The sequence below is a fragment of the Nelumbo nucifera genome, chromosome 1 (assembly GCF_055504915.1).
Source record: "Nelumbo nucifera cultivar China Antique chromosome 1, China Antique-T2T, whole genome shotgun sequence".
NCBI lineage: Eukaryota > Viridiplantae > Streptophyta > Magnoliopsida > Proteales > Nelumbonaceae > Nelumbo > Nelumbo nucifera.
In genome coordinates, this window is record NC_142649.1 from 109,183,433 (window position 1) to 109,471,790 (window position 288,358).

The 288,358-nt window shown below is 38.8% G+C and overlaps 13 protein-coding genes, 1 long non-coding RNA gene and 1 pseudogene across 24 annotated transcripts in view; 9 read left to right on the plus strand and 6 right to left on the minus strand.

Moving 5' to 3' along the window:
• The first annotated feature begins 29,790 nt into the window (after positions 1-29,790).
• On the plus strand, positions 29,791-31,604 carry LOC104605918 (heavy metal-associated isoprenylated plant protein 44-like). Its single transcript, XM_010270870.3, has 3 exons — positions 29,791-30,064; positions 30,887-30,962; positions 31,214-31,604. Exons 1-3 carry the CDS (start codon positions 30,029-30,031, stop codon positions 31,534-31,536), a joined length of 435 nt encoding a protein of 144 aa, XP_010269172.1. The 5' UTR covers positions 29,791-30,028; the 3' UTR covers positions 31,537-31,604.
• An 11,087-nt stretch (positions 31,605-42,691) lies between these two features.
• Positions 42,692-55,411, plus strand: LOC104605916 (uncharacterized). Of its 4 annotated transcripts, XM_088892106.1 has the most exons (8): positions 42,692-43,181; positions 43,435-44,168; positions 51,810-52,009; positions 52,091-53,452; positions 53,830-54,006; positions 54,111-54,285; positions 54,388-54,492; positions 54,565-55,411. In XM_088892106.1, exons 2-8 carry the CDS (start codon positions 43,472-43,474, stop codon positions 55,221-55,223), a joined length of 3,375 nt encoding a protein of 1,124 aa, XP_088748232.1. In that variant the 5' UTR covers positions 42,692-43,181; positions 43,435-43,471; the 3' UTR covers positions 55,224-55,411. The 4 variants fall into 4 exon arrangements, with proteins under 4 accessions (XP_088748232.1, XP_010269171.1, XP_088748231.1 ...); XM_010270869.3 differs by having other exon boundaries at positions 51,810-53,452; XM_088892105.1 differs by having other exon boundaries at positions 51,810-53,452; positions 54,574-55,411.
• A 16,856-nt stretch (positions 55,412-72,267) lies between these two features.
• On the plus strand, positions 72,268-75,621 carry LOC104605915 (uncharacterized). Of its 2 annotated transcripts, XM_088892128.1 has the most exons (5): positions 72,268-73,271; positions 74,251-74,306; positions 74,410-74,457; positions 74,770-74,882; positions 75,505-75,621. In XM_088892128.1, the coding sequence occupies exons 1-5, from the start codon at positions 73,068-73,070 to the stop codon at positions 75,519-75,521; spliced, it is 438 nt and encodes a 145-aa protein (XP_088748254.1). In that variant the 5' UTR covers positions 72,268-73,067; the 3' UTR covers positions 75,522-75,621. The 2 variants fall into 2 exon arrangements, 1 of the variants encoding a protein (XP_088748254.1); XR_016078797.1 differs by lacking the exon at positions 74,251-74,306 and having other exon boundaries at positions 72,448-73,271; positions 74,410-74,882.
• LOC104606015 (uncharacterized) lies at positions 75,559-84,973 on the minus strand. 2 transcript variants are annotated; one of them, XM_019199211.2, is made up of 8 exons: positions 84,534-84,973; positions 84,213-84,393; positions 82,745-82,992; positions 82,328-82,480; positions 82,043-82,199; positions 81,745-81,887; positions 81,578-81,613; positions 75,559-76,706 (listed from the first exon to the last, which is right to left on the minus strand). In XM_019199211.2, exons 2-8 carry the CDS (start codon positions 84,286-84,288, stop codon positions 75,924-75,926), a joined length of 1,596 nt encoding a protein of 531 aa, XP_019054756.2. In that variant the 5' UTR covers positions 84,289-84,393; positions 84,534-84,973; the 3' UTR covers positions 75,559-75,923. The 2 variants fall into 2 exon arrangements, with proteins under 2 accessions (XP_019054756.2, XP_010269324.2); XM_010271022.3 differs by having other exon boundaries at positions 75,559-76,715; positions 84,534-84,968.
• Positions 84,974-85,153: 180 nt separating this feature from the next.
• Positions 85,154-87,507, plus strand: LOC104605914 (pentatricopeptide repeat-containing protein At1g11290, chloroplastic pseudogene; annotated as a pseudogene).
• Positions 87,508-88,197: 690 nt separating this feature from the next.
• LOC104605913 (large ribosomal subunit protein eL30-like) lies at positions 88,198-91,296 on the minus strand. Of its 2 annotated transcripts, XM_088892121.1 has the most exons (6): positions 91,128-91,296; positions 90,945-91,050; positions 90,704-90,805; positions 89,144-89,217; positions 88,553-88,621; positions 88,198-88,469 (listed from the first exon to the last, which is right to left on the minus strand). In XM_088892121.1, exons 1-6 carry the CDS (start codon positions 91,146-91,148, stop codon positions 88,386-88,388), a joined length of 456 nt encoding a protein of 151 aa, XP_088748247.1. In that variant the 5' UTR covers positions 91,149-91,296; the 3' UTR covers positions 88,198-88,385. The 2 variants fall into 2 exon arrangements, with proteins under 2 accessions (XP_088748247.1, XP_010269166.1); XM_010270864.3 differs by lacking the exon at positions 89,144-89,217 and having other exon boundaries at positions 91,128-91,286.
• Positions 91,297-110,470: 19,174 nt separating this feature from the next.
• Positions 110,471-115,399, plus strand: PNSL4 (FK506-binding protein 16-2). Of its 2 annotated transcripts, none has more exons than XM_088892138.1 (6): positions 110,471-110,953; positions 113,018-113,110; positions 113,686-113,746; positions 113,876-113,944; positions 114,465-114,602; positions 115,044-115,102. In XM_088892138.1, exons 1-5 carry the CDS (start codon positions 110,585-110,587, stop codon positions 114,530-114,532), a joined length of 660 nt encoding a protein of 219 aa, XP_088748264.1. In that variant the 5' UTR covers positions 110,471-110,584; the 3' UTR covers positions 114,533-114,602; positions 115,044-115,102. The 2 variants fall into 2 exon arrangements, with proteins under 2 accessions (XP_088748264.1, XP_010269165.1); XM_010270863.3 differs by having other exon boundaries at positions 110,472-110,953; positions 115,072-115,399.
• Positions 115,400-118,528: 3,129 nt separating this feature from the next.
• On the minus strand, positions 118,529-119,979 carry LOC104605911 (heavy metal-associated isoprenylated plant protein 23-like). Of its 2 annotated transcripts, XM_010270862.3 has the most exons (3): positions 119,655-119,975; positions 119,191-119,480; positions 118,529-119,089 (listed from the first exon to the last, which is right to left on the minus strand). In XM_010270862.3, the coding sequence occupies exons 2-3, from the start codon at positions 119,345-119,347 to the stop codon at positions 118,794-118,796; spliced, it is 453 nt and encodes a 150-aa protein (XP_010269164.1). In that variant the 5' UTR covers positions 119,348-119,480; positions 119,655-119,975; the 3' UTR covers positions 118,529-118,793. The 2 variants fall into 2 exon arrangements, with proteins under 2 accessions (XP_010269164.1, XP_019054738.1); XM_019199193.2 differs by having other exon boundaries at positions 119,191-119,979.
• A 4,376-nt stretch (positions 119,980-124,355) lies between these two features.
• Positions 124,356-134,295, minus strand: LOC104605910 (aspartic proteinase-like protein 1). 2 transcript variants are annotated; one of them, XM_010270859.3, is made up of 10 exons: positions 133,729-134,295; positions 132,356-132,494; positions 128,037-128,278; positions 127,667-127,894; positions 127,392-127,530; positions 127,231-127,301; positions 127,047-127,146; positions 125,649-125,709; positions 125,479-125,550; positions 124,356-124,882 (listed from the first exon to the last, which is right to left on the minus strand). In XM_010270859.3, the coding sequence occupies exons 1-10, from the start codon at positions 134,022-134,024 to the stop codon at positions 124,638-124,640; spliced, it is 1,593 nt and encodes a 530-aa protein (XP_010269161.1). In that variant the 5' UTR covers positions 134,025-134,295; the 3' UTR covers positions 124,356-124,637. The 2 variants fall into 2 exon arrangements, with proteins under 2 accessions (XP_010269161.1, XP_010269163.1); XM_010270861.2 differs by having other exon boundaries at positions 128,037-128,312; positions 133,729-134,294.
• A 31,092-nt stretch (positions 134,296-165,387) lies between these two features.
• Positions 165,388-191,220, minus strand: LOC104605909 (protein CELLULOSE SYNTHASE INTERACTIVE 1-like). Of its 2 annotated transcripts, none has more exons than XM_010270858.3 (8): positions 190,981-191,220; positions 189,927-190,098; positions 188,573-188,646; positions 184,456-187,513; positions 181,636-184,180; positions 173,108-173,562; positions 166,151-166,267; positions 165,388-166,002 (listed from the first exon to the last, which is right to left on the minus strand). In XM_010270858.3, the coding sequence occupies exons 2-8, from the start codon at positions 189,990-189,992 to the stop codon at positions 165,862-165,864; spliced, it is 6,456 nt and encodes a 2,151-aa protein (XP_010269160.1). In that variant the 5' UTR covers positions 189,993-190,098; positions 190,981-191,220; the 3' UTR covers positions 165,388-165,861. The 2 variants fall into 2 exon arrangements, with proteins under 2 accessions (XP_010269160.1, XP_019054747.1); XM_019199202.2 differs by lacking the exon at positions 190,981-191,220 and adding an exon at positions 190,221-190,965.
• Positions 191,221-216,447: 25,227 nt separating this feature from the next.
• Positions 216,448-224,354, plus strand: LOC104605908 (uncharacterized). The gene is made up of 5 exons (XM_010270857.3): positions 216,448-216,894; positions 217,622-218,795; positions 223,107-223,307; positions 223,405-223,556; positions 223,680-224,354. Exons 2-5 carry the CDS (start codon positions 217,661-217,663, stop codon positions 224,139-224,141), a joined length of 1,950 nt encoding a protein of 649 aa, XP_010269159.1. The 5' UTR covers positions 216,448-216,894; positions 217,622-217,660; the 3' UTR covers positions 224,142-224,354.
• Positions 224,355-231,587: 7,233 nt separating this feature from the next.
• LOC104605906 (uncharacterized) lies at positions 231,588-247,523 on the minus strand. Its single transcript, XR_016078812.1, has 3 exons — positions 247,079-247,523; positions 246,809-246,917; positions 231,588-232,286 (listed from the first exon to the last, which is right to left on the minus strand). It is a non-coding gene; the product is annotated as an uncharacterized LOC104605906 (long non-coding RNA).
• Positions 247,524-256,313: 8,790 nt separating this feature from the next.
• LOC104605905 (large ribosomal subunit protein eL30-like) lies at positions 256,314-261,997 on the plus strand. Its single transcript, XM_010270856.2, has 5 exons — positions 256,314-256,470; positions 256,550-256,655; positions 256,796-256,897; positions 261,547-261,615; positions 261,712-261,997. Exons 1-5 carry the CDS (start codon positions 256,450-256,452, stop codon positions 261,750-261,752), a joined length of 339 nt encoding a protein of 112 aa, XP_010269158.1. The 5' UTR covers positions 256,314-256,449; the 3' UTR covers positions 261,753-261,997.
• A 10,411-nt stretch (positions 261,998-272,408) lies between these two features.
• On the plus strand, positions 272,409-278,867 carry LOC148803687 (uncharacterized). The gene is made up of 10 exons (XM_088897882.1): positions 272,409-273,295; positions 273,601-273,706; positions 274,751-274,857; positions 274,971-275,181; positions 275,906-276,314; positions 276,666-276,786; positions 276,899-277,132; positions 277,323-277,444; positions 277,746-277,849; positions 278,571-278,867. Exons 1-5 carry the CDS (start codon positions 273,141-273,143, stop codon positions 276,035-276,037), a joined length of 711 nt encoding a protein of 236 aa, XP_088754008.1. The 5' UTR covers positions 272,409-273,140; the 3' UTR covers positions 276,038-276,314; positions 276,666-276,786; positions 276,899-277,132; positions 277,323-277,444; positions 277,746-277,849; positions 278,571-278,867.
• An 8,392-nt stretch (positions 278,868-287,259) lies between these two features.
• The window catches only part of LOC104605904 (uncharacterized), a 1,955-nt gene continuing 856 nt past the window's right edge, over positions 287,260-288,358 (plus strand). Inside the window, exon 1 of the mRNA XM_010270855.3 lies at positions 287,260-287,716. Coding sequence (XP_010269157.1) covers positions 287,393-287,716 — 324 coding nt within the window. The 5' untranslated portion in view covers positions 287,260-287,392. The remainder of the gene's footprint in view (positions 287,717-288,358) is intronic.

Here is a 288,358-nt window from a genome sequence, read left to right on the forward strand (position 1 = left end):
TGGGATGCAATGAAACTCTCCCGAGGATTCTGTTTCATGTTCGACAATTTCCTCTTAATATGCCACCTTTTGAATTTTTAATTAATAATATATATATATATATATATATATATATTAAAGTAATGAAATCAGGCCAAAGTCTCCCCTAGTCAGACATGTGGCCCACTTACATTCAGACACCTGTAATTTCAAAGATTTAAATAAAATAGACACGTGTCAAAATCTGAATAGTGGTAGTTTAAGAATAGAACCCATTAGACATGTGGTAGTTCAAGAAAACAGCCCACTAACATATAGAGTGGAGCCCACCACCATGCAAAGTTGTGAGAAGTGGGAAGCTCCCACTTTCAATCATTTCCTCAAAAATATGAAGTTGTGCTATTAATTACTGTTAATTACTAAACTAATTAATTAATTCAAGCTACTAATTACTAATAATAATTACTATTAACTACTTTTAATGAATTAATTACAGCTATTAATTACTAATTGATTACTGTTAACTACTTCTAATTATAATAATTACTCATTGATAACAATTAATTACTGAAAACAATTTCTTATAATAATTACTTCTATTACTTAATTGCTGATAATAATTAACTAGTGATAATATTGCTCATTATTAATTCAGAAAAATAAGTTCTTATAATAGTTATTGCTAATAATTAATTACTAATAATTTATTAATGACAATATTGCTCATTATATTATAATTATTATCAGGAATTATAATTCATACATTTATATGAAATAATTAACTATATTATTATAAGTAGTTATAATTAATAATAAATATTTTCATAATGGTAATTAATAATTCGTAAATAGTCATTTTATATTTATATTAACTCATATTAATTATTTTGAAAATAAATATTTAATGTTAATTATTTGTATTATAATTATTGATGTAGCGCGATCCGGTCACTCCTAGCTGGCACTCACGTGGCTCCTGGAAGATACCTGAGAAGAAGAAAGTTCCCAGAGGGAATTACCCGGCGGGAACACTCCGATGATTAAGTTAGTACTTGATAGGAGAAGCAAGGAGAAAGATGAAGGCTAAGAGTGAAGATAGCGTGTGTACCGAAGATGATGATCTCCCCCCCCCCCCCTTGATGCTAAACTCCTTATAGCAGAAATTTGTTACCTCTCGTCCATCGGCCTCTGACAGGGCGGGTATAACCGCCACTGCCAACTTGCCGCAGCCGTTATTGGCAGGGCTGAGGTGGCATGCGCGGGGCTGCCACTGTTGGGTACGTGTCTGTCAGGTGTAGGACACCTTCTAAAGGTGGCAGGCACGACGCTGCCTGACGAGGGACACGGCTGCTGTCACCAGATTTGTCAGGTACAACGGTCGGGCATGAGATCTTCTTGCCTTCCTTCATGCGGCTCGCCGAGCTGCCACAAACTAGGGCGCTTCAGGGCAGATAGGTCCCTGCCTCGAAGCACCGAGGTGCTCCCTCCCAGGTGAGGAAAAGCTTGGCGTCCCTTAGGGGGGAGCCCGGGCTCTCCGAGCTAGGCGGGGGACTGACCCACTGAGGTATTAGCCCTCGGCGAGTTGGTTGTCTTTGACTTGGTGTTTCCTTCCCGTCGAGTCAAGATCACGCTGCTAGGCTGGACTGTTCACCAAGCCAGGTCATGCGCACGTGTTCTAGGTTCATGGGGTTGAGCCAAATCATCCTCCATCAATTGCCCCCCACTCCCCGTGCTGGGGACGGGGGGCCCAGTGCGAGGAGTTCACGGTTCGCTAGGCGGATTTGGCTCGGTTACTCACACTACATGTCAGGCGGTTCAATGGCTAGACCGGTTGGGCATTTGGTTCTTTACGGGAAAAAATCCACGTCTCGTGCAACTCACGCGTGGACGTCAGGCACTTTATGCTGCGCGGACGCCAAAAAATGCGCTAAATTAAATTCGCGTTGGGAGTCCCGCAGCCAGTTTCTTTGAGGTCTGTTGGATTGATCCAATCTTGATCGTTGGTCACCGGTCCCCGCGTCTATAAATAGCGGGGTTCTGGCATTCTCTTCGCTGCAAAGTATTTTTCGCCTTGAGCTCGCGTCTAAGGTCTCCAGCTCCAGTCTTTCAGCTCGTTTTCGCCTATTTCGGGTGAGTCTCTGAGTCTTTCCTTTCTTTTTCTTTCTTCTTTTCTCAGCCCGTTCCTCCTTATGTCTAGTGAGAGTAGCTTCTCGGATGAGCCCGGGGTGGGCACTTCGGGTCATGGTGACCCTTCCCCGGCCCGACCTGTGTGCACCCGGGTCAAGTTGGCATCGGTTGTCTCTTACGGGTTTAACTTGTTGCATGCCAGGGCAGGCTATCCGTCACAGGGTTCTTGGCCAAAGTGTTTGTGCCTTAGGCATTGCAAGCATTTAGCCTATGCTGATGAGACAACTAGATATTGTATTCTGCCGAGGTCTTTTCATTAGCTCAGCGTTCTAGCCCTTAGGCTGGAGGAGTGGCTCGTGGCCCACTCTCAGAGTCTGCCCATGCCATAGAGGCGACTGGGTCCTATTGTGCCGAGGTCATGTTAGCTCGGTATTCTGGCCCTTAGGCTTCAGGAGTGGCTCATGGCCTACTCAGTTCTTATAGATAGTATTGTCTTAAGTTGTCGATATTCCACGCTCGAGGCACTTGTTTTCTTTCGAGGGTCTCGAGCTCGTACGTTCCTTCCCCGAGCACTCGTTTCACTCGGTAAGGACCTTCCCAGTTGGACCCGAGCTTGCCAACACGGGCTCAGGTACCATAACTTTACGAAGGACCAGGTCGCCAATGTGGAGGCTTCACTTCTTGACCCTTGCGTTATAGTACCGAGCTACTCTCTACTGGTAGGCTGCGGTCCTGATGTACGCGAGGTCCCTTACTTTGTCGAGTAGATCGAGGTTGGTACGTAACTCATCTTCATTTGTCTGATCATTGTATGCTTCTAGTCGCAGCGTAGAGACTTCGATCTCTGCGGGGATGACTGCTTCAGTCCCGTAGGTGAGGTTGAAGGGTGTTTCTCCTGTGGCGGTCTTCTCCGTGGTCCGGTAGGCCCATAGAACACTGGGTAGCTCATCTGCCCACAACCCTTTAGCCCGGTCCAGCCACGCCTTCAGTCCACGGAGGATGGCTCTGTTCGTGACTTCTGCCTGACTGTTTGCTTGAGGGTGTGTGACTGAAGTAAAATTCTGTCGGATTCCCATGTCTTGGCACCAGTCTTGGAATTTGATGTCCTCGAACTGCTTGCGTTGTCAAAAATCAATACCTAAGGTAACCCGGAGCAGCATACGATGTTCTTCCAAAAGAAGTTTTGGACGTTTCGGGCTGTGATCGTTACAAGGGGTTCAGCCTCTACCCACTTGGTGAAGTAATCCACTACTACTACTAAGAACTTCCTCCTGCCCGTTGCTGGTGGGAATGGCTCGAGTAGGTCAATGCCCTATTGTGCAAAAGGCCACGGGTTGGTGAGATATTTAAGGTCGGCAGTGGGTTGGTGGTGAATATTGGCGTGCTTGTGGCATTTGTCGCATTTTCTAACAAGCTCAACAGCATCTGCCTTCATTGTTGGCCAATAATACCCCTGTCGAAGTGCTTTCTGGGCGAGGGCCCTGCCCCCCAAGTGCCCACCGCACAACCCCTCATGAGTGTCGCAGAGTACGAGCTCGGCTTCGGTAGGTCGCAAGCAACGCAGGTAGGGTAGCGTGTAGGATCTCCGATACAGTCGTTCGTCTATCATGACGTATTTGGCTGCCTGGCGCTGCACCCTTCTGGCTACATTGCGATTTGCATGGAGGGTCCCGTGTAGCAGGAAGCTCGCGAGCGGGTCAATCTAGCTCGGCTCTACTTGAACGACAAGAGCGACCTCCTCTGCCCCCCCCCCCCCCCCCGAGAATGCTAGGCCGAGGCAAGTCCTCTATGTACATGGTTCTCATGGTAATGTCGCTGGCACTGGCAAATCTGGACAGGGCGTCGGCCTCAGCGTTCTTCGACCTTGGGATTTGCCTTATAAAGTGTGAGTGGAAGTTGAGCAGGGCCTCTCTGACTTTGGCTAAGTAGGCGATCATGGTTGGCTCGCGAGCTTCGTACTTGTCGGTGACCTGGTTGACCACGAGTTGGGAGTCGTTGTAGATGACGATGTGCTTGGCTTTTACTTCTCTGGCTAGAGCTAGTCCTGCTATCAATGCTTCGTACTCCACTTCGTTGTTGGATGCCACGAACTCAAAGCGTAGCGCATACTCCAATTTCGTGCCACTTGGGCCATTTAAAACCATTTCGGCTCCACTGCCCTGTTGGTTCGAAGAGCCATCCACGTGAAGGATCCAGGGCTCCTCATCCCAACTCGCGCTTGGACGAACTAGGAGGGATGCTACACTGGCTGCTACTTCACGGGGCTCAGACTCGACCATCCTGGGAGCTTCGGTATCACCCGAGCTGGGAGCCTCGTGCTCAATAGACCTGGGAACTTGAGAGCCAAACGTGCACTCGGTGATGAAATCTGCTAAGGCTTGGGCCTTAATGGCAGTTCGCGGCTTGTACTGGAGGTCGTATTCGCGGAGCTTGACGGTCCACTTCGTCAACCGACCAGAGACCTCGGCTTGAGTAAGACTTGCCTCAGAGGTTTGTCGGTGAGGATAACAACAGTGTGAGACTGGAAGTACGGGCGGAGCTTTCGAGCTGCAATTACCAGTGCGTACGCTAGCTTTTCTATCTCCGGGTATCTAGTCGCTACTCCCTGCAATACTTTACTAACATAATAGATGGGTCGTTGAACCCGATCTACTTCTTTTATTAGCACCAAACTGACCACTTCATCGCTTGCCGAGAGGTACAGTTCTAAAAGATCACCCTCCTCGGGCCGGGTCAAGATCGACAAACGCGAGCTGACAGTCTTGGGTCCATTCGAACCCTTTGCTTTTGATTGCCTTAAAGAATGGTAGACAACGGTCCGCCGATTTGGACATGAAGCGGCTCAGGGCGGCTATGCGGCCATTTAACTTTTGAACCTCCTTCAACTTTCGGGGTGGTCTCATATCTAAGATGGCCTTAACCTTATTCGGGTTGGCCTCGATGCCACGCCGGTTAATGATGTATCCTAGGAACTTGCCCAAGGTCACGCCGAAAATACACTTGTTTGGGTTCAGTCTCATATTAAACTTGCGCAAAATTTCAAAAACATAATGCAAGTCTTGTATTAATTCGTGTGAAAATTGAGTTTTGACGACCATGTCGTCTACATAGCATTCTACCTTTCTACCAATTAATGGCGCAAACAACTTATTTACAAGTCTTTGAAAGGTTGCCCCTGCGTTTTTCAACCCGAAGGGCATAACCTTGTAACAGTATAGACCGAACTCTGTGATGAAGGCAGTCTTTTCTTCGGCCGCTGGGTCCATCTTGATTTGGTTATAGCCCGAATAGGCGTCTAAGAAACTCAACAACTCGTGCCCTGAGGTCGCATCCACCAAACGGTCAATTCTGGGGAGCGGGAAGCAGTCTTTCGGGCAGGCTCGGTTTAGGTCGGTGTAGTCGACGCACATGCGCCACTTGCCGTTAGCCTTCTTTACCAGTACGGGGTTGGCTACCCAGCTCGGGTAATGGACTTCTCTTATGAAGTTAGCTGCGAAGAGCTTCTCAACCTCCTTGCCGACCGCTTTCCACCACTCCGGGGTTAGTTTGTGTTTCTTCTGTCTAACGGGCCTAACTACAAGATCAGTATTCAGCTTGTGAGTTATAAGGTTAGGGTCTGTACCGGGAATCTTTGCCGCGGATCATGCAAAAATATCTAAATTTTGAAGAAAGAAACTTACCAGTTCGGATCGTAGAGGTTCCTGGACGGAAGCGCCGATCTGAAGTGTCCGAGCTGGGGTTGCTGTCGAGGTCAGGACTACGACTGTCTCTTTCGTGAGTGCGGCTCGTTCTTCACCTTGCTCCGTAGGCCGCTCCAGTTTGAGGTCATCGGCCACCTTGGTCTTTCCCTTCAGGGCGGCGACATAGCACTTGCGGGACTCGAGCTGGTCGCCCCGCGCTACCCCAACACCGAAGTCTGTAGGGAACTTCATCGCCAAATGGTAAGTGGAGACCACCGCCTGTAGGATATGTGTGATCGGCCGACCTATTATGGCATTGTATAGGGAGGGGGTTGCGACCACCAGGAATTCGTGGCTGAGTCTGACTACACAGGGCCATGTGCCAACTTCCACAGGTACCGTTATTTTCCCAAGGGGCCGGACTTCTTCTCCGCTGAAGCCCACCAAAGGAGTGTTTGCAGGTTTCAGGTCACTTTTCTGCAACTGAAGCTGGTCGAATGTAGCTTTGAAGAAGATATCTGCCGAGCTGCCCGAGTCGACGAGTACGCGCCTGACCTCGAAGTCATTGATCCTCAGCTTTATCACAAGTGCGTCATTGTGAGGGTAGTGGACCCCTCGTGCGTCATCTTCTGTAAAGAAAATTGGCTCTTCTGCCAACGGCCGCTTCAGAGGATTCCGTTCTTCCTGGGCGGCTTCACGAACTGACGTCCGAGCTGCTGCTGAAGTGCAACCTGGGACGATCGATCCTCCCACTATAACATGGATTGTGCCCCGGACCGGCCTCTCTTCCAGAGGCTGCCTCTGTGACTGCTTGACCGACCTGCTGCTGGACTCGGGAGCATCCTTACCGTGCTCCACTTGCCGACCTATTTTATTATTATTATTGTTGTTTTGTACAAAGTTCCTTAAATATCCTCGATGGATGAGTTCTTCAATCTCGTCGCGGAGATTTTTACAATTTTCGGTACTATGACCGTGATCTTTGTGAAAGCTACAATATAGGTTCTTGTTTCTCTCATTGGGATTTCCCCTCAAACGGGGTGGCCATTTCACATACGGAGCGTCCTTGATCGCCATCAGGATTTCGGCTCGCTTCGTGTTCAGTGGGGTGTAATCAGTTCGGTCCGCTGCAGGAGCTCGGAACGACTGACCTGGCTTTTCCCCCCAAGCTGCACCCTTTTTCTTTCGGCTGTCCCCTTGACTGGAAGGCTCTCCTTCCCTCTTCCTCTTTTCGGGCGTGCTTTCGCCCTTCTGGTTGATCTCTTCCTCAGTGGCTATAAACCTGTCCGCGAGCTTAAGGAATTCGGTTATGGTCACTGGTTGGTTGACGACCATGTGCCACTTGAACTTCTTATGCGTCATGTCTTTCTTGGCTGCTGCAAGGCGCACGGCAGGGTCTAGGCGCGGTATCTGGATGCAAGCATTGTTGAACTGCTTGATGTAACTTCGGATGGACTCTCCCTCTCTCTGCACTATGCTGAGAAGACTTTCTTCAGTTCGCGAACACCGCTTGCTAGTAACGAAGTGAGACACGAAGGCTTGCGCGAACTGCGCCCAACTTCTTATCGATCCAGGTGCCAAGTTCCGGTACCATGTACGGTCTGCTCCTCTAAAAGTGGTGGAGAAGGCCACGCACATGCACGACTCACTAGCTCTCGCCAGGTGCATCTGCGACTGAAAAGCGTCCACGTGATCATTTGGGTCGAACGACCCGTCGTACTTGTCAAGAGGGGGGAGCTTGAAGTCTTTAGTCATTGGGACTGCCAGGAGCTCGAGAGATAGGGGAGACTGGACTAAAAGGAGGGGTGCCTTGGCTTCACCCGAGCTTACCTCTTCTTTGCCTCCGAGCTCGGGCAGGTCGTGGGTGGCAGATCGGCAAGCTCGGCGGTGGCGTCTCTACTTCTTGGCGGGCTCGGCGTTGGTGCTGCTCACCTCCGTGCTATCAGCAATGGTGTGTGTAGGAAGTAGCTCAGGCCGCTGGTGCTGGCTGCGGACAGAGGGATCCTGCTTGGAGCTTGCGGCCAGGATCTCAAACTGGTTCCCTAGGAACAGGGTATCGAGCTTCGAGGGCTGACGAGACGTGGACCTGGCGAGCTGGGGTCCTCCCGACCTGACTGCCCTTGGTGAGGCCGGAGTGGCTGGTCTTCCTTGTCTACTGTGGGAAGAGGCCTGGCTCCTAGGAGGGTTCTGGGGGGCCTCTCCTTGGCGAGAAAGGTGCTCCTCCTGACGGCGAGACCTGGCTTGCTGCGAGGTCGGGTGCCAAGGAGGGAGATGCGGCTGCTGATGCTGAGGTTGGGGCAGCTGAGGGAATTGCTGCTGATATTGGTACTGGGAGAGGCCTGGCTCCTAGGAGGGTTCTGGGGGAAGAGGCCTAGCTCCTAGGAGGGTTCTGGGGGGCCTCTCCTTGGCGAGAAAGGTGCTCCTCCTGACGGCGAGACCGGGCTTGCTGTGAGGTCGGGTGCCAAGGAGGGAGCTGCGGCTGCTGATGCTGAGGTTGGGGCAGCTTAGGGAATTGCTACTGATATTGGTATTGGGAGACCTGGTGTAGCACGTGCTGTTGATAGACTTGAAACTGTTGAAATTGTTGCATTTGAGCCTGCATGGCCCGCATGCACTGCACCAAATCTTCCAGCTGGTTCGGGTTGGTCGCTGGGGGCACACCCGAGGGTTCATTGAAGGTTGTTCCGACTATGGTAGGGAGTGGAGCAACGACGGGTGCCCCTGCAAGAGGCACGTTCAAACTAGGGATCCCGTCCGCTGAGAAGGGGACGGTGAACTGTCCGATGCAGACAGTAGGAAGCTGGGGTTGTTCCCTGGAGTTATTCATCTTTGTGCTTCATCCGATATTGCTTGAGGACGCCATGAGCGTTGGGTTTTTGGAGAGTAAAAAGATGTGAAAGTTTAGAGAAAGGCTTTTCGAAGCGTATTCCACAGACGGTGCCAAATGATGTAGCGTGATCTAGTCACTCCTAGCTGGCACTCACGTGGCTCCTGGAAGATACCTGAGAAGAAGAAAGTTCCCAGAGGGAATTACCTAGCGGGAACACTCCAATGATTAAGTTAGTACTTGATAGGAGAAGCAAGGAGAAAGATGAAGGCTAAGAGTGAAGATAGTGCGTATACTGAAGATGATGATCCCCCCCTTGATGCTAAACTCCTTATAGCAAAAATCTGTTACCTCTCATCCATCAGCCTCTGACAGGGCGGGTATAACCGCCACTGCCAACCTGCCACAGCCATTATTGGTGGCACGCACGGGGCTGTCACTGCTGGGTACGTGTCTGTAAGGTGTAGGATACCTTCTAAAGGTGGCAGGCACGACGCTGCCTGACGAGGGACACGGCTGCTGTCACCAGATTTGTCGGGTACGACGGTCGGGCAGGAGATCTTCCTGCCTTCTTTCATGCGGCTCGCCGAGCTGCCACAAACTAGGGTGCTTCAGGGTAGATAGGTCCCTGCCTCAAAGCACCGAGGTGCTCCCTCCCACGTGGGGAAAAGCTTGGTGTCCCTTAAGGGGGAGCCCGGGCTCTCCGAGCTAGGCGAGGGACTGACCCACCGAGGTATTAGCCCTTGACGAGTTGGTTGTCTTTGACTTGGCGTTTCCTTCCCGTCAAGTCGAGATCACGCTGCTACGCTGGACTGTTCACCATGCCAGGTCATGCGTACGTGTTCTGGGTTCATGGGGTTGAGCCAAATCGTCCTCCATCAATTATTATCAGGAATTATAATTCATACATTTATATGAAATAATTAACTATATTATTATAAGTAATTCTAATTAGTAATATTCTATAAATGAATATAATTATATTATTATTATTATCAATAATTATAATTAATTATTACTAATACTAATGATGATAATTATTACTTTGGAATATTAATTAATTAATGATAATTATAAGTATTTTAATAATGTTAATTATTAATTGGGATATAATCATTTTATATTAATATTAATTCATATTAATTATTTTATAAATATATAGTTAGTGTTACTTATTTACATTATTATTATTATTATTACAAGTAATTATAATTAATACTATTACTATTCTCCAATAATTATTTCATTTAGTGAAAGTTAAATTATAAAACTTTCAATTATTCAATATTGCTAAATTTAAAGAATTATAAAAGCAAATATTATTTTATGAATTAACTAAAAATCGTAATTATAACAAATTAATTACCTAATAAAAATAATAATAATAATAGTAGTAATAATAATAATACTTTAATATTACTGATGTCAAAAGCCATACACACATAATAAGAATATATTATTAATTAATAATAATAATAATATACTTATTATTATTAATTGATTTCACAATTATTAATATATTATTAATCTATTAATAATACTTATTATTATTAAAAAATGTTAATAGCAAAATTTAATTACTTAAAATTATTTGTTGAAATTACCCATTTTAGTTGGACAATTATCAATTATTAATTTCTTAAAATTATTATTTACAAAAAATTTTAATTACTCTTTCATTAACGACCTTATTTTTGAGTAACTGGTTTTTTATGTTCAATATTATTTTTTGCAAAATTCCAAATAACTTTTCATTTGCAATGCTAACCATTTTATTTTTCTCTTATTCAGTTTTCCAAAAGATAAAAAAAAATAAATTAATGGTATTTACCTATTTTTATCAAATTATGTATTTATCAAGTTGTTATCATTGATGATGACGATAATGATGAGTCAACTTTTGAAAGAGAGGGGTACTAATAATAATTAATGACTTCTAATTAATCAATTTCAGCTATTAATTACTTATAATAATAACTCACTGATAATAATTAATTATTGATAATAATTTCTTATAATAATTACTGCTAATACTTAACTACTGATAATTAATAATGATTTCCACAATGGTATTTAATATTTCAGAAATAATAATTTTATGTTTATATTAACTCATATTAATTATTATGAAAATAAATATTGAATGTAAATTATTTATATTTATATGAAACAATTAATTATATTATTATTATTATCAGTAATTATAATTAATACTTATATTAATTAATATAATTATATTATTTTTATCATCAATAATTATAATTAATCTTTACTAATAATAACGATTTTTTATAAAAATTAATTATTGATTATAATTACATACTGATAATTAATTCCTTAATTATTATAATGATAATTATCAGTAATTATAATGAATACTTATATTAATTAATATAATTATATTATTTTTATCATCAATAATTATAATTAATCTTTACTAATAATAATGATTTTTTATAAAAATTAATTACTGATTATAATTACTTTCTGATAATTAATTCCTTAATTATAATAATGATAATTATTATTTTGGAATGTTAATTAATTAATGATAATTAATAAGTATTTTAATAATGTTAATTATTAATTGGGATATAATCATTTTTTATTTATATTAATTCATATTATCTTTTTATAAATATATAATTAGTGTTAATTATTTACATTATTATTATTATAAGTAATTATAATTAATATTATTATTATTCTCAAATAAATATTTCATTTAGTGAAAGTTAAATTATAAACTTTCAATTATTCATTATTGTTAAACTAAAAGAATTATAAAAGCAATTATTATTTCAGGAATTAACTAAAAATTGTAATTATAACAAATTAATTACTTCATAATAATAATAATAATAATGATAATAATAATTTAATATTACTGATTTTAAAATCAATACACATAATAAGAATATATTATTAGTAAATAATAGTAATAATAATATACTTATTATTACTGATTTCATTATTATTAATATATTATTAATCTATATTACTCAATAAAGACATGGAATAAAAAATATTCAAATTACCACTAAATGAATGAACTAAAAATCTATGAGTATTCTAATTGACTTGAATTTGACACATCAACATGCCCAAAATTATAATTTCAACCTACATTTTCTATTTCTATCTCCCAATTCCCATAATTCAAACATACCATTAGGTTATGTACAGGTTACCCTATCTTTTCCTAAAGATAAATTTTAGACAGTCTACGTGCATTGTGGAGAGCTTAGACTTAAAATCCATAACCATGATTGACCAAAAGAAGCATTGCCACCTAACTTGGAGGTGACTTCCATACTTAGGATGGTCACATTATTCTCCTTTCTTACATGTTTCCTTTATTGGATGGGCTTTGGAGTCCTAATTATATTATCAGTTGATTGTAGCCATACATGATGATGATTTGATTGTAGTCATATATTTTTCAACGCTTACTTTAGAGGATGGATGCATCTGCAAAAGTTGTTTGAAATTGATTGTTTTCTTAGCAGCTCTTTGAATGATTTTCTTCCTTCATTGCCTCTTTGAATGGATATCATAAATGCTTTTTATCCATTCATATGTCCCTAAATATTAAGTAATAATGGTGATATTTGATATAGGGTGATTTGGCCCGACCTCGTAGCACGTGGACATGACCTGGCATAGGTGACGACTCAGCGCGACAGCCTGGCCACAACTCGGCGTAACAAGCTCGCCGAGGCCCAGCTGAACAACTTGGCGGATGTGGTAACTCGCCAGGAAGCGAGACCCAGCTCATCCCAAATCCACCCTAAGGGTCGAGACCTGAGCTCCTCCTAATGAGCCCCGAGCTCTTCCTTCCTAAGAGGGGAACACCCCGACTTTTGGCTAAGTGTCCCAAGGTAGGAACACTTCGAGACAGCACCGTCAACTCTTCTGTCCATACTTGCCTAAGGTTTGCCTCTAGTGTAAGCACCTCGGTGTAGGGTAGTTCGGCCCAAGGTAGTTTGGTGCAAAGTAGCTCGGCAACCTGTAGGGAAGATCCGCCTGATAGCCATACCTACCGGATCTGGAGGCAGCGCCCACGTCTCTCACCAAGTGGCGTCGTGCCTGCCATCTCTGAAAAGCATGGCACGCCTGACGAATCCATACCCTGCAACGGATGCCTGCAAGCGCCACCTCAGCCCTGGCAGTAACGGCTGCGACAGAGGCGGTTACGCCAGATTTGACAGAGCTCCGGTATAAGAGAACCCCAACCCTCACGAAGCAAAGGTATTGAAGCTAGTGCAATTAGCACTTTTAGTTTTCTCTCTGCATTTTCCTTGAGTCTTCTCAGAATTCTAACTTAAGCATCGGAGTGTTCCCGCCGGTAGAGTTACCTGGGATTTCTTCACGCTCCTCTTCATCTCAGGTGTCGTCTGTCGCAACTAGGAGCCAAGTTCCAGCCAGCTAGGAGTGCCCGGATCGCACAACATCATTTGGCGTCGTTTGTGGAAAGCGCTTCAAAAGGCCTTCCTCTAACTTCTGTGTAACTTTCTCCAAAGAACTCATCAGCACCATCAGCACTCATGGCTTCCTCCAACAATGCCGGACACCGAAACACCCCTGAGGAACAACCCCAGTTTCCCACTGTCTGCATCAGACAGTTCATCGTCCCCCTCTCTACAGACGGAGTTCCCAGTCTGAATGTGCCTCGGACAGTGGCACCCGTGACTGTTCCACTTCCCCCTACGATCGGAACAACCTTCGTTGAACCCACCACCCCCTACGGTGGCCAACCAAGGTCAGCTTGAGGATCTGATACAGTGCATGCGAGCCATGCAGGCTCAGATGCAACAATTCCAATAGCTTCAGCTTGATCAGCAGCAAGGGTTGCACCAGGTTTCCCAATACCAGTACCAGCAACAGTTTCCTTCACTCTCCCTTCGACATCCAGCCACACAGCAAACAAGGCCCCGCCGTCGGAACGAACTTCCTTCCCGCCGGGGAGAGACCTCGGTATAGTACCACGGGAGAAAGGAGAGACCACCTACCCCCGCCTCATAGCCTACAGTCAGGTCGGGCGCTTCCCAGCCAGTTAGGCCCACGTCGCCTCAACGTTCGCAGTTCGAGCTCCCACTTGCCGAAAACCGGTTCGAGGTGCTGACTGCCGACCTGGGACAAGGTCCTTCAGTTTGCAACTACCAACAACAGTCCGAGCCTTTCCCTGGGCCCATCGAGCTTGGTAATACTGAGGCCAGCAGCACCAACGCCGAGCCGGCTAGGAGGCAACGTCTTTGAGCTGCCACCAACGATCTGCCCGAACTCAAAGGCAAGGAAGAGGTAAGCTCGGGCGAGGTAAAAGCTACTTCGCTTCTTTCAGTTCCTTACCCTCTGTCACTAGAACTCCTTGTTGTCCCCATGCCAAGGGACTTCAAGCTCCCCCCACTGGACAAGTATGATGGATCCTTCGATCCAAATGATCACGTGGACGCCTTTCAGTCCCAGATGCACCTGGCAAGAGCCAGTGAATCCTACATGTGCGTGGCCTTCTCCACCACCTTCAAAGGGGTAGCCTTTACCTGGTACAGAAACCTCGCGCCCGGTTCGATAAGAAGCTGGGCGCAATTCGTGCAAGTCTTTACCTCTCACTTTGTCACCAGCAAGAGGTGCCCAAGAACTCAAGAGAGCCTCCTTGGCATAGTTCAGAAGGAAGGGGAGTCCATCCGAAGCTACATCAAGCAGTTCAATGACGCTTGCTTACAAATACCCGATCCAATCGAGGCATCACCCACAAAGAGTTCAAACGGCACGTGGTTGTCAATCAGCCCAAGACCGTGATCGAATTCCTCAAGCTCGCAGATCGGTTTATAGGGACGGAGGAAGAGGTCAACCAGAAGGGCGAGCAGGCCCTTGAGAAAAGAAAGAGGGAACCAGAGCCCCCAGCTCAAGGCGACAACAAGAAGAAGAAGGACCAAGCTCGGGGGACAAAGCCAAATCAGCCTTTCCGAGCTCCAGCAGTAGAAAGGGACTACACGCCCCTCAACGCAAAGTGGGTCGAGATCCTCATGGCGATCAAGGATGCCCCGTATGTGAGGCCACCTCGGCTGTAGGCCGACCCAAATGTTAGAAATAAAAATTTGTATTGCAATTTTCATAAAGACCACGGTCACAGTACTGAGAATTGTAAAAACCTCCGTGATGAGATAGAGGAACTCATCTGTTGCAGATATCTGGGATTTTGTACAAAACAATAATAGTAATAAAGTAGGTCGGCAGGGGGAGCAGAATAGAGATGCTCCCGAGTCCAGTAGGCAGGCAAAACAGCCATAGAGGCAGCCCCCCGAAGAGAGACCAGTCCGGGGAACCATCCATGTAATTTTCGGAGGATCAATTGTCGCGGGTTGCACTTCGGCTACAGCTCGGTCATCAGCTCGCGAGGCCGCTAGGGAAGAACAGAATCCCCCGAAACGGCCAAGGGTGGAGGAACCGATCTTCTTCATAGAAGACGACGCGCGAGGGGTCCACTATCCCCATGATGACGCACTCGTCATAAAGATAAAGATCAATGACTTTGAAGTCAGGCGTGTCCTCGTCGACTCGGGCAGCTCGGCGGATATTCTCTTCAAAGCAGCATTTAACCAACTTCAGCTCCAAGAAAGCGACCTGAAGCCCGCAAGCACTTCACTGGTGGGATTCAGCGGAGAGGAGGTCAGACCTCTGGGAAGAGTTACTGTACCTGTGGAGGTCGACACCTGGCCTAGCATGGTGAGGCTCAACCATGATTTCCTGGTGGTCGCGACTCCCTTCCCGTACAATGCAATAGTAGGTCGGCCCATCACCCACGCCTTACGAACAATAGTCTCTACCTACTATCTGGCAATGAAGTTCCCTACAGACTTCGGAGTCGGAGTGACGCAAGGCGATCAGCTTGAGTCCCGCAAGTTCTATGTAGCCGCCCTCAAAGGAAAAGCCAAGGTAGCAGACGACCACGAGCTGGAGCGACCCATGGAGCAGAGCGCGAAGCGTGCCGCACCCACTGAAGAGACCGTCTCCATTCTGGCTTCGACAGAGGACCCAGCTCGGGAACTTCAGATCGGCGCTTCTATTGAAGAGCCTCTGCGATCTCACCTGGTAAGTTTCTTACTCGAGAATTTGGATATTTTTGCATGGTCTGTGGCAGAAATGCCCAGCATAGACCCTAGCATTATAACTCATAAGCTTAATACTGATCCTGTAGTTAGGCCCGTTAGACAGAAGAAACACAACCTAGCCCCAGAGCGATGGAGGGCAGTCGACTAGGAGGTCGGGAAGCTCCTTGCAGCCGATTTTATCAGGGAAGTCCATTACCCAAGCTAGGTGGCCAATCCCGTTCTGGTGAAAAAGGCTAACGGTAAATGGTGCATGTGCGTCGACTACACCAACTTGAACCGAACTTGCCCAAAGGACTGGTTCCCGCTTCACAGGATCGATCGTCTGGTGGACGCGACCTCGGGGCATGAGTTGCTGACCTTTCTAGACGCCTATTCGGGCTACAACCAGATCAGGATGGACCCAACTGATGAAGAGAAGATTGCCTTCATAATCGAGCTCGGCCTGTACTATTACAAGGTCATGCCCTTTGGGTTGAAAAATGCTGGGGCAACTTTCCAAAGACTTGTAAATAAACTATTTGAGCCATTAATTGGTAGGAAAATAGAGTGTTATGTAGACGACATGGTCGTCAAAACCCAATTTTCACATGATTTAGTACAAGATTTGCATTCGGTTTTTGAAATTCTGCATAAGTTTAATATGAAATTGAACCTGAATAAGTGTGTCTTTGGTGTCACCTTGGGTAAATTCCTAGGGTACATCGTCAACTGGCGTGGCATTGAGGCTAACCTGGACAAAATTAAGGCTATCCTAGAAATGAGACCGCCCTGAAAATTGAAAGAGGTTTAGAAGTTGAACGGCCGTTTAGCCGCTCTGAGCTGTTTCATGTCCAAGTCGGCCGACCGTTGCCTGCCTTTCTTTAAGGCAATAAAAAGCAAAGGCTTCGAATGGACTGAAGAATGCCAGCTCGTGTTTGACGAGCTCAAAAAGTACATCGCCACCGTTCTTGTCTTAACCCGACCCAAAGAGGGTGATGTTTTAGAGATGTACCTCTCGGCAAGTGACGAGGTGGTCAACTCGATACTAATAAGAGAAGTAGATCGGGTCCAACGGCCCGTCTACTATGTTAGTAAAGTATTGCAGGGAGCAGAGACGAGGTACCTGGAGATACAAAAGCTAGCCTATGCACTAGTCATTGCAGCTCGGAAGCTTCGTCCGTACTTCCAAGCTCACACCATCATCGTCCTTACAAACAAACCTCTAAGGCAAGTCCTGCTCAAGCCTGAGGTCTCCGGAAGGTTAACGAAGTGGGCCATTGAGCTCAGTGAGTATGAGCTTTAGTACAAACTGCGAATTGCTATCAAGGCCCAAGCCTTGGCAGATTTTATCGCAGAATGCACCTTTAGCTCCGAGGTTCCCATGCCGGTTGAGCTTGGGCACCGTGAAGCAGCAACCAGCGCGGCATCTCTCCTAGTCAGATCAAGCGCGAACTGGGATGAGGAGCCCTGGATCCTTCACGTAGATGGCTCGTCGAACCATCAGGGCAGCAGAGATGGGATCGTTTTGTACGGGTCGAGCGGTGTAAAACTGGAGTACGCACTACGCTTAGAGTTCACGGCATCCAACAATGAAGCAGAGTACGAGGCATTACTAGCCGGGCTGAATCTAGCAAACGAGGTGAAAGCCAAGCATATTATCGTCTGCAGTCTCTCAGCTCGTGGTCAACCAGGTTATGGGTGAGTACGAAGCCCGCGAGCCAACCATGATAGCTTACTTAGCCAAAGTAAGAGGGGCTCTGCTCAACTTCCAGTCACACTTCATCCAGCGGATCCCAAGATCAGAGAACGTTGAGGCCGATGCCCTATCCCGGTTAGCCAGCACTAGCGATAACACCATGAGAACCGTGTATATAGAGAACTTACCTCGGCCTATCATTCTCGAGGGGGGGGCAGAGGAGGTCGCTCCCATCGTTCAAGTAGAATCGAGCTGGATCAATCTGCTTGCGAGCTTCCTGCTACATGGAACCCTCCCTGTAGATCGTAATGCCACTAGAAGGGTAGAGCGTCAGGCAGCCAAATACGTCATTATAGATGAGTGGTTGTACCAAAGATCCTATACACTCACCTATCTGCGCTACTTGCGATCCTCTGAGGCCGAGTTGGTCCTCCTTGATACTCATGAGGGCATGTGCGATGGACACTTGGGGGCAGGGCCCTCGCCCAGAAAGCACTGCGACAGGGATATTACTGGCCAACGATGAAGGCAGATGCAACCGAGCTCGTAGAAAAAAGCGACAAGTGTCAGAAGCACGCCAACATCCACCACTAGCCTACCGCCGACCTAAAATACCTCACTAGCCCGTGGCCATTCGCACAGTGGGGGATCGACATACTCGGGCCATTCCCACCAGCAACAGGGCAAAGGAGGTTCCTAGTGGTGGAAGTTAACTATTTCACCAAGTGGGTTGAGGCTGAACCTCTCACAACAATCACAACCCGGAATGTGCAGAACTTCTTTTGGAAGAGCATAGTGTGTCGTTTCGGACTACCTCGGGTACTGATCTCGGACAACAGTAAGCAATTCGAGGACATCAAATTCCAGAACTGGTGCCAAGACTTGGGAATTCAGCAGAACTTCAACTCAGTGGCGCACCCTCAAGCAAACAGACAAGCGGAAGTCACGAACAGAGCTATCCTCTGCGGGCTAAAGGCATGCCTGGACCGAGCTAAGAGACTATGGGCAGACGAGCTGCCCAACGTATTATGGGCTTATCGTACCACGGTAAAGACCGCTACAGGAGAGACCTCCTTCAACCTCACCTACGGCACCGAAATAGTCATTACAGCTAAGGTCGAGGTTCCCTCGCTGAGATTAGAAGCATATGATGACAAGGAAAATGAAGATGAGCTACGTACCAACCTCGACTTATTTGACGAGGTACGGGGCCTCGCATACATCAGGACCACGGCCTACCAGCAAAGAGTAGCTCGATACTATAACGCCAAGGTCAAGAAGTGGACTCTCTACGTCAGCGACTTGGTTCTTCGTAAGGTTATGGTGCCTGAGCCCGGTGTTGGTAAGCTCGGTCCGAACTGGGAAGGACCATACCGAGTAAAGTGAGTGTTCGGGGAAGGAACATACGAGCTCAAAACCCTATAAGGGAAACAAATACCTTGGGCATGGAATATTGTCAACCTAAGGCAATATTACCTATAAATAACTGAGTAGACCACGTGTCACTCCCAGAGCCTAAGGACCAAAATGCCGAGCTAACAAAGACCTCGACGAACCCAGTCGCTCCTATGCCATGGGCGGACTCCAAGAATAGACCACGAGTCACTCCCAGAGCCCAAGAGCCAAAATGCCAAACTAACAAAGACCTCGGCGTTATAACCTAGTCGCCTCTATGACACGAGCGAACTCTAAGAATGGCTGAAGCCACTCCTCCCCCAGCCAAAGGGCTAAAGTATCGAGCTGACCAAGGGGCTCGGCACCATAGTGCATAGTATGTCAAGGACGCAAGCAGATCGGTATGGATTCCACGGTGCTTAGCCCACCTCGGCGTACAACCGGAAGACAGTTCGGGCATATGCCTTACTATGTCAGTCACCTCGGTGTATGTCAAGAAAACCACCCCTGCGAGGTGTTGGAAGACAGTTCGAGGTGGCAACGGTTGAGAAACCCTACTTCGTGCACTTGACTACGATAGCTCGGGTAACACAATCGCTTGGGTGAGTAAAAACACTTCGCAAATAAGCTAATTTCATTAATAGATAGTTCTGTACAATGAGCTTGACAAAAAGGGAAAAAAAGAAACTAAAACTGAGCTCGCAGGCTCGGAGTACAAAGAACAACTACTTCGGGGGCTCGTCATCTCTGCACGGGACCTCCTCAGAAGCTTCAGCCTGGTCGGCAACATCTACCTCTTTGTCACCATCCTCCTCTTTGGAGTCCGGATCCTCTGTAGCTTTGCGGGCTATCTCGTTCGTGATCCGCAAGGTGGTGATGGCACTTGTGTCAAGCTCGGGGTATGTATGCCTTATTAACCACCTGCTGAGCTTAAAGCCCTTACGATAGGCCTCCCCCAGAACAGCATCGAACTTGTCCGGTTGGACGTAGTCCGTGACAACCTTGATCTTTGTCTCCTCTTTGCCTTGAGTGAAGATCTCAGTGTTCTCCTCGATATTGGCCTTGAGGAACTCCACCTCATGCAGAAGGGCCTTCTTATTCTCTTTGAGGCCTTCCACCTCTGCTTTGAGGGCGTCCACCTCGCTCCTCAGCACGTCCCTCCCACGTGACAGCTCTTCCTTCTCCGCCATCAGAGCTGCGATGACGTTCTTTTGAGCCATAACATCGATCTCCAGTCGGTGGATTTGGCTACGAGCTGCCCTCAGATCAGCATGGGTTATGCGAGACGACTCCTCGACAGTAAGGACTCGCTTCAGGTTCCTCTCAGACTAAAGGATCAAGGCATGCATGACGGAATTCGCCTGACAAAAGGCTGGTTATCACCGATGAGATATATAAAAAAAAAAAAGAAAAAAGAAGAAAAAAGAGAGGAAAGAGAACTTACCACCATTGTGTGGGTAGCAGCTCGGGCTCCGAGCTGAGAAGGAGTGAGTTTGGCCCAGAGTGAGACCTCCTCGATGTAGACAGCCCCCTTGCTCTTCCAAAGGCCGCACTGAGGGACCAGGATGCTTCGAGCTCCCTCTTGACTCTCTAAGCTGGAGATTGCCGTCTCGGTTGTGCGGATGGGCTCAACGGAGGCTTCAGCTGTTGCGTTGATGGCCCCAATGATGACCTTAGGCTCCGCAGCTGCCTTCATAGCAGGCTCAGCCAAGGTCTCGTGCTCCCGAGGTGGTAAGGACTCCTCCAAATCGATGACCGGAGGAGCATCAGGAAGCTCGGGCTCAGAAAAAGGAGCCTACGGGAGCTTGGCCTCGGGAGTGGGGGCCTGTAGGGACTCAACGTGAGCTCTCTTGGCAGCCCGCTTCTTTTTCCCCTTCATGTGGCTGAAGAGCTTCTCCCCCTTAAGCTTCTCTGCTTCCATGGGACCTGCAACGGAGCTTGGCATTAGTAAACTCAAAAAAAAAAAAAAAAAAGAGAGAAAGGGAGGTGCAAGCCAAGTGACTAAGGTACTAAATAAGACTACCTACTCGGGCTCAAGTCGGCCTGTATGAGCTTGCTCTCGGCAACATAGTCCTTGTAATTAAAGCCGAGCTCAGCCCACGACTGGAGCGTCTCCCTTGTCTTCTTATCCAGAATAATGTCGGGGTCTTGGATAGCCGCCCTCCAATGAGTAGGGAAGGGCCACCCCTTAGTGTTTCGGACTACGAAGTAGTCTTGCTTGCAGGCCGGGATTTTGCTAGGAAGCTTGTGCAGCAGCTTGAAGCCCGGGCGGGGGGACAAGTAGTAGGCACTCCTGTGCTCGGGGAGAACGCATGAAGCGCTCTTCTTTATTGTTAGGATGGAACAGAAGATGTCTAAATTCAAAGGGAGGACGTACTCATAACAGAGGGAGATGGTCCCGACCACGTTACGGATCGAGTTTGGGTGAAGTTGGTCTATTGTAACATTGAAAAGGTTCAGGACCTCTACAATGAGGGGGTGGAAAGGAAGACGAAGCCCGGCAATAAGCTGCTCCCGGAAAATCACGACCTCGTCAGGGTCGTGTTCCCATGGGAAGTTACCCGTGGGTAGACTGTAGGTGTACTCCCTAGGCAGGTTGTACTGTCGGATGAGGTATCGAAGCCTCTCCAGGGTCATGATGGAAGGGTTGAACCTATTCGGCATCCGACCTTGGTGAGAGGTGGATGCCAGGTTACCCGAGGCCTCCCGCGCCTCGGGAGACTGGACTCCAGCGGGGTCACCATGAGCCGAGGCACCCACCTCGGGCTCATCTAACTGACTTTCGAAACTAGACATAATGAAAAGAAATTGGAAGAAAAGGAGGCTAAGGTGACTCACCAAAGGAAGACAACCGAACTGGAGAGAACTGGCCCGAGTTGGAGGCTTTGGATGCGAGCTCAAGACAAAGGCTGAGGACTTATGGCGAGGGAAAAATGGCCAGGACCCCTGCTATTTATAGCCACTGTACGCGGGCATCAACGGTCAAGATCAAGATGATCTGACGACTCTCAAGAAAACCGGCTACGCGACCCCCGAGGCGAAATCGGTTTAGCATGTTTTTTGACGTCCGCAGAGTCCATAGATCGTGTGACGTCCGCACATGAACTGTACGCGACCCGGGCTGCTCCTGGTTGAGCCGAGCAAAGAACCGGTCCGACCAATGATCTTTCGGACAAGAAGACATAAGCTCTGAGACAAACCCACCCGGCACACCGCGGACTCCCCGTGCTGGGTCAGAACCCCCAGCACGGGGAGTGGGGGGCAATTGATATAGGGTGATTTGGCCCAACCTCGTAGCACGGGGACACGTGGACATGACCTGGCATTGGTGACGACTCAGCGCGATAGCCTGGCCACAACTCAGCGTAACAAGCTCGCTGAGGCCCAGCTGAACAACTCGGCGGATGTGGTAACTCGCCGGGAAGCGAGACCCAGCTCATCCCAAATCCTCCCTAAGGGTGGAGACCCGAGCTCCTCCTAATGAGCCCCGAGCTCTGCCTTCCTAAGAGGGGAACACCCCGACTTTTGGCTAAGTGTGCCGAGGTAGGAACACTTCGAGACAGCACCGTCAACTCTCCTATCCATACTTGCCTGAGGTTCACCTCCAGTGTAAGCACCTCGGTGCAAGGTAGTTCAGCCCAAGGTAGTTTGGTGCAAAGTAGCTCGGCAACCTGCAGGGAAGATTCGCCTGACAGCCGTACCTGCCGGATCTGGAGGCAACGCCTACGTCTGTCACCAGGCGGTGGCGTGCCTACCATCTCTGAAAAGCATGGCACACCCGACGAATCCATACCCTGCAACGGCTGCCTGCACCCGCCACCTCAGCCCTGGCAGTAATGGCTGCGACAGAGGTGGTTACGCCAGATTTGATAGAGCTCTAGTATAAGAGAACCCCAACCCTCGCGAAGCAAAGGTATTGAAGCTAGCGCAATCAGCACTCTTAGTTTTCTCTCTGCATTTTCCTTGAGTCTTCTCAGAATTCTAACTTAAGCATCGGAGTGTTCCCGCTGGGAGAGTTACCCGGGAATTCTTCACGTTCCTCTTCGTCTTAGGTGCCGTCAGTCGCAACTAGGAGCCAGGTTCCAGCCAGCTAGGAGTGTCCAGATCGTGCAGCATCAATATTGTTGTAAACATCCATCTATGTTTACTATTTTATAAATAGATTAATGATTTCAAAGTTATTGATACTTTTTGGGGGGTGGGTTGCTCAATAGGACATTGATTTTTTATTGTTAAATAATAAATTTCAAATTAAATGATACTGTAGTTGCCCCTTACTATGGGGTCATTGTCTAGATAAAAACATCGTAAGTCTCTTAAATCAAATAAAGAGCCTACCCTAAATGTCTATTATAAATAATTAAAAAATGAAATAATTCAGATTAAATCAAATAATTACTTACTCAAAATTACTGAATTAAGTAAATAATAATAACAATCAATTATTTATAGAAATAATTAATAATAATAACAATCATCAAATACTTATTTAAGTAAATAACAAAAAACGAATTAACAATCATCAATTATCATTAATGTTTATTCAAAGCATGCCCCACAATAATTACCAAATACAGTAATTAAACCTTAAATAAGAATCAATATTTATTAATAGTCATTAAAATTGTTAAGCCAAATCATTAATGTTTATTCTTAAATGGAAAATATGAATTAACAAATCTACTATATAATAATTATACTCGGTTGGAAAAAATATATTAAGTAAATATTTAAATAATTACAAATTTAGTAAATATTATTATTAAATAAAAAATTTTAAATTAAATACTAAAATAAATTAATAATAATAATAATGGTTAAATTAAAGTAATAAACATTTCAAGTTGAATTTAATGACTCGTATAATTTTATGGGTTTGACATATAAGGGTCAATTTATGTGGACCCGTAGAATGTATGAGTGTCTTAAAAAGTGGCAGTTTATAAACAGTAATAAAAATCATTAATGTTTATTCATATATATATATATATATAATTAACTTCCTCGTACTTAGTATGGGGTCATTCACTAGTTTATACTAAAACCAACTGAGGGTTGGCTCGTTGGTGTGTTAGGTAGTTTGTTTCATTGTTGACGTGGAATCAAATCCCGCAACCCCCACTTTTGGGGAAAAAGGGGTAAGGGGTAAGTTATTAAAGGTGCATAGCACCAAATACCAAAAATAAAACATTAATTAACATTTATACTAAACAAAGTAATAATTCTAAAAATATGGCTTATCTGGATTTAGTATGAATGCTCGCATCTCTGTAAAAAAATGGGTAAATTATATATACTGTTCTTTAAAGGCCATTTTTTTTGGATTTTAAGAGGGGGGAAAGTTGATATCCATATTTTTTTTTCAGATTTATGTAGGATCCACAGAAAATTTATTTTCCTTGGGTATCACTTACCCAAGTAAGTAATACCTATCTCCCAATGGGTAAATAAACTTTTTCACTTTGGGAAAAGTTGTCAACACTTGAATGGGATAAAATTTCCCCTTTTAATAACGGTTTTTATGTCTAAAATAGTTATTGTGTTAGCTAGGTAAAATTGTCTTATTTACCTGAGTATCACTTATCCCGGTAATTAGCTTCTCGATAAGTTAGCGGTGCCTAAAGGTAGTGGAAATTACCCCTTAACTTTTACTTGAGACAAAGACCCTCCTAACTTTTAGATTCAATAAAGATGCCCCTCTCCATTGAAATACCTAATCAAGAAACTTTTATAAAATGAAAATTTAAAAAAAAAAGACCAAGAAGTACAGCAAACACAACATGCAATTAATAAAGAATAAACTGCTAACAAAAAAAAATTAAAGAACAAAATGAAATTCATTGTAAAAAGATAGTTTAGAAATTTAGAAAAGTTTAAACAAGCACGTGAGAATGCCATTGGAGGGGGTCTTTGTCACAAATAAAAGCTCAAGCGGACAATTACCACTACCCCCCAAAGTACAAGGTAGTAGAATGTAGTTTACCCAAAAAAACACAAAATGAAAATAATAAATAACCCTAAATCAAGATCGAGAATCTAAACATATATTTGTGTGAAATTAACAGTGAATAGATCTTCCGCATTGCCTTTGATTTTCTTGTTTTTTTTTGGGTAAACTCCAAAAGAACCCTTGTCAATTATAGGGTGTGTCATTTTACTACTTGAATTATGAAAAAATTTAAATACCCCCAAACATTCACATGTGTCTTCATTTTCCTCGAGGGAAAATGGTTGTGTGTGCATCATGTCACATGTGACCTTACAAGTTTTTCAAAATGCTCAAGTTATCTGATGTAATCGTTTCTGGTCACGTATCAATTTTTTCAGATGTATCAATTTTTTGGCTAAGTACCTCGTCACTTGACCTGCTCCCAGGTGGTCTGTGACTCAGAGGATGGTGGAGCTCCCTAGTGGCAAACTGCCTGGTGATGAGCTACTTGGTGGCGAACTCGCTGGTGGTGAGCTACCTGGTGACGAGCTCCCTGGTGGAGAGCTACTTGGTGACGAGCTCCCTGGTGGTGAACTACCTTGGTGGACTCGTCATTTGACCTGCTCCCAGGCGGCCTGTAACTCAGGGGATGGTGGAGCTCCCTGGTGTAGCGCAACCCGACTGCCCTCTGCATGAGGTGATCTCCTCTCCTTTGTAGGCGGCGGGAGCTGAGGGACCTGCGAGAACTGAATCAGAGGACCCGGGGGTATTTTCCCGACAGGGACTCTCCGATGCCTAAGTTAGCCTTCTGATTGTAGGGAGCTTGGAGAGAAATGAGAGAGCTAGAGAGCAAGGATTACCTCCATTTTTTCATTCTCTCCCCGTTGTCTTTGGGGGTCAAAGTCCTTATATAGTGGTGTCCTGTCAAATCATGCGTAACAGCCTCTGTCAAGTCAGGCGTAACCGCCTCTGTCTCTCTGCCGCAACCGTTACTCTCAGAGATGAGGTGGCGGGTGCAGGCGACTGCTATGGAGTACGGCTCTGCCAGTCAAGGGACAGCTCTCAGGATTGGCAGGCACGGCGCCGCCTAGCGAGAGACGTGGGTGCAGGTCTCCGGATCTGTCAGGTACAGTTGTCAGGCAGGAGATCTTCCTGCGATACGCCGAGCTGCCCCTAAGTGGCGAGCTCTTCATAAGACGCCAGGCTGCCTGCGGAGTGGCCAGCTGCTTGTGGCGAGCTACCTATGCCGAGCTACCTGTAAGGTGCCGAGCTGCTTATGCCGAGCTACCCGAGCTGTACCGAGCTGCCTATGCCGAGCTGTCCGAACTGTACCGAGCTGCCTATGCCGAGCTGCCCGAGCTGCCCAGTCGTCAAGAGGCTGCACTTGGTTTGCATGAGGTGCCATGTGTCACAATTTCACTGGAGGGCCAAATCCACCCTCATCATTTGCCCCCACTCCCGAGCTGAGAGTAACTCAGCGAAGGGAGTAGATTTTTTCTTTTGGCCTGTAAGTCGACGAGCTAGTAAGTGTTGATCCAATTCCTTAGGCTTTGGGAGCTGCCTGTATGTGGCGAGCTACCTGCCAATGGCGAGCTGCCTGTAAGGTGAGGAGGTCTCCGCCAGTTCAGTAATGTAGCCCTTAGGCTCTGGGGGCAACTTATAGTTGACTTTTGCTGATTTTGCTCATGCTGAGGAAGCGACTGGGTATTTAGCAATAGTGTGGCCCGTAGGCTTTGGAAGTGACTCGTAGTCTACGCTTCTTGACTTTGTCCATGCCGAAGAGGCGACTGGGTCTTAAGCAGTAATGTGGCCCGTAGGCTTTGGGAGCAACTCGTAGTCCACTCTTCTTTGACTTTGCCCGTGCCGAAGAGGCGACTGGGTCTTAAGTAGTAATGTGGCCCATAGGCTTTTGGGAGTGACTCGTAGTCCACTCTTTTTTGACTTTGCCCATGCCGAAGAGGCGACTGGGTCTTAAGTAGTAATGTGGCCCGTAGGCTTTTGGGAGTGACTCGTAGTCCACTCTTTTTTGACTTTGCCCATGCCGAAGATGTGACTGGGTCTTAAGCAGTAATGTGGCCCGTAGGCTTTGCCTGTGAGGTGCCGAACTGACCAAGCGTTGAGCTACCAGTGAGGTGCCGAGCTGACCAGGTGCTGAGCTGCCAGCGAAGTGCCGAGCTGACCAGGTGCCGAGCTACCAGTGAGGTGCCGAACTGACCAGGTGTCGAGCTACCTGTAAGGTGCCGAGCTGACCAGGTGGGTGCCTTAGAGCTATGATTGCACTGCATCAGCTTCGTAATGCCGGTCACCCACTCCTACAAGAAGCTACTAGGAGCTCGACCTTCGGGGGCAGCACTACAAACTTTAGGTCGCCAGCTCACACAAGAGCCTTGGAAGGCTCGACCGGTAAGGGCGCCTATGTAGTCTGTTGGCTGCCAACTCCCGCGGAAGCCACGAAGAGCTCGTCTTTGTAGGGGGGACCTTGCGAAGAGGATTGATGAGGCTTTATCCGAATTGAAGGTAAAGTTACTTAGTCTGTTAGCTCCCTGCTTGTTTTTGAGTTCATAAAAAATGTAAACTATATTGCGAGAGCTTCAATTTCTAAAAAGTGAGGACTTAGCTTTCTGGGAGAAGAGGACTTAGCTTTTGTAAGATGAGAACTTAGCTTTTGTAGGATGAGAACTTAGCTTTTTGTAGCGTGTTCCCATAGACGGCGCCAATTGATGTAACCGTTTCTGGTCATGTACCAATTTTTTCAGATGTACCAATTTTTTGGCTAAGTACCTCATCACTTGACCTGCTCCCAGGTGGCTTGTGAATCAGAGGATGGTGGAGCTCCCTAGTGGCAAACTGCCTGGTGATGAGCTACTTGGTGGCGAACTCCCTGGTGGTGAGCTACCTGGTGACGAGCTCCCTGGTGGAGAGCTACCTGGTGACGAGCTCCCTAGTGGAGAGCTACTTGGTGACGAGCTCCCTGGTGGTGAACTACCTTGGTGGACTCGTCATTTGACCTGCTCCCAGGCGGCCTGTAACTCAGGGGATGGTGGAGCTCCCTGGTGTAGCGCAACTCGACTGCCCTCTGCATGAGGTGATCTCCTCTCCTTTGTACGCGGCGGGAGTTGAGGGACCTGCTGAACTGAATCAGAGGACCCGGGGGTATTTTCCCCGTGGGGACTCTCCGATGCCTAAGTTAGCATTCTGATTGTAGGGAGCTTGGAGAGAAATGAGAGAGCTAGAGAGCAAGGATTACCTCCATTTTTTCATTCTCTCCCCGTTGTCTTTGGGGGTCAGAGTCCTTATATAGTGGTGTCCTGTCAAATCAGGCGTAACAGTCTCTGTCAAGTCAGGCGTAACCGCCTCTGTCTCTCTGCCGCAGCCGTTACTCTCAGAGCTGAGGTGGCGGGTGCAGGCGGTTGCTATGGAGTACGGCTCTGCCAGTCAAGGGACAACTCTCAGGATTGGCAGGCACGGCGCCGCCTAGCGAGAGACGTGGGCGCAGGTCTCCGGATCTGTCAGGTACAGTTTTCAGGCAGAAGATCTTCCTGTGATACGCCGAGCTGCCCCTAAGTGTTGAGCTGCCTGTAAGTGTCGAGCTGCCCCTAAGTGGCGAGCTCTTCGTAAGACGCCAGGCTGCCTGCGGAGTGGCCAGCTGCCTGTGGCGAGCTGCCTATGCCGAGCTACCCGAGCTGTACCGAGCTGCCTATGCCGAGCTGCCCGAGCTGTACTGAGCTGCCTATGCCGAGCTGCCCGAGCTGTACTGAGCTGCCTATGCCGAGCTGCCCGAGCTGCCCAGTCGTCAAGAGGCTGCACTTGGTTTGCATGAGGTGCCAGGTGTCACAATTTCACTGGAAGGCCAAATCCACCCTCATCATTACCCATTTAAACATCATTTTTTTCTTAGGCTGCGTTTGGAAACAAAAAAGTTATCTATATAAGATTTTTTTGATTATCATATATGACTTTTACAGCTTTCGTATGATCTTACATTGGGAAGTATTTGAAACTTTTAATAGTTCAGGTAGTAAAATAACACATCCCCTATCTGTGGGGGTTTTTTTGGAGTTTACCCCTTTTCAGGTGGTATATGAGAGAGAGGGTTGTCAATGGGTCGGATCCAACCCGATGACCTGAACCAAATTGGACGGTTTTGGTTCTAGGAACAAAACCCGATGGATCGATTCTGGGTCCTGATATAAGGTCTCGATTACTATCGGTTCGGAACCGGTTCCACCATAGTGCCAAACCGATACCTGACCCAATATATATAATGTATTAAATAAAAATAAAGTATATATACTATACATATAATATTTAATATATATTAAACATAAATATTTATTTTTTATTTTTTATAATCAGGTCTATCGGAGCAAACCCGATAATCCCAAGAACCGATTGATTTAATTCCGAGTCCAAAAAATACAGACGCTATTAAGTCAGCTTCCGGATTTGGATCCTCAACATTTCATGTAGGGGCAGAACCGATTCTAACTGGTTCCGTCCCAAACCCGACCCGTTGAGAGAGAAGATGCTAAAGTTTAATTTATATAGTGGTTGCCTAGAGTGTTGCAGCAAAGTACTTACACAGTTACACGTACTACTACAAAAAGCCCACCCTGATGACCATTGTTTTCAACTTTATTTCAACCATAAAGCAAGCATATAGAAAATACAAACAAATAAAAGGCTCATCTTTCTTACTAACTTTACAAGAAAACTGTCGGAATATTAGAAGGTGCACGAATGAATGTCAGAATGTGTAGTGGAATTTAATTTAAGCCCAGAAAAAGGAGATTTTTAGAATATTTGTTCCCTCTGTATCCAAACCCATCTTTTCCCTGAGCCTTAATATTCTCTCTTCCGGTGTTGGCTTCTATGTCGGTGTTGGGCTTATTGCTGGGCTTGACCCACATTTCACGCATCAATCTGAGGCTTTAGATACCATTCCCTATCCAAAAGATTTTAATAATTTTGACAAGTGATGATCCACATCCACACCCCAAGCCCAATTAACTGGAGCACAACACAAGCAAATTTTTAGTTGTGGAAGAGTGTGGAGAACATTGGAATATATTACAAAGAGATTATTAGAACCTAAGGAAGCGATGCCTTCAGGAATATCTTCTGGGGTTCGTCTTCATCTACTCTCTTCTTTCACGTTTATCTATCTATCTATATATACAAGCCCTCCGACATAGCCATGGTCACAACTACAAAGAGAACATTCACCCGTAACCTTCAATCGACTACTGTTGCTTTCTCTATTCAGAATTTGAACCTCCGCACAGCATCATCAAGAAGAACAACATGCCTAAGACCAAGAGTCGACCTCTTTCATTGCAGGTTTGGTTCCCATCTCAACTGTGTTCATTTTTTCAATTGGGTATTGTTATGCTTGTGTCTTGAATTCTTGGAGATGATTTATTTCTACTTGATCCGTCTCCAATTAAATTGAGAAAAAGCCAAAGGCAATTTTTTTGGTTTTTGGTGGAAGCATATGCTTGGAACGTTAACTTGGTAGTACAGACTCGATCCATATTCAGCTTATGGGTCCAACCCATATACAAAGAGTTATATAATTCGGGGTTTTTTCCTTGTATTCATCTTTTTGGTTTGGGAGACAAGTAGAGTCGTAGGTGTATTTGCAATTTAGGCTCCATTTGAAAGGAGTACAAATACAAATATATAGAGTGCAAAATCTTATATTTTGTATTTTTTTGTATGTATTTATATTGTATATATTTGTATTCGTACTCCTTCCAAACTGAGCCTTAGTGTTTTTGGGTTTTTCTGTGAGTGAGGTGTTGTGCACAGTTTTATATTCTTCACCATTGTTGATTTTATAGTGATTTTCTACTCCTTCACACATAGACATAAGGTATAAGCCGAATCATATAAATCTGTGTATTATCTTTATTTACTCCTCTTTATCTCTGTTTTTCTTTGAATTTTGAGTGCTATTAAAATCTGTATTTCCGAGTTTTACACAAAAAGTATAAATGAAAGATAACAAACAAAGAGAGAAAAGATAAAAGGGAGAAAGAAAACTAGGACCAATATCTTTTTAAAATCATTTATTGGGTGTCTTCATGCATGAAGCATGATATGAACTTCAGTTGAGTTCAGAGAGAATTAACTGATTCTCTGCTTCTTAATTTGTTTCAGACCGTGGAGCTAAAGGTGAGGATGTGCTGCACAGGCTGCGAGAGAATTGTCAAGAATGCCATACAAAAGCTTAGAGGTGCAGAGCTAGCTAGCTTTCTATCGACTATGATATGGGAAAAACAACTCATATCACAAACGTGGTAGCAAATATCAAAATTCATGGGTGGATTTTGATTGATCAAAACTCTTTCCATATCATATTTTTTCTGCATGGGTCATAGATTTTCTTTCTATAATTATTTGATGCAAAATTAATAATTCTGCCAGTACTGAGAGAAGAAATAAGGTAACTGACTAACAAACTCCATTAATTGATGAATGAGTCAGGGGTTGATTCGGTGGAAGTGGATGTGGAGATGGAGAAGGTGACGGTGACCGGGTACGTGGATCGAAACAAGGTGCTGAAGGCAGTGAGGAGGAGCGGGAAGAGGGCAGAGTTCTGGCCCTACCCGAATCCGCCTTTGTACTTCACGTCCGCCACCAATTACTTCAAGGACTTGAGCAATGACTACAAAGAGAGCTACAACTACTGGAGGCATGGCTACAACGTCGGTGAACGGCATGGGAATATTCCGGTGTCTTACAGAGGCGATGACAAGGTCAGCAACATGTTCAACGATGATAACGTCAACGCCTGCTGTCTCATGTAATTTATATATCTCATTTTAATGTTTTTATGTAAATAAAATAAAATGAATTATGTATATTATATATTTATGATTTTCCATTTAATGTGCTGTTTTTCATTACTCAATAGTTCTCTCTTCGAAATTGACCTGATTCCTTTGAGGACTCCGGATCTCCTGCCCACAAGAACTCTGCCCACGTCTAGAGATGGGCAGGAGATCCGGAGTCGATTCCTCTTCACAGAAAATTATTGAGATGGGCTTGGGTTGCATTTTGGTATATGGCCCATCCATCCTAAAGACCACTCTATGGGCCTATGGCTCAGCCAACCATCTGGGCTTACAGATCAATCCGTGATGTCATAATAATGAAATTTCAAAAAATAAAATAAAATAAACCGATAGCCTGTTAAATGAGTCAGAGATTTCTCTTCTAAAGGTACAAAATCAGTAAAAAGTTGTGTTTGGAACGAGTGGTTCAACTTGGAACCAAATTGTCACTTGCTCATAGATTTTCATCATTCCATGCATTGAGGGCTCTGACGTTTATACCGTTCCTACTTCCCAATTCAAAGTTAAACATAACGCTGCAGTACCAAACGCACCTGCATCGTTTTTGTTGTTGTTGAGGTTTTAATATCCAGATACCTGAATTTTCGAAACAATCCAAAAGCCCAAGTCCCCCACTTTTGATTAGGGGTGACCATGAGTCGAATTCTTTAGGAGCTATTCGAGTTCAATTTGGCTTGGTTTTAACCGAGCTTCAAGCTGAGTTTGAGCCTAATAAAACTCAGTTCGCAAGTTGGCTCGAATAGCTATATACATAACAATAACAATAACAACAACAACAATAATAATAATAATATAACTCTAATCGAGTTCGAGCTCGAGGTCAAGCCTTTTACTACCTTGGCGAGTTGAGCTTGAATAGCTAAGTATTCGGCTTGGCTCGAATCAACCCCTACCTCTGATACTCAAAACGAGAAAACCACAAATTTGCATTAACTAAGAGCCTCTTTGGGATGGCTTATGCGTTTTGATCAAGCCACTATAGTTACTCGGCAATGGTTGAGATTTGACCACCCAAGTTCAGGATAAGCTATTTGGGAGTATTTTATTTGCAGTCATAAAAATAGTGTGTTCAAAAAGCACACGTCTGCATTTTGAATTTTCACCAAACTTGCTTCTGTCTTCTCCGTTTTGGGCCATCTTAATACATGAGAAGTAGACTTGTTCATGGGTCGGGTAGCCCGAAGGCCCGGCCCACACCCCGGTCGGGCTTGGACATGTAATTAGGCCTGCAGGCCTGACCTCGGGTCCAAAACAAGTCCGACTGTGTTTCAGGCCGGGCTCGGGATTTATCAAAAAAGCTCGACCCGACTCAACATTATATATTAATATGTATTTTATATAATATAAAATATATAATATTTATTAGAATATATATATATATATATTAATAATTTAATATATACATTTTTTATTTTTTTCTTTATAATTTCTCTCTCTCTCTCTCTCTATTCAGCCGCTTCAGCAATAGTAGCAGCATGAGCTAGACTTCGGGCTCAAGCCCAAGCCTAGGCTTCGGGCTTTTTATGAGGGTTGGGCTCGGGCCCAAGTTGTAGGCCCGATGGTCAGGTCAAGCTCGGGCTCGGGCCTTAGAAGAATCTGTTAATGTAGAGTAAAAGCCCGACCTGGCCCATGAACAGGTCTAATGAGAAGCCATTGTGCCAAAGCCCATCCAAACGGGTACTAAGAATGTCATACCAAGATTTCCATTTAACTTGAAAACCTAAATGGTAAAGACTAATCACCTAGATTTGCTCTTTACAAAATGCTCCTCACAGCACATCCCACCGTGCATGCGAAGATCCCCCACGAGATGCTTCCAATGTGCGGTTGAGATGTGTTGTTAGGAGCAAATCCAAACTCCTAAGACCTGCATCAGCAAAGGTATGGGATCTGATCCTCACAAATGGGCACCTCACAAGCACATCCACCGTGCATTGGGAACATCTTCCGTGAATTATAACTAATAAGTACAAGAGATGTTCCCAATGCATTATAGGATGTGCGTGTGAGATACCTATAAGGCGCTAGGTGTGAGGAGCAGATCCGATCTCTAGTAAAGGCTGCCACCTCAAAAAAATCCTGGGTTGTTTAGGCTGAACTAAAAGACTAATCATCATCTCTGGCTTCCACCAGGAAGGATTAATAAGGGATGGACTGTGAGAGAGAGAGAGAGAGAGCAGGAGAGTATAAAGTGGACTGATCTCTTCAGAGGGTTGCAGTTTGGGACTTTCGGGTTTGGGTAGCTAGACAGATTCAACCCCCAATTTTATATCACTGGCCGGGTCCAGAATTTTGGACTTTATATATATATATATATATATATATATATATATATATATATATATATATATTAAAATTGGTCCTACCATGTCAGCAGTCCTCTCCTTGCTTCAAATCCCCCTTCTTAATTTTTTCTTTTTTTATTTTTTTAATTTCACATAATTACCCATTAAACCAATAAGGAAATCACATATGCTTAACTATTTCTAACAACCATCAAGCTTTTATAATGTTTAGCCAAGTGACACCACTTTCCCCCACTTCCTCCTAAATTGTCTCTAATTCTTATTTATCTCCTTAATTATCTCTAACACCTATTTATCTCTTCAATTATCTCTAATTTTGTAGAGAGATTCTCTCCTAAACTATTTCTAATTCCTATTTGTCCTCTCCCATAAGTTTCAATTAAAAAAAAAATTCAGAACTATTTAAATGTTATAACGAAATTATATGCTAAATTTAAAATATTTATTCAAAACACAAAAAATTAATAGATTTAATAATATTCTTATTATTAATAATTCAATATTTTTACAAATTTCAGCCTGAAATTATGTAGCAACAATATAAATTATAATTTTATGAATTATTCAATTTAAATGTTATTCAAATAATAAAAAATTAACATTAAAAAATAAAACATCATTTAAATATTTTAACAACTAAAAATCTAAAAAATTATAAAATTAGCTAAATAATATAACAAAATATTTAATATTATGTAATAACATTAAAATAAATAAAATCCAAATAATAAATATTTTTAAACATTTTACATATTATTTAAATATTTAAATAACAAAATATTTAACAAGACAAAATTTTAAATAGTTAAAAATAACAAAATTATGTAATAAATTAAAAAATTCTTAAAAGTAGAAAGATAATTATAATATAATTCATAATATTCATATTAATAATAGTACAATTATAATTTTAAGGATTATTAAATTCAATAAATAATTAATATTTTAAGAATTTAAATAACAATATTATTTCAATAACTAAATAATATTGTAAATAACTAATTTCACTTATATCAATTAATAAGTATAGAAAATAACTATCAACAAAATTATATTTATAAGTAATAATTTTACAATAATAGTTTACATTCATTATATATTTATATATACTATAATTAATATTTATTTTATTTTCAATAATTATTTATTGTTTTTTATAAATATTCTTTCAATAATTATTTATAAATGCATTTTTATTTTTTGTTATTTAATAGAAAATTATCAATAATTATTGGAGATTAAACAACTATTATTTAACTTTTGAAATTTAATTTATCATATTTATTGTATTTTTCATAAATTAATTTATAGTAATTATATATTTTTTATAATTTATAGATTAGTACTTATTAGAGATTAAACTATTATATAAGATTACACTATTTATTGACTAATTTAGTATATTTTCATATTTATTATATTTTGTAATTATTGTATTTTTATTATATATCTATTATATTTTCATTATAAACTTATTTTCAAGGATTGTGTACCTTTGCTATAAATTTTCAATAATTATTGGAGATTAAACTATTGTTATTTATTAGAGATTAGACTATAAATTTAGTTGAAATTAGGAGTGTTCAATGATTGGTTCAGTTCAGTTGCAGGTTGTTTCACCAACCAAATCGATCTGGTCAAGTCCATAGTTTGTCACTTGAAACCGATTGACCATTAGCGAAAACCCACCAACTCGGGTTGTATCGATTCGGGTATATTTTTTGTTTAGTTTGTTTGTTCAAAAGATTTAAACTTAAAAGTTAACTTTAAATTTCATAAATTACAATGATGTTATTAAAAAATAAATTACAAAAATTAAATCTATGATATAAAAATATTTTAGACTAACAAATATGAGAATTTTCCTACTTTCTCCTATTAAAAAATTAAATTTTAAATATAAAATATTGATATATATTTATTAAATCAAAGTTGATCTAAAATACTAGAAAACCGACCAACTCGGGTTGAGTTTGATCGAATTGTTTACTAAAAAGTTAAAATATAAAACAATTATATACTCACATGTATTTCCATTGTTTAACTTTCGCTTAACAAAGCACGGGTCCCTGTCACTATGCCTCTCCTTGCTCCATTATCCTCACTGTGCATTTTCTTTGTCTTTCTCTCCTCTCCCCTTCCCACCACTCCCATTTAGCCATGTCACTCAACTACCTAAAAATATTCCTATAATCTCTCTCTTAAGGTATCTCATTTAAAACAATAAGAAAGTATCATGCTGCCACTCCCTAATCAATTCTTAAAATGCATCCCCCCCAATCTATATCCACTCTCTCTCATTTAAAATATTCATATTAATTAATAAATAGTTAAATACGGTTAGTATTTAATCCCGCATATATCCAATGAGTATTAAAAAATGTTATTACCAAAAGTTAATAAACACGGTTAGTAAATTACCAAAAATTAAATATTCTTATTAGTACGATTAATAAATTACTAAAAATTAATAAATATTGTTATTAATTAACTCACTAACAACATTTTATAGAAATTGAAAACTCTTTAACTAATTTCTATAAAATTGAGAATTATATTAAACAATTATCAAAAAGTATAAAATTGTAGTTATTGTTATTATTATAATTAATAACCAAATACAAATGGGGAACAAAATATTATAATGTTAGAAAATGAAATTATTAATTAATTTATATTGAAAAATAAAAGATAAATTAGTGTAATTTTGTTAGTAAGCTACCAAATAAAAAATATATTTAATAACAATTTAAAAAATTCAATAAATCCCCATAGTTACACAAATGTAATAAAATTTTCAAAAATTTTCATAAAATAACATTTTTGAAATTAAAAGATATAAAGTATTTGAAAGTTTATTTAAAATGCATTAAATAATTATTGAAAATTATTAGAATATTTTGGAAATTTTAGAAAAATTTATTACATTTGATAGATTTTGGAAAACCATTGAAAAATTAGGTAATTTTCATTGTAAATTATTGAAAATTATTAAAGTTAAATGATTATGGGAAATGGAAAACTATAATTTGAACAAATAATTACATAAATTATTAAGATAAATTAGTATAATATTGGAAAAAGGAAATTATTGATTAGTTTATATTAGAAATTATAAGATAAATTAGTATAACTCTATAAGTATACCATTTAAAAAGAAAATAAATTATTTAATAAAAATTTAAATAAATTTGAATAAATTTTCAAAATTACACAAGTACAATAAATTTTCCAAATTTTTTATAAAATTATATTTTTGAATATTAAAGACAATTTAGTGTACTTTTAGAAATTTACCATGTGGTTGATACTCAACATATCCTTTTGATCATTTCTATCATCAAATTGAATATTGGGTTGACAATGACAATGTTTTCAAAATTGGATCAAACCAAATGCTTAGACTGGAAAAATTGGGAATCGGACACCATTTCACCTCAAAACCGCTTTTTGTCCAAAAATCATTTATTTGGTTAACGAACCGCTGACCTGGGTGGTCAAACTGTCAACCCGGACAACAATTTTTGGTCTTTTATTGTTTTTCTAATTTTTTATTATTTTTGTCAGAGTTGGTCATCCGTTCAGACCGAATAGTCAGACGGTTTGACCCCATAATGGTTCCCTATCCGGTCCAATTTTAAAAACTTGGACGGAGAGTGGGTGCCTTGCCTTGTGCTTGGCTTGGTGTGTAGCATGGCCTAGCCCAAGGCCCGACCCACGACACAACGGGCCCATGCGGGCTTGAGTTGTGGGCCATGTCGAACCAACCCCCCAAATTATCCTAGAAGAGGGAGGCACAGCCTGGGATGCGTCGTGGGCCAGCACGATACAACTCGCACTTTGTATGGGCCACATGCGGGTCATGTCGTGTCGACCCAACACAACCCAATTTACACGTCTACTTGAACCCGCCCAATATTGGGAATGGGGCAGGGAAATTCGAGGATTCTCCATCCTTAATGAGGAGTTGGGTGCCTTGCCCCTGAACTCACCCGGCATTAAGGAGTGGTTACCTTGCCCTGAACCCGCGTAACACTAGGGATAGGGCGGGGATGGGGTAGAGTATCTTGAGTATGGGGCAGGGAAAGGGATGGGGTGCCTTACCCTGAACCCATCCTATTGTCATTCCTATATAATTGTTAATTTATCAGTGGAATTAATAAAAATGTTAGTTTTTATAATTATTTTTATTTATTTAAAATTAATCAAAATTTTATTTAAAAGTAATAAAAAGAATAAAATTTATTAAAATTACAACAAATTATTAATAAAACTAAATTTATTAAAAAATATTTGTTCATATCCAATTAACAATAATTATTTTTTTATAAATCAACATTAAATGAAAAATAAAATTATTAAATCTTTCAGATTTTCCCGTGAATCGCACGGGTCCCTACTAGTATATATATTAAAATTGGTTTGTCCACGTCACCATTCCTCTCCTTACTTCCAACTCCCCTTCCTAATTTTATTTTTTATGATTTTATGATTTTTTTAATTCCACATAATTACCCATTAAACCAATCAGGAAATTACATATGCTTAACTATTTCTAACAACCATAAACAAAGAGGAATTTGCTTTTCTAATGTTTAGCCAAGTGTCACCACTTTCCCCCACTTCCTCCTAAATTGTCTCTAATTCCGATTTATCTCCTAAATTATCTCTAACTCCTATTTATCTCTTAAATAATTTAGTAGAGAGATTCTCTCCTAAACTATCTCTAGTTCCTATTTATCCTCTCCCCCACTTTTTATCTATATCTATCTAAAGAAAGTTTCAATTAACAAAATTCAGAACTATTTAAATGTTATAATGAAATTATATACTAAATTTAAAATATTTATTCAAAACACAAAAAATTAATAGATTTAATAATATTCATATTATTAATAATTCAATATTTTTACAAAACTAATCATGAAATTATGTAGTAACAATATAAATTATAATTTTACAAATTATTCAAATAATAAAAAATTAACATTAAAAATAAAACATTATTTAAATATTTCAAGAACTAAAAATCTTAAATAAAACATTGAAAATAGCTAAATAATATAACAAAATATTTAATATTATGTAATAACATTAAAATAAATAAAATTCAAATAATAAAATTTTTTAAATATTTTACATATTATTTAAATATCTAAATAACAAAATATTTAACATGACAAAATTTTAAATAGTTAAAATAACGAAATTATGTAATAAATTAAAAAAAAATCATAAAAGTAGAAAAATAATTATAATAGAATTCATAATATTCATATTAATAATAATTTAATATTTTGAAAAATTAATAACAAATTATGTAATAATTTTATGGATTATTAAATTCAATAAATAATTAATATTATTTTATTTTCAGTAATTATTTATTGTTTTTTTTATAAATATGCTTTCAATAATTATTTATAAATCTATTTTTATTTTGTTATTAAATAGAAAATTATCAATAATTATTGGAGATTAAACAACTATTATTTAACTTTTGAAATTTAATTTATCGTATTTATTTATTTTTGTTATAAATTTATTTTTAGTAATTATATATTTTTTATAATTTATAGATTAAACTTATTAGAGATTAAACTATTATTTGAGATTACACTATTTATTGAATAATTTAGTATATTTTTGTAATTATTGTATTTTTATTCTATATCTATTATATTTTCATTATAAACTTATTTTCAAGGATTGTGTATGTTTGCTATAAATTTTCAATAATTATTGGAGATTAAACTATTGTTATTTATTAGAGATTAGACTATAGATTTAGTTGAAATTAGGAGTGTTTAATGATTGGTTCAGTTTAGTTACAGGCTGTTTCGCCAACCAAATCGATCTGATCAAGTCCGCAATTTGTCACTCGAAATCGATTGACTATTAGTGAAAACCCACCAACTCGGGTTGTATCGATTTGGGACTATTTTTGGTTTAGTTTGTTCGTTCAAAAAATTTAAACTAAAAAAACTAACTTTAAATTTCATAAATTACAATGATATTATTAAAAAATAAATTATAAAAATTAAATCTATGATATAAAATATTTTAGACTAAGAAATATGAGAGTTTTCCTACTTCCAATATAAATAAATAAATATATATATATATATATATATATATATATATATATTTATAAACCAAAGTCAATCTAAAATACTAAAAAACTGACCAACTCGGGTTGATTTTGATCGGATTGTTTATTAAAAAGTTAAAATATAAAACAATAATATACTCTTGTATTTTTATTTTTTAACTTTTAGTTAACAAAGCACGTCCCATCACCATGCCTCTCCTTGTTCCATTATCCCCACCCTACATTCTCTTTGACTTTCTCTCCTCTCCCATTAAGCCATGTCACCCAACTACCTAAAAATATTCCTATAATATCTCTCTAAGGTATCTCATTTAAACCAATAGAATAGTATCATGTTGCCCCACTCCCTAATCAATTCCTAAAATGCATCCCCCAATCTATATCCATTCTTTCTCATTTAAAATATTCATATTAATTAATAAATAGTTAAATGCGGTTAATATTTAATCCCAACCATATTCAATGAGTATTAAATAGTGTTATTACCAAAAGTTAATAAATATAGTTAATAAATTATCAAAAAATATATTATTATTAGTACGGTTAGTAAATTACCAAAAATTAATAAATAAAATATTGTTATTAATTAACTCATTAACAACATTTTATAGAAATTGAAAACTCTTTAACTAATTTCTATAAAATTGAGAATTATATTTAGCAATTATAAAAAAATATAAGATTTTAATTATTTTTATTATTATAATTAATAACCAAATACAAATGGGAGAACAAAATATTATAATGTTAGAAAACGAAATTATTAATTAATTTATATTAAAAAATAAAAGATAAATTAGTGTAATTTTGTTAGTAAACTACCTAATAAAAATATATATTTAATAACAATTTAAAAATATTTTCAATAATTCCCCATAGTTGGACAAATGTAATAAAATTTTCATAAAACTACATTTTCATAAAATAACATTTTTGAAATTAAAAGATATAAAGTATTTGAAAGTTTATTTAAAATGCATTAAATAATTATTGAAAATTATTAAAATATTTTGGAAATTTTAGGAAAATTTATTACATTTAATAGACTTTGGAAAACCATTGAAAAATTATGTAAATTTCATTGCAAATTATTGAAAATTATTAAAGATAAATGACTATGGGAAATGGAAAACTATAATTTAAATAAATAATTGCATAAATAATTAAGATAAATTAGTATAATATTGGAAAAAGGAAATTGTTGGTTAGTTTATATTAGAAATTATCAGATAAATTAGTATAATTCTGTAAGTAAACCATTTAAAAAGATAATAAATTATTTAATAAAAATTTAAATAAATTTACCATGTGGTTAATACTCAATATATCATTTTGATCATTTCTATCATCAAATTGAATATTGGGTTGATGGGGACAGTGTTCTCAAAACTAGATAAAACCAAATGGTTAGATCGGAAAAATTGGGAACTGGACACCGCTTCACCTCAAAACCACTTTTGTCCAAAAACCGCTTATTTGGTTAGAGAACCGCTGACCTAGGTGGTCTAGTCGTCAAACCGGACAACATTTTTTGGCATTTTTTTGTTTTTCTAATTTTTATTTTTTTTGTCAGAGCGGGTCATCCGGTCGGACCGAACAGTTGGACCATTTGACCCCAGAACGGTTCCCTATCCGGTCCATTTTTAAAAAACCTTGGACGAGAGTGGGTGTCTTGCCTTGAGTTTGGCTTGGTGTGTGGCATGGCCTGGCCCATGGACCAGCCCAACCCACGGCACGGCACGAGCCCATGTGGGCTCGATCTGTGGGTCGTGCTGAACCGACCCCCCAAATTATCCTAGAGGAGGGAGGCACGGCTAGGATGCCTTGTGAGCCAATATGACACGACTCACACTTTGTGCGGGCCACATGTGGGTCGTGTCATGCCAATCCAACACAATCCAATTTACACCTTTACTTGAATGCGCCCAATAATGGGGACGGGGCTGGGAAATTCGAGGATTCTCCATCCTTGATGAGGAGTGTGGTGCCTTGCCCCTGAACTCGCTCGACATTGAGGAGTGGTTACCTTGCCATGAACTCGTGTGACACTAGGGACAGAGTAGGTATGGGGTAGAATGTCTTGACTATGGGGCAGGGAAAGGGATGGAGTGCCCTGCCCTGAATCCACACCGTTGTCATTTCTATATGATTGTTAGTTATTAGTGAAATTAAAAAATATTCATATTAAATTAACAATAATTATTTTTTTATAAATCAATATTAAATTTTTTAAATTTTCCCATGCATCGCCCGGATACCGGCTAATTTATATATATATATATCCTCTGAGTATAACTCAACTTTGACCCAACCCAAACCCAATCCGACTTTTACACAAGTACACGTAGTTAAATTATAAGCGGGCTGGTTGATTAATCTAAGCAGAGCCCGCCCCCAAGCCCAATATTCCGAGTGCGTCAAATTATTGGGTTGGATGAATTGCGCTTGACATCGGATTCAACCCGGCCTTAGGCCCAATTTCGACTTTTACCTGTTCCAATTTCCAAATTTCTAATTCCAATTCATCGGCAACAGGCAAATTTTTTTTTTTTTTTTCGGCAACAGGCAATTTTACAGTTTACACCGCAGCCAGTAGAATTCTATTTTTTTTTCTCACCACTCAGAAATTTTGGAACAGAAAGTTAAACAGTAACAAGATAATCTGAGCGGCGTCCGCATTCGTTGGCCGTCGATAAGAAGCAAGAATACTGAATACCACCGTCTACCGAGACTGGTTTCTTCGTGTCTAAGGCAAGCTTACAAGGTCTACGTTCATATCTCACCTCACCTAATAAATAAATAAAATTCACTTTCTGCCGTCAGCCGTGTGATTTGCATCAATCAAGACTCTAGGAGATTGGTCAGTTTGGTTTGATTTGATGCGGCATGGTACCCCCATTAAAATACATCCAACAAACCCTCTTGCCACCTTTCAAATTTCCACGTTTTCCTGACTCTTTATTTTTCTTCGGGGTTTCCGATTTCCATCCTATTGACGAATCGCAAATGGAATTCGCGTAGAGAAGCAGTACAAAATTACAGCAGGAGGGGTTGGGGTTAGGACTCCTTCTCCCACCGTCCCACGCTTCCATCTTCCATTCCATTCCAAAAGGATAGCGCACCAGAGAGAAGAAGAGAGATAACAGAGGCTATCACTTCTTTGCCTGCTGACTTTTCCGGTACTGTCCCTATTCACTTTTCTCTCCTCTCATTTCTCTTTGTTCTTCTGGTTTTGCTTGCATGTAATTTATACTTCCTTTCTCTGTTGCTAGGTTTGTTCTTTTACCTAAATTTTGATTCCGTGCTGTCCGATTGTTTTGATTTCGATTGTTGTTTTTTGTTTATCTGGATTGAAGCCTGTGGATATTGTTGCTTTGATACTCTTTTGGGGGGGTTTTGATCAGTTTTTCTCAGTTACTTGTTTTGTTCCAGGAAAAGAGAGGGGGGAGTTGGGGTGGAAAAAGGATAAATGATGGGCGTTGGTTCATTGGGTACCGGAGGATCGTCGTCGTCCAACTTATCGCCATTAGCTCCGCCCTTCACCATCGATCGTTCCGCCACCAAGTCCAAAACCAATACCTTGGTTCATTTTACCGAAGAACCGTACCCTTACCCCTATAACAAGCCTTCTTCCGATAATTGGCTTCATTTGCACCCTCCATCTTCCGTACCCGATTCATTTTCCAGTCCCATTCCCGAGCCTGATACAATCCATACCACCGGCAATTATGGATACTTCGGTGGTCAGTCTATGAGTTCGTTCGGTATTCATGGACCTTCTTTGAGGCCTAGTGCTGCCACTTCCTCCTCCTCTACCACCGGTGCTTTCGCATATGGTCAACACTCGGAAACAGCGAGAAGTGGCTTTCTTGAAGCAAAACCGTACTATCCCCAGTACCCTGTCGCAGCACTTCCCGATGATGTTTCTTCAGTGGTCTTTACCGAATCTGGTTCTGACGTGCTGCCTTCTTCTTCTGTTGCTCCCTTGAGTGGGTCCTCTAAAACCGATTACGCGCAAACCTTATCTGGTCTGGGCTACTCCACCGAGTGGAGTGGATTCTGGAATGGGCCTTCTGACGAGGAGCAGAGGAGATGGAAGGAACTTGAAGGGAGTTTGTTCTGGAAGGAGAGTGGTTCATCGACTAACAAGAATTTGCTAAAGCAAGGTATCCCCAATTGCTTATGGCTTTTTGGTGCCCTGACCAGGCATGATTTCCATATTTCTAATTACTGTTCTTTTTGTGTTCAGACGGGTCAAGCAGCTTTGTCTTCATTTTTTTTTATCATTGTTCCCCTTGATTTCGTTTGATTTACTGTTCTTTCTTTTCTTGGTTATTCTTCTTTCTATCTTAGCTTCAGAGCCCCGCATGCAGTCCTGTCTACTATTTTTTTTTGATAATTGAAATCCTGTCTACTATTTATGGGGTACAATTACTGCTCTTGTTCATCTTAGTTAGCTAGATTCCATGAAGGCTTTCCAGTTCATAGTTTTCAAAGCACCAAGGCAAGGCTAGGTGAAGGGGGCATCTTGTCGGCTAGTCACCTTGGCAATGTAGTTTTTTTTATTTATTTTTGAATAAAAATCATGAATCCTAGGGTAATTCCCTAGGTTCCATAGCAATTAGCCACTATCTTTCACTTGTCATTCTCTAAAACCTTCATAAAAGACCATAACCTTTATATTAACTATTAAAACATAGAAAATCAACATGTTCACAATAAGAATAAGAAGAAAGAAAAGAAAATTCAGAAATATAGGGGCTGATACCCTATTTTTGTCAAAGAAGAAGAAGAAGAATGTGCTGATTGGACTAGGTTCTTCCTTGTTTATTGAGTTAGGTTTTGAAGTTCTCAAGGGTTCAAGACATTATTCATCAACATATGTGTTGATTGAGCCCCAACAAATAAGAAAATAATAAAAAGAAACTAGTGTATAAACCCAAAAAATGAATAATTTAGTTTAATAATATCTATTTTATTATCAAAAAAGAGCAAAAAATAATTCACATGTACAAAATAGCTTGGTGTTTGAGTGAGGCATCCCTCCATGGGTGCCTTGATGCCTAGGCATTTGCCTTGATAGCTATGTTCCAATTTGTTGTCTGCTAGTTGGTAACTAGGCCATTGGCTCTGATTTTGGATGTGAATATTTGTATGCATACTTATGAAGTGAGAAAGTTATGTTTTGTCCGTGCATATTGACAAACTGAATTAATTATTTAAGCAAACTATAATGGATGTACAAGTATTGATGTGTCTTAGCATCTTGTTTAGACCTATGAATAATTTTTTTTTTCATTTTTTGTCTTTATAGTTGGTTGGACTGCATGTCAATAAAAACAAAGTTATAATTACAACTCCCTTTTTTCCAATGCTAATGAATTCTGTGGTTATTGATCAAAAAAAAAAAAAAATTACAACTTCCTTTTTGTTCCATTTTAGCTAATTTGAAGGATGCTTGTACCCATTCAAGTTTATCTAAATTTAATATCATCAAGTAGAAAAAAATTCTAACCATGTAATATCATAATTTTTTTAACTTGTGTTTTTTATCTATTCCCCTTCAAAAAGTTTGACAAACCTTTCCGCATATCATTTTTTTTTTTATTTTCTTGATCAATGCCAAGATCAATAGTGTTTTATTAATAAATCAGTATGGGGGAGTATAAGAAATAGGAAACAAAAGAAGCTAAAAAAAATCAAAGTGATTTTTACCCCCACTTATTGCTAAAGAAACAGCTAGACGATTGGTGGATCATTCTCTCTCTCTCTCCCTCACACACACACACAATCACATGCACATGCATGCCATTTCTTTTTGTATATGCATCTCATCCTCATCATTACCCTCTGATCTGATTCTTTTTGTTTTTTTTTGGGGGGGGTGATGAGTGTGTATTGATTTGCTATGGAACTACATTAGAGCATTCATGTGTACAAAGAGAATCTTTACAAGAGGATTCTAATTATAGCAGCAAAAAGTGCAAAACCTAATTAGCAAAAAGATAAGTGGAATAAAAAAGTTTGCGTAAAGGGCATCCCTGAACAAATGGGTGCATCACTAGCTAAGATCTGGGAGCTCTAATTGTTTTGGTGATGATCTCCTCTGTTGTTTTGCTTCTTTGCTGAAGTATAGGAGAATAACTTTATGACCGTAGCACCCTAATAATTGCATGAGGTATAGAAGACCGCAACGGCCTGACTTTTTATTTAGGCCCTTGAGATTCCAACACCTCAAAAGTTGCTCTATGGTTGCATATACACACACACATTGCATTATTGCAACTACCCATTTTAGTTTATTTTTTTATATATTAGAAAAAACAATTGTTCTTCATTCTACAATAATTCCTATCACAGGATTTTTGCTTTTTTTTTTTTTATCAGTAACAGGAGATTTTTTTTCACCTTGAAAAATTTGTGTTCATTCTGATATGGTTCCTGTTACTAACTAAATAGGGTGTTCAAACATGTTTTTTTCCTTTTCTTTCTATACAAAGGAACAAACAAGTTTGCTTTTACCAATTATAATTTTGCATCAAGTGTGTACTGCCATTCAAGCACCAAATCCTTGTTTCTGCCCTTGTGCTTCAGGTAGCAGAAAATGAAAAGCTACCAAATTGCACCCTTTGTTCCATTTTGGCACACTCAATTCCACAAAAAGAGGTAGTGCAACAAAAAATCTTTAATGATTGTAATATCCATATTCCATTTTGAAATGCTCTGAGAGAATAGAATTCAGTAATATCCATGTGTATTATAATTATCTAGATTTATTTCTTTGTAGGCAACAATTAGTGGTTAGTGACTGTTGCTACCAAAGATGGGGCTGAGGGCAACAAGGGAATTTCGTTGGTGTTTGAGGCAGACGGGTTTGACCTGTAGCCTGTAGGTAGGGGAAGAGTACATGTCAGAGGCCCCGGGTGTTATCCCAGGGGCGGAGACTTTGACAGTCAAGTTAGTCAAGTATCAAAGAGGGGTCAAACCAGGATTGAGATGAGGGCTAAGAGCTTAGTCCTTAATAGCTAAGGAGAATTCTCTTGGGATTCTGAATGCAAGAGGAAAAGTGAGTTTACCTTGGGATGGGGACCCCCTTTTATAGCTGAGCTTGCCTTGGAGTGGATGGAAGCAGTTGGAGATGTGCGACCAGGATTCCATTTGGTCGATGCCACATGGCGCGATCCGAGGCTTGCTAAGTATATCCACATCACTTGGCCCCCACTCTCGAGGCGGTAGTGGCCGGAGTCAAACATTGCGTTGAGGGGAGACCTTGGCCCCAGTCGAAGAGAGTACTGCGTAGTTGTGTGGTGTCGGATGGTGCGTTGGGCAGAGACCTCGGCCTTGGTCGAAGATAGTATCATGCAGTTGTGTGGAGGCATTGGCCTCGGCTGTTGAGGACTCTTCTTGGCGACTGTGTGGCAACTACTTCATTGTTTGCTTCTCGCCTCATTGGTGGATCACGATGGGCCGAGAGCGCAGGATTGTGGCCAGGATGGGTTTGAGGCATCCACATTCATTGGCTGTGTCTCATAAAGGTGTTGTCGTCATCTAGCGTGGGTTCGTGCACAGGATGGGTGTCGGTGTTGACCGATTGTGGCCTTGCGCAAGATGGTGTAGAGGGTCGCTCCTGACTCGAAGATGATCGGTGGGCCGACTTATTCTTTCGGCGTCGTTTTGTCTCCTCGAGGTTGAGGCCACGTGTAACATGTCGGTTTGGGCTGTCAGGTCGGCGGTTCCGTGGCCGTTGGATCAAAGCAATACGAGCCGTACATTTTCCTTTAAATGGGGATGCTGGTTGAGTGAGTCTTCACCATTTGCTCGACCCTCGAGTTTTTGCTTGTGATTCTAGAGACCTCGGATACCAACCAACCGATTCCTTAAGCTTCCTTTTCTCACTTAGACACTAGGTAAAGGACTCCTGCCTTCGAACCATGTCGTACTCGGACTCTAGACCTGAGTGCTACGAACTCCCTGAGTCCCTGACATAAGTGACACTAATAGTTCTTCTTCCTCCTTGTCTAGTAGTGGGAGTGATAGTAGTGAAAACAAGAGCTCCCCTCGGGCACCTGGTGTCCAGGTACTGAGAGAGAGGACCGCCCTTGGGGGAGCTGAGTGGGACTGACGGGGTAGGGTTCTTCCGATGAAAGTTAATACATATGCTCCATTTCCCATTAACTTTCTTAACCATGACCGCGTTAGACAACCATTTAGGGTAATGTACCTCTTAGATGGAGCTGGCGTCAAGTAGCTTATCTACCTCCTCTCCGATGGCTTTCCAATGCTCTAGTGCAAAGTTCCTCTTCTTTTGCTAAACTAGCCTACAACTCGAGTCTACGCTTAGCCCTGTGAGTAATGACCGAGGGGCCAATTCTTGGCATGTCAGCGGCAAACCAAGCAAAGATGTCGATGTTAGTTTTGAGAAAGCTTACTAGCTCGGAAAGTGTGTCTTGAGGGAGGCGTGACCCAACACACACCTTCTCGGATTTGGCCTCATCTAGGGGAATCGAGATGAGGTCCTTGGTTGACTGGCCTCGGCTTCTTGGTTCGTCCTGGTGGTCGAGCCCTTCCAACGACAAAGCTTCTTTATTCTTGCCTTCCAGTGCCGCCACATAGCATTGTTTGGCTGTTTGTTGGTTCCCCTTGACTACTACGCCATGCTCGGTGGGGAACTTCATGGCGAGGTGATAGGACGAGATGGCTGCCTTGAGTGCATGAAGAGTCGGCCTCCCAATGATGGCATTGTATGGGGAGCCTATCTTCACGACCAAGAACTCGATCATCTTGGTGACTTGTCGAGGCTCTATCCCTATTGTGATTGGTGGTAGGGTGATCTTTCCTTCTGGCTTGACGACTTCCCTAGAGAAGCAACTAGTGGAGCATCGACAAGCTGCAACTGGTTCGACATCATCTTCATCTTCTCAAATGTGTTGTAGAACAGGAAGTCGGCTGAGGAGCTGCTGTCTACGAGTATTCTCTTGACCATGAGACCCCCTGTAGGTCATCGTCGGGGAAGGAGATGACATCTTTTGGCCTCAACGTCAAGCCTTGGATGTTGAACTGCCTGGCGTATGCCTTTCGGGTCGAGGCCGATGCTCCACCCGAGGTTGAGCCCCCAGCAATGACGTCAATGACTCCCGCTAGGGGGAGATGGGCTTGGGGCTCAGCTTGTTGCTGCTGTTGCTGTGAGACTGAGGCGCCGATGTCACCCCCAACGTACTCTTTCAGGTGCTCACGACAGATGAGTGACTCGATCTCGTTTTTGAGTTTGTAACAGTCCTCAGTGTCGTGGCCGGTGTCGTGGTGGTACTTGCAATATTTCTTGGGGTTACCCCTTTTGGGGTTCCTCTTCAATTTGGCCGACCATTTCATGTATTCCTCCTTCCCTACTTGCATGGCTATATGCGTTCGGGTGGAGTTGAGTGACGCATATTTGTTGAAGGAAGGGGCCGACGACTTTTTTTCACTGTCCTTGTTGGTGTAGTTGTGGCTACGGCCTTCCCTTTCCTTCCTCTTCTTATCAATGACCCCTTGGCTGGGGTCGGCCTCTGGCTCATGGAGGCGCTCGCTGGCCTTGACTTCTTCAGCAACGATGTACTTTTGTGCCTTCTTCAAGAACTTTACCTTGTTCTTGGGCGGGGTCTTGGAGATGGACCATTTAAGGGGTCTGGGCCGAAGGCTATTGATAACTGCATGCATGGACATCGAGGGATCAAGGTCTCTTACTTCGAGCTCTTCCCGCTTGAGTCGGGCAATGTATGCCTGAAGGCTTTCTCCACACTTTTGCTTGATCGCCATGAGGGATACGATGGTCTTCTAACACCGTCGACTGTTGACGAAGTGGGAGAGGAAGAGGTTGGCAAATTGGTTCCATGAGTTGACGGGTCGAGGAGGGAGCATGGAGAACCATTTGCGTGCTGCTCCCTTGAAGGTGGCTTGGAAGGCTCGACACATTAGGGTGTTGAAGTACCCATAGAGGAGCATGAGTGCCTTGAAGCTCTCTAAGCGGTCGTTTGGATTTGTTTTCCCATCATAAATCTCCAGAGTGGGAGCCTTGAAGTGAGGCGGGAGCAGCTCTGAGGTGATGGAGTTGGTGAAGGCGTCCATTCGGGTGGACGAGGGGTTCTGACTAGTGGAGTCATCACCTCGGCTCTCCTTCACCTGATGGATTTGGACTTGGATGGCGCCTATCTGCACTTGTAGGTTGCCAAGGCGTCGATCGATGGGGGCATGGGCCTTGTCCAGGTTCTCTTTTACGTGGAACGGGTTGACCCTATTTCCTAAGTGCTCGAATGCTGACACACCCTAAGCCTTACGAGACCAGTGATCATTGAGAAGATCGCGAAGATTTGACACTAGGGGGGAGAGGCGTACTTTCAGCCTCCAACCCTCGGAGGAGGGTTGTAGTGGCTAGAGCGCCTGCCATTGTCTCGGTGGTTGTCATGGGACCCCACTGGATCACCTCTTTGGTTGGGGAGCCAAGAAATCTTCGATGGGGGCTTGCTGGCCTGTCAGTTGTGGTTGTTGGACGTTGAGGGGTTGGCCTTCCTGGGGCCGATCGGACGTTGGCCCAGTGGAGTGCCCACTATATTGCCCTTGGCTTTCAACGGGGTGGCCTCCTGTCGGATGCCCCACCTCGTCCAATCTTTGGGCTAGGTTGTCTAGCCTATCGAGGACCAGCTTGAATTGGTCCATAGGAACCAAGTTATGAGCATTTTGAGTGTGGTCTTGCTTATCGTCCATGTCGAATACTTAATTAAGTTGAGTTTTTCTTTTTTCTTAGAGGGAAGTCTTGAAAATGTTGCCACAGAAGACGCCAATTGTTGTTGCCAAAGATGGGGCCGAGGGCAGCAAGTGAATTTCGCTAGTGTCTGAGGCCGACGGGTTTGACCTGTAGGCAGGAGAAGAGTACACATCAGAGGCCCTGGGTGTTATCGTAGGCGCGGAGACTTTGACGGTCAAGTTAGCCAAGTATCAAAGAGGGGTTGGACCAGGCTTGAGACGAGGGCTCAGAGCTTAGTCCTTAATAGCTAAGGAGAATTCTCTTGGGATTCTGAATGCAAGAGAGCAAAAGTGAGTTTACCTTGGGATAGGGACCCCCTTTTATAGCTGAGCTTTCCTTGGAGTGGTTGGAGGCAGTTGGAGATGTGCAGCCAGGATTCCACATGGCCAATGCTACGTGGTACGATCCGAGGCTTGCCAAGTATACCCACATCAATGACCAATCAGCAGAATAGCAGGTAAGGGTGAGTTAAATAATCATGCTTCTCCATAATGAATCAAACCGAGTTCACAAGGTTTCCAGGAAAAATCTGTTTAATCTGGGAAATTATGATGTGTTTGTGAAAAAATGTTGAAACTAGTGAGCATTTTCATTTTTTTGTATCTTTTTTTCTCTCTCTTCCAGATTGTGGGTTAATGCATGGATTTGTATTACCATTGTTGTTGTGGGATGGTTTGTTTTAACATGTTTGCATCAACATAATTGCATATGTCTCTATTTCTGTACAAGTGAGAAATATATCAATTTGCATTTTAAGTTAATGTTTCTTGGCCTTTAAATAATTTATATGTTACTTGATGAGCTCAAGCCCCCCCCCCTCCTCCATGTGTGTGTGCCTGCACTTATGGTTAATGCATAATTGGCCTTCTAACACTTGAAGGCCACGAAGGGGAAGAAATATTCTAAAAGGGAAAAAAAAACAAAACAAGGAGCTTCAATGAATAGATTACTTTGCATGAGGTCTATTTGCACTGGTGTTTGACTACCATGCAACAAGCTATTGGCATCCATTTGTTTTTTTGTGCAGGAGCCTCAGCCTCTGGGTACTTGACAGCAAACCAAGTTGAATCACTGGCAGGTCAAAGTCCTCTTGGATCTAAGGGCACAGGATGGCTAGATTCTAGATTGTTACCATTATCTGAGGAGAATGTGGGGGTTGCTCCTTTTAATATTTCAAGAACACCAGTCTTGAATCCTTCAACATGCCAAGAAGTTCCTATTCCTCAGGTATCATCCCCAGTATCAGTCATGAAACTACGGAGTCATCTTGATCCAAATACAGCTTCATATGATAAGCACTTCATGCAGCTTGATTCCTTTACAACCGATCCAGCAGGAATGTATCCATCATTTAAAATTTCTTCTCCCTGTCTAGCCAGCTCATCAGCTGCTAATTTCTCAATACCAATGACAAACCCATCAAAAAATTTCAATTCAAGTGGCAAACTTGGAGATGCATTTGGTAACAATGAGCTACCTTATGATCATAATTTCTCCAATGCGAAGAAGCCTCTCATCCAACTGATTGCCAAAGGTAAAGAAGGTTATGATGATGCTAACCAGATCAGCAATAGCATTGAAGGAAATAATCACATCTTTGTGGAACCCTCAATTAAGAAAGACGAGCAAGTAAAGCACAACACTCTTGCTGATGATTCTATTGATGATTTATTGAATTCATCTGAATTGCAAACTAATCCATTCAAACTCCCCACTGCTCTTTTAGCACCTGATAGAGGTAAAGGTTATATTGAGGGTCCTTTTGAGACCTTTGATCAGCATAACCCTGCAGAGGATTCCCCTTGCTGGAAAGGAGCACCAACTTCTCGTCGCTCTCCATTTGGAGTGACTTCACAATTTGTACAGGAGTTTGAGGGAAGCAATAATTTGGGTCTCAAACACTGCCAAATTCTTCCTGCCAATGTTGATAATGTGGCAGCAATTTCCTCACAAGAAGTGGAAGGAAGCTTGGTCCACTACAAAAGTGGGTCTCTGGCAGGTGGTTCATCAAGTTTGTTGAAAGGATCCTCTTATTTAGTAGGATTTCAATCCACTGAAAACATAGTAAAAGATGATGTTGAAGTGAGAAATTGTCATTCAAAAGGGAGGACTGGAAATGAAATTCAAGGTACTGGTGACATCCAAGAACTAGGAGCAGAATGTTTATGTACTTGCAGCAAAAGTTTTAGTTCTGAACTCCAAAATTGTCATATGGAGCAATTGAATCATGCGGTTAACATTACATCTGCAGAACAAGACTCAGTGGCAAGAGTTCATGATCCTATGGTGGAAATCAAGGATGCTGTGCAAGATGGTTCATCTCATGTGCTACTCCATTCTCTGGATCATACTTCAAGTTCTGCATGTAGTGCTGGTGTTCCCACTGAACTCACTGAACCACTAGGAGCATCAAACAGTTCAACTGAGTCTTCACTTCAAAAGTTAGATCTCAGTGTTGTGGTAAATGCATTAAATAATTTGTCGGAATTGCTTCTTTCTAGTTGTTCCAATGGTATGCATTCATTGAGGAAAGTAGATCATGAAAGTCTTCAACATGTAAGCAACAATCTTGAATCATGTCTCTCAAAATTGGGGTTAGTGAAGGCAGTGCCTCAATTACAATCTGCTCAACCAAACACTACTTATTTGCCAAGGGCACCAACTAAGGAGGTAATTTTTCAACCTATTTAATTTGTGGATTGGTGGGTGTGTTTTGGGTATGAGTATGGGCAGGTGTCCTGTGTGCGTTTGCATAATGCAATTCCGTGAAAATTTTCTCTAGTACAAGTAAATAAACTCTCCTTGAAACTTGTATGTCATGCAACATTTGTTTTTTTTTCTTCTTTTCCCTCATTTAACTAGAGTGCCCATGCCGCATGAGTTCTATAATACATTTCATGTTCAAGTCTGTTTATTGCTTACCTATCAAAAATCTTTTTCTTTTTTTTTTTCATTTTTTGAGGGGTGGGGTTAAGTCATTGTGTTGTGCATTTAACCATCCAATAGTTTCCAGCATCGAGCTGAATTTTATCTTCTCCACTCTCCAGAGTTCTGGTAAAAGCAGATCCACTTTAAGCTATGGAGAAACAAATGAGCAAGACAGTCACAGTGCTCATGAGGGAAAGATGCACACTAAAATGACTAGTAAAAAAGAGGATAAATTGCAGGATTTTGTTTTCTGGAGTGATGGAATAGACTATGAGTCAAATAATGACATGACCCAGGTATGGTTTTCATTCTTTCAATGCAAAGATATTTCATATTAAGCTTAATACATTTTCCAGGAAAAGAAGGCATCACATAGGTTATATCTCCTTGTTATTCTCAGGCTATAAAGAAAATTTTAGAGGAGAATCTTGATGAAGAGGAAATGCACCCACAAGCTCTATTATATAAGAATCTTTGGCTTGAGGCTGAAGCTGCATTATGTTCAATGAAATATAAAGCCCGTGTTGCTTGTATGAAGATGAAGATGGAGAAATGCAAGTCACACCTTGTAGAAGGTGAACTATTGAGTCTTTATCTTGGTTCTCTGTGACTCCATTGTGGGTGATGTGACTCTAGTCTTTATCTTGTCACTTGATTTTTTCCTTCCATCCCATCAGGTGCCGCTGGAAAGCCTTCTAGCATAGAGCAGTTGAACAATGTCCCATGTGAGACTAGTGTGGGTGATGTGAGGACATTAAAGAGTGAAGAGGGCTCTGCCGCAGGTGAACTATTGAGACTTATCTTGGTTCTTTCTCCATGACTTCTTGTCACTTAATTTTCTTCCATCCCATCAGGTGTTGCAGGGAAATCTACTAATATGGAGAAGCAGTTGATCTCAAAGGTCCCCCGTGATTCTAGTGTGGGTGCTACGAGGACACCCATGAATGAAGGGGGCTCCACCGTTGATATCTTTGCCCAAGATGTTACTCACTCAAGCAATGGTAGTGGGACTGAAGACGTAGAGGCTTCTGTTATGGCTAGATTTCACATTCTAAAATGTCGGGTTGACAACTCAAATTCAAGGGATGGAGGAGAGCGACTATCAAATCAAACTAAAGTCGGAACATATGTAGGAATGGAGAAGACGATGTCCTGCCCATGCCCCAGTGATGAACAAGATTTTGGGTTGAAGCCCCAAGCGACAAAAGTTGTTGATATGGGATTTGGGGAGAGTAGAAACCCTTGGCCATTTATCAGAGAGAGAATGGATTCGGGAGAGACCCTCAGACATGACATGGAGCATCATATTCGAAACTTCCACACTGAAAGCAAAATTGATTTGGAAAATGTTTCAGAGCGAGGTGAGAAAGTTAAGGAGTTCGGGGTATGTGTTTCAGAACCAACCATCGAGTGTTCAATGGTCAACAGGCCCGGAGATCAATGTCCAGCCAATGGGTACGATAGCTCCTCATTAGATTGGGAACACGTACTGAAGGATGAATTGACTCGATAGAATTGATAGTCAAGTTTCAGAAATGCTGGGAGATGTTCTAGGCAGTTGAGGAGTTCAGCATTGTCTCACTTCGCATGCATTGTATGTACTTAATTTAACTTTCTGCATCTGGGGTTGGAACTGGAATACTGTGATTTGACTATTATATTTGCATACTTTGTGTATAAAGCTTCTGAGCGAACTCTAAATCCCTGGGACCAACTTTTGTTTTTGGTGGTTACTTTGCCGTAGTTCAATCTGTTGCTCTGGGAATGGGAAGTAGGCCTGCGGTGCCTTTCCTTTACCCTATATACTGAGAATGTTTTGGAATCTCTCCTTCCATTCCATGATGCATGCACGCTGTAGTCTCATTGTTCATAAATAGGGAAGGCCTTCCCTTGAGGAGGGACTACTACTAACACCCTCTTTTCCCCATTCCTTGGCATCTTTCCGAGCTCTGAAACTCTCATTTTCCCAATCCCCATCTTCTCGACTTCAGAGCTCGGACCATTCATACCATTGCCCTACACTTGGTCCACTGCACTATTGTATGCTCTATTGTACCCAGAACTGAAATCAATGGATCCGAAACTTATTAATCAGGCTCTCCCAGAGTAAGCAACGACACAATTGATGCTATCCTGACTTGTGAGTTTTAGTGATACTAATTAAGAGGACTACTATAAGATTCGATCAAATCTCAGCTCGATGTTTACATTCATGCACGTCATAAACCTATTAACTCCCACATAGCGACACGGATCTAGCCATCTAGGCTCTATAAATTATAATAACAAGATGGAGATAAGATGTAGCTCAAGGTTTTTAAAACCGACTCGGAACCAAACCGGTCAGGGGTCTGGTTCTTGGGTCAAATGGTCCAATCGCTTGAACCGAATGGTTGGCCCATTCTGACACAAAATAAAAAATAAAAAACGGTTAAAACTGTTGAACGGTTTAAATCCCTGAGTCAGTGGTTTACTGACCAAATCAATGATTTTTTGCAAAAATCCGGTTTTGAGGAAAAACGGTATAACCAGTTCCGAGTTTTTCCGGTCTGACCATCCGGTCCGGTTTTGAAAACCATGATGTTGTAGCTTGATAGAGGTGGAGAGATTATTCGTTATCTCAGACTTTGTTACAATTGTCGGAAGATGGCAAAGCTTTCTCTTTCCTTGTTTTAGAGCACGCCCGCTCTTCTTCACAGCCCCGTTTCATCGATCGTTTCTCGTCTCTGTTTGTCGTTGGGCAATGGGTTTCATCTAATCATTCTGATGTGTTGAATAATTTGTGATTTTGGGCAGCTGAGATGAGGATGATCAAGGTTGTGGATGTCAGGACATGCCAGATCATATTTTGTTGGCTACAAAATTAACTTGTTGTGCAATCAACAATGCTTGGAGAAATACAATGGTCATGGAAGTTGCTACAAACCACAGGACACTTTCATCAACGAGTGCGTGGTCTGGTATCCTTGTTGATCTCACCTTCATTGTCTTGCCTCAATGCTCTTCCATGGTTGTAAATGGCATAATTTATCCACTGGATGGGGAGGGAGAAAGAGAAAGAGGAGTTTGGTCGCTTCTGTCAAGGTATTTGATTATTCACGACAGCAAAGAACAGTAATAATTTTATTATCCACTGTAACGTTCGTTAACGGTGTGTGTGTTGAACCAAAGTGAGACTTCCAAACGTTCAGGTACCTGATGTGGGTAATCCGGCTACTCACTACTGGAGATGACCTGGCTTCCAGCGTCGATGAGGACGGGTTTTTGAAAGAGGGGAGCTCAAAGATCCCGGGGTGATTCACCCGGTGTGGATACTTTGATGACTAAATTAGAACACAATGATAGTGTAGAATTTGAAGCTGATAACAATGGGAGCTCAGAGAGTAGAGATTTCACACAACAATACTAGTAAAAAATAGAACATACCTTCGCCCCTGGTGAGAGCGGGGTCTTTATACACTGGCTCAGGTGGGTAGGTGGAACGGTAACTGAACCCCTGTTACGATGGGACTTGTCGCATGTTAGGTGGTTGAAGCGCCGTCAAACGGTAATACTATCACTTCCCGTCAGAACGGGGAGTTGGTGAACTAATGTTACCGTTATAAGTACGGTCCTGTGGGGTTCAGGGATGGGGGTGTATTCCTCGAGATGGCCATGCGGAGATCTGTACAATAGATAAGCTACCTGCAGGATATTGGGCTGCTCGGTAGCGAGTTAATGAGTAGCGAGCTTCTCGAGCTCACGCTTTGGTCTGTCCTTGCGAACGCCGAAGTGTCATTGGGCCGAGGTGATCCCAGTTTGGGGTACTAGCACACCCAAGCTCGCTTTATACCGAGCTGGCTTGTGCCAAGTTGTCACTTGCGTCGAGTCATGTACACGCGTCGTCTGTCTATGAGGTCGGGCCAAATCACCCTTCATCAATTGCCCCCCACTCCCCGAACTAGGGGTCCTGACCTGGTGCGGGGAGTTCATGATGTGACAAGTGGATTTGGCTCGGAGTTTAGGCTGATGTGGGACGGGCCGCGTGCGATTCATGCAAGGACGTCAGGCGATCTTATAGGCTCTACGGACGCCAAAAAATGCACTAATTTGATTTCAGTCTCGAGGGTCGTGCAACCGGTTTTCTTGGGAGCCATCGGATTTCTTTAATCTTGATCGTTGCTTTCTCGGCACAGTGGCTATAAATAGTGTCACCCGAGACTCATTTTCCTTTGCCACAAATCCATCAGCTCTTGTCTTGAGGTCGCGCTTGCTTCTTCAGCTTGGGTTTTCCCAGTTTGTCGTTCCTTCCTAGTCAGGTCGTCCACCTTTGGTGAGTCTCCCTTCGCTTCTTCTTTTCTTTCAGTTTTATCTCTGTGTCACCTTCTAGTTCCGATGGCCCTCTCGACGAGGCCGAGGTGGGCGCCTTGGCCCTGGTCGGTGGCCAGGATGGGGCCATTGTGAGTTCGGGGGCAGCTTGTGGCCCTTCTAAAGCACAAGCTCCTCGAGAGGCCCGAGAGGCCTCGGGTGGTCAGGCATCCACCTCCAGCCGAGGTCGGGAGCCAGACAACTTCGGTTTTTCAACCATGACCTCAGACCGACTTCAGGCCCTAGTTCACCAGTACCACCTCCCGAGGGAGTTCTCCTATGGCCTTCCTTGCGGTAACTTCCCTTGGGAGCACGATCATAACGAGATCGTGGTTTTTGAAGAGCATCTTGCAGCTGGTCTTCGTCTTCCGTTACATCCTTTGATCACTGAGGTCCTAAAGTCCTTTAATATAACCATAGATCAATTGCACCCGAACTCTGTCCGTAATGTGGTAGGGACCATTTCGGTCTTTTACGAGTATTCTCTTCCCCTTAACCTCGACAACTTTTCCACTATCCTGTCTATCAAGAAAAACTCCTCCTGCGTTCTTCCCGAGCACAGGAAAACCTACTACCTATCTCCTCACCCAGGGTACAAGCTATTGCACAAACTTCCTAACAAGATTCCGGCCCGGAAACAGAGTTACTTTGTAGTTTGTAACCCTGAGGGGTGGCCCTTTTTGACCCAACGGAGGCCGGCAGTCCAGGTACCCGGTGTTAGGCTGGGCCTGAAGATGAGAGAGACACTTAAGTCTTGGGCGGAGCTCGACTTCCTCTGCGGACTACCTTGCTGAAGACAAGCTTGTGCAGGCCGGCTTGAGTCCTGGTAGGTCGTATTGAGTTTTACTTTCTTGAGATCCTGATCTGTTCGTGACTAATCTTACCTTTCATTTTTGGCAGCTACCATGCCGGTCAACATTGCAAGCTTTCTGAGGAGCTCCCAGAAGGGGAAAAAGAGAGGTGCGAAGAGACAGCGTCCGGAGGCCGAACAATCTCCCGAGATTGTTATCGTGGAACCGTCCTCCGTACCTCAGGAGGAGGCCCAGTCTGCTGCCCTTGAGACCTCGATTGATGTCCAGCGCGAGGAAGGTCGGTCTGAAGAGCCGGGGAGTTCGTCCATACCTGTGGATGGACCAGAAGGTTATCTTTCGGCTATGAAGGACAACATCATGGACCATGTCAAGGCCATGCGGAAAAGTCGGGAAGCTGTCTTCGAGGAAGAAGTCTCGAAGTGGGCTGAGCTGGCTCCGGGCGCTCTCCTAGGACTAGTTGCCAGCCACTGTATGGTGGTGAGCCTTCTACCTTTCCTCTCCCCTTTTCTCTTCTTTTTTTTTTTGACCTCGACTTTCTGGTTTGCAGGTTAACTCCATGGGTCGTGCATTGGCTTGCCAGGCGGCGATCCGTACGAAGGAAGCTATAGACGCCAGAACGCAAATGCAGAGTCTCCACCGCGACTTGAACCATGCTCGAGGCGAGGCACTTAGGGCCAAGAAGGGGGTTGAGGCCCAGAAGGAGCTTATCCTAACTCAGGAGAGGCAGATTTCCTAACTGAGGGAGGAGAAAGCGCATCTGGAGCGGGAGATCATGGACCTCGAAGCTTCTATCCCGTAGGTCAAAGCTGTGGAGAGCTTCAAAGAGTCCGCTGAATTCGAGGCTCTGCAGGTTGAATATGGATCGGACTCCTACCGCGCAGGGTTCAAGCTGTGCCGTTACTTAGTTCGTCAGAAGTTTCCTAACCTTGATCTTGGTGGGATCACGATGGCGGGCTTGGACCCCGAAGTGGCTAGGGAGGCGGGTGTAGAGCCCGACTCTTCGGGGGAGGAAGACGACACTGAGGTCGAGGCGGTGGGCCCTTCTGAGTGATGACTTCTTTCTTTTTTCTCTTTCTAAACCGTGAATGTACTGTTCCGAGCCTTTGAGCTCGGGTAAAAATTCTTGTATCCGAACTCCCTTTAATGAAATGTAGTTTCTTGAGTATTTTTGAGTGCAAAAAATACTCCTAAGTGTGAGTGGACTTTGAGCTGGGCAATTTACCGTATAGGTTGTCTGAGCTGTCGAGCTACCGAGCCGGCAATGAGTAAGGATAACCGAAAGTGAAGTTGTCACTTTGGGCTGCGTGGGTTGCCTCGGACTATCGGGCTATCGAGCTGAGTAGGAGCAACAGAGGCGGAATAGACACCGTAAGGTTCATACCCGAAGTGTCCTTTTCTTACGTTAGAGATAACTAAGTTTTTCGTAGCGCCCATGTCCTTGTTAGTTCGGCATTTTGTGGCCCTTAGGCTTTGGAGAGGGAGCCGTAGTCCGCTCCTGGATTTCACCCAGGCTGAAGTGGCAACTGTGGTCTTCTTGTGGCCATTAGGCTTAGGGAGGGACCCGTAGTCCGCTCCTGGATTTCACCCAGGCTGAAGTGGCAACTGGGGTCTTCTTGTGGCCCTTAGGCTTAGGGAGGGACCCGTAGTCCGCTCCTGGAGTTAGTTGCTCCTTTGAGACCTGTAAGGAACTAAATGACAGAGGACCCGGGGTACTAACCCGGCGGGGTTGCTCCGATGGCAAAGTTAGTACTCCCATACTAGACTACGGGCTTAGAAATCACAATCTGAGAGTTAGAGACTGCTTACTTGTTTTCGGGGCTGATGCTTTGATTCGTAATCAGAGATAATACGACCTTAGGTTGCTGATGTTCCATGCGCGGGGCACTTTCTTTTCATCTAGGGTTTTGAGCTCATACGTGCCTTCTCCTAGTATCCGCTTCACTCGGTAGGGACCTTTCCAGTTCGGTCCGAGCTTACCTATACCGGGCTCGGGCACCATAACTTTCCGAAGAACTAGGTCTCTAACGTGGAAACATCGCTTTCTGACTCGGGCGTTATAATATCGGGCTACTTTTTGCTGGTAGGCTGCGGTCCGGATGTATGCAAGGTCCCGTACCTCTTCTATTAGGTCGAGGTTGGTGCAGAGCTCGTCATCATTTCCCTTTTCGTCGTAGGCTTCCAAATGTAGTGTGGGTACCTCAATTTCAACTGAGATTACTGCTTCCATGCCATAGGTGAGGTTGAAGGGGGTTTCTCCTATGGCGGTCTTGGCTGTAGTTCGGTAGGCCCATAGTACGCTGGGCAATTCTTCTATCCATAGCCCCTTAGCTCGGGATAAGCGAGCCTTCAGTCTGTGGAGTATGGCTCTGTTTGTGACTTCTGTTTGCCCGTTCGCCTGGGGGTGTGCTACCGAAGTGAAGTTCTATTGTATCCCCATTTCCGCACACCAATTTTGTAACTTCATATCTTCAAACTACTTACCATAGTCGAAAATGAGCACTTGGGGCAATTTGAAGCGGCATACTATGTTCTTCCAAAAGAAGTTCTGAATGGTTCGAGCTATGATTGTTGCTAGGGGTTCCGCTTCTACCCACTTTGTGAAGTAATCTACTGCTACTACTAAGAATTTTCTCTGTCCTGTTGCTGGCGGGAATGGTCCAAGGATGTCGATTCCCCACTGTGCGAAGGGCCATGGGCTGGTGAGGTACTTCAGGTCGGCAACCAGTCGGTGATGGATATTGGCGTACCTTTGACATTTGTCGCATTTCTTGGCGACCTCGAGTGCGTCTGCCTTCATCGTGGGCCTGTAGTAACCTTGCCATAGTGCTTTTTGCGTGAGAGCTCTGCCCCCCAAGTGTCTGCCGCATAGGCCTTCATGGGTGTCATGGAGAACAAGCTCAGCTTCTGACGGTCGCAAACAGCGCAAGTAGAAAATTGTGTAGGATCTTCGATACAATCGTCCGTCTATCATGACATACTTGGCCGCTTGTCGTTCTATCCTCCTGGCTGCATTGCAATCTGCAGGTTGGGTCTCGTGAAGTAGGTAGCTCGCGAGCGGGTCGATCCATCTTGGTTCAGTTTGTGTAACAGGAGTGACCTCTTCCGCCCCCCTGAGAATGTTGGGTCGAGGCAGGTTTTCTATGTGTACGGTCCTCATAGTGTTGTTGCTCGTGCTGGCTAACCGGGATAGTGCATCGGCCTCAGCGTTCTCAGACCTTGGAATCTGCCTGATAAAATAAGATCGGAAGCCTTGCAAGATTTCTTTGGCTTTGGCCAAATGGGCGACCATGGCAGGATCGTGGGCTTCGTAGTCTCCGGTGACCTAATTGACCACGAGCTGGGAGCAATGCAGATGACGACGTGCTTTGCTTGTACTTCTTTCGCTAGTGCGAGTCCAGCTAGTAGTGCCTCGTACTCAGCTTCGTTGTTGGACGCCGTGAACTCGATCCGAAGTGCATATTCTAGTTTCACCCCGCTTGGTCCGTGTAGTATGGCACCGGCTTCGCTTCCTTGTTGGTTGGACTGGTTGAGGATCCAAGGTTCCTCATCCCAAGTTGGCCTTGCTTTGACCGGGATCGGTGCCGTACTGGTTGAGGCCTCTTCTCCGTGTCCGATCTCTGTTAGTTTGGGGCTTGCGGTGTTGAAGGTACACTCTGCTATGAAGTCGGCCAAGGCTTGGGCCTTAATTGCCGTCCGAGGCTCGTATTGGAGGTCGTATTCGCTGAGTTCAATGGCCCACTTCGTAAGTTTGCCAGATACCTCGGGCTTGAGTAAGACTTGTCTCAGAGGCTTGTTTGTGAGGACTACTACAGTGTGGGCTTGGAAAGACGGGCGAAGCTTCTGAGCTGCCGTGACCAGTGCATATGCCAGCTTCTCGATCTCTGGGTACCTGGTTTCTGCATCCTACAAAACTTTACTCACGTAGTAGATAGGTCGTTGGACCCGATCTACTTCTTTTATTAGTACTGAGCTGACCACCTCATCACTCGCGGAGAGGTACAATTTTAAAATATCACCCTCCTTGGGTCGGGTCAGAACCAAGATACTAACTAGGTACTTCTTTAGCTCATCGAAGGCGAGTTGGCACTCTTTAGTCCATTCGAAGTCTTTAATTTTCCTTATTGCCTTAAAAAAGGGGAGGCAACGATTTGCCGACTTGGACATGAAGCGGCTTAAGGCAGTCATGCTGCCATTCAGCCTTTGAACCTCTTTCAACTTGCGAGGTGGCTTCATCTCTAGGATAGCGTTGACTTTTTCGGGGTTTGCCTTGATTCCATGCTGGTTAACTATGTAACCCAGGAATTTACCCGAGGTGACACCAAAGACACACTTACTAGGATTCGACTTCATATTATACTTGCGCAGGATTTCAAAAACATACTGCAAGTCACTTATTAAATAGTCTAAAAATCGGGTTTTGACGACCATGTCGTCTACATAACACTCAACCTTATCGCCGATCAACGGCTCAAAAATTTTGTTGACAAGTCTTTGAAAGGTTGCCCCGGCATTTTTAGTCCGAAAGGCATAACCTTATAACAGTACAAGCCTAGCTCGGTTATAAACGCTGTCTTTTCCTCGTTGGAGGGGTCCATCTTGATTTGGTTGTAGCCCGATTACTTATCCAGAAAACTCAGCAACTCGTGCCCTGAGGTCGCATCCACTAGATGATCGATCTTGGGGAGAGGGAAACAATCTTTCGGGCAGGCTCGATTCAGGTCGGTGTAATCGACACACATGGGCCATTTACCGTTGGCCTTTTTTACTAGAACGGGGTTAGCCACCCAGCTCGGGTAGTGGGCCTCCCTGATGAAATCGGCTGCGAGGAGTTTTTCGACCTCCACATCGACTATCTTCCAGCGCTCCGGGGCTAGGTTGCATTTTTTCTGTCTAACTGCCCTGACTAAAGGATCAGTGTTCAACTTATGAGTTATAACCTTAGCATCTATACTGGGCATTTCTGCCGCGGACCAAGCAAATACATCTAAATTTTCGAGTAGAAAACTTACCAGTCGAGAGCGAAGGGGCTCTTCGATCGTGGTTCCAATTTGGAGAGTTCTGGTTGGATCTTCCACCGAGGCCGGTATGTGGATTGCTCCTTCGATGGTTGTGGCTCCTTCCTCGAAGTATTTCGTAGGCCGCTCTAGTTCGAGGTCATCCGCCAGTTTGCCTTTTCCTTTGAGAGCAGCGACATAACACTTTCGAGACTCGAGTTGGTCGCCTCGAGCCACCCCCACCCCGAATTCTGTGGGGAACTTCATGGCCAGGTAGTAAGTTGACACTATTGCACGAAGTGTGTGAGTGACGGGCCGCCCCACAATGGCGTTATATGGAGAGGGCGTTGCGACTACTAGGAAGGCATGCTCGAACCTCACGATGTTGGGCCATGCACCGATCTCCACAGGTAAGGAAACTCGTCCGAGGGGTCTGACCTCTTCTCCACTGAAACCCACTAAAGGAGTGCTGGCGGGCTGGAGGTCGCCTTCCCGGAGCCGTAGCTTGTCGAAGGTGCTTTTGAACAGAATATCGGCCGAACTCCCCAAATCTACCAGGATGCGCCTGACTTCGAAGTCATTGATCTACATTCTTATGACCAGCGCGTCGTCGTGGGGCTATTGAATCCCTCGCACGTCGTCCTCGGTAAAGAATATAGGGTCCTCAGTTCGCGATCGCTTTGGAGGGTTCTGCTCCTCATGTTCTAGCTCGCGAGCTGAAGTCTTTCCCGCTGCCGTGGAACAGCCCGCAACAACCGACCCGCTGGTGATTGTATTGATTACCCCGTGAACTGGTCTTTCTTCAGGCAATTGTCTCTGTTCACTTGTCCTGTTGCTAGACTCGGGAGCGTCCTTCTTTTGCTCCCCTCGCTGGTTTGTCTGGCCCTTATTACTTCTTTGTACAAAGTTTCTCAGGTACTCGCGAAGGATGAGCTCCTCAATCTCGTCGCGGAGGTTCTTACAATTTTCGGTGTTGTGACTGTGGTCCTTGTGAAAATGGCAATATACTTTTTTATTTCTATGGGTCGGGTCGCTTCTCAACCTGGGTGGCCACTTTACAAAGGAGGCGTCCTTTATGGCCATGAGAATTTCCCCACACTTCGCGTTGAGGGGTGTGAAGTTTGTTCTTTCAACTGGGGGAGCTCGGGGGTGGAAATTTGACATGTTCCCCCTGACAGGGGACCTGTTTTTCTTTCTCTTGCCGACTCCGTTGTTCAAGCTGTGGTCTTCCCTTTTCCTTTTCTCCGTTGGGGCTTCAGTCCGCTGGTTCATCTCTTCTTCAGTGCCGATGAACTGATCCGCGAGCTTTAGGAACTCTGTAATGTCCTTGGGTTTGTTCGCCACCACGTGCCATTTAAACTCTCTATGAGTAATCCCCTTTTTTACTGCCGCAAGTCTCACGGCCAGGTCTAAGTCCGAGATCAGTAGGCAGGTGTCGTTGAAGCGTTTGATGTAGCTTCTGATTGACTCTCCTTCCCTTTGGACTATACTGAGAATGATTTCTTGTGACCTTGGGCACTTCTTACTGGTGTTGAAGTGCGAGGTGAATGATTATATGAGCTGCGCCCAACTTTTAACTGTCCCAGGTGTAATGTTTCTATACCAAGTGTGGGCTACTCCTTTGAAAGTCGTGGAGAAGGCGACGCACATGCAGGCCTCGTCAGCCCCGACGAGATGCATTTGGGACTGGAACGAATCTACGTGGTCATTGGGGTCAAAAGACCCGTCATACTTGTCTAGGGGAGGAACCTTGAAGTTTGTCGGCATCGGGGAGGCTAGGAGCTCAGGGGATAGCGGAGAGGGTACGGACAGGAGAGGAGTGGCTTTGGTGATCTTCGAGCTTACCCGTGCTCTACCTTTAGGCTGCTCAGGTCGGGTGGACGCTTTGGCAGGCCTTTGGCACTACTCGGATGGTTCCACAACAATGTTGCTGACCTCCGTACGGTCGGATGGTGCTTTGGTCGGGTGTGACTCAGACTACCAGCTGTTGCGGGCCAAGAGGCCCTGCTTGGAGTCCTCAGCTAGGACCTCAAACCGATTTTTTGCAAGAAGGCCTTCAGGTCGTGAAGGCCGAGGCGGGCTGACTTTGGTGGGTCGAGTACCTTTCAACCCTGCCTGGGGTGAACTTGTTTCTCTTTTCTTCCGCGAGAGGAAGCCTGGGAGGTTTCCTCCCGTTCAAGGCGGCTGCCTTGGCGGCGAGGCTTGCTCGGGGTGATTGGGCAATGAGGCGGGGTAGGTTGTTGGTTTTGCCGCAGCAATGGAAACTGCTACTGGTACATGTGGTGCAGAATTTGTTGTTGGTATTGATGGAACTGTTGGACATGCTGCATTTGGGCTTGCATAGCCCGCATGCAGTATACTAGCTCGTTTAGTTGGTTTTGTCCTGCTCCCGGGGGAACTACGAACGGTTCAACGGGGGTTGGGCCTACTACCGGAGGGAATGGGGCACCCACAGGCCGAAATGGTTGAGGCACGACAGGTGCTGGGATCCCATCCGCAGGAAGCGGTATGGTGAACTGGCCTACACAGACAGTTGGGGGCTGAAGTTGCCCCCCCGAGGTGTTTGTGTCCCTGATTTGTTTGGCATTCCTAGAAGAAGCCATAGGTCTGGTTTTTGATTTTTCTAGGTGTTTAAAATGGGGATAAAAAGGCTTTTTGTAAGAGTTCCCATAGACGGCGTCAATTGATGTGGCGTAATCCAACTACTCCCTGCTGGAGATGACCTAACTTCCAGCGTCGATGAGGATGGGTTCCTGAAAGAGGGGAGCTCAGAGATCACGGGGTGACTCACCCGGCGTGGATACTCCGATGACTAAGTTAGAACACAGTGATAGTGTAGAATTTGAAGGTGATAACAGTGGGAGCTCAGAGAGTAGAGATTTTGCACAACAATACTAGTAAAAAATAGAACATACCTTTGCCCTTGGTGAGAGCGGGGTCTTTATACACTGGCTCAGGTGGGTAGGTGGAACGGTCACTGAACCCCTGTTACGATGAGACCTGTCGCGTGTTAGGTGGTTGATGCGCCGTCAAATGGTAATACTATCACTTCCCGTTAGAACGGGGAGTTGGTGAACTAATGTTACCGTTATAAGTACGGTCCTGCGGGATTCAGGGATGGGAGTGTATTCCTCGAGATGGCCATGTGGAGATCTGTACGGTAGATAAGCTACCTGCAGGATACCGGGCTGCTTGGTAGCGAGCTAATGAGTAGCGAGCTTCTCGAGCTCGCGCTTTGGTCTGTCCTTGCGAACGCCGAAGTGTTCTTGGGCCGAGGTGATCCCAGTTCGGGGTACTAGCATACCTGAGCTCGCTTTATACCGAGTTGGCTTGTTCCAAGTTGTCACTTACGTCGAGTCACGTACACGCATCGTCTGTCTATGAGGTCGGGCCAAATCATCTGATAGTTATAAATATAACCCTAGCAAGTGTACTAGTTATCAAGTAGTATAAAAATATCGTTCCCACGGGGATTTAACAAAATAAGTATTAGAACCACAGTCTTCCCTAATTATGTGGACAATCGAAATTCAGATTTGAGCAAGAACTACTGAAAATAAAAACTAGGAAAAGAAAATAGAAGCAAGGGTGATCACTAACCGAATATGCAATGGATGAAATCGCTAGGGCTTTTGGTCCACCTAACCAATGTAATGAATATTAATGGATTCGATTAACCAAGATTACTTGTCATTCCCATAAGCTGAGGTCTTTCCAATTTTATTTAATATTCTCTCTCGAGATATACTAAAACTACACCCATCAGGTAACCCTTCGATCTCTCGAGTAGAGCTCTTAAGATGGAAGTGCATTAAATCCAAGGAAAACCATTAAATTCAAATGAATCATGTATATATATCTCTATATACCATTCAATTCACACTATAAACTATTCAGTCAATTATGTGAATTCCTCTCTCGATTCATTTACATAATCCAAATCAATTAAGAGGTGGCCAAGTTCTTAATTGCATTAAGCACAATAATTCTTAGACTATATGGAAATCACAATATTGGATAAATCATAAAGATAAAAATATATTCATTAACCTGGTTAGGCTTTCCACAGCCCTAGCAAGAAACAAATCAGTTCATGATAAAAGAATTAAAGCAAACAAAGGGAAAGAAAGAACTCTTGAATTCGCCCATGGTGTTGAGATCTCTTCTTCTTGCCGCCACCTTCTTCTTGAGGTTTCTTGAATTCTTGATCACCTTCCCCAAGTTTCTTGTTTTGTTTTCTCCCTTCTTGATTGATTGCCCCTTTGCTTCTTGATTCAACCCAGAGATTGAGTGATGCCTAAAGCTGGTCTGCCCCCCACCTTTATATAGTTTAAAGGGGAGGGGGTGGTCTCCTACTTCCTCTTGAAGTTTATCTTGCAAGAATAGAAAGTCCTAGTCTAATCCTACTCTTATCTCTTTATCTAGTGAACTCAATCCCATTATCTTTCTAAGATTATATCAAGAATTTAGATTTGCAAAGACTCTTCTCAGTTTCTTGTTCTTGGATTCGTATTAGACCTCTGCGAATTGGGTTGCTGCCAAGCTTTTCTGCAAGTTGGGCTTCAGCTGCGGATTAGGCATTCCTACGAATATTCCCTGACTTTGGGCCCAGATTTTACTTCTATGCAGGCCGAATCTGCGAAAGCCCAAAACATGAAAATTGTGGCTTTTTCTTTTATCTTTTCAGTGGGTCTTGAATCAGCCCAATCGGAGTTCGGGTACGCGAGTTAGGCCCAAATTACTGAATGATGCCGAAACTGTGAAAAATCATCCGATTTGCCTTTCTTTGCTTCTGATGCCTTCTTTCATGCCCTGAACCGAAATACAACAAATATGAGTCCAATTAAGTACTAATTCAGTATGAAAGACAAAATATTTGGGGATAAAAATATGATAAATTCTACTCTCATCATCACCCTTCATCAGTACCAATGTCAGTATGTCACTTTTCAAAGTTCAAATACCGAAGTGAAACGGGTATTAAAGGGATATAGGATTGGACAAGATGTTCTGCAGACTGTAGAACCAATAATTATAATACTCCACCCCAGTGTTAAAATACACCGGCCCTAGTAATAATACTCGAGTTTGGCATCAGTCCAGGTGCCCTCAGTTAGGGCACCATTTGCGCAATTGGAGGACGTGCCATACATCCTCCAATTTGTGTAAATGGTTGAAGCATGCAAGGGATGTTTCACGCTGTTAGTTAAGCAAAACCCATTTTTTTTTAGTACTCTCCGGTCTCTCCTCTCCTCTTCCTTGACAGCGGTGGATTCTTTCCTATTTCACACCTCCACCTCTAGCCTCTCATCCTTTCTTTCTCTTTCTCTCTCTTTTCCTCTTCTTCCGTTCTCTGTTTCGTCACTACCGAGATCTGGAATACTCCTCTGTTCAAGACAAAGCATAGCGGCGGTAGACCAGCAACAACACTTTGATCAGCTTTTATCCCTCCATCAGGAGGCGACGGGTGCAAGCATTGAACCTAGGCCGAAATACGATTGGGACCAACAACAGCAGTGGGAATTAACAACGACAACCCCTCCCATTTTCTAATCTGATTCACCTTAGTCGAGATTTACCCTACTCCTCTGTCATCATCACCGGTCTAGTAAGTTAAGTCGCCGCCGGGTGGATGGGGGGAGAGAGAGGGAGAAGAGACCTTTGGTCGCTAGTAATGGTTGTCGGATGCCGGTATCTTGTGATGATGGCTGCCATCTAAAATGCTTAGGGTTAGTTTTCATTGAAGAAGAAGAGATGTAAAGAAGACAATACCTAGGTTGATCCATCCGCTGGTGATGATTGTTTGTCGCCGGCGGTAATGGATGTTAAGTCACCACTGGGTGGATGAGAAGAGAAGAGGAGAGGAGGGTACTCGAAAAAAAATGGGTTTTGCTTAACAAATAGTGTGAAGCATCCTCGCATGCTTCAACCGCTTACACGAATTGGAGGATGCGTGGTGCGTCCTCCAATGCACGAACGGTGCCCTAGCTGGAGGGTGCCTGGACAAAAGCCAAATTCTTAACATTCCATCCCGGTGATAAAATACACGAGGCTGTGGGCCCCATTGATTCCACAGCCCGACCGCTACATAGTTAAAATGTTCAACTAATCTAAATCTATACTACTTATAGAAGTGTGAATGAGGAAGTATTGGCTTATGGAATTTTTCTTTATTGAAATACCCCTCCTCTTGAATTTAGTTCATCTTCATTGAAAGGGAAGAAAATGTAATTAAAAGAATACCATTAAGTACATGCAATTACCTCCCATTAAATCCTACATTTAAGTCATTAAATTCTACTAATAAATCCATACACAATAATTATTAATATAATGAAATTTTATATTTTTAAAATAAACATAGAAATGAAATCATATTTTTCATCTACGTCGTGGGTAAGTACTTCAAACATTTGGGTCAAATGGATAATTTCATGATGTCATAAATAAATAATACAAATTTAGAAATATAAAAAATGCTTTTGTTTATCATCATTAAATTCCAGTAATAAATCCATACACAATAATTATTAATAGAATGAAATTTTATAGTTTTAAAATAAACTTAGAAATGAAATCATATTTTCCATCTAAGTTGTGAGTAAGTACTTAAACCATTTGGGTCAAATGGATGATTTCATGATGTCATAAATAATTAAGACAAATTTAGAAATATAAAAAATACAAAAAATATAGAAAAAAAAATTGGATAGTTTCTATTATTATATATTTTTCATATTAAAAATAACTATGATAAAATAGACATAATTTTATTAATGGTGGACATCAAATATACAACTTAAAATTGATGGGAAATTAAACCATCCTCCTAATTAGAGGGTGGATTAGTAGTTCAACCTTTCAGGTCAAATAGATTAACCCATGATAATTAAAAATAATTTTTTTTTAAAATAGAATAGTACAAAAAAAACATGAAACAATTTTGGGCACATCTATAATATTATATACTAATAATATAAACAAAAATAAGTATGATAAATAATAATTATTTTATCATTGATATAAATGAAATACAAAATTTAAAACCAATATTAAAATGAAACAATTTCCATATTTGGATGGTAGATAAGTCAATGATCTAACATTTCGGGTCAAATGGGTTAATCTATGATGTCATAACTAAGTAACGAATATTAAATGCATGCATACATACATACATACATACATACATATAAACTCAAAAAAGAAAGCTTTGTATAAAGCATATTGATACAACTCTGTTGTTATATCATCACCATATTAAACAAAAATAAATGTGAAAATAAGAATTACTTTTATCAATGATGAAAATGGAATACATGATTTAAAATCAACTAAAAAAGCAAAATGGTTTTTTCATCCAAGTGATGGGTTAGTGGTTAAACTATCCATGTCAAGTGGATGTTATTATTAAATAATAAAATACATAAAATTCTAGAAAATGTAGAAAGTTATCGATAATTTTGGATACATTTTATAATATTATATATTCATCATATAAAAATGTGTAATCAATGAGAATTATTTTCATTAATGAAAAAATTGGATAAAAATTAGGATAAAAAATAAAGAGCATTAATGTTTAACACATAACCCGACTAACCATGTCAAATGGATAAAATGGTTTGGTAGGGATACAAATAGATCATATCAGATTTAAATTAGGGTATATTCAAATCTGATCTAATCTAAAGATTCGACTGGATCTCATAAATATTGATTCAAATCCAAATCCGATCAACATGTTAGGTATTCAAATATGATATGATCCGATTTAGTTTTTTTATAAAAGTAATGAATTATTACAAGAAAAAGGAAAACATAACAGTTGAATTAAAAAAAAAAACAAAAAACATAAGTAGTTTTTCAACTATTTCCATCATATAAAAAGTTTACAAAAATGTAATATAAATAACATATTTATAAATAAATAATAAATAACATATATATTATATATACTATATATATAAATAATTGATTTGACCACAATATTAAAAACCAATGTTCAAACAATATATTAGAATTGCATTTCCTCTTGATAAATAAGTAATTTTTATTATCTCATAAATTAAATAATAAAAAATAAAAATACATAATTTTTATAAATTTTATAGAAAATTTTGAACATGCATTAAATTATGTATTCTTCATATTAAACAAAAATATGTTTGAAAAATAAGAATTATTGTTAGTAAAGATAGAAATGGCTAAAATACAAAGAAAAAAATGAATTAATGTTTTAATCATAGTCCATTTTCTGGGTTAAATAGGTTAATGGTTCAACCAGTAAGATCATTTGATTGTTGATTGTTATCATTATCATCATTTGATATTACCATGTGCAACACGTGTACACTTTTACTAGTTCATATTAAAGTGAGACCTCCCGCCCACCCAAAAACAAGTATAGTAATCTGCTATTTACCATCAACGTCATCCCTTCAAACCGGCTATTTTCATAACGAGGAAAATGCTTAAGCTTTTAGGCTGAGTGAGACCCCCAATGCTTAAAGCTTTTAGGTTCAACCTTGAAACATCATGTTGTTACTATTTAGTTGCTCATGTGAAAGAAAAATGATAAGTCTGACTTGGACCTCTCGTAGTCGTAGATACATTTTGCTCTTAAATCGTGGAAAATGTGTTAAAATCAAACTGGATTTCAAGATTCGTCTTAGACTCTTAGCTCTAGTTTATATTCTAATCGAGCAGGGAAGAGTCCGGATCACCTGCTAACAATATACCTTCCAACCCTCTACTAACTTGATCTAACACCACATTTATGGTCTCATGGTGATATGTGAGGTGTTAGATCAAGTTGATAGAGGCTTGGAAGGTGTTTTATTGGCAGAAGATCCCAACTCATTAGGGAATTCTAAAAGTTTGCAAATTCTTATTTTGTTTGGGAATTTTAGACTATAAATCTATAATAATTTAAAATTATAAACAATTCTATCTATAAAATTCGTATCCGCCCGTAAATTAGTATCAATTTGGATCTGACACCTACCGCCAAACTGAAGCTAGAATTTCTGGGAATAGACCGAACAGTAAAAGCCTCTATTTGTTTCGGTCTTTCATTATTTTATTTCCTGCAAATGATATTTGCCGCACTTTTCCGTTAATTATGGTAACAAAATCTGTTTTTTTTTTTCGGTTTATTTGGATAGGCAACAAAATCTGGTTAGATACCATCAAAACGGACTAATGGGCAAAATCAAATACAATCCCATTTGCTTTGTATACCGTACACATCCACAGATTGATTTCCTATTTTCATGTTTGATATCTCTCATGCTTGCAGTTTTTCCCGTCGCCCCACCTCATTCCAAACCTTGGGACCCAGCACACACAAACCAAGATAGCATGTGGAAATGTAATGGCTGCGGCAGCTCGGGATTATATAAAAGAGTATGTTCCACTCTCCTCTTTATGTGATTACTGATTTCTGCTGTTTGTTTTTATACTCTTCTCTCTCTATTTCTGGTAAAAACAAAATCTGTCTTTTATTTCATCAGCCGATTTACTTTCTTCATCATGTGTTCTGTCTCATTAGATGCGCTTTCGTCGCTTCTATCTTTGGTGTTGTTGTCATCTATCCTCCCATTGAATATGACGGTTCTGCAGATTGCAGTATTCCAAAATGAATTTTTGGGGTTTTCAGTACAGGTTATGAGAATGATCTTTCTACTGGTTTTCTAGGGAAATTGTGTTCTGTCATTTGAGATCCAAAATAGCTGATGGTAACACCTTTTTCAGGGTCTCTTTTTTGAGTTCAAACCAAGTTATGGCGGTTCCCTGTTCTCTTACCAAATCTTTTTTAGATCAGTGAAAAGAAAATTCTGAAAACCTCTAGTGGATGATGAAATTGGGTTGATTGACCATTGTTCAGTGGTGGTGCATCAAAAGGCAAAACGATGCAAAGACCATTCTGGCTCTATAAGATTTAAGTGAAAGAGTAAAGAGAGAGCTGAGTAGTATAGCACTCAAAAGAGGCTCTTTTGGACCTATTGTCAGGGTTTTGAGAAGAGAAACTCAGTTATGAGAAAAGAGGTGTAAGAATTATTGATCTTCATAACTATCTGTATCCATGCCGTGTCACTTTGTGTAAATGTTAAATGATCCATCGGAAGATATAACATTTTCTCCTAATTTGGTTTTCATTTCATCATAGTATACTAGGAATCCCAAAATTTGTGCATTATTAGTGAAGCAAGGAGCTTTGCCATTTTTATTTTGCTAGTGCAATCCAGATTTTCTGTATCCTTGTTTTTGCTCTCTATTTTATTTTTCCTTGAATGAATTTCCAATTAATGTAAATGCATGTGCCGCTGGGCCCTTTACACTAATTATGATTGAATCTAACTTTATCGTCTAAATTTCTTGTCAGATCCTACAGGAGTTGCTAGCTCAAAAAAAAAAAAATCTTCTGCAACCAATCAAGAGGTTGATCTTGATGAGTTTATGGATTAAGTTGTGTAACCTCTACATTTCAGTCTACTCGTTTTTCTAGCTGTTAACAAATACTTACATAATGTGCTCAAATTAGGATTCAGAGTTGGAAATTTTGCATGCAGACAGGATTACCACCTTCAAGGTTAGATACATTCTTTCTTGATGTACTTACGGCTCAGTTTGGAAAGAGTATATAATATAAATACAAATACATAGGGTGCAAAACCTTGTATTGCACTACCCCCGTGAATTGGGAACGTCTCCCCCTGCATAATACTATGCAGAGGATGAGATGTTCTCCATGTGTGACTCCAATAAACGTGGGCAGAATTCTCGTGGGCAGGAGATCCAGACACTCTTGTATTTTGTATTATTTTGTATATATTTGTATTTATACTCCTTCCAAACTGAGCCTAAAGTGGTATATGAGGTTCACATAAAGTTTTTCCACAAGGACTTGCGACAGAGAATACAAAGAGATATCTGACGGGGATGTTTTGGGTGAAGAAGCTTCACGGAGTGAGAAGCCATTTGTCACTTCTATCATCAGGAATTCTACCCTTGCAAGTATGTTTTTATTCATGTTTAGTAACGAATAAGCTATTTGATTGTAATTTTATGGGATTGTTTTGATGATATCTAGAATAAATGGTTAAACGTTTGAAAGCACTTGTACAGGTGCATATCAATACCAAGTTAATCAAGCTAGACGCTGAGTCTAGTATACATGATCTTGTTTCTTCCTCCCACCATGAATGAAGGGGTTGCTCACTCATGGTTGAGCTAATGTTTCATCTTGACATTCCTCTCAACCCTCTGTTTTAACTCTTTTAGCTACCTGATTGTGGGGTTCAATGTAAACTTATACAAGTACCAAAACAAAATAGAAAAGAAAAAGAAGGGATGAACTACTAACTCAGATCAGAGAGACAATTGAAATGCTTGAATATATAGTTCAGGTGAGATTCTTCTCATTTATTCAAATTTGTCTACACCTCTAATAACAGCATTTACAACAGGCAGGCCCACATGGGATATAGCCCAGCATAGAGTTGGGAGTTGGAATCCATGCCTAAAGAATTGCGGTGTTACAAATTGCTGTCTTAATAAGTTTAGGCATATTGGATTATTTATTTATCTATTTTGCAAAACCTTAATTCAAATTACAAATTACAACATTTTCTTTCAGAAAAGGCATTGCAATAGATTGGGTTAGATTTCAAGATCCGGGCAGCAAAGATGATTTCGCCACAAAAAATCTAGTGAATTTATTTGTGAAAAAAGGTAACACTGTTTTCTTCCATCAATTTTGTAGCACTCCATTGTACAGCTTCTAAACCACCACCTCTCAGGTAAAATTAGTGATAAAAGATAAAGACCAAGATGATGAGAACAGTGAAGATGGTTGAGGAAACACAATAAGATCCTCCATAACTTCTGATTCTGGTTCAGACTTCAGACTGAACGAGAAAAAGGAACAGCTCCGGTATCAACATCCAGCCAATTTGCACAGAATTTCTCAGGGTTCTTCAAAAATTTGCTTCTATTGAAAAAAATGAATTGTTTACACAACTGGAGGGATATTTGCCTACTTGAAAGTACTCGGTGTCACTGAGGTTGATGAGGGTGAATGTAATACACCATTCCTGGCGGTTGAAGTGAGCTAAAACTAGAATGTGCTTGGGGTTGGTGAGTCATCACAATTGGTTGTTGCTGAGTTAGTGGCACTGGCTGTTGCTGAACTAATGGTGCTGCCAGATTCATCATGTGTGGTGGTGCCGGGGGTGGTGGGGGTGGGGTTGGGGGTGGACCTGGGGGCGGTGCCTGTGGTGGGTAGCCATATCCATAAGGCACTCCAGTCATAACACTTCCAGATGGTTGTAAATACTGTTGGGAAGGTTGGCTTGGAAGTACATGATGATATTGCACTTGGGAAGTCGAAGCTTGGGCATGTGTGGAAGGTTGTACCATAACCGTTTGATACTGATGTCTTAATGCACCAGAAGGCTGTTGTGCAGCAATATAAACATTAGCATTTGAAATCGGCATAGGCTTTTCAAGTTTTGGTCTTGACTCAGAAAACGAATTTGCTGGCATGTTAGAAGATGTATTATTAGACTGTGGTGCCCCAGTTGCCAAACCAGCATTCTTTGCCTCCTCAGCTGCAAAGGTTGAGAGAACTGAAGTCATGATCATTTGCGATGAGGTAGATGCTGCTAACTTGTCTGCAACCTCAGCTGCAATGGCTGCAACTGTCCTCTTAGGTGTTTCCCCGGCTTTTGTATTTGATTCTGCTTGTGAATTTGAAGTTGGCAATGAAGGATTGGAGGCTGCACCATCATTTTCGTTTCTGAGCCGCTTTCGCATACTGCTAGCTTCTTCTGCCTGAGCCTGTGCCACCTAATCAGGAAAAATGATGGGGAAAAAACATTAGGCACTGGCATTAACGATTGCTAATTAAGGGAAATCTATTGATGAAACACATCTTCTTTAGTAGTGAATTTACATTTTTATTTCTTTATTGATAACTCCCAAGTGATTTCACAATTGGTGAGATGTGACAATCTCTTTGGCACTGCATTTTCCATCTTCTAATAAAGCCACAAGTCCAAGAGAATTGTTCCAAATAAAACAGATAGTTTCATTCTTGTCCAGTGTCCGCAATTTGGATTGACAAGTTGAAAAAGGGGACAACATCCAACATGTTTCAAGCTTCAGCCAAACCTTACCTTTAAGGTATTAAATCTCGACAGTTGGGCTTCACAGTCCCAATGAACCTATATGTTTTCCCATTCCTTGACCATACCTCTGTATCACCTTGTATCAAACTGTATCAATTGATAACAGACAAAAGTAGGGAAACAAAGGGAAATGGTTTGATTACAGCATGGTCAAAGTATGTAACCTCACAATACCCATTCCAATCTTTTGTAACTTTTGTTTAAACTTATCAAAAAGCTCAGCAGGGCAGCATGACTTCTTTATTTAAATATTTACTGTTTGCATATCGTATAGCTTGCTATTACATCTAATATTAGGCTATGTTTGGTTTGAAGGAAAAGGTAGGGAAAGGAAGGGAAAGGTAAGGAAACCTATACAAGGTTTGTAAAGGTTTCCCTACTTTTCCCTTCCCTTCCTACTTTTTCCTTCAAACCAAACACAGCCTTAGTAAAATATTTTTCCTACAAATTTTACACCTTGTCGATAATCATTAAGCATTAAATTTAGTATTCCTTGTACATTTATGAGATCGATATACACTTCCTAATTCCTATCCACGCTCATCTCAGTTTTTCTAGTGTTTCCTTCTGTATCCCCATATAAAAACAAAAAAAAAAAGTTGGTTTCTTGGACAGATTTCTAGATTCACAGGTCAAAGTGAACCTAGCTTGCTACATGTTCAATTTGAAAAGTAAAGTATAAGTGAACCAAATCAATATAAAAGAGGCAGGGGCAATCCAACTGGAGAGCAGTAGATGAGGCGTGAACCTAGTGCTGAAATGGAGACTAGCAGAAGGTGCTAGAAAGAAAAGCATAAAGGCAACTCACATCATCAACCACGCAAACTTTTGTCTTAAGAACACCTTGAAATATCCCAATCAAAACATGAACAAAATTTGCACCTTCTCAACATCTAAATCTACTTTAACACATCTATAAAAACAACCATCCAAACTAAACAGGAGATTTTCACATGTTGTCACTTGGCAAACTCATTGCCCACCACAAAAATGAAACTCCAATAAGTTTTATACAACTTAAACCAAGTATCATCAAGAAAATGGAGATGTTTCCTTGGAACCTTTCCTGACTCCACCTCCCTCATGCCCCTATGAAGGGCCAATTACTTTCTACTTGAAGCTAAGCCAAGAGCATCTGGCATTGGGGATGGCGACTGTACAATGATTCCAAATATCCCCTTATCCCTTGTCTCAATCTTGAGTCAGACCCACTATAATGGAAAAAATTGGTAGAAAAACAAAGATGAAATAAATGCAGGGCAAATCACCCAGTCATAAACAATTTCCTTCTTTCTGATGAGGAAAAGAGCCCCTCAAGCTATACAAAAACTATCACATGTCCAACTGTATGCACTTTATAAACAATGATTCCAAGGATTTACTCTTGTCAAATAATAATACTCCTCCAGTGATTTCTGAATTGATCAATGGAAACATCCTCAAAAAACATCAGAACTCCCCCCCTACCACTTGATCTTCATAAGAGCCTGAATTGGGACAGATTTGCCTTAAAAAATCCAAGCATTTCTTTCATTCCACAGAGACCAACAAACATCCAAGGGAAAGGATTTTCAGAAAACCTTGCCTCTCTTTGACCAAAAATGTTAAGATAAATCTTGATTCTTCATTCCCTTCCCAATTTCATCAAAAGGAAAAACACAACCAAGTCCTTATTTTGATTCATCTGTTCCTCCTATTTTTCTCCATACCGAGATGCCATCCAAAATGCACCTCTTCATCAGGGTGATTCCTTCTGAAGAAAGATTTCTCACATACGAAAACCTTTAACCAAAGTACCAAACATATAGGACATTAGCTATTATATGCTCCCAAGAAAAATCATTCACCATGAATCTTCAAGTTCAATGGAATCTCCCTCTTAAGATTAAAATGATGCAAGTTATATTCTTTTTTTTTATAATAAAACTTCAAAAAAAGTCCGAGCACAGGTCTTCCCGGTTACGATGATAGTGTCCCAACATTCCTGGAAAAAATGAAGAGAATTTACTGATCCCAAAGGCCAGACATTCCTGGAAAAAATGAAGAGAATTTACTGATCCCAAAGGCCAGGCATTCATCTACACCTAAAATTGGGCCCTTTTAACGCTTCTTCAATCTCCTATCCAACCTGAGTAGAGGTGTAAATCGGGATGTGTCAAGCCATGCTTTTGGCGGGCCGATCTGGGTCGTGCTTCCCCTCCTCTGGAATACTTCAAGGGGCCAGCCCAGCACGGCCCACGGCCCTAGCCCACGTGGGCCCATGCCATGCCATGGGCTGGGCTGGTCTGTGGGCTGAGTCTTGGGCCTGGCTGGGCCAAGCCATGAGAGATGTATACAATTGTTTATATATGCAATAATAAAATGAGATAGTATAATAAAATTGAAAACAAAATTTTTTATATATTATATATTATTATATTATTACAATATACATATAATATATATGGGTTGTGTTAGGCCAAGCCAGGCCATGCCGGCACATGGACCACAGGCAGCACAGCCCACACACTATCGTGTCATGCCATGCCGGTGCGGCCCAATTTCGTTCCAGGCAGTGGACAGCACGACCCTACAGCTCTACTGAGGAGGCATATTTTCTACTACAGATTCAGAAGGATTACAAAATATCCATAGTTTTCAAGGCACCAAGGTGAGGCTGGGCATCAGGGGGGCGCCTTGTCGCCTAGGCGATGGATTTTTTTATATAGAAAACATAGATCCTAGGATAGTTCCCTAGGTACCATAGCCATATTTCCTTAATAATTATTCATAATTTTCATAAGAAAGTATAGAGTTCATGTTAAAGTATAGAAAATCAACATATTCATGAGAAGAAAAAAAAGAAGGAAAAGAAAATTCAAAAAATATAGGGGCTGAACCCTTATTTTTGTTATAGGAATAGAAGAAAAGAAAAAATGTGTTATAGTAGTAGTAGAAAATGTGTTGATTAGACAAAATTTCAAGTTCTTCGTTACTTATTGGTTCAGGTTTTAAAGTCTTTGAGGGTTCAATACAGCATTTAGCAATGTTTGTATTGATTAAATCCTAACAAATAAGAAAATAATAAAAACAAATTAGTATATAAACACACAAAATGAATATTTTAGTTTAATAGTGCCTATTTTATAATTATAATGTCAAAAAATAAAGAATAAAAAAGTATTTTACAACACATTGTACAAAACTGCTTGGTGATTAGGCGAGGCAAGCCTCAAAGGGCACCTTGTCGCCTAGGCGTTGCCTTGACAACTATGAGAATATCCCATCTAAATTTTATAGAGGGAATCAACATATTTTGAATCCAGATCCAGCTATCCATTCTTGGGAGAATAAACGGGATAAAGACCTAACCTTTGGCAGTATTTATTCTAACTGATTGCAGGTTGTCGTTAATCCTCCCAAAAAAAGAAAGGAAAAGAGAAAACTGATTCCAGGTTGTACAGTCAATATAGTTATAAGATAAATTGCTGGCCAATTTCTACCACATCTGCAATTTCAAGGAACAAACAATGTTCTACTTATGTCAAATCTTTTACAGATCCCCTAAAGATTAATTTATAAGAAAATTTCTTGAAGCTCTAACAGAAATCTATTCCCGTTTTCTGAGAAAAGGATAAGAAATCTATTTCCTTGTGTTCCTGGGGCTTCAAATTTTTGTTCTATAATTAAACTAGGAATCATATGGATAAAGCTTTTGGGATCTATTGGAAATAGAGGAGTGTTCCATAATTAAAAATCTATTCCCTTGTTTTCCTGGGGCCTCAAAATTTTGTTTTATAATTAAGCAAGCATTCATGTGGTAAGGCTTTTGGGATCTACTGGAAATAGAGGAGTGTTCCACGACTCCTTGTTTGTATTGTCGAAGTATTTATTGATAATATTCTACAGAGGCTTATCAAAGAAATTTCCTTTGCCAATAAAAAAAAAAAAAAAATACTATAATCTATGAATAAGATCTGTGTGTCCAATCAAGCTGAATAAAATCCAGATAAGAGTGAAAAGAGATAGTGAATGCACTGTTTTTTAATGTGAAACTTCAATTCAAATATTCATGTTCATCTCAAATTTTCTATATTGTTTCACATTGGCTTGTACAATACAAAATGCACCATGGACATTATTAATTGGGTAATATTTTCCTGTGGCAATGCATATTCACTGCCATCCATGGCAACAGTGTATAGAAAACGGATCTCATCATGCAAACACAAGCATCAGTTGACTGATTTTCTTAGTGAAAGTCACCAATCTATACACGAGTGGAGATAATAAAGAGTAATATTAAAAAACTAAATAAGCTAAACAGAAAAAAAAAGTGTAAAACATTTAATAGTTGGTAAATAACACAAAGGTGAGTTTTAAGTGACAGCTTACATATTTCAGATTTAATGTAAAAGAATACACAAAAGGAATAGGGAGAAAGATGCTAAACTATATCATGATATTGATTGAGTCAATATTATTTGCAATAATTTCAACCAGAAGGTGGGGGCAGAAAAGGTAAGGAAAAAATATACATACCTGCAATTGAGTGCGAACATTTTCCAGTTCAGATTCCTGAAGAAATTCATGGAATGAGTTTAGAGAATACCATAAGCTTCTAAATTCAAAATGTGGACAAGAAGTAGAATCTCTAAATTCACTTATTTGCATTAAACAATGAGAATAATCAATCCATAAATCTGCACCTGCTCATGTAGTGCTTCTTTTAATTGAGATACTAGAGCTGCCCTTGTTGTTTCAACTGATTTAAGTTTCTCAATGCACTGTTTCAAAATAGCCTCTTCTTCTTCTAGCTCATTAGCCAAGGTTGTACGCTTTGGGTCCTCCACTGAAATTAATAGTTAATAAGAGAAATGTTCTTGAAGAATCTTATGGTAGGAAATTCAGAACAGGCATTTCCGCATTTGAACAAAAGATTTCTAAATAACCATTGAAACAAAATATCAGTTCTAAGTAGTCAAGTTCTTATTATTTTCAACTTACCTTTAGTACAAACAATTTCAACATCTTTCTCCACCTTCCTCACACGTCGGACAGAAGATTTGCATTTTTTCATATCTGCATCTTCACTGGGATGTTCATTAAGCACAGCGTGAAATGCTGAGACTATTTTCTCTGCAGTGCCACCAATAGCCAATTTCTGGATTGCAAGTCATCACTTGCACAATTAGCAATGTCTCAAGCTTGCTGAGAAATTGAAAGAAAGGTAATATATGAATGCCAAACAAAATAAGACAGAAGAGAGAGAATGACATTTCTGCTTCTTACTGTTCTAATGGAGCGTGAATCTCTCCGTACAATCCTAACAGACGATGAACGTTTTTTGCTCAACTCCAAAGGAGGAGGTGTCTCCTTTGTAAGCATCAAATCTCGAAGGCCCCCACGATATCCAAATACCTTCCTTTCTTCCCAGATTTCAACCTATCAATAATGCATTAGCTTACTAAGTCACCATTTTACTCAATTTTTAAGAAAATCATTTAGTGGGAAAATTCTTAAGCCAAAGTTCAATTTTCTAGGCATCCAAAAGATGCACAGTATATCTCAATTTTCTAGGCATCCAAAACATCCAAATTATTTACTAAGTAGCAGTATAAGAAATATCTCAATTGTGTGTTTGTGTTTTGGGGGGTGGGGGTAATTTTGCACATTGAGAAAAAGGTTGCTCTTAGCAAAGAAATGTACCAGTCTAGAAACCACATTCTTTCCATGATCATCACCATTCTCAATAACATCCTTGAGTGCTGCAGGAAGAACCTTCCAAAACTCGTTAACAAATTCATTTCCTTTGCGCTTGCTGTTCTGTAGAATGTCATTGGCAAGATATAAAAATGGGACTTTCCGCTCCTTCTGTGAATTATGGAACTGCTTATCCCATGTTGTTACAACCAACTCTGCCTTGTTCCGGTGAAAGATACACCAATGTGACAGTGCTATAGAAAAGTTAAGATAACATAATCATTTAACATCAAAGATCAATGAATAGTTATCAAAAAAATCAATGAAATAGCTCAACAATGAATATATGAAAGATTACATAGGTTATTTGAGCATACAAAGGATGAAAAAAAGTACACTTCTTCTGCCATTCTGATGCCAAAGAAAAACAGTAAAAGAAAATTTACAGCAGAAAGATCAGCTTTACTGCTGTGACTTTCCAAATATTGCAGGTTGGTTGCCAGGTACAGGAATGGAGCCCAGATCTCGTGCAAGCAAAAAACTCTGTGCACACGTCATCCAGATAGACATCTAGAATATCTTCCATACATGAATGTTAAATTCATAGGGAGATCTTACCAATGTGCAGCTGGATGCCCACACTTGAAGAGTGTGTGCAGAGTTTTTATTTGCAGGAGATCCCATTGCACAAGAATGAGCTCTCAGAAAAAGAAAAAAAAAAGGAAAGAAAAAGCCTTCCCAGGCTGGGGTCAGCATAGAACAACGGTTCTGGCCTAATGAGATTTTACATTGTTTAGTTTTTAGTTGTCCACCCGAAGTTGGCAGCATAACAAAAAAAGCTAAAAAAAAAAATCAAAAGTTAAAATTGCGCTCTTTCTTAGGACATTTGGACATTTAACTTGACATATTTTTCTCTGTACTCCTGTACATTATCCCATAGTCTGTTGTCCTATTCCAATAATAAAAGTAAAAGAAATAGAGTGGTGGCTAGCAATCAAAAGGAAAACCAGTCAGCTATAACCAACTTGTTTCCATGTTCCTTTGTGATAGTGCTGTGGCCCCTTATCAAAAGTAAAAGGTTGTGGTTCTTAAGACAAAAGTTCAAAACTTCACATTAGTCGATGATCCTTGAGATCTTGAAAAGAAAAGGAATACAAAAGTCACAAAATTGAGACAAAAACGATGTCTGGAGTAGATGTTCCTCCATAAGAGCCTATAACCAAAGTCCAAAAATTAAGTGCCTTTCACTGGATGCATTGCTAATGCTTACAGTAACCACAATTCCAACAGAAAATTCCTGAAGTAGATATCCCTAGAACTACTATGTGAATTTGTCATCTGAGTAGTGAATGGCTAAATTATCTACTGTTGTAATGGAGCACTACAAGCAACCAACAACCAACAAATTTCTTAAGCAATTTTCAAACAACAAGAAAGCAAAAATGCTGAAAGAAAGGGACCAGAAAGAGGATACTTTCGATACACTGCTGGGTGCTGTTGAGCTTGGAAAGCTTGTCCGCCAGTATCTCTTCATTGAAGACACTATTCATCCCACCTCAAGAACGCGCCTTTCACCTCCCGAGATGAACTTCAAAACACAAATACTTCAAAACCGGACAAATTTCGATCCATGAGTATGCTTGGCAACGTAATACCTACACCACGCGATCAGAAACAAAGGAATAAACGAATACGATACGAATTAAGAGAAGGCTGAATTGAAGAAACCTACTTCAGCAAGAAAATCAAAAAGAAATCGTTCACTTATGATTCGAACCCTAAACACCAAACTTACGAAAGAAAACAGAACTTTCTACCGCAGTTTCTCAAATTCAGCTGATGTGCTACTCGGGGTGAGAACAATGAAATGATAGCCAATTTAAGAAATGATGGAAACGCTGCAATAGAGAAACCTAAGTCTCACAACATCCAAAAGCAAGATGAGTTGGCAAATTTGAAAATGCAATAATAAAAAAGAGTCGATTGAACTTCTTCTCTGGCTTGCCAAGAGACCAAGTTTGAAACCCTAACCAAAGCTTCTAAGAGGAAAAAGGAATTGGGGTAAATGAATTCCGGGGGAGATAGCCTGAGAGTTGCGGAGGGGTCTGGACTCTTAACTCTTAAGAGGGTTTTGATTGATGAATTTTATATTTTACTTAAGCTGTTCATTTGCTTATAGCAATGGAAAAAGAGAGTTTCAACTTTCAGATCCCCACACCACTAACGCCCATTGAGCAGTGCGCACTGCGCACCTATTCCAACGTAAGCTCCTCTGTTCTAGTGGATTAACCAGCATCGTACACCATAGACATCTTGTGCGTTTGACGTAAAGGATATTAGAAGACATGTCTGCTATGGTGGGCCCCGGTTCATCATCGTCTACACCATAAGAAAACATGATAAGTTCAGCACCGTAGGATCCTACTGCAATACAACAAATAGACGTTCTACATCTATGTGAATGTAATAACTTCCTACGTATTTTCACAACGAATAACGAAATGTCTGAACTCTGAAGAGGCCGGAGGGGCGTACGTTAGTAGAAGCTGTACACAATATGCATGGATGGATCCATGGACATTGTGTGCATGTGGGTTCAAAGTCTACAAAGGTTGGAACGTCTGGAATAGAAGATTAGTCGGAATTCTAATGGCTGTGGCCATCGTTTGTTTGCGTAGAACTGGAGATGATACCTCAACCTCAAGTTCAGAACCTGGCTTTGCTTCTGCACTATTGCTCCAAGAGCAAGGCTCTTCACCGTGGTCTGGCTCTACACGCTTCATTCATCAAGTCTGGGTTTCAATCAGACGTCTTTCTCTCCAACCATGTCCTCAATATGTATGCCAAGTGTAAAGATGTTGTCGCCGCTCGTTGTGTGTTCGACGAAATGTCCGAAAGAAACCTCGTGTCCTGGTCAGCTTTGATTTCTGGATATGACCAAGCTGGGGAGCCTTCAATGGCGCTTAATCTCTTCTCCATGATGCAAAATGAGCCCAACGAGTATGTTTATGCTAGCGTTATTAATGCCTGTGCCAGCCTCTTGGCACTTGCACAGGGGAAACAGGTTCATGCCCGATCGCTGAAATCTGGCCATATGCCTATTTCTTTTGTTTCTAATGCGCTCATCTCATTGTACATGAAGTGCGGCCTCTGCAATGATGCATTGACCATCTTTACCAGCATATCAGAACCTACTTCTGTCTCTTACAATGCAATGATCACAGGTTTTGCAGAAAATATGCAACCACAAGGAAGTTTCGAGGTATTCAAATTCATGCATGGAAGTGGTATTAGCATGGATCGTTTTACCTTCATGGGTGTATTAACAATCTGTTCTGATGTCAGAAACTTGTGGAGAGGAATGGAATTCCATTGCCTGACGGTTAAGCTTGGGCTTGACACTACCCCATCTATTGGCAATGCGATTCTAATCATGTACTCAAAATGCAACTTAATTGAAGAGGCAAACAAGGCTTTTGAATCAATAGAAGAAAAAGATGCAATTTCATGGAACACCTTTATTGCTGCTTGTTCTCAATGCGAAGATCATGCCAAGGGTTTGAGAACATTTAGAGAGATGGGAAGAGCCATTGATGTAAAACCTGATGATTTCACGTTTGCAAGCGTACTTGCTTCTTGTGCAGGTCTAGCTTCAATCCGCCATGGTGGTCAGGTTCATGCTCACTTGATGAGAACAAGGTTGAATCAGGATGTGGGAGTGGGTAATGCCCTTGTCAACATGTACGCCAAATGCGGCTCCATAGTATATGCAGAAACTGTCTTCAATCAAATGTTCGACCACAACCTTGTTTCATGGAACACCATGATAGCCGGATATGGAAATCATGGACTAGGCAAAAGAGCTCTAGAATTGTTTGAGCAGATGAAGGAAATGGATATAAAGCCAGATTCGATAACATTCATTGGACTTCTTACAGCTTGCAATCATGCAGGATTGGTGGAACAAGGCAAGAGCTACTTCAATTCCATGAAAGAAGTTTATGGGATTTACCCTGAGGTAGAACATTTGTCTTGCCTGATTGATCTATTAGGGAGGGCTGGGAGACTGGAGGAGGCCGAATGGTACATGGACAGATTTTGTTTCGAGAATGACACGGTTGCTCTGGGGAGCTTGCTTTCTGCATGTCGATTGCATGGGGATGTTGTGGCTGGCGAGAGAGTGGCTGGCCGAATTCTAGATCTTCAACCTGTGACTAGTTCACCCTATGTGCTTTTGTCCAACTTATATGCTTCAGATAGGAGGTGGGAAGGTGTTGCTGAGGCTAGGAAGATGTTGAAGGGCAGTGGGGTTAAGAAAGAGCCCGGCCATAGCTTGATTGAAATTAAGGGGACCATAGAAAAATTTACAGTAGGGGATTTTTCTCATTTCAGGATAGAAGAGGTGAAGGATGTACTCAGAAGTTTAAGTTGGGCAGCTAATGAGGATTCTTTGTAATTTTAGAATTTAATTCTTTCCAGGGTAGGCCTGCCAGTTTTGCTTCTAATGATGCGAAAATCATTCAAAGACAATGTGAGAGGTGATAATTCAAAGTAGAAAACCAGTTCTCTCTTTGGCTTTCAAAAAAAAAACCGTTTTTACCTCTACCAAAAAATATACATATTTTTCTTATTTTTGCCATTTCTTTGTGTTTTTTATGGTTGACCACTTGACCTTGTTTTGAAAATTTACCCAAAAACAAATTTAATTCTAACTGCTACATCAATAATTATATTGTTTTTGTTTTCAAAAACAAAATCAACCATATTATGGAACACCCCTTTAAAGCCCCCCTCCGTTTTGTATCTTTTCTGAATTATACATCAATAATTAAAAGATTCTTCTTAAATATATTAAGAGTACTTGTCTTAATGCTTGGTTAACTACAGAGGATAAATTCTTACAAATGCAAAGACAACCATTTCAACGATGCATTTACATTTTCACATCCAAACATGGATATAAAATGAAAGCCAGGTTATCTTTTTCCAAATGTAAAATTTTTTGCAATGCAGGAACAATTCAACCAAGAAATATAGGAGACATTCACTTCTTCCATATCAATTCTGCGAACTCCCTCCTAGAATAAGTCGGGCTTTTGGATAACCGAAAATTTTTCAATTGTTGTTAAAAGCTTAATTCATGACAAAAAAGTGGCAGTGATTCATTGAACATATCAACCGCTAATCATTCAAATCACTATCATCATAGCACGATCTGTGCCCCGAAGTGGTGATTTCTCCACCGTGAAATTGTAAGTTTGTAACATAGTACCCACATTTTAAGTTAGCGCAAAACTATCTACTCTGTTTCTGTAAAACTAATGTCCAGGTTCTCATTAAAGGCACCGGTTGGGTTAGTTGGTGCTTCCAAAATAAACCACGTCGGTTAGACCTGCGACAACTCAGGCAATTCCCCTGGTGCACGTCAGCAAAGAACCATGTAGAAAGAAACCAAAGAATAAGAGGCGACATGGAGCTTAGTTGAAATACCATAATCATGTCTCAACACAGATTTCCAAATCCACTAGCCAAAATTGGTAATATACAAGAACCTTTCTCATTCACCAAACTGTTTCTCAAAGGAAACATGAGAAACCGCACTTCAACAAATTATCTAATAAAAAATACTCCAATAAGCATGACCATCCTATCTGGTTGGAAATGACAAAGGGATCCATCCCCTACTACTCTCACTGCTCACCAGGCAATGTTTTGATGATATCAGAATCGCCTGCAGGAAGAAACAAGTTGGCAGAAAGTCAGGATGGAAATCCCATGGCAAAGTGTAGTTCAATAAAAGAATAGTTGCCGCACCTGGATCAATAATGCTGAGGCATGACACACGGTAATATTTTCCACAAGCTGTGCCCAGGTCAACATTGTCTGGAGAACAAATAAAACAGGACACAACACAATGTTTTCAACCATTTGCAACAACTCTTAGCCTCATTATTTTATGTATAGAATTCATTACCAAGAATTGCAAATTTGAAAATAATATGCACCCATTTTAAAAATAGAATAGACTTCCAGAAAATGTCACCCCAATCACAGAATTAAGTTGGTGTGCCTATCTCATCCAATGCAGATGTAGAATTCATGGTAAAAGCCTTAAAGTAGTTAACTTCATGCATTAATTCTAATTTAGGCTGTCTGGGACATGTCACCAAAAGCAATTTACACAGACAGAATCATCCTTGATAACCCAAATGTATTATGATTATATAATAGTTGGGATATGCCAAAAGAATGTCCTAATAAGTATTTTCACATGTGAAACCACAAGTTTATGCATCACCACTATAAAGGTAAATAGCCAAACCTTTTGGTGACCCTATAATGTGCATAATAAATCATTTTTAAGTACAACTGCATGACATGAACTTTGAATTCACAGGGAGGAACCTGATAAGATTTCTTTAGGACACTTTTAGGTGTAGTAGTGGCTCTAATCCTTGCCCATAATAAGCTGTTAGAGACTGCACGATTTGCAAAAGGATAAATGATGAATGGAGCAAGACACCATTTGTGTGAAAAAAATTGTTTGTATAATATTATGGAAAAAGCTCAATTTATAAGAACAACATTTTTCTAATTCTATAGCAAAAAGAAAGTCATAAAAGGAACAAAACTCCAGAGGGGAAGGAACCCAGACAATCAATCACCCCATTTCTAACATTAGCCTATACTATAGATGACCCTAGAAGTGCCTTTTTATATGAATATGACTGAACAAATTTATCCATCTTGACCTCAGATGGGTAAAGCAAGCCTTCTCCTGGAAATAGCCTTATTTAAGTGAGCTTTCCCCAACACTACTCTCAGGTAGGCTATGTTTGGTTTTATAGAATCTTTTCCTTGACAATGAAGCACCATTACAATGATTAGTAGTCCAAACTTACTTGTGAAGTAAAGCTATAACCTAGGATTCTCATAGAGTTTACTTGTTGCACGGATGAAAGAGTAACTCTATTTTGTGGTACATGAGGACAGAAGCACCAGAGAGGGCAAAGATATAGTGCAACCCCAGATATCACCAAAAGTATCCTATCTAAAACTTCATTGTTCAGGCTGCCCTTGAATCTAGTAGTCAAACTGTGTCTCATGTTAAAAAGAAATCTGCTGCTTTATTGCACGCTATATGTGTGCTTGAAACAGTTCAGTTTCAGACATATGGCATGAAACCATGTCATTAACTTTTCTTAAATTTAAATGATAAATTTGTCATCTAAAACAGGTCTGTTATGAACTGAAATGTATTCCATTAACATGATTTCCAGATACCCACATATTAGGTGAGGTACGTGGAGCAGATCAATCCAATTCGAATATATGTTAACCAAATTGATGGGAAAAGGAAAATATATGTTATACTTCATTCGATCATTTGTCTACAAGTGGCGAAAGTACTTTTAACTTTGTTATTTTCATCTTTTGATCTGTAACTGCCAAAGTTCACCCTCGAACATTCAGACATTAAATCCTTCGAATAAGTGACTAAGTGTTAGGGTAAAAGTTGTTACTTTGATACCTTTTCAGAAAAAAAAATGTTATTATTTTGGCAATAAGCTCAACGAAGTATAACTCAGTGACAATAACCTAGCTAAAAAATCATTAAACAAGAAACACCAGATAAGGAGAAATCAAGTCTTTAGCTACCACTGACTTCTGCTACAGGATCATTTCATGGAGATTCAAGCACTGTACACTAGTGATATAGGAATTAGTGGCGCATCCCTCTAGTACATTAAGCAAGAAACAAACAAGGTTGTAAGAGAAAATTAAAAACATATAACGACGGCTAATTTGAGCGACCTCAAAAAGAAGTATAGCGCCAAATGGAATAGATGGGAAAAGGTAAAATAAAAATAAACAAAAGGCAGGCACATTAAGATGAAGGGCATAGAATGGCTTAATGACATTTATTCAGATTTACGCAATTAATCAGTAAGCGAAACCACTTACTTCCATTGAAATGGTGGACGCCAACCTTGGCAAGCATTGCATAGTACTCAATCTCGGACTTCCGCAGAGGTGGGTAATTGTTTGAAATAATTATCAGTTTTGCTGCAAATACCCAAAAATTTGAATCAACAACCCAAATCTTTAAAAGAAATGAAGAACAAAAACAGATAAACGTCTCCATTTATTTGCACAATGAAAAAAAAACACAGAAGGAGAAAAAAGCTAGGAAATGAGAATCCACCTTTCGAGGTTCTTAGGGTCCGAAGAACGGTTTTGTATCCAAGCGTGTACTTTCCGCTCTTCATCACGAGTGCGAGTCTGTTGTTGATGCTCTCATGAGTCTTCTTCTGTAAAAATCATTCAGAGAGGATTAAGCGACGGAAACATGGAACCAAATAACGAATAGCGATACAGAGGACCATACCGTCTTCTTCACCGCCACCATTGTTGCTCCTTACTCGGAAGACAATAGAGGTTTCGAAGAAACGAAGCGAATCAGAGATTAGGGTTTCTCAGCGGTAAATCCATATTATCAATATCTATAAATAGGAAAGATAGAGGTCAAAAGAGTCCTCTGACCGGACCACTGGAGTGATCATTTTTCAGCCCGGCCCGGGCTTGCGCTAGAGTTTTTGTACCCAAACTTAAAATTTGGGTACCGTCAGTTACCGTCAGTTACCTAACTTAAAATTTTTGTACCCAAACTGCGTGTTGTTACCGTCAGTTACCTAACTTAAAATTTTTAAAAGGGAAATTTTCCAATTAATACCTTGTACTTTCGCTCAAGTGATAATTTGGTCTCAAATTTTAAAATGCGATAATCTAGTACCCAAACTTTCAAAATGTGATAATTTAATACCTATCGTTAAGTAGCCCGTTAATTAACTGTTAAGTGACATTTGAAAAGTTAAATATGATCTTCGAATGGCATCTAATTCTCTTCATGAACCATCTAAACATTGACACAAATTTAAATAGTTCCAAATCCTAGTCTCTTCTATTCAAAAAAGTTGGTGATTGTTTAGAAGAATCTAAAATTTGGGACTGTTGATTTTATTGCCAATGTTTGGATGCTTGATAAAGACAATTAGATTGCATTCTTAGGGCATTTTTTACTTTTCAAATGACACTTAATGGCTGATCAACGGACTAGTTAATGGCAGGTATTGGATTGTCACATTTTTGAAAGTTTGGGTATTGGATTGTCAAATTTTGAAAGTTTGAGTATTGGATCGTCACATTTTAAAGTTTGGGGACCAAATTGTCAATCGAGCCAAAGTACAAACATTTTGAAAGTTCGGATATTGGATTGTCGCATTTTAAAGTTTGGAGACCAAATTGTCACTCAAAACAAAATACAGAGTACTAATCAGGAATTTTCTCTTTTTAAAAATATCAAAACCACCATTCAAAAGAAGACATTGTTCATTGTCTTCTACCTTAAGACTGAACCGATTAAGGTATTTGAGATTCTGAACTAATAAAGACATTGTTCATTATTTCTTCTAAGCAGAAGAGGAAGAAGGGAGGGGGAAACGACGATACCTCTAACCAGAATAGGAAGGAGGGAGGGTGAAATAGCGGCACCCCAATACCAATTTGGGATCAACGACGAATGCGGTGCACCCCAAAGCACATCTGCATTTTGCACAAAATTTCCCAAGTAGCTAGGTTTATCCTTGTGTGATGTTATGGACTTTGGGTAGTTCTCAATCCCGTCTCGATGACAAACGATTGACCAACAAACACAACATAGGCTAGAATCTTGATCAATATTGTGGATCGATTCAAAAAGCATGCAATGGTGCTCCCATCCCTGAGTATTTTGTCATTCATTCTTGCATTGTTGTCATTATGTTACAAAAGGAGAATAGAATCTGTAAATAGAGTTGCTTTTGCTTGTTCAAATAGACGGATTACGTGAGGTATTGTGTCTTGTGCTTTCAACTTTCTTGATCTCTCTAATCAGACTCAATCTTGCATCTATTGCCAGCTTGCTCCTATTCCACAGAGCCAAGTTAATATCCATACCGATTGGTCAAGCAGTATGCATTTGGTTTCTGATGTAATCGTTTCTGGTCACGTACCAATTTTTTGTGATGTATAAATTTTTTTGGTTAAGTACTTCGTTATTTGACCCGGTGGTGATGTGCCTTGGCGATGAGCTACTTGATGGCGAACTCCCTGGTGGAGAACTACCTGGTGGCGAGCTCCCTGGTGGAGAGCTACTTGGGGACGAACTGCTTGGTGGTGAACTCCCAGGTGGCGAGCTCCCTGGTGGCGAGCTCCCTGGTGGCGAACTACTTGGTGGCGAGCTCCCTGGTGGAGAGCTACTTGGTGGCGAACTCCCTGGTGGCGAACTGCCTGGTGGACTCGTCATTTGACCTGCTCCTAGGCGGCCTGCAACTCAGAGGATGGTGGAGCTCCCTGGTGCAGTACAACCCGACTGCCCTCTGCATGAGGTGATTTCCTCTCCTTTGTAGGCGGCGGGAGCTGAGGGACCTGCGAGAACTGAATCAGAGGACCCGGGGGTATTTTCCCAGCAGGGACTCTCTGATGCCTAAGTTAGCATTTTTATTACAGAGAGCTTGGAGAGAAATGAGAGAGCTAGAGAGCAGGGGTTACCATCCTTCCCCCCCCCCCTTGGCTTTGGGGGTCGGAGTCCTTATATAGTGGTGTCCTCGCGGTTTAGGTGGGTGAAAAGCCTTCAAACGGTAAGACTCGTCATATCCCGTCAGAACCGGGGTACGGTGGTGAACTCCTCGAGGTTGTCAGGCTGGCGCTTGTGTCAGGCGGCCAAGTCGGCGCCTGGGCCAGGTTGTCAGGTCGGCGCCTGAGTCAGTCGGCGGGTCGGTGTCTGGGCCAGGTTGTCAGGTCGGCATCTGTATTAGCCGGCGGGTCGGTGTCTGGGCCAGGTTGTCAAGTAGGAGATCTTCCTGCGATACGCCAAACTATTCTTTTGTACCGAGCTACCCTACAAGTAGCGAGAAACCCGGGGGAGCTATGCCGAGCTCCTTGGGCTATGCCGAGCTGCTTGTGGCGAGCTTTGCCGAGCTGCCTGGCTCCTTGGTGGTGAGCTCCTTGGAGAGCTGCCTAGCTCCTTGGCGAGCTCTTTGGTGAGCTACCGAGCTCCTTGGCGAGCTCCTTGGTGAGCTACCGAGCTCGCGAGGTATGCCGTTATGGTTCATCGGTGGGCGTCTTATGGGTTGCCAGGTTGGATCATGTGCCAAGCTGATCTGTGCAGGCCGTGCGCAGGTCGCGCCAGGCCACGCAGGCCGAGCGCAGGCCGCGCCAGGCCGCGTGCAGGTCGCGCCAGGCCAGCCAGACCGGTGCTCGGGTGGGACACCAACTTGGTAAGTTGTTGCCTGTGTGTTCTCCTAGTTGTCACGAGGTGCCACGTGTCGCAATTTCACTGGAGGGCCAAATCTGCCCTCATCAATTGCCCCCGACTCCCGAGCTGAGAGTAACTCAGCGAAGGGAGTAGATTTCTTTTGGCCCGTAAGTTGACGAGCTAGTAAGTGCTGATCCAATTCCTTAGGCTTCTGGAGCTGCCTGTATGTGGCGAGCTGCCAGTAAGGCGAGGGGGTCTCCGCCAGTTCAATAGTGTAGGCCTTAGGCTCTAGGGCAACTTATAGTTCACTTTTGCTGATTTTGCTCCTACTGAGGAAGCGATTGGATATTTAGCAATACTGTGGGCCGTAGGCTTTGGGAGTGACTCGTAGTCTACTCTTCTTTGACTTTTGCCCATGCCGGAGAGGCGACCGGGTCTTAAGCAGTAATGTGGCCCATAGGCTTTGGGACTGACTCGTAGTCTACTCTTTTTTGACTTTGCCCGCGTCGGAGAGGCGACCGGGTCTTAAGCAATAATGTGACCCGTAGGCTTTGAGAGTAACTCGTAGTCTACTCTTTTTTGACTTTGCCCGTGTCGGAGAGGCGACCGGGTCTTAAGCAGTAATGTGGCCCATAGGCTTTGGGAGTGACTCGTAGTCTACTCTTGATGAGGGCAGATTTGGCCCTCCAGTGAAGTTGCGACACGTGGCACCTCGTGACAACTAGGCAAGCCCCCAGGCAACAACTTACCAAGTTGGTCCCCCCCCGGGCACCGGTTTGGCTGGCCTGGCGCGACCTGGTGCGGCCTGCGCGCAACCTGGTGCGACCTGGCGCGGCCTGCGCGCAACCTGCGCGCGACCTGCGCGACCTGGCTGGATCAGCCCGCCAGGCGCCGACCTAACAACATGACTCGGACACAGGCGCCGACCTAATGACCTGACCCGGACACAGGCGCCGACCTGATGACCTGACCCGGACACAGGCGCCGACCTGGCAACCTGGCCGGACACTGACCCGCCGACTGACACAGGCGCCGACCTGGCAACCTGGCCCGGACACTGACCCGCCGACTGACACAGGCGCTGACCTGGCGATCTGGCCCGGACACAGGCGCCGACCTGACAACATGACCCTGACACAGGTGCCGACCTGGCAACCTGGCCCGAACACCGACCCGCCGACTGACACAGGCGCCGACCTGGCAACCTGGCCCAGACACCGACCCGTCGACTGACAGGCGCCGACCTGACAACCTCGAGGAGTTCATCACCGTACCCCGGTTCTGACGGGATATGACGTCTTACCATTTGAAGGCTTTTTACCCACCTAACCCACGAGGGCACCACTATATAAGGACTCCGACCCCCAAAGCCAAGGGAGGGGAAGAAAGAGTATGGTAACCCCCGCTCTCTAGCTCTCTCATTTCTCTCCAAGCCCTCTGTAATCAGAATGCTAACTTAGGCATCGGAGAGTCCCCGCCGGGAAAATACCCCCGGGTCCTCTGATTCAGTTCCCGCATGTCCCTCAGCTCCCGCCGTCTACAAAGGAGAGAAAATCACCTCACGCAGGGGGTAGTCGGGTAGCGCTGCACCAGGGAGCTCCACCATCCTCTGAGTTGCAGACCGCCAAGGAGCAAGTCAAGTGACGAGTTCGCCATCAGGGAGCACTACCAGGTAGTTCGCCACCAGGCAGTTCGCCATCAGGCAATTCGCCACCAAGGAGCACTGCGGGGCAGTTCGCCACCAGGCAGTTCACCATCAGGCAGTTCGTCACCAGGCAGTTCGCCATCAGGCAGCGCCACCAGGCAGTTCGCCATCAGGCAGTTTGCCATCAGGCAGTTCGCCACTGGGCAGTTCGTCACTAGGCAGTTCGTCACCAGGCAGTTCGCCATCAGGCAGCGCCACCAGGCAGTTCACCATCAGGCAGTTCGCCACCAGGCAGTTCGCCATCAGGCAGTTCACCATCAAGATAAGTTCTCATCCTACAAAAGCTAAGTTCTCATCCTACAAAAGCTAAGTTCTCATCCTACCAAAGCTAAGTCCTCACTTTTTTGAAGATATCACTTTATAGTTTACATTTTTTATAAACTCAAAAACTATGCAGGGGGCTAACAGACTAAGTAGCTCTACCAACCTTACTTTCGATTCAGATGATGCCTCATCAGTCCTCTCCGCAAGGTCCCCCTACAAAGATGAGCTCTTCGTGGCTTCCGCGGGAGTTGATGGCCAACAGACTACATAGGCGCCCTTACCGGTCGAGCCTTCCAAGGCTCCCGTGTGAGCTGGCAACCTAAAGTTAGTAGTGCTGCCCCCGAAGGTCGAGCCCCTAGCAGCTTCTTGTAGGAGTGGGTGACTGGCATTACGAAGCTGATGCAGCACAATCATAGCTCGACACCTCACAGGCAAAGCCTACGGGCCACATTACTGCTTAAGACCCGGTCGCCTCTCCGGAACGGGCAAAAGTCAAAAAAGAGTAGACTACGAGTCACTCCCAAAAGCCTACAGGCCACATTACTGCTTAAGACCCGGTCGCCCCTTCGGCACGGGCAAAAGTCAAAAAAGAGTAGACTACGAGTCACTCCCAAAAGCCTACGGGCCACATTACTGCTTAAGACCTGGTCGCCCCTCCGGCACGGGCAAAAGTCAAAAAAGAGTAGACTACGAGTCACTCCCAAAAGCCTACGGGCCACATTACTGCTTAAGACCCGGTCGCCTCTCCGGCACGGGCAAAGTCAAAAAAGAGTAGACCACGAGTCACTCCCAAAAGCCTACGGGCCACATTACTGCTTAAGACCCGGTCACCCCTCCGGCACGGGCAAAAGTCAAAAAAGAGGACTACGAGTCACTCCCAAAAGCCTACGGGCCACATTACTGCTTAAGACCCGGTCGCCCCTTCGGCACGGGCAAAAGTCAAAAAAGAGTAGACTACGAGTCACTCCCAAAAGCCTACGGGCCACATTACTGCTTAAGACCCGGTCGCCTCTCCGGCACGGGCGAAAATCAAAAAGAGTAGACTATGAGTCACTCCCAAAGCCTGCGGGCCACACTGTTGCTAAATATCCAATCGCTTTCTCAACAGGAACAAAATCAGCAAAAGTGAACTATAAGTTGCCCCAGAGCCTAAGGGCTACACTACTGAAACCGGCGGAGACCCCCTCGTCTTACTGGCAGCTCCCAAAGCCTAAGGAATTGGATCAAAACTTACTAACTCGTCGACTTACGGGCCAAAAGAAATCTACTCCCTTCGCTGAGTTACTCTCAGCTCGGGAGTGGGGGGCAATTGATGAGGGCAGATTTGGCCCTCCAGTGAAGTTGCGACACGTGGCACCTCGTGACAACAAGACAAGCCCCTAGGCAACAACTTACCAAGTTGGTCCCCCCCGGGCACCGGTCTGGCTGGCCTGGCGCGACCTGGTGCGGCCTGCGCGCAACCTGGCGCGACCTGGCGCGACCTGGCGCGGCCTGCGCGCGACCTGCGCGCAACCTGGCGCGGCCTGCGCACGGCCTGCGCGACCTGGCCGGATCAACCCGCCAGGCGCCGACCTAACAACATGACCCGGACACAGGCGCCGACCTGATGACCTGACCCGGACACAGGCGCTGACCTGATGACCTGACCCGGACACAGGCGCCGACCTGGCAACCTGGCCGGACACTGACCCGCCGACTGACACAGGCGCCGACCTGGCAACCCTGCCCGGACACCGACCCGCCGACTAACACAGGCGCCGACCTGGCGATCTGGCCCGGACACAGGCACCGACCTGACAACATGACCCTGACACAGGTGCCGACCTGGCAACCTGGCCCGGACACCGACCCGCCGACTGACACAGGCGCCGACCTGGCAACTTGGCCCGGACACCGACCCGTCGACTGACAGGCACCGACCTGACAACCTCGAGGAGTTCATCACCGTACCCCGGTTCTGACGGGATATGACGTCTTACCATTTGAAGGCTTTTTACCCACCTAACCCGCGAGGGCACCACTATATAAGGACTCCGACCCCCAAAGCCAAGGGAGGGGAAGAAAGAGTATGGTAACCCCCGCTCTCTAGCTCTCTCATTTCTCTCCAAGCCCTCTGTAATCAGAATGCTAACTTAGGCATCGGAGAGTCCCCGCCGGGAAAATACCCCCGGGTCCTCTGATTCAGTTCCCGCATGTCCCTCAGCTCCCGCCGTCTACAAAGGAGAGAAAATCACCTCACGCAGGGGGTAGTCGGGTAGCGCTGCACCAGGGAGCTCCACCATCCTCTGAGTTGCAGACTGCCTAGGAGCAAGTCAAGTGACGAGTTCGCCATCAGGGAGCACTACCAGGTAGTTCGCCACCAGGCAGTTCGCCATCAGGCAGTTCGTCACCAGGGAGCACTGCCGGGCAGTTCGCCACCAGGCAGTTCGCCATCAAGCAGTTCGTCACCAGGCAGTTCGCCATCAGGCAGCGCCACCAGGCAGTTCACCATCAGGCAGTTCGCCACCAGGCAGTTCGCCACCAGGCAGTTCGCCATCAGGCAGTTCGCCACCGGGAAGTTCGTCACCAGGCAGTTCGCCATCAGGCAGTTCGTCACCAGGCAGTTTGCCATCAGGCAGCGTCACCAGGCAGTTCGCCATCAGGCAGTTCGTCACCAGGCAGTTTGCCATCAGGCAGCGCCACCAGGCAGTTCGCCATCAGGCAGTTCGCCACCAGGCAGTTCGCCACCAGGCAGTTCGCCACCAGGCAGTTCGCCATCAGGCAGTTCGCCACCGGGCAGTTCGCCACCGGGCAATTCGCCACCAGGCAGTTCGGCACCAGGAAGCATCACCAGGCAGTTCTCCCCCGGGAAGTTCGCCACCAAGTAGCTCATCACCAAGGCACGTCACCACCAGGTCAAACACGAGGTACTTAGCCAAAAAATTTTACACATCCCAAAAAATGGTACGTGACCAAAAACGGTTACATCAACTCTTTTTTTACTTTGCCCGTGCTGGAGAGGCGATCGGGTCTTAAGCAGTAATGTGGCCCGTAGGCTTTGCCTATGAGGTGTCGAGCTATGATTGTGTTGCATCAGCTTCGTAATGCCGGTCACCCACTCCTACAAGAAGCTACTAGGAGCTCGACCTTCGGGGGCAGCACTACTAACTTTAGGTCGCCAGCTCACACGGGAGCCTTGGAAGGCTCGACCGGTAAGGGCGCCTATGTAGTCTGTTGGCCGCCAACTCCCGCGGAAGCCACGAAGAGCTCATCTTTGTAGGGGGGACCTTGCGGAGAGGACTGATGAGGCATTATCTGAATTGAAAGTAAGGTTGGTAGAGCTACTTAGTCTGTTATCTCCCTGCATAGTCTTTGAGTTCATAAAAAATGTAAACTATAAAGCGATAGCTTCAATTTCTAAAAAGTAAGGACTTAGCTTTGGTAAGATGAGAACTTAGCTTTTGTAGGATGAGAACTTAGCTTTTTGTAGCGTTTTTCCACAGACGGTGCCAATTGATGTAACCGTTTCTGGTCACGTACCATTTTTTTGTGATGTATAAATTTTTTTTGGCTAAGTACCTCGTTATTTGACTCGGTGGTGACGTGCCTTGGTGATGAGCTACTTGGTGCCGAACTCCCTGGTGGAGAACTACCTGGTGGCGAGCTCCCTAGTGGAGAGCTACTTGGTGACGAACTGCTTGGTGGCGAACTCCCAGGTGGCGAGCTCCCTGGTGGTGAACTGCCTGGTGTCGAGCTCCCTGGTGGCGAACTGCCTGGTGGCGAGCTCCCTGGTGGAGAGCTACTTGGTGGCGAACTCCCTAGTGGTGAATTGCCTGGTGGACTCGTCATTTGACCTGCTCCTAGGCGGCCTGCAACTCAGAGGATGGTGGAGCTCCCTGGTGCAGCGCAACCCGACTGCCCTCTGCATGAGGTGATTTCCTCTCCTTTGTAGGCGGCGAGAGCTGAGGGACCTGCGAGAACTGAATCAGAGGACTCGGGGGTATTTTCTCGACGGAGACTCTCCGATGCCTAAGTTAGCATTCTGATTACAGAGAGCTTGGAGAGAAATGAGAGAGCTAGAGAGCAGGGGTTACCATCCTTCCCCCCCCCCTTGGCTTTGGGGGTCGGAGTCCTTATATAGTGGTGTCCTCGCGGGTTAGGTGGGTGAAAAGCCTTCAAACGGTAAGACTCGTCATATCCCGTCAGAACCGGGGTACGGTGGTGAACTCCTCAAGGTTGTCAGGCTGGCGCTTGTGTCAAGCGGCCAGGTCGGTGCCTGGGCCATGTCAGGTCGGCGCCTGTGTCAGTCGGTGGGTCGGTGTCTGGGCCAAGTTGTCAGGTCGGCGCCTGTGTTAGTCGGCGGGTCGGTGTCTGGGCCAGGTTGTCAGGCAGGAGATCTTCCTGCGATACGCCAAACTACTCTTCTGTACCGAGCTACCCTACAAGTAGCGAGAAGCCCGGGGGAGCTATGCCGAGCTCCTTGGGCTATGCCGAGCTGCTTGTGGCGAGCTTTGCCGAGCTGCCTGGCTCCTTGGTGGCGAGCTCCTTGGAGAGTTGCCTAGCTCGTTGGCGAGCTCTTTGGTGAGCTACCGAGCTCCTTGGCGAGCTCCTTGGTGAGCTACCGAGCTCGCGGGGTATGCCATTATGGTTCATCGGTGGGCGTCTTATGGGTTGCCAAGTCGGATCATGTGCCAGGCTGATCCGGCCAGGCCGTGCAGGCTGCGCGCAGGCCGTGCCAGGCCGCGCAGTCCGTGCGCAGGCTGCGCCGGGTCGCATGCAGGCCATGCCAGGCCGCGTGCAGGCCGCCCGTAGGCTGCGTGCAGGTCGCACCAGGCCGCGCCAGGCCAGCCAGACCGGTGCTCGGGTGGGACACCAACTTGGTAAGTTGTTGCATGGGTGTTTTCCTAAATGTCACGAGGTGCCATGTGTCGCAATTTCACTGGAGGGCCAAATCTGCCCTCATCAGTTTCTATTTGGCTCTGGTACATCAGTTGAGGATGGATGGAATTCCATGACGCATTGGTATTGCTACCATTTTGGGCAGTTGAATTTGTAGTGCCAAAATAAAATCTTTAGTGTTAACCGATGCAAAGCTGGTTGCCACACCAAATTGGGGAGCACACAATTCGGTTATTTTCTAAGCCATCTTAATAGGAATCAGAATTGAAGAGCACGCAAATAGAGGAAATCAAAGGTCAGTAGCGCATGCAATCAATATTTTTCTTTTCTTTGTTCTTTTTTTACCAACAACTAGAATAATTACAACTATTCCAAAAGAAAATTAGGGATTGCACCACATTTGTATTTTTCCCCATGAACTCGTCCAAGTCGTCTACCACAACTGCACTTCGAGAGCTTGTCATAACCAGTTTGATATCGAAGGTGGTTACTGGTTAGAGATTAGATACCAATCATAAGAAAATTAGATGATAGATTAAGGGTATTTTTGTCCTTTCACATGATACTTAACATTCGTCAATGGTTTTGGACTAACTTGACACTTTTTGAAAGTTTAGATACTGCAGTAACACCTTTAAAAGTTCGAGTACTAACTTGACACCACCCCCAAAGTTCAGGGTACTGAAGTAGAATTTTCCCTTTTTTTTGGTAGAGTTGGGCCTATGATTTGTGTAATTGTGTTGAAAACTTGAAGTTCGATGCGACAGCTTGGTTTGGATCTCCAGTAGCCTTAGTTGTTGATAATTTCTCTCACTTGACTTCCTTCTCTCAATGGTGGGAATGGTGGATTGATCAAGAGGAAAATCTAGGAGCGATGGACCATTGTTTGTTCTTGTTTGCTGTGTTTCTATTTTGGTGTATCTGGAAAGTCATAAATGCGATTGTTTTTAATGATATTACTCCTAATCATGGGCTTTCTACTCTTATTGCAAGCAAGTGGATGAAGGAAGTGATGAAAGCTTCCCTTCTAGGATCAATCGACTCTTCCTCTAGGTTGGTTCAGCCTGTGGTGGTGGAAAGATGGACTCCTTCTGGATGCACGCTCAAAGTTAACACTAATTGCAGTTTTCTCAACAACAAAAGTGGATTTGGTTTTTTGTTTAGAAACGAAGCTAGTTCTTTTCTTTTTGGTAGTTGTGGCTTGTGTAAAGTTGTATCCCCTCTTTTTGCTGAAGTCTTTGTCATTAAACTAATTTGGTTTTTTGTTTAAAAATGAAGTTGGTTCTTTTATTTTTGTTGAAGTCTTTGCCATTAAACGGTGTTGTTTGGTAGTTACTTCTTTGGGTTTTTGGAACTTAATTGTGGAAAGTGACAATTAGAAGTGGTTAAGGTTTTAAAATCGAGGTCTTTTGAGTTAAACCCTCAAGTTTGGAGTTTACTAATAGACATTTATAGTCTTCTTCCTTATGGTGCTCATTTCAACTTTATTCACAGAGAAGCTAATTCTCCAACGCACTTATTGGCTCCAAAAGGAACCTCTGGTTTGTAGGGTAATTGGTTATCTCCTATCAACTAGCTACCTTCGCTTGCTAAAGACCACCCCCCTTACGGTGCCTTTTTCTTTGGTTGGTGTTTTCTTGTTTCTTTTATGTGTTGCTCATTTGATTACCAAAAAAAACAGAAGTCTGATGTGGCATGCTATTTTATAGACACCTATAATACATATTATATATAATTAATAATATTGTATAATATATATGAAAAAAATATATTCATGTATATAATATTATTATATATCTATTAAAGTAGCCCCAAGTTTTAGGAAATTAACTAATTCTACTCTCTACTATTTCTTTCTTTTTTTTTTGAGAAATTTCGTTATTAGTAGCTTGTACTTTAGGGGTTGTCTCAAGTCAATCCCCCAACTCCACTACAATACCTAAACTTCCAAAAATTGTCAATTTAGTCTTCATTGTTAATGGTCCATCATTTACTTTTGAACATGTCAAAACTAGCATTTTAAAGAAGACATTGTTCATTATCCTCTACCTTGAGACTAAAGATAGAAATCATAAAATCATTTTGCAATGACAGAAATTACATACAAAGCAAATTGATGGCAATCAGTTGAGGTGACCCTTGATCCTCTTCACAAAGATGATCTATAGGTTCTTAACACCTATGTTATTAGCACAGTTGTCGCCATCGGTAGACCAAGTGGCATTCGAAACTTGTTGTTGGTAGTTCCTCTACCGTTCCGCCATTGGTAGACCATTAGTTGCTCTAGTTTCTCATCTTGGTACACCTGCAGCTGAATAAATCAAAGTCTAGTCACTATCTTTGATAGTCGGAATCGCCGCAATCAAGCTTATATAAGCATTAATTCCCATGGACCATGCGGAAATTCCAAACCAGGAGACAAGACAGAATTAATTGGATTAGAAATTGTTCCCTTGTTGTTGTTTGTAAAGAAACAAAAGAACAATTGTTTTAAATGTTATCAGCATCATGTTGGTCCATGTAAGAGTTTCAGTGAAACCTAGAAAATTGAGGATGGCAATTTTCAAGTCAAGACAATCTTCACTGAAAAGATTAAAAAACCAAGGGTCGTTAGAAAAAAAAAAACTTTGTAAAAGACACTTATCTGATATGATGAAAGATGCTTCATTCAATGCAACAGTAGTAGCATCATTGAATGAAGGAGTTAGGAGCAGACCCCTTTCTCATGCATCATGTAGGGAGTGGGGTTCTCTTCAATCGGGTTGGGAGGATGAAGCCACTCAAGTGGTGGAGGATGTGAAGAATAACCTAGGAATTGAATGGCTATGTAATGGTGATGGCCTCCTTGGTAGAAAAGGTAGAAGATAATGAAAAATGTCTATTTTGGTTCAGTCTCAAGGTAGAAGACAATGAACATTGTCTTCTTTTGAATGGTAGTTTTGATATTTTCAAAAGTGTTAAGTTGCACATGTCATCACGTGATATAGATACTAATGGCAAGGACTAAATTGATAGTATTTGAAAGTTCAGGTCAGTGGCATGCTTTGAAGTTCATGGACTGACTTGAGACAATCCCTAAAGTATAGGGTACTGATAAGGAATTTTCCTTTTTTTTTATAAAACTTGGAGGTGCTACACAAGACGGAGAAAGGTATCACGTTCCCACTAATCACTCAAACAAATAAACTCTAAGTTCCATGGGAGATTATTGAGGTTAAGGGATATAACAGGTCTAGGAAAAGACATAACTTCATTTGCAAGCTAGTCAGCCACTTGGTTTGCTTCATGAAAAACATGCTTGTACCAAACCCCATGCTTGAATTAGTCTTTCATCAGCAAGCAATATCGAACTATATTCTTGAAACTCCATGGGGGTGACTTGGCCGTCAAGATAGGAGAAAGCTAGCTTCGAATCTCCTTTTATTATGACTGATAAATCTTTGAAATTTGTAGCCAAATTATGAGCCTCCCACGCAATCCATGCTTCAACATCACTTATCGTAGTAAAACCAACAAGGTATCCTTTGTAGTCCACAATTTCCCCAAGATGGTTTCTGGCAATGGCCACCACCGAGCACATCCCATTATTGAAACAAGAGGCATCAAAATTTATCTTAATAGTTCCATGCTCAGAGGGGGGAGCCGCATGATATATTTCCATCCTTTTTCCTATCTTTCTTGCTTCGGGTTCTCAGTCAGAACACTAAATTCTAAAAAAGACTTCGCAGCTCTGTCCAAAATTATCTGAGAAGGGGACGATGTATTAGTGAACATTTTCTAGTTTATGTTCTTCCATATGTGTCATAAAATGTAAACAAACTTTTCCTTAACCATGCTTTTCACGAAACATCTTTCTTTATGAGTTTAGCCCACCACTCAATGTTTATACCTCTATTCTTTAGATGACATTTAGTTGGGAGTTTATTTTTAAGAAGGAAGAGAAAAGCTTTTAGTTTTGGGGGGCACTTTAGATTCCACACAATTTTTCTCCAATTCAAATCGTCACCTCTGATACCAACCATGTTGCATTTTATTTTGTAAGTTGATTTAATTGAGAAAGTACCACTTGGATTCATCCTTCAAATTAATTTGTCTTCTTTTGAGTTTGACAGGATAAAAATAGGCCTAATTTTATTCCATATATTTTGTGAGACTAGACTATGAACTTTGTCTTTAGACCAAACCGTTATTTTTTTTATCAATAAGGTCATAGGCAAGAAGGTTTTCATTTTCACACTGGGCTGGGGCAATGTACTCAACAATTGAGAATTCACTCAGCCATCTATCATTCCGGAACTTCATTGATTTGTCATTCCCTATTTCCCAACTTAAATCCTTATTCAACAAATCTCTAGCACTCAAAATACCCTTCTAAGCCCAAGATATTCCTTTCTTATTCTTTGCACTCCACAAGTTCTCTTTTCTTAGGTACTTTCCTCTCACCACTTTGACTCGTAGGTTATTCTCCTCATTCAAAATTTTCTAACACAATTTTGCTAGATTAGCTTCATTAACCCAACAGAGGTTCCTAAGCCCAAGCCCTCCCCAATTCTTTGGAGAGCACACTTTCTTCCAGCCTATTGTTTATATATCGTCTTAAAGTACCCCTAGGTTTTCTAATAATTGACTAACTTCATTTGTCATTATCAATCATTAATGGAAAATGGAAAAGTCTATTTTACCCATCATTCTTCTTTAAATTTTCAAAATAATACATTTGAATCACAACTTGTTGGTCTTCTCCATCTTCTCTAAGGAGAAACCCCCCAAAACTAGAACAACCTCCCCACTTCCGACAATCCATCCATCCTTACAACAGAAAACAATGAGCTGGTATGATCCTTCTCTAATCCTATTTAGCCTATAACAAACTTTATTGAGATGAAGAAGAGAAATCGACTTGTAACCTATTTTTTATGGTTAATCTCAACTCTCTTGAACTTCTAAACATCAAACAACTTGTACAATTGAGTCCTATAGACCTGTAACCAATTAATGAACTAGAAATTTCTCAAGAATTGATTCCTTATGCCTCTTGCAAAAAAATTTGGCAAGAAAAACCATGAAGATTTGACTAAACTTGAATTAAACGGAAGATTAACACAAATATCCATTTTTTATATTTAAAATATTTTTAAATAACCCAAAAAGAAGCATCAAAAGTATTTCTTGCCTCTTTGCCATTCCCATCAAACCACTTTTATGCCCTTTAATTTCTACCGCTAAAACCCTGTCTGTGTTATCTTGACCCAAGTGGAAATTACTAAGATCCATAACAACCATGTTTTTTTGCCATCATTAATTGTCTTCTTCCTTTTTAGTTTCACTACTCACAACAAGCCGGCCAATTCTATAATGGGCCCCATTACTACTGACTTGGTTTTTTTCCTTGCCAAGTTTCTAGTAAAGAAGACATTTTTTCTAAGTCAATCCTTGCAACTTCAAACGGAAATTTTACTGAAAGAGAATTGTGTGAGTGTATCTATCTATCTATCTTTCTATGGGCCATGACAAAAAAGAAAAAAAAAGAAAAGAAAAGTGATTCTCATTGTTACTTGTGTTTAGTTATCATTCAGTTTGATTATTTTAGTACTCATGAATTAAATTAGATTTGTATTGTTAGAATTACCGTTTTGCATTCTAATCTTACAAGGAGGTGAACTTGATGGATGCTTATGCCCTCGTTTGTTTACAGATTTTGAGATTAAAGGTGATTCTATTTTATATTTTTTTGGGTAATTTCTTGCTTATTATTTCATAAATGTTTTCTATACTTAAGATCGATTAAATTCAAAGGTAGTAAATTTGAACAATAATTATCTCCATAAGGGTACAATGAAATGGATAGCAAGATAGCACTCATCTCTATCACAAATCTCCTTTCTCTATTCTTGACCTTCAACCATGTAAAGGTTGAAGGCTATATTTTTGTCCGCAAAGTGGATGTTGAGTTTTATTTTGAAAATTTATATAATAAAAGGAGGGCAAAGCCAACCACAAAGTGTAATATTGGGTTTTTAAAAAAAAATCTATATGTCACGTGGTGTTATGTGAACGATGTGATGGAATGCTAACGGAATATATGTATGCATGTATATATAGATATAGATATTATAAAAGTCATAGGAAATATAAGATCATTTTGGGCATGGGGCCTGGGATATAGCCCTTATCACATGTGATAAGACCAATTTGGGCCTGGCCCATGATCACCCATCTCTCTAACCTCAATGTTAACCTTCCTCTTGTATCTCGCATATGTGGTTTATTTATTTTAAATTAAATTATTACAATATAAGAATGCATAATAAAAACCACTTTAGGTCTTGATTTTCTCATGTAAAAATATAATTACTCTTTTTAATAAAGATCATTCTTAAAAACTTTCTCTACTATGATCATTACTCTTTCTAAGCCTTTTACTAGCTATATGGGGTTTGTTATATAAATATTCTTTTGCCATTCCATTATATTTCTTTCCATATCCATTGCTAAACTATGGGTGCTTAAAAATCTATGCTGCCAAGAAAGGCATGATAATGAAAGGGCTTTGACCAATCAAAAAACCCCTAGTGCATATGATAAACAACTAGCTAATTGGCTACAACTTTTATGATACTAGTTGATTTGTTATAAGTCTTTCCATTATCTTAGTCGAACTCAATTCCTATTACTTCCACCCAAGTCCTTTGGTATGCCCCTAGCTCTTCACTCTTCTAACCCCTTTAACTTGTAATTGATCACTTTTTTTCAAATAAGTGTGTGTGTGTACACTAAAACATAGTAGTTTAGAAATTTTCTTCTTTTTTAAGTTTTTTATTTTTTTATTCCATGTCATTTATGAAACAACCAATGTGATGCTCTCCTTCCTCATAAAAAATTACCTAAAATCTCTCTCTCTCTCTCTCTCTCTCTCTCCCCCCCCCCCCCCCACGTTCTCAATCACCTAAATAATATCATCTCCTAAAATTTCTCCAAAACTACCTCCCCCTACTTTCTCCTAAATTACCGGATGTCTTAATCTATATTTATTATATATTATCTATACTAAAATTAATATTTATTGTGTTTTCAATAATTATTTATTATTTTTTGTGATAAATATATTTTCAATAATTACGTATAATTTTTTTTGTTTTCTTATTTAATAGAACATTTTCAATAATTATTGGAGATTAAGTTACTATTATTTAAAATTTAAAATTTAATTTATTATACTTATTGTATTTATTGTATTTTTGTTATAATTCATTGATTAATATTTATTAGAGATTAAACTATCTATTGGATAATTTAATATATTTTTTAGTATTTATTGTATTTTCATTATCAATATGTTTTCAATAATTGTGCATTTTTGCTATAAGTTTTCAATAATTATTGAAAAATAAACTATTGTTATTTATTAGAGATTAGACTATTAATTTAACTAAAATTAGGAGTGTTTACGGGTTGATTTGGCTCAGTTGTAGGTTGTTTGGCCAACCAAATCAACTTGGTTAAGTTGGGGAGTTGGTAACCCGAAACCAACTGACATTAGTGAAATCAACCATCTAAGTTGTATCAGTTTGGGTTGATTTTCAGTTTGGTTGGCCGATTCAAAAGATTTAAACTTAAAAAACTAAATTTAAATTAAAAAATTATAGTGGCATTATTAAAAAATAAATATAAAAATTAAATTATGATATAAAGTATTTTAGAATAAGAAATATGGGAATCTTTCCACTTTCCCATATTAAAAAATATAATATATATATGATCAGGTTGTTTGGTTTTGGTTGATTTACAAATGGACAAAGCGAAACTGATCCAACCTGTTCAAGTTGGTACATTGTTGAACCAAAGTCAACCGGAAATACTAAAAAACAGACCAACTCGGGTTGAATTGGTCGGGTTGGTTGGTTTCATCAATTTGATGAACAACCCTAGCTGAAATTAATTATTGTAAAAAACTTATTAAAAGTAGTATGTAAAATATAAATAATTATTAACTATTTAAAAAGTTAAAAGTATAAAACAATTGTATACTCTTATGTGTTTTTATTATTTAGCTTTCGCTTAAATATAAATAATTATTTAAGAATTTCATAATATCTTTTATATTTTTCATTGTTATCATTTATTTATGATATCACAAGTTAATTTGTTTGCTCATGAGAGAAATTCAATTCCAATTGATTTTTAGAAAATATTGGTTTATCCCATGATCAAATTGACTAATCAAGTAGGTCGATAGTCACCCAACCAAGATTTTGGGTCTATTAACCACTAAACCACTTGCTTACATAAGACCACTTACCTGGTTAACAACATGGTGGTCCATCTAATTGAATCATTGAACCAATTGATCTCATTAGTTGGGTCTTATGAATTGGACACAAATTTTCTTTTTGTTTGTTCCTAATTGTTGTATTCCATTTTCATCATTAACAAAGATAATTATCATCTATCACACTTTTTTTTAATGTGACAAATATACAATATTAGAGATGTGTCAAAATTTCTCTATAAATTTCCATATTTTATAGAATTTTATGTACTTTTATTACTTAATAATTATCACGTAACAAGTTGACCCATTCTTGAATGAAAAACCACCTTGCTTTTGGGTTGACTTTAAAACTTTTATTCCATTTTTCATAATCAATGAAAGTATTTTATAACATCATTGATTCATCCAAATGTTTTCTAAAAAAATCTTTGTATTTTTGTGGTTTTGTCCCTTTTTTATATATTTATTACTTAAATATGACATCATGGGTTGACTTATTTAACCTAAAAGATTTGACCATTGAACTGTGACTTAAATATAAAAATGGTTCCATTTTAAAATAATTTTATATTTTATATTTCATTTCCATCTTTAATAAAAATTTTTCATATTTATCATATATATATATATTTATATATCAAATATGTACCCAAAATCTTCTATAATTTTTCTTTATATGTTGTATTTTTTTTGTCTTTTTATATATTTTAAGATTTTCATATTTAATTATAACATCATGGGGTGATCCATTTTACCCACCACCTAGATGAAAAAAAAAACGGTTTTATTTTTGGGTTGGTTTAAAAAATAGGTTTTCATACTATTAAAATTATTACGTATTGATTTCATTAGTGAAATTAATGATGAAAGTCAAAATATATTAGATATAAGATTCAATGAGAGATAATGTCACTTAATGAGATGAAATTGAATGAACTTGATGATATTATTGAAATTACGTTCTTTAACCCCAAAATGGCGATGATCAAATACAAAAAAAGGGTATTTTAGTCAAAAAATCTAAAATCTCATTAAATATAAATACAGATATAAAAAATTAAAAAGTATATACAACTCTTGGGAACAAATTACATATACCAACTCTTTAATATATATATATATATTATAAAGTATTTGATATAAAATAAAACAAACCATATTTGTATATGTAATTATGTATTCAATCATGAGCCAGGACGGGCTTGGGCCTTCAGATCATGGGTCAAAGCCCAGGTTAGCAAACTGAAGCTCAACCTTTGCTAAACCCAATACACCATCACTAGGAAATTCTGATTACCGGTAAGGTGAAACTACGAAAGAGCAAGTGAAACCGTGAAAGGCCGACTATGGAGCTAAAGCATTTGACGAAGGAACGTAGATAGTCCACAAAACTTCATCCAGATAGGAAGGAATCCAAGCTCTGATAAACCAATGGCGGTTTCAGCACTAAATGTTGCAGCGCCGGTTCCAAAGCCAAGCCTTCACCAGACCTTCAAATCTAAACCCATTTCCGCCTTCAGAAGCATCGCTTCTTCTTCATCTCACAGTAGGGTGTCAGAGGTCCCTCTGGCTCTGGAATCAAAATCTTCTACTAAAAAGCGGATATTCGACATGGGTCTTGGCTTGCTAGCAGCCTCGATAGTGTTTTCTGCGCCATTGGATGCTAACGCGACCAGGATTGAGTATTACGCCACTGTTGCTGAACCGTCCTGTGAGCTGAATTTCGCGCCGTCTGGACTTGGTTTCTGCGACGTTTCTGTAGGAACTGGACCCGAGGCTCCTCTGGGAGAGCTTGTCAATGTGAGTTAGAAACTGAACTGCGTTATTCTCTTCTCTTCGTTGTATATTTTGTTCTCTTTGTTTACTCTTGCCATTGTTGCGGTACCATGAGCTGCCGCTTGTACTGGAAATGCGTAATCCCTGTTCGTCAGTGCTAGTTTGGCTGGTCTAAATTTTGATAAATTTGAGGTTTGCAGTACCTTATCTAGTTATCTTAGCTTGTTCCATAAAATCTTTCTTAAATTTTGTCGTGAATTTCACATAGGAGTTAAACCTCAAAAATAGAGTTGCTAAAACTATTCACTATCGTTTGAGAATTATTATTTCAGATGTTCGACGTTTGGAATTGTATTTTGTTATTGTAAATAAATGTTTCAATTGCAGATTTAGGTTTGCAAATTAAACTAGAACATTCAATCTGAATTTTGGTTGTGTATGATGTTGTTCTGTTTTTTTTTTTTGCTCATGTAGTTTTGTATTTTTCACAAATTTTCGATGTTCGGTAGTTCCCATGCATTATTTGTTAAGATTGAATTTGGGTGACAAGACTAGTTCTTGGAAATAAGCTGAAGCCCGATATACAAATGAAGTTGGAATTTTCTCTTGATTGGAATTTTCTTCATTTCCTTCTCTCTCTCTGAAATAAGATATGAGGTTGCGTTGTATGTTCACTTTGATCTGAGTGGAGATGTTAAATGATTATAGAATCATAGAATCCTGAGCTTTGATTGTGTGCAAGTGAAGACATTCTTTGGGTTCAGGAGCTTGGGGTTATTATTCCTATACAAAGTTATGATATACCTGTTTCTGCCAATTGCTGTGTAATTAAATTTATTTTCTAGGAGTATGAATTTGTATCATATGAGGTTGTTTTGGGGTTAAGTTTCATATGATAGGGACATTACATATCTATGCCCTTTGAATTTGAGTTGCCAGAGAACTATGTTTGGGATTGTAAGGATTTAAAATTATAGAACCATTTAAGATGTTACTTAAGGATGTCTGCTGTGGACTTATTTTGTCAACTTCTAGAATTCTAATCTACTATAGAATATGGACTTGTTACTTTTTTAAGTCTACTAGTCAAGAGGAACTTACTTGCAGAGTTGCTAGATTATATCTTCTATAGGCTTGTTGGAGATGCATACAAGTATAAGGGCATTTTCTGCAATTTGGTCCTACTTAGAAGCTTGATGCTTGGACCAGGCCCTATCAAGTATTTACTCAATCAAAGCTTCTGAATATTATGAAGACATTTATAAGTCAATCAAAAAATTGAATTTATAATATAATTCAAGTAAATTCTTGGATGAGATTATGCTGACTAGAATTCTAGAATGACTATCCATTTGAGGACCTTTTTCAGCATGATCCCCAGGCTTCCCACTCTATCAGAATCAGTGATTACTATATGATATAGGTTATACTCCCTTGAGAATCTAACTGGACCTGCTCAAAGATATTTTTATCGATCCTAGTGATTTTACTATGGTGTCTTGTTAAATGACCAAGGAGAAGATCCTTACTGCCATCCTCTAATTCCTTAATTCTCAAGGATTTCCTGTTAAAGATAAATACTTGGTCCTACACCACCAAGAATTAGAGATTTTCAGTAAGAATACTACATCTAAAGGTTAATACTTGTTATATGCTTCAAGGATGACATATGTCCTTGAAATTATCCTGTCGTGTGTGCATCTTATTCAAATTGATCATAAAGTTAGCCAACTTTATAGCTGGTGGTCATGCTAGGGGAGAGATGAGGTTAGTAGTTTGTATTGGAGAGTGGCTCTTCCAGGGAAATTTTGACTATTGTGTTCCTCTCGTTTTTTGTTTTTCTTTGGCTCTTCTCTGAGGTTCTGTATTCCTTGCCTACTATTCTAGGGACTGAGCTCTTCTACTTTCCCTTTTCTTCCAATAAGTTATTTTATTCCAATAAAAAAGTAACTAATTTAGCATACAGATCATCATCATCATCTAAGCCTTATCCCCACTATATGGGGTCGGCTACATGAATTCTGTTTTGCCATTATGTTCTGTTGAGTGCAAAATAAAATTGAATCTATTTCAATGTTTGTCTTACAGATCCACTACACTGCAAGATTTGCAGATGGGACAGTCTTTGACAGCAGTTACAAACGTGCAAGACCACTCACTATGCGCATTGGTGTTGGCAAGGTAATATGGACCAACACTGGGTAATTATCTTTTTAGTTTCCCTCATGCTTGTAATCTTGTTTATATATAATAGTGATTATTAAGCAAAAATAGTACTGATTCTGAAGAAAATTGTTCAAGAGCTTCAATGACAATGTGAGAATACAAGGAAAATAAGTTTTGCAATTTCTTGTTCATTCAAAATTATCCTTACTATGCCAGTGCCACGTTTGTCTTCTTTATGCTTCAAAATATAAATCACTTAGGATTCAATTGAGTTAGTCCTAAAATAATTGAATGGACTTCCTAGCTAAGTTTTGGACTGATCACAACCCACTTAAAATCTGTAGATGGTAGATTCATTATTTGGTAAACATAGTAAAATCATGAAAATTAAGTTCACGGCAATAAGAAATTTTACATGACACTCCCAGCAGTCTTCTCATATGTTTACCTCATTTGACGTGCAGCCTGTTGATACAGTTACATGCTTCAGTATCTACATCTTTAAAGATTTTTTTTTTTTTTTGTGTGTGTGTGTGTGTGTGTGCTTTTGCTACATTCCCATGATACTAAACTAGTCTATTTGTCTATAGGTTATCAAGGGATTGGACCAGGGAATTTTAGGAGGTGAAGGTGTTCCTCCAATGCTTGTTGGTATGTTTTGTATTGATGAATGATGATCATTCAAGTTCTAGATTTCTTGTACTTGTTCTTTTTACGTTTTCTCCATTGTTGTTGGAAACTTGGAATGTATCACTTAGACTATCTTGCACTGTTATACAGGGGGAAAACGTAAGCTTCAGATTCCTCCAGAGTTAGCTTATGGACCCGAACCTGCAGGATGCTTTTCAGGTGACGTTCCAGAAAAATAGTAATAGTAACTAATTAATCAAGTTTAAAACCTAATGACCTGTCTGGAACTGGACAAAATAATGCCATATGCAGAAACTACAAACTTGACATTGACTTTTATCAAAAAAGAGAAAAGTAAAAAAAAGAAAAAGAAAATTTGACATAGACATACTTGGATGGCATATTGGAGCATGAATTTTATAAAATGTAATGAAATATTCTTGCAAAACCTTGAAGTTTGCTTAAAACTGGGTTTTAGCTGTTGCAATTGTTCTGGTGTCATCCCTATCAAAGAAGCTAGCACAGTAACAAGCAGGATAAACATCAAATTGGACGACCAAGTAGGACCCAAGAATCCTATGTTTTTTTTAGTTGTTTTGATAATATGACTATTTAATTTGTCTGAAATTTCCTCTATTACCTACCATACATTAAGAAATTGAAAAAAAAAAAATACACAATAGAAATGCTGTTATGGAGGTAATACAAATACTAACATCCTTGACTATATATTGCATAGGTGACTGCAACATACCCGCCAATGCAACTCTTGTTTATGATATTAATTTTATTGGACTTTACAAGTGAAACATCAATTCAAGGAACAATGGATTATCTGTTGCTGAAAAGATTAGAAGGTCAAGACAGATGTGCACTGGTGAGCTTCTCTTCTATTTACTTCCCCTTTCCTGAAAATGACCCCCCATCTCCATGATTTATAAGAGAAATTCCAACTAGCTACTGGATTGACCATGAGGACCTTTTGGTTTACATGGTCCAAAATGCAAGCAGGAAGGCACTTCATACAGTGGGTCCTGCCTTGAGAGGTTTTGTGTCTAAACATTCGACACATTTAAGATATCTTGGCAGCCAATTTATCCAACATTTTTCACATTTAACATTAAATAGATTTTCTGCCCCTCAAAAAAGATGGATTGAATGGATGGTTTGTTGGATCATTTGATTGAGCCCTTTGACTAAGGTCTCCTGGTTAGGTTCCATCTCCTGACAAGAATTTGTTTTATGCTTTTGCAAAAATATCTATGGTTCATTATATTACATCATTTAATAATTACCTCACTATTACATCCATGAACAGTTGCTAATCAAACATCTTCCATCTTTAGAAAGTTTAGACCAAAAGAAGTATCACCTAGGCTGAAGGTACATGGCAAGGAAGTGCAGATTTGTGTGAACAAAACCAAAAAGAAAAGAAGTATGGACGGTTCGGGTGCTATAGGGAGGTCATTTAGATCAAGCAGGGATCTGGTGCTAGAAAAAGATTGTCTTGCAGGAGCTCTGAAGGCATTCATCCCTGTGGATATCCTTAATCATCCTAATTGATTAGGTGGAGATATCTGTTTTGTTGGTGCGGTACGGCATGAACAAGTTAATTCCTTATGTATATATAGTATCGATTTTCTGTTTAAATGCAGTTCCTACTTCCTGTTCAAACTTGCCTTCTTAGTTTCTGCACTCTCTTTATTACCTTCAACATAATGAGATTGATCAATAATGTCATTCACATAGAAATCGATAAAGTTTTATTTGCACATTCTAATCCCTTAACCTTGCCCTTCTGTAGGCCCAATAACCACATTCGCATGAGTGAGGTTACATATAACTGAGAAATGACAGTATGGGAATCATGGTTGTATAATAGCTGATCAAGAACTCATTGTTTTAGTAGTGTATATAGGACTAATTAGGGACTGTTTGGTTTGCAGGATAGGGGTCTAGAATCAGAACTAGAATGGGTAATTCTGATTCCAACTGTTTGGTTGGGCGGAATTGGAATCCCATTCCCATTCCTGCTGGAATGGCCTTCCCCCATTCGAGGGAATGGCCATTCCCTCCCCTCCCATGGGAATCAAATCCCATTCCAGCTTATTCCAATTTTGATTCCGATTCCTGTCTGAACCAAACAAACTATGAGAATAAACCATTCCAATTTCGATTTCAAGGGATTTTGATTCTGATTCCAAATTTCCAACTACGAACCAAATGAACCCTTAGAAAGGCAAGCCAACCCAGCCACAATCACAAGCCCCTCCGGTTGGGAGTTATTGTTCATCTTTTCTTTAGTTCAGTTTTCTATTGTCTATGTTTGGTTTGAAAGAAAAGGTAGGAAAATGAAAGGAAAGGAAACGTAGGAAAACTTGTACAAGGTTTGTAAAGGTTTTCTTATATTTCCCTTCCTTTCCCTACTTTTTCACACAGTATTAAAGAATTCATAGTTTTACCCCAGTGAAATGAGGCATCTTGAGCAATTTATAATGAAACAATTGGATGGATTGATGGGAGAGATCAATGCCAAGAGTCGATTTACTTTCAAAGGCAAGACTTTTCAATTTTAAATCTCGCTTGTAGTGTGGAAGGCTGGTCTCCTTCATTTGTTGAATACTGTACATCTTTATTGATTCTTCCTCTACCACCCCCAAAAAAAAAGCATACCATCTCTGACGTATGCAATTGTAAAAATGCTATCAAAAGCGCCCCGTTGCATTTGTTGTATCAAGAATTATTGATGGTAATTTAAATTCCAAGCTCATTAAAATTCTCTCTCTTCACCTTCACCCTACTGATATCTTAATCTTTAGCTTCAATTTGGACCAAAAAAAAAGAAAGCATCGTGGTTCTTTGATTCTTGAATTTTCAAAACCTGTTTCAGTAATGAGCTACTATCAGCGATTGGGTGTTTAATCTAGTACTAAACCACTAATCTTGTATTCGCACGCACAGAGAGAGAGAGAGAGAGAGGCACTTTTGTTGATGAATGCGATCATCTGATTTTTGTAGTCAATGTTTAAGAGCTTATTGTTCGTTGAAACAGTGAATAGGTGTCAAGCATTTGGTCTCCACCCCAGACTAGACTCTAGAGGAAATCATGGGGCTGGAGACAAAATCATGCATTCCTGGCTGGGCAACATATCACGAGCGGAAGCGCCAGCGTTATGTGTATATGGGAACCTGAAATACTGGCATGTTCGCTCAGGAATTCTGGTGTGTTCACTCGCGATGGACTCTATATTGCCTAGTCTGGTCTGTGTGCGCTACTTTATTTGCAGCACATCTAGTTTCAGGCTTAACACCTTAACAAAAGGGTTTAATCCAGTGTTTTTAAACCATTATTGACCCAGATGGTCAGATCATTTGGCCCAGGAATCATCCAGGCAACTAAAACTAATAACCCACTGATTCGGACAGTACTGTTGACCAATTTTATCCCAATAACGGTTTTAATTATTTTATTTTTTATTTTTAAGTTAGAATGGATTTATCTATTCGAACTAAATGATTGAACCACTGACCCAGAACCATGGCCAAAGCGGATCCAATTCTGAGTCAAATTTTAAAACATTGATTTAACCTAAGGCGAGGCATGGCCATCTCACATCCCATGCCAATGCCATAAATATAGGCCCAGGCCTAGACGAAAACGGGCCAGGCTTCCAGAGTCCAGACTTCCCTCACTTACAGAAAACGAAATACCTGAGCTGAGTTGATAATTATTAGTTGCATTGATGAAGGGTGAAATTTCCCAGCCCAGGCTGGACTTGATTGATGAAAGGTACATCTCAAGGTTTTTAAAACCGACCCAGAGAACAAACCGATTAGGGATCCGGTTCTCAGGTCAAATGGTCTGATCATTTGATTCGAATGGTCAATTCATTCTGACAAAAAAGATAAAATATAAAAATAAAAACCGTTCAAACCGATTAACCGCCTAGGTCAGTGGTTTGCTGACCAAAATCAACGGTTTTTTTGATAAAAATCCAGTTTTAAGAAAAAATGAAACCGGTCCCAGTTTTTCCGATCCAACCGTCCGGTCGGGTTTTGAAAACCATGGTACATCTAATGTCTTTGAAGTCTGAGTCTCCATCAGACTTGCACCTTCCTCATGCTGGAAAAGAAAACGCTTTTTTTGAAGGGCCTTTGATCTCAAGTTGCCTTATTATATTTATTTACTTGTTCTGTGACAATTTATTTAATGCATCAGAGGAGCCTACAGAGCGATCGAACAACCAAAAATCTTTTCATTTTGTTAACTTTTAGCTTAAGCGATGTCCACCGTGAAATCTCAAAAGGTGAACTCCCCTCCCCCCCGGGTGGGTCTCGACCTCTCATCAGCCAGATCATAAAGGAAATAAAGTTTAATGTCCAAATGAATATGCTCAGCTACTAAAGTTTCCACTAAAGTCAAATGTGAATTTACCACCGTTTCCTGCAATGGATGATTCTCTCATTCTTATATTCTGAAAACCTAAATAAGCACCAACAAATGAAAGATCAGTAAAGCAATTTTTTTAATATAAAAGTTGATTTCCATTAAGATAAATCGCTTTCTGTACTCACTCTAAGGCTAAATCTATTAGCTAAATGTGGCCTCTCCATGTTAGCTAAACATAGCATCCAATCCATCAGTTGTCACCTTAAGTTTGTTTTATTAACTGTTTTTTTTTTTTTTTATTTATGTAAGGCCGTCCATGTAGTTATATATATGCATGGCATGAGAGAGGCACAGATATGGACAAGACGAGCCACGCCAAAGAAAATAGAAACATGAAGTAGAGATTCTGTAGCTGCCTTCAAGCCTCAACAATCCATTCTATATTTCTATATTCATATATTAAAGAGCTTTCTAGAGTTCTGGGTTTGCAACAGCCAACAGGCGCGCTTCAAACATGAAATACCGACTCAACAAAAAAACCTGATCACTACTCCCATTATTCCTCCTAATGTCTGTGTTTTCCACTAAATACAACCATCAAGGAAAAAACCCAGTTTGATTTTTACAGTGGTGAGTGGAGAAATGCTTCAACAACTTCACAATTTCTTTTTTCTGCATCTACATGATAGAGCAGGCGTTTGGGTTTTCATCACTGAAGATTGTAGTGTACTTCTCTTCCTGTGTGTGAACCATGCTGGTGGCAGTGGTCTCAACATTCCTCACATAGCCAGGAGGGGCCTTCTTGTCATAAGCCTGAGCAGTGTAAGGATGGGCCACAAGGTTGTAAGGAACATATGGCCAAATCTCAGCCTTTTTTCCCGTCGACTGAGCCTTCTTCAATACTTTCTTTGCATCCACATAACCAGTCACAGTCGCCTTCTGCTGTTTCATGTTTATGTCAACTGATTTAACCCCTGCACAAGGCAAGAATGCCAACTCAAACCTATCAGCCATCATTAGCTAGTTAAAACAATATAGAGAGAAAGAAGAGAAAGAACAAAGAATAAGTAAGTACCTTTCAATGAAGAGAGGGCTTTTCTGACTTTGAGTTCACACCCCTCACAGTCCATCCTGACTTTAAGCTCCACAGTCTGCAACTGCTTCTTTTTCTTTTGTTTATGCCCACTACTCAGTAAACCAGAGAAATATTCTAACGTACCTCCAACTCCCATTTTTGCTCTTTATTTTCTGATCTTTTTAGAAGAGGAGGATGAGAAAATTTTCTGGAAGTGGGACAACAGTAAGAACCGATGCCCACTTAAATAAGCAAGTACTAGAAGCTCCGGAACCACAGATGACCCTTTTCTGTTTCAAACGATCGCGACGGAAATGCAAAGGAAAAGAGGTAAATAGGTGATTAGAAGAGAAGAGCTACTACAGATTGATAGCCTGTTCTAACTAAGCAAGATGTGAAGGAGGAAATGAGAAGAAGAGATAATAGTACTACTATTACTACAACAGCAGCAGATGGGGTTGTACCGTTGTAGATTTATACGAAGTATCGATGCGAATTCTCTTAGAAACTGCAGGAAGCTTCCTTGTGAACTGCGGATTCCTTCAATGTTTGGAACAAAAAGGATCTAAAGGCTGTTCTTCAACAGCTTTACTTCTTCTGAAGCGTTAAGCTTTCTATGCAGTTTACATAGATAGACTTTCCTTACAATTTATATAGGTCTATCAGGTGAAAAGAAAGCAAAAGCTGGTGGCCCCTTGAAAAGCGACAAACAGAGGAGTAAAGCGAAGGAAACCCGATTCCTGCCGGTGGAGACCTTGGTCTCAAAATCCCAGATAAATTATGATGAATGCAGGAGCTGTGTTTTCATTAATAAAAAGAAAATGGGGTGAGCTGGATTTAGATGGCATCGTTAGTTGCCACGTTTCAATTGATCCTGAAGCATCGTAGCAACGGAGCGGTTGTTGGATGACATGGGCGATTGGCGCCGAGAAAATTCCAATGGAGATTAACAGGAGCTGGCACCGGTTCAGAAAGGGTGTTTGTTTACTAGTTGGTTGTCGGTTTATTAGTTTTTTGGAGCTTGATTATGCTTTGATTGGGCGGTGGGACTCTCGGAAAGGAGGGAAGAAAATAAAGAAATGAAAGCCGCAGACGCGTTTTTGTCTATCGGAGAGAGGTGGAGCTGGCGCAAAGCTTGTATATTAGTTGTTCTACTTCACACTTTGGTTCTGAATATTAAAAATCCTGACCTGGCACTAAAGCCATCCTTAGAATTTCTGGGTTCCTTCCAAACCTATGAACAATGGATGTAGAAGTTAATAGAGAAAGAGAAATTGTCTGAATGGAGAAGGAATTAAATTAGACTGTCGTCGAATCAGTAAACCAATGATGACCCAGTTAGCTTAGCTTTCTGATTTCACAATGCACACATCCGACTCAGATATACCACTGTGATTAATTCTTGTGACAACAAATGATTTGACTTAAAGATTGCGTTTGTTTGCAGTGTAAATATAGATCGGTGTAATTAAATATTTCGTTTGGATTTTGCGGTGATTAGATAAAAGGGGTTTTAACCGTTCAGTTTATTTTTAGAAATTTTAGCTTTGGAATGAATTCTAATCATGGATTCATATTAAATTCACGAACAAGATGCAGTTTATAAGGAGTTATTAGTAAATTAGGAAGTGACTGTAATTTTAAATTTCAGATTTTAGATTTCTGAGATGGCTGTAATTTCATTCAATTCATGTATCGATTTAACTACAACTTGGATACAAAGATTTAAATATTTACATCGATAATCCTACTTTCCATTTTACAACAGTTCTAGATTGATGTACAACTGCATCATCATGTAATTTTATTTTCACACCATATTCAAACGGAGCTTAATGTATTTAATTGCAGCTGAATAATGGGTAATTCAAAACTTTCAATGGGATTAACTTAATAACAAAAAACTGGTTCCTAGATACTTGTTTTCTATAGCATTATGCATTTTTCAATAATAATAATAATAATAATAATAATAATAATAATAATAATAATAATAATTATTATTATTATTATTATTATTATTATTATTATTATTATTATTATTATAATATGGGCCTTTGGGCCAGGTCTAGATAGCGGCTTTCACATCCATTCACAGTGAGGATTGTTGTATTAGGGGTGTCAATTGAACTGGATTTGGTACAATCTGATCCAGTTCAATGTGAATCCATTATAAATGGATTATGTCCAATTCAGTCTAATGAATATTTTGAACCATTCTGGATTGATTCAATTCAATGTCGGGGCCATTCAAATTGTTCAAATTCGTTTTGATTTAGATTGGTTTCAACGTAAACTTAATTCATTGACACCTATATTCTTATCTTATATTAATGGACCAGATATTAGCATAATCCAACCCAATTCAATATAAATTTATTATAGATAGATCAGGTTCAATCTAATCTAATTAATATTTTGGACTAAATTAGTCCAACCCTATATGTCTTATTAATCCGTCCAATCCATCCAAATTGATTTTGGACTGGACGGGGTCCAATCCAAAACCGATCCATTGACACCGTGATGTATGATTGGATATTTGTTGGCATTTACTTTTAGGAGCTCACATCTGCTGTTATCGTGGCTGTTTGTTTTGGCACAGCTGGATCAAAGTTTAAATTATGATCTTTTTGGGTGAGGAAATCATGTAGAGTTCATGATTAGATTGATTTTGATGGAATAATTGTTAAAAATAACTGGCTCTGGTCTGGCCGTCCTGGGCCACTGGATTGCTGGTTGCACTCTGTGACGTTCCTTACTAAGTTGTAGATATTCATTGATGTATTGCACCAGAGAGTTTCAAGACTCAAGAACTTCATTTTCAGACCTTTCAAAGATTTTAAATCTAAACCCCTATAAAATTTTTAACCATCCATCAGAATATTAAAGCCGAACTTAGCCCAATTAATGTTCATAGTGAAACCCATTGAATTGAATAATAGATCCTGGTAATCCTTTTTTTCCCAAATACAGAAAAATTTATTGATAATCCTAATTAAGACCAATGCCATTGCCAAGTAATGATGGGCCCTTAGACTGGTCAGAAGGCACTGTGTCTGTGTCCCAGACATTTGTAATGGTTATGTGGGCAAATTTATGAACCAAAATGTCATTGGGGGCTAGGAATTTCAGTCAAAGACTTTCTTTTTTTGTTTTCTCAACAGTATCCACCTGGACTGGCTCAATAGAATAGACAATAGTCCATCAAAATATACTGCCATAAGGCTTGGATGATAGTATACAAGGGATTCTACCATACCCTTCTGCTGCAAATTAAGGAAGATATTTCCTACTGATCAACCGTTGAAGTGGAGAGGATGAAACAAAACCTACAAATAAGTAAGACATTTGATTTGAGAAATATAAAAACCCAGATGATTGCCCAACTAACATTGAAGTTAAGAGTGGTGGGGTGTGGCTCAAATTTATTAACGAACTAATAGTTTTATACTGGTATTCTATATAGATGCTTTTTGAACACAATTTTGTCCTTTACTTCACATATGTATTATTTTTCATTACTACCAGAAAAACTTGTACTACTTTCTTAGTTTCCATTTATTAACAGGCCAAAAAGAAGAGGAGTTTGACTCAGTTGATCTACTTGCCTCTTGTACTAAGCAAGAGCTGAGAGCCTCTAACACCAACAGGAGACAGGAGAGGGAAAGAAAATGCCAGCCCAACTTCAATAATATTTGTATATGTTTGATACAGGGAAGAATGCTTTAATGCATGGTGAAGGCGAAGGGGCAGTGGGTCACCCACTGGCTACTAAACCATCTACCCACCCTAAACAAATTGACATTATTGCTCCCGTCCCTTGCCCACTGCCCGTCCATAATTCATTCACTAAAGTTGGGGAAATGATGAATTCTGTTCTGTGGGCGGGGCCATTCTAGGTTCTTCTAGATTGCTGCTGACCGACCTGGCTTGTGGTTACCTAGCCCGACGCCCCGATCCACCTTAGCTGGGGGTTTGTTCAAGCCGTTCACATCAACGTCCACTCTTACAGCTTGAACTGGATGACCGAAATCGGTTCAGATTCTTTCTTTCGACCCAAAAGCAAGCCAATTACTATCACATGCCTAACAAAATACACATTGGACAAAGAAGAACGCCACGAGAAAGCCTGCTAATTATGGAATGTAGTCCCTAGACCTAGCTAGAACCATCATTGTCTAAAGCCTTATCTCCCTGTTATATGGGTCAGCCAAATTACGAGTGCTTAAATCATTTCTTACCTACTAATTATGCAATGTAGCCCATAAAATAAAAATAAAGTTAAAACAGAGCAAAATTGAAAAAAAGAGGTGCCGTCCATCATCATTTAGGCTCAGTTTAGAAAGAGTACAAATATAAATATAGACGGTGCAAATACATATAAAATACAAGATTTTACTTCTATAAATTTGTATTTATCACTCTTTCCAAGCTGAGCCTTAATGTCAGGGCACATTTGTATAATTTATCAGCAAACACCCGGAGCTGATTAAATAATTTACCCATATTTTATTTGATTTTTCAAATACTAAGGCTTAGTTTGGAAGAAGTACAAATATAAATATGTACAATGCAAATGCATACAAAATATAAGATTTTGCACTCTATATATTTGTATTTGCACTCCTTCCAAACTGAACCTAAACAGATTATTGACAATTTCTGCTATACGATTAGCGAGGGAGAAAGGATGGATTCATTTAATAGTTTATACAGATTTAACAGTCGATAGTTCAAGCTTGGGAAAAAATAGACGAGGGAATCCCATGGCAGTGTCTTACCTTGTTCGATAATCTGAAAACTTCTTGTTCTGAGAACATGTGAATAGGGGATATCTTGAGGGAGCCAGCCCAGCTCATAAAAATGGCCCAATTCATGAAAAGTCATAATGGTTGGTGTTGTTGGATGGTTTGACGAATGATGAACCTCCCAAGTCCTAATAGGGTCATGGACCGTATGGATGTAAATAGTAATTTTGCTATCTAATTCGCAAAGGACCATTTTCCACTGCGACTTAATTCAGTAGGCATACTTCTAAGGCTGCTTTGTTTTTCTTTTCCCTTGTATTTGACTGTACAAATAATCAATTACATCATTGTAATAAGGCCACAGAAAAAGACGGTGGTAGCTTTCACCACTTGGGCATTAAAGCTCGCAACTGAAAGATCAACCAAGACTATACAACAACTGCATTAATTTATACTAATGATTAAAGATTGAATGACAAGAAAACAAAAACAAATTATGTAACCCCAATGGAAGGGGGGAGGGGAAGAAAGACTTCCTACAAGCACCAGTCAATCAAATCGCCACTTGGACACAAAAAAATGAAGAAAAAAAAAAACACTACATTGGACAAAATCAAAAACACTAACAGGACTGGATTTACATGTGTAAACGATATCGATGGATATATTGATCTATGCGAGAGAAAACCGTCCAGATTAGATGGCCGAAAGAAATAAGCATATCAATAGTAGCAGTGGCAGCAACCTCATCCTGAGAAAATGTGGTGCGCTAAGCAGTGGCGAGGCAGATGAGGGTTTGGAGGGAGCCCTTCCAGCGACAGCTGGAGCAACTGCCCTCCCAGTGGGAGTGCTCTGCTGTTCATTTGTTGGCAATGGGTTTTCAGGCCTGTCATGTGCAGGTGGTGTGAGGGGCATTGCCTTACCATCACTGAGATCTTGACCTGCATGAAAAATTACCTTTCAGTTCCAAGGGGCAGCAAATAATCAAAACATGAATTGATCACAGAAAGTAGCCCTCACTTCGCGTAGTGTTAAAGCCTTTAATTTCCTGGGTTGGCATTTACATGTCCATTTTTGCATGAAATCAACCAGAAGGTATATTAGTGTAGTTAGTTTACTAAGCATTCTGCAGACCCAAAAACTGCTTAGCAACAAAAGAAATGCCATGAAACACCAGGAGGCTGTCATGGAAACCTCTAAGTGCTATTTGCTTGCACTATGCGTTCTGCAGTCCCAGAAATCCCATGCCTCCATTTTGGTAGGGCCACCGAGTGACCATCTCAGCTACTGGGTCATTGGCAAGATGTGATTAAATTGTTCCTCTACTTTCCCTTTTTTATTTTTTTTGATAAATTAATTTCCCTTTTTTATTGAGAGAAAAGTAACAGATTATATTAAGAAATAAAATACTCTCCCTTCATGGTACACGTTAGGACGCCTTGTCATTTTTCTGGGTCCAATAATGTACCCACTTGAGCACCAACTAACCCACAAAATTACTCTAGAAGAGGAAAGAAACAAAAGCACGAGTACTCACAATTGGAACGTGACCAACCAAGCTTCAAGTTCTCCCTATCAAATACTATGCGATAACCCATCATGAAATTCTCTGCATCAGAAATACTTTTGTTCAAAATCCAATGGGGGGGTTGACAATCCAGCAAAAAAGATCAAACATTCCAGAGGAATTAGTTTGATTGAACTCACGCCCTATAATCCCAAAATTGCCTTCTGCTCGTTGTATAGCTAAACAAAATCTACTGACTCCCTGCATGATAAAGTCTATTATTGTAAAAAAAAACTTCTAAAATAAAAATCATTTCATACTGAAAGTAAAGCTTTGGAATTTTGAAACTAGGTCATCACCAGATATTTAAGACAATAAGATGCAGCTCTTGCAATATAACACCATAGGCTAACAATGTTTCATAAATAAATTAACTTAAACCTAACAACCTTTAAAAATATATCATATGTTGGGTACAGAAAACAAAGATCGCACAGTTAAAACTAAAGAGTGCCAAAGGCGTTGAGGTTTTTTTTTTTAAATTTGATGACATTTAAGAAATCAAGGGTTTCTGAAATCATATAGAAGAGATTCTGATTGTACATTTTGATATCCCTAATGTTCTTGCCTTCTGGTTTGGAATTCTTTTCCCAGGTACACAGTCCTGGCCTAGCTAAGGAAAGTAGATTCTTTGGAATCTTGACTACATCATCATCCCAATATTTCAGATTTTGTACCCTAATAATATACAGCATTTCTTTTTCAATAAAATTGCTAATTATCAGGAAGAAAAGGCCCAACAAAAAAGACAAAAAAAAAGCAAACAACTTTAGAATTAGAAGAGACTACAGAATTACCTACACAGAATTTAAGACAAAAAATCAAATAAAAAAGGTATAACTCATGAGGGTAAATGGTAGAGGAAGATTAGACCACGAGTCTGGACCAAAAACCAATTATAACTATTTAATATTGGAATGGAATACCATTTTCCAATTTTTTGTTCTACATTGTTACTGCAAGAATACTTGGAAGGGAAGGCTTACAACCAATCCTGGCTAACTCAAAGAGTCAGTCTCCACCTCAAGGCCCAGCACAAGCCCAGGTAGAAATCTCTTCCAGCAAGCCCAAGCTAAATATAATATCCAGGTATAGCCCAGGCCTGGGCAGGTTGATCAGATTTGAGGGTTTTCTTACTCATGTTCAGTTCCTTCAAGTTTTCCATTACCTAGAGCCCTGTTTAAATTAGGAAAAAGATGAAAAATTTATGCAGTATGTATATGTGCACGTTAACCCAGGCAAAATATCACATACATGGTGTAATTATAGCTGCACACATAATGTTATATAAAGTCAGTAGGCTTGGTCATGCTGGGCTTGCACTACCTGAGACCTCAACCAAGCTGGGGTCAGGTTCGACCTTTTAGGCCCAGCCTGGTGCCTAAAAATCCAAGGTCTACCCATACAAAAAAGATTGGGTTCAGGCTGGGCCAACTGAAGTTGCAAACCTAATATTTTAAGGTTCATTTGCATCCTTACACTTTGGACTCTGACTCATCCATTCAAGTGAACAAAGATTAGACATTTAGATCACAGACCTGATTGTCATAGAAGAGAAAAGTGGGATTGCGAACCACAAAGCTGTTGTTTGGAGCGAACATTAGAACCACAGAAGGAATACTGAGCAACCTTTCTGAGCTGGTGCCACAAGAAAAGATGGTAGTCAATACAGGGATATCAAAGTAAGATTCCAAATCTCTTTAACTAGTTTACAAAATGTACCTTGCTTCATAGCAGTAGTCCCAAAGGAAGCCTTTAGTGCTCAACCTTGTGCTATTAACTTGCCTCTCAAACTATCATCAAAAGCAATAAATGTTTTAGGTAAAAAAAGGGAAGAGAAAAAAGAAACTACTGAAGAGTGAAGATATCAAAGACATAACAACCTCAGCAGTCACTTTTTTATAAACTTCATCTGGAAGAAACGTGAATGATGTTCCACTATCAATCTGTGCTTGGAAGCTAGTTTGCTTGAGACAAGAATTACCAATACAACAACTCTGAACTCCAACCATATAGGTGATACTGAACCAAATCACAAGCTAATTACCAAAAGCCTGAGCATGTTGCAAATAGCCAAAAGCCGATAACCAACTAGGATAAACACAGAAGCAAACTCATAATCCAACAAAAAACTCCATTAAAGGGCAGGTAAACATACTATTTTCCATCCAATGGCAAAAAAGGAGTTGACTGTTGGGTAGCAAAACCTTGGTCTCCAAAGAATATTCTTCCTGAATCATCCTCATTAAAACACATAGAAAAAGAGTTCCGAATGAGTCCTGCCTTTGCAAGGAAACTTGGCACTGAGATGTCTCCAAGTCCCAACCCCAGAAGACCATCAGGAGCCACCCCATCCAGATAACCACCACTTTGTTTCCTACCACAGCTGCATTAAATAACAGAAAACAAAAACAATAATCTCCATAAAATTAAGGAACAACAAGCAGTTAAGATTATTATCCAGATTCTGTAATACAGTTAGAAAGATGGGAATCACAAAATGGAAGATAGAAGCCAACAGAGCACACCCTATAATGACTGGAGCGTGCACCAAATTTTTAGATGTATGGTCATTGCTTGATGCCAAGTATAATATGTCCTCAACCAGCAATCCAGAGCTTGATGTATTTTCAGAGTAGTAGTTAACAATGTATGGGCAGGGCTGTTTCAGACTTTTGCAATTTGGACCCAATTCACATAGCTCATGGCTGCAATTTACATGCTTGCTTGTGCTTGATTCAGATGGCCTGTACTCACTAAGATCTCTATCCTGCATAATAGATGCCCCAAATACCAGGGAGCACCTGCCAATCAATCATTGGGAATAAGTGCTAAACCTGTTACCAAGCCTTAACAGAACAATTCCAAAATTCCATCCAAATAAATGCATAAGTTAGCTGTGTCAGACTTGTATTTTGAAAGTAGAGATAGAAAAAAAAATGAAGGGTCTTTCAATATGCTTTTGCAAAGAAATTTTTGTATTTTCTATACCAATGATACTTTTAAGTGGTAAGCATGCAACAGAAAAATTGAGAAGGAAACAAAAGAGTGAAAGACATGTCCTTTTCTCAAAAGCAAGCATAATGTATGCCACTAGGGCTGTAATCGGGTTGGATTTGGATTGGATCCAATCACATCCAAATCCAATCTGACTATTGAAACTTCAAATCCAAATCCAATCCAAAATCTGATGGGATGTAGGGATCTCAGATCAGATTTGGATCCTGTAGGATTTCAGATTGGATCCAAGTCCACCTCATTATCTTTAAAAGAAAGAAAAATAAAAAGAAAAAACTTGATTACTTTTAACTTATAAATAGTGTTTTAAAAGTGCAAGGCGAGGCACATGCCTTTTTGAAGCAAGGCACAAAAATACAAAAAAAAAGTCAGAAAATTAAAAAAAAAAGCCAAAATTTTCAAAAAATGCAACAAAAAAATAATAAAAACTTAAATTTTAAAATAAATGTTTTAAAAAATCTATTGTCTAAAATTAAAATACATTAACATAACATGTAAGGCGTTGTCTTCGACTGTATTTCGAGTCTTCTTGCAATTCTTGATAACGTTGTCTTGGACCCCACTAGGGCGGATTCTAGAATTTGGACACCTAACCCCAATGGCATTTTCTCTTGTGCTTCTTTCTTCAAAGTCTTAAGTCAGCCCACCAGTCCTACCCTGTCCCCTTTTCCTATTGGTGAGGTTTGGTGCAGAGCTATACCTCCTAGGGTTGGTAGTTTTTGTTGGGAAGCCTATCTAGAAAGAATCAACACTGGTGATCTACTCCAAAAGAAGAGACCCAATACTTGCTTGTCACCTCAGTGGTGTGTTCTGTGCAAGGCAGACGGGGAGACCGATTTTCACCTAATGGTGTCGTGCCACTTCGCGAGGTCGTTGTGGGTTTGGGCTTTCTCCTTGTTTGGTTGCAGCTAGAATCCCCCATCAAACATGCAGGGCCTTTTTGCCCCCTCCTTCTTCAGGTGGCGGTTAAAAAGGGGAAGGACAATGTGGAGAGGACTAGGGCTGCAGTATGTTGGACACTGTGGGAAGAAAGGAACTCCAGGATATTCTCAGAAACTCAGAGAGGGACAACAGATTTAAGGACTATCATACAGTTTAGGGCGGTACAATGGCTGAAATCTGTGGAAATATTCACAGATTACACTGTGGATGACATGTTGAGGAAGTGGGGTGAAATTGCAAGTTGCACGCAAACCAAGTCAGTAATGAGTGTGGCTTGGACCCCCTCACCTAGTGGATTCTTGAAATTAAACTTTGATGGATGCAGTGGGGGAAACCCGAGACAATCAGGGATCGGAGGTGTTTTTAGAGATGAAAATGGGGTCATCTCTACTTTGTTCTCAGGCCCAATTGGAGTGGGTGACTCCCTTAGAGCTGAGATATGTGCAGTTATGGAAGGAGCCCGAAAAGCTAAGGAATTGAACATCAAGAAACTTATAATTGAAGGGGATTCAGAGGTGGTGATAGGGTGGCTAACCAAAGAACAAAATGATCTTTGGAAGTATAACAATGAGAAGAGGGAATTCAATTGGCTGGTGCGGGAGATGGAAGTTAAGACATGTTGGATTAAGAGATCAGCTAATTCCCTAGCTGACGGTTTAACAAAACAAGGGGCAGAAAGGGATTCCTTGTTTTGGGCTAAGTTGTAATGTTAGTGTCCTTGTATCTTTGTATTTTCTTCTTTCCTTTCTTGAAGTTCTTTGTGACTCTTGGAAGATAAGTGTGTTTGACTTCCACTTGTAAATTTTCTACTGATGAATTAATGAAAGTGTTATTGATCAAAAAAAAAAACATAAAATGTAAAGCATATTCAAATAAAAATTTAAAAATAAAATCAAACATATAAAACATTTTCAAGCATGTAAAACCCACAATCTCTTTTTTTTTCCTCAATTGCATTACTTCAAGTAGCTAATGTGATGTAAAACATATTACATTCCTGATTCTACGAGCTGCCTTTGTGCCGCCACACCCCTCTAGCCCAAACAAGTCCATGTTAGGGTCTTAAATTGCATTACTGTAAGTAGCTAATGTGATGTAAAACATATTACATTCCTAATTCTATGAGCCGCCTTTGTGCCACGCCCCTCGAAGCAAGCCCAAACAAGTCCATGTTAGGGTCTTAGGGCTTGTTCATTTGCTCTAAAGTCTGACATCTAAAAGTGCAATAATTACATTAAGAGGTATATTGGTATTGGTGAATTTTTCTTTCCTCTGAACTCTGCAGAGAATGTTGATTTGAATTCTGAATTCTGAATTCTGAAAATTATCAAATATCCATTTTGGCCCTATATATGAGAGTTTTTGTTTGTCCTTTTGGGAGTATCATTGGAAAACAAAAAGTTGTATGGTTGCACTTTAAGAGATAAGAGATAAGAGGAAATGAACAACCATTTTTCTCTTAAAGTTAAAAGATTCCTCTTAAGAGATAAGAGTTAAGAGGAAACGAACAAGCCCTTAAATTCTTACTTTTCACACAAAAAAATAATGATTTTATAATTTTAATTGCTTTTTAAGAAGATATTTTATTAGGATGAATGAATGAACAACATTAGCAAATAGGGGGTTCTTGTGCTTTTTAAATCACTAATAAATACAAAATAGATTTTTATAATATAAAATATTGAATAACTAATTATAAATTTTTTGATCGGACATTAATTATAAATTTTATATAATTATATGTGTATACATGCATTTCATATAAAATTTAATTGGATTGGATGGGTCAATCCTTTTATCAAATTTAACCACTTCACCAAATGAGATAGCATCATCAAGATTGTCTTTATCTATTTTATCTCCCTTTCCAAGTCTGACTACCTCTCAAAGATATTCAATGCCTTTCCACACAAGGGTTTTGCTCTATATGTCTTCCTCTAACTAACTGTACCCTCACCTTCAATCATATAATACTCCTTGAACATCCAATAGTAATTGCACCCCTCTCTGTCATCTAATGCCTCTTGCAAACAATTTCATCCACCATATCCCTATTTGTCCCAAAATTTCTTTCTTATCAAAGGAATCCAAATCATGTTGCTCAAAGGATCAATATGCTTTCCAAACCTTATCCTTGGCCCCTTTTCTTTTGTACACCCTTTTGAACTTCTTACATGGGCCAGGCAATATAGCCCACTCCAGCCTTGAAAAACAAACCACATTTGCTATGACAGTGTCATAGCGCTGTGCTGAAACAACTAAATCAAAAGCTTTGATGTATTTCCATGGCCCCACCTTGAATTGGATGAAGTGACTTCTTACATCTAAGGCCATGATTTTCGGTTTTAGCCCTATGCTAATACAGTGTCGTAGCAAAAGTGAACTCCTTGAAAAAATACTAGAAACATGCAATAGTTGAGGGGTTCTAGGACCTAAAATCACTTGCCCCAGATTACCAGTATTCTCCTTCAATGTAGAGCCACCATCCTTCCCATTTAATCTTCCATTGTTGCTATAATCAAATACATTAACCCATAAATTCCCTTCTGGACAACCCAAATATGCTCCAATCTCCATGCTGACTGATTGTAACTACAGAACACTCTCCTCTTCTTCTTTCCTGTTCAGTAGGGCCATCAATTGATGATGAGCCACCCTCCTCTCTCTCCTATGCCATCTTTTGTATTAAGATATGCATTCGCCCTTTTAATTTTATATGCATCATCTCCCTTCCAGTCCAATGTACAAAATGATATTTCCATCACAGTGAGAGAAACATAAAGTACAGAAGAATGTGGTATGAAGTCCAAAATGAATAAAAAGGAGCAGTTATCATAAAAAAACTGGTCATTAGAATGAACACCAAAGTTATAAACGGTAAGCATACCAAACTATTATAATAACCAGCAGACAGTGGAGCGCATTGTATGCAATCACAAGGAACCCAAAGAAGATCACTCCCAGTGTCCAAAGCAACCAGAAAAGAAATATTCGGTGTCCCAATATCAATCCACATGTAATGTAACCTGCAGATTGGATAAGGTGGATGTTCAAAAATAGAATTGACAATAATAATTTATTCCAAATGTGAAACAACAACCACAAAAGGTTACGTTGCAAGGATAAAGCTGCAAGCTGCTTCCTAACAACAAAAGGAAAACCACCAATGATGTATCATAATTCTATCACTCGAAAAAGTTCCAAGATATTGGCAGATATATAATTACTGGAAGTTTGGTCATAAAGTAGTCAAAATTATAATTACACTTCAGGGGAAAAATTGAGAAATTTATAGCATTATAAGCTCCAAGCCTAGAGATAAAAAAATTTTAGCAGTCATTGTAAACAAGAGTTGGATGAGACATTCGAACTGTTAACCAGAATAACTTCTGGGCTTACACCGTAGCCATTGAAGAGCATAAAAAAGTTTGTTTTTCATTAAAAAAAACACTTTAGCTGTATATTGGACCGTCAAAATATTTAACTTCTATTCCTTGCATATTTTTTCCTTTTTCTTTTCTGGAAAGGAATACTGGCAATATTGTTATCAATTCTCCTTTGTGACATCATGATGACAAAAGATTGAATGCTAGAACCATCAAGCAGTAAATGTTGTGGTCAAGAGTCCAGTTTAGTTGTAGAATAATGATTTTGTAGAGTCCCACTTGTCAGGTAATAACTACTTCATTGAGTACAAATTCCCTCTACGCATGAATAGATCAAAATAAGATCAAGAATGAAATACCAGCTTCAGAGTGCAACTTGGAGATGCTAACAATACAAGTTGGTGGTTAAGTGGCCCAAAATCATCTGCGAGTAGGTTCAATTGAACCGAATGCTATGCATCATGGACTCATTGACTCGGATATTTCCAAACACCTGACCGGCTGACCCCCCAAAAAAATGCAAATACAAAGACTCGCTGAAGGTCAACTCAGCCAAAATTTAATATCCTGACGTAATCATTTCATTAAAATATAATTTGTAGAATGATACATCAACCATTCCTATCAGTGGCCTCACAGTCCCCAACTTCAAGTACAAAGACCGTGTCAATAAACAGCAAAATGTTAGCGTAAATATGCAAAGTTTGTCAAACTTATTGGTAGATAAGTTACACAACTCAAAGTCTAAAACAAAGTCTAAAGCATAGACCACGAATCAACCCCGCCTCCAGAAAGCGATGTCCATTCAACAAAGCAAGGAACCAGGAAGAGAGAGAGAGAGAGAGAGAGAGAGCAAACAAATGACTGAACTAACCATCCAAAGTCATTTCCAAAGGACATAGTCTTGCTGCCCTCAGACGGGAAAAGCAACTGATACTGAGGCCCAAGCTTCATCTTCTGCAACTGCAAATCACTGCTTGCGAGCAACTGATAGTATTCCATGCTCCTCCACCTAGGCCACGAACCAGGCGGCTCTCCATTTCTAGAAACCCTAAATGCCTTCGCTTCATCGGAGAAACGATGAATGAGCTTCGAAGAGAGTGTAACGGCCAGAGAGTCCCCTATGAGAATAAACGCCACTAACAGACAAACCAAAACCCGAGTTGCCATTGCTACTGGAAACTGAAACCAAGGCAAACTGATAGCAAAATAGACACCTAGGGTTTGAGGGGACAAAGAAACACTTCAATTAATTGTTAGATGTCAGCAAGAAATGGAAGGTTCAACAAAGTGGAGAAGTTAGGGTTCCGACAGAGAGAGAGAGAGAGAGATCTAGGGTTTTGAGAAGCTCCTTCGAATTCAATGGAAACCTTTTTTTTGGATAATTTTATATGTGTTCACTTGGAAAAAGGAGATATCGGAGGGAAGATGAATGTGGAGCTTTTTCGAATCTCTGTTAGAACTTTCAAAGTAGATATACGGGGAAAAGGCTATCTCGCGCCCTATGCACGTTACGCACCCCTCCAAACCCAGGCGCACAACTCGAAAACCACAAAAGCTATTCCGTATTTCTATTCAACGCCTCGACGGGAAGAAGCGAAAGCGATAGCAACGACCAACAGCCGCTTTTGCAGTTGCGCCATCAACTCTCTATGCCATGCGGACACGTGGCCGTAAGATGCGGAATTTAACCCAATAAAATAAGAGTTCAGATCTGCGCCTCATAAAATAATCGATGAGAATTCTCTCTGTAGCGGGGTGCGCGTTACGCACCACGTGTAGAATAGAAGAGGCAAGCATTTATCTTATCTTAATGACAGTAATAATATGAGGATGAGGGATTGACGGGGGACATCACAAGACCACGACGAAGAAGGAGAATGATCCCCCCACAGCGACGTGGCTGAAAACAACGTGCTTGGTTGGCTGGACGTTGCCTCTGACTTGTAAGACCCATTTCTTCTTCTCTCTCCGGCTCTCCCCTAAAATTTTCTGGGTCTGGGACGGATGTCCAATGGTTGTGCCCAAGATATCTCAAGCACTATCATCTCTTGTCAGATAATTCTCGTCGGATCCACGGGCCAGAAATAAGTGAAGATTCTGTCGTTGGGATCCCCTGTTGCTGCTGCTGCTGTATGGTTCACTTAAAATGGACATAATCATCCATATCCGTGGTCAGGAATGCTTTTGGTAATTGTATAGTGGGCATTGCTCATGAAATTGACTGGTCTGTGACTGTTGCCTTTTTGCGTAGAAACTAGAAACTAGGGGCGATGCACCAAGCGTTGCCTGATGCCATCCTTACAAGTAGAGGTGGATTCGAGCCGAGCCGAATAGTACCAGGTTTGAAATTATTTTATAAGGCTCGAGCTCAAGTTTGAGCTTGGCTCGAGTTAAGAGTTTATAAGCTCGAGCTCAGTTCAGCTCAGCTCATTTTATATTTTATAAAAATATTTTACTATATATTTTATAAATATTTTATTATAAAAATATTTTATAAAAATAAAAATTATATATAATTTTTTATTTTATATTTAAAAAATTAAGAATTATAATATTTTTATTATATATATTATTTTCTATAATTTTATTATATATATATATATATATATATATATATATTTGAGCCAACTCTCAAGCCTCATGAGTCAAGCTCTAATAGGCTCGAGCTTGGCTCGTTTAATTATCGAGCCACTGAATTGGGCTCGAGCTCGGTTGAAACTGAGTCGAGCCGAGCTCGAGCAGCTTATGAAAAGCTTGGCTCATTGCCACCCCTATTCACAAGACGGACGCGGTCAGGGTGGCAAGGATGTATGTGGAAACCATGGCTTAGAGTTAGGGGCATTTGATAAAATAGCTGAACTAGCTGAATGACTTATTGTTTTTTGTATTTTAGTAAAAAAAAAACAAGTTTTTAAGGTGTTCCTTGTTAGCTGAAGCTAAAGCTGTTTTTTTATAAAGTAGCTGAAGTTGAAGTTAGATCAATTAGTATGCAATTAAATATTTTATTATTTAATTATTTTATCCATACAATAAGTAATTTAGTTCAACCATTTTAGTCATCATCAAATGGCTTTTTATACAACTAGACCTGGCAATTGGGTTGGGTGGCTCGGGTTCGGGTTGGATCAAGACATTTGGGTTTGATTGAATTTTGGGTTGGGCCAACAAATGTTAGAGCCTAACCCTAAATGTTTGGGTTAGGGTTGACCCGTGGGTCAATTTGGGTCCTGCTTAAAAATAATTAGAATTTTAAAAAGTAAAGAAAAAACAAGAAAGTGTCAAAATTAAAAGAATTAACCTTAAAATTCCAAACATAAAATAAAAAATTTGAACATTCAACAATTCAAATAGTAAACGATAATGAATAAAGACTAAGGAGTCATTTGATTGCACTTTTCAGAGGTCTAAATCTAAAAATGCTACTTTTAAGACCTCACCCCTTGTTTGGTTCTAAATTGGTCTAAATCTTATTTTCAGATCTAAAATAATAGACCTTGGGCCGGCTCTTAACACACTTAGACGTGTTTTAAAGTCGGTGCATAGTCCAAAATATCCTTCCAATATTTTAGAAATGATGCGACTTACCCCTAATAACCCTAAACCCAGAAAACCTTAACATTCGACCTCTCTCTCTCTCTCGCTCGCTCTCTCCCTCCCTTGTCTTCCCACCACCACCACTACCGTTGAAAGTTGCAATGGTGGCTCTCTCTCTCTCTCTCTCCCTTGTCTTCTCTCTCTCTCTCTTGCTCTCACTCTCTTCCTCCCTTGTCTTCCCACCACCGCCACCGCCATTGCAAGTTGTAGTGGCGTCTCTCTCTCTCTCCCCCTTGTCTTTTCTCTCTCTCTCGCTCGCTCTTTCTCTTTCTCTCTCTCTCTCTCTAGCTCTCTCTCTCTTTCTTTGCCCTATCTTCTGCCACCGCCACTGCAATTTGCAGCGGTGACTCTCTCTCCCCTATCTTCCCACCACTGCCACTACCATCGCCGCTACAACATGCAACAACGGTGGTTCGGTGAATAATAATAATAATAATATTTTTATTAATTATTAATTATAAATTATTTTTATTAATTATTAATTATTTTAATATTTTTTATTAAATTTACTTTTGTTATTTATTAATTATTAATTATTTTTAATAACTAGTAATTTTTAATTATTTCATTAATTTTTAAAAATTATATTAATTTTTATTTGTGTAAATTATTAATTAGTAACTATTAATTATTTTAATATTTTTATAGTCATTAATTGTTTTTTTTTAATTTTAATCGTTTCATTTATTAATCAGTAATTATTAATTTATTATTTTTTATTTGTATTGTTTCAATATTATTTTGAGGTTGAAAATTATTTTTTATGAGATCATGCAAATTGAATTCAACATTTCCAAATAGTATGTTTTAAGGGTAAAATAGTAAATTTCAGATGGTAAAGGGTTGATCCAACACAAACAAACTTATGGATTCAGATCCTCTAAAAAGTAGAAAAGCATATATGCCTCTATTCAGATTTCGGACACTTTTAATATCTTTTTAACTTTTCAGATATGAATTTTCAAATTTATCAAACGCCACCTAAATGGTAATGATTAAAGAGTGGAAACTTCTAATAATATATAAATAGTCCCAATTAGACCTAACAATCAGGTTGGTGGGTTAACCCATGACCCAATTGAAGGGATGAGAGATCCATCATATGGATAGCCAAACCCTGCAGGAAGATAGGGCAAAATTTCATAAATTTCTCTCTCCCATGTGGGAATCGCATTCCCTGTTTTAGAAAACTGCTTTTCAATGATCAATCTTGAACCTAGAACCGAACCAGATCTGAACCAAAACAGTAGGAGAGGGATATACCTGATACGAAGATGCAATATCTCCCAACGAAGGTGTTCACGCCCAAAGAAAGACTCCAAAGACTGCTCTCACTGAAGATGACATAGTGAATGGTGGAGCAGAATCAGCAGGGTCCGTCCAACGAACCGAATTCTTCAGCAAGAATTCGATGGAGGCAGTGAGCATGACTTCTGATCAACCTTTCTCCAAAGACTGATATCAAGACACTTCTTGATCGCTTCTACAAAGGATGGAGATCGAACTGGTTGTGGCGGCAACTGGAGGAAATCGCAGGGAGAAGATGGCGCAGTCACACTGTTGTTGTCTTCTCTCTGAATGCTCTGAGATATGATCTCTGAGATTTCTGGGATGCTTGGGATGGACTGAATGGTTCGCCCCCTCCTCCTTTTATAGGCTTAAGAGAACTCCTAATCTCATTAGGAGTTTCCTAATCCAAATCTGTATTTGGATAAGGAGTTCTCTTTAAGAGATAAGGATAAGCCCTTATCTTATCTGTAGATTAGATCAGCTCTCTCCTAATCTCATTATGAGATTTCCAGATTTAAATTCAGATCTGGACTCTCTGAGTGGATAGGGTAAAACCCTATCCTATCTGTTGATTTAATCCCAGATCCGCCCCCTTATTTAACTAATCAAATTAGGCCAGTTCGAAATGGGCTTTAGCCCAATAAGTCTAAGTGCTCAAACTGCTTCCAACCTACTGCCCAGTTGGGCTTCTTTGTATGGCATGGGGTCCAAACATTGATCTACACATCGGTCACATGGATTTAGCCCAACCTTTGTTACAAGGCCTGGTCGAATTCACTGAAAAGACAGTGAACCCCCTGAAGCCCATCACATGGACTCCTAATGGGCCCAACACTTACACTAAGTGGTCCCTGGGCCAAGCCACCTTATAAAAACCCAGGGACTATGGGCAGATGCAAGATTAGCCCATTAGGTATTACCCTCAATGGTCTCACACTTAACCTCTTAGCCCATAATGATCATACACTACCCGACAAGAGAGGACCTCTCCCTCGGCTGCAAGGAACAGTGCTGCACTCTCTACTCACATGGATCCCGGGAATTAAAACCTTTTGCAAATAATTTGAAACCATAATATATATTTATATCCGTATATAAAATATATTTTGCAAAACAAATTTCAACGATTGAAATCGGCTGCCGACAGTCTTGGTTTCCATCAGAGAGAGTGCATCCCCGATCATTACCTTTGTCCGACAAAGGGGTTGATTCTATCACTATGATCACCCACTCAGATGAATTCTCGGACTGTCCCAACATACCTAGGTTTTGACCCCCGCTAAGGATCTCACTGATTGGCATATCAAAGACATTCCAATCCGACACCTAGCGCAGTATCATAATCGAGTCTAGGGGTCAGGTGTAACTTTTCAGTTTTGCCCACTAATCACCAAGGTCCAGGGCAATATTGGAAATCTGGTCCGGTTCAGGGTTTCAAGTAAACCTACACTGCATGGACCTCGGGTCTCACCCTGGCAGCTGAGACAGGCTACCCTAACACTTGGCGGCACATTAGTGTCAGCCTTAGTAGGATAAATCTCCCCAGACTTATCCAACGGCTGTGAACATTCTAAACTAACACAAGTCTCATAAGTGTCTAGTTTAAGGGTATTACACAAAAACACACCACTATAACATGAATCAAATATGTATTTTATTCATTTACAATAATTGTCATAATGTAAATCAATCTGATTGGAGCTAAGGGCATACACTGTCTAACACCAACCCAACCCAATTTTTTCTGAGTTAAGACAGGTCGGGTCATGCTCAAATTTAGGCTAGCTAAATATGAGACCCTAAACCTATTTTTTTGGGTTGGATTGGGTCATGTTCATGGGTTGGGTCAACTTTTTGCCAAGTCTATATGCAACAAAAAAGAGCTTTTTTTTCATGAGTTTTAAATCAATGTATTTAATTCATCGTTGACCCAAAATGGTTGAACCATTTTATCGCACCTTAGAGGTGAAAATAACATGGTTTTACTTTAAAGCTAGTAAAAAATGTTGAACTCAAACATTTTGACCACAAAATCGTCCAAATTGGTTTATGGGTTATCAATCAAGCAGTTGGTAAGGTGTGAACTGGCACCCATAGAGAAAAATTGTTCAACTAGGTTTAGAAACACTAATTTAAACCCATGAAAAGAAAAGGATGCCAATTAGCCACCTAGATTGCATGGTTATTGCCCATTGGTTCAATTGTTAAGTTTGACAATGCCTAGACAAGACTCTATCATAGAGGGAGTAGAAGTTGTTGCTTGGATGTGTCCAAGCTTTTTAGATAGGGATGACAATATTTCCCATTTCTCCGATCCTCGGGGGAACTCACCCCATTTGAGCCATGGGGATAGGAAAATTTTCATCCTCATTGACGGGGAAAGGGAGAGTACTTCCCACCCTATAGGGATCCTTGCTTATATAGCGAAGTTACCCGTGCTGAGCACAGGCTTGTATATTTGTATATATATATATTTTTTGTTAAAAGTATTTTGTTTGGTTTTGCTTAGTGTTAATTCATACATTCACAATTAATTAAGCAATTAAATTTAATGTAAGAGATTTTGGGAGATAGTAATTGTATTTGGTTGATGTAGTCATATATAATATTATAGGTAGATTGAGATCGAGAGAGAGAGAGAGAGAGATTTTAATTTGGTACATAAGAGTGGTTTAAATTTTGTTTGTTGAGTTTGTGGATCTGTTGACTGTTCGATTACTAATTTTCCTTTGTTGCTTTTTCATTCATCTTTGATTGGCTATGTACCCAAGTAATATGAAATTTAAAACTATTATTAAATTAATTTAGGTAGTATATCAAATTATGAAGTTATTGAATACATATGATGCTGAAAGTGCATGTGCATTTAGAGTTCTTACCTTTTGTAGCTTCAGTATTACTGTTATTAGATTTGATAGTTGCAATTTCAGTAAATAGCCTTGTTGATTCTTGAGCCCAATTCACACCAAAGATTGAGATAACCGTCAAGGATGTTCAGTTAATAAGATGTGGTACTTCCATAAGAAGGACTATATTAAACGTGTCAGTCAATCATATTCATCCTCCTGTAATAAATTTTTGGTTATATGTTATGAAGATATTATTATAATGATGTTATTGATGTAAAAATGTTGTTATTCTTCGAATAAAGAATTTTACTAGACATACCTTGGAGAGTATTTATTTTAATTCCAGTACAACCATTCCCATAATATTTTCAGCTTGTTTGTTAAAATACAATGAAATTTTGAGTTGCTGTTTGGTCCTAACAAGTGATGGATATTTTGTACCTACAATTAAACATAGTTGTTAGTGTGACATAATTTAGACATATTAAGAAGATAGTTTGTATTTCAAAATTTACTTAATGATTGTGTCGATATTTTCTTGTTGACAATTTGAATAGCTGAAAATTCCATTTAATTCAAGTGTTTTCTTTTTGCAATTTTTGCAAGCCTCATACCAAAATCCGCGGTCAACATCAATAGATGTGATACATGCAAAGATACGGTATCTGATTTTTTTATTTTGTTTTTGTTGTATTAATGTTTTGAATTTGGTAAGGCTTGTATATTTTCCTAATGACATTTCTTGAGCTAATGAAGTAGCAATTTTTTGTTGTTTGAATTTCTTAATTGCTTCTTCATTTTGATCAAACTTGTAATAATAATTTCATTTTTATTTTTTGTAGAAATATAATTTAAATTTTATATAGATAAGTCTGAATTATTGTGTTACCATGAGAGGAGGTTCTTTATTTCTTTTATTTCTACATTGATGTTGATTCTTGTGAATTTGCTAGTAGAGAGTGATAAGCCAGCATGACAAAAAGTATATTATTTTATGATTTTTTTATAAGTTGGAAAAAACATAGTATTTACCAACCTTGGAATGTTGTCACTTAAACAAAAGAAGTTATTAATGTACTAGGTTTTGCTTCTATTTGAAGTAATTCTTATTCAGTAATGTCTCCTTGTGTGTCCCATAGAGTTAGAGTTATTGGTATTAAGCTTTATTTGTAAAACATAATATACAATAATTAAAATTTAATTTATTATAGTACAAATTTGATTTTTAAAAGAGTTTTGTTGAGAATTACTTACTTCTCATCAAGTAGAATGACATCTCTTTTCTTTGATCCTGAAGCAATAGTGTAGGTGTTGCTTATACAAACAATTATTGCAATGATATTTACAAAATAACCAAAACATTTGTTGTTAGGAATTGTTAAATATACTTGTGTTTGTTTGAAAATGGATAATCTGTTGGTATACTGATAAATGTTTTTCTTCATTTGAATTGTTCAATCTTGTCAAATGCAATGAAGTTGTATTTGTATAGTGAAAATTCTGGAGCATTGTCCATTTCTATAATTTTTGTCTTGCTTGTGAACTATAGGTGGATGTCTATTCTGATAATTGTATAATCTTGGCTAGCTAGATGTGAGCGCAGGTGGGATATACTATATACTTTTCATTCTTGAAATTGTTTGTAGTTTTTTATTAGGCATATTAAGGATATGTGTCAAAGAAAAGTTAATGTTGTTACTTACTTCTTGGTCAATTAAGATCATCCTACATATTTTTTGAATTTGCTGCCCTCTTTGATAGGTATGGACTCTTATGAATCTAAAAAGCCGACCTTTGAAGTCCCAATAAGGGTAATGAATATACATGAGGTAAATTAGGGCTGGTAAAAATGGCATCCTACAAGAGTAATTTTCAAGTAATATGAGGTAATTCTAATTTTAATATACAAGAGTTTGAAAATAATGTGATGTATAGTATTTTAAAAAAAATACCAATTCATAATATTGTAGTTGAAATTTCATTGAGTATTTCTTTGTAGACAACATTTCTTGTATGAACATTTAAATGTTCTTTTTTGTTATTTATGAGGATCTTCTAGCTAGATTTTGATGTTGCTCTAAAAACCGCTACGTATAATTGCCTATATGTGAGATATACACCAACATGTTATAGAGTTTGTCATTGGCTTTTATTGATTGTCATAGAAAATGAGAGCCTAATTGGGAATTGTCATTTTTTGAAGTAAAAAGGAAATGATATTCCTATTGGTGTTGTTATTACTCATAGAAAGAAGACACTTTGACCAACATGTGTTCCTGTGATTATTTTTGCTTCTATGACATGATTTTCAAGTTTCTAGATGATAAGCCATGTTCTAAGTGGAAATGCCTACCAATTTAATAGAGTTAAGATATTCCATTGGGTACATACTTGAGTGCTTTGATATCAATTCTTCTTCTTTGGTTATTGTATCTGCACTTAGATATGTACGGACATTGGTAGGTAAAAGTTTTACAATGTATGAATTTATGTCTTCAACTTCTTCATTTCGTAGAGCAATGATTGCTCGTTCTGATAGGTAATATTCATATGTAAATTTTCTGTTGAATGTTTGGGAATATGCTATCAACGAAATGTTTTATCTTGATCTTGTCTTCTTTTATTAAAATATCATCTGGTATTTGTATCCAATCAGGTTCAACATCAGGTTCTGGAGAAACACCTTTGATATCACAATTTCCGATATGAAGGGCTCAATCAACAATTTTTTTTTTTAATTTCTGATAGTTGATCAGATGTCTCATTGTTTGTTAGAAGCCTCATGTTTGTTGTTAATTTGAAAACTTGACATTGTGACCATAATTCTAATATTTGCAATGATGCAACAACAATTTCTGGTCTTCCTGCTTTTGGAATAACATGTAGAATTTATCTGAAGGGTTTGCTGGAGTCTTGTGAGCATTTACTTTTATGATATCTTTTATAGTGCGGTCAACTTTTAATTGCATATATATGAGCCATTGGTGCTTCATCCCAAATGATTAATTCAGTTTGTTGAATAAGTGATATTAATTGAGACTTTTGATTAATAAGACATATTGAAGTCTCGCGTAATTCAAGTGGTATTTTTAACCTTGAGCGTGTTGTTCTCCAACTTATAATAGTAGTGTTGCAATTCCAAATGTTGCAACTACGAAAACTCTTTTCTTCTCTGATATTAACTTTGAAATCAATGTATTTCACAATTATATTTTGCCTATACCACCACATCTATAGATAAAGAAAAGCCCACCAATTTTAGTTTCACATGACTTAATGATTTTCTCAAATATTTTCCTTTACTCCTAGTTTAATCATCCATATAATCGTTGAAAATTTTCCTTGAAGTATTTTCGTCATATTGTAGTTTTTTTCCATATAAGTTTGTTTATATTGTTGTATGTGTTGTTCTCTGTGGGAGTTGACATATTTGGGAAATGTTGTAGAGATTTTCCATTTTCGGTCAAGATTGAGTTAATCTCATTTAGACCACAATTTTGTAATTGTTGATCAGATAAAAAGTTTGAATCTTGAGTGTTTGTTCTTGTTTTTGATTGTATATCATCTTATAGCTCTTTTCAGTGAAGATTCTATAGTTGTTTTGGATTTGTAATTTCATTGAATAGTAGAGTTGTTACAAATATGTGATGTAATTGATTTCCAATTACCCAAATGAAAGCTTCAGATAATGTTTCATGTCATTCGTTATCATCTTTTAATAAGCTGAGAGCTTTGCATGCTAACTTATAAGTTGGATGTTCAATGCCATCTATTGTTCTTAATTCTTTACAACTTAGGTCCATAAATTAAATGTAGTAGCATTCATAAGTAGAATATTTCTTCAAAACCAAGATGTGCATAATATAATCTTCAAACTGATCGGCCTTTTTTTCTTCTTGTCCAAATTTTTTCATCTTGGTCCAAACCCACTTTGTAAGAAATTCTGGATATGTTAATTCTCAAGCATCTAAGTATTTTGCATTTACTTCAAATCATGCAGTAAACATTGTTCTCTCAATATCTGTTCTTGATACTACATGGTATAAGTCACTTGTATCACTAAAAATAATTGTCTATTGATTTTGTAAATGATATTGTAGTCATTCAACATATGGGTTCTTATGTTGTAAAGGGAACTCAAATATTTTCCAACGTGCTTCAGAGGCTGATACATATTTGCAATCTATATATTGTTGTATTTCATCAATTTCTTGAATTATCTTTGTCTATTGTCTTTAGTTTGATTTGTTTGGAGAACAATGGTTGCTTTGTCAAATCCTTTGTACATGCACTTGTACAAGTATTTGACAACTTGAAAATATCTAATGATTTCAACATTGATATGGGCATTATACTTCCGTGACAAATATTTATTGTAAGGAACAATTCAACAATTATCAACTTCATATTTTCCAACTTTTACTTTCTTTCCATCATTCTTCTTACGGTAGATAGGATAATCACTTTCTTTAAAAATGATTTTTGAGGAGAATTCTTGTGGGTAATGCTTTGTACACTTGAATTCAGTTGTGCATGATGACTTTGGGCTAATCTTTCTACAAAGTTCATGTATCATAAATTTCATGATGGTTTCATATAATAGAAGGTCTTCATCTTTGTCTGGTATTTCGACACAAATTATTGCATCTACATCCGTAGAGGTACAAGACTTGTCATCAGGATCAAGTGTGACTAATATATGTGCATGTAGAAGCCCTCTCTTTTGAAATTCAATGACATGTAAATCTAAAAGTTCAAAGTGAATGTTAGAAGATAACTAAGAATGTGATGTTTATGAAATCGTATTAATGGATAAAGATTTGTATGGACAAACCTGTAATTACTTTTCCAAAAATCTGTTTGACCTTAATATCGGGATGTAGTTGCTTGAGCTTCATTTTGAATACATGTATGATGATATCGGGATGATCATTTAATTTTAACCAAGGCATTTTTGTCATAGTTGTTGTAACCTCACTCTAGTTTCGATTTGCTATTAATGTGATGAAAAGATCTAAAGGGCCAAATGCTTGACATATTGCCATTGTATCTTGGTAGTTTTGGATCATGTATCTTGGTCCTCTTGTAAATGAAGAAGGAAAGACAAGACAATGACAAACCAAGGTTCAAAATATTGTAACGGGGCAATATCGGCCGATACGTATCGTTCTGACAAAAACCCGATACACAGAACGTGTAGAAATCTTTTGTTCTGTTACTTTTCGCACGACCGATACAGTTTGATACATAGCTTCATTAATCCATATTTAATACCGAATGTCTCATTAGTGTCATTTATTTAAATCTAATTTCTCTTTCATTAATTAGTCAATTACTCCAAGGCAAATTTAAATTTAAATTTGAATTTTAGCGCCTTTCAAATTCTTTCATTAATTCCTTTAATTAATGATCTCCTCTCATTAAATTCGTTTTGTTAGTGTAAAAGCTTCAAATTTTAGCAATAGAAAGATTTGAACCTTAGTCACTTGATTTTAACAAAGACAAGTTCGCCAATGAGCCACACATATTTGTTTGCTATGATTATATGTGCTTTTTATTTTAAGTAAATTTTCACTTTTCTTATTGAATGACAAGTGTTTATTAATAAAAGCTAGAATTAATTATTAAAATTTATATACTAATAAATATTAAGATTAATTATATTGGTTTTTGAAAATTGACATTCACATTTTTTGTTTTTTTTTGTTTATTTTACATTTTAGTTATTCCATCATTTTTAAAGGTTACTAATTGTGTCCCAATATGTCATACTTTATATAAACCATTAAATTATAGTTTTTTACATTTAAATGACTTGGTAATATATTTCTTAGGATTTATTTGAATTTTCTACCATATTTATGCGTATCTTAATTTTTCGTCTGTATCTATACATATCCAAGGCGTATCCCGATACGTCTTAAAATTGTCTTTTCAATACACATTGCATTTCCAATACTTTGAACCTTGTGACCAACTAATCGAGCATCATTATTTCCTGAAGTCATTGCATCTTGTAAACCTTGGTACAACTCGCTTCTCATTTGTTTTTTATTCAATTTGATAAACCTAAGGTGTTCTTCCTCTACAACTACATATGCATCAGTTAGGTATTGTTGTAACAGATAGCCACCTTGTAATAGTGTTTTCCCTTCTTCTATTCGATCTTGAAGTTGGCATGCATGAAATTCTCTTATAGAAATAATGTCTCTTCCGATGCTTCTAATAATTCTAACTCTTTCACATGGAATGTTAATGCTCCAACCATTTTCGCCATATGGAAACAATAAGGGATATTGTAGCGGCATATAACTTGGAAGTGTTTCATCTATCCTTTGAAGTTTACTGTCAATGGTACGAACAATAATATCTTGTTGATGTGTATTTTTAGACCCATCACCAACTATCAATGCTGCAATTTCATTTGATGATGGTTTGTTATACTGGTTTGTATTGGAACCTCTTTTTTCTATTATTCTTATGTGTAGGTTGAGTAATTGATTCTATTGGAGGATATCTCTTGCATTATAAAACACCTTTACATAAGGATTGAGCTCATTCAACATCATTTGTAGTTGTTCTACTGTGCTGGGAATCACCTTTTCCATGGTTGTATTATCTCCCATTGATCCCATTCTATTTTCAATCTCATTTTAGGTGTCATATATATATAGCTGTGCAAATCTTGGCTTATCCAGTCTTGTGATAATTGGCACCATTGATCTTGAATGAATATGGCCCTTGTCCATCTGATAAGGTATAGTCAATCTTTCCGCCCATTGAGGTGAAAGAGAACATGAGTTGTACAATCTTAATAATTCATTGAATTTCGACAATGGAGTGTCAAATTTCCCTTGAAGTAGTTCTAGTAGAATTGTTGGTGTAGGGGGTAAGAGTGGTAGCTTTGCTTTGCCATTTTGGCAGCAGATGTAGAAAGTAGGATTAGACATGCTACTTTTGGGTGATCTTTCTTGAATCCATGCTCTTGCACAACATTTTGTGCACCTTGTTGATGGAGGACCAAAGTCTAGACGAGAATTGTATGAAGTTCTTGGATGGGATTTCAAGCGTTGTACCAAAGAGAAATTAGTATTAGAGACTATGTTATTTTTGAAGGAGTTTCAAGAAACTATCATTTATTGAATATGCTTCTTACTTGAGATTGTCAAGGTATACATGTTTTTCCTATCATTTACAAGGATGTTGCAATTATAGATGCCAGGAATTGTGGATATTTCCTGCTACAACAGTTCTGATGTAGGTGGAATTTGTATTGATAATGTCGATGTAGATATTTCTCTCATATCATTTGAAGCATTGGTCTCTTGTTCTGATGTAGGTAAATGTTGACTTGAAGATGGAGGGGAATTCCTATTTGTCTTTGTAGATAATGATTGATCCTTGACTTGTAAGATTCTTTGTCTAGTTCGTTGTGCCAATTCTTGTATTCTTTTTCTTCGTTTTCATACATAAATATTTTTTAGTCTTTGGAAATAAGAATCATAGAAGAATTATGGTAAATTTTTGTAATTATTCATACTTTCTGTATTTGTTTTTTCTGTGGTGTTGGTTGTAGGAACTTGTAGAAGAGGAATCTCCTTAATTGAAGAAGGATAATTTTTGTTGGTTGGTAACAATTTTTTGGTTCTTGATGTTAATGGCTCTGACATACCTATTTTTTTATGGGAAAGAATACATAATTAGAGATGTATGATCCTTGAGTAGAAAAAAAAAGAACCTTGATGGCTCTAGAAAAAATGAATTCAACTTAAAATCTTGAATTCAGATTAGATAAAAATCCAACAAAATAGTTACTTCTCCCCTTTGGATATATTATCTATTAGATTGAGCCCATATAACCATGGGTTAGAAATAAATCCTATGGACACAACAGATATGTTAGTCTATAGAGGGTACTTATAACTCTAATGATGAATCTCATAGAAATGCTTTTTATTTTTTTCATTTTTTTATTATCTTTCTTTTTTTTTTGAAATAGAATATCTAGCAGAATTTCCAATCATTATTGTGTTGGCCTCTTTTCCATAAAATCATTTAACTGTTATGAGAGAATTTTCTTTCAAACTTATTGCAAACCAACTTGCAAATGAACTTAAAACCAATCAGCAGACCACATCAATGAGAAGTAAATTAAGTACAATGACCTAAACATTACTGCAGGAATGCAGTGGAAAAAAGCATCAAGTTTAAATGTTATTAAGTGAGGAACATATAGATATTAAGTGAAGGTATAGCATCAAAAGAGATTTGTGACTGCCATCCATAGCATTTGAATCCGAGTAGTGGATATGAACTGCAGCATGATATAATGTGTGCTCATGCATGAGTTTTTATATATATTTTCATTAGTTTAAAGTTTTCATTACAGTAGCTCTTAGGATATCAGCTAAGCCAAAATTTTATGACCAATCAACTGGTATCATAATCATGTTTAACTAATTAGGTATCATAATCACAGGTAAGTCAGAACTCTTCCGGTATCATGTCTTTCCAACATCATAGTTGAATGCAAGTATCATATAAAAACTAGGGACATACTAAAAGGGGTAGAATTGTGTAGCTATGTAGAGCCACAATTTTATTGAGTCCGTAGGAATAAGACACTACAAGAACTTTCAATGAAAATATTTGGAATGTGCAACTCTTGGTAGATATTGTTAGCCAAAAAAGGAAAAAAGAATAACTCTTGATAGATAATGTTAGCCAAAAAAGGAAAAAAGAATAGCTCTTGATAGATATTATTATGATAAAGTTGCATAGGTGGGATAGATAAAGATTTCGAGAGTGTGATGGTGGATAAAATATTAAAGGGGTTGAACCATGTGGTAAATCATTCTAATGTTAGGCAGCATAAGATTTACCAAAACTGGGTTTTATTGTATGATCCACTTTTGTATCAACCTTTAGGAGTTTTTGGAATTGGGGGACTGGTTAGAGATCATGAAGGAAAATTTGTTGGTTAACTATAGGACCAAAACTGGGTTTAATTCAATATTAGAGTTGGTGCTAATTGTATGATCCACTTTTTCTCGATTGCTCAACTATTGAATGATTTTGAGAGATGTATGGTTTAATTCATGAATAACCCAGAGTAGGGATTGAATTAGTTTTATGTCCAGATGTGTTAAGGGTTGAGGCTACTTATGTCTACAATAAAAGAGAAAGTAGTAACTAAGGAATCATCAACTTAGATGGTTAAGAAATCACTTTCTGAATTAAACAAGAACTTGTTATTTCATCAGGATGCAAAACAACACTTAAATATCAGTTCCTATACCGCATATTGCATCTTGGTAATGCAGAGCCAATTGGAATACTGAGGAATGCTTTGCTTCTTTTTCAATTAACATTTTAGGTGGCATGGTTGTTATGGTATTTTTTTTCTCTTTTTTATTTTTTGATTTTGATCAATGGTTGTTATGGTAGTTTCATTTGATCAGAATTTGATTCAATCTTGATATGTTATAGTCCTTTATAGTCTATCACCATTTATTTGGCTTTCCTAGCTATTAGGTGTAGTAAAGTCTGATAAATAGTTATAAGCTTTCTCAGTAAAAGGGCATATTTTAGTCATATAACTTTTGAGTAGTAATTCTAGTTCTCATACAAGTAGTTGTGATATTCTCTAAGCTACTTCCACCAAAATAAAAAATAGGATCTGCTTTAGGCTACAAGAAGATGTTTTTTTGGGAACCTTATCTGGGTATCTTTTACATTTCTATTAATAAACCTTCTAATTATTCATCAAAGAAAAAGAAGATGTTTCTTTTTACATAGAAGATGATAGGTAACTTTTACTATATGGCATTGGGCCTAGTGGCTTAAGTTGGCAAAAATTAATCAGGAAGGTTCTCAAAGAGGACATGTCATAGGAAAAATGGAAGTTGTTCCTACACCATGAGTTACTAAAGAAACCAAAAAATCTAACATGAGTTATTATCATGCTCAGAGTGGAATGCTCCGACTGAACTATGCCATCTGATGAGAGACTACAGGATTAGTGTAGTAATCAGTTTTCCCCACATATCCATCATGTCCGAAAGGCTTTGTTCTGATGCTATGCCAGTGAGTTGAAGACTCACAACTGCTCAAATGCACAAATCTCCTCCAATTGTTCCCAATATTGCAGTTGAAATGTGACTGGCTTGTGGAGTTCTTTGATCCTTGACATCACCATGAAACCAGTGGGTTCGATGGCATGTTCTGGTGCAGAAGGGTGCACCGGAAAATCTGTTGTAAGAGAGTCCTTTAAAGTCTTTATGTGATACCAATCATGAGCACATCATCTCTTTAATTCTAACTGAAACCTTTTACTAGGTAGAAGATGTGTATTCAAACACCTGAGCATTCCTTTTAGACATTATATACCAAAGTTATGCCAGTAGGAACTAGGCCCCAAACTATCTGGCCTCGTTTGCTTTAGTCATTGAACTCCCAACTTAACAAAAAGACATGAGTAGATTATGGGAAACAACCCAACCACCTAAAGGTTGCTAGGATAGACCTTGGAGGTTTTGGATGATAGAACATATCCTTATTAGCCTGTTCGTGAAATTATGAGGTCGATAATATGAAAAAAAAAAAGAGAGTATCAATCAATTGATATGCAGAGATAGTCAAGGTGCATGCCTGCAGGACATGGACAGAGGAAGTGGAATCTGATGCACGCCTCCAAGAGTCTAACTTGTCAAGATGAGAAAACATGACTTGCAAACACATATATGGAAAAGTATATACTATTAAAATAGTTGATATTTTTTCATAAACACTTCTATAGGGTTAATCTACACACTAAGAACTTCACTTTGTAAGGAGCTGCTGTTTTGCAAATTTTGTAGTCAGGAAATTCACTTATGTTTAGAATAAAAGAGGATTTATAATCAGAATTCAAAAGTATGTAAATTAATGTAGGCAATATTGGTAATCCGAATTCAAAAGTACGATAATCTTTAAGAGTTAATGACTTTTGAAGGTTAGGGAACATACTTGAAGAGGTGAACTAATGACAAAAGGTGTGTGAGAAGTAAACTTTCTGTTCACGAATGAACTGATTCCAATATAGAGAAAGTAAGAAGAGTGTGACTTCAAGTATAAATTGATATTAGAATTCCAACCAAATTAAGCATTGACATAAGGAGGAAGAAACAAAATAGACATAAAATGTTATATAGTCATAATACTTATTATTTGGGCAGAGAGGATAAAACTATTATCTAGAAGGACATGTGTTTATGTTTTATATTAACAAGTATAATTGGAAGCAACACTTGTAAGAAAATAATAGAATAAAGTTAATAACAATACAGTTGTTTAATGGTTAATATATTTTATAGTATAAAAAACTTATTTTAGCCACTTGTGTGACAATAACAATCTTAGAATGACAAGTATATCATGACTTATTTATTTTAAGAAAAACCAAAATAAAAGTCAAGAATGCTTACTAAAAATATTATTTAGAAGAATAGGTGGTCATGTATTATATTAACAAGTACAATTGGAAGACACTTGTATTACAGTTAATCATGTATTATATTGTCACCATTATGAAATTATATTTACTATATAAATTATCATTCACAGAAGATTGGTGCAAAAGTAACAATAGTATTTGGAATAAAAAATTAGTTATGAAGCAAATAGTGTAATTGTGAAACCATGAATTGTATTATTCTCATTCTGGAAGACTAGTGCAAAACTGCCAACAGTATTTGTAATAAAATAAATAAATAGTTACGAAGCACATTTCTAAAGGCAAAAAAAAAAGGAACAAAGGCCAGATATTAATGGATTGAAGAAGGGTTTTTTTTTGAACAGTTAATATATTATTATATTAAATCAATAAAGAAAAAAATATAGGGTATACATGATCTTGTACAAAGAGATTCAATACAGTGTAAACAACATCAAGGACTCCCATTAAAAAGGAGATCCTTAACATTTGCTGGGCAGCACCATAGCACAGGGATGATTTTGCAAAAGTGAATAAAGTGAATCCATATTCTGTAAGAGAATTTACACACAAAAAAAATAGGTAATTAGAGGATTGGATCTCCCTGTCACATAGAGGGCATCTTATATCCAGCATGATAACTCCTTTTCTAGTTGGAAAGTGACCGCTAGTGGTTATTTTCTCATCCTACAACTACCAGTTAAACATCTTTCAGAGGGAGATACTAAGCTCAACTTCTTAAGGTGATTCGTAGTGAACTTGGGTCCATTCTGGAGTAGGAGGAGCTTTCATAGATCATAGAAGTCTGATCATGAAGTTTTGGTTAGGTTTTTCAATTAGTTTCTGATGGGCACCCTACTTTAGGTTGGGATGTGTTAGCTAACACATATTAATGGGTCAATTGATGGTAGACTTGGTAGTTGCTGTGCCTCATCATATGTACAATACAGACAAGCTTATGCTTGCTTCCTCTATACAATTCAACATGTTGAATTGCAATTACTTTGCATGAGGGAGAGGTAGAGGATGATTACAGATGGATTGCTGCTGAACATATTCGCAACTTTTTACATCAGTGACAACTGACAAGGCAGAGGCCTCAGTAGATGTGGGGTGTGTGAGAGGAAAGGAATGGTTGTTGTTTGAGAATAAGGCCAAATCTCAAGAAGAATTAATATCCCACTTCCCACATCATGTTTTATTACAATCTGTGGGTCACCGAGTCTGATTTGTTTAAAGGAATTTCAGTTAGTGACATTGATAGAGCTGTGTACAATTTTCTGTTCTCCCCTTTTCTCCCACCCATTTCCTTTTCTTTTTTGATCAATTTGTCTCACCTATTTCATAAGGCCCAATTTTCAGATGTCAAGGAGGGATGACCTTAAAATTTGTGGAAGTGCTTTTTACAATCCCGATTATTGAGTTGTCACTCTCCTAGTAACAACTGCCTATAATCTTCCCTACATGGCATACTTGTCATTCCAAAGATTATTCAATCCTATGGATCATCATGTCATTCAAGAGATTAAGTACTATAAGAAAGATGTGGAGGACCAACGCATGTGGACAAGGGAACGGTCAAAAGCAAGACAGAGCACAAAGATTGGGTTCACAACAAGGGTGGATGCGAAGATCAGGCAGTTGAGAGGGAAGTTCCATAAGAAATATTCTTCTTCAGGTGTGAAAACTGTAATAGCTGCTTCATAACCTTGTATGGTCATGTAGTATATATTTTTTTGTTAGGATTTCAAAACCAACCCCATTTTTTATTCTTTTTTTCTTCCTTTTTTGGTACTTGTCCCATTCGTGATTATTTTTCCACCTAGGTACATGGGGTTGGTTCAGAGTCATTACAAGGGAGCAATGAAGTTGTTTGTACAATATTTATAAAAATCATGAGGAAATGCAGCTTTTTGGAAATACTAACAACACCTAAATATCAAATTATATGGTTAAGAAATCATCAACTTAGAGTGGGTGTTTAATTATGTTTTGACTGTATTTCAACATGCAAGTTTGAAACTTAACATGAAGGTTCAATCATGCATTTAGTTTAGGGGATGGGATAAAAAAAATGTTGACGATATAGTGGATACGCTCATATATCTTCTCTAGGTCCATGAAGTGCAAACATATTTCTTTGGTCAATTTACATATAAAGCCATTACCATAATGCAAGAGGCATCCGTGTCACTCAAACCCTTAGTTTTGTTGTTTCTTGGTATGCTATTTATTTGGTTAACTGTACAAATTTTGTTTCAACAAAGCTCTAGGTTAAGAAGGAGATGCAAACCCTATACAAAGGAGTATGGTCTATCAAATAATCTACAAATTTGTGGAAGAATTTAATGATTTTTCTTATGAAGAATATTGATCAAGCACATTTATAGTCTCTTTTTGGGTTACATCAGTTTATACTTTAATTTGGTCCATGGCTGTCTCATGCATGTTTTCCAATTAATTTCTAGCTTATAATGCTTGGACTTTGGATTTACCCTATGGATACCTGGACCCTTGTTTCTTAATAATCTAAATAATTACTAGAAAGTTTCCATGAGTTTGTTGATAAACCACCAAGTAGGAAATTTACCCAATTACCTTACATCCAAATACTTGATTGAGTGGCTAAGGATTGGTGACATGTGGTAATAATCCTGATTAACTCTTGAATGGATAAATTATCAATTGAGTTGGCTTTTTGTGAGCTTACCTGTGTGGGGCTTGTGCAACTGCGCACCCTGCTTTCAGACCCCAATGAGCATGTTTAATGTGTATGGTAAGCAACAGGATGAGGGGGTGACTTTCCTCATTACAACCTTCATGTTTTCTAGGAAGGAATACTGCATAATATATTAGTGATTTTTCATCTACTGGTTCTTGTGTATGGTGTTGTTTTTTACTATTTTCTTTTCCTGTTTATGTCCATAAGTAGTATTCAAAACTAGGATCTACCATTGCAATGTTGATGCCGAAGGAAACTTAAGTTTGGGGATCTTGAAAGATGGCTGGAGTCTTGCTCTAACCATTTCAAAGGTGCTACTTGCAATCAGATCAATATTCATCAATCTAGATGCAAGTAAGTCTTTCCATGCTCTTTGTTGCCAAAGTTTTCATTTGACATGGTCTAGGAAATACTAAATTAGTCCATAGTCCATAAAAATATATATTATTTTGTATTAGGAACATTAAATACTGTATCCAGTGTGCTGAATATGATCCTAACCTATTTTATTAATTAGATTTTCCTTTATCTATTTTGACCACATTCAACATTTCCAACTACTGAACTTGTATATTATATTGGACTGTTTGGAGATGACTCAGATATGTGATCATTTTATTATGTCTACCCCCCTAAAAAAAGACTTGGTCATCCTCTTTGTTAGCTCTTCTTTTTCAATTTGTTTGGGTAGATCCCTCTCCCTCTCTTGCCTTCCCCCCTCTATAGTTATCCCTTCCACAGAAAATGTCTTTGCTACTAATGTTTGGCATGGGTAGTATAGAACATGAAACTAATTCAATCCCCACACATACTAAAGAAACAAAAATAAAAGGATACACAAAAAAAAAGAAGAGAAATATCTATACAATCATATTTTCCTTTACATTTATGTACACAAAAAACATCAAAATACAGTTTCTAAAGTAGTACTCTTTTTTAGACCAAAAGGGATAAGCAAAACATCTAATTATACTTTTCAAGTACTGTTCTTTCAACATTCACTAGACCTAACTTAAAAACTAGTAAAATTACAATTCTTCACATTACTCTTTCTAAGTATTTGATAAAGTTAAATTGTACATTTTAAGGCTGTTGTTCATTTTCTCCCTCATTTGCAAGGAAGAAGTACTCAAAGAACTCGGGGTGGTTAACCCAGCGTGGTCAATCCGATGCTTAAGTCGATGGCTAGTTGTGTAAGCAAGCTAGTACTTGAATGTAAGAGAGCTAGTAAGCACAAATTGCGTGTACCTTCTCCTCCCTATGAGGTTGGAGGTGAGGCCTATATATAGGCGTTGTTTGGCGTGGGCTTCACGCATCGCGACCAAGATCTCCAGGAGGTCATGCCTAACCGGTTCGAAGTCCTTAGAGGTAGCCGTTTACGTATACCAGTCTTCGCACCTTGTTTGGTTTCCTCCGAAACATTCAGTGTAGGGGCCAACTTTCGAGAAACCCAAGAGTGATGGGATATGCATGAAGAATGGGTCGGTGAGCACATCTCGCAGGTTGTCACCTAGACCTCAATCAGGTCGACAATCCTTCGAAGGAGGTCACTCCTCAGGTCGAGGTCACTTTGGCTAGTGATGAGGTGCCATAGGTCAGCCCTGTACGGGGTGCTGCAAGCCACCCTGAATTGTGAACGAGGTTTCCAGCTAGGTTTTCACTAGGTCGGCATCGAAAGCAGGAAGCTAGGTTGGCGACAGAGGCAGGCCGCCAGGTCGGGCTCTACCATTTTGGCTAAGACAAGTCATCGCCTATGTAGATTCGGGGTGTCATCCAGCTGTTCTGAGATGCCATGTGTCATGATGTCACTAGAGGGTCGAATCTGCCCTCATCAATTGCCCCCCATTCCTGAGCTGAGATCAACTCGGCAAAGGGAATAGCTTGTTTCTGTGGCCCATAGTGACTAATTTGATGAGCTTGTAGTCGTTGGTCCAGTTTGCTCCCTTGGTTGGAAGAGTCGAAGAGTTGAATGTAGCCTTACGCAGGACCTCACTGTCTTGATCATCAGAGCATGAGATTGAATTCATCCATTCGATGAGAGGTGGAGCAGGTACCCCGAGGAAAACTACCTTATTTGGGATGCAACTGTCAAGGAGTTCTTCAATCCAGCCAAGTACCTCAAGAGAAAAGCTCATCATGCCATCCTCAAGAGGGGGTTCTAACTGTGTGACTGCCTCGTTAGGTCGCTCCACCCGGGTAGGCTACAACACAATGTCCGTCGAGCTGGTTCTCAAAAGAGTAGCCAGCAGGGTCAATGTGGAGCCTGAAATCGAGGTGGAGGTTGGCTGTGAAGAGATCGACCAAGTTTGCATATGCCACGGTGATGAAATTGAACTAGTCATTCCTTCATTTCTTTTTCTCTCCCTTTTTATTTTCTCCTCTTTTTTTTCTTTCAAGTTGGCGGTGAGATGTCGACATCCTTTAAGGTCAATTAAGTGTAGCAATTGCAACCATGACGCTGTCGAGCTAGATAGATAGGGGGGTTGACCAACTGAGATCGGTCTTCATGTTGCCGATGTGCTTTGAGGTCGGCTTGAGGGGGCCTTCGCTAAAAAGCAGTATAGCTTTCCCTTAAAACTTGACTTGATTAGGTCGCCAGAGTGGATAGTCGTTCTGTAGTAGCATTAAATGTGGTTGCTTCTATGTCGTCACTTGAGATTGGGTTCCCCAGGTAGGTGCTTGCGAGATCATGGCATACTGTACCACCTGCTCCTAGAATTGCTAGTTGCTCACTCCTACTGGAGTCATGGGAGGCCCACCTTGAGGGGTCAGCTCTGCTGTTTGTGGGTCGCCTACTCTCACAGGAACCACGAAGGGCTCGACCTATGAGGCCAGTTCCACATTCAATTCGCTTCCAACTCTTAGGGGAGCTATGAAGAGCTCGATCCGTAGTGAGGCTTCGCAATTTGGGCCAAATTGCTGAGGCTCGCCCGAGCTGGTTGTTCATTTATGTTCTACTTGTAAGCTTCATTGATACGTATATTACTCTCGACGTCGGATGATAGGGTAACGCCGCAGCTGCACTACATCAGCCCTCGGAGACATTAGGGAGCTCGACCTACGGGGAAAGCTCTACTAACTGTAGGTTGCCAACTCGCACGAGAGCCTTGAAAGGCTCGACCCGCAAGGACGTTCGCATAGTCCATAGGCCACTAACTCCCGCAGGAGCTGCGAAGGGTTCAACTTGTAGGGGGAGACCTCGCGAAGAAGGCTGACGAGGCTCGTTCGGGCTGAAATGAGGTTGGAAAAGCTGCTTAGTCTGCTGAGCATCAACTCCCGCAGGAACCATGAATGGCTCGACCTACGGGGGCGGCCTAACTCTGAGATGCTTATCGCCGGACTGCTGGTTGTTGAGGTCGTTCTGCTGCTAATTGTTCTGTGGCGGTATGAGTGCACCGAACTTCTCCCGTGCCTACATATGAAAATTCATACTTTAGCACATAGTACTACCGCGCTTCAATCCCAGCGGGAACTACTGATGGCTCTACTGCGGGCATTCACATAAGGTAGCGATGTGTTTGTCTGGGGTAATGGGAGTGTTGGGTTCGGCATGGTTGCTACTCCAACAAATGCTATGGTCATTGAACTTGCCTAATTGTCACAAGGGAGGTTCTCAAGGTTCACCACAGATGTTCTTGCCTCCCCCCCACCCCCCAGTAATTGAATTTTCGTTATTGATGTTGGTGTTTCTTGAAAATGTCATTGAGTTAATAAAAACGGAAATTAGAAGGTGAGAACTCAGCTTTCTAGAAGGTGAGAACTTAGCTTTTTGTAGTGGTTCCCATAGATGGTGCCAATTGATGGTGCACGATTTGGATGCTTCTAGTTGGATGGTAGTTCACCTCGTTGGCCAGCCGAGCTGTAAGGAAGAAGTACTCAGAGAACCCGGGGTGGTTAACCCGGCATGGTCACTCCGATGCTTAAGCCACTGGCTAGTTGTGTAAATGAGCTAATACTTGAATGCAAGAGAGTTAGTAAGCACAAATCACGCGAACCTTCTCCTCCCTGTGAGGTTGGAGGCGAGGCCTATATATAGGCGTTGCTTGGTGTGGGCTTCACACATCGCGACCGAGATCTTCGAGAGGTCATGCCTAACCAGCCTGAAGTCCTTAGAGGTAGTCGTGCACGTAGACCAGTCTTCGTGCCTTGTTCGGTTTCCTCCGGAACATTCGGTGCGGGGGCCAACTTCCGAGAAACCCGAGAGTGATGGGATGTGCATGCAAAATGGGTCGGCGAGCATGTCTTGCAGGTCACCACCTGGACCTCAATCAGGTCGGTAAGCCCTCGAAGGAGGTCGCTCCTTACGTTGAGGTCACTTCGGCTGGTGACGAGGTGCCACTGGTCGGCCATGTACGGGTGCTACAAGCCGCCCTGAATTGTGGACGAGGTCGCTAGCTAGGTTTTCATCAGGTCGGCATCGGAGGCAAGTCGCCAGGTCGGGCTCTATCATTTTGGCTAAGACAAGTCACCACCTATGTAGTGTCGGGGTGTCATCCAGCTGTTCTGAGATGCCATGTGTCTTGATGTCACTGTAGAGCCAAATCCGCCCTCATCACCAACTTTGCATTATTTCTCCATAACCTCCTAATAAAGATTTTGGTTGAGAATTTTGGAAATCTATCTGCACCTGCATACACTGGTTAGAAATGTTAGTGAAATTTAAAAGGACATCTCTACCCTCCCATAAAAACCAACCTACACCAGAATATTCATCAGGTTCAACTATATGACAACTACTAATTTGAAGTTGTTCAATAATACTTTCATATTTAGACTTTTTGGCCCTTGTTTCAACAAGAATAATCCCAGTAGGTCTGTAATCTTCAATTAGACCATTCATAATCTCTGTGAACATATAATCTTTAACTCTACGAACATTCCAACAAAGTATCTTGATTGATGGATAACTTGCAATTTGAATCTTGTTTTGAACTATGCTTGACTAATTCATTTTTCTTGCACTTGGTAGCCATGCCTCCCATAGTGATCCTTCATCAAATTCATTAATCATGGATCTCATTAAGAGAGAATGTTGTCACGTTTTTGAATGAAACTTAAATCGGCGAAAGATGTTAATAGTTATGACACTTGTATTCTTATGAGGTTGTATCATTGTTATTTGCTAAAGTTGTGGGCCAAAATCAATTTTTAATGGATATTCATTAAGAGAAATTTTCCTACTAATACTAGGAGCATATATGCATGTAGGATTCATCTTTTATAGTAACGTACAAAGTTTTCCAAAGAAAAACTTCTGCACATATAAACAAAAAAAAAACATCTAAGAGGCTTTATATTATTTGTAATTTGTAATCATCTATATATCATTTTGTTCAAAAGAAAGGCAAAATTAAATATCAAGAAATTAAAAACAACATGAACAAATAAAGCAAAAACCAAAACTAATTTGTAAAGAAAATTCAACACTGTTATTAATTATCTATAGCATGTGGCAGATTTTTAAAACCCCATTTGTTTTTGTTCAGAAGGGAAGAGGTTATGTTTGTTTTTAGGAGAGATCCATATTGTTTGGCACGTTGAGAGGGGAAGGTCAAGAAAGTTATGGAATTCTCGATGGGCACCATGAAGTTGCATCCATCAGTGATAAACTCAAATCCCAAAGTTCTTAAGTTTGGCTTGGAAACAAATTGACCAAGGTATATGGTTTAAAAGGTTCTGGAGTAAGAGAACCTATTGAATTTACTGAGTGAATAAGCTAACCTGAAACCTATTCAATGAGCTTGCTTCTTGTGACAACTCTATTATTCATTGTAGAAGCTTTTTATCTAACATAGTAATAGATTAATGTAGTGTATACATGATATTAGTGGGTGTTAGCATTTATTCTGTATATTTAACATTTTGTACTACTCTGTAATGTTGGCATTTATTCTTTCAATCCTTGGTCTATCTGTCTTCCATTAAAGGAATTCATACAAGAGATGTGAAGCTGAAACTTACAGTTTGCTAACTCACAACTGCAATAACTTCAGCAAAGAGGTTGGCCAACTTTTAGTGGGTGTTACCATCCCTGACTACATATTGCAACTTGCTAATGAAGTCATGAGTAGCCTAATGGGTGCTATAAGTAACATTTTAACCAATATACATTTTTCAATAAGATTGGATATTTCCTCTTTGTATGAGAATTTTGGAATTTATGTTTTCTTTGAAAGACATTATATTGGTGTTCCTCTCCTACTTGAATTCACTAACCAACCTAATTTTGAATAAAAAAAACCAGCAAATGGATCCAATTATGAACATAGCAACAATGATAATAACCATGTATTAGATGGGCTATTTGTGAATCCCATTTGATGATGTGTTTCACCCCTAAAAACCTTTATTTTTTGTTCTCATCTAATTTTTTCAAGGTTTAGCTTAATGGAAGAAGCAAGAATGTCTCTATGAGTTTTATCCAAGTAAAACTAAGATGCCAAGAGGATCTACCAAGAAACGTTCTTAGTAATCTCCTCTTCACTAAAAGCAGGAAACAACTCCAAAATCAGACTCCCACAATCCCTCTAAGGATCAAACTTTTATACCACTATCAATTGGTTACCATTATCACAAATAAAATCTAGCACAAGTACATCATCTTTGGATAAAACAATACCCAAAGAAATGAAACCCTGAGACTAAGGACATTGTGCAAAATCAAATTCTCTATAGCAAACACCATGCTTTTTCACATTGCAAAAAGTCTATACATAGTGAAAACAAAATTTAAAAAAAAGGCAAAAAACAAAATTACTTTGTAAAGGAAAAGAAAACATACCTGAACACAGAGACAAAATAACATCGCTACATATTTATAAGAATGCATCTTTATAGTCATTAATTGTCTGTAGCAACCAAATGACAAATTTTCAAAATGTTATTGAGCATAGCACGACAACTGTAAAATAAAACCTACAGAAATCAAAATCAAATTGAAACAACACATAAGTAACTAGCTGTAAACATGCAAAATATGATTATTAGATAATAAGAAAATTTACGAATCAGAGATTCAGAGAGTTGAGAGAGGACAAGTTAGGAATTATAGACAAAGAATGTAAGCTTTTAAGTAAAGAGAAGGAAAATGCAAATCTCATCTCATCAAGCAATAGAAGTCAAACTAATTGGAGATCCACTTGTCTTGGTGTGGCTCTAGTTTGCCAAAAAGACAAACGGTCAACGTACTCGAACAGGGGATTCGCGCATGACCTCTAATGGCAAGTTCGATGACCCCTGAAAAAAAAACGTTGTGGAATGCGATGGTCATTGTCGAATACAAAATGAAATCGCAAAAGTTAAAGGAATTCAAGAGTACCTTCACCGTGAATGGGCACCATTGAATTTGGAACACAACGAGTGTCAAGAGAAATTGCCTTCCAGAAGAATGCCGAGGAGGTAGTCCGTGAATGGATGCCATTGAATTTGGAACACAACAAGTGTCGAGAGAAATTACCTTTCAAAAGAACACCGATGAGGTAGCCATGGATGAGAGCCGAAGAAGACAACTCACAAGGAAGAGATTTCACGTGAAGAAAAACTTCACGTGCGGATACCTTATCCTGCTGGAAGAGATTTTTGCACGAGAAGAAAAAATCCACGTGCCGATACCTTATCCTGCATGAAGGAAAGGCCACGTCGCCTTGACGAAGGCCCTTCCCGCCTTAGTATATATAATAGATGTATATGTGCCTGTATCTGTATACATATATATGTATATAGATTAATATTTTAAAAAAAATGGTTAAATATTTAACAGAATTATAAATTTTAACTATTTTTTTTAGTTTTTGAAATAAAATAAAAAACAAAAACAAAACGATTAATATCACAAAAAAAATCACCAGAGGTGGAGATCTCTGTAGAGACAAAGATAGGAATAACCTTATCCCTGCCAATAAGGACGGGGATAAGGATTTTCATGGAGAGAAAGGATGGAGAGTGGCTCCGTCCACTCCATAGGAGCAGAAGTGCCCTAAGGTCTTATCATTCGAGAAGTTCTTGCCCAAGGTTTTTAAAACCGGATCAGACAGGGAATCATTTTGGGTCTGATTCCTGTGTCAATAAAAAAACAAAAAACAGCCAAAAAAACATTGTCTGGGTTGACAGTTGGATTGCCTGAATCAACGGTTTGTTGATTAAATCAACGATTTTTGGGAGTAAAATGGAACTAGTCAGATGACAGGTTCCTGATTTTTCCGGTTCAACCGTTCGGTCTGGTCCGGTTTTGAAAATACTGTTCTTGCCAGCCATGCCAGAAGCCAATACAGAAGCATTGGTGGGGTGTCATTCACAGTGGCTGATGATTTGTCAGTGAGAGTGAGAAAAGCCAAGTGGAGTGACTCAAAAATCAGAATCTATTGCATCCCAGTCCCCAGACCACATCATCTAAACTATTGACATCATGCGATTTGAATCATCTGTAACACATTTTGCCAATCCACAACGTCAAGAATCAAGGATTACCTTGACTACATTCCTCAGAGGCCATTGATTGATCTTGTTTATTACCTACATACAAAATTTTGAGCTAGAAGAGATCTCCTAAATAGAATTATTTGGGTGGTATGGGCAACACTCTCCTGATCACCTCCTCTCCACCAACCCTTTGTGAAACAATATTAAATATTTATTCTGAGAAAATTACCAAAAAGGTATTATTTTATTCTTTAATTATATCACCGATGGTGTAGGAAATTCTTTGCATATTATTTTCTTTGTTTCTTCAATTATGCCTATTGGGTCATAAATCTAGCACAAATACCATTTTTGTGTTACTTCAATATTTTGTCAATTAAGAAAAAAAATTATATATAAAACAGGTTGGACTATGATGCTAGAAAGACATGATATAAGCAAAACTTACAGCCAATCAATTTGATTCATTATCATAAAAGTGGTAACCAATCACATGACATTTCATCAAAACTAACAGGATTGTGATTCATCAAACCCTTTCCAGTATCATGTCTTTCTGGCATCATAGATTTACCTTATAAAAATGTTTTTTAACATTCTTTCTCCCTCTTGTCACGAATGAAACTTAGCATTTTGAATCATGTTATCCAAAGTCCGAATGGATTAATGGTTAAATAAAAAATAAAAATAAAGGAGAAAACATATCATGGCTTTGTAGAAAAGTAAAAGAACAAAGGAAAAATGAAGAAAAAAAACATTTTTTATTGCTGAAGTTTTCCGAAGATATAATAGCAGTCAATATAAAGGTTATTGGATGTCTCAAACGCCATGTAAGAAGACCTAGTTGGCACAAGCTGTTGTAGAAAAAGTTTTGCAAAGATTTTGTTCCACATTCCCTAACTATATGTGAGATTTTATAAGTTGTCCTACAACACCCCAAATATATATTATTTTCACTTAGGTTCCGTTTGGGAAGAATGCAAACACAAGCACGGGCCATGAAAAATGACAGCATATGTATTTACAATGAACAAATTTGGTATTGCACTCTTCCCGGACAGAGCCTTAAGTACATTTTGCATCATTAAAAATATTTTCCATGGATCGAGCTATGAACTGTGTTAAGATCAAACAAGCATATTGTCCAAAGAAAATTAGAAAATACAGTTAAAAGTAAAATGAGCACCAGGAACATAATCAGAGGATACATACATTACAGGAATCACGGTTCATCAGAGGAGAGGTAACAAGAACCAAGGTTCTAAATATCGACACGGGTGTAATGTGTTATTTTTTTTTTCAAAACTGCTTCAGAGGGATCAATTTAAGGCCCGGTTACCCTCTGAACTAGTGACTGATTCGATACAACTCCTGTAAGAGCATATTGGGAAACCAATACTTTGAAGTTTGACAAGAACTGAAGTGGCTAGCTACTTCGTTCACTAAACATAGGCATATATAGATTAGAAGAGAAATCTCTTGTTAAGAAAAAAGACAATATAATGCGTGATTATAAAGACAACAATTTTCTTTATGCTTTCAATGTAAACTCAAAAGGCTCTGGATGATAAATAAGAAATTCCATATTAGTATAAGCTCAAAATCAAAATAATTAAAATTTTACTACTAAAAGAGGATATCATATTAGAAGAGGGAAACCCCTAATGCTCTTGTTTGTCACTTTGTCCTTGTCCCCATCATCTCTTTGCTGTCGCTATTCTTTCGACTTAGCATGGTATATGAGTAGGGGGGTGAAGTCAACCTAAGTCCCAAGGTTTAGAATATTGATACGGGTCTTTTAGGTTATTGGCACGGGGCGTGGTGGGTGGAATGGCCGGCAATCCACTCAATTCATCCACTCCTACAGCATTGGCTGATGTGCTCACAATATCAGTCCATATTGGACAATAAGCCCCACCACTATACCATGGTTTGGGCTTCAAATTAACAAGAACTATATTAGTTTTCAATCATTGAAAGACGATGTGCGATCCCTAGGATTAATCGCCAATAGCATAGTCAAACTGTAGGTAAAATTTTCCTGCTGGTTGTAGCGGAAACTTGGATCCCGCAATAAAGCTCGCATAGCGATCACAAATACGCTCTTACAACGCCCGCTTCTGTAAGACTGGATGCTGGAGTTTGTAATTTCTCAGAGAGAGGGAGGGAGATGCATACAAGTTGTTTTATGAATCAAACACAGATATTCATTCACAATCTTATTGTGTTATTCAAATTCCAATCGATAAAAAAAGTTACAATGAAGGTGAGGACAAACACAATCCCAGTCATATTCCCTCCACTCCCTCACTCCCCATCTCCCAAAAAAATTTATGAGCACACTAAAAATCAACACCAACACCAAAAACATACAAAACATGGAAGCTACATTTGCTGCTCTCTCCTCGGGCCAGGAAATAAGAAAGAGAAAAAAATACAAAAGAATAAACTGGCATAACTATACCTAAAACGACAACAAACCCTGCTGTGTTTTATGACTGCAGCGAGAAAACTATACGGCCAACTCTCTCTTGCAGAATATGTACATTGATACTATAAATTAATAAATGATAAATACTCTTGTTTCTTTCCCATCTCATTTTCTTCCTAGAATAAATTACAACAAGCAAGAGTTATCAGTTACTCTGATGTGAGTTGCTATTTGTTGGACCACTGGAATTCAATTTCAAGATTCCGTGAAGGCCCACTTTTACTCTCAGGCAGCAGAGTATATTCTCCAGCCACCGCCCCTAGCATCACAACCCGGTCAATTTGGATTGTTACTTTACCAAATGAGCTCTGCATTTGAATTACAACAATGTGGTAAGCCTCCAGAACAAGATGCAAGAAAACCTATCATTTTGTTAATTATTTTCTCTACAGATGATCCACTTCAAAAAAAATATATATATATAGCAACTTTGGTCAAAGAAAAGAGGTTATTTACCTTTCCAAATTTGCTCTTATTTTTGCAGGAGATGTGAAGTTTTTGGCCTTTAGGAGGGCTCTCGAATGCCCATGCAAAGCCCTCATCCCACTCAGGAGTAGGACCAGTTGATACAACCTGAATAACAAATGAACATACTAAGTTTGCAAGTTTTATCTATTACAGACATTAATGTAGTGTTATAAAATTTTAGCTGCTTAAAATAAAAAATAAAGATTTGAAACTGAGGTTTGAACTCTCAAGAGGAAAAAAAAAGAAATTCCTACTTCAGCTAACGAACTCCCATGAGATATCGCAAGGTTCAATATTGCAGCACATAGTACCTTGACACTTCATCAAGCACTTTAAGACCCAAAACTAAGAATGCAAGAATGGTCATTGAATTGGTAGGTCACATGCTTTGCCACCTTGATGAGGCATTATGGGTGACACAAAAGTTGCTCAAGTGCATTTTTATTTCATTAAAATAAATTATAAAAGTGCCATGTGCAAAACAATGCTGCACATCCACCATATTATCAAGATAACCACTAATCAGGTGAACCTATGCCTGCCCATAGATGGGTGTTTTGCAATGTGAACTCAAGCATTGCAGTTTCAGCAACCTAGTGTTTGAGAATTTTCTGTATGAAAATTTTTATGCTTTTGATGGGAGCATGGGGGAACGCAATAAAACTTCAAGCTCCATATAGAAAATGCATGTGACAAAATACTAGAAGCCAGTAAATGACAGAATAATCACTTAATTGCCTTCAGTCAAGATGTCATATGCATGAATGAGTACTAATGTTTAGTTGTTTCACAACATAATATCTTGCTATTATGACTACTAAATCCATTTCATATCCATAAAGAAATGGAAACAGTAATAAAAACCTAATGTATACCAAAAAATCTAAGACCCATTTCATATCTAAGACCACTAAATCCATTTTATACAGTGGTCCTCCCAAATGAAGAATCCTTCCTCCCCTGGATAGGGGCTACTAGAATATTATTATCGTGGTAGAAAGGCAACAGAGAGTGGGGGAAGGCAGCGCCAGCCACTTCATTTATATCAACGGTGCAAAATAAGGAGGAAAATGACTGAAGTTCCCTTGCAGCACTAGGTTACAATATAAACTATTGACAGTTACATTGGGTCTAGCCACCACACTTTGTTTCTTACTTCTCCACGTGACTAGGGGTGGCACTTTTTCAACCCAACCCGCTAACCCGCCCGACCCAGCCATTAATTGGTGGTTTGAGTTGTATCCATTTAGTCCCGGGTCTGGTGGGTTGGGCAACCCAACAAGGGAGAGGCTTAATGGTTTGGGTGGGTTGGGTCATGGTTATCCAACGGATAACCCATTAGTCTCTTCATATTTCCATAGCACTCTCTTTATCGGTGGTCTATCCTCATTCATCTTTTCTAGTAGACAAATACCAACGTTTTAAACGACCCGGAAATGGGACCATTTTGCCAACGGTTTCTGGGTCGACGGTCCGATCGTTCAATTCGAACAGACGGCCCGTTCTGACAAACAAATTAAAAATAAAAAAACGGTCAAAATCGTTGAATGGGCTGACGGTTCGATCGCCCAGGCCAACGGGTTGTTGACTTTTTCAACAGCTTTTGGCCAAAAACTGAACGGTTCCCGGGCCGAACGGTTCGACCGTCCGAGTCAACAGTGGTTCGAAAACCTTGGGAAAAAAGAAATCATCAATGTTTTTGAACCGCCGTTGACCCGGACGGTCGGACCGTTTGGCCCGGGAACTATCCAGGCAAGCGGTTCCATTTTACCCCAAACCCGGTTTTTGGCCAAAAACCATTGAAAAAGTCAACAACCTGTTGACCCGGGCAGTCGAACCGTCGACCTGTTCAATGGTTTTTTACCATTTTTATTTTTAATTTGTTTGTCAAAACGGGTCGTCCGTTTGAACCGAACAGTCGGACTGTCGACCCGGAAACCGGTGGCCATAATGGTTCATTTCTAGGTCGTTTTTTAAAACGTTGTTTTCTCCTATGATTTATAATTGTAAATGGTGATCAAATCGATTAAGGAAACAACATCAATAGCTCTCTCGAAGCAGTAAGAAAGCCCTATCTTTTTTCCGATTCATCTGTTTCATCATTCACTTCTTAGTAGATGCTCAACAAACCAAAAATGATGAGGTGCATGAGCTCCCACTCGGGCCACTCCAACGTCATTGCCAATTGCAATGAAATACTCAATGTGAGTCCCTTCACCTATATAAATCTGGTTTTTGCATATTCCAGTTTTTGTTTTTTGTGTGGTTTTTTTTTTATTTTTCTATAATTTCTCCTTTCTTCATTTTTTTTTCTGTTTCTATAATTTTTGTTATATTATTTTACAATTTTGTTATTTTTATGTAATTTATGCTCTCTTTCTTTTGTAATTTCTAATAGTTTTCTACAGTTTTTGTGTTGTAATTTCACAGTAATACTGTTTTTCCAAGGTTTTTAAACCGTTGTTGACCCAGACAGTCGGACCATTCGGCCCGGGAACCATCCAGGCAAGCGGTTCCGTTTTACCCCAAACCCCGTTTTTGGCCAAAAATTGTTGAAAAAGTCAATAGCCTGTTGACTCGGGCATTCAAACCGTCGACCTGTCAACCCGTTCAACGGTTTTTGACCATTTATTTATTTTTTTTTAATTTGTTCGTCAGAACGGGCCATCCGTTCGAACCGGATGATCGGACCATCGACTTGGAAACCGGTGGCTAGAACGGTTCCATTTCTGGGTCATTTTTTAAAACGTTGGTTTTTTCACATGTATATAAAGGACAAAATGAAAGTTGCATTTTCTATTTTTTTAACTTTTTATGTAATTTCTATTAATTTTATGCATTTTTTTAGTTTTTGTTTAATTTCTATTTTATTTCCTGTAATTTCTATTATTTTTGTGTAATTTTCATTATTTCATCTAAATGGATTGGGTTCAAGTGTGTTTGGGTTGAACCCAACCCATTTAATTCTATCTAATTGGGTCATTAATGAGTTGGCGGGTTAGATGGGTTGGGTTGAAACTCAACCCAAACCGAACCCAACCTAACCCGCCCAATTGCCATCTCTACACAATTTCCTCTCACAAAAGTACAGTATCTATTGGTGGATTTTTTGTCATTTACTGACCCGACCTAGTCAGCATCCATATACACTTGAACCTTCAAATTCCCATGCTTTTGGAATAACAAACCAGCTCTTGGGAACTTTTGGAGATACCTTAGAATCCACTTGGCAGCCTCCAAATGAGTGGTCCTAGGGGCACGCATGAACTGACTAAGAACACCCATTGCATAAGTAATGTCAGGTCTAGTCATAAACAACCAAATATGTCTTTCTACAAGCCTTTGGAACTGATTTACATCTTTTATGGTTTCCCCATGACAGTCACCCAACTTGTGATTCGGATCGATGGGAAAATAAGCTAGCTTCACTCCTAGCTTGTCTGTTTCTTGTAATAGATCTAGGATGTATTTTCTTTGTGAAATAAAAATCCCTTTTTATGAATGGGCAGCTTCAACTCCAAGGAAATACCACAAGGGGCCTACGTCTTTCACTTCAAACTAAGTGGATAAGAACTCCTTCAACTTCTGAATTTCAGTAATCCAATCAACAATAATTACTATGTCATCAACATACACTATCAGGGTTGCAATCTTACCTTCCTCCCTCTTCACAAACAATGTATGGTCAAACTGACACTACTTAAAGCATATCTTTTGCACAACCAAATGGAACATGCTGAACCAAGCTCTTGGCAAGGTTCAAATTTTCAATACGATACACCTTGTGTTAGGTGTACTGTATCATATCTTTTGAAGGTTGATACACCTGTTTTAAGGGGTTTTAAGAGAATCTTTTATTTTATAATAAAATATCATAAAAATGAGGTTCTCTGAAATTTTGAAAAAGAAAAACTAAAAAACAAAAAATAAGAAGGTGCAGTGTTCAAAGTATCGATACGCCCCTTTCAACATATGAGGATGTATTGATATTTTGAACCTTGGCTCTTGGTGATTATTTTAAATTGTACAAGGATCTCTTCAGCTTGCACAAATTTTGCTCACTGTCTTTTGCATAAAAACTGGGGGGTTGAACCATGTACATCTTCTTCTAGATCCTCATTCAAGAAGGCATTCTTGATATTCTTGATATCCAATTGGTGAAGGTCCCAATCAAGGTTAGTTTTTAATGAGAGGAGAACTCTAATAGAGTTCATCTTGGCTACCAGAGCAAATGTCTCTACATAATCCACTCCATACACATGTATTTGCCACCAACCCTATGTTACACCCACTTACATCATATTGGTTCTTTTCCTTCAAGAAGATCCACCAACTCCTATGTACCTTTTTCTTTTGTAAGGTGTTGATTTCTTCATTCATTGCAATTATCCATTTTGATACCAACAAAGGTTGCATTTGGCATTCCTTATTTTAAGGACTTATCTCCTTTTTACAGTTAAAAACTCAATGTTCATAGGGGCATTTTAATTGCAAAAAGGAGATAAACCCTTAAAATAAGGAGTGCCAAATGCAGCCAAAGCCTCTGTTACATTCTTAGAAATAGGAACACTGTCAATGGAAGAAAGAAAGCCACAAAAAGAGGGTGAGATATTCTCAAAGGATACATAATGGGAATGGGGTGCTTAATGGTACAAGATCCAACATCCTTTATTTTAGCAATAGGGATGTCTAGATCATTAACAACAAAAGTATCTATATTTATGGAAATAAGGGTACCTGGCTAAGAAGGATTCTCCATGGCTCTTGAACTCTGTTGGCCCTTAGGACGATGAAGGAAACATAGAATAGAGGAGGATGAAGAATAGGAGGAAGCTGAACTTCAAATGGCGTTGATCATGTCTTCCCAAGAATTATAACTAGAAGAACGTTCTTGATTTACAGTAGAGCTAGAGGTTTGAGTCTCCTGGGAAGCCATGCTTTCTTAGTTGTTCTTCTTCTAACCATGTTGACCCGACTTCTTATTCTGATATGATGTTGGTTTCTTACTTAACTCTTAAGCCCACTTTGGCTTCCCATGGAGATCCCATCAGGTCTCACAAGTGTGCCTAGACCGCTGACAATAAGTGCACCAAAGTTTATCCTTGTGATCAACTTTTTTTTTGGACATCACCCTTCTTAAAAGAATTTGTACTCCCCCTGGTTGTCAAAGCAACTGGTTCTCCTTCTGAACTATTCATCACATTTTTTCTACTCTTCAAATTGTACTAAGGCATAGACCTCTTGGACTGAAGGGAGATCCTAACTTCCCAAAATTTGCACCCTGATAGAATATAGATTCATACATGGGATTCAACTCCAAGATGAAACTCCCGAGATTTATAAGCTTTTGCATCCTCATCGCATTTCCAATCCACACTCTAATAATGATCCAACTCCTTCTAGATGGAATTCAAACTTGAGCAATACACTGAAAGGCTTCTCTCCCCTTGTTTACAAGTGGAGGATTCAGCTTGCAACCGCTAGATCTTTGCATAGTGCAGCTACTTAGAATAGGTGGATTTCGCCTGCTCCCAAATTTTATAAGTTGTACCATCCCACGTGAAGTTCCTTCTCACCAGTGGGAAACATAGATACAAGAAGCCATGGCATGGCAACACCATACTATTTTCTTGGTCCCATTTGTCATGTCCAGCACTTCCAGATTTCAGCTCCTTCACCTTACCGTTAATATAGCCTATCTTCCCCCTTGTAGTGATATAGAGTTTAATTCCCTTAGACCACTTTAGATAAATAAGTCCATCTAATGGAATTATAGTGATAGGGAAATTCATATCTAGTTCTCCACTCAGTCCATTTTGATTAGAAGAAACACCAGAAGTAGCAGAATCTTCAGAAGACATGGTAAATTTCACTATTCAGTCATAGGGAATACGTTGAACACCAGCCAGCACTATAAGGATCAAGTACTACAGTACACAGACACTGTTCTACAGTTTGAAACTCACTCCTGAACCCAAAAACAACAATCTGGAGTCTTCTGAAGCAATTCTAGCACCAAACCAGGTTGTTTTTCGAGTATAACCAGATCTGAAATTCATAAAACAGCCCTACTCTATGCCACTCAATCTCCACAATCACAAAAGATATATATACTACTGCTGTTACAGCAGAGACAGGTCATACTAGACCTACAAACACCATGTACCTGGTCACAAAGGATCACACTATCCACATACAGGGGTTAGAAGACTGTTAAACTCTTTCACAGCATCCTGCTGCCACAATCTTAGGGGTTTTCCTTGGTACACGACCAAGATCAAGAATAAAAAAGAAACAGAAAAAACTTCTCCCAGGCTAATCAAAGAAACTTCTTTTCTCAAGTCTCAATCAATCTGTCTTCAGACCCAAAACATTTGCTCTGATACCATATAATCGTGGTAGAAAGGCAATAGAGAGTGAGGGAAGAGAGGAGAGAAGAGAAGAGGTTTGATTGAGAGTCAAAAAGTGAATAGGTCGTCACCAACATGGGCACAAAAAGTTTGATTAGTCCAGATGTCCAAAATAGTTTTTTGGAGAGAAAGCTACAGAAACCAACAGGACTAGAAAGTCTTTACTCTTAACATCAACTTATTGGTGTACCGAAGTGGGCACCTACACTTAATGGGACAACTCTGGACATTTTGCATTCACAACAAAAGATCAACAGCAAGCCAGGACAGACTTCTTTCTGCACCATCTCCTCGGGGCAACAAACAAATATACATTGGCAGTCTTTCAACAAGATTATCTACTGCAGTTCTTGAATATATAGAAGCTATACATAAAAATTACCCATGCTTTGAGGATGCCAATTGCAACATGACAATTTAGAATTTTGAGCATCCATTTTAGTCAATAATGGTCCACTTAGCCTAGAACTTTGGTTAGCAGAAGGAACTTAAAGATAAAAATGATAGAAATGAATAGGGGTTTCATGCATCATACCTTGGTTTGCCTAGGTGGTGTATTTCCAAGTGTGAGCTTGCAGTAGACACTTGGGTTTCCCACTGATTGCTTCAAATTGTTGCCACGCTTGATAATTACCATTAATGTGCCTGGCAAACACTGCAATAGAAGTTCTGCCTTCTCCTGAAATCGAGGAGGGCCAGACTGGATCAAATATTGCAGCAAGGGAATTGCCTCAGCAGCAGCAACTGATTGGGCTTTGGAGACTTCAGCTGGGCATGCCGACCAAGCTTGCCTAAGGAGGAAAAGTGAGTCTAAGGCTGCTTCCTGAGTTGCCTCTGAGCTAGTCTTGAGTGATGTCACCAGATGTGGAATACAGAGTGTAGCAGGTTCAGTGGCTCTCAAACGTGGGAAGTTGCTAAAAAGTGCATTTAGAGCTTTGAGATATTCCTCATTTACACTTCCAGTGGCCCATAAATCCTTCTCAATAGCAGCTGAAAGACGGCAAATGAACCAATTGGACCCAGGAAGTTAATTGCATGCATGAAAGAGCACTTTTAACGAAAAGAATATGAAAATCATGTTATACAAAAGCAGTATTGCAGCAAAAACAGCACAAACATATATAAAAACCAAGTGATACTTCTGCCCATCAGTGAAAACTTCAAATAATTCACATATCTGATGATGGTTAGGATAAACTGGCTCCTTGAGAGTCCTGAATCTTTGATGAAAAGACAATCAGAAAATCCTACAATTTGCTAACACATCGTCCAAACACCACTTCAGCACCCAAAGTGGACACCATGTGATGTTGACTTTCCTAGTGTGTCTGATGCAGCATGGTATCCAAGATTGGAGTATTTTCATTGGTATAGGCTTCCAATTGGAGCTTCAATGGATTTTTCCTCACAATGGCAACAATGAGAAAGAGAAGAAGAAGAAGAAAGAAAAACAACAAAATAAAGGAAAGCATGGTGGATATTTGGCTAGTCTGACTACCCCATTCCAACTTTTGGAGCCTCACCAAATTTAGGGAAAGACATGATGGCATCTCATCGCCACACTCAAGAGATTTTTCTCCTCCCAAAAGTAAACAAGTTGAAGGCTCAAAACTTGAAAGTGCCAGCTGGGTCTAAAGATGCAACTTGAGCAGGCTCAGGTTGAACATTTCTCAAAATTTGAAAGGGTCTGTCCCAAGGACCTGGGCTTGATGCAGTAGAAATTCTTCAGATTGGGTATCCAATTTGCATCCCTAGCTGGCTTGGTGGTGAAGTCTCCTTGTGGTTGTAGCAGAGACCTGGGATTGCTTCCTGCCTTCATCACGGTTTGAGGTAGAGTTTGGAGGATGGACCACTCCCTCGTGTAGTAAATTTGGATAAAAAAGGTTACAGACTCAAAACTTTTTCATTCAAGAGTAAAGTGATAAGCACATAGCTTTATTTAGATTTAGTTAAAGGCTAGGGAAACCCTACCTAACACAAATAAGAAATGGCTCACTGAGGTGGGGTTCTCACATGGATCACAAGTTATTAAGTATGGCTGCATATCAAAACTAGGTCACATGTCATACATGGATAGGGGGCTATCATCGATGGGCATGGAAATTAGACCTTATTTTTGAACTTGCACTTAAAACAATCATGTACTTGAAACCTATGATAACAAGGGTGCTCAGGCATGGGTTTACAGCTGAAAGAAGGTAACACCTATCCAAGCTGCATAGTGTAACAATTTCTGGATCAGTTTCTCTTAAGTTCATTCTGTGCTTAGGTTGATTACATGCATAGGGGTATTCACTTTAGGGTCTTCAAGTCCCAAATTGAGTTTTATGATTGTTAGAATGCTCGAGTCAGGGGTATTTTGGTCATTCTGGTGTATCTTATTGAAAGTGAAAGGTCTATTGTATCTGAGTTTAAGTTATGTGTCCCATCTTCTATGAGGGACAAAATTGTCTTCCTTGTAACTCAAGTTTTATGAATAAAATTCAAGTGGGTCGGCTAGGAGAGTGATTTTTTTAGAACATCCTCTCTTCTAGTCTGGCCGAACACTCTTCTCCTCTCCTTCTTCTTCTTTCTCTTTTCTTTCTTCTTTCTTCTTCTCTACTTTGACCTAGAATCAACTAGGGTTTATTCACATGGTATCAGAGCATTAACGTCTCGTATTTTTCTTGCTGCTGTCTTCTTCCTGGGTTCGCCGCCAACTTCACAGTAGGTTTCATCATCTTACAGCTGACCTGATTGAAGACTCGATAAAGGGCTGAAAAGGAGTTTCCGTTTTGAGGGCCTGGAGGTGAGAATGCCTCTGGCCGGTGCTGCGGTGGTCGTTGAAGTGGTATACTAGACCCTCTATTCAGTGTACGAAGAGGGCTGGACATATACAGGTATGGACACTGTTGTCGTGTGTTCAGAAATGGACTGTGAATGCTGATTTTTTTTTGTGCTTCAAAAGTTAGCTGTTGTGGTGCTGGGTGAAACTGATACACATATCAGTCATGTTTTTTTTTGTTGTTTTCTTGCTCGCATGTGTGCTGAAAGAAGAGTAGTAGACTGCTGATGTCCACGACAGCAGTGGTGATGGGGTTGATTGTGTTGTGGCGGCTGACATATCTATGATTCTAAATGCTTAAAAGTGAACCCCTAGACCTTGTGTGTAATCAGTTCTGCAGTATGAAGAACAAGTGTCGATGAAATGACTGAGTAATTTCAGTAGTGGTGTGTTGATGGTAAATGGTCCTGCAGTGTGCAGTCCAAGTGTTTGATGTGTTGACTGAATGATTTCAGCTTTAGAGTGTAGTGTGTAATGTGCAGTTGAAGAAAGTGGGTTGGTGGTATCATAAGTGAGATAAGTCTTGTGACGAGTGTGAGATTGTGGTGTATATCCAAAGGTGAAATAATTGAGATGGCTTCAACTGTAGTTGGGAATGACAACAAAACAGGCATCATGCTTTCTTCAGATTATCTAAGTGTTCAAATGACATCCATCAAGTTGAATGGTGAGAACTATGTACCATGGGCAAAATCTGTGGAGGTGTTCTTGAAGGCCAAGAGGAAAGTAAAACATGTGAGGGAGGAGAAACCTTCCTCTGATTCTCCTGGGTTCAGTGATTGGGAACAAGATGATGCACAGATAATGACATGGCTTTGGAACAGTATGGAACCAAAGATTAGTGTGAACTTCATGTTCCTAGATACAGCTAAATGTGTATATCAGTTATACCAAGAGTACTTCAATTTGAAGCAAGGAAGTCAAAGCTTAGAAGAGTATTATGCAAGTTTGAGGAACATCCGCAATGAGCTAAATGTGTATCACCCTCTAACATCAGATGTCCAGATCCAACAACAGCAACGTGAACAACTTGATGTGACTAGGTTTCTTGTGGGCTTGAAGGCTGAGTATGAGCCTGTCAGAGCACAGATATTGAGGGGATCAACTCTCCCCTCACTTGAAGAAGTTTTTGCCCGTCTTAAGAGGACATCCATTGAGCCGGTGGAACATTCTTCCTTCTCTAATAGATCTGGTTTGGTAGTGACTAAAGGGAGTGGCCGTGGAAGTAGAAGTGGTGGTGGCAACAGTGGCCCTCCAAGCAACCGTGGTGGACACATGTTTAACCGGGCTAGTGGCCGGACTGGAGGCCGAGAGTCAGGGGGAGGCCATGGAAAAGGAAGGGGTAATGCTCAGAGAAAATGTACACATTGTGGCTTAGAGGGGCACACAGTTAATTTCTGCTATGATTTGCGTGGTCCACCCAACACTTGGGCTAACCATGTTACATCTAAGAGTAGTAGCACAATTACTGAAAGCCAGCAAACTGCCCCAACCCCCTCCACACCCACTTGTGCTTCCGGGCAGGAAATGGTGTGTACCACGGGCAATATATGAGCAGTTCCTTCAAACATCTCAGCAGAACACAGCTACACTTGCCCATTCAGGTATGACTTGTTTAGCTTCCAAAGCCTCACCCTGGATCATTGATTCTGGAGCCTCGGACCATATGTCTGGGACTCTTGATGTATTTTCTTCCCTTTCTCGCTCCTCCACATCTCAGACAGTTACACTTGCTAACGGTTCTACATCTCCTATTTGTGGTGTTGGTGATGTTGATCTCTCCTCATTGTCTTTAGCATCTGTTTTATATCTTCCTAAGTTCCCTTTTAACCTTATGTCTGTTAGCAGATTAACCAAGTCCCTTAATTGTTCTGTAACCTTCTATCCTTCTTCTTGTGTGTTTCAGGATCTCAAGCCGGGGACGAAGATTGGTGGAAGGCATGAAGCAGGTGGTTTGTATTACCTTGATGGTGGTGGCCCCCCAGTGGCTTTTCAGTAGTCTCTTACTCCTCTCCAATGGCACTGCAGACTTGGTCATCCCTCTCTCAAGGCTTTGAAGCTGCTAGTTCCTTCCTTGAGTCATCTTTCATCATTAGATTGTGAATCATGTCAGTTGGGAAAACATCATCGAGTCTCATTTAGTCCAAGAATTGATAGTCGTGTCTCAAGTCCTTTTGCTTTAGTTCATTCTGATGTATGGGGTCCAGTTAAAGTGGTGCCATACAATGGGTTTAAGTATTTTGTAATCTTTGTTGATGACTTTTCAAGGATGGCATGGATCTATCTTATGAAAGACCGTAGTGAATTGTTCTCTATTTTTCAGAAATTTCATGCTGAAATACGCACTCAATTTGGTGTTCATATGAAAATACTTCGCTCCAATAATGCCAAAGAATACATCTCCTCACCATTTCAGCAATACCTAGAACATCATGGAATAATTCATCAAACTTCTTGTGCCTACACCCCGCAACAAAATGGTGTAGCTGAACGGAAAAATAGACATCTTCTTGAAACTACTCAGTCATTGATGATCAGTATGCATGTCCCAAAGCATTTTTGGAGTGATGCTGTTCTTACATCCTGTTTTCTGATAAATCGGATGCCCATGTCAATCCTTGGAAGTCAATCCCCTTTCTCCGTGTTGTTTCCCACTTTGTCTCCCTTTCCTCTCACCCCAACACTTGGGGCCTGGAGTAGACAAGCTAGATGCTCGAGCTACGAAGTGTATTTTTCTTGGCTACTCAAGGACTCAGAAAGGGTACAAGTGTTATAACCCTAAGTTTCATAAATCGTTTGTGTGCCCTGATGTCACATTCTTTGAATCAGTTCCTTTTTTCTCAGATGTCAGGGTCTCTTCTTCTCCCTCTGTGGTTCCTCTTCCTGTTCCGGTTGTGGACCCCCTTCCCATAGCTCCCATTCCTACTGCAGATGCACATCATATGCCTGTTACTACAGAGAGGCCGCCAATTACTCAAGTGTATACCCGCAGAAGTGCTTCGGCTCCTCCTCCACTTCAACACCTGTCGACAGATCCTGCTACTGCTCCTTCTCCCTCAGATCTTCATCTCCCTATTGCTTTGCGGAAAGGTAAACGTACTTGTACTTCTCATCCCATTTCAGACTATATTTCCACTGCTCACCTTTCTGCTTCTCATTGCAAGTTTATATCATTACTCTCACCGGTTCCCATTCCCAAGACTGTACAGGAAGCCCTTACCTCCCCAGGGTGGCGGCAAGCCATGGAAGAAGAACTCTCTGCTCTACAACATAATCATACGTGGGAACTCACCACCCTTCCTCCTGGTAAGCACACTGTTGGGTGTAAATGGGTCTATACAGTGAAGCATCTTCCTGATGGCAGTGTGGAACGATTGAAGGCACGGTTAGTGGCCAAGGGCTATTCTCAGTTATATGGTGTGGACTATATGGAGACATTCTCTCTTGTGGCTAAAATTGGTTCAGTTCGGGTGTTGATCTCATTGGCTGCTATGTATGATTGGCCTCTCCTACAACTTGACATAAAAAATGCCTTCCTTCATGGTGATCTTGTTGAGGAGGTGTATATGGAGAAACCACCAGGGTTTGTTGCTCAAGGGGAGGCTGGTAAGGTGTGAAGGCTCAAAAAGGCAATCTATGGACTGAAACAATCTCCTCGTGCATGGTTCGGCAGGTTCAGTGAAGTGGTGAAGGCCTTTGGGATGAAACAGTGTCAGGTTGATCATTCTGTGTTCAGCTATAACTCAAAAGATGGAAAAATCTTGCTAGTCGTGTATGTGGATGATATTGTCATAATTGGAAGTGACAGCAATGGAATTGACAGGCTGAAACAGGACCACTTCAATACGAAAGATCTGGGGAAGCTAAAGTATTTCTTAGGAATAGAAGTTGCGAGGTCAAAACAGGGGATCAACCTATGTCAGAGGAAATATGTTCTTGATCTATTTGAAGAAACAGGGTTGTTAGGTGCTAAACCAGCAGAGACTCCTATGGAACTCAATGCCAAGTTAAGTGTGGATGCAGGTGAAGAGTTTGATGATCCTGGAAGATACAGAAGGTTGGTGGGAAAGTTGAACTACCTAACCATTACCCGACCAGATATATCATTTGCTGTGAGTGTGGTGAGTCAGTTTATGCAACATCCCCAGGTTCCTCACTGGGAAGCTGTTCTGAGAATTGCTAGGTACCTAAAGGGTGCTCCAGGTCGTGGTTTGTTATACCAAAAGGGAGGAACTCTTGAGATAGTAGGGTACACAGATGCTGATTGGGCTGGCTCTATATCAGACAGGAGGTCAACCACAGGGTATTGTACCTTCCTGGGTGGCAATCTTGTAACTTGGAAGAGCAAGAAGCAAACAGTGGTGGCAAGAAGTAGTGCGGAAGCAGAGTACAGGGCTATGGCCCATACCACATGTGAACTAGTATGGCTGAAGAACCTACTACAGGAGATGGGTTTCTCAATTGACAAACCCATGAAACTATACTGTGATAACCAAGCTGTTGTTCACATCTCATCCAATCCTATCTTCCATGAAAGAACTAAACATATTGAGGTGGATTGTCACTTTGTGAGAGAGAAAGTGATAAGTGGGGTAATAACTACATCTCATGTGAGCTCAGGAAATCAGTGGGCAATATATACTCTCCAGCTTGAGGGGGAGTGTTAGAATGCTCGAGTCAAGGGTATTTTGGTCATTCTGGTGTATCTTATTGAAAGTGAAAGGTCTATTGTATCTGAGTTTAAGTTATGTGTCCCATCTTCTATGAGGGACAAAATTGTCTTTCTTGTAACTCAAGTTTTATGAATAAAAGTCAAGTGGGTCGGCTAGGAGAGTGATTTTTTTAGAACATCCTCTCTTCTAGTCTGGCCGAACACTCTTCTCCTCTCCTTCTTCTTCTTTCTCTTTTCTTTCTTCTTTCTTCTTCTCTACTTTGACCTAGAATCAACTAGGGTTTATTCACAATGATCTACTGTTTTGGTTTAGGGCCATTCACACAGTTTCAAAAAGCTCCTGTAGTTCTTGGTTTGGATCTAATTAGGAGTCCAGTTATGCCTTAAATCTTGTCCAGATTCAAACAAATCAATTTTAAGGCTTTCTAGGTTTTGTCATCCAGCCCATTTTAGGTCAATATTGTAGAGAAGATTATGTTACTTTGATGAAAAAAGATATTTGTTTGGAGCCTTTGTGCCTTAGTGTTTTCATAGGATGCTTATCATGGTGATTTGAGCAGTACAAGCACTTTTTCATGATAATGAATTAATGCTGATTCTTGTTCAACATGAGGTTAGATCCATCAACACAGTCTTGAATTGACACAGGATAGGAATCAGAACCCAATTTGCACCCAGGAATTGGCTCAGAAAAATGAAGAAACAGACTCGGAAACATTCAAATTTGGAATTTTGCTTCTAAAAATTTCCTCATCCTTTGAATTAATTGCCCATAGCAGATTGCATGAGTAAATCTAAAAGTTTATCATTGTTGACTAGAAACATTTTACAAGAAAATATGAAAACTATTATGCATAGTAGATATTGAATTGTTCATTTATATCAAATAAGTGAAGATAAGAACAAAATCATATATAGAAGTGTCCCCTCAAGAATCCACATAGACCAATTATTAACTGACAGTCAATGATTTGTGGTGCTTATCCATAAAACTAAAGGAGGTACAGATTGCACCCTTGGGTTTCTTGGGAGACTATGGGGAGAGCAGCATCAGGCCAGATCTATTTTTCTTTGTAAAGGTGATTTGATTGTAATATATTATGCTCCTATTATCTACTCCATCAATGGATTCTTTAAGTTATAGATAAAAATAGAGAGGATTGACAGTTGATTTTCTGAAAGAGTAAATGGTCCCATAGGCAGCTAACTTGAGGCATATGCAGTATATGGAAGCAAGTTTGGATAGAATGGCACTATGGAATGGGAATTCTGTTGCCAACCCACAAACAGAGTGGTAACACTAGTTGGATAAGGAAGATAAACTTAGAGCCACAAATAAGAAATAAGTTGCAATCCTTGGTGAAAATTAAAGATATTATTTCCTCTCTTGGAGATGAAGTTTCCAGCACTACTCTAAGATACATGAGAGCAGGTCAGCAAATAATCAAAATCAATACAGAAGTTCTATAAAATGCTATAGGCATCCATGGCAACAGTAACAGATATACCATGAAAAAAAATTAAAGGTAGATTGATTCTTTATAATAATAAGAAAGAGAAAATATACCAGTTATAGCTCTGACTGTTTCACTAGAAGCATACTCCTGGATGGTATGGTTAGAGAAAACCAATTTAATAAACATTGCTGCCTGAACTGATGTATCCGGATCACTTGAACCAATAAGGTCGAGTATAACCTGTACTCCACCAGCTTCTGCAACAGCTCTTTTGTTTGATCGACTGTACATTACAAGGTTTTGCAGGGCACATATAGCTACAACTTTCATTTCTTCAGTAGGTTGGTCTTCAAGAAGATTTACTAGAGCTCGACAAGCTGAAACAGCATCTGTACTTCGAGCAAGAGCCTCATTCTGGAATAGGTCACCAAGAGCCAAGCTTGCTAGTAACCTTGCTTGCTGGGTTTGAGTTTGTGGATCCAAAAGGTATTGTGACAATGGTGCAATTGCAGATTTAGCAGCTTTTGTTTCTCTAATTTTCACATTATTTAGCAATACTTCCAGCAGTCTTGCTGCAGTTTCTTCACACTGATGGCACCTAAGAAGTTCCAAAAGTGCCTCTACAGCACCACTTTCAGCCATAGCTTCAGCACTGGAAGAATCATCACTTTCCAGCACAAGTAGAGCATTTAATGCACCAACAACTGTGGTTTCAGTTCCAGAACGAAGCAATCGTACCAATAATGCAATGGGTACCTCCAAGTAAAACTCAGAACTGAACTGCAAAATACTGGCTAAAACAGAAGCAGCAGACTCCCACAAGGCATGAGGCAACGGAGGATCAGTTTGCAGTATCACTTTGGAAAGCTCATTGACACCACCTTCTTTTGCAATCTCATTTGGCCAAATTAACGCAATAGCAACAAGAGCCTTTATAGCCCTCTGCTGCAAAATGGGTATACCAGACCCTAGGACTCGTATTAATGGGCCAATAGTTTGTTGTGTTATCAAGTTCTTCTGAAGATGTTCCTCCAAGAGCAGATGTGAGAGAAGCTCAGCTGCTAGTTGTTGCACAGCTGGAGTAAGAGATTCCAACAAAGGGATAAGTGGTTCAATAGCTTGATTAGGAGTCAAATTATAGTCTGCTCGGCACTGGGGGTGTTCCAAAATATTAACAAGTACCTGTAAAACACTGTGCTGTCCATCAGGACCAAATTCTGGTCTTGATAACAACAGGAAAAGGGGCTCAACCACTTTGGCTGTAGATGGGCTCTTAGCAATACCTGTATTATTAGTCAATATCCGAAGCAATTCTGCAAATGCAGTGCAAAGAAAGTCAGGTGCTTCATGGAGGATATCAAGTATGCTCTCAATGACTCCAGCTTTCACCATTTCCATCTTACACGCTGGTCTATCCTTTCCTAACTTCACAAGAGCTTTTGATATAGATTCATGAAGTGTGTAATTCCTACCAAACAGAAGGCCAACAAGAGGAATTACTGCACCATGAGCAGCAACTAATTCGGCCAGTTGCTCATCATCCAACAGTTTATCCAGTGCACGAACCACTGAGTGATGAGCAGGACTAAACTCAGTAACAAGAAGAGAGACCAGAGGCTCAACACAGCGAGCTGCAGCCATTGTGGACCTAATTCTTGTGTTGCCAAAAAGGACACAACACAACTCAGCAGCATCCCCTTTCAGTTCCATTGAACAATTTGATGAAAGGATCCTGCAAAGAACATCCACCGCATTCATTTCAACATCTGCAACAGCTAAGGCTCTTGATGGACTTTCACACAATAACCTAACGAGTGCACCGATAGCAGCATGTTGCTCCTTTTCCATGCCAGTGTTAAGAATCTCTACAAGGGGCTTAATAGCTTGCCGAGCAGTCTCTGCATTTCTAATATGATCTGAGGAAAATAGGCTATCCAATGCTTTGGCAGCACTATACCTTGCCCCTCTTCCACCTAGACGTAAGACTGCTACAAGCTGACTAATAGCACCAAATGCAGAATCATGCTTTCGTATTTCCACACTTCCAAATAGAATCCCCAATAACTCTGTGGCAGCTTCCTCTGTTGCATCTTGTGGACCAAGTGAAAGATATTTGGTCAGTGCCTCTAAGGCACCAGACTCAACCATCATGATCTTGTTTGAGGGACTGTCTTTTGCTAGTTGCGTCAAGAGTCCAAGAGCTAGAAAAGGTGCACCAGGTCGATCTGGAATTGGTTTCAGCAAATCAACAAGTGAAGGTATTGCTTTCCGAGAAGTAGCACCAACTCTAATGTCATCAACTCTAAACAACCTCTCTAGAGCAACCTGATCTGGATTGCGCACCAAAGAAAACTCCTCTGACAATTCCAAAAGGTCACATATATCAACATCGGCACAGCCAAGTAAGGAAATAAACCCACCTGCCGCCCCTGAATTTGCAACAGCTAGAAGAGTCCCTCTGCTACCATTACAGACAAGACTAGCCAGTGCTTGTGCTGCAAAATATCTGTTTGCTGACTCCTCTGACTTCAACATGTTTGCGAGTACAGGGACACATCTCATAGTTGCATGTGCCCGTATAATTTCTCTGTCTTGAAACAAAATTGTAAGCAACAAAGCATAAACCCACGTACTGCTATCTTCTATGGTGTCATTCTGTACAAAATTATATGGATTGGGTGAATAGAAGCATTGGGAATTATATCAGAAAAATGCAACATCAAAAATAATAGTGAGAAATGCATAAAAAGTAATCAACTATTACAAAAACAAAATAAACAATGAAGAAGAAAGGGTAGAATGTTAATGAATGGTTAAGGTCTGATCATAAAAGCCTAAAAAAAGAACTATGATTCACCAACCACCACATATCTCATCAATGCATGCACAACTCATACTATAACAAATAAATTGCAGTTTGTGTGAAATACCTGAATAGCTTGTGGCAAACACTGAGAGATCTTGTCTGTAAGAACATCAAGTGCTCCAGCCTCCATAATTGCAGTTTTACTTCTATCATCATGACACGCAAGGACAGAAAGCAGCCAAATAGCTAATTTGTCACCAGAAATAACTGTTGTGCTACTTTCACTTTCACTAGTCCTACTTTGTTCCTTAGTATGCCTATGAATGCTTATCTCCCTGCTTTCACTGTCATCCTGATGCAGTGAGGGGGATGCTTGCACCAAACTGAGCATCTCAACAAGAGATTGGATGAGATATACACAGGAGTTTGACTCATTCAAAACTTCAATGACTCTTTGGTGGTGCACTTTCGTAGCACAAATAAGAAGTGCAGTTCCTCCGACTTTTACCTTTATGTTTTTGGAACTAATTACCCTTCTTGCGATTGATGATATACAACCTAAGGTACTGGGAATTGTATTTCCAAGGACAACAGGCTGATCATGGCAGAGCGTTGACAAAATTTCTATAGCTTTGTCCTGCAACAATGGTGTTGCATCAGCTATGCATGAAACTATTGGGGCTATAGTGTGTGGAAATTCAGCCAGTACAGCCCAAGCAGGTTTTGTATTTGCAGTAGCTCCTTTTGACCTTGACAACAAAGCAAGTGCATCAAGTGCTTCCAATGTGGCAGAAGATTCAGTATTAGCAGACTCCAGAAGAGAAACTAAGGCAAGAACTGTCCCAGCACGATTTACACAATCGGAAATTGCGAAGTCCATTGAGCGACATTGGAGGAGACGAGCAATTGCTGCTGCAGCATGGGTTCTTCCATCGATTGTCCCTTCTCGCAGCACTCTTGTAGCAGGAAAAATTATCTCTTCAGGAACTGCTTGGCCTGAGACATCATTATCCAAAAGAAGATTAGCCAATGCCCTTGTTGCTTGTTCTGCAACTTCCAGAATTGAAGAGTTAGCAAGAACAATTAATGGAGACAATGCATCTCTAGCAACAGCAGCCACATCCCGGTTTTGTTTAATTGAAAGGAAAATGGCAGCAAGGCAGCATGAAGATTCTACTAATATCTTTTCAGAGTCTACATTTAACAACTTCATGGCCGACCAGAGAGTCTTAACAGCAATACTACTTTCACGCAAGTCTTTCCGGAGATAAAAGAGTGCAGCTAGAACTGATGCAGATTTGGCTTGTGTTTCTTCCCTTGTAGAACCCAAAATTTTAATTATTGTTTCAAATGCATCATTTGCAGCACTTCCTTGATGTAATATATCCTTAAGAGGAGCCACTGAAAGCAAACTTTTCAGGGCATCCAAAACATAAACCTTAGATTCTGGTAGGTCACTGGTTAGCAAGGCAGTTAGTTGGCTGATTGTCCCAGTATCAGATTTGTGGATAAGATGGTTCAATGTCTTTGCTGCAATCTCTTTCCCATTCTGGCTTCCATTTTTTAGTAGCCATAATAAAGAAGGAACAGCATCAGCACTCTCAACACAAGCCCGTATATCTTCACTGTGGTTGCAGAGGTTTCCCAGGATTGTTGCAGAATCTTCCTTGGCTTTCATAGACCCTGTCTCTAGAATCTGAACAAGTGGGGGTATGCCTCCAGCAGCAGTTATGGCCCATTTACTCTCATCATTTTCATTTGATAAAAGACAGAGCAAAGCAACTGCACATTCCTGTTGTTGCTCTGAGGAAAGACCAAGAAGGGATATTAACAGCTGGATCCCCTCCCGACCTTGAAGAGCACGCCATAGACTGCCCTCATTGTTGCAAAGTAAGAGAAGGGACCTTACAAGCTCATCCTGTACCTCATTTGTTGTCATTGTGATCAAACCAACAAGTAAACGCTTTGCATCAGAATTTACGAGTCTCTTTGAGAGAATAGCATTTGCATACAAGCTGGCTAGTGCTTCAATGATACGTTCCTGTACAAGAAATGGCAATCGAGGTTTAAACTGCTTAACCAATATCTGCTCAATAACAAAGGGGTCCGATGCTCTAATTGATTCTGCTTTGCTATCATATATCATAAGAGCTGAAGCTAATGCCCCTAGTGTGTCAGCAATCTGAGCAGGCGAAGTACATGACTCAAGACTTTCACCAAGACTAGAGATGACGGACGACAAACCACCAGATATATTTGCTAGAGCACACATAGCATTCTCCTGTAATGCTTGGGCACACTCACCTTGCATGAATTCTTTTGATGGAGCTATTGTTGCATTTATCAAAGCAGGTATTCCATTAAAATTTGCTATCTCACGCCTTGCTTCTTTGCACTGAACAGAGAGGGATTTAAGAGCACCCGCAGCTTCTGCTCTAACAGAGGCTTCATTACCAGGTCCTAATAGCTTGAGTAATTGTTTAGTGGCTTCTGCACCTAAGATTCTAGAACACACAGATGAATCCTCCATCATCATACATGCAAGAAGAAAGCAAACATTTGCCTGGGTACTTGATTGTCCAATTGTGAGCAATTTCACAAGTATATCGACTCCTCCTGCTTCTATTGTTGCAGACCAGAACCCCTCAGTGCTGTTAGACAGATTTCTCAAAGCTCCAGTTAGAAGGTTATCAACAAAATTTCCAGCCTTAAGCCCATTTTCTAGTTGCTCCCAAAGCACAGGAACAACTCCTTCAGTTGAAAAAATCTTTGATCCAACATGATCCTTAGCCCCACCTTGAGATACAGCATAAATAGCCTTTGCAGCTGCAATTTGTCCTTCTGCAGAACTGGATCTAAGGAGAGAAAGCAATGGTGGAATGCATCCCCCAAGCAAGACTTTTATCCGCAGTTCATCCTCTTTACAAAGAGAGCCTAAAACAGTAGCAGCCTGCAGCTTCACTCCAAGTGATCCTGATCTGAGAAGAGAAACAAGTATAGGAACTGCCTGAGAATGAGATCCAACTGCACTGAAAGCATTGTCGCGTGTATCAATAAGGTCCAACAATAGCTTCAATAAGCTCTCTTTCTCTTGTACAGTTGAAGAACTCCTCCGTAATTGCTCAATGCATTGGGCAACACTTGCTAATGTCCCATCTGGATCCTCCATGGTTCCACGATCCCTGCAGGAAATTGCAAGGATAAGATCTCAAATCTATATTTATCCAAAAAAAAAAGTATGTTGCTTGTTGCATCCAAGCAAGAAAATGGAACCACACTAGAATGCTCCAGATTGCATGTTGAAGCTTGCTTGCAAAAAGTAGTATGAGCATCTATTTGTATTAACATAACTACCTTAAGCTAGATATCATAAGTTTGATCTGATTATGGGAAAGAAAACAGATTAAGACTATCATCTAAAATACTTGATAAAGCATAAGCTTAAAGGGATTTTTTTCAGAAAAACAATTGAATAATCATTAATTAATGGATCTATTCAATTTAATATAGGATGATAGAGAAGGTACAACAAAAGTCCATAGTTTCATAAACTTAAAGATGCATATGCACCAGAGAAAATTTAGTTATTCCAAAACATGAATTGGGAAACTTCCTTTAGGGCTACAAGATACTTCCGAGTATAGTGATTCCTTTGGTGAGATTACTGTGCACAACTGTACGAAGAAAGTTAGGGTAAGAAGTATGGAATTACCTGGGAAAGGTAGAGGCCTAGAGGGGCAAGGATCAATGTTCAGAATTATGATACAAGGACTTATACCTATTTATTGGTTACAAGTAAGCTACATAGCCTGTAAAGCATCCCAAACATCTTCTCATAACAGAGAAGTGGTTAAGTTTGACACTTAGATGGCTAGCCACTAGAAAGATATCTGTGTTTGGTAGATGGTGGTTTTTGTTGGTTACAATATATGCAACAAGGACACTAAAAAGGTCATCATCCATTTCAAAAAATATGGCTGTCAGACACATTTTCATATTTGCGTGTTAAATATAGGATGGAGTGGTCCTTGTTCATTGTCCAATCATATGCTTCAACTTGATAACAAAAGAAAGTGAAGAAATATCTTAACATCCATGATTTAAACTGATAAAAGCTTCAATGCTGCATTTATTTTACATAGGTAGTACAAGCATACGTTAATAAGCAGAAGATGCAAACAAGAATGTTTCAGAATTATCCAAATTGGAAATGTTACTTTCTAGGAGAACTTTTTACTTACCTCAAGCCAGCCTTAATGCTTAAGTGTGGAGTTGGAGTCTCCAAGTCTTGATGTTTTGTGTCCCCATTTCTTTCCTGTTACCATAAGAAAGATAGAAGATGCAATAATTACCAGACAAAAATAGTGAAATTAATTCTGAACCAGAATGCAAGTACATATGGTGATTGCTATAAGAAAACATAAGAACTAAGATGGAAAAATCATAAGGAAGAAGTAGGAAAAATGCACTTACACAATAAATAAATACAATGTGACTAATCATAGGGAAGAAGATGGAAAATAAAAACTTACTGACATGGTGAGTTTTAGACATTTTGAAAAGTTGTAGCGAGTTTAAGAGAAATGTTGAAAACTCATGGTGAGTTTTTGACAACTTCCCTTAAATTATTAGTGCTTAAATAATTTCTTATTACTTCTACCCATATCCTATTTTGGTCTACCCTGAGCTCTTCTAGCCCCTTCAGCGTGTAACAAATTACTTCTTCTAACTAGTGCAGTTGGTGGTCTTCTATGCATGTGCCCAAACCATCTTAGTCTTCTCTCTCTCTCATTTTATCACTTATTGGAGCTACACCTAGGTTAACCTCATTTCTAATCCTATCCTTTCTAGTTTTTCCACTCATCCATCTTAGCATTCGCATTTCTGCCACATTCATTTCTGGGACATGTTTTTTCTTGGCTGCCCAACACTTTGCTCCATAAAACATAGCAGGCCTCACAATTCTTTTATAAAATTTTCCTTTTAATCTAAGTGGTATTCGCCTATCACATAAAAGTCCTGATGCACCCCTCCATTTTTCCCATCCTGCACTAATTCTTTGGGTGACATCCTCCTCAATCTCCCCCTTGTTATGGAGGAACCATATAGCTTATAGGGACTGGTTGCAATGGCAAGCCATGCTTAAAAAAAGAATATATGAGATGGCATGAAATGTCACTTGTCAGGTATGATATCCATGTAACCACATATGAGCTGATTTTCAGAAATTGAAATATGCTTTCTCACCCATTCAGGACACATGCTCTTTCAGAGTAGCAACCCAAACAAATAAGGAGTCCCCCAGAATTCATTTGCAGCAGAGCCCCATCATTTCCATACTAGAAAACTAGAAACAAATAGAAGCTGAAACTTTGAGACCAATATACTATATAACATACAAGGGTAACAAGCCCAGTCAAAGTCTGGCAGTAGAGAACCAAACAGCAAAAGGAGGCAAAGGACATACATTTCGGAGACCTACACCCAGTCCCATTTCATAAGAATCTATGAAGGCTAGTTGAGCTTAGCACTCAAATAAAGCATTCCAGTCTACCATTTAGCTAGAATAAAATATCAAAAAGCAAAAGTAAGTACCACATCATTAGTTCCATGGCTGCTGCCATTGCTGGTAGCAATCCTCCAAGCCAGTGTCGTAGCCATCTTTGCAGCGGTCCTGGACCTCTAAATAAACCAATCCTGAACGCTGCTCTCTTCCAGATCTACTGTGGAGATATCATCAAATAAAGAAGAAGAAAAGAAGAGCCTCCTGCAAATCAAGAAATCGAGATATTAAATAAAAGAAAAACAGACACGGAAATGCATAACAAATGCTAATCGCTACTCGCTAGAAAACCCAAAGATCACGAGACTAAAAGAAATGAATCTAACCAAGACGAATTCGGTCGATCTCTAAAACCACAGTGACAGAATAGGCAACAGCAGCAAAATTGGGAGTAAGAAAATAGCAGATCCGGAGCAATGAGCAAGCATTTTACAGATATTTAAGAATCCACGTCAACATCAATTCAAAAAGAATTAAATTCGCCTATATTCAGTGCCGCTACCCTAGAGAAACAACAAGCCAATCACCCTATCCCAGAATTTTCGAAATCCATATGAAATCTCAGAAAATTCGACAGAGATCCAATGATTTCCACATAACTTATAAAACAAGCCACTAGATGGACTGTTCAGCAACTCAATATCCATATTTTAACCACTCTGAACTCAATGTTCCGACTTTTCCACTCAACAACTGAAAAACGCAATGGATTTGAAAGAATACTACTCAAACCTCCCAAACAAAACATTTAGAATATCTACATCTCCCAACACTAAAATGCGAAGCCATACTGGCTCGACAACTCAATCTCCGCAAAACAAGAGAAAATTATAATAAGAAATGGAAAATCTTAGTAAAACAGCCAGATCGGTTTCAGTCAACACTGTACAGAAATGAATCTCACGAAGGCTGTGCATCTTAAAAGTTCAGAGAACGTAAACAAATACGAAAAATTCACATTCCGAATTCTAATCAAATGCGAGCATTAAACGAGAGATAAGACAGAGAATCGAGGTGCGCCGAATCTATAGATTATAGAAAGAAAGATCTAAGGCTTGGCATTACAGCGATTGCTCTGTCTCTCACCTTCTGAGACTTTTCTTCCCAATGGATGGAAAGCAAGGTTTCTTTAATGCATGGATTTCGTTGCAGAGAATTCTAAGGAGGAGTGAGGAGACTGAGTGTGTTCAAGACTTCGTATAGAAGATTAGCACCGGCCTTTTTCCCCGGTCTGGACGAGGACGAGGCTGATGTAATGTAATTTGCCAGATTTTTTTTTTGTATATATTTGTTAATATTTTTTTTAATGGATGATTAGTTAAGTGTGAAGTCTTTTTGTGCGGTATTGCAAATCATGGAAGAAGCCTTTGCTCTCCATTAGACCGCCGACAAATTCAAGACGCATCTTCACGGCTTGGCTCATTTTAGCAAGTTCACTCCACGGCCACGCACGAGCCGCCGAGACAGTAGTTAAACGTTATTCTTTTTGGGTAAATGGCAGACACCCACTCTATTTTGAGGGTCACCACACTTAGCCCCCTGCCGTTACCATTCCGTCACTTAATTGGATATTGTCATTTAATTGTCATCTGTGGGTTTATAACATAGTTTTGAAGCCGGACCGGACCAGATGGACGGACTGGTTGACTTGGGAACCAGTCATGGCTTCGGGTCTGGTTTTGGACCCCAAAACCATCCAACCAGGGTTTGAATAAAACAACCAAACCGTTTGACCTAGGAATCGATGGCCAAAATGGTTTAATTTCCAGATCGGATTTTAAAACCATGATTTATACATCTTTAAATGAAAAACTCTATCATATCGGAAAGACATGGTACTACAACAAATTTGACCAATCAAAGCACCCCCATGAATTTTATAAATACCACCTGATTGATCACATCTTTGATACTTTTCCGTTATCATGTCTTTTCAATATCATAGTTGAACCTTTTTAAAATATCAAGTTATTATGTTATTTTTAAAATCATTTTGTTCTTTGACTTGGACCCTGTTTGGATAGATTTTTCAAAAGTACAAAAGTACGAAAAACACCATATCGTGTTTGGATGGCATACTTCCTACTTTGGCTTTTATACTTTTTAAAAACACGAATTCGACTTTTATTCTCCATGCTTGGGGAAGTTTTGCTTCTATTTCGTGTGACCACCCTTCAGATAAAACCCCTTAATTGAGACTTCCCCATTCGTCTATTGTCTTCAAGTCCTAACCTCTTTGCCATCATGGGTTCTTGCTCCGCCATCGCCCATCTCCAACCCCATTGCCACCGAAAATTGCCAGTGAAAGCATAGTCCTCACTAGAATCACAAGCATGGATCCCAGTTTCATATTTTTGCCCTTTCTTTTAATGTTTTCTCCATTTCATGCAATATCTTCAAGCTTAATGGTATGTTTATTACATGTTTACTGCCACTGGAATCACTGTTATTGATTTCTTCATTTCCTAAACTATTATTGAAGCTTAATGGAATGTTTTTATAGCTTGTTTACTGTAATGTTATATATAGCATTATACTTGTACAAAACCAAAAATTAACTGGAGTGTTATAGCTATAATACCAATATAATGGAATGTTTATTACTTGTCCATCAACTGTCTCTATCGATGATCTGTGATTCCCCTATTTTGGCATTCCCATTATTGATTGTTGTGGAGGGTACTATTTGTGTTTTTCATATGTCATTTTCTTTCCTATATAGTGAAGATGATCATGGTTTTCTTGACATGTGTACTGTGGAGAGAGTTTTTTCTGGTTTCCTCAACATTAAACACGAACCATTGCAATTGAGAGCTTGTTGTCTAATGTTATAGTGGTTTATGGCAATCCCTTTCCTATACAGTTTTGCTTATGCATTTGTTTACATAACAAACCTAATATTACTCTTGACTTATACTTGTTGCGGCCATTGATCTATTTGTCTACATCTAAATACTTGTATATTGGTGATTGCCATTGAATGCCCATATTACTCCACTGTTATTGCTTGTATACATCCACGTATGCCCATATTACTACTGTTGTGGCCATTGATCTGTTTGTATGCATCTAAATACCTAATTACCTATATGTTGATGATTGCCATTGATCTGTTTGTCTGTCACTAAATGTCCATATTAATCCAATGTTAATACCTATGTTTTGATGGTTGTTGATGTATACATCCCTCAATGTTGGAGCTTTTATTGCATATGCATTCATGATATGAATGCTTGTTGTTTTTGGTTGATCTGTATGAGTTCTTATTATGGTGGAAAACATGATCCATGGGAATCCATACTTAGCACAAACGGCTGATCCCATTTTTTTTCCCTTTATTTGTAGCTATCAATTGGAAAATTTGAAACCAACTTGTAAAGTATAGATCCATCATTTGTCATTTATCTTTTTTTTTCTATGTTTTCATCTTTCATTCACGATATAATGTATGTGTATTTATTTCTCTCTCTCTCTCTCTCTCTCTATCTATCTATCTATCTATCTATCTATCTATATATATATATATAGAAACAAAAACATGAGCACTAGTCAGATATCAGTCCCACCATTTGAAGAAGCTCCTATGAGTCCTGCCAACTTGACTACAGAGCTTGAAAACATTTTCATTGACATTATGGTGGATCAAGTGAAGGGGATGGTCAGAACACAATGACTTTTAATATGAATGCATGGAAGACCATAATGCAAGAGTACTATTTGGCAACTGGGTTGAAGTACGAAATTAAGTAATTTAGGAATAAATTCAATGGACTAAGGATAAGGTATTGAGCATTAAGAAGTTGAAGGAGCATACTGGGTTGGGTTGGAATGAAAGGACAAAGTCAATCACTTCTGCTGACAATGTGTGGGAGGAATATGTTAAGGTATAAACCCTACCCTCAATGAAAATTCTATACTTTTGTGGGTTTAGTAGGATATTCTTCTTCAATTATTAATAATATGCTTTGCCACTATTTAGGTGAATCTTAATGCAAAGAGATTTAAGAAACATGGGTGCCCCAAATTTGCTAGTCTTGACTTGATTTTTGGCGATACCACAACTTCTGGATCAGCTGCAACTTCACAAGCATGGGTGTGGTGTCAAGTGATGATGAAAATGAGGTAAAGGAACAATCTGCTCTGCAGACTCCTCACCAAAACAATAACACCCCAATTAGAGATTTTACTGATGGTGATGATGACCCATTCTTACACTCATCTACTACCTGAGCTACCATAAAGGAAAAGAAGTAGCAAACCCGTGAAGTCTCCAATGCAATGAAAGACATTGCTAGTGCATATCATAGGAGGATTGATCGTTTAGTTGCACGTGACAGCAATCGTGCTGAGTACAATATGGGAAAATGCATCCAAATTTTGAATGAGATGGAGGATTTGAGCATGAATGAGATTGTCAAAGCAACTAGGTTGTTCCAAAGCCAGGCATTTATTAATCTTCTAGGGGCACGTAGGAAGGAGTGGTTGATAGGGATGATTCAAAGGGGAGACTGAGGGTGGATAGCTAGGGAAATTGACTGGATAAACACTGACTTATGCTGATGGACCTTATGTTTTTTTGTTTGTTTTATGATGAGAACATATCGGATCCTTTCATTTTGGTTTTTTGGAGGATTTGAAACCTTATGCTTATGACTTTTGTGTTGGTGATGGAACTTATGTGTTTTTCTTTTTTTTTTTTTTTTTTTGCCTTACAACTTATATGGGAATATGTTGGATCCTTTCACTATTATTGTGTGTGTGTGTGTGTGTGTGTGTGTGTGTGTGTGTGTGTCTGTGCATGTTTATTCTATATAGCATAATGATTGTCATGGATTCAAACATGATGAATATATTCTAGCTTTAATTCTGTTGTAACTTAAACATGTCTGAAAACACTGAACCTGACTCACATGCAAGTTCAAGTAGTGAAAGAGGCACTGATAATGCATTAGAGGATAATAATGTTTGTGATACTAGAAACAATGATGATGAACTTTGGCATGATGAAGAGGAAGATGATGTTGTCATATTTACTGTTATGGTTGGTGCTGAGTATTATGTGAAGAGAAATCTGCATAGGATACCCTATAGAGATGATAGTTTGACAGGGGCAAAATACATTCACAATGTCTTACAAGGTAATCTAAATAGATGTCTAGACCTATTTAGGATGGATATAAATATATTTATAAGACTGTGCAATGAGTTAAGAGGGAGGGGACTCAGAGACACCCAGTTTATAAGTGTGGAGGAGCAACATGCTATATTTATGTCAACTATCGGGCACCGCAACTCAAACCACTCAGTTGCTGATAGGTTTCAGCATTCATGGGAAACAATCTCTCATCACTTCATTTCTATGTTGAAAGCTATGGCTGGATTATCAAAACATTACATAAGGAGTCCTAACATGAGTGTCATCCCAAAGGGAATCCAGTCTAATCCATAGTTTTATCCATTCTTCAAGGTACCCATGATGTCTTTCTCAATCATTTTATGAATTACATACAACCTCAATGTGCTCAATTATTGCTTATACGTATGCATGACTGCATTGGTGCAATAGATAGCACCTATATACATGCACATGTCCTAATAGACAAGCATATTCCAATCCGTGGTAAAAGCTCCACTACCACTCAAAATGTCGTGTGCCTGTACATTCAATATGTTGTTCACATTTGTCTATGCTAGATGGGAAGGGAGTGCTCATAATTTTAGGATTCTCCTAGAAGCAGTTCAAGATCCATCACAAAATTTTCCTCGCCCACCATCCGGTATAGGATCATCATTTCCCCTCCATTTGGACACCTCTTGTATTTTTGTTTTTTTTCCCATGACAAATGGTGCATGTGATCTTACAAATTCATGAAATTGTCAATAATGTAGGCAAGTACTACGTGGTTGATTCTGGTTATACAAGCATGGATGGATTCTTATGTTCTTACCAGGGGCGGAGCCAGGGGTGGCAGAGGGGAGCCATGCCCCCCCCCCCCTATGCCTTCAAAATTCCCATAAAATCTATTTAAGTTCCACTTATATTTTAGCCCCCTTACCCATGTTTCCTAGCTTTTGGCCCCCCTATCCATGTTTTCTAGGTTTTGACCCCCCTTAATAAAAAATCCTAGCTCCGCCCGATTCTTACCGAGGAGAACGATACCATTTATCTAACTTTAGAGGCTGGGGTACCTCTAGAACTACTAGAGAATATTTCAACCGCTCACACTTTCAGCTTCGGAATGTTATAGAACAATGTTTTGGCATGCACAAGGCTTGATTCCCAATTCTAAAACTAATGCCTCCTTACAAGATGAAAAACCATGTCCAAATTGTATTTTCCTATTGTGCACTGCACAATTATGTTCAAATGCATGGAGTCATTGACTTGCCTAAAGTGAACTACTTCACAAACCTGGATGTGGTTGTGAATGAGGAAATTGATAGTGTGCCACCCCTAGGATGGCATTATGAGACAGATGGTTGTGAAATACAATCTCCCAATCGCTAGAGAATCAAATGATGGAGTAGAATGAGTTTTTTGCCAAACATATTGTACATGATGTGTACACGTGCCAAATAGAATGGGAGATTGCCAATCACTTGACAGATTGTACATGATGTGTACACATGGCATGTAGGGGTGGATTCGAGCTGAGCCGAGCCGAATAGTACGAGGCTCGATCTCGGCTCGCCTAGGAAGTACAAGGCTCGAGCTCGAGCGAGCTCGGCTCGAGTCAAAAACTCGTAAGCTCGAGCTTGGCTCGGCTCAATCTTGATTTGAGAAAAAATATTTTATAAAAATAAAAAATTATATATAAAAAGTAATTTTTTGATATTTAAAAATTAAGAATTATAATATATATATATATATATATATATATATATATATATATATATATATATATATATATTCGAGCTTGGCTCATTTTTTAATCGAGCCTGTAAATTGGGCTCGAGCTCGGCTCGAAGCTCTGTTGAAACTGAACCAAGCTTTTCACGAGCTGAGCTTAAGTAGCTCATGAAGAGCTCGGCTTGTGGCCACCCCTAATGGCATGTGTGTATCTTTAGTGTATACAGATGACTAATCGTGGGTAATGTGGCCTTTGTCACATATAAGATCAGATGAATCACATGACTGATAGGGTGCTTTTGCCAAACAAAAAATGGTACTTTTGTTTTGGAAAGCATGCTTTTCAAATTTTTTTTACCCAAACGGTTTTCAAAGCAAAAATACCAAAGTAAAGTTGTATTTTTACTTTCATACTATTGAAAGTACAAAATTAGAAGTCTACCCAAACATAGACTCGATTTTGGGGGTTTTCAACAACATGGTTGGTTTTGTTTTTAAAGATAAACCAGCCATGTTGTTGAGCACCACCCTAATTCTTACATGTTTTTCTCAACAAGGTATTCACTCTACAAATGTGATATTAAATGAGCGATTGATCTTCAAATGCAATGCTTAAGAATGGACATTTTTAACCAAGTTCAATTGGTAATTAAGATCTCTAACTTGTTGAAGTGAAGACTTGGGATCAAATCCCACTACAAGGTTGGGGGTAAGGGGATGGGGGTGGGTACCCCATAGTATAAAAGGAAAAAAAGGGAAGGATGGGTATTTTCATGATTTTCATCCATATTTTAGTTGGCCTATTAACTTGGAGTAATTTGATAAATTCATTTTTATCGTTAACTTTGTCAACCAGTCAGGGGCAAAATCATGAAACCAAAAAGTATTGTTTTTAACCGATTGTTGACTCGGACGATCGAATTGTTTGAACTATCACCTAGTCGACTTTTCGGGTTCAATTCTTATAAAACCCAGGATTGCCCCAAAAACCATTGAAAAGTCAACAAAATCATTGACCCTGACAGTTGAACCATCAAACCAACGACCCGGTCACCAGGTTGCGGGTTGCATACTAACTATGTATGCAAACTTCGGGAGGCCATAACTTTGCACTACGATCTCCGATTAAGGTGATTTTTTTATTTTGTTTGGGTAAGTTTTCGAGATCTATGCGTTCCAATGCGCCTCGCCCCAATATTTTCGCATAACACCCTTTTTGGCATCAAATTGCAATTTTTAATATTTTTATACATAAAAAATTAAAAACTGAATTAAAAAGCATAAGTCAAATATTAAATAATATATACCATGTCTGAAACATAATTATACATTATTTATTGATAAAATATGTATATGTATATATATATATATGCTAATGTGGCATGGTATGACCAGTTTGACCCAAACGTTTGAACCAGTGACCCAGAGGCAAAAGCAGTTCAACCTCCAGGTCTGTTTTTAAAACACTGCCCAAAAGTACAGGGGAGTCATTGTCTTAAAACAAAACGTAGGGGACTAAATATCACAACCCCCTAAGTGCAAGGTGGGTATCTGTAATTTATCCATTATTCTTTATTGTTATTTTTATATGATTAATCTCCACCATTGATCTTGAAAATGGTTTTGGCAAATAAAATCGTTGTAATGACGCCTTTTGTCTTTAAGGGCATGTACACATTTAAGAAGCGTATCAATCAATGTTTACGAATAGTCGTTGACCCGGATGGTTGGACCATTTGGACCAGAAACCGTTTAGGCGACCGGTTCTGTTTTACCCCAAACCCGACATTTGGTAAAAAAATCGTTGAATTAGTCAACGAACCATTGACCTGGACGATTTGACCGTTAAACTGTTCAACCCAGAGAATGGTTTGCTGTAAAGTTTTAAAAACTGAGAAATCTTAAATACTGAGAAATATTAAATCTGAGACTGAGAAATCTTCGATCTGCGCAAATCTGTCTTTCTCGCACAAAAAGGTGAGAGAGATTTGGAGATGTGTGAGATAGATCTACGCGAGACAGTGAGAGAGAGTGAGATCTGTGACTAAGAAATCTCAGATCTGCCACCATCATTGCCGTTGTATTTTGCCATCGCCATCGCCGTCATCATCTTCATCACTATTGCTGCTATAAGTCGCCGTCATCGTCGCCATTATAAGCTTGTAACCTGCAAGTCCTTCTTTTCTTCTTCTTCTTCTTCTTCTTCTTCTTCTTCTAAACTCTTTCGATTCAATTGACATTTTTCTCAAATCTCCCTCAATCAAAGTTTCAACTTTCAACCCTTATTTTCTCTTATATAGTATGCATCTTACCCTAATATTATAATCTAATGGGTAAGATGTTGAAACAGTTCGAACCGTTTGACCTAGACGGTTGAATCGCTCACCTGGAAACTGATGGCCAGAACGGTTCCGTTTTTGGGTCAGTTTTTAAAACCTTGGTATTGATAGTTGATTGGTGGAAAAGCTGCAAATGGGATATAAAATTAGGGGTGCAAATGGATTGGATCCAATCCAATTTGATCAAATTCGAACCACCGCTATCAGATTTTAGGATTGGATTGGATAATAGGATCCAATCAAAAATAGAATTGGATTTAGATCACTCCTATCTGATTCAATATATCTATCTATCTATCTATCTATCTATCTATCTATCTATCTATCTCTCTCTCTCTCTCTCTCTATATATATATATATATATATATTAAAATTGGTATGTCCATGTCAGAATGTCTCTCCTTTGAGAGAAGCTATTTATCTATTTTCACCATTTTTTGTATTTTTTTCTTAATTTCTTTTGTTTTAAAAATATAAAACAGTAATCATTGCTTACCTTGATTAGATTAATAAAGTTGCACACTATTAGAGAGAGACTTTTGGGTTTTTCAAGGCCTCTTTTTTTAATACATTATTATTATTACATATAAAAAAGATATTTAAGAGAGAGAGACCTTTGGGTTTTCCGAGGCCTCTTATTTTATTTATTTAAAAGAGAGAGAGAGAGAGTAATAATAATAATATAAATAGGTTGAGGTTAAACAATAATTGTTAACAATATCTTATTGCAAAAATTACGGAATAATAATGGAAAATACCAATAATTAATTAAAAATAATAATTTTAAATATAAAAATATTAACTGATAGTTTTAATAATATTATTAGATAACTTTGTACTAATGCATTTTAATTAATTAATATATTTTTATGAGTTGAGACCTTTATTGTGCATAATGAACTCATTAAAAATGATAAAAATTAATGAAAATTGAAAATGTAAAACATGTTTTAATAACAATATTTTATTGCAAAATTACTCATATGCAAAAATTACTTAATAATAATGAAAAAATACCAACAATTAATTAAAATCCAAAAAATTATGAAAAACCTAAAAATAATTAAAATACTAAAAATAATTGAAAATATTGAAAAAAACATTATTTTATATTAATAAGGGTATTTACTAAAAATAATTAAAAAGTATAATTATTAGTATTTTATTATTAAAAAATACCCTAGCTAGAAATTATTGAAAAATATTGAAAATTAGTTGTATTTTTTATTAACTATGGTATTTATTTAGTTATTTAATTTATTTTTAATTAAAACAAATGAAAATTAATTTTGTAGTGACTAATATGCAAAAATAAATACTGAAAATTATTAAAAAATACTCATATGCAAAAAATTACTGAATAATAATGAAAAAACAGCAAAAAATAATTAAAAAATCCAAACATTCTGAAAAAGCTAAGTATTAATTAAAATACTAAAAGTAATTAAAGAAAATAAACTAATTGTATTTTATTGAAAAAATATTGAATAATGATGAAAAATAATGCATTTAAATTATTAATAGTAATATAATTAACAATAATTATTTTTAAACTGTAATTAACAGTAATTATAATTTAAGCTATAAATAGTAAAAAATTGCATTTGACTACCACAAAGTTATATTTAATTACCAGAAAATTACATTTAATTAGTTTTAGCTAAGAAATTAGCAATATTTATGAAAATATGATAATTTCCAGAAATTACTATATTTTAAATAAATGTGGTAATTTAATAATTACAATATTTTAATAGATAACATTATTTTAATAATTAATAAAAAGTAACAAATCATTTATAACTTAAACAATTATTAGATCTATAAATTTGTCGGCTCAAGCAATTGTTTTCTTTTGAGTTTAGTCTAGCTGAGATATGCACCATGCCCACACATTATCAGGGATAATCAGATTTGAAGTATAATTGGGTATCAAACTTTTGGAGTCTAATGATGGCTTTAGCGGATAGGGCCCAAGTTGAATAACCCCAAATAAGCTCAACTTTGAAGTTATTTAAATAATATTTAAATAACAAATTTTATATTAATATATATATATATATATATATATATATAAATGTTGTACATTTTTTTATACTAGACTAGAATTAAATAATTTTTAAAATTGTAAAAAATCATAGTTTTATAATTAACACGAGCCTCTTTATCAATAGAAAATGTGCAAGCCCGAGCCCGACCTGACCATTGGGCCTTGATCTTGAGCCCAAGCCCAACCCTTATATAAAGCCTGAAGATCAAGCCCGAATCCCGAACTGTACGCAAAATGTCTTATTTTCAATATACTTTTATAAACTAATATTATATTAGTAATAATTTAATAAATTAATAAACTAATTTATATTTCCTAATAATAAATTAATATTTATTAATAACTTAAGAAGGATATATATTATATTTATTTTATATAACATAAGTACTTTTTTATATATGTAATATTATCGAGCCAGGCTTATTTGAGAAAGCTCGAGCTTGATCCCACGGGCCTGAAATTTTGTCCAAGCCTAAAAAATAACGGGTTAGGCCAGGCCGAGCTGTCGGGCTACCCAGCCCATGAATAGGTTTAATTGTATATATAAACAATACATCAAAAATCATATGAAATAAAAACATTCTTTCCAGTTTTATTAAAAATTGACCTCTCATAGCTTGGTCTGGCCCAAGGCTCGGCCCGTGGATCAGCCCGGCCCTCGGCACGACACGGACTTGTGCAGGCTCGGGTCGTGGGTCGTGCCGAACTGACCCCCCAAATTATCCTAGGGGAGGGAGGTACGTGCGGGCCACATGCGGGTCGTGTCGGGCCAGGCCAGCACAACCCAATTTACACCTCTACTTGAACCCGCCCAATACTAGGGACAGGGCTGGGAAATTTAAGGATTTTCCCATCCTTGATGAGGAGTGGGGTGCCTTGACGCTAAACTCGCCCAACATTGGGGAGTGGTTGTCTTGCCTTGAACCTGCCTGACACTAGGGACAGGGCGGGGATGGAGTAGAGTGTCTTGACTATGGGGCAGGGACAGGGATGGGGTGCCCTGCCTGAAGCCACCCCATTGTCATTCCTATATAATTGTTAATTATTAGTGAAATTAATAAAAATGTTAGCTTTTGTAATTATTTTTATTTATTTAAAGTTAATCAAAATTTCATTTAAAAATAATAACAATTATTGAAATTACTACAAATTATTAATAAAACTAAATTTATTAAAAACTATTTATTCATATTAAATTAATAATAATTATTTTTTGTGAATCAACATTAAATGAAAAATACAGTTATTAAAATTTTAAATATTAACAATAACTTTGAATACTTTTAGTTAATTAACAGCAAACTTTTATTATTAATATAATATTAATTAATAGTAAATAAAATGATTAAATCTTTCAGATTTCCCGTGCATCGCACGGGTCCCCACTAGTATATTTATAAATATAAATATATTTAATACATATATATGTTATTTATAAATATATTTTTTTATATTATATTTTTATAAATTTGTTATAATATTTAATTTTTATAAAAAACATGTATATATATGATGGAAATAATTAAAAAATACTTGTATTTTCTGTTTTTACTTTATTTAAATTAGTATATTTTATTTTTCTTTTAATAATTTAATAATTTTTAAAAAAATATAAGTTGGATTGATTTAGATCCAAAGATCTGATTTACCGATAGGATTCGAAGTCAAATCAAGTACTATCAAATCCGATCGGATCTTTGGATCAAATTGAATCGGATCCGACATAAACAGCATCAGGTCGGTTTCATTATGATCCGATTTGGTCCATTTGCATTCCTGTATAAAATAATAGAAAGTGGGGTCGGGTGTTAATGATATTCCAATCCGACGCCAAAGAATTGCCCCTCACATGGGAGTCTCTTACGAAATCCTCAGCCGAATATATGAATGTTTGGACCATGTTTTTTTTTCAGGCGTTTGGACTTTGGACCGGATGTTTGCACTATTTGTGTCATACCAATCATAATACAGAAGAGATCAGTCCAACTGTAAACGTGGAAGGTCTAAGCTATTGCAGCTGTATACTCTTTGTCTCTTCTTGGCATCTCTTTCTTGTTATGTAGTTAAATATCCTTTTATTTTTATATATTGGAGGCTAAACCCAACAATTAATTAGAGTTGAATTGATTGAAATTGGAGATTTTCTCTTAATCTTAAAACATTTGTGATAATTTGTGGATGAATGTATGAGCTTAGACTGTGATTATATCTTGTATATATAGATTTTTTTACCTTTTCTTACCTTTTATTTCAACCAAATATAGCTTTAATTTTTTTCTTTTTTCTAATTAATATCATCATAAGAGAAATACAATGGTGCAATCGATTTAAGGCACAGTTTCAAAAGAATACGAATACAAATATGTACAGTTTGGTTTGGAAAGACTATAAATTATAAATATGTACAACGCAAAACCTTATATTTTGTATATATTTATATTAGATATTTATATTTAAATTTACACCCTTTCCAAACAGAGTGTAAGTATTAAAAACCATGAAAAGTATATTTCAGTGTTTGGGGCTCATGAACAAGGAAATGCATGGAATGTGTGCACTCAGGTCATTCATTGTATCGTTTCATGTGAATGTGGTCAATTATAAACAATAACGGAAGCTGGCAAGCTAACATGTGCAATAATCTTTTGCACATCAGACGCTACAATTATTGGTACATAGTCTTTGGTAGGATGACATTTTTTTAGGCTCCATTTGGGAAGAGTGTAACTACAAATATGTACGTTGCAATATATATATATATATATATTTGTATTTACACTATCCCCGCATTGAGTCTTATTTTGTTTTTGCTTTTCTAGTATTGCAAATTGCAATTGGTTTCAGTAACAGTAATGTTGAGGGGTTGGGCTAGTAGGAATGAACACAAGCCCATTTTCCTTACATGTGACTCAATGGGAGGGATGTCACCTGACCACCTAGACTATAAGTCCTGTTTGTTCAAATTGAAATATTTAGTTTATTGTCACTTTTCACTTTAGACATGATACCCAAAAAAATTGTGACCAATCAAGTGTGCTAGCCTATCAGGTGGGGTATTTATCAAAATTCTTGGGTGGGTTTTGATTGGTTGAAGCTATTCCAATACCATATCTTGCCAACATCATAGTTTTGCCCTTTATTTTATACAGTGATGAGTGGTGACTATATTTTTTGTCCTCTTAACAAAGTGTTAGTAATTTTCAAACTCCAAAACGAGAAGCCACCTTTGTCATGTACAGAATTAGGGTCATTCCCTATAATAATTTATATTTTCACATAATAAGGCTGAAATAAAAAGAATTGTGTAGATTTTTCAATTTTGAGAAATATATGAAAAATTAAATCTTGATGAGAGATGGTCTAAGTATTATGGGCCTGTTTTTTTTTGGGGGGGGAGGGGGAGTTGGCCAATGGGATTTTGGTTGCTACCGACTAGAGACCCATGCTTTTTTAGATTTATGGTCCATGGAAATTTTATTTTTTTCCTGAGAATCACTTACTTGGGGTAAATGATACACATCTCTCATGTCCAGGTGGGTAACTAACTTTTTGGGAGGGGGGGGGGTTGGCCAATGGGATTTTGGTTCCTACCGACAAGATACCCATATTCTTTTTTTTTTCAGATTTATTTTTCTCTTGGAGGGAGGGGAGATCGAAAACATTTGGATGGGATAAAATTGTCCCTTTTAATAATGGATTTTTAATACTAAAATGGTCATTGTCTTATTTAATTAGGAAATAAAAGAACCTGAGTAAATGACTAAATGCACTTATTACCCAAGTAAATACATTTACCTGGGTAAGTAACTTCATTAAAAGTGAACGAGGCCTATATGATATTAGTTGAACTCGAATTCAATCAGGTTATACGGTGATTTGAATCAGTTTATAATTGAATTGAATGTGAATAATCCACACCTTATGTGTTCATACTTGTTTCTTAAACTAAAACAAGAGACATTGTTCTAATTTCTGATTTAGATGGTGCTTGGTAGCATGGGCGTTTTTTGGGGCCAATTTTCAAAAAAAAAAATGCCAATGCTTGCTAACCCATTTTTCACAATTAAACACCATCTTTATGTTTGGTAGTGCTTCTACCACATAGGCAATAAGCAACACTTTATAAGTAGAAATGTTGTTTGGTAAGATGATTTCCGTCACCGTTTTTCGTGTATGTGCATCCATTATTCTATATGATGGTGCACACTAATATTATACCATATTATATAATGATGCTTATCAAATGATCCAGATTAATTGGATGAGATTGATTGATAATATTTGGCCTAAAATATCAAATCCAACCATTGAAATTGTTGTTGGATTAGATCCACAACCTCAACGTGAATAATGGTATCACATCCAACGGTTGTGAGTGATCCAATAAAAAAATCACACGTATTAAAATCATATTTAATTTTCAAATAATCACCTATCAGGCCATGACTCACCTCGGGCCAAAGTGTCTATTAGTTGTTTTCAACTTTATTTGTTTAGTCAGTTAATTAAGTTCACTGGCCAGTGGCCATCTTGTGGTTAATAAACGACACCTGATTTGAGCCCCACCATCATCACCCATAGTTATGTTTCAACAAAATTCCCTCCCAAGTGGCTTGATTGTTATTTTTTATGTCTTCAAACCCATCCAATATTCAGCCATCTCTCTTTTCATTTTTCTAACATTTCATTTCATACTGAAATTAATTGAAGAAGGGAAAACATCTTCTTTCTTGAAGTTTTCATTATTCCATCTAAGAATCTTTTATGTTTTAGGCATTTTCACATGCATTAGTCCATAAACTAAAGTCTTTAGTCTTAGTATCAATCAATTTATAGACAGTTCATCCATTTCAGCAACCAACAAACAAACCCTCGCCCTTCAATTTAATACCAACCATGTATATAAAGCTTTATAAAGAACAGAGTTCACACATGTACAATAATCATGTCGAGAGTTAAAACAACAGAACATAAAATAAGAAGCTAATCCTTGAACGAAAAATAACAAGAAGCTAAACACAAAAAGGTAAACAAATCAAGGATTTGGTAGGATTCTACAACATGAAACAACACCACCATTTTCATTTGTACAAACCTTTTGATTGAAGATGAAAAATGAACCAGTCGAATCCTTAGTATGCTTTGTAAACTCTTCCGAACATGTAAAAAATGAGAAAATGGTAGTACTAGAGAAGTTTCCCCATGAAAATAGTATGGAAAACCTAAAAACTAAATAATATTACAATACCTCCTCCAGTGATGACCTCCTTCAGCAACAATTGCAGCGGTTGTGTAGTGAGAGGGGAAATAGTTTGGTGGCAAAGAAGAAAAATGCACGAATTTGGTGAAATCCTGCTTACACACAAAGTTCCAATGGGCCGAGAAGCATTAGAACATTCTAGTTATGGACAACTCATATGACAGCTAGGATATATGTAAGCACCACATCACATAACCGTTGAATGCAACGGCTCACCGATGCATGCATTAGGAAGAATGTGATTTACGATGCGTGCCTTTTTCACCATTTTTTTCAAAAATTGTCTGAACAAACAGTATGGTAGGCGTTGAAAAGTGGAATCGCCAACGTGGCACTGTTTTTTAAGATAAACGGCGTCGATACCAAACATCCCCTTAAATTAAGAACAATTTTCATCTGGTAATTTAATATCATTTTATTTCAATAAAGTAATTCATTTACTATAAATTTTGTAGGTGTTTGGCATCAATGCCGTTTTACGATGCCACATCAGCACCACATCAGAAATCCATTTTTTGGGAAAATGTTTGATGTTTGGTTAGCCATTTTACAAAAAACATTTTCTTATACCACAGTTTAAAAATTGGAAAAAGCACTGAAAAACACCTATGTATCAACAACATAAATGGTACCAAATAGAAAACCTAAGAAAAATTTTCTAAAAAAACCCAATGCTTGTGCAGCACCGTTCTCTGAGAGGTGTAGAAAACGGCATTAGTTCTAAATACTACCTTTGTTTTTTATTTTAAAAGCTCATGTTTTGATGGTTTCATAAACATGTACTATTTTTTTCTGAAATAAATCAATTTATTTATACTTTTGAAAATACAATTCAATAAGGTGTATATTTTTTATTTTTATGTTGGTGTTATAATTTCATAAAGAATTAATGTTTTAATGTTTTAGAAGAGGGCACCCTATCGAATCGTATTCCGGTTAAATTCAAAATCCAATATAATATAAATATGATGATTAATATTCGATTAAAATACAATTACCCAATTTTTAAGTTTTAACAGATAAAATATGCATGGCTCCAGGTACACGTACATCCAATTCAATACATTCTGTTTCCAACCATAGTGCCCACTTTGTGGCAAGCATTGAGAATTTATATTTTTTTATTAAAAAAAGACAACAGTTCAGGCACGAGATGAACTGGACCACTTATGTATTGACAACTAAGCATCCACGTATGACGCCAATATTCAACAGGAAATCCGAATAAGGCAGTGACTGACGAGAATCACACACATTCACACTTAAAGACGGGCTTAAGTTCGAGTTCGGATTCGCTAAGTTCAGCCAAGCTAGTCGAACGAAGCCGATCTTGAAGCGTGCTTTCTCTCTCAAGTCTCAACTAAAGATTAGCTGGCAGATACACCAAATGCACTGATTATCATAGTGAGTAATCACAATGCAAATTCAAATCTCTGTTATCGTGAATTAATTAATGACCATAAAAAGGGAATTTAAAGCCAATGGAAAAGATGTTATACTCTTTGCCAACTGTCAGCGAATTTGCGTGAACAGGAATTAGTTTAGCCTCTTCTTTCCCTCTCTTTGACGCTGCTCGACAAACAACTCCATTTGTTTTATAGCTTTGCATAGAATTCATTTTTTTTACATGTCGCAACCCAACCCGGTTTATCCATTCATCTAAGTCATCTCATAACGTGTCAAGAGGGGGTCCGGATGTAGTAGTTACATTAGGTAAGCACTATGAATGAACATGTAATAGCTATGTAATACATGTTTCAGTTAATGTGTCTTTCATCCAAATGTTTTTGTTCCTTAGAAATTATCCATTATTTTATTAGTTGTCAAAATAATTAAAAATGAAAACAATAAAAAAGGAAAACCTAAACGTGTTGGGAGTTGGGATTCATTTCCGCTCTCTATTTTTATTGTTTTTTATTTTTAATTATTTTGACAAAAATAATAGATAATTTTTGTCTAATGGAACAAAAGTGTTTGGATGAAAGGCACATTAACTGGGATATATGTCACAGACTTATTACGTATTCACTCATTGTGCTTACCTAACGTGCCTATTACATCCGGACAGTCAAGAGGGTTATTTCTTATATTCCCATGCCACCTGGCAACAAAGGTAAAGCTACAACTACAGGTGGAAAAGGGAAGGTATCTTATTATTAGATGAATGATCTGGATTTGCCGTGTCAGCAGGACACGCATCAGAAAACCCTTTGCCAGTTCACTCTGACAAAACCATACTGCATTTTTTGGGTTCAGAAAAAAAATAAAAAATTTATGCTCTCAAAATTTGGCCCCATAAAAGCACACGACTCTTAAACAATTGCAACATTCATTGCCGTGAAGCCTGAACGATTACTCGTTAAATTATTTCCCGTTGATCAAACATGTTTGATGTTTCATCACTCCGTATGAAAAGAAACGGTACAAATTTTACACTGCTCTAGACTCGGGCCTCAGGCTTAAGTCATTCAAATTTTGAATATCCCAGCCCGAACCCACTCAAGTTGCACCCCAACTCAGCAATATTTCTTTGGATCATTCAGTCAAGTCTTAATATGTAAGAGTGATTGGCTTCGAGCCTCTTAAAATTGAGTAAATTGTAAATCTGAAATGAGGCTAGGATCAAAGTTCTCCTCTTATTGCCCATATTCCACTACAAAATTTTGAAATTTCTTACTTATTTTTTCTTTATCTGATATCCATTCCCTCTTTTCTGTTTCCAGCCAGTCAATTTCTTGTATTCTTGTCTTTGCCTTTCCTATTTAATAAAAGTAGTGTGTATTTTCTTGTAATCAAAGTTTTCTCGATTTTAATTTCCATAGTTGCTCTTCAACTAGCAAGTGAGCTCAAGGTGGATACTTCTTGTTCTAATAGGCCAGACTCTTTTTGCTTCGTTTGTTGAATTTGTAATTGGAGCTTTGAGAGTTGATCTTCAATCCACCCAAACTTGGTTTTTCTTTCCATTCCTTTAATTTACTTTTGAAAGCTTTAAGTTTCCGCAAAATTTGGGATGCTGAATCTCCACTAACTTGCTCTTTCCAAGTATCATCAATGATTTCTGAACATTCTTGATGTTCAACCCAAAATGGCTGAAAGTGGAATTGGGCTCTCCTTTTCTTCTTCATAGGGGGTGTGTACTTAATAATATAGGTGAGCGATCAAAGTGAATTGGAGGAAGGTGGTATAATTCTGCATCGCTGAATATTTCCAACTAGTGGCATGTAGCTAGTGCTCTATCTATCCTTTGCTGCACTTCATGTGAATGTGATCCTACTTAACCATTTGACCAAGTGTAAGGAGCACTCTTATAACCCAAATCACATAAATTCTTTGATTCAATGAAATGGGTCAATTATTTGGAGATTTTCGATTTTTTCAAATGACCCTTGTAATCATGATAAGAGACAATATCATTTAAGGCCATGTTTGGTTACTTGCTCTGGGCCTCATTCTCTTAATTCTTGCTCATTCTAGGTAAGAATGAATAACATTAGAGTGTTTGGTTACAAAATTATTGCCAACGGCCACATTCTTTTTAGAATGAAAAATCAGCCCCATAGCACAAAAATTGATTAGCCTACAGCATGAAAAGTAATCATGCCCTATCTTGCTCATTTCATTCTTTGAGGAAACTCTACCTATAAAACTGTTGTCATAGATGTTTACTTTTGCGAAAGCACTTTTACAAAAGTAATTTTATGAAAACACTTTTATGAAAGTGCTTTTATGGAAGTACTTTTACAAAAATACTTTTATAAAACACTTTTATGAAAATACTTTTACAAAAATACTTTTACAGAAACACTTTTATAAAAGCACTTTTATAAAAGTACTTTTACAAAACATCTATGCCAATTAGTAAACATTGACTATTGGAGACCTAGGCTAATAGTTTGTGAATATTGACACATTTTTTTAAAGAATGAAAATGAGTAACATATGACACTTGTTAGTCTAAAAAGAATTCATTTTTAGGAAAAAAGTGTTTGGTTCATAGCAGTATTTTCTCATTCTGCCTATTTTTACCCATTCTTTTCCATTTTAGAATTTCATCTTGGGTAAGAATGAGAAAGAATGAGAATTGAACCAAACATGGCCTAAATCTCCTATTACCAACCAAGGTGAGTCTCCAAGTGATGGATCATTAGAGAGGTCTAACCAGAATTTCTTACGTTGGTCCTTGAAAGGATGTCCATAAATGAATAGAAGACCCTAATTCTTTCCAAGTGAATGATCCAATAGCTATAGATGGATTAATCTTTTATTGGACTTGATAAGGCTGCATTGAACATCCCACTTCCAATAGCATAATAAACCACCTGAGAAGTCCTCCGCTTCAACCACCAAAAATTTCAGTTATCTTAATTTTCTGGCTAGCTTCACACTATTTTGATGAGAAAGTATTGTTTCAAAAATGAAAATTATATCAAAGTTTTCTTTTGTGTAAAGCCTTAATAGATGTCAACGAATTGAGGGGTTGTTACAACCCCTCGCATTCCATGCAAGAATTTCATCAATGTTGCGTTTGGAAATGATGCAAACAAGTGTAAATGCAAATGTTGTAGAGTGTAAAACGGTTCACATAAATTGCAAAGTTGGGTTAGTTTTGCACTAACAAATTTACCTTCTTACCAAACAGACTTTTAGCTATAATGGATGCAAATAAGAATTCCAATAAATCATGTCTTTTTTTTATCAAAAGTCCACTTGAATGCAAATTTACTTCTTTTTTATTGATGTACTTTTACATCTTATTATCAATATAAGCATGCATTGGAAATTGTGTTTTTTGTCATTTGTCAATGCATAAATGTAATGTTGCCAAACACAAGCAAAAGTAACCAAGTACAAATTTACCCTGAACCGGGATTTACACTCTATTTGCATCATTTCCAAACGCAACCTAAGGATATATTTAAAAACACATCAATGAGAATTATGCAATACCTTGGTTGAGCCATAGAAACGTATGGTCGTTTGATGCAAAATAAGTTGGATCAGCTGAGGAAATATTGGTCCGAAAAAATTAGTAGGATGAGATGATTAAATAGGGCATTTGGTTCCGTTTGCGTTTATTGAATAAACATTTTGTATTTGGGTGGCTGCAAAACCAAGAAAAGTAATTAATGAGGGTGTTTATGACACATAGGCACCACATCAGCAAAATGCCAATAAACGCCTACCCGTTTCAAGAAGCCCCAAAATGAAGCTTCCTGAAACGGGAGAGGTGCAAAGAAACCGAAGTTTGCTTTTGAAAACATCAAAACATACAAATGCAATTATTGAGGCATTTGCTGATGGGGCACCGTTTACTCAATAAACGTAAACGGAACCAAACATATACTATATCTTAGGGAGCCCGGATCTGCTCCTCACATCGACCTTAGAGGCACATCTCACCATGTATCGGGAACATCTCTCATACTTACGTGTTTTTATTCATGGGAGAGGTTCCCAATACACGATGGGATGTGACTGTGAAGTTGGTGTGAGGTGTGTTATGTGAGGAGTAAATTCCAATTCTCTCTAAGGTGGGTAAATAACTTTTTCACCTAAGGGAAAGTTACCAACACTTGAATGGGACAAAAATGCCCCTTTTAATAATGGATTTTATGGCTAAAACAATCATTGTATTATTTACCTAGGAAATAAAAGAATATGGGTAAATGCAGTTACCTACCCAAGTAAGTAACTTACTGAAAAGTTGGATCAGATCTTTAAAAATAATATGATTGTGTTAGTTTTCTTATAAGTATGGTTGTAAATAAGAAGAATTGGATTTTATTCGAATCTGAATTTGATCGGGTAATAGCTGAATTTTGGATACCCCTTTGATCCTAACAAATTGGATCAAATTAGAAAAATTCAATCAATTTAGTTGATGTCATTTATTGTTTATATGTATATTTTATATATTATATATTATATATTATATATTATTCATATAAATAATACAATATATAATGTATATTATATCATCATTTTTTTAACACAATACAAAACGAATCAGATTCAAATCAGATACCCAATAAAATATTTGAATTTGAATTCAAATCATAATATTGAAATCCCACGGCTTTTTATTGGATTTGGATTGATTGGATTTCTTATCGGATCAAATTGGTTATCCGATCCATCTGCAACCCTACTTATGAGCATAAATATTCATTGAAATTAAATAGTACATGCAATTCTCTGATCTATTATTTTTCCATCCTATCTCCCTAATTTATTTCTAGGCAAAGGAGTGGGTATTAAATTATATCATAGATAAAGTTGTACAAGGTAGCATGTCCATGGTATAGTGCCTTTGATATTTAAATGAGCTAGTGTGTTCTTAGTTCTGGATATGCAAGTGAATTTTAAGTTTCTAAACTGATTTTGGAGATGTGAGATCCGCCCAAAATGCACTTGATCGATCCATGTATGGTCCATTACTATAAGGTTTAACTTCTTTACTATTACTTCAACATCCAAGAAAACTTGGTTATTTGATGACAAAACCAATGCCAGGATTGTTTGTATATTGATAATAAAACCCATTAGTGAATACTAGATAATGGTTTTCAGTTACATAATGCATTTAACTTGTCATGTCAGAGAGTGAGACATTGATCAATAATTATTTCATTTGATTTGTCCACCCAGGAGAGAGGATTCACACCCTTAATAAGATGAAACTTCTTGTTGCATATTTCCCAAATCATATATAGGCAATGTTTTTGAACCACTATTGACTTGGATGGTTGGAATGTTTGGCTTGCGAACCATCCAGGCAATTGGTTCCATTTTACTTAAACCCGGTCCTCAATAAAAAACCATTGAATTGGTTAATGATTCATTGACCCAGCGGTTGAATTGTCAACCCGTTCAACGATTTTTGGTTGTTTTTTTATTTTAATTATTTTTTTAAACTTTTTTATTTTTTTGTCAAAAATGGGCTATCCATTCGAATTAGGTGGTTGAACCATCGACACAAAAACTAGTGACTAGTTGGTTGTCACCTTGTAAGTCTTTTCTAATTTAAAAGGGTTTGACCATGATATTAGAAAAGAGCCAATCAACCGATGTAGTGACCAATTAAGGGGATGTTTGGAAGCGTGGCCGTTTTTTTCTGAAAAACGGCACCACATCAGATCCACGTAGGCGATTCAACAAATACCCACATGCATCATTGTTTGGTTCAAGTGTTTTTTGAAAAAACGTGCATGCCTCATAAATCGGGACCCAGTTGTTGCATGAAACGCTAGTGCTTCGGTGAACTGTTGCCCCCAACGGTTGACTGATATGGCAAATACCTGTATCCTATGTGGCGCTTACCTGTTAGATGAGTTGTCACTAGTGGGAATGTTCTGGTGCTTCTTAGCCCACCAAAACATTTAACATCTACTCGTTTCCTTCGTCACTGTCGTCGCTGGAGAGGGTGGTCACTTGAGCCACGTAACTTGCCATCAGTCTTAATTCTGGACGATCAGAAGCATTTAGGGGATGTTTGGAAGAAATTAAGCTTATTTGGTAGAAAGATTGAAGTCATATTCAAAAGAAAATAAAAATAAAAGGGAGGAACATATATTAGTTACCAAATAGAGAAATATCTTGGTCTTGAAAGGCTGGGACTTGTCCGAAGGGCTGTTGTAGAGAAGAAGGTTCAGAATGGAACTAAAATATATAGGGGACTTGTCTTGAAAGGCTGAGACTTATTCGCCCTTAGACATGTTAACACTGATGAGCTGAAACTGAACTTCTTTTTCGAGGAGACATGCTAAGACCCTTGAAATGGTAGTGGACATGGGTGATCCATATACTTTCATAGGCATCGCCATTACATGTTTTATAACGGCCATCAGTAGCTTCCTCTCTCGTTCCTGTGTATCAATGTATGTATTTCCAGCCTTCCAAGCTAAAAGAAGAGATGGGACTTCATCCTTAGGTCAGAGAGGGTGGTTGCTTCAGCCATGTAACTTGCCATCAGCCTTAAATCTGGACGATCAGAAGCATTTAGGGGATGTTTGGTTACAAATTACTGTAGACTTAGCCCAGTAGGCAACGAAACATATTTTCTTCTTCATTCTTCCCACTAGTCACCACTGTACTTTTCTTCTTTGGGTGGGAAGTGATTTACTAAGGGTGTTTAGACCTAAAACATATAGCAAGAAGGTGAATTGAGAACCTTCGTATATTAGGGATGTAATTAGAAGCATTTAGGTGAATTGGATCACGCACAACCGTTGGATATGATGCCATTATTCATGCTATGTTGTTAATCTATTTCAACGACATTTTCAACCATTGGATTTAAAATTTTACGCCAAATATTATAAAACAATCATCCAATTAATCTAGACCATTTGATAAGCATAGTTATATATTTTGGTATGATATTAGCACACATCATCTTACAGGGTAATGTGTGCACACACATGAAAAACGGTGATGAAAATCACCTTACCAAACAGAATAGTGCTTCTCATTGCCTACGTGGCAAAAATACTCCCAAACAAAATCAAGGCGTTTTTTTGTGAAGATGGGTCTTGGAAGCATGGGTGTTTTTTCTTGAAAATCAGTCCCAAAAACGCCACACTTCCAAACACCACCTAAGTATTCATCCAAACTCACCGGGTGCTAATTAGTCAAAGCTCTTCCCATGTCATGTATTTTTGATATCATATATGCCTGTGCACGTTCAAGAGCCTCATTGACAATAGAGTCTCCCTACCAAGGTTTTAAAAATCGGATTGGACACGAAACCGTTTTAGCCACCGGTTTCGGGTTGAATAGTCTGATTTTCTAGTTCGAATAGACAACCCATTTTAATTTAAAAGTAAATAAATATAAAACGACCAAAAAACCGTTGTCTAGGTCGATAAGTCGATGGTTTGACCAGCCGAATCAATGGGTCGCTGACCAAATTAACGGTTTTGGCCAAGAAGCAATTTTAGGGTGAAATAGAATTGGTTACTTGATCGGTTCCCTATCAATCGGTCCGACCATCTGGTATGGTCCGGTTTTCAAAACCATACTCCCTACATCACCAATTAGTTCACCTAAGAATTAATTCATACAACTAGGGGTGTAAACAGATCGATATCCGATGGATATTGAAAATTAATATCCGAATTCGAATTTGATTAAATATTCGAATATCGATTTGATTTGAATTCGACCAATTAATTATTTTAGGTAATTAATAAATATATAAAATAAATATTTTATTTATATAAAGTATATAAATATATAAACTATTTATATAATTTAATTGTTATATATAAATTATATAAAACATTTAAACATATTTAAATATTTTTATATATTATATATAAGAATTAAATAATCAGTTGAATTTGGATATTTATCCAATCGAATTATGTCATATCCAAATTGGATTCAATTATGCCAAATCTCTAATTCGAAATCGGATTTTAGAATAGCATTGACACCCTACATCCAACATCGATATGAACCATGAAACGATAAACGGTGCAGGCTATTGAAGACAGCCAATGGACAGCACAGGCTATTGAAGATAGATGGCCAAGCTTTTTTCCATTGCAAAAGAAATTGTAAACTAACATCTCATGCGGCAGGAACTCTGTTGACAGCCTAGGTTGTCCAATTTTGAACAGCGAAAATATTTCCTGATATTGGACATTAATACATCGCCACTGTAGAGTGATGTAGCAGCACACATAATCAATTTGGGGTACATAATTTGCCACGTTTTAAATTCCTTGTCCACCTCACCTCATGCAAAAACTAGACATAGATACCAATTGAAATTTGACCAATCAGAGCCCCTGTGGATTTTGATGAATGCCAGCTGATTGGTCAATCACATTCTGATACCCAGTTGTTTTGAGCTTTTTCGGCATGACACCTTATCTCACTCAGTCCTTATTGGTCTTTTCAACTAAAACATTTGGTTAAAATTACTCTTTTACTCATATCTTGACGTGTCATATATAAGAAGGACTGCCTGTAACAAACAGCCAAGTCTTTCCCTTTCCCACGAGGCCACGAGGGTGAAGCTCCATATACCAACTCCAAGGGCCCAATCAACGAACTCGCGCCCTTAGTCCCACTCTCTCTCTCTCGCTCGCTCGCTCTCTGGGATTAGGAATTCCCTCGAACAGAGGCTAAAATACACAGACGAGAGAAGAAGCGTTAAGAAAAAAACCCTAAAATACACAGACAGAGAAACAAAATCCTTTTTCTTTTGTTCTTATATCTCTTCGCTTCACTTCGTGCTCTTCTTTTTCCTGTGTTTTCTGTTTTTGTTTTTAGTTTTATCTTACAGGGACGGAAAAGAGAACGAACCAACGAGTTGTCCGGTGTTTGGTCTAGTGTTGGAGCTCTATTGGTTGCTCTTCTGAGTGTCTTTTATGTGGGTTTTGATTCGTATTCTCTAATGGTTGGTTTTCTGCTCTGAAATTAGGGTTTCACTTCTTTATCTCAAGGAATTGACGATATTCGAGCGCTTGTAGTCAGCGGAGCTATTAATACTGTGAGCTCTCCCTCTCAATCATTTCTCTCTATATGTCTTTTACCACTTGATGAATGGCTTCCACTCCCTCTAACTCTCCCTTTCTCCATATATTTGTGTGTGGATCTTGGAGCATTGAAGCTTGCAATGCGTAAAGTAGGTCTTCTCTTTTAGGTTGAACTTGCTTTGCTTTTATAGTTTGTTATTATTTTCCGGGCTTCACCTTGTTGTAGGAACTGAGTTTTCTTTCATTTTTTTTTATACCGAAATTTCCATCTAGGTTCGTAAAGGTTGCACGTTTCTTAGAATTTATATATATTAATTTCTACTTTACTTTTATTGGTTCTTGCATTTTATGTCTCTTGTTTATATTACGAGATTTTTCTCTGAGGGCTCAATTTTGAATATCATACTCGTTAATGGATTTTTTTTTTCTTTCCCTGTTTTTCTTTTCCTCTTTCCTCGCTCGCAACCTTTTCCTTTGAGTAATGAGGGCTGACTATCCTCCGATACTGCAATTTACATTAGGTTCAATATACAATTTTGATTTGTTAATATTCCCTTTTTGCATTTTTTTCTTGTTAGCTGGCATGAAATTCGGTTCAATTTGTTTTCTCACTGTTCTATTGAGATCCATTGTTTGAATGCAACTGACGATTCTTCTGTTCAAGGAGGTGATTTTTAATAGTTTCTTTGACGATCATGTTTTAGTGCTGTTAGATTCACTCTTAATTGGTCTAATTATTAGGGTTGTGAAGACGATTGGTTGACTAGGCAACTGGGAAAGATGTCGACAGAGTATCCTGTACTTGATAATAGGCCAATTGATCAATGGAAGGTAGCAGAACTAAAAGAAGAGCTTAAGAGACGGAAAATTACAACAAAGGGGTTGAAGGATGACTTGATAAGGCGCTTGGGTGAAGCGATACGGAATGAGGGAGAATCTGTAAAGGAAGAAGTTGTTAATGGTCTAAGTTGTGACCCTGAACCTGAGTTTAAGTTTGAAGAGAAGGTTGCAAAGCCAAATGATACTCAAGTTGTTGAAGAGAGTCAGGATGATGGTAAAAATAAAACCTTAGAGGCAGAAAATGATGTTTCTGAGGTTGGTATTGATGATGGTGCTGCTGAGATGGTCCAAGAGAAATCTGAAACCGAGTCACTGAGTAAGTCTGATTCTGTTGCGGCAGTTCATGAACCGGCAATTGTTACAGTATCTGAGGAAGATAGTGTCACAGTCAGTCAGATTGTGGAAACCCAATTAGCATCCAACCATCAGGAGCCACAGAACATTGAAATCCAGATAGAGAGCGGGGTTTCAAATCCTCCCCATGAAGATGCAGTGCCCAACATGTCCGGTCCAAACAATCAGGTATCTGAGGTCAGCCCTGTTTTAGGGTCTCAAGTAAAGTCTGAGTCTATTTCTACTGATTCTGTGTCAATTATTCAAAAGAATGAACTAAAGGATAATTTGAATACTGGTAATTTCCCTTTAGAACTGGAAGTTGTTAAGCCGGAGATGGTGCAACCATCATCCAGTGATGTTCATCCTACAGGTGGCGATCTACATCCACTGGGTGACCAAGAGCCATGTGAGAACCGGGGCCCTATTGAAGATATTGATGATACCAATGCTCCAAATCTGGACCTTGGGAAGAAAAATGATGGTGCAGATGCGGGGTCCTCAGAAAAATTAAATTTAGAACGAAGTTCAGGTGGTGATTCTATGGAGGATGATACATTGGAAAGTAAGCAAATTGATTCAAATCAAAATTCTGATGGCGTGGGAGATAGGAATGAGCTAACTGTAAACGAGGAAAATGTAATTGATGTTGTGGGTGCTGGTTTCTCTTCTGAGAAGAAGGAAAGTCCTGCTGAAAATAAAATTGCTTCTGCTGTGCCTGGTGAAAAAAGAAAAGTTGAAGGTACACTTCTTTAAATGCTTCTTCTCTCTTCATTGCAATTAAAGTTTAAAACATGCATGACTTCCCTTTTATGTGCTTTGTTTCATTCAGGATACCCTTTCCCTCTTTTGCTGATTTCTTTTTCAAATGGTTCTTTTATAGCCGTTGTGCACTATCTTTTGTTTATGGTATTTGGACTTCTCTATTTGGACCAACACTGCATGATGCCTTTTTTTATTTGAACTCTTATAATTATTATGAAGTTAGTAATAAATAAGTTTCTGCTAGCGGAGTAGATTTATCTGCTTTATCATCTTACTTTCTATATACTACCAACATGTTTTTTTGGGTGATTTGAGGTCTCAACCATCTCATGTTCAATTGCTCATAAAAATGTTGGACTCCTGTTTTTATGGGTGTTACCTGCAATTGGCTATTTGTTCCTTTTCTCCATCTGCACTGGATGATGCAAGTGCATGCATAAACCATTTTGGGTGTCTTTATGTGCATTGGTAGGCCTACCTTTTCTTTTCTTTTTTTAAGGAGCTAGGCCAGCATCCCTAGTATTTATATTTTAGCATTGGAAGTGTGATTTTAGGAGCATTTAATGCATGATTGTGATCTTTGTTGCACTGTTCTCAGCTCAACTTTGGTTGCTTTGAAAAAAAGCTAATTCTGACACTTAACTGGCTCAAGACATGAAACAATAATATTATAGGGTCTGTTTGGTTCACAGGAATAGGTGCCTAGAATTGGAATTGAAATGGCCCATTCTGATTCCAACGGTTGAATGGTTGATTAGAATGGGATTCCCCCATTTGGGGGAATGGCCATTCCACCCCTTCCCTGGGAGTGTGATTCCCATTCCGCCTCCTTTTTTTTTGACAAAAAAAATCCATTTCGACCCAAAGCCCTACTCGACCCCAAGTCCTCATCATCTCACAGGCCTTTCTCCATCCAAGTTAGCTATCGATGACCACCATCTCCGGCGAGGCAAGATACCAGTCGCCTTTCTCCTGTATCTCCTCTATCTTCCTATTCTTCCTCTTTTCTCCCCTCTTCTCTCTCCCTCTTCCTCCTGCCCTCTACGTCACCGCTGCTAATAATGCTGAAGGCCAGTATTTGCAGATCCTCTTCTTCCTCCCCTCTCCTTTCTTATTTCTTGCCTCTTCTTCCATATCTCTGCCCAGCCGAACAGAGCTTGGATCTGCCCTTTTTTTCTTCCAAATCTCCTGCTGCCATCGTGACAGCAGCCGAACAGAGCTTGGAATCTGCCCCTCTTCTCTCTTCCCTCCACCTCCTCTTTCCAGTTGAAACGAATATCAACAATTGGAATCCAATCCTGGTTCTTGTCTGAACCAAACAAGCGTTGGGAATAGATTATGGTTCCAATTCCTGGGGATTCTGATTCCGGTTCTAATCCTGACCACAAACCAAACAGTCCCTTAATTTATATCCAGATACATATTATTTGGATTAGTGATTGGTGTGAAATTTCTTATTCAATCTCTTTGATGATGCTCTGGGTGCTGAAGATGCAGAAAGTTGGTATTGATTTTGAACTCCAACTATGCTTTTGCAATGCATCTATATGATTGCTGAAAGGTTACAATTTAACTTGTTTGTTTATTTAGGATCCTACTTTTGATATTATGGATATGAGATTTGTAATTCATGTTGATAGTTCATGTTATAGATGGACGGTTGGACCTGATCCTAATAATTGTACATTGCCTACATTTTGATAATTAGTATTGCTTTTGAGTTTTTGAAATTTAACCTGTTGCTGGTTAGTGAAAAAATCAACCTGTTGCTTAACACAAATTTAACTTGTACAATGTTGTAAGTGTTAACTGAATTTGTCTTTTTGAATCCTTAAGTATTGTTACAAGTGCAACATTGCTTAGAGGTAGTCAAACTCAACCAAACAGAATTGACCAAGGTATTGTTGATTCAATTATTAGGATGTTGAATAGCATGTGCCAGTTTGCCTTCCTGGTAAAGTCTCTATACATGATGCAGTAGCAGTACACTCCTTGCTATCTTTCTTGACTATTAATACTGGCTAATTACTTATAACAGAAAATGCTGTTGATATTATTCAAGCCATGAATTGATATTGAAGTAATAGGTCCCTCTCAAGAGTGATTTTAGTGATAGATGAATTGAAGTTTAAACTTTACTTCATGTATTTGGTCCCATCTTATTGTTGTCGGTACAGGCAATATATTTTGTAATCCAATTCTTGCCGTTCTGATTACAAATTATTTTATCCAATGGTTTTGTAGCATTGTTTGCTTAAAGCCAGAAGTTGACCATGATATTCTGCTTTTTGTAAATCTTGTTCATTTATTGTTTTCATTTGTTAGTTTTGTTATGCCTATTTGCCTAGGGATTTAGATATGCTTGTTTGATGACCATGCAAAGTTAAAAGATGCATTTGATAAAGTTTCTCAGTGGCCAATTAGGCGATTTTATGGTTGCCTCTTCTTTTCTTGGGAGTCCAATTGCCCCTCCTCTCCCCAGGCTTTTGGGGCATTGAATTCTCACCTATGTTTGTGTTACTCAATTAGACCATCTATGCCTGGACAGAAAGACCTTATGAAGCTTTACTGTTCTCTGATATTGGCTTTGGGGTAGATGAAGATGGGCTCCTTTGGGATTGAGGGGGGAGTGCCATCAACGAGATTCCACTTTGGAACTGAAGAGCTAGAATTCTAATGTTGTGTCAGACCCTTTTAGTTACTTCCTATTTTTCCAAGATGAGAGAGTATGGGCCTAAATTTCCAGTTAGTGATGGTAGCATGTCACAGTATGGGTGACTGGGATATTCCTCTTCATTTAGTTTTCCATCTGTTGCATTGAAGCATTTTCCCATCCAATATTTGGTGCATTATTATCAACAACATTATCATGATTATTATTCGTGTTGGTTATCTTTTGTTCTTTGTTGCTCTTCCATGAAGGTGCAGTTTGATTATTTTTGTATCATGGATGTATGTCTAGATGTTCATTACTCCATGCCTCTCTTGGTGTAACCTCTTAATTAGAATGATAATATATGTCCTGAAAAATGCTAGCACTTGGTAGATTTGATTTAACACACCACGGGTGTGTATCCTTTTCCTTTATGGGTAGTTTCTTTTTATTTGAGCGCTCAACTTGATAAAGCCTTCTTCTCCCAACTCTCTGTGGGGCCTTACTATGGGATCAGCTATATGAATCTTCTTTCACTATTCCACTCTATGTGGGATCATATCTATGGTTAACCAAGAACCATTAAATCATTTTTCACTACCTCAATTCATGATTTTTTTTGCCTGCCCTTCTTCTGGTCCCTTCAACTTGCATCAGATGCATATATATCTATGGTTAACCATTGACCTTCTAATCCTGTGCTTATAGTTTAACCACTCATCCATCCCTTTTTATTAGAATTAGGGCTGTTCATGGGTCGGGTTGGGTCGGTTTACTAGTGTTTTTTCAACCGACCTGACCTGGTCGGGTTACCTATAGATCAAACTGAAACCGACCCTCTATTAAGTAAAACCGACCTGGTTGGTTTCAGTCGGTTTGGGTTTCAACCAACTCCAAGCTTGCACAATGCACATGAAGTCAAAGTGCTAATATTATATATAATATTTTAAAATATATATTTAAAACCAAAACATATATACAAATATATCAAAACGTATATTTTCTAATTTCTGGAAATATATATCTGATATATTTCAGAATATATATTTTTTCAGATATATATTTATTATTTAAAACTAAAATAGCTATATTTAACAGATTTTTTCAGAATATATATATTTTTCACATAACTCGGTTCGGTTTTCACATATGAAAACAGAAACCGAACCGAATTATTGGTTTGTTTATCTTTGCAACCCGAAACAGACCGGTAGTGAAGAAAAACCGGCCAACTCGGGTTGAGTCGGGCCGGGTTGGTCGGTTTAGATTTATTTGTGAACAGCCCTAATTAGAATGACATTTCATATTCCACAATTGTATAGTAGGCATTAAACAAAATGACAAGTATCAAAAAGAACCATTACTAAATGAATACTAGTTATTATCAACAATCACAACCAGCAAAATTGACAGTTACACCGTAACTAATATTAATATTGCACTGGTTATTATTCCCTACTAGAATTATATTGGTGATCCTTTTGTCGGCATTGTACCTTTTTGTTCAAGACCCTTGAACTTAGATACACTGGAATAATAAAATTAAGTGCAATTATGATTCTGATTATGAAACTTGTGCTATTCTATCGGGAAAGCTCATTTCTCATCTTCATGGGATTGTACGATCTGTAACAGATAAAGATGTAGGGAACAATGAGCCTCCAAAGAGGCAGCGTCGATGGAACTCTGAAAGCATCAAAGTTCCTGAAGTGCAAACTTCTAATCTCACCTCCTCATCTACAACACCTAAAGATGCTTTACAGCCCACCATTCCCAAGCGCAACTTCATCAGGTCTGACTCAACACTTAGTGAAGAGGCATCAAAGGAACGAGTTGGTATGATGCTGTTTGCTTGTTGTATATTCAGTGTTTACATAGTAAAAAAAAAGGTTTCATGCATCTGAATAGGGTTGTTATTCCTTCATGTTGGCAGTTCCACCATCGCCAAAGCCCCCAACTACTTCCCTCCGAATTGACCGTTTTCTTCGTCCATTTACACTAAGGGCAGCTCAGGAGCTTCTTGCAAAAACTGGAAATGTATGCAGCTTCTGGATGGACCATATCAAGACTCATTGTTATGTGACGGTATAGTTTATATCTTCTGTTTGATGGTGATATTTCTTTTGTAAATGTGTATCAAGGTTATTCTACCTTTTGGATTGAAGTAATTTATAACTAAATGTTTGATGCATGTTCGGTGCCTTGCAGTATTCCTCGGTGGAAGAAGCCATAGAAACACGAAATGCTTTGTACAATCTGCAATGGCCTTCAAATGGAGGGCGCCTTTTGGTGGCAGAATTTGTCGATCCCCAAGAAGTGAAAATGCGGGTTGAAGCTCCTCCAGAGTCTCCAGCAGCTTCTGCCAGCACCAACGCAACGGCACCCACTTCTCCAACACTTCAGCCCCAGCCATCCCCTCACCAACAGAATCTGCGACGACAACTTCCTCCCCCTCCTCTCCCACCACCACCCCCAATAACCGACCCGTCCACAATACGGGAACGTCTCCCTCTTCCACCCCCACCACCGCTTCCAAAGAAGCCAGACCCACCTATAGTTACCCTTGACGATCTCTTCAGGAAAACAAGAGCGACCCCTAGGATATACTACCTACCATTGTCTGAAGAACAGGTTGCTGCAAAAGTTGCTGCTCGCAAGAATGCTAAGTAGGGATGATAGCATTATGCCATTCTTGTATTTGGCCAATGGGATATTAGTCTTCTCTTATGTAATATAGTACGGTGATACATTTTATTAGTAAAGCCTTTGCCAGGTCTAAAGTCTGACCAGGACAGGTTGTGCGGCAAGGGATGAGTGAGATTTTCAGTTTTGAACGCTGACATGGGTTGCCTCCTGATAAATGATTACCTTTTCCCCGTCAAATATCGCTTCGATGCACTTATGGTTCCATTCCGTTGTTTCATTATGTTGAATGGTTTAACTTCAACCATATCATGAAGTGAAAAGAAAAATGCGGGTTTCTAAGTACTGGTATCACAAGAGCTTGAAAAGGCATTTTTAGTTTCTATTTTTTAAGAGTTGCTTTGAGACCAAGGTTCAATATTTTGTCACATATCAGCCCGTGTCGGCTGATATATTCGTATTGGAAATCTCCTGATACACCTTTACAGGGGTGGTGTTATTGGGTTTAACCCAGTTCAGGGGTTAGAAGGGCCTTAGACTGACCCCTCTAAGTCAGGTTCACAAAAAAGACAGAAAAATGGGGAGCGAGGGCCGATATGTCCATACCGGTGGATCGGGTTGTACGAACTTTGTTGGAGATAAGGTTTTAAAAGGCTAAAGTTGAAGGTGAGGTGGTTGTGTCTCATAGGGGTGAGGCATGAGCCTAAAAGCGTTGTGAGGTGTATAGTCTTGAGGAAAAATGAGAAGGATATAATCCATAAACAATAACGTGAGGCGGCTGTGTAAGCCTAAAAGACGTCTTGAGGCACATGGATTCGTGGTTCAAAGTATTTATACACCCCAATATGCAGAAAGGGATGTATTGATGATCTACACTCTGAATCATGCATAATTTTTTTAAGTTTTTACTTTTAATTTTCCAAGGTCAGTTTTATATTATCTAATTTTAAAAAGATTAAAAAAACACCTTAAAAGGGGGTATTGGTACCCCAAATATATAGTACAACTTGACTTAGAATCTTACCAAAGTAGTTTTCTTTTTTTCCTTTAATTTAGGGATATGAACCAACATTGTTTTAAGAACAAGGCATTCTTATTTTGTTGTTGCACTAATATGCATTAGTGAAGAGTATATATATATGATGCATGTGATTTAGAAGAAATAAAATATAAAGTCTAAGATAAATGAGAAAATGAGAATTATAAAAAACAATAATAAATGGGCAATGAGGTGACCTTTGTTCGAGCTGAACAATGGGGCGCAACTTGGGAGGGTTCGGATTGGGCTCTTGTCAAAATTTGAGTGGGTCTGGCCCAAAGCCCAAGCTTGAAGTAATGTGAAATGCTAACTTGAGCCAACCTTACCCATAATTGGTGAAGGTCTTGAAAGGCAGATACAATCCTATATGTGTGTGTGTGTGTGTGTGTGTTATTTCTTTATTTATAAATATGTTTATATTGCATTTTTTGTAAATTTGTATATTTTTATTTTTTATAAAATCACATGCATTTTTAAAGAAAATACTTGTATTTTTTGTTTTTTTTCTTTATATAAACTGTTATATTTTTAAATATTTAATAAATTAAATTGGATATGATCATATTCGGATATTCAACATTATTAGCGGATTTGAATTTGAATTTATATTTGTGTGATCCGATCAGATCTTTGGATCAAATCAGATCTCGGATGTTTGTATTGTTGGATCGGATTTAGACATTTAATGTGCTATCATTTGACACTAATGAATGACCCCATACTAACTACGGGGAACGGGGGAAGTTAATTATATATATACTACAATCCAATGCAAAATTCTGATTTAAAACACATAATTTCAGCAAATAATTTTAACATTATTTGCTGCCAATGAACATAATAATTATTAACTTCCCCGTACTAAGTAATGTTAATTATGATTAACATTATGTGTATAATTATAAATTAATTATTATGAATATAAAAGAATTATTATTATTTTTGTTATTAATTAGTAGTATTTAATTTAATTGGGTTTGATAATAATAGGTAAATATCATTAATTTATTTTTATCTTTTGGAAAACTGAATAAGAGAAAATAAAAAGGTTAGTATTGAAAATGAAAAATTATTTGGATTTTTGCAAAAAAAAATATTTACTCAACATAAAAAACCAATTATTCAAAGATAAGGTCGTTAACCAAAGAGTACTTAAAAATATTGTGTAAGTAATAATTTTAAGAAATTAAATTTATTAATTAATAATCTATTTGAATTGAAATGGGTAGTTTCAACAAAGATTTTTAACTAATAAAAATTTGCTATTTAATTATTATTATTATTATCATTATTATTATTATTATTATTATTATTATTATTATTATTATTATTATTATTATTATTATTATTATCATTATCATTCTTTCTATTAAGTAAATAATGTTATAATTAAGATTTTTAGTTAATTCATGAAAAAATAATTGCTGTAATAATTCTTTTAGTTTAATAATATTAAAGAATTCAAAGTTTTATAGTTGAACTTTCACTACATGAAATATTGATCAAAGAATAATAATAGCATTAATTATAACTACTTATAATAATAATGTAAATAATTAACACTAAATATATATATATTTATATTGATATGAATTAACTAACCTGATAGAACTAGTTTCTCTAAGATTGCAAGCTTGTATGAGTTGCAGACACAAAGAAGTTTAGAGAAGTTCAGGAATGACATTTGTTTAAGCAAAAAAAAATGTCTAATTTTTATTATTATTTCTTTATTTTTTGAAAGATTATTTGTATTGTAATGTTTAATTATTATTATTATTATTATTATTATTAGTAGTAGTAGTAGTAGTAGTAGTAGTAGTAGTAGTAGTAGTAGTAGTAGTATTAAGTATTTAACTAGTGATTTTAAAATACTTTATTTGATGTCGAGTATCCAATGATACTCTACTCCTAATTTACGATATGAATTCAGAAAATGCACATAAAATAAAAAATTATTATTAATTAGTAATTAACAATGATTATTATTAGTAATTAATAGATGTACTTAATTAATTAGAAGTAGATTATTATTAATAATCAATAGCTGGAATTAATTAATTAGTTTAGTAGTTAACAGTAGTTTCCTTTTTTTTAAGAAAGGATTGAAAGTGGGAGCATCCCAATTCTCACAACTCTACATGGTGGTGGGTTCCACTCTGCATGTTAGTGAGCTCTTTTCTTGAACTACCACTAATCAGAATTTGACACATGCCTAGTGGGCACTGTTCTTGAACTACCACTAATCAGAATTTGACATGTGTTCATTTTGTTTAAATCTTTAGAATGACAGGTGTCTAGATAGAGGAGAACCACATGTCTGAATGGGGGAGGCTTTGGCCTGAAATCATTCCTTTAATATATATATATATATATATATATATATATATATATATATATATATATATATATATATATATATATATATATATATATATGTATATATAAATTTCATAACTAAAATTTATCGATAACATTTCATTAGAAAATTTATTTCAGTGTAATTGAATATATTTTTCCAACATTGACATTAATTTTGATATTTTCAGTAATTTTGGTCAATTTATTAAAAAAGCACTTTTGCTAATTTATTGTAGGGCGACCTTATCTTTGAATAATTGGTTTTTTATGTTCAATAAACATTGTTTTTTGCAAAAATCCAAATAAATTTTCATTTTCAATACTAACCATTTTATTTTTCTCTTATTGATTTTTCCAAAAGATAAAAATAAATTAATGATACTTACCTATTATTATCAAACTCGATTAAATTAAATACTGATAATTAATAACAAAAATAATAATAATTCTTTTATATTCATAATAATCAATTTATAATTATACACGTAAAGTTAATCATAATTAACATTAGTTAGTACAGGGAAGTTAATAATTATTATTTCCATTGATAGCAAATAATGTTAAAATTATTTGCTGAATTTATCGGTTTTAAATCAGAATTTTGCATTGGATTGCAGTGTGTATGTGTGTGTATATATATATATATATAATTTATTATTGAAAATAATAATATTATCAGTAATATTATAAATTTAGACTTATTGCAACAAATATTCAGTATTATAATATTATAATTTAATAAATCAGTATAATAATTAATATTATTATTAATAAAAATAAATATAAAATGTAAATATGCAATAATCATTACTTATTTTAAATGTTTATAAATATTGAAATTTTGGTTAATGAAATTACTGTTGATTAATTCAAATTGACAGTATTTTGATAAATATAGTTAATATTTATGATAATTATCTGTAATCTAATAAATTACTATAAATACAATTAAATTAATGTATTTATTAATTAACAATAATATAATTAACAGTAATTAATTTTAATGGATAATAACACTATTATTCATTATTATTACTAATAATAATAATATTAATAATTAACTTTACTTATATATTTATGAATATTAAATGACTATAGCCAAATTAATAATTACAATTATTAATGTCATTATTAATTATCAGTCCGATGAAGAGGGTGCAGCTCACCAAGATGAATGAGGTTCTATACGGCTGCTTTGTTGAAGTAACCTGAAAAGGGTGGAGGTCACCGTGAGTGCTGCGGGAGTCTTCAACTTCAATTACATCGCCAACCAAGATGAATGAGCAGAAAAGTTTTGACAGACGTTGAATGAGCAGCAAGTTTTTGTTTTTGTTAGATTGAATCTTTAAGTTGCAGAGTTCTATGGGTTGTATATTTCTCAGAGTTGGAGACGTGTCTGAGATGCAAACATTGAAATGCATCTTATTCTCCTGTTTTTTAGGAACCGGTAGAGAGTGGTTGTGGGCTGTGTTCTTGAATGGCCACTTCTATGATTGTTGACAGGTGTCTAATTTTTCTCATAAATTTTGGAAGGCCATTAATCAGATTGTTCTTCATTTTGCAAATTAATGGGAGGACGTGTCTACTTTTTCTCAAAAAATTTGGAAGGCCCTGTTCTTCATTTTGCAAATTAATGGAAGGACATTTGTCTTACTATAGGAATGCCAAGTGTCTGGCCTGATTTCATTACTTCAATAAATATATATATATATAGATTTGCACTTTTTTTTTGACATTTATCGATTATGTGACAATCTATATCTATAATAAAAAGAGGAAGGAGGGGAGGCAAAAACCTCTTTACCACATTGCTCACACGAGTTCCTCTAGCCTTTCCCTTCTCAATGTGTGGGAAAATTTAGTTTAAGTAACTAAAATAACCTAGCATGTTATTTGTACACCTAGAATTGTTAACCATTGTTTTACATTCATGGCATGAAAAAGACAAATTTGTCCTATTCAAGAAGGAAGTTACAACTAACTATAAAGATTAGATTAGTCTTTTACAACATTGATTACAACATGTACCCTTAGGAGAGCTTGTTCTCCGAATTATTTCTTCCCATGTTGTAATTACCTTCTTCCACCCATTTCTCTCCATTGTCCTTTTTCTCTTCAATGCTCATCCGTTTCTATAATTTGAGGAATTGTCCTCTAAAACTCCTTTAAATCTGAGTAATTCTCCTCCAACTCCTTGAATAAAGGTTGCATAATATTGTCTTTAATTCATTCTTTAATTTTGAATAATGGGTATATATACACAAGCTTTTACAAATGCACGTTACAGGTGGATATGTGTACAGAAGCCTTTGTAAATAAATATGTATACATGTGAATTTTTAAGCCAAATAAATGGGCTTAATTTACATGACAACCTCTAAATTAATATGGGCCTAAGGCCCAAGTCTACATAAATATGATTTGGTAGCCCAAGAATCCAAATGTATTAAGTCCAATCTAGCCCATCTCCTATTGTAATAGGGGTGGTCCAATTGACAAGATAATTAATTCCCATATAATGGAGCATGTATGGGAATTAACCCTAACCCAACACCCTACTCACATGGGATTGGTTAGCAAAATGGGTTGAGGTGGCACTCTTAATTCTTGACTATAAATAGCGTTGCATAGGGAGAAAATCTCATCTTTTTCAACACTTACATTACAAGAATCTCTCACACACCAACACTTAAGGATTGCAAACAACCATAAGCTCCTACAAACTCCAACAACTTTAAGATCAAGAGAGAAAAAAAAGGGAAAATTTTCTTAATTCTCTACAACACACTTGGATTCAAGATCTCCAAAGAAAATCAAGCAACTACAAAAGGGCCCTTCTTACAGAAGCATTATTCACAACCGATCAAGCGTGAAACCTAGAGTGAAGAAATCTACATCAATTCTTCAGAAGCACCAAATTCAAGAAAAACTACACCAACACTTAAAAAATACGAGAAATATGCCGATGGCCTTCATCTTCATCGAATTCAACCGTTAATCAGAAGTTGCTCACATCATCAAGCCTGAATCAAAGAAAGTTCAAATCCCTTGTATTTTTCCTTTATTACAAATTTATTTTTATAATTTGTCTCCATATTTTGTGTTAATCAAATATACAAATTTGTGTCGATAGAATCATTATAGGTGGATATGTTTTGCTCTTAAATGGACATGTGAACCTCTTTTCTAGCTCAATCATACACTCAAGAAAATAGATCAGGTATTCTTTTCTAAACTCTAGCTTTCTAGGGAAGTAGGTTTTTTTATTTGCTCTGCTTTTATATGTTGCTGCCAAAATGACTAAACTCTGACTTCTCCCAAACCTAATCTAATTATGTAACTTTGCTCTAGTTTTACTTTCAATTGGTTTACCTCTCAGGTACTTCTCTTCAATCTCCCAATCATGTGTCCAAGATGATCATGTTTAATTTTCTAATTTTGAACTTTCTATATGAGCTAGAATATTCTTAGATATGCATATCTATGATATGTTTGCATATTCAAAATAGCTATACAGATCAAAAAGGTTTGTCGGATTTATACATCGAGGCCAAGACCATTGTTCTTTTTATCCATTAATTTTAGTACTATTTCTTTTGCTTCAAAAAGTACCATATGCACCTTGTTCAATTAAATCCATCATTTTTACAAGGGTGTATTTATCTGTTTCTTGAAAATGGAGTAAAGAGAATGACTTAGGATGCCTTCCAAGTGAAGAAAAAAAAATCATTTGGTTCTGGTTAGTCATGGTAAAAGTTATAAGAGAGAAGAATAAGTTTCATGGGAAGTAACTAAGGAATTTCAAGGGAAATTGGATTTCTCATTTTACATTAAGGCCATGTTCTTTTTTCGGAAACACATTTACCTAGGTAAGAGTGTTACTTGAGTAGTGCATTTACCCCATGTTCTTTTTTTTGTTTGATTTACCTAAGTAAATGAAATCCCATGTTCTTTTGCAACACCCACTTTCCTGGGTAAATTATTATTTTTTTCATCTCTTTCCAATTTTACCCTTTGGACATGGATTTGAAAACCATGTCACAAAGTCTTAAATGCCCCTAAAATTTTTGGAAATAAACCATGCTGCCTCTTCTTTTAAACCCAATTTGAGCCTAATTCAAGTTTTTCCTCTAGAACGATAGAAGAAAACACCATCTGCCATTATTTTGGGCATTTAAGACTGTTGTCATAATTTCTGGTTTTCTTTATGAAAATCAAACTAGTTCTGGTTATTTAATGAACCATTGAATTTTCACAAATAACAAATAGCGGAGGAGAGTTTAAAATGGGCATATACAACAAATGAAGAAAAGAATAATGTGAGGACCCGAAGCACTTGGCAACATAAGTTTCTCTGCTACTTCCTGTAATGAAAGAAGTGAAGTGTTATTAACAGAGATACCCCACCTCATCCTACCAAAATAAAAAAAGATATACTAGCAAGTGAGAATCTGTTGGAAGCTCAAGAGTCCATTTCTTGTTCACTTTGTCATAAACCTCCCCACTCCCCAGATATTCATAATTCTTCAAGTAGATTCCTTCAAAAGAGGATAATAACAGTGTATGAGCAACTGCCATGCAGCAATATCAAGAGACTGCACAAGAGCAGCACGTAACTGATGAAGGAGCCCATCTTCGTTCAAAGTAAATGTTGGTTTCCATTCTTTAGACCCATCAATTGGAGAGACAGTAGTAGGAGCTCCAGTGTTTGGGGAATCACTTCCTACTTTATTGACAGTAATTGAGATACCAAGTTTGCTAGCTGCTTGCATTACCTGAAAAGTGAATGCTCCATTGATATTCCAAGGCCAAGTTAAATATCTGGATTTCAAATTTAAAACAAACTAATTAAAAGAGCTCTTGCTCTTCCTAATTAATACCAGCATACCCAATAAGCTACTAAAGGAGTAGAACTGCAACTTAAATCTGAGCAAAACCAGAACTTATTTTCAAGGTCAAAAGCCATGAATTGAAACTCAAAAAAGAGGTCCAAGCAAAACTGGGGAAAAAAGGCAAGTGCATAGCATAAACCTATTAAGCTCTAAGTGAGTCCATTTAAAGAGACCAGTGCATCTGATTATTAGAAGAATCATACACCCTTGAGCTCCCAAGTTCCATGTATTGCCTGCTTCCTTGCTGAGAAAATTCAAGCTCACCGGAGAACTGACCGTCAACAGACTGTGAGAATTGTCTAATGCCTAAATCATGAGGAATCTCGTGCGAGCTGCTACTACATTCATTTCCCCATGAATTGCTTGTTAAGTTGTTTGGTATAGCACCATGAGGTGCTGATGATAATTATGGCCATTCCTGAAGAAGATGATAATAAGCTAGAGACTTTTTTGGGGAAGTTAGACCTGTTAGTCTCTATAAATGCATGTACAAAACTACAAATTTCTTCAGAATGTTGGATATATATATATTGGGTTTTGCTTATGTATATATTTTGACAAAGTTATTTTAAGGGAGAATGGTGATTTTGTGCCAGGGAGGAGCATCACAGAGAATGATACCTTGGGGCATGAATGAATTTAAGTACATAATAAAAGAAAGAGAATGCTACATTTTTATATTGAACATTGTTAAATTTTATTGAGGTTGTTACATACTGGGTTCCTAAGGATACACTCAATTGTAAGTGTATCTTTTTTATTTGAAAGGCTAGAAATATAGAAAAGGAACCAATTTATAGAAGATAAACATATCACTATTCAAGTGAATGAATTTAAAAGAGATAGGGGAAGGCCAACAAGGAGAGTGATTGTAGTAGCAGAAACTGAACTGGGGACTTACAATCCATTAATTAAGAGGATAAGGCCCTAGAGTGGAATTGCAAAAAAAAAAGTTTGCAGTGAAAGCATATTTTGAATCCCATGCTTGTTCTAACTATATAAATGGAAATAAAACTAATCAACTTCAACATGAATCTGATACGGGATGGTCCCCAGTTTAACTTTTGATTGATAATGGAAACTTCTTTAGTTGAAAGAAAGAGATACAAGCAGCAAGCCTTCCCAAAAACTACAAAGCAATGTTGCATGGACATAGTTCACAAGAATCAGAATCCAACATGTTCAGGAATCTGACTTGGCAAGATGAAAAACCAAAGATTCATGGACACATCTATGAATTATTAAATACTAATTATTTTAATAATTCCGATTTCCGACTGCCAACCAAAATGAATCCTTACTAATAGTGAAAAATTTTGGTTCCTTAGGCTCCATTTGAAAAGAACGCAGATACAAATATGTTTAGTGAACTGCATGTGCAATAAATGTTATTTATAAACCTTATTTTTAAACTGTACATATTGCAATTGTACACTCTTTCCAAACTGAGCCTTATGGCATGTTTAATTGATGTGAAATGGAATCATTTCAATAATTTCCTGAAACCATGAAATGACCTCAACTTTGAGTCTACTCTTAGCAGTTGGAAATTAATTTCTCCAGTTCAGACTTGAGATGGTAATTTCTGCTATATATGAACCAGGTAAGAAGAAGGTAGCACCTAAAACGTATTGCTACTATCAACAAACATTGTCTTCATTCTCGACAGGCTTGCTGATGGATCAACTATCAAAATTTAACTTGACCACACCATGAGCATGAAGATCCATTTTTGCATAGTGCTCTGCCTCTACTAGTCTGAATGCCATAGAAGATGGTCTCCCTACTTCAGAAATCAGTAGTTTTTTTTTTTTTTTTTTTTTTTTTATGGACCAATATCTCCATTCCCATACATGAAACTGCTTCTCCATATTTTGTATATTTTTTTTGCTTTCTAGATATAATATAACTCTTACCTTTTCTTAGAAAAGGCAATCCCCAAAATGATAGAACATTTGAGATATGTCAACTCTTACCTTTTGTTATCTTATAAGTTTTACCAGATATTTTTGGACCCCTAAAGCAGTAAGTCCCATGGTATTTTTTTAGCAAATTAAAACTTAGGACAACTGCATACCATGGGTGGCTATTATCATCATTGTCATCATCTAAGCTTTGTCCCAACTATATGAGGTTGGGCCAGTCAACTACATGAATCCTGTTCTGCCGCACCATTCTATTCAGTGCCATATCCATTATAAAAATAATGTAGCGCGATTTGACTGTTCCCTGTTGGAGGATGATCTGGCTTCTAGTTGGATGGCGAGATAAGTGAATCTGCAAGAAGGGATAAGAGAATCCGGGGTGGCTAACCCGGCGAGGTCGCTCTGATGCTTAAGTTAGTAATCTGATGCGAGTTGAAGAGCTTAGAGAGCTTAGAGAGCTAGAGAGCGGAAAAATCATGCGTACCTTGCGCCATTGGGGTTGGTGCCTTTATATATTGTAGTAGTTGTGGGGCACACGAAAGAGCTCCGGGATATCCGGGGTGTGGAGATAGAGTTCGCTACGCTTCCTAAGGAGCAATATACAGGTAAGGCTTATCTCGTTCCACTTCCGATTCCGGTGGAGTCAGGGTAAGTCCTCATCGCAATCTCGAAAAGGTCAGGATCTGTTAACTCATCATGATCCCGAGAGATTCGGGATCCGTTGGAGAGACCTCTGGGGTTTGTTACGCAGGAGTCAATTCGTGGGGATTCAAGTTGTAGTCCCGAGCCGGTACATCGGTCTTTTAGTTCCGAACTGGATTGAATACCGAGGCACCTCGATGCCAAAGTGAGACTAGTGCCGAGGTGGCCCTGCGCCGAGGTGAGCCTCAAGCCGAGGCGGCTTATGCCGAGGTGCCTGAATACCCGAGCTCAATCGTTGCGAACTAGGTATGCCATGCTGAGTTGTCATCTCTTAATCAGTTTGTGTCCATGTATCCCCTTTTTGCTAGGTTGGGCCAAATCACCCTTCATCAATTGCCCCCCACTCCTCGTGCCAAGGGTCCTAACCCGGTGCGAGGAGTTCACGGACGATCTAGGTGGAATTGGCGCGGGGTCTGACATCTTGAAGAGCGAACCGCTATGGTCGGTCCTGTTCAATTGTCTGGCTCAACCACCAAATGACCCAGATCGTGTCCCAGGTACGCGCGGATGTCACTATTTATAGACTCCGCGAACGTCAAAAAGCGCGCTCAACCAATTTTGTCCTCGGGTGTCGTGTAGCCGATTTTCATGAGAGCCATTGGATTGAGCAGGTCTCAGCCGTTGATCGCCTCACGGTGAACTATAAATAGGGGGCCGAGGGGCCCCTCTTCTTTGCCAAAAATCCTGTGATTGAGCTCTCCCGAGGTCACGTTGGAGTCCTTCAGCTCGCCACTTCTTCCTTTGTATTCCAAGGTCGTTTTCTTTTTTGGTGAGTTGTCTTTTCTTCCTTAGTTTGTTCTCTTTTCCTGTTCCTATTTCAATATGTCTAGTGCTAGCATAGATAGACTCCTTGGCGACTCTAGTGAGCTTGAGGGTGCCAAGGTGCAGTCCTCGGTTCTCGCTGGCGAGGTCAGCTCCTCGCTAGGTAGTTCCCCCCTTCAACCTTTAGAAGAAACCTCTTTACCCGAAGTTGGGCCATCTCGGCCTAAGGAGCTTGCAGCTCAGGAGGAGGGACCGACCTCCAGAGAGGGGGTCCCATCTTCTTCTCGGGGTCAGGATCCGGATGACTTCGGGCCTTCTACTATGACCTCAGACAGGCTATTGTCCATGGTAGCTCGTTATCGTCTTCCTGACAACCTAGTTTTTAGTATTCCTTTAGGTCGGTACCCTTGGGTTCATGGTTACCATGAGCTCGCAGTTTTCAAAGAGCAGCTTGTGGCTGGGCTGCGCTTCCCGCTCCACCCATTCATTATAGAAATAATCAAGTTTTTTGACATCACCATCGACCAACTACACCCGAACTCCATCCAAACTATAGTACGCACGATCCCCCTGTTCCACGAGTACAACCGACCTTTGTCCTTAGACGTTTTTAGTTCAATCTGCTCAATCAAAAAGAACTCCGCTTGCCTGTGTGGGGACGTCCGACATAGTTACTACATCTCTCCTCAGCCTGGGTTCAAAATCCTGTTTGGCAGCCCGAACAAAGTACCGACCTGGAAAAGGAGATACTTGTCTGGAACCCTGAGGGATGGCCCTTCCCGACTCACTGGCGGGTGGCTATCAAAGACCCCGAGGTGAGGCTAGATGCAGAAACTAGGGTGGTCGTTAACTCCTGGAGGGACCTCGGCTTGGAGATGAAAGATTTCTTGGCCGAGGAGAAACTTGTGCAAGCTGGATTGAGCCCTCTTGGTAGGCCTCCACCTCGGTACTTATTTACTTTGAATTTTCTTTAGTTCGTGACTAACCTTTTCTTTTTCTCTTGCAGTAGCCATGCCGGAGGTCGATGCAGAGAACCTTTTGAAGAGCTTCCAGAGAGGGAAGAAGAGGAAGGCCTCGAAGAAGGTTCGCCGGGAGGCCGGTCCCTCTGCCCCCGTCCCGCCCGAGGTCGCTACGCCGGAGCCGATCTCTGCCGAGCTTCCGAAGGAGGAGGTCCGTCCCCAGCCTCTCATCGGGCTCCTCAACAGTAAGGACGTCGTATTTCCTGCCGACGTCGCGGAGTGGGCTGACATGCCTACAAGCCAGCTTGGAGGCCGAGCTGCCAACTATTGTATGGTGGTGAGTATTCTAACTTCATACTTCATTTCCTTGTCTGCTTTTTAAGTGTACTTACCTTTGCTTCCTTTTGCTAGGTGAACTCTGCCATTCACTCGTTGGTCTACCAGTCCGAGGTCCGCCTGAAGCAAGCTCGGGAAGTCGAGGAGAATGAACGAAAACTTTACCGCGAGTTGGACATAGCTCGGGGTGAGGTTCTTCAAGCTAAGAAGGGAGATCGGAGTCAACAGGAGTTGATCCTGGTATGGATTAAGGAGAAGAAGAAGCTTCAACGCGAGAACGAGAACCTTGAAGCAATGATCAAAGAGCGCACCAAGATCTTTGAGACTGCTATTCAAGAGGCACGAGCTGAAGAAAAAGAGCGCGCCATCGAAAGATTCAAGGAGTCTCCGGAGTTTCACAATCTCCAGGTCGAGTACGCATCGAGCTCTTACTGGTCCGGCTTCTAGCTATGTAAATATCAGATGCGACAAAAGTTTCCCGAATTGGACCTCGGAGTTGTTTCTATGTTTGACCTTACTCCCGAGGTGGCGAAGGTAGTGAACGAAGAACCTGACTACTCCGAAGAGGAAAGCGACGATGAAGTCCCCGAGGTAGGCCTATCAGGTCGAAAGGACGCGGAGGAAGATCGCATGGAGACTGACCTGCCCGGTAGTTCGAATACATGAGTCTTGTCTTCTCTTGGGTCTTTATGATGTATACCCCGAGCCTCCAAGCTTGGTTCATAGTGAAAGTTTTTTTTCTGTATTCAAAATTTTATATCAATGAAATGCAAGAATTTTGACTATTTCTATGCGAAAACTTTCTAAGTGTAAGTAACTCCCGAACTGGCGAACTAAACCACATAGGAGCAAAAATTTGTCAGCGTTGGTTGCCCCGAATTGTCAAGCTAACAAGCTGGACTACAAGTAGGGATAACTGAAATAGATTTTTTCTAAGTGTTGGTTACCCCGAATTGTCGAGCTAACAAGCTAGACTCCGGGTACCTATTGCTATATGCCGAGGTGGGCTAGACGTCGTAGGGTTTGTACTCGAGTTGTCTATGCCTTGGGCATGAAAACTGATTTGCCTATGCCGAAGAGGCGACTAGGACTTGTCTGCCCATGCCGAAGAGGCGACTAGGACTTGTCTGCCTATGCCGAAGAGGCGACTAGGACTTGTTTGCCTATGTCGAAGAGGTGACTAGGACTTATCATAGTGCCGAGGTCTTATATCAGCTCGGCATCATGGGCATCATGGCCCTTGGGCCCCTAGGAGTGACTCGCAGCCCTCTCTCCAGTTCGGTGATTACAAGTAGTATCTTCTTAGGTTGCTGATGTTCCACGCTCGAGGTACTTGCTTCCCTTCCAGAGTCTCAAGCTCATACGTACCTTCCCCATATACCTGTCTTACTCGGTACAGACCTTCCCAATTCAGTCCGAGCTTACCGACACCGGACTCAGGTACCATAACCTTCCGAAGAACCATGTCGCAAACGCGGAAGTGTCGCTTCTTGACCCGGGCGTTATAGTACCGAGCTACTCTCTGTTGGTAAGCTGCAGTCCGAATGTATGCTAGGTCTCGTACTTCTTCCACTAGGTCTAGGTTAGTATAGAGCTCGTCATCATTCGTTTCTTCATCGTAGGCCTCCAAGCGTAGTGTAAGCACCTCGATCTCTATAGGGATCACCACTTCTGTGCCATAAGTGAGGTTGAAGGGAGTCTCACCTGTGTCAGTCTCCGATAGGCCCAGAGCACATTGGGCAATTCGTCTACCCACAATCCTTTGGCTTGAGTTAGGTGGGTTTCAGTCCACGAAGTATAGCTCTGTTGGTGACTTTCGCTTGCCCGTTTTCCTAGGGGTGTGCCACCGAGGTGAAATTCTACTGAATTCCCATTTCAGCACACCAATTTTGAAATTTTATATCTTCGAACTGCTTCCCATTTTCGGAGATGAGTACCCGAGGTAGCCCAAAGCGACACACTATGTTCTTCCAAAAGATGTTTTATACATTGCGGGCTATGATTGTTGTTAGAGGTTCAACTTCCACCCACTTCGTGAAATAGTCTACTACCACGACCAGAAACTTCCTGTGTCCGGTCGCTGGCGGGAATGGGCCTAGTATGTCAATTCCCCACTGTGCGAAGGGTCACGGGCTGGTGAGGTATTTCAGGTCAACAACAGGTTGGTGGTGGATGTTAGCGTGCCTTTGACACTTATCGCATTTCTTGACGAGCTCGAGTGCGTCAGGCTTCATCATGGGCCAATAGTAGCCCTGTCGAAATGCCTTTTGGGCGAGAGCCCTACCCCCCAAGTGTCCGTCGCACAAACCTTCATGGGTGTCGCGGAGAACAAACTCGGCATCTGAGGTTCGCAAACAACGCAAGTAGGGGAGCGTGAAGGATCTCCTGTACAGCTGTCTGTCTATAATGACGTACTTAGCCGACTAACGCTCTACCCTTCGGGCCGCATTGCGTTCTATAGGAAGGGTCCCGTGAAGCAAATAACTCATGAGTGGATCAATCCAGCTCGGCTCTGCTTGTACAACAGGGGCAACCTCTCCTCCCCCCCGAGAATGCTAGGTCGGGGTAAGTCCTCTACGTACACGATCTGCATGGTGTTGCTGCTTGTGTTGGCTAATCGGGACAAGGCATTGGCCTCAACGTTCTCAGATCTTGGGATCTGTCTGATGAAATAAGAGATGAAGCCGCACAGGATCTCCCTGACTTTGGCCAAATAGGCAGCCATGGTGGGGTCACGGGCTTCATACTCGTCGCTGACTTGGTTGACCACAAGCTGAGAGTTGCTACATATGACGAGGTGCTTAGCTTTTACTTCCTTTGCTAGAGTGAGCTCGACAACCAATGCTTCATACTCTGCTTCATTGTTCGATGCTGGGAACCTGAACCGAAGTGTGTATTCCAGTTTCACCTTGCTTGGACCATACAGAATTATTCCCGCACCGCTTCCTTGTTGGTTGGATGAGCCGTCAACGTGGTGGATCCAGGGCTCCTCATCCCAGGTTGGACCATCTCTAACCGGGATTGGTGCCACACTGGTTGAAGCTTCCACCGTGTTCTCGAGCTCGGCCATCTCGGGAGTTGCGGTACTAAACGTACACTCTGCCAAAAAATCGGCCAAGGCTTGGGCTTTAATTTCCGTCCGAGGTTCATACCGGATGTCGTACTCGTTGAGTTCGATAGCCCACTTCGTCAATCTGCCAAACACTTTGGGCTTGAGCAGGATTTGTCTCAGAGGCTTGTTGGTGAGGACGATGATAGTGTGGGCTTGGAAGTACGGACGAAACTTGCGAGCTGCTATGACTAGCGCGTACGTCAGTTTCTCGATCTCTAGGTACCTTGTTTCAACATCTTGCAAAACTTTGCTAACATAGTAGATGGGTTGTTGGACCCGATCTACCTCTTTTATCAGTACCGAGCTGACCACCTCGTCACTTGCGGAAAGGTACAGCTTTAAAATATCCCCTTCCTCGAGTCGGGTCAAAATCGGGGTACTAGCTAAGTATCTTTTTAGCTCGTCGAAGGCGAGTTGACACTCTGCAGTCCACTTGAAGTCTTTACTCTTTTTTATAGCTTTAAAAAAAGATAGGCAGCGATCTGCCAATTTGGACATGAGACGGCTCAGAGCGGCTATCCGGCCATTCAGCCTCTGAACCTCTTTTAATTTGCGGGGTGGTCTCATATCTAAGATGGCCTTTATTTTTTCCGAGTTGGCTTCAATGCTACGTCGGTTGACTATGTAGCCCAAAAATTTACCCAAGGTGACCTTGAAGACACACTTGTTGGGATTTAATTTCATATTATACTTACGCAAATTTTCAAAAACACTTTGCAAATCGCCTAACAAAAATTTTGAAAATTGGGTCTTCACGACCATGTCAACTACATAACACTCAACTTTATTGCCGATTAACGACTCAAAAATTTTGTTTACAAGTCTTTGAAAGGTTGCCCCAACATTTTTTAATCCGAAGGGCATGACCTTGTAGCAATACAACCCGAGCTCAGTTATAAATGTCGTCTTTTCTTCATCAGCGGGGTCCATCCTGATCTGGTTGTAACCAGAGTATACATCCAAAAATCTCAACAACTCATGCCCTGAAGTCACGTCCACTAGGCAATTGATCTTGGGCAGCGGGAAGCAATCTTTTGGGCAGGCACTATTCAGGTCGATATAATTGACGCACATGCGCCATTTACTGTTGGCCTTTTTTACCATAACTGGGTTAGCTACCCAACTCAGGTAATGGACTTCCCTGATGAAGTTTGGCGCTAAGATCTTCCCGACCTCTTCATCGACTATCCTCCAGCGTTTTGGGGCGAGGTTGCGCTTTTATGTCTTACCGGCCTGACTAGGGATCGATATTTAGCTTGTGAGTTAAAATTTTAGAATCTATTCCAGGCATTTCTTCCGCGGACCAAGCAAATATATCTAAATTTTGAAGTAAAAAGCTTACCAGCTGCGAGCGAAGTGGCTCCTCGATCGAAGCGCCGATCTAGAGAGTCTTAGCTGGGTCATCGGTTGAGACTGGGATGTGGACCGTCTCTTCTGTTGGTGTAGCTCACTCGTCGGCATACTCCGTTGGTCGCTCGAGCTTGATGTCAGCCGCTAGCTTGGCTTTCCCCTTGAGGGCAGCTACGTAGCATTTGCGAGATTTGAGATGGTTACCTCGCACAAATCCTACTCCGTAGTCCGTTGAGAACTTCATTGCCAGGTAGTAGGTGGATACTACCGCATGTAGGGCGTGCGTAATGGGCCGACCTACTATGGCATTATAGGAAGAGGAGTTGTGACTACAAGAAATGTGTGCTCGAACCTCACAATATTCAGCCACGTGTCGACCTCTACGGGTATTGAAACTTGTCCTAGAGGTCTGACCTCCTCGCCGCTGAACCCTACCAAGGGAGTATCTATCAACTTTAGGTCGCTTTCCTGGAGCTGCAACTTGTCGAATAGGGCTGTTCATAAGAAACCCCAAACCGATCAACCCAGACCGATCCAACCCGAGTCGGTCGGGTTTTCATCAGCACCGGTCGGTTTCGGGTTGTACAAATTCATAAACCGATGGTTCGGGTCGGTTTTGGTTTTCTTGTGTGAAAACCGAAACCAACCCGAACCGAACTGACTTAGTTCCTACTTAACTAAAAACTGAAATATCTGAAAATATATATTCCAATATCTATATCTAAAAAATATATATTATGAAATATGTAAGATATATATTTCTAGAAAATATATATTCCAATATATTTCTATGTACATTTTTGTTTATATATATATATATATATATATATATATATATATATATATATTTCTAAAATACATATTTCAGTTTTAAATATATTTTCAGAAAACTAGGGGGCCATGGGGGGCATGGATGAACTTAGAGCCGAAATCGACCGAAACCGACCCAACCTGACTCAAACCGACCAGGTCGGTTTTGCTTAACACTGGGTCGGTTTCAGTTTCCATCTCAGGTAACCTGATCAGGTCTGGTCGGTTGGAAAAACCTCAGTAAACCGACCCAACCCGACCCATGAACAGCCCTATTGTCGAATGTGTCCTTGAATAATATGTCCGTCGAGCTATCCGAATCCACCAAGATGCGCTTGACTTCGAAGTCATTCAACCTCAGCTTTATCACTAGGGCATCATCTTGAGGATATTGGATCCCGCGCGCATTGTCCTCCATGAAGTAAATAGGGTCTTCAAGTCGGGGTCGTTTTGGCGGGTTCTGCTCCTCGCTTTCTAGTTCACGGACTGAGGTTCATTCGGCTGCTGAAGTGCACCCTGCGATGATGGACCCGCCAGTAATCATATTGATTACCCCGTGGATCAATCTCTCCTCGGGTAGTTGCCGTGGCGGCTGCTCGTTCTGTCTATTGCTAGATTCGGGGGCACTCCTTCTTTGGTTCTTCTGTCGGTCTGTTTGTCGATCTGTCTGGCTTCTTTCTTCTCTCTGTACGAAAATTTTCAAATACCCGCGACGGATGAGCTCCTCAATCTCATCGTGGAGGTTCCTATAGTTCTCTGTACTGTGTTTGTGGTCTCTGTGGAAGTGACAGTAGACATTTTTGTTTTTGGTGGCGGGATCTCCCCTCAACCTAGGAGGCCACTTGACAAAGGAGGAGTCTTTGATAGCCATCAAGATTTCTCCTCGCTTAGCGTTGAGGGGTGTGTAGTTCGTCCTTTCAACAGGTGGGGTCCTGGAGCGCTGACCTGACTTGCGAGATCACGAAAGAGATTGGCTCCCAGACTTGTTTCCTCCCCTAGTCAGGAACTTACTCTTTCTTCTTTTATTCCTGTCATTACTTGTGTTGTCACCATCTCTTTTTTTCTCTGTTGGATTTTCTATCTTCTGAATCATCTCTTCCTCAGTTCCGATGAACTGGTCAGCGAGCTTGAGGAATTCTATTATGTCTTTCGGTTTATTGGCCATGAGTCTCACCGCTGGGTCTAGGTCAGGGATCTGCAAGTAGGTGTCGTTGAACCGCTTGATGTAGCTTCTGATGGACTCCCCTTCTCTTTGAACTACGTTAATCAGACTCTCTTGTGACTTCAGGCACTTCTTACTGGTGATGAAGTGCGAGGTAAATAATTCCACGAACTACGCCCAGCTCTTGATTGATCCTGGCGCAAGGTTTCGGTACCAAGTCCGAACTACTCCCTTGAAGGTGGTGGAGAAAGCTACGCACATGCAGGATTCGTCAGCCTCAGCTAGGTGCATCTAAGACTGGAAGGAATCCATGTGATCATTAGGATCAAAAGATCCGTCATACTTATCTAGGGGAGGCATCTTGAAGTCCTTGGGCATCGGGGTCGCCCAGAGTTCGGAAGACAGAAGGGACGACCCGAAGAGTAGAGGAGCGGTCTTTGTAGCTACCGAGCTCACTTCCTCTTTACCTTTCATCTATTCTTGTTGGTTCGATCTCGCAAGCTGGTTGTTCTGTACTAAAGTTCAACGTGCCTTGCGACGCATCCGTTGCTGCTTCTTTGATGGCTCTGCATTGGTGCTGCTAACCTTAGCATGCTCTGGTACTATTCTGCTGCGAGATAGCTCTTGGTTCCTTGTGGGGTTCTGGGGCTGACTATCGTGGACAGAGGGGCCTTGCCTTGAGTTCGCACCCAGAACCCCGAACCGGTTTCCTGCGAGTGATCCTTCTTGACGTGAATGCCGAGGAAGAATGGCCCGGTTGGGTTGAGTGTCACCGGACCTGTTTCCGAGGTTGCCTTGTGAAGCAGGTGGAGTGATCTGACTGTCTTTCTTCCTGCGAGGTGAGACTTGACTCCTGGGAGGAACTGGGACTTAGGAAGTCTCCTTGCCTCAGTGGGGAGATCGAGTGATGTCCTGGTTCACGCAAGGTCGGTTCTGGTTCTGCTGGGTCCCTGGGTGCCTTGGTGGAACCGGCTGCTGGCTCTATGGCAGTGGAGGGAACTGTTGCTGGTAGTGCTGGTAGAACATATACTGCTGGTACTGATGAAACTGCTACATTTGGACCTGGATGGGCCCGCACGCAGTGCACCAAGTTATCAAACTGAGATTGTCCAACTCTGGGGGAACCACAAATGGCTCAGCGAAGGTTGCGCCTACCACTAGAGGGAGTGGGGCGTTCACCTGTGTGGTGTTTTGTGGCATGGTCAGTGTTGGGACCCCAGTCGCAGTAAGCGGTATGGTGAACTGGCCAATGTACACTAAAGGAAGCTGAGGTTTCCCCCCAGAGACATTCATCTCACTTCTCTGTCCAACATGACTGAAAGAGGCCATTGATTTCAATGAGAAGTTGTTGATTGTGAACAAGGCTTTTTGATCGTCTTCCCACAGACGACGCCAATTGATGTAGCACAATATGACTGCTCCCTGTTGCTCCCTGTTGGAGGATGATCTAGCTTCCAGTTGGATGGCGAGCTAAGTGAATCTACAAGAAAGGATCAAAGAACCCGGGGTGGCTAACCCGGCGAGGTCGCTCCGATGCTTAAGTTAGTAATTTGATGCGAGCTGAAGAGCTTTGAGAGCTTAGAGTGCTAGAGAGCTGTAAAATCATGCATACCTTGCGCCATTGGGGTTGGTGCCTTTATATACTGGAGTAGTCATGGGGCACACGAAAGATCTCCGGGATATCCGGGGTGTGGAGATAGAGTTTGCTCCGCTTCCTAAGGAGCAGTATACAGGTAAGGCTTATCTCGTTCCACTTCCGATTCTGACGGAGTCAGGGTAAGTCCTCATCGCAATCCCGAAAAGGTCGGGATCTGTTAACTCATCATGATCCCGAGAGATTCAGGATCCGTTGGAGAGACCTCTGGGGTTTGTTACATGGGAGTCAGTTTGTGGCAATTCGAGTTGTGGTCCCAAGCCGATACTTCGGTCTTTTAATTTCAAACTGGATTGAATACCAAGGGGCCTCGATGCCAAAGTGAGACTAGTGCCGAGGTGACCCTACGCCGAGATGAGCCTCAAGCCGAGGCGTTCCTTGTGCCGAGGTGCCAAAATACCTGAACTCAATTGTTGCAAACTAGGTATGCCATGCTGAATTGTCATCTCTTAGTCAATTCGTGTTCACATGTCCCCTTTTTATTTGGTCGGACCAAATCACCCTTCATAAAAAAATATGGACTATTAAATCATTTCTTACTACCTCAATCCATATATGTCCTTTTTATCATATTCAGCAACAAATAAGCATCAACATGATGTAAATATAGTAACATCCAAACCTGATTTGAGTTAAAAATAAAACCACTCATGCTTAAGCCAATAGAAACTACAAAGAAATCCCCTGGAAACAACTAACTTGAGTGGCAATGCATATGATCCAACTCAAATAAAAGATTCAACTAGTTCACAAAGTAGTTTGCCTCGTGGTGTATCTCTTATTTCTGATAATTCTCAATATGATTAGACCTGTTCATGGGCCGGGTAGCCCAACGGCCCGGCCTGGCCCGCACCCTGGCCAGGCTTGGTCATATAATTAGGCCCGCGGGCCTGACCTCGGGCTTAACACAGTAAGCCCGACCGTGTTTCGGGCCGGGCTCGGAATTTGTCAAAAAAGCCCAGCCCGAGCCCGACCTGACCCAATTCAGTATTATATATTTTATAAAATATATAATATGTATTTTATATATTATATAAAATATATAAATAATATAATATTTATTAAAATATATATTTATAATTTAATATATATATATATATATATATATTATTCATTTCTTGATAATTTCAATCTATCTCTCTCTTTATTCAGCTGCTTCAACATTAATAATAATAATAATATAGGCTAAATTTCGGGCCCGGGCCCAGGCTCGGGCTTCGGGCTTTTTATGAGGGCCGGGCTCGGGCCCAAATTGTAGGCCCGATAGTCGGGCCGGGCTCGGGCTCGGGCTCGGGCCTTAAAAAAATTTGTTAATACACAGTAAAAGCCCGGCCCGGCCCGACCCATGAACAGGTCTAAATATGATCTTTTATCATTTAATTCAAGGGCTTCAGATTCAGACACCAAAGGCTTGCTTGAAGCTTCCGAAGAAACAATTAATGAGCTCCGTGCAGATTTTCAGTCCTGCATTGTTCTTCCTCTAGTACCTAACAATATTCAGCCACCAAATGTTCTCAATATGATCTTTTAACATGTTTTTAGTGCCTAACATCTTCCTCTAGTGCCTAACAAATTCATGAAATAGAAAACAAGACAATGTTATCTAGAAATTCAAAATTAATCAACTACTTACAGTGATTCACCGAGTAGATCTTCTACAATAAGAATTGTTTCTGTTCTGATTCTGAAAACTCTAGGTATCACTGTTGATCTAAAAAACCAAAATACTAGATCCAAGAAGTCTGGAAACAAAAAATCAAAATAAAAAAAAGGAAATCAATGAAATAATAATAAAAGAGAAACAATAAGATGAGAAGCAGCATTTTTTGAATAAGATGAAAAAAAAATAAGATGCATTACAGAGGAATGGTGGATCAACGACAAGTGAAATAGTGATTCTTACTGTTTAAATGGAGGAAAAAATGAACAGCGACGGAAACTAGATGGAGCGGCGACAACAACTGAGATGATCAATGGTGCCGGCAACAGAGGGAGGACAGCGACGACAACTCTTCAGCATTTGCGATGAGTTGATATAGCAGCAGCGAAGGCAGAGAAGCAGAACTCCGAGATACGCAGAGGTGATTTTCGGAGGAGAAATGCAGAGATATGCATAGGTAATTTTCGGAGGAGAAAGGCAGAGAAGCAGAACTCAGAGATACGCAGAGATACACAGAGAAGCAGAACTCAAAGACACGCATCAGCAATAGAAGAACTCAGCATTTTCTGTCTGAAAGAATTAATGGCATAGAAGAAGAAAGGAGTGGAGGAGAAACGTAGAAGCTGATTTTCAGAGAAGTAGAACGAAGTGAAGGAGGGAAACACAGAGGTGATTTTTCGGAAAGGTAGAGTCTCGAACTTTTATATCTTGTGGGGGCAATATTGAGATTTCTTATTTTTATCTGCTTACCATCCACTCGCGAAATCAACTTACCCGAGTTTCGCAAGGGTATCATTTACCCGGGGAAGTGATTCCCGGGTAAATCAAACTTACCGCAGGTCCCACAAAATTTTGAAATCCGAACACAGGTAAATTTCAATGGGTGACCAAACTTTCCCCCCTTCACTTCACGGAAAACGAACATGGCCTATTTACTTTTTTTTTTACAGTGTGAAAGATAACAAAAATGCCCTTCTTTTTCTTTTATTTGAAAATAAATCCCTTATTTACTTTTTTTTTTCAGTTGACAATAATTGCTATCATTTTTTTCTTTTTTTTTTTTTGCCTTTTCATTCATTGTTTTGTAGGGCTGGTCAATCTTTCTATTATATGTTGGAGACCATCAACCATCAATTTTATTATGTTTGTTGTATTATATAATTGATTATTGTGTTTTTTTTTTCTTTGTATTCCATCGTAATGTATAGTGTTTTATCGATGATCTTAAGTCTCTTTGTTTTTGGTTAAAGGTAAAAGTCAAAAGTGGGGTCAAATCCCTTCCGAGCTTTACCAAAGTTTGATCAAGGTTCATTATTAATCAATCTCCAATAACACTGCCATCACTGAATTATCATGATAGTCATGTATCCAGTTTTGTCCCTTTGATAAACATTTCGTTCTAGAATAATATCTGAATATAGGTTTAATTCTAATGCAATATGAATCATAACAGAACACCGGGTGAGGGGGCTTTAGGGTGGAAACTCTGCCATGTGTGAGTCATAACAAAATTGTCAAATATCGAGACCTCATAGAGGATCTTGGGACTAAGCCTTTGCTATGATTAATTCATGGTAGAATAAGGGGGACAATTGGGGTGAATCTTGGAGGTCAAATTCTTTCATAATGTTTAATAGAAAACCAAAGCCTTCACTTATGAATAAAACTTAACTGTAAGAGAGGGGACTTGGGGGTGGGGAGGGGGAGTTGTAGAGAATGCTTTTGCTCCCAACAAAAAAAATGTTAAAACATGAACTATGTATCCACATTTGAGACATGGTGGGTCCTAGGTGATGCATGAATGTTGGGACATTTTTTTTAAGAGGAACTCCAAACTCGAACTTGCAAAGTTGAAATGCATTGGGAATAACAACAAAAGAAGGTTAGTTTAGACTTTAGAGTGGTTTATGGCATAACATGGACTCAGATTTGTACAAAAAAATGAGGGATAAAGGGTGGTTTCAAGATCTATAATTGCTATACCTTATAGCAGTTAAAGGCCACATTGCTGCTGTGATTTACAACAGCTATCAAGAGGAACCGAGATGGCTTTCGGTCCATTATAATATTGATGACAATAGGGTCTTTTAAAGTTAAGGGTTGATATATTTTATCAGGCTAAGGGTTGATGAAATTTTAGTAACATTTAGGAATGTAAGGTATTTTGATGTTAGTTATACTAGTGGAGGGGCCTTGTGTTGCAAGGCCTTGCATAAGTTAAATTATTGTATAGGAAAAAATGAATTTGTTAAAGGTAAATTTTTTAATTAATAGTTTTTAGGAAAAAAGGGTTTACTTAAAATAAGTAAAAATTTATGGATAATAATATATTTAATTTAATAAATAAATAAATAAATAAAATTTTCAATTTTGAAGTCAATTTAATATAAATAAATCAGATTTGTTGTCAAATAAAGAATGCAATTTTTTTTTCTCAATTTCTTGACTGGGCTTTGCGCTTTATATGGGGGGGGGGGGGTCGAGATTGGGCTCAAGATCTAGGCCTGATAGTCCGGTCATGCTCAGGCTTGGGCCTGAACATGTTCCATCGATATAAAGGCAAAGCCCAGCGTGGCCTATGAATAGGTTTGATCCCAACCCTGAGGCGGAGATAGGGGGACCCCAAGGAGCCATGGCCCCCTATGGCCCAATAAGTCCCCACTCTTCATGTATATTTTCCCACTCCCCCACTCCCTACGCCAATGGTTCCCCTCCAATGGCCATCCATATTTATTCCCTCTAGCCCCCGATCCACTTAGATTTTGGCACCCCTCAGAATTCCTAGCTCTTCTCCTGCCTAACCCAGACCTAACCTATTGATTAAATTACCCTGCCTCCCTAATCCACTTAGATTTAAGCCCCCCTCATAAAAAATTCCTAGCTATGCCCCTACCCAATGCAGACCTAACCTATTGATAGCCCTAAATTATTAGGCTCGAGGAGAAAGAGAAATAATTTGTTAGTAAAATAAATTATTAACTAATTGAATAATTTAGAAAATTAAATAAACAAAAATATATGGATAATAATTTACTTAGTTTTGAAAATTAAATAAATCAATTATTTATTGTAATAAAATAAATAAGTAACTATTCATTTATTATTAAGACATGATTGGTCCAAGTTATCCAGAACCAAACCCGACCCATTGACAACCCTAAATATTGGTTGCATGTTGAATTAAATAAATAAAAATTATGGATAATAATATATTTAATTTAATAAAATAAAACAATAAATAATTAATTAAAATTTTCACTTTTGAAGTCAATTTAATATAAATAAATCAATTTTGTTGTCAAATAAAGAATACAAATATTTTTTTTCTCAATTTCTTGGTTGAGCTTCGGGCTTTATATGGGGGTCGAGCTTGGGCTCAAGATCTAGACCCGATGGTTCGGTCATGCTCAAACTTGGATTTGAATATGTTCGATTGATATAAATGCAAATGTCACATCTCGACGTGACCTGTGAATAGGTTTAATCCCAACCTTAGGGGTGGAGCCAAGGGGACCAGGGAAGTCATGGCCCCCTATTCCACTTACATTTTGGCCCCCCTCATAAATATTAGGCTTAAATCTACCTATTGATAGCCTTAAATATAGGATTGCCAGCGGGTCGGGTCGGGTCGGAACCAGTTTGAACCAAAACTGACCCAACATGAAACGTTGAGGACTCGAATTTGACCCATGGGGTTTGTAATTTTTGGACCGGAATCGAACTTATCGGTTCTCGAGACAATTGGGTGTGACCCGACAGACCCGATTATAATAAATAAAACAAATATTTATGTATAATATATACTAAATATTCTATATATATTATATGTATAGTATATATAATTTATTTATTTAATATGTCATACATTATATATATATATATATATATATATATATATATATATATATATATATTCTAAACCGATAGTAATTTGGGACCCTATATCAGGACACAGAATCAACTCGTTGGTTCCATTTCCTAGAATTAGAATCGGCCCAATTGGTTCGGGTCCATTAGGTTCATTGGGTCGGACTCGACCTATTGACAACCTTACTTAAATATTGGGCTCAAGGGGAGAGAATAATTTGTTAGTAAATTATTTCTAAATAAATAATTTAGTAAAATAAATAAATAAATATCTACTAAAATATTTCTCTCAATGCCAAATATATTTTATTTTATTGATTTATAAATAATTTATTTAATTTTATTAAATAAATAAATACTTATATAATACTAAAAAATAATATAGTAAAATAAATAAATAAATATCTATTAAAACCTCTCTCTCAATGTGAAATCCCCTTTATTTTACTGATTTATAAATAATTTATTAACTAAATAAATGCATAGATGATAATAATAAATTAAATAAATAAATGTCTATTAAAATATTTCTCTTAATGTCAAATCTCTTTTATTTTATTGATTTAAAATAATTTATTAAATAAATAAATGCTTAGATAATAATAATAATAAATAAATAAATGAATAAATAAAAGTTGAGATAAAGAATAGGAGGAGAGAGAGAGAGAGAGAGAATTAAGCGAGATAGAATAGGGATGACATTTTATTTTGTAGGATGGCATAATTGTAAATAATTATACATGATATTGCTATATTTTTTAATTGTAAATAATTGTAAAGAGAGTAAATTTGCCTTATATGTGACATTCTTGTAATTTTTGAATGCCTTAGAGTCAATTAAATTGGAAAGTTTGTCATATATGTGGTAGTCTTATAATTTTCGAATACTATAGATGCAATTATAAGTTAAAAGGTTTGTCTTATATGTGATAGTCATATAATTTTCGAATAATATATAGACAATTACATAAGGGGTTTATCTTTATGTGATATTCTTGTAATTTCAAAGAAAAAAGGCAAAAGTTACTATTAGATTCAATTTCTTACATCCTCATTCTTTTCTTCGTACACGATTCAACTTAATATATTTATATAGATATTTGTCTAAACTTTATAATTTAATTTTTTTTAAATTTAACAATTAACTTATGAATCCAATATAGCTTCAACCCAAACATTCAAATTGTTTTGAAGTACTATTCCTATTATGCCAAATTTTTTCGATAAGTTTGAATTAATTCATCTATATCTATTCTTCATTCATATACATACTATCGTGAATTTTTACATAATCCTCCCGTGCATTGCATGGATGCCTCGCTAGTTTGTTCAAATAATTAGGCCTCTTAGCACTATATCTCAATGACATTTGTTCATTTGTAGAAGAGCAATTAAATTAATTAAAGGTATTTTGGATAATTAAAATATACATGTTTGAAAAGTATATTGTGTGATGAGACCTTTTCACGAGCCAGATCAGGCTGGGCTTTGCCACTTATTAATAGAAAATAAAGATCTGAGCTCGAGCCTAGCCTAATATAAGCTCAAAGTTCAGGCCCTAGCCTAAAGCCCGGTGTATGTTATGTAATATCTTAATTTTATTAATTTATTCCTATCAAATCACACATTTTGCACATAAAAGTATTAATCCAAGATATAATTATACACATAAGGCTGTGTTTGGTTGCAATGCAAATAAATTTGCATTGACCCATGCTAGTGCAAATGATTTGAATGTAAATTCTAATTTATTTTTGTTTTTAAGTTTTAGCTTATTTTGTTTGATTTTTTTTTTTGAAAAAGCCTTATGGGCAACTTATTTTGTTTGATTACAATACAAATGAACTGAATTAAGACATGAACCAAAATAAAGTAAAACCCCAAACACAATTAAATAAGAATTTGCATTTTTTTTTTCATTTGCAGTCTCATGCATTATACTGGTGCAAATAAAATTGTATTGAAACCAAATGAAGCCTAAAATTCAAAGAAACACAAATATACAATACAAAAGCAAAACAGAAATACAAATTATTACCTAATACCTATATTATTATTATTATTATTATTATTATTATCTTATATTTATCTTATATATGTCCGTGTAGCAAATGGGAGTAGATTCCCACGCGAGAGCAGCCCATCATGACACTAACCCAAACGTGCGAATACCTTCACTTTTTCTCTCTCCTATCTTTCTCTGCCCCCTCTTTCTTTGTTCTGGTGTTCAAGCTTGCCAAGCAAGCCATCTCCGCTCTCTGGTTCCTGCTTTCAACTCCCCCTCCCTCTATCTCTTTCGCATGAATCCCTTCGACTAGCACTGGCGTCCTGATGTTTGACAGCGAATGGCCCCCTGCATGCTCCCAACCATTCCGCACGCTCAGAGGTTACTGCCCGGCACTTCTTAACCTTCACCAGCCCCTCCCATCGTTTTTCGTTCACCTCTTCCGAGGAGAAGCTTCCTACACTCTCAATTTCTCTCAACTCCCTTTGTATTTCTCCCTTCTCTAATGCATTCTCTCTCTCTCTCTCAAGTCTTCTCCCATCAATTCTCTCTCTATTTCTTCCCCATGAATCCCTCTCTCTCTTCCCCATGACTACCACCTCTCAGTGATCGCGAAGTCATGCATCATGATGGATCGCAGTCGGTGGTTACAGAGGTGGGAACCTCTCCATTAAAGGACGATATGGCAGGTGGAGTGGCGGAAGCCGAGAGAAATAAGTTGGTGTTTTTCGAGGGTGGGGCTTATAATTTCGATTTGGAGGATTTGCTGAGAGTTTGTCTGGTAGTTTTAGGGAAAGAAAGAATCGGTACTTCATATAAAGCGGTTCTAGAGGAAGGGATGACCATGGTAGTGAAGAGACTCGAGGATGGAGTTGTGATTCCTCTAAGGGCTTTTTACTAAACAAAGGACGAGAAGCTACTTGTCTACGATTACATGCCGCCGGAAGTTAATTTGCTCTTCTGCATGGTACGATGTTTTTTTCTTTTTCTTTTTTTTAAGCGGATTCCTTCTCTTTCTCTCGCTTATCTCTAGTGAACGGTATGGAATCTCGAGCTGTTACAACAAAGGAAATTCCTCTTTTCATTTTTAATTTGTATTAAAATGAAAAAAAGTGGCGTTTCGAACATGTATTGATGTATAGCTTCGGTGTATTGTTACTAGAGTTGTTGACAGGAAGGCCCTGAATCAAGCATCGTTTAGGGAAGAAGGGATTGATTTGCCTAGGTGGATCCAGTCAATGGTGAGAGAGAGAGAAGAATGGATGGTTGAGGTGTTTGATGTGGAGCTAACGAAATATCAGAACACAGAGGAAGAGATGGTGCAATTGTGATAGCCATGGTGTGTGTCGACTGTGCTTGATCAACGGCCTGATTTTTAGGTAGTAGTGTGGATGATAGAGGATATTAATGGGACGGAGATGGATGATGGTTTACGTCAGTCGTCTGATGACCGTCAAAGATTCAAAGGGATTAGACGGCCAGACTCCTTCCATGGAGTCACGGACTCCTCCAGCTGTAGCCACACCTTAGTGGATGATTGCTCTTATTATTCAGTGGTTGTAATTTAGGGGTGGGGGGAGGTGTGAGGGTTGAAGAAGAACAGAGGAACTGGGTAAATAGCCAACTGTAAGTTGAATGGCCCAACATGATTTCTTTCTTTCTTTTTTGTTTGTTTGATTAATTGTTTTGTGATTTTCATAGAATTGGAATGAATTATATTCATGGTTGGAACTTGGAAGTCGACCAATTTGACGGATACAAAATTTTTCTTCATGGAATGGGCAATGGGGATTTAAAATAAAAAATTTTTGTTATTTGTTAAATGTGCAGAATTTAATCGAAATTTAAAATTGATACGACAGTTATTAGTGATTGATGGGAAATTACAGATGGAAGTATTTCATCATTTCTCACAGGTGTGGTGTAGGAGGGTCAAGGCTGAGGCTCGAGGCATGAGACGTCAGACAGCTAACATCAAATGGCTGAGTGCTGACAGTGTCATTTGACTCATTTCAATGAGCCTATTGCATCTGTAAACAATGAAATGCTTTTTAATTGTTTATTTGTTATAAGTACTTAGACAATAAATGTTGATGTCTTTATATATGATGGTATGTATAATGAGCCTCCGCTTTTTCTAGACATTGAAATTTTCGTATTGGCTGATTGTTAGTCTGTTTTTTATATAAAGTTTTTTTTTTCCATAAAACCGACTTGGAGATGAACTATTTTTGTCTCCTGGTTACGTTGCACCAGTTTTTATCATCTGATGTGAATGATGTGTTTTTATGGATTTTAAGATTCAATTAAAATCTTAATGTAATTATATGTATTATAGTATTTATAGATTTTAACATATAAAATATCTATAATTATCTTTAAAATAATAAACAAATATTTTTATGTATTATATTATATACTAAAATATATACAAAATAAGTTTTAATATATTATATTTGATGTTTATCTCTTTAAATTCTCATGGGCATTTCTTATTACACCCCTTTCAAATATTTAATTAATTTATTTCAAAAATATATTCCTGCAATTATGTCAAAACTGTCAAAACACCCCTTGTGTTGTTTACATATTGTTATGACACCCTTACCATTGTCATTAATTTATTTCAACCAATTCGCAGCAACGCAGGGTCACCCCGCTAATTATTATTATTATTATTATTATTATTGGATGGTACTTATTTAAAAGTTCAAACTTTGAAAAAAGTTGGACCTGACCGAGCTTGAGCCACAGGCATGGAAATCGGCTGGGCAAGCCCGTTGGATACTAGCCCATGAACAGGTCCAAGTGCAATGGTGGCTCAATTGAGAGTCCGAATCTCTTGCCCACGAGAACTCTGTCTACATTTATCGCAGTCACACATGGAGAATAAGGGGAGATGTTTCAAATTCACGGGGGTAGTGTATTGTGAGTAGGCGTGGCAGAGTTTTCATGGGTAGGAGATCGGGAGTCCTCAATTGATCAATATTTTGTTCGTTGTAGCAGAATTAAAACCGGGGATGATAGGTAAGAGATCGGATCTGTTCCTAACACAGGGCGCCTCACACCAACCTTACAGGAAGATCCGGTCATGCATTTGGAATATCTTTCATACTTATATGTTATTATATACGGGAAATGTTCTCCATGCATGATAAAATGTGCCTGTAAAATGCTCTCGTTTTCTATGTGCGACTGACTCCAAATCTCCTATCCATGCCTACCCACAATATATTATCCCCGTAAATTGAGAACATCTCACTCTGCATAATACTATGCAGAGGATGAGACGTTCTCTATGTATGGCTGCGATTAACATGGGGACTCTGTGCGGTCAAGATATGCTATGAAGTCGGTGTGAGGAGCATATCTGGAATCGGAAGATGGGGTTACCCCATTAACAACCGTACATAATATGTGATAGTGTAAATGGATAGAGTAGTAATTTTGCTGTCACCTGCCATTTAATCAAGTATCTTTGGGGATACTTTGGAGAGTTGGAGGTATAAAGGGAAAATTCTAGACATCGTCAATAATAGGAAGGGGAGGTTTCAAATAATTTATCTTCAATGGAATTATATATAATTAATATTTCTTATAGGGGCTTATTTCACATATATGAAAGTTAGGTGAAGTTTTTCACATTGTCAAATAATGTAGATTCCCCGATAGAAAACCCTAATCTTTGAGTCGTTTCGTTTTCTTCCAAGTCTCTCTTTTCTTTTCTCTGTAAGGAGCAACGATGGTGGCGGCGAAGAAGACGGTATGATCCTCTTGTCACGTTACCTCATTATTTGGTTCTATGTTTCTGTCGCTTAGTCCTTTCTGAATGAATTTTACAGAAGAAGACTCATGAGAGCATCAACAACAGACTCGCTCTCGTGGTGAAGAGCGGGAAATACACGCTTGGATACAAGACCGTCCTTCGGACCCTAAGAACTTCGAAAGGTGGATTCTCATATCCTAGCTTCTTTCTCCTTCGATGTCGTTTCTTCGTTATGTAAATAAATGGAGACGTTTATCCGTTTTCATCTTCATTTCTTTTGAAGATCTGGCTTGGTGATTAGTTTTATTTTGGGCATTTGCAGCAAAATTGATAATTATTTCAAACAATTGCCCACCTCTGCGGAAGTCCGAGATTGAGTACTATGCAATGCTTGCCAAGGTTGGCGTCCACCATTTCAATGGAAGTAAGTAGCTTCTCTTACTGATTAATTGCGTAAATCTAAATAAATGTCAGTGAGTCATTCTATGCTCTTTATCTCAATGTGGCGCGCCTTTTGTTTATTTTATTTTTGTTTCCATCTGTTACATTTTGGGGCTGCACTTCTTTTTGAGGTCGCTCAAATTAATCGTCGTCATATGTTTTAGTTTTCTCTTATAACCTTGATTTTTTTCCTGCTTTATGTACTAGAGGGATGCGACATAAATTCCTATATCACTAGTGTACAATGCTTGAATCTCCTTGAAACGATCCTGTAGTAAAAGTCAGTGGTATCTAAATACTTGATTTATTCTTGTTTGTTGTTTTTTCTATATACTTTTCTAGGTTATTGTCACTAAGCTTATACCTCTTTGAGCTCATTATGAAAATAATGATATTTTTTATTATGTATTAAAGTAACAGCTTTCACTCTTAGCACTTATTTGAAGGATTTATTATCTGAATGTTTAAGAGTGAACTTTGTCAGTTGTAAATCAAAGATGAAAAGAAGAAGGTTAAAAGTTCTTTGATAGCTTATAAACAAATGACTGAAGGAAATATTACATGTATTTCCCTTTTCCGACGACCTTGGTTAACATATATTCGAATTAGATTGATATGCTCCACATGATCTTGTCTAACACGTGGGTATACGAAACTCTTTTAGTTGACAAATTTATCATATAAGTAATAAGTTTTAGTAAATAGCTAATTGAAATGGTTTCATTTGGTATGCTTGAACACACATATGGAGATTGGAGAGTGCAATAGAGCTGCAGATTTTGTGCTAACATGGGATACAGTTTTACTTTAAAATTATAGTTTTTAAGTTGCCAAGGAAAGTCTAGGGGACTGGGAGTGCCTTTGCACCTAGTCTCCTAGGTAGGCGCCTAGGCATCGCCTAGGCGATGTATATTTTTGTAAATAAAAAACCTATATCTAGTGTAAATTCTCAAATTTCATAGTAACCAGCAATCGTCTTTCACTAGTAGTTATCAATAATCTTCATTAAAAAGTATCAAATTTGTATTAGAACATAAAAAATCAGCACATTCATGACAAGAAATAGAAGAAAGAAAAGTAACTTCAATGAATATAGAGGCTGTGCCCCTGTTTTGTGAAAGTGTTCAGTGGATAAAGCTTTAAGTTCTCTCTCACTCATAGTCATCTCTCGGTCTCCCGCTCCCTCTGTCTCTCCCACTCTCTCAGCTTCGGTCTGTAGCCAAATCACTCTCTCTCTCTTTTTCTCTATTGTTCTCCCTTAGTTTCTCTCATTCTTGTCCTTCACTCTCCCACGTTCAGTATCTTCTTCTCCCTGAATTTTTATCAAATTGGTGTAATGATTTTTGAACCATACCAAGTTGTTCTCATGTTCTTTTATACGATCTAATTAATACCATATAAGTGTGTAAGAAAATAAAAAAAAAGAATGAGAGGGAGCAGGAGAGAAATTGAGGGAGAACGATAGAAATTAAGGGAGAACAAGAGATCGATCGAGAAAGAGAATGAGAGAGATTGAAGGAGAACGATAGGTAGAGAGGGAGAGAATGAGAGAAATTGATATAGAGAACGTTAATACGGAAACCAAAAACCATTTTTATTTATTTTCAAATCACAAAGTTGTTGAGTAGATAAAGATGACTGTGAGAGTGAGAGAGTGTGAGGGAGATTAAGAGAGAGAGAGAGAGAGAGAGAGAGAGACTAAAACCCTTTTTTTATTTTCCAATCATCTAACATTAAAGGGCAATTTCAGTATAAGTTTTTTGTTGTGTTCAACATGGATTAAGAGTTCCATGTTGGCAATAGCCACATAAGCCTTCGATGACATGGCAAGGTTTTTTATAATTTGAATTGTAGAGCTGCTTGTTAGAGTTTTGTTGGTTTATGGACCAACTTGTAGCCTAATTTTAAATGTACAACCGGCTCTGACTATAATTTTTCCTATTTTAAAACTAATCCAAAAGCAAAGCTATTTTATCTAGATGGTGAGTTAATGATCAAACTTTTTAAAGAAACCCTTGATGTCATAATTGAATAATAAATATTTTAAAAAAAGATAGAACACCAAAAATGAAAATGTACAAGATTTTGTAGAAAACATTTGAGAACATTTCTAATGTTATATATTCATCATATTAAATAAAAATAATTGTTAAAATAAAAGTTATTTTTATTTATGATAAAAATGCAATATAAAATTTAATAATAATAATAACAATGTTATTTGGTACAAGCATTTAAGTTTATTTTTAATCATAGTTTTACTTTTGTTAATTTTCAATTTCTATCTTAACTATGATATATCTAAAATTCAAGTAATTAATATGAAGAAAAATTTCTCACATGCAACACATGTGTTTAATTACCAATTTCCCAAAGTGCCCAATAAAAGCAGAAGCCTATCCGACTTTGTGTTACTCTTGTGACTTTCTATGTTCATATACTTGAGCTTGCACATGTGAAAATACTTGTGGCATTTTTATGGCACATTTTCAACTTAGATATTCACAATACATTTGGATTATTAAGGGTGCTGCTTAAATTTCCTTGATTGACGTGTCGTGCACATTGTAAATTGGAATTAATGCAAGTAGAAGGGAGTCCTTGTTCTGTGCACTGGTGGGTTCATTGGACACGTGAACCCACCAATCTTAATCAACCACGTCGCCTAGCCCCAAGATTCAGAATGTTAATACGTTTTTCACTGTTAGCTTGGACTAGCCGGTTCAACCTGCCACAAAAGGACAAAATATGACTCAAAAACACAGCCCACATTCCTCCCTCATTCTCCCTCCCATTTTTCAGAGTTTTCGTTGCTTTTCCTCCACCAAACCCTACTACCCACACACCGGCGACATACCATAGCGGACGGTGACTCGAACCAGTGGCCATCGGTGGCAAGAGCCTTGGTGGTACGTTTTCTGGCTGGCCTTTTCTTCTTCTTCCAAAGCCCAAAATTCCAAAACCCTGTTCAGTGTATGGATTTTATCCTTCTTGGGGTTCAAGGGCTCAATCCGTGAAGGGCAAGGTCTGTGCTGCCATCATTCAGATAGTTTGATCAGTGATCACATCACAACATGGTGTGCGAATTCATCATTCTATTTGACATTCAGTTCTTCTCCAATAATGGAAGATCTCATATTCTGACTTGGCCTTACCAAGTTACCAACCGGTGGTTGCATCCAAAATTCAAGAATCAATGTACACTTGTAAACCAAACAACAACAACAACTTTTCTCAAATGGTGACTAGAATGCAGAAAACTCATCTCATTCCTCCCACCCAGAATGGTCACCCCAGCCCTCATCTGGTCACCGGATTCTGTCCATCTACCCCTTTGCTTTGGTTTCTCTTCTCTTATTTGGAACCTTGAGGCTAGTCTCAGAGAACTTCTGTTGGAGAAACAATGCAAACGTCTGTTCTCTCCAATCAGCTTCTCTGGAGATTCTACCTCCAAAAGTGAAGAGCAGGGACCATTGACTGATAATTCTGGCCATGAATCCATTGTGGGCTGGTGCAATATGTTTGATGGGAGATGGGTGTTGGACAATGCGTCCCATTCCTTGTATACTGAAGAGAGCTGCCCCTACTTGACCAAACAGGTGACATGCTAGAAGAATGGGAGGCCTGATTCTCTTTATCAGAATTGGAGATGGGAGCCTTACGAGTGCAAACTACCAAGGTAACAAGCATTTACACAAGCAAGAATTTTATTACAATCATACATGACTACACACTTTGACACTTTTTACGATCCATAGTCCACACCTAACATTTACTGGCTTCCATGTATGTAAAAGTCATCCTGATTCATGTCTAGTAGCTGTTTTTCTTGGTAAGGCCCATTGATTGGACCATCGGATTTCTCAGGTTTGATTCCAAGAAGTCGCTGGAGGTTTTGAGAAACAAAAGACTAATGTTCATAAGCGATTCAATTCAGAGAACCCAATGGGAATCCATGGTCTGCCTTGTACAGTCAGTCATTCCTGATGGAAAGAAATCCATCCACAGGCATCCTCCCATGAAGATTTTCAGAGCAGAGGCCCGAAAACATACCACCGGAGCTCTTGCCGCTGATTGCCGCTGGTTTGGGTCACCCTCTGCTGTGGTATGGTCACCGGTGTATGGGTAGGATTTGGTGGAGGAAAAGTAATGAAACTCTGCAAAATGGAAGGGAGAATGAGGGAGGAATGCAGGTCGAGTGTTTTTGAGTTATATTGTCTTTTTGTGGCTAGTTGAACCGGCTAACCCATGCTAACGGTGAAAAATGCGTTAACATTGTGAATCTTGGGGCTGGATGATGTGGTTGATTAAGATTGGTGGGTTCACGGGTCCAGTGAACCCACCGGTGCACAGAATGCGGAGACTCAGTAGAAGGTATCCACTGCATTGCTTTTAATATTAATTCTCTATACGTATTGAATGAGATCTGCACAGCAACACAATTCTAGGGATGGGGCGATATACCCAATTTTACTATTTTATCTCTGGACGTCTATTTTTAAAAAGGATGCATACTATTCAGATTTGCAATTCCTCGTAATGATTCTATACATAAAATGATCACAGTGGGGTTTAAAGTCTTTGCAAATGACTGAGAAACATTATGTTAAATCCTCTTTATTTGTTCTGTAGACAATGTTGACTTGGGCACAGCCTGTGGAAAGTATTACCGTGTGTCATGCCTTGGCATAATTGATCCAGGTGAGGCAATATTCTTTTATTGATCTACATCTACACTTTACCATGGGGTTTCTATCCTGACTTGGTGGAAAATTTGTTTCTCCACGTATCTTACAGGTGATTCTGATATAATCAAAACATTACCTGGTGAGCAGTGAGAGAAGATGGAGTTAAGATGCCTTTCATTTTCAACCAAATAGGATAATCCTGTTTAGTAGAGTATTTTCTGATAGATAATTTGCCTGAGTACGGTTTCTTATATTTCTTTTAAAAATAGAGTTCGGTGAATTATAGCAAGTAGTGCTTGGATATTACTAGTTTTGACTAGTGGTTTTGGAAATCTGTGTCAAGACATGATCCTGTTATTTAACTGAGCTCCATGAAGAAATATTCTTTATCGCTCCGTTCTTTGTTTTCTGTTGACATTGCTCATTATTGATTTGCACCAAGTGAATTGCTTCGAGTTCATAATTTCTAGAACTGGGTTTTACATCAAATCATATAAGTAGGCAAACCGAAACAGGGCCTGATAGTTTGCTATTGCTGGACAGGGTTTATCTATTTGTATATGCACAGTACAAATACATACAAAATGATATAAAATACAAGGTTTTGCACTCTACATATTTGTGTTTTGTACTCCTCCCAAAGTGAGTTTCATCACTCCTTCCAAAGTGTGTTTTGCACTCTACATATTTGTGTTTTGTGCTCGTATTTTGTATGTATTTGTGCTCTTAGCCTTAGTGGCAATGTGTCTTCTTATAAGGCCATCTCACTGTTGAAGTGCCGAACAGGTGCGCAACGCGCATGACTCACTGGGCGTTAGTCGTGTGGGGATCTGAAAGGTGAAACCAAAGTTATACAAATATCGATGATTACTCGAAATATATTTCACATAAGAATATTACGAAATTTCAAGTCAAGTTATAAAGCAAGTCTGCGGACTCCCAGAATATGTGCTGGTATTTAACGTTAAGGCAATCAATGATGTCCTATGAATTACCCCTTGATCAAAAGCTTGTTCTGCTTCTACTGATCCAATATTTACAAATTTGTTTTAAAGAACATTCCCAAATTTTTACTGGTAATGTACCCGAAAACACATGGATCATTACGCCTCCGCAAAGCAACCAATATTCCAACTTTCCCTTCATTTGTGGTTTTCTTTTAACATGGGCCCAAGTTTATTATTCTTGTTTTCAAGGGCATTAGGGCTTCAAGCAATTCATTCAACAATTTTCAATATTTCCAAATATTTCAAAGGAGAAACAATTTTCTATATTTTCTATATTTCCAAATATTTCAAAGGAGAACTATTTTCTATAGTTCCAAATATTTCAAAAGAGAAAGGCTATCCTTTCTTAGGAAGTTTCAGATTTACACGTCTCTCACTTTTTTTTTATATGTCTCTCACTTAGGCTGTGACGATAAGTCCTTAAAATAGAGAATGGCAAATGCAGCCTTTTTAACTTTCTCTTCTACCATTCTGGATGGTTATTTGTTCATCCTCTATTTACCACAAAAAAAAATGTTCATCTTCTCTAGGACCTAGTATATTGGGCGCAATATTAAAAAAAAAAAAAAACAGGTAACTCCCCATGAACATCGTCTTTTCCCCACAAAACAGGCAAATCCACATCATTATTTAGTCCTTTCCTTCTTACGTGTTTTCTTTTGTAGGTAATTTTCCATTAAGAAGCAGCCATGAAGAAGTTTTTATAAGTAGGCATTTTATTTTTTAAAAATTGTATGAGGTATTATCACCCATTGAGTTTCCCCATGTTTTTTTTTGCAAGCAAAGGTATATATAAGTTGTCTTGTTTGAGTATTTCCCTTTTCGGTCCATCCCAAAATTATTTATCTTCTTTATTATTTGATGAGATGGGTTAGATCAAATCTTTCCCTAATTACGAGGCTGGGCTTGGGATCTTTTTTGTTTATTCCATTTCATTTCTTTGACTTTTTTATAAAACCTTCCTTCCCTTCTTGAGTTTTTTTTTTTTTTTTTTGCTGAGAAGATCATTAAATTAAAGGAAAATCTATGCTACATGATACTAGGAGCATGGAGCCTGCTCCTCACACGTACATCGTACCATGCATTGGGAATATTTCCCGTACTTATATGTTATTATTCATGGAAAATGTTTTTAATACATCGTGGATGTGCATGTGAGGTGCCTCCGTGTGAGGAGTAGGTCCCGTTCCTGATACTAGAGGGTTTGAATTTGCTACCCATTGACTTATGCTCCAAAAACGTCTAACACCATTAAAAAACGCCGTGTGTCTCCCACATGCAAGCGCCTCAACCTCATGCAGACCTAATGGGAGGATTGTTAGCTCGTCCCGTTAGCTCCCATTTCAGTGATTTCGCCCAAAAATGTGAATTTCACTCCTATCGACCTGTCCTCTGAAACTCAGACCGGGGGTAATAGCATATAAGGGCAATTTTTGGGGTTTAATATCAATAAAAGTAATATATTTAAAAAAATTTCAAAAATAGGTTAACTTTTTAAAATTAATATCAATAAAGGGCAAAGACACATTTCATCTTCTTCTTCTTGCTATTTGTTCACCAAAGCCATTGTCCGTTGTCGCCCGTTGCCGTCCACCACCACCCACCACCGCCATCCGCTGCTGCCCACCTCCGGCTACGTTGTCGGAGGTGGCGGCGGCAATGTTGGTGATTTCTCTGTCCAACGCCGCCACCTCCGCCTTCGCTTCCGACAACATTGCCGGAGATGGGTGGAGACAGAGGTGGCAGTGGTAGTGGGTAGAGGAATGACCACCAGTGCTGCCGTTGCCACCTCTGCCTCCGGCCACCTCTGGCAACGTTGCCGGAGGCGGGTGGTGGGTGACGGCGAACGGTGTTTCTCGTGAACAAATGGCAAGAAGAAGAAGATGAAGAGTGTTTATTGATATTATTTTTAAAAAGTTAACCTATTTTTGAAAAATTTTTAAATATATTACTTTTATTGATATTAAATTCCAAAAGTTGCCCTTATATGCTAAAAACCCCTCAGACTGCTCCATCTCATCCCTCGCCGGATCTTGCCAAGAAATCCGACGCCACGATCATTCCTGCAATACACTAGAACTCTCCATCCCTCTCATCTCAGATATTCTCAGATACGTTTTTTTGTTTTTAGTTTTTTAACTTTTATGCAATAGAAAAAAACGCAAAAGGGAAGAATCGCCGATAGGTATTCTCGAATCTGTTCTCTCTTCCTCCTGCAATACTCCACTCTAAATTCACTGATTTGAGTCTAACCATGGAATGTCTCCAGCTGGGCTGATACGCAGTGCAAAGATAAGAGCAAAATCCATGGTTATTTGAAGAATGAATATGGCGTTAATTAAAACCATAAAAATTGTATGGGCCAGACAGAGCACATTCGTTTCCGTGATCAGAGGGTTGGCGCTGAAGACCTCATAAACAAGTGATGTGTTTCTGTGCTTTAAAGGGAAATCAAGGAGTTGGTTTGTCGAACTAAAAGTCTCATAATCAAGACAAAGAGCTTTCTGGGGATGACATAAAAAGACATAGTTGTCGTTGTTTCAAGCCTTAGAGTCCTAACCAGAGCCAGCACCTGTATCTTCTTCCCTTGTGGGTTTTTTTTTTATTGCAAAAAAGAAGGTTAAAAAACTGAGAAAAACATATTCAAGAATATCTGAGATGAGAGGGACGGGGAATATATCCCCCCGGTGTATCTACCGGAATGATTATCGGCGATGGATTTTTTGACAAGATCCGGCGGGGGAGGAGATGCCGTGGTCTGGGTTTCAGAGGGCAGGTCGATAGGAGGAGTGAGAGACTGAGATAAAGATTGAGACTGACTTTGTTTTGGGTGAAATGGGAGCTAACCGCCGTTTCATTAGCTCCGCACGAGACTGAGATGCATGCGTGTGAAAGGACCCGCGGCAACTTCTAATGATGTGGGACAATTTTGGGGTGCAAGTCAGTGGGGGCAGAATCGAATACTAGAAGGGTTTTGACTTTTGATCAATCAAACATCCTTGTGAATTTTGATAAATATCACATGATTGTTACCACTTTTATGATACCCGATTGTTAAAAATTTTTCCGGTAATAAATTATATCTTTGTAGTCGAATCCTGAAAATAAATTATAAAAGAGCGAGGAACAGAGGACCACTCCTCTTCGCTCCCCACAGAATAGCTGTTCGAAGCAAGCAAATGAGTAAAATAATTCCCCTTGTTGGGATATAATTAAACCTCACACACAAGACTAATTTTGCCATCTACCTAGCATCCACATAAACAATTGACAACTTTAGGGAGGCGAGGGCTTTGAGTTCTTGAGGTATTTGTTATCAATCACTCTCACTCAAAGGTTCTCTTTGCCATCAATATAATTTTCCGTTCAAATTTAGCAATATTTGCTTTATTTACCTACTTCATTTCTTCTAGACTTAGATCTCCAATGTTGGTGGGAAGGCATTTTTTCCCATTTTGCAAGAGCCGGGGATTGTTTACCATTTTTGCTCTAGAGAGCTTCTTTGAAGTTTATCAATATTGTTAAAGGTACAATTTGGGAATCTGAACGATTTCATAATATTGAACAATCTTCCCAATAATCGGTTTTAGAAGACTTGTTTTCTGTGCGATATGGTTTTCTGCTTTCACCTCATCAATTTTATTTGATTTTCTTGACCATTTTATTGGAGGTTTCTTTGTTAACTTTCCATTTATGTTTGGAGCCCCTAAATAAGAATTATTTTTTTTTGCCTTAACAAGGATTCTTAGAATACTAGTTAAAAATTTTGGCTATTGCTCTAATACATCTACATATTCCTCTATTATCATCTAATTTTAGAACAAATCAATATAGATACTTTAGTAAAGATCATACAATCATCAACAAAATGAAGAATTGGAATTTTAGGGTTTCCTCTATTTGTTTTATCTTCTATGTTTTTTCTTTTTTTTAGTTGTAGCTTCTTTTTCTACTTATCTTGTTAGTGCTTATACATATTAGACAAAAATGTATGGGGAAATTGAATCACCTTATTTGATTCCCTAGGAGTGAAAACATCAGGGAGCCATTGATTTGTATTTGGTAACAACATTACTTAGTTATACATTCCATCACCCAATTAGTCCACTTTTCAATAAACCTAAATTTTATTAGGATTTTTTTTGATAAACTTCTATTTCATTCTATCCTTTTTTTGATAATATATTTCAATTTATTGTAGGATTTTTGCATGTTTATTTTATAGGCCATAAACCCTAATGCACCTCCTTTTTTCCTTTCATTAAATTAAAACAAATTTTGAGCTATACAAATATTATCCATAATTTTTTATTTGATACAAAAACAATTTGGTACGGAGAAATCGAGTTTCCTAGTATTGATTTAATTTTGTTTACTAGGCATCTGTTTGGAACCGTTGCTGTTGCTCCAGAAAATGGCACCACATCAGCGCCATGTAGGAAAAAACGGTGCTGCAAAAAATAACCATCTGTTTGGAACCGTTTTTTCATAAAAAATGGTGCTCTAAGCCACGCCTCAAAAATCAGGAAAGTATGGCTTGGAACAACGTCAAATTTGGCGTTTCCTGGAGCTGCAATTCATTACTGCCAACAGGGCAATGATGTGGCAGTGGATAATGAGTAGAAGCGCAGAAAACGTTTCCTGAAGCATTGGTACCAAACATAGAAAGTTGCTATTGCTCCAAGCAATGTCCTACCTGGCAGCAACGATTCCCAAAAAAAAAAAAAAGGCAAAAAACGATACTCCAAACCACACATCAGCATCACCGTTTTTTCGACTGCAGCATCAATACCAAACATATACTAGGATTGTAGCCATGACCTTGTATATTAAATTGCATAAACTGATCTTTGTCATTGCTTTAATCTAAACAAATGAACAACTTGAATGAAAAATATCAAAACCCTCATACAAGTCTAGACCCCTCTGCCACTCTCATGCTCTCCAGAATTTCTCTCCCTATTCCAATTCCTTTTTCCTGTTATAAGCTTTGGTGAGGGTTTCAAACTTGGTTTTCTTGGTAAGTCAGAGAAGTAGTTTGAGTAATACTTCTATTATTTTCTTTTTCCTATTCTTAATGCCCATGTCGCTTTCATGCATTCATCAAACTGATTGAATGATCCTGGCCACCCAATCAGTTTGGTTCTTCATAAATCATAAGAACCCGGATTCTCAGCAGGACCAACCATGACATGACGTGGCTGTGGGCCCTCTAAAGTTCAAACCATTCACCCAACAGAAGAACCATTCAGTAATTGTTTTATTACCACTCTTTTATTTGGTAATAGTTTTATTAGCATTCAGTTTCAGACCCACTCAACTTCGACTTTATCCATCTCTTCTCCCCTTTCGGACAAGAATAAAAAAATGGTGCAAGCGGTTTTATGGGGATTATCCAAATCCACAAAGATAAATGGATATGGTGATTATCCAAACCCGAGCACGAACCTGTTACCTATTTGGATATGGTCATGGATTTTGCATGACGAACCATCTCCAGATCCGACTCGTGTCATGCCCCAGATGCAACGGTTATCAAAAGCCGTCCAAGGACCAAGGTCCATCACCTTTTTTGCTTAGGGTCCGGATGAGCTGATTCAGCTGAAGACAACAATTTACAACGCGGGCTGATCACCCAATGGCATTGTAACACGTAAGCACCCCACTTTTAATCTATTTTTAATGTTTGAAGTTAAACGGAAGAGAAGCTCCCCCTCCGTTATATTTAGTATTTTAATTATAAATAAATAAATAAATAAATAAATAAATAAATAAATAACCCCACTTTCCTGTTATTTTTTTAAAGAGAAAAAACCCTTTTAAACCTAATATGAAAAATGAAGAATTGAAGCTGATGCCGATGACCAACGATCGATTTCCGACATCCGACATCGGACGTAAAACAGCACCGACAACTGAATTCATCCAACCCGGTTTGTCAACACCAAAGAAGATGTCTCGACCTCGAGATGTCCGCTTTCAATCTTTCACCGTTTCACGGTAGAATAGAAACCAAAACCGAAACAGTCCGAAAGTAACGGACTCTGAAACCGGGCTCACTAATTTCCCGTAAACCAAGGGCGCCGAAAACCGGTCTAATTAAATGGTTCTAACTTTGGTCAGCGGGGCATCAGGCATGGACTCTATGTTCTGTAAGTCTGTACTCTGTACTTAAGCATGAGGATCCTATATTCTCTCATCTAAGATGAGTATGGTTATCATCCAACGGCAAGAGACGTGACAAGGGCGGGATATACGATGTACCCTTGCAACACGGAATCGTTAGATTGCGTCACGAGTCACGAGTATTTGCTGTGGTAAAAGTTAATCCGGCCAGCTTTAAGCAATGATTTGGTGATTAGTTGGTCCGGGAAGATACGACAAGGACTTATTAAATTTTCGATACACTCAACGTCTGAGAAATGATAATGCACGTGAGCCTTGATGCATGGCCCACTGCATGACAGTAGGGGAATCTAAGCCCACGTAGGCCCGCAGCTGTTTGAGAGGACCGCTCAGATTATGAGAATGAGGAGGGCTAGAGAGAGAGAGAGTAGAATTTAAATTTTAATTTGTTGAATTATTGAAAATTTAAATAAATATTTTTGCAATTTAAGTAAAAAATAAAGCATGCTTCATGAGCTAATATTGAGTAAAAGAATACTCTCTATGAAGAAAAATCTTCTAATTATCCATAGTTGGTTAGGCCGGCTGGTTATTTTATCTATAAGTAATTAAAGCTAATATCTCCTACAGCCATGGATTTTTATTTTTTAATTTTAATTTTTGGAGATATCCTAGAGTCATGGATGAGAAGGAACTATGGTTAGTCATATTATTGATAATTTGCAGGTTGTTTTAATGGGATTGGGTTTAGTAACTCATTGACTTAATAAGAAAACTGAAACACTAGTATCATGTTCGTGAAAATTACTCAAAGAAATCAAAAACCTACTACCTACCCCATCAAAATTCCTGAATCATATCCCTCTGCCATTATGACGAAATTAGCTCTAGAACTTCAATTACAAGCCTTTTTCTTGCACTTAATGAAGTCATGGATGCCTTAATCAATTCCTTATATTATAGTACCATCACTGAATGAACCATATATTTCCATAATTCACCAACATTTTCCTGCACCTAGTTCTAAGTATAGTTTTTTTTTTTTTTTTTTTTTCAGTTTAAAATCATTATGTTTTCTGTTCTTTATGGATCAAGAATATGTTTTTGATAGCTAAGTTAGGTTGATAAAAAGTTTATGCAAATCCTATGAATAAGAGATCAAGTTATACGTAACTCATTATTATTAATCTACAGAATTGGCTTTTTATTAAAGCATCAACAGAGAGAACAACCAGGATGGAGAAAGCAAAATTTGACTTTCAAATAATTTTATGTCAGAAATGATTTGTTTGATCAATAATGGAATTAATTGCAAGTAGCATGTTTTATCCACAAGGATTGTTGAATTAATCATATTTTTGTATTCGTTTCAAAATATTAATGTAGCTTTATTACAAAACAAACAATTCTATCATGTGAGTATTCAATAATAGACACTAATTTTTAATAATCAATTACCCATTGAATAAGATTTTCAATGCTATTTCTATCCATCAATAAGATGGCTTTTTTAATGACAATTTTGTGTATAAGAAATGATTATTATTTTTATGAGGTACCATCTTGGACTTCAGAATCACATTTGTCACAATTATATAAAATCAACTTGCATTTACTATTTTTCCATGTATAAAATGGCCAAGTATTAATATGATTTAATGAATATTTAATGAAGGTACCATACTTAAGAGAATAAAATTTCTGGCTCTTCTTTCATATCCCATAAATAAACCTGACCACATCCTTGTTTCATTTTTTTTTATCCCCAAAGATAACCAGAGAGTTCTGAGTTAGGCCTGTAAAAACCCTAATTGACTCAACTTATGAGAACACATTTCCTCATACAACCCATTAAAAAAATTTTAAAAAACAAGTAACCTTGGAATCAACATTAACTATACACTTTTATTTGCCTATAAATATGCTACTTCACTTCCAAGGATTTTTCAATAGCATGGTTCTTTCTTCTCTTTCTTTTCACCAATGAACTTCTAAGTTATCTCTGTTCAAGTTTTCTCTCGTACTGTTATTATTCTCCTCCTTGGGTGATAGTTTATTAAGTTGATGCAAAAATATCAGAAGACAAGGTTTGTCATCAGATAACTTTTGATCATTTGCATATAAATTTTGGTTAGTCTCCTCCAAGATATTTCACAATCAATCATTCTCATAATTTTGTTGTCTTTGTTCATTTTTCTATGAAATAATCTTTTTTTCTTGCTTTTCTTTTCTTTTTCTTTTAATTTATTTATTTTTCAGTTTTTTGGTCAAGGGAAGAGCAACCCAAGTAACTTTCATTTTTATTTTCATTGCTATTTTTTGTGTTTTAATACCTCATATATCCACGATATGTTTTGTTGTTTTCATCCTCTTTCCAGATTGAAAAACTGAATAAGCCATTTCATTAATCTACTTGAGAATCTAATCCAATAATATGATATCATGTCCACTAATATTTGTATCATTGTTACTATTATTTCTTAGTTTGTCTTGTTCTTGTGTTTCATTATGTTGGGTTTTGGTTGATAGATGTGTTTCACAAACTTCCAAGTCTTACCGGGAATTAGGAGGTAAAGAAAACTCAATTTATTTATTTATTATTAATTTTTGTTAATTTTATGTTGGCAGTCACTTTTTCCTTATGCTTATTTTTTATTTAAGAGAAATAAACATTTAAAATTGTTGCTATATTTGACAAAAATTTTGTCATGCAAGTTTGCATTGTATGCTCTATATAATTAGCTAATTAAATTAGTCAATATAGAATTTAGATGATCCTATTTGATTGAAACACATCTAAAACTAAGACAATTAATGCCTTTAATTTTATTTTAACTAGAAGCAAAATCAAAGCTCTACCTTGCATATACCAATCAAGAATTTTGGTTAAGTAAATGAAACAATTTATTAATAACTGATTAATTTGTTAATCTTTATTATGTTTATGGTATTTCATAAAGAAAATTGCAAGGTGAGAAAATATTAAATAGCAAAGCAATGCATTTTGGAAGAGTTATGATCTTGAAAACATAACTTCTGAAAATTAGTTAGTTGAAAATTTGTTGAAGGCACATTGAGAAATAAAAAGGTAGAGGTCAAAACCTACTGGCTTGGATATATAACATTGTTTTTCAACATAAAAAAAAACCATAACTAAACTTAGAAAAGGCCAAAATGCTAATATGGTAACTAATACCTTCTATTAATGAATATAGTGAATGCAATGTTTATTCTATGTGGCATATAGTGCATATAAAAAATCTTGGTTATGAAGCTATACAACCTCTGAATGGAATCTTGTAGGGCACCCACAGTCTCTGTCATATGTTTCAAAAGATTCACAATACAACAAATAAGAGCATGATCACCTGTTTTTTAAGATATGAAAGTATATGCATTTTTTTGGAACTTGATAAATGTTATAATAAAACTTTTTATCATATAAATGAAACAACAGAACTTATAATTTTTTTGTAATCATTTTAAAATTATTTTTTGGCCCAATTTTTATCTTTATAGTGGAAATCATTACACCATAATTTCACTTTTACTTCTTTACTGTTGAAAGAAGCATTCCCTCCTTTGTAAGAAGGAGAAAATGTTTTTTTTTTTTTTTTTTTTAATGATGGATCATTGCAGAAAGTTATGGAACTGTATCATTTTGCCTTTCATATGTAGGTTTTATGTATTTTACAAACACATAACACAAGGAGCTAAAACTTAAAATTTATTTTGTTATCTTGTTCTTTATTATTGTTCTACCTAAAGATTTATATAACTTCAAAGAACAGAACAATTAATAAAACTTATGCCAACCATTTCCTGCAAATTTATTTTTAAAAAGATAATATTTTCAAGATCAATGTAGGCTTTCTTTACTTTCTTTGAAAATCTTGGCCATGACAGAAAAAAAAAACTTAATAATTTCTTAACCTTGACAATGATAACAAATGTTCAAGTAGAATCACTAAACTTGTACTTAATGTGTATTACTTTTATTCTATTGTAAGATGCTAAGTCAAATATTATAGGTTTTGATGAAAAGTGCACATAAAATTTAGATGAAATTGTTCATAGAATTTTATATGATGAACTGCATGTACAAGATATATAAACATATAGATACCGAATATTTTGTAGGTATCTTAATCAATGATTTCATTTTACAATTATAATTTAATAAAGACTTAGCTTATAATAGTTCTATTTATGAAATAACTTTTGTTAATAATTTATTGATACTAACTAAATTGTTGTTTATATTGAAAAGGTAATCTATTGACCATTTTATCTTTATATTCCTACTTTTGTTCTTGAAGACTCAAATGATCATTTAGATCATTCTATGTTTTGTTCAAATGTATAATAGTAATTTATGTCTTGTTTAATGTTTCTTTAGGAGCAGATGGAGCTGGAGTCAATGATGGAGAAAGGATTACGAACGACTGAATCTGAGTTGGAGACACAAATTAAGTCCACATCAGATCAAAACTTTGTACCATCCAGCAAACCTGGTCAAACCAGTTTGGAGCCACAAAATCAGTCTACATCAAACCAAAAGTTTGTGTCATCTGAATCCTAGCTCCCTAAAGTGTGTGTGCATCTGTGTTTGTGTGCTTGTTTGTTTGTATGTAGTACTAGGAGACCTGCTCATGGGCCGAGCTTTGGGCCTGACTTTACACTATGTCAGGTTTGGGCTTTGGGCAGGCCCATTTAAATTTTGACAAAAAGCCTAGCCCGAGCATGGCCCATGAACAGGTCTAAGTACTTAGTGGTGGTGCTGGTGGTAGTTCTTTCTATAGAATATGGGTGAAAAGGAATCTCCAACTTAGATGCTAATAATCTTTCCTTCAATTTGATATTAGGACCCCAGCAGTTGGATTTAGTGAAGCAGATAATCAAGATATGGAGTTACCAGAAAATCAAACCCTACAAGGAGACTCTACCACATGCATGATCAACAGTAATAATGTAAGTTCTCCAATTATAAATTCCATATAGAGCAATCAATCATCAATCTCATCATCAACTTCATAAAATTCATGGGTACAAATTAAGGATGAAATTAAACCTTTTAATAAATTCTCCAGCATAGCAACATAGGCCATGTTTGGTTCAATTCTCAATCTTTCTCATTCTTATCCAAGATGAAATTCCAAATGGACAAAATTGGGTAAAAATAGTCAGATTGAGAAAATATTGCTATGAACCAAACGCTTTTTCCTAAAAATGAATTCCTTTCAGATTGACAAGTGTCCTATCTCCTATGTAAAAGTATTTTTGTAAAAGCATATTTGTAAGTGTTTTTATAAAAATACATACTTTTGTAAAAGTTCTTTCATAAAAATACTTTGATAAAAGTATTTCATAAAGGTGCTTTCCTAAAATTGCTTTTTATAAAAGTACTTTTATAAAAATGCTTTTGTAAAAGTGCTTTTATAAAAGTATTTTCATAAAAGTATATTTATAAAGGTACATTCGTAAAAGTGCTTTTATAAAAGTACTTTTATAACAGTGTTTTTACAAAAATGCTTTTACAAAAGTACTTTTATAAATGTGTTTTTGTAAAATTACTTTTATAAAAGTGCTTTTGTAAAAGTACTTCCATGGTAGTCCGCTAGTAAACATGTATGACAGCAGTTTTGTAGGCATATTTTCCTCAAAGAATGAAAGTGAGCAAGATGGGGCATGATTATTTTTCATGCTGCAGGCTACCTTAATTTTTTTTGCTATGGACTGATTTTCATTCTAAAAAGAATGTGGCTCATGGCAAGAATTTTGTAACCAAACACTAATGTTATTCATTCTTGCTTATTCTTGCCTATAATGAACAAAAATTAAAAGAATGAGACTCAGAGCAATGAACCAAACATGGCCATAATATCCATTATTCTATCACCTTTGGTTTATTATATTATTAATTCATGGGCATAATGTTATTTGTAATTTTTTCACTGTTTGATGGTTACGAAGGATAATTAGTATCTCTCTTATGTAATGTTTGCTTTTGATAAGGCGGATACAAACATGCAAGATGGAAGATCTCATCCATATGCAGAAGAACAAAACCATCTATTTGTTCCTTCAAATATCCTCCAGTCTGATGTTCTGAATCCTTCTAGGTAAATATTTATATTTTTACAGTTCATCAACATTACTTTGCAATATATATACTCAAACTCTTGTTTTGACTTGATGACTTGTACATTTATATCTGTGTATTGAATGCTCATAGGAATCGACCAACAGAAATCAGTGCCATACTTAACAACAGGACCCCATTACCAAACAACCAGCAGCTACACGACTTACCTTCCATGGCCACTATGTATCCTAGCAATGATAGTTACCATTTGCCAATATCGAACCTGCCACCAGCGCATCAGCTAGGCTCATCATCATCTAGCCACCAAAGGATGCAGATTCCGTCATATTCTCAAAATATAGTATGTGTAGATGTATCCATCTCCTTCCTTGAGATTTTATAAAGGGAAAATTACTGATCAGTATCTTGTACTTCGGTTCAAGTGATAATTTGGTTCCCGAACTTTAAAATGCGACAATTCAATACCCAAACTTTCAAAATGTGACAATCCAGTGCCTGAACTTTCAAAATGTGATAATCCAGTACCTGTCGTTAATTAGTTGTTAAGTGACATTTGAAAAGTCAAAAATGCCCTAAGAGTGCCATCTAATTCTCTTTATCAACTATCCAAACATTGACAATAAAATGAACAGTCCCAAATTCTAGATTCTTCTAATCAGTCACCAACTTTTTTGAATAGAAGAGGCTAGGATTTGGGACTGTTTAGTTTTTGGTCAACGTTTGGATGGTTGATAAAGAGAATTAGATGGCACTCGAAGGGCATTTTTGACTTTTCAAATGTAACTTAACGGTTGGTTAACGGACTGGTTAACGACAGATACTGGATTGTCACATTTTGAAAGTTCGGGTACTGAATTGTCACATTTTAAAAGTTCGGACACTGGATTGTCGCATTTTAAAGTTCGGAGAGCAAATTATCACTCGAACCAAAGTATAGGGTACTGGTTAGGAATTTTCCCTTCTATAAATTGGAATAATGAAATTATTAATTATATGGGGTTTGTATGAGGTTTCCCTTATTACATGCAATTAAGTTGATAATGTTGCAATTGTTATATGAACAGACAGAGTTAGGAATTAGAGAGGGAGGAACATCTGAGCAAACTCCTGCAGGGCTCCACTTAAACCAGCCAATCCAGAGCAACAACATCCTTCGATATGATCCCTCTAGTCCTTATGTGTATTTATCTATTTAATATTCACTGTTAAGATTGCCATTATTATAATAGGAATGAATGAATGACTTAAAGTGTAAAAAAAAAGTTGAATGTTAGTTTCTTGTTTTATTTATTAACTTATTCTTTTTTTCTTTGGTTTTCTACTTCTCTTTAGACTTCTACAGCTTCCAGTTTCAGAACAACTAAATCAACTCCCCTCAGTTCCTAATGGAATTGGTCCTCAGCAATTCAACTGGATTGGTGATGATCCCAGGAACTACAATTGCATACAACCCAATCCTTCAATAGCTCCAAGGTAAATGCTTGTTATTATTGCAAATTCTATATATGGTACATAGCACATTTTGTGTTACTAGCTAGTACCAAGGAATATGCACACCTCAAACTATAAATAATATGACATGAGCACCATAATAATAATTTATACCATTTTGATGATGTAATATCATCATCTTCTCATGTTATAAAATTTATAGTTTCAGGTGCATTTTGAGGAAACAAATAATAATTGAATAAAGGATAGATTCTAATATCTTTAATTAGTTGTTCCTTCAAAATAAAGAAATTTACTTTTGAATATTTTGACATATGAAAAACTAACTACTAATTGATGAGTAATATATGATATTCATTCTCCTATGTATAGGCCCCAAGAAATCCCATTTGTGGATTTTCTTAGTCAGATAATGGGATCATCAAGTACAAATCCGGGTCATCCAAGGAGTTTCGACAATTCTCAACTCTCTAACATACCAATTCATCAGCAAGTATATATAGACCAGACCCTATTAGCATATTATATTTATATATATTTCCTGTTTTGCAGATTTCTTCTTCATTGATCCTAATTAAGATTACAAAAATCAATATTGAAAACAGGGAGATTTAGGCTATAACTTGGGATCCACATGTACTGATCATCTGAGAGCACCACAAGCGGTATCACCTAGAGCTAGCAAATTAAACTCAACTTGGATAATACCAACTGTTTGTGAAGCAACTTAGATCTTAGCAGACTTTCTTTAATCATGACAGCAAGGAATGGTAGGGATTGGCATGCATTTTAATAGCCAACATTCATCATCAGGAGAATCTTCAAGGCAGCATTTAAAGGTGCCATCTTTTGATTCAAGTCTTATTAGCTTCTTCTTCTTTCTACATTGTCTGCTTTGTTTGTTTTGAATTTTGATTGCAGATTCATACTACAACTTAATAATCCGTGTAGCAAACCCCAAATAGATGGGAATTATGGTTGAGTTCAGCTGATCAAGTTGTATTCATGTTATAAGTTAAATTTGCTCAGGGAAAAGCGCCAATGCAAGATGGAGTTCCGCAAATGTCCACCCATGGAGAAGTCAACTGGTTCTCCCGAGCTCAAGGCAATCCAGACCAGACTACTAATATCTCTCTCCCTTTTGATACTAGGTATTATAACTTATTCCTTTCTTGTTATTTTTCATTTTTAAGTTTCTCTCTCTCATGAATGTCAATCTATCATATCTTTATGGGCATATATATATATGAGTTCACATCTTTTGCAACACTGAACCCCACTTCATATCTCATTCCTTACCTAGCTAGGGAGCTAGTGTTTCTTAATTTCTTGCTTTTGTGCCTCTTTTTCTTCTTCTTGTGTTGAAACTTGAAAGCAATATTCATCCAACAAATAGTTTTAAGTTTAGTTCTACCCAACGTGATTATATAAGATATTGTTTATATTTTTCAGGAACGCTTACTTCTCAGTTTACGATCCACGGTACGAAGAGCTGGGTCTTCCTGTTGATCCCCATTTGCGTGCGTTTATGGCCTCTGTTGAAAAGAGAAGACATGGTAAGTTGATTCCAACCGGCAACCGGCAACCGGCCTTCTTTGTTACTTATAGCTGGGTTTGTTCACCCAAAATAATTAGAGGATGTAAATATATACCAATCTGTGGATCTTCTCTTGTGATCGACATTTTCGTTCATTTGAGGAGCTCTTCCCTTTTATATCATTTTCCTATATACTTAGAAATTTTAGGGGTAATCGAGCCGTGGGCTATTTTTGAAACCCAACTGGTATTATTGGTTTTTGAAAAACCAGTAGCTGAAATCGAACTGAAGCCGGTTGACCAGTTCAGTTAACAGTCGGTTTTTGTTTCTTTAATTTATAATATATATTATAAAAATATATGCATACATAATAAAAATCTAAAATAGATATATAATATTATATTTTAAATAATAAATATATTATATATTAGAAATATATATATATATATATATATATATATACATAGAATATATAGAAATATATGTATATCAGTCGATTCGATTAACCACCAATTTTCTATATTAGTTAATTGAAACTGAATCAATAACTTTGATTTTTTAAAAATATTGAATGGAAATCAAATCGGCCGATTTAATTAACCAAAATTTCGGTTTGATTTCAATGGATTTTTCAGTTTTTTCTTACTCACCCCTACTTAGAATTTTGATGCTTAGTTTCGTTAAACGAATAACATGGTTATGGTTGTTTTGATCTTTTCCATTTTCATAAACTTGGGCAGGGGTTGGTCCTTAGTGATTTGGTGCTGCCTGCAGTAATATTAGTTGTCAGGCTTTACCTCGGTTGGCGGAAAACAGGGAGCAACAGTTAATAATAGTAATGGCAGTGAGACTTAATTGTGATTGGCAATAATCCCTCTTTGTTTCTCTCTACAAATAATAAGTAGGAGCCTTGTATGGATCTCCATTCGACATTGGGGAAACAGAACTTTATCATGGAATAAGCTCACTACAAACTTGAAATTAGTCCCTATTAGTTTGTATTTTTCAATTTACTATTGGAGCTCTCACAGCAGACCCTTGGCACAAAAATGAGCTCGATTGGATGTTTTCAGGTTTCAACTGTTAATCTGTTATCTAGAAAAGTGGATCATCAGTTTTTAAGTTGTATGCATCGGCGAATTATTGCTACCGACCCGGCGACCCCACATCAAATTGAATATCCTTTATGATTCATAATTCACAGATGATATGAGATTGATTAATTGCCAATACTATTCTAGCCAGTATATGACTATGAGACCAGACGTCAAGGTCCTTTGTCCTCCATGGAATACCTCTCTTAATTCTTTGACCACTTAAACAGAATATCTCATCTCTAAGTCTCAACTACTGTTAATGGACTAAAAGCCTGAAAAGTAACAAGTGAGAGACCACCAGTGCTATTAATACAAGTCCATTACGTACAGATGGGCCAGGTCCAATCCAATCTTGGGATCATCCAATAAGTCTGGACTGGACCAATTGAATGTCTTATTGGACCGTTCAATTAAATTGATTTTGATTCAGAAGGAGTCCAACCCAAACCCGGTCCGTGGGCACCCTAGCCTGGACTAATCTTGCTATTCCTTGTATCAAGAAACAAGACCGACTAAAATGTGAAAACAATAAGAAAGATCTTCAGCGTCTCTGCATCATTAGAAGACTGCAAGTAAGAAAGGTCAACAAGTATATTAAAATTCCTTGTTTCATTTTTAACTAGAACTTGTAGGGTTAAGTAGTGTAGTTTATCAGAGGCTCCTCCATTCTAAATTTAAAGAGTGGGGGTTCGATGGTTGGGTCAAGTAGTTGTATAAAAGAGGAAAATTTCAAAGGATTTAAGGGATCATATGTCCTTGTAGGGAGCCCTGTACCCAAGGGTAGAGAACCTCCAAATTAAGGTGAGGTGGACAGTAGTCCTTCAATGGAAGGACAAATAAACAAATTAAAACAATTGCTTACCTGACAAAATCACCCCTACATGTACCCTCAATTTGCATCAAGAACCTTTTGGTTCTCCATCCATATATAGGATGGATCCAGTTTCTTCTACACTCGTAGATTTATATAATATTTACTCAGTAAGTGGATGGATAATAAGTAGGGACCAACCCAAAAATCATTAATCCTGCCAACCTCCATTGAACTGATCATATATATTTTCTTTCTTTCATCTATCTATTAATCAATATGCTTTGCCCAAGTCGTTATTTTGTGTAAGTTCACCTGAAAATATGCTGGGTGATTTACGTTGTGGGACCCCTCAAATGGGCAGTTAGAAGTTAGAAGAAGAATTAAGCCGGCCCGGCCCATCATTCATGAATAATAAAATAGTGTGGAAAGTGTACGGTTGGTTGGGGGGACATTCTCTGGTAAAGAAATTAATATAAAAGCTGTTTGTGAATAGTAATGAGTCCACACGGTGAAGAGGGAGCATCGCCCCACCAAAATGAATGAAAATAATAAATTCATCAGAGGAGGAGGACAATCCTCTTGCATTGACTGATTATATTATACGTTTAAATGCGATCGATGCGTTTCTTCCTCGTCATTCTCCCCCTTCCTAACGGTTCTATCTATCTGCAGTCGGAGTCGGAGTTGTGCGCTCTTTCTCCACTTCAACTTGTATCCTTCACATTTAATTTCAAGCTCCCAAGTCCTAACCAACACGTACGATCAACACTTTAGCTAGCCAGCTAGGTGCGAGTCCTACCAGCCATTTCCAGCCGGCACCCGCCTGGCCTGCCCGAATCTCACCGGAAATTACCAACAAGATTTATAACCGCCCATTGTTTGACAAAATGAGTAATAGTGATCCTCATCATCAGATGGAGCAAGTATCAGAGTGTGAAGTATGATCCTCATAAAAAAGGGTCCAGCTGCGTAATGTGTGGCCTGATTATATAGGGGTGAGCAAGAAAAATCGAAAACAGAATCTAAGATTCACTTAACTAAATTGGTTGGTTTGTTATTTTTAAAATACAATCAAATGTATCGTTTAAACAAAATAGAAAATCGGAAAAATACATATAAAATATTATATTTTAAATAATAAATAATATATATATATATATATTTTTATAAATAATAAAAAACCAAAAAATCAACGAACCAAACTGATGATTAATCAGACTAGTCAATTGATTAGGCGATTGACTTTGATTTAATTTCAATTACCGATTTTTCAAAAGCTGGTAACTCCGGTTTAATTAACCAAACTATGAACACCCCTAATCATGAGCTTCTGGTTTGTAGCAAGTTGGGATCTCCTCTCAACATAAACTGTCCCAACATCTTCCAACACAATCTGTGCTTGCACATCTAACCCAAGGTGAAAAATATTGATTCAGAGGCTGATACATTATATGGGCGTGTCAGTCTGTATCTTTGGCCGCTTTTTAGTTTTTCAAACCCGTTCAGGGGATCGGTTTAGGACCCGGCCCGTTTATCCCCTAAAACAGGTAAAACCCGGATAGAAGGTAAGCAATTACCATAAGTATCGGCCAATACGTCCAAATAGATTGTGAAATTTTAATCTTGACCTCACCATAAAATAAAACTGGGACCTAGATCTGGACAACATTGTATCAACGAAAACATGCCAACTCCTACTGAATCAAATGGGTCTCTAGCTATGACAATCAAGTAATTTCTTTATTTAACTTTAACTTTGGTGGTATTGGTACACCAAAAAAAATCAACGCAACGCACGCAGAAGTAGATGATGTGTAATTGTAAAGTTGATGCGGTGGAGGGATAGTCTGACATCCCTCACAATTTAAGGCTGACTTTGGTTTGACAGAAAATAGGAGGGAAACAGAAAGCTGAGAGAAAGTTGTTAGAAAACTTCTGTTTTACTCTTATATCTTGCCAAAGCAAACATAGCCCAGCTAAAGAGTCTTGGTCCTTGGAGGCATGGGAAGATCTAAATGTTTAGAAAGGGCAAGGACCAACTTTTCACATGGCACCATATATAGCGAGTCAGGGAAGGTACTTTATGTGCAGACTTTTGACTCATGAGAGGACTTGGTCCTTCCCAGTTCCCACACCCAAGTCTTCTGCGGATAGTAGGTAATAATCAGGGTAAAGTAAGCCTGTACGTAGCAGACCAGCATTGATGTGGGAAGAGAGTCAGAAAGACCCTTTTACATGACAATGATTTCATAATAAGAAACGGTTTGTACAAGCAACATAAGCTTCTCTCTCTCTCTCTCTTACAATTCAACTCAACCCTAATTCTCTAGCTCTTACTTTTAATTTTACCTTTAATTTGATCTACTTGAGAAAAGTAAGTTCTTGAACCAACTTTGCTAACAACATTTAAGGGTTCATTTGGTTCATAATTGGAATGAATTAGAATGGTCTATTCCCATAATCTGATTGGTTCAGACAAGAACTGGAATCAACTAGGATGGGATTTCATTCTTTAGGGAAGGCGAGAGAATGACCATTCTCTCAAGTGAAATTCCAGTTCCATCCAATCAAACAATTGGCCGGAATCAAAATGGCACATTTAATTTTGATTCCGATTCCGATTCAAGACCTCTATTATCACAACCAAACAAGCTGCAAGTCATTTTAGGAACAGATTGAGGTTGAGGTTGATCCTTATTCAATCAAATTATAAGTGGATTGGATTGAACCCTAATGGGATTGAATTTAGAAAAAAAATGGACACCTTTTAATTTGCAGCCCTATTTAAGGCTAAGGCATCGCCTTTAAATTAAATTGCTATACTTTCAACTTAATTTGTTCCTCTCGATCTACACTTTGCACAACAAAACTGATAAACGTAGAGAGGGGCTTTCTCCCTAACACTTTCATCCATGTGAACAAATGTACTCCAGACAATAGAAATATTCCATTAATAGTGTTCGGATGGTGTCCTAACTGGCCAAAGCTGCCACATGGTTGCATCCATGAGTGACGCCTTCGGGCCACACCAACGCTCGACTAAGCAGCCACACTGTCAAAGAATCCACAAGGAAGCGAAGCCCCACATGGATAAGGAGTCGCACCCCTGTCGGGGAAGGTGGAGCCTCTCGAGAACCTCAGTGGGCAGCCTCATCCTAATAACCCCGCAAAGAGCTTGTTTAGCTATAACACAGACACTCACCTATTTAAAAGCACATCCTCTTCAAGGTAAAGAATCTTCAACTCCCCTAATGCTCTAGCTCTCTTGTTACCTTATTGTTTTCTTCAGCTCAGACCAACTCGCCCCCCTAAAGCTCGACATGACTGGCGCTGCCCGCTTTCTACTAACTTGAACGTCAGAGTGCCTTCTCAAGGATCTTCTCATCGGGCTCCTGATTTTTGCCTATAGATCTCTTTGATGCACCACTTCGTTCATCTACCTCAGTTCCATCAGCAAGTTGGCAAGATCTTATTTGTTGTGTCAAATAGTGTCTTATCCTTCCACCTCGGATCGTATCGTACAACATCAAGTAGTGTCTCTATGGCTGATCTGTTCCTTTTATGGAAAAATGTTTGGATTCATGTGGTAAGTAGATTAGGTTTCTTATGAAACCTTTATGGGTGCACTTTGTCATCATTTAACAACCCTTGGGACAAGTCTTGAGATGATTCATAATTTGACTAACATGGACCTAAGCCATAATAGGTACCCAAAATATAATATAAAATGTATCAAATTTTAAAACTAGCTTTCATATTAGAAAAAACTGATAAATACATCATATTTTTAGCTACATTATAAATGTAGAGTAATTTTTTCCTTCTCTCTCTAGATAATTTTAGTAGTTTATAGTGATATAATAATTAAAATGCGTCTTTCAACTCAATTAAGCAGTCTTAGTTACAACCATTTGGGGTAAGTTACATGAATCATATTCCATTATTTTGCTCTATAAAGATCCTTTTTTTGTCATATTGTGAGAATCATTCTTTAACACTTTTCTCATTCTTCCCGTTGCTCTTTTAGAGATTTCTTGCACCAAGTGTCTCTTCATTGGTTTGTGAAAATATTTCAAATACTTAGAGGTAGGGGTGGTTAAGGCAGAATTTAATCCCTAGGTTAGAGGGAATTATGATATTTACTGACTCCTTTTATAGAACCAAAAAAAAAAAAAATTCAAATGCATCTTTAATCATTTTTAGAAAAAATATCCATATTTTTTTCTGCAAAAAAACAAGAGACTAATTAAATATTCATTACTTCTATAACCTTTTGTACATCCATAGATCAGCTAGTTCCATATTTACAGCAGTTCCATTTTTACAAACAATATATATAAGCTACTTTATGAGCTAATATATCAGAAGATCTCTTTACATGCTCTAACATTTTAAAACAGTGCAGAGAAGGTGATGAACTAAGTCCTTCAATGTTTATTCCACCCATTTTACAATGTTAGCTGCATGACTAAAAGCTTCAATTTCTTCAATCCACCTGTTTCCTTTCCTGAAGCTTGGTCATAAGAACCATATACAAATAGTCTTTGTTTTCCTTCTGTATGTTGTGTCTTGATATGCTTTCTTGAGTTCAGTTTTGATTCTTGCCAATCATAGCTTCTTGCTTTTTCCATTAATTAATTACTTGTAATGTATCCGGGTTTTTACTTTTCCAGGGTGTTTCATAATTTTTACAATATTTTGGCATGAAATTCCCTATGTTGATGATGAAATGTACCATCTTTTAGCTAACCGACATTTCTCTGAACCCATGTTTTGTTTGTATGCATTATATGTATTTTCTTCAGCTTGCATGTTTAACTAAAAAAAACTACTTTTTTTTACAGAGTTATTAAAAAAGTACTTTTGTAACCCTTTCTCTGGTCTTATATCGGCTAACTGCTCGCTTGGCTAGATAAACTTGCCTAAAATACTTATATAACTAGCCAAGTGGACAATTGTTGTCTTTTGTTTAGTTTGTATTTTTTTGTCCTCGAGATTCGAATACTTTCTTATTCTGATCCAGATTAATAATTAAAAAATAAAACACAACTACAACCAAATTCAATAAAACAAGAATCAGACCAAATTCAATTAATAATTCAAAAATAAAATGTATATGGGAATGATCCGAAGATGAGAGCAACCTAGCTAGCACTGTTGGTCATTTCAACAATGATATATCACCATTCACAGTTTGCCTCTAAAAAGGTAAGAAAAAAAAAATGCACAGAATTGCCCTACTTCTAGGTATACGAAAGGGCCATCCAGTGTGTGAGAAGAGATCATTTCATGTTGCAAAAACAGTAAAAGTGCAGAGTTTTTTCTACTTGTAGAGTTGGCATGCAGTTAATTAGGAAGGAATCGTCCTTCAACATGGGTCCACACTAACATCAAGTCTAGGGCTAACAAGTGTGATGTCAAATCATCTAAGTCCCGACATACGCATAAAAAGTTGCTGGGACCGACAAATGGAGAGGTACCAAGAGTCACCATTATGTTTTCTTAGACAAAATAATTAAATAATAAAATATTAATGGAGGGTATAAGTAATAAACCCAATTTAATTATGAGATCATAGCTTATTGATGAGTTTATTTCTTTCTAAGAACTTGTTAGAGAATAAAAAACACCTATTCAGGGTCCTTATTTAACAGTTTGAGTTTTTAGGTAGAAAGGTTCCTTGAGAAGGTTTCAGAATTTATTTGACCAAGCAAGCAGTCTATCATTTGATCCTCATCGCCCCTGTTATAATTAATTAAATTTTACACAAAATATGGGTGGGTTTGTGCTTGTCTAAGCTTAGTGTGAGAGGGTGTATTTTTAGAAAATAAAAACCTATTCACCTTGAGATTGATCATGCATGCTAGAGCAAACGTTAATTAATTATATATTCCAATACTAAAGATGTACTATGCCACAGCTTAATTAACTGAATAAGCTGGCTCTCCATAAGCTCTTGCCTAAAATATATCGGAATTGAGCAAAACCCCAAATTAAGCAAATGTACTTAGCATATCTGCACCCATTTTGCTTTCATGCATGTCTGTATGTTGTCATGCTGGGTTAATTTGCATGAGGCGTATGTGTCATCACATGGCCAAATTGGTGTGAAATACTGCTACGGGTGCCAGAAACATGCCTAGCTCAATTCCACAGCAGCTCGGGTTTTTGGCTTGACTACATCAAATTGTGTCTCCACTCCAATATAATGCAGCAGGTGCAGCAGCTAGCTACTCTGTACAAATTCAGATTCTAAGGTCTTACATACATACATCCCAGAATTAATACTCCACCACTTCTCTGTGGTTATTTACTCCCGGACGTACTAAGGCTTTGCATCCCCGTCTGTCTGTCTCTGGTCCGTTCGCTGCATGCTGCTACACCTTGGAATTGGAAGCTAGCTAGGATCGTAAATATTATACTGTTACCCATAAAAGCTGGTACCCAGCTTCCGAGAATAAGTTTTACTTACTACGAAACAATCATCATCTTAATAAACTTTTTTACGTCATTTGCTGGTAGAATTTTACAGTCTTGATTTTTGCTCTGGTGAAGAACCCTAGACGGCACCCATTAATGGTGGACGTGAGCTCGTGATCATGGTATGCAGCTACGAGTTGAATCATGAATGAGATGGGGTGGGGGGTTAAATATCTGCGTCAATAATTCATGGATTACGTTTAACTGTAGAGCAAGAGAATGTTTATATAAGCCAGCCTTGCAAGCTGTGGCCATTAGTTCTATTTTGTTTTCATTAATTGTTTTTTAGCAGCGGCCAGCGGGTCACGTGAATTGAGCATCTTCGTAGACGAAAATACCCTTCAACATTGTGGTTGTGGGGGGAAGCAACTCTGAATTCCCTGAGCTGGCTGTCTTCCGTCTGAGAAACTACTGAGAAGTAGTGAGAACTGATCAGAACGTACGTACGTGCAGCCTTGGAGGAGGTGGTGGTGGTGGGCCGGAACTCGCCGGCAACATGGAGCTGTGGGCTGCAGCTCTGCCCCTCTGTTGTAACCGAATCTTACCCTCTGTAACTCCATTTATTGCTCTGATCAGCTTCTTAACTGAATCCTCGATCTTTTTTTTTTTCCTTTCTACTTTTGTATTCGTTTTTGACCATCACTTTCTCACTCTTTCGCACTTGATGAAAGCAAGTAACTTCTGTGTTCTTCCCATTTACTCCAAAAAATTCCCTTCACCAAAATACCCTTCTCCCTGCATCATCCACCCTGATTAAGCTAGCTTGAAAATCTGGACTTTACTCCATTACTATTTACTACTAGAACTAGAAGTTCATCTAGTTACAGCCACGTGCATGGTTATTACCAACCAGACTACTCCTTTGGACGATATGTTATGTGTAACTGTGTATAGTGGCTTGTTTGTCTTGTTATAACCTATGAAGCTTGAATCGTCAGAAAAGGTAAGGGCATTTTAGTCTTTTGGACAAAGACAAATCGGAGTTTTAACTCTGGCCGTGCTTTTTTTTTTTTGGGTTATATATCTATGCCAGATAAATCCGCCACCCAAGTTAGCTAGATCATAAAGGATGCATGTTACTTCATTTCTTCTATTCACCCACCTCTCTACTCTTCTTGCTTAGCAGTTAGCAGTGCACTTCTTTGTCTATCTGTCTGTCAGAGTTTCAGCCATGAATGTGAAGACGAGAAAGAAGATGAGGGGTTTCATGTGCCAATCTCCAGGGGCGACGGCGGTGTGTATCCCCGGCGACCCACGATCAGTGATCGTGCCAAGGAGACCGGCGGGCAGATCTTCGGTAGACCATTCCCTGTTCATCAACTCCAAATACTCTCGTCTCATTGAGTCTCGGAAGCTCCCTTTAGGTGGTGACAACAGACCAGCACCACCTTTGTCACTGTCATCGTCCATCCAGAGGGAACGAGAGCTAGAACGAAAGTCCTCCAACGCGTGCTCCTTATCCACTGCACTGACTTCCTCCGATCAAGTGTTTCAGGTCTGAATTCATAACAATCATTAAACATAAACCTATGTTTCTCTTTCTCCCCCCTTTTTTTTCTTTTTCTTTAACCCTAGGGGAGAGCTACTGAGCTAGCTATGCGACCATAATGAAGTCACGGGTTGGATTCTTCCATCCACGCGACTACCCATGTCGTCAGTTCCGATCACAGAAGCTAGCTAGATTTAATTGATGAAATGTATTATTCTCTTCTGATGAAGAAAATAAACAAAATAAAAGGAATATTCTGCCTTTTCTGTCTTCTTTCTTCACAAGGGGTTTGTTTGTAGCTCGTAGTTAGCAATTTCAGAATCCTAAGTCATGGAGTAAGACTTGTCTTATCCCATAAATCATGATACGTGGCTTACATCCATGTATCTATCTATCCTACACATTTAAACACTCATTCCATAATAGATCTCTTTCTCTCTTTCTCCTCAAAAGCTTAATTAATTAAATTAAGAATTCTTTTATTAGGTGGGGTATGTGAATGTGATTTTCTGTTCATGGTTTGCCATATTGATCACATCACTGACCAGAGAAGGGAAAAGGAAAATGCTACTCAAAGAAAGAAAGAAATATATGAAGATGGAAAAGAAAAGAAGAATTGATGAATTTTCCATTTATGTTATATATATA

Excerpts from the sequence above, each read along its gene's own strand:
- LOC104605918 (XM_010270870.3), top strand. The coding sequence starts at position 30,029 with ATGCCTAAGACCAAGAGTCGACCTCTTTCATTGCAG. Across the intron at positions 30,065-30,886 it reads GTCGACCTCTTTCATTGCAG|ACCGTGGAGCTAAAGGTGAG; the intron begins GTTTGGTTCCCA and ends AATTTGTTTCAG. Across the intron at positions 30,963-31,213 it reads TGCCATACAAAAGCTTAGAG|GGGTTGATTCGGTGGAAGTG; the intron begins GTGCAGAGCTAG and ends TGAATGAGTCAG.
- LOC104605916 (XM_010270869.3), top strand. The coding sequence starts at position 43,472 with ATGATGGGCGTTGGTTCATTGGGTACCGGAGGATCGTCGTCGTCCAAC. Across the intron at positions 53,453-53,829 it reads CAAGGGCACCAACTAAGGAG|AGTTCTGGTAAAAGCAGATC; the intron begins GTAATTTTTCAA and ends TCCACTCTCCAG. Across the intron at positions 54,286-54,387 it reads CAAGTCACACCTTGTAGAAG|GTGCCGCTGGAAAGCCTTCT; the intron begins GTGAACTATTGA and ends CCATCCCATCAG.
- LOC104605915 (XM_088892128.1), top strand. The coding sequence starts at position 73,068 with ATGGGCAAAATCAAATACAATCCCATTTGCTTTGTATACCGTACACAT. Across the intron at positions 74,307-74,409 it reads CTTCTGCAACCAATCAAGAG|GATTCAGAGTTGGAAATTTT; the intron begins GTTGATCTTGAT and ends TGCTCAAATTAG. Across the intron at positions 74,458-74,769 it reads ACAGGATTACCACCTTCAAG|GACTTGCGACAGAGAATACA; the intron begins GTTAGATACATT and ends TTTTTCCACAAG.
- LOC104606015 (XM_010271022.3), bottom strand. The coding sequence starts at position 84,288 with ATGAATAGTGTCTTCAATGAAGAGATACTGGCGGACAAGCTTTCCAAG. Across the intron at positions 82,481-82,744 it reads AGAATGTGGTTTCTAGACTG|GTTGAAATCTGGGAAGAAAG; the intron begins GTACATTTCTTT and ends CATTATTGATAG. Across the intron at positions 76,716-81,577 it reads ATGTTCGCACTCAATTGCAG|GTGGCACAGGCTCAGGCAGA; the intron begins GTATGTATATTT and ends TTTCCTGATTAG.
- LOC104605913 (XM_088892121.1), bottom strand. The coding sequence starts at position 91,148 with ATGGTGGCGGTGAAGAAGACG. Across the intron at positions 89,218-90,703 it reads CGTCCACCATTTCAATGGAA|TCTCTAACAGCTTATTATGG; the intron begins GTAAGTGGTTTC and ends CAAATCGTGCAG. Across the intron at positions 88,470-88,552 it reads CCTCAGCATTATTGATCCAG|GCGATTCTGATATCATCAAA; the intron begins GTGCGGCAACTA and ends TTCTTCCTGCAG.
- PNSL4 (XM_088892138.1), top strand. The coding sequence starts at position 110,585 with ATGGCGGTTTCAGCACTAAATGTTGCAGCGCCGGTTCCAAAGCCAAGC. Across the intron at positions 113,747-113,875 it reads TGTTCCTCCAATGCTTGTTG|GGGGAAAACGTAAGCTTCAG; the intron begins GTATGTTTTGTA and ends ACTGTTATACAG. Across the intron at positions 113,945-114,464 it reads ACCTGCAGGATGCTTTTCAG|GTGACTGCAACATACCCGCC; the intron begins GTGACGTTCCAG and ends TATATTGCATAG.
- LOC104605911 (XM_019199193.2), bottom strand. The coding sequence starts at position 119,347 with ATGGGAGTTGGAGGTACGTTAGAATATTTCTCTGGTTTACTGAGTAGT. Across the intron at positions 119,090-119,190 it reads AGCCCTCTCTTCATTGAAAG|GGGTTAAATCAGTTGACATA; the intron begins GTACTTACTTAT and ends TGCCTTGTGCAG.
- LOC104605910 (XM_010270859.3), bottom strand. The coding sequence starts at position 134,024 with ATGGCAACTCGGGTTTTGGTTTGTCTGTTAGTGGCGTTTATTCTCATA. Across the intron at positions 132,495-133,728 it reads TTTGGAAATGACTTTGGATG|GTTACATTACATGTGGATTG; the intron begins GTTAGTTCAGTC and ends TCCAATCTGCAG. Across the intron at positions 127,147-127,230 it reads GACTACTGCTATGAAGCAAG|CTCAGAAAGGTTGCTCAGTA; the intron begins GTACATTTTGTA and ends TTGTGGCACCAG.
- LOC104605909 (XM_010270858.3), bottom strand. The coding sequence starts at position 189,992 with ATGGCTACGACACTGGCTTGGAGGATTGCTACCAGCAATGGCAGCAGC. Across the intron at positions 188,647-189,926 it reads GCCATGGAACTAATGATGTG|GAAAGAAATGGGGACACAAA; the intron begins GTACTTACTTTT and ends TTATGGTAACAG. Across the intron at positions 173,563-181,635 it reads AACAGTCAGAGCTATAACTG|CTGCTATTGAGAAGGATTTA; the intron begins GTATATTTTCTC and ends GCCGTCTTTCAG.
- LOC104605908 (XM_010270857.3), top strand. The coding sequence starts at position 217,661 with ATGTCGACAGAGTATCCTGTACTTGATAATAGGCCAATTGATCAATGG. Across the intron at positions 218,796-223,106 it reads TGAAAAAAGAAAAGTTGAAG|ATAAAGATGTAGGGAACAAT; the intron begins GTACACTTCTTT and ends GATCTGTAACAG. Across the intron at positions 223,308-223,404 it reads GGCATCAAAGGAACGAGTTG|TTCCACCATCGCCAAAGCCC; the intron begins GTATGATGCTGT and ends TCATGTTGGCAG.
- LOC104605905 (XM_010270856.2), top strand. The coding sequence starts at position 256,450 with ATGGTGGCGGCGAAGAAGACG. Across the intron at positions 256,471-256,549 it reads TGGTGGCGGCGAAGAAGACG|AAGAAGACTCATGAGAGCAT; the intron begins GTATGATCCTCT and ends TGAATTTTACAG. Across the intron at positions 256,656-256,795 it reads GACCCTAAGAACTTCGAAAG|CAAAATTGATAATTATTTCA; the intron begins GTGGATTCTCAT and ends GGGCATTTGCAG.
- LOC148803687 (XM_088897882.1), top strand. The coding sequence starts at position 273,141 with ATGGAGCTGGAGTCAATGATGGAGAAAGGATTACGAACGACTGAATCT. Across the intron at positions 274,858-274,970 it reads GATGTTCTGAATCCTTCTAG|GAATCGACCAACAGAAATCA; the intron begins GTAAATATTTAT and ends GAATGCTCATAG. Across the intron at positions 275,182-275,905 it reads CGTCATATTCTCAAAATATA|ACAGAGTTAGGAATTAGAGA; the intron begins GTATGTGTAGAT and ends TTATATGAACAG.